At 42.2% G+C, this 288358-nt stretch overlaps 4 protein-coding genes across 4 annotated transcripts in view; 1 reads left to right on the top strand and 3 right to left on the bottom strand.

The window, feature by feature from the left end:
- Positions 1–1361: 1361 nt before the first annotated feature.
- Positions 1362–49812, top strand: NCR3LG1 (natural killer cell cytotoxicity receptor 3 ligand 1). Its single transcript, XM_060262755.1, has 11 exons — positions 1362–1517; positions 8653–9003; positions 11609–11935; positions 18621–18719; positions 28603–29001; positions 30260–30571; positions 37445–37759; positions 40733–41044; positions 43320–43625; positions 46227–46295; positions 48877–49812. The coding sequence occupies exons 1-11, from the start codon at positions 1433–1435 to the stop codon at positions 49212–49214; spliced, it is 2913 nt and encodes a 970-aa protein (XP_060118738.1). The 5' UTR covers positions 1362–1432; the 3' UTR covers positions 49215–49812.
- A 14389-nt stretch (positions 49813–64201) lies between these two features.
- On the bottom strand, positions 64202–65714 carry KCNJ11 (potassium inwardly rectifying channel subfamily J member 11). The gene has a single exon (XM_060262753.1). It carries the CDS (start codon positions 65687–65689, stop codon positions 64490–64492), a length of 1200 nt encoding a protein of 399 aa, XP_060118736.1. The 5' UTR covers positions 65690–65714; the 3' UTR covers positions 64202–64489.
- A 24998-nt stretch (positions 65715–90712) lies between these two features.
- ABCC8 (ATP binding cassette subfamily C member 8) lies at positions 90713–208505 on the bottom strand. Its single transcript, XM_060261104.1, has 39 exons — positions 208259–208505; positions 206567–206708; positions 202526–202647; positions 197630–197796; positions 193511–193756; positions 192795–192983; positions 185352–185516; positions 183796–183951; positions 180449–180583; positions 176456–176618; positions 172360–172400; positions 168387–168532; positions 162637–162739; positions 162294–162404; positions 156453–156528; positions 156059–156164; positions 152394–152429; positions 146612–146647; positions 144415–144513; positions 142434–142518; positions 140015–140095; positions 135833–135970; positions 133805–133930; positions 128359–128458; positions 126235–126479; positions 123181–123347; positions 121366–121435; positions 110540–110697; positions 110116–110208; positions 104598–104700; positions 103131–103244; positions 102693–102813; positions 102433–102563; positions 101559–101637; positions 100161–100269; positions 96968–97071; positions 92067–92200; positions 91858–91920; positions 90713–90956 (listed from the first exon to the last, which is right to left on the bottom strand). Exons 1-39 carry the CDS (start codon positions 208404–208406, stop codon positions 90819–90821), a joined length of 4746 nt encoding a protein of 1581 aa, XP_060117087.1. The 5' UTR covers positions 208407–208505; the 3' UTR covers positions 90713–90818.
- Positions 208506–234867: 26362 nt separating this feature from the next.
- The window catches only part of USH1C (USH1 protein network component harmonin), a 174030-nt gene continuing 120539 nt past the window's right edge, over positions 234868–288358 (bottom strand). Inside the window, exons 16-21 of the mRNA XM_060262188.1 lie at positions 247416–247457; positions 247116–247169; positions 245052–245151; positions 242926–243035; positions 241858–241913; positions 234868–236873 (exon numbers count right to left, since the gene is read on the bottom strand). Of these exons, the coding sequence (XP_060118171.1) occupies positions 236861–236873; positions 241858–241913; positions 242926–243035; positions 245052–245151; positions 247116–247169; positions 247416–247457 (375 nt within the window). The 3' untranslated portion in view covers positions 234868–236860. The remainder of the gene's footprint in view (positions 236874–241857; positions 241914–242925; positions 243036–245051; positions 245152–247115; positions 247170–247415; positions 247458–288358) is intronic.

Below are 288358 nucleotides of genomic sequence, written 5' to 3' on the forward strand. Positions count from 1 at the left end.
CCACATCCCGTTCTTCTGGCCTGATGATAGGATGGTTTGTTGTCTTGCCTTAAAAAAAAAAAGGTAAAGGTAGTCCCCTTGTGCAAGCACCAGTTGTTTCTGACTCTGGAGTGACATTGCATCACAACGTTTTCATGGCAGACTTTTTACAGGGTGGTTTGCCATTGCCTTCTCTAGTTATCTACACTTTACCTCCAGCAAGCTGGGTACTCATTTTATCGACCTTGGAAGGATGGAAGGCTGAGTCAACCTTGAGCCAGCTACCTGAACCCAGCTTCCGCCGGGATTGAACTTGTTTTACCTTGTCTTGCCTTGCTCTCACTCCAAATGAGGTAATTGGAGCTACTTCATGAATGTGGAAGAAACAAATTTGTCTACCTATTGCTTCCTTGGCTTGTCAAATGTGTGTCTTTACTTGGTTTCCAAGCAAGACATCTAGTTATGCATAAAACAGTGTTGCTTTATCTTATGTCCTGAAATTTGTCAGAGAGGAATCCTTAGAAAGGAGAAAAATCCCTGGGAATTTAATCTCAGCTAGTTACAGGGAAAATTAGGTGGGGTGGGGAGAAGAGTTCAAACATATACATTTAGTGTTAATCCTGCAATGTATATTTCAAGTGTATTTGTGTGTAAAGAACGGAAAGAACTTGTTACACATAATGGATGAGAAAGGTCAGATAATCAAGCTCCTCTTGGAGTACAAATAAGGTAAAATAAATGTAACTGATCTAGAACTTTAAGAAAAATAAATGATTACAAAGTTATAGTATGATAAAAAAGGAGCAGCTAACTAAAGTGTCTCAAAGGGGTACTTGTCATGAACCCAGTGGGTTGCTGCCTTACTGCCACCGCTCTGGATTGATGGTCTCTTGGGAAGGCCCAGAGTACCCTCTCAAGCCCAACAAAAATGCCCCTTTTAGCCGAGAAACACAGGCGTGATGACCAGGCAGAGAACATTAGAAAGATAAAGGTTTATTAATACAGGGATGGGTATTTAAACAAGGCAAGGTGCTTAACAGATATAACAGTGGATAAAGGAAGATGAAAATAAACCCTAATGTGGCTACCTGTGCTCCCCCTAGCCTGTTAGTCATCAGAGCTCACAGCCCTTTCCCCCAGGCCGACTGCCTGTGACTCACTCTACCTTCTCTACCTCATTTTATTTTTTGCTTGTTCTCAGAGAACTTAACTACGTTTTCCAGCAAAGAATTTTTAATAGGCATTTTCTCTCTCGGTTTTTTTTTAAAGGAAGTTCATTTTACACAAGCTTGGGTGAAGCCAAAGTCCTTGTAGCTAGGCGGGGCAAATGAAATGTTGATTTTTCTCCGCGGGATCAAAGTTCATTTAAGTTAGGATAAGACATTTTGTTTCGATTTACAATGTAAAGTCATAAGGCAGCACAGTATACGTTTTCCTCCGCTAAGCAGCGAACATGAAACAGAGGGGGTTTTTGGCGGGGCGCGGACACCTGCTGTGTGGCCCCCTGCAGTGCCTCATTACTACGCTCCGGCTCGCAGGTAAAGGGAAGGGGGAGAGCGCGATTTCCAAAGCGGCGTGCTTTAGGGCTGCGCTGCTCGCGAATCCTATTTGAAACAGCACTAGCAGTAGGATCTACGTGCAGCAATGTAGACGTCTCACAGTTCTCCACACCTTGCTTTCAGCAAGGCAAATAAAATCAGAAACATGTTCTGGCAGCAATGAACTATAAACTGGATAGAAGGAAACCTAGACGGCTAGAATTGGCCGTAGCTGGCCTTCTCTTCTTTGGCTACTGCACTTAACGGAGGAGCGAATTCTCCCAGATTATACGCAGCGCCCAGTCACTTCTAACCGCGCGAGAAGCAGGTTATTTGTTTTAATTATGGGTGAGATTTTGAGGGGGGGGGGAGTGCCTCAGGATGCGGCTGCCGGCGGTTCCGAGGACTTTGGAATATTAGTACACGTTAGTACTTACCTTGAGCGAGGTGAAGCTGTGCTTTTCGCTGCCTTGTAGCTTCCAGTCTCTGCCATAAAGCTGTCCGTTGAAAAAATCCCTCCCCTCAAATGTACTAAAAGGAATTACAAGAATGCCCATTGTGGGGTCCGATTCAAGTCCCGTTGAATATAATAGAAGTCAGGAATACGAACTAATATTAGTGGGCTTCAGGGCTTTTTTGTAGAAAAAGCCCAGCAGGAACTTATTTGCATATTAGGCCACACTCCTTGACATCACCAGTGTTCCGCACAGGTCTTTTCTGCAGAAAAAGCCCAGCAGGAACTTATTTGCATGTTAAGCCACACCCCCTGGTGCCAAGCCAGCCTGAACTGAGTTCCTGTGTGTTCCTGCTATTTAAAAAAAAGCCCTGGTGGGCTTCATTGGAAGTACTGCAGGGTTGCAAAGAAAATATGGAATAGATCCAGGGAAACAGGAATGGTTCAACATGGTCTCTTTCAAGCACAATGACTGGGACTGGAAACAGTTCTCTGGGTAGCATAATGGTCCCTGGGAATAGCGTAAATGTTCAGGATTTGGATGGACAGATTTGGAGTGTGAATGGAATAAATAATCTAGGAGTGGAATGACAGCTCCTTTCCCCGCTCTCCAGATAGCTTCCACCCCTTGGTGAGAGGTGCATTACTAGTTGTCTGGACTGGAAAGTTCTGGGAATGCTTAATTTGGCAGCAGGAGGTGCTCTGATGCATGGCTAGATGACATTGCAATTATCTAGAGTAGGGGTGGCCAACGGTAGCTCTCCAAATGTTTTGCCTACAACTCCCATCAGCCCTAGCCAGCATGGCCAATGGCTGGGGCTGATGGGAGTTGTAGGCAAAAAACATCTGGAGAGCTACCGTTGGCCACCCCTGATCTAGAGATACTTAGTAATCTCTAGTGATGAGGGAACCCCTCTGTTCGTTATATTCAGAAGTTCCCAAACCAAATAAATCAACATTCTGATCTACTGTATTATTAATGAAGTGGATGCAGATCTAGCTTGATTTTTCTTAAAGCCACATTTACAGCTGTTTCTCAAACAAAGTTAGACTAATATATAAATGAATTCTAGAAAATATAGGGAGTCAAGAGACCTGGGATTCAACTGCCAGCTCATCAGTATAAGTGCTCAGAATCAAGGTCTACTTCAGACATGATTTTTCTCCTACACAAGTATATATGCATGTAGGCAAAACGAGAATATGCCATAAAATCTAATTTGAAAATCTGTTTTGCAGGATGTGCATCCATTGGGAAGCAAATTCTTAGCAAGTATTTGTCCTGCAAAGTGAGCTTTTATATGTTATTCACAAATGACTGCTTAGCGGAAATACCATCCTAACCTAAGCAACTTGATTTGTATTCTAGGCATGATTCTTTTTTTACAGCAGTATCACTCCTTGCAGTGAATAGAATGTTCTTGTGCCTGAACATATGGCAGTGAAATAAGACCTCCCACAGACAAGATAGGAATTTTTTTATGCATAGGGGAATTCTGAGGATTGTCGGCTCTGGGACTATCTTCAATCAAAGTAGGCCTCCAGTGTTAGCAGAAGGTTGGCTAGATGGATGGATGGATGGATGGATGGATAGATAGATAGATAGATAGATAGATAGATAGATAGATAGATAGATAGATAGATAGATAGATAGATAGATAGATAGATAGATAGATTCAGTAGCATCACACGTTTGTGTCAGATCTGGCACACCTGTGAGGTGGCCAGTGTTTCATACCCTCGTTAGGGCTGTTATGCAGCATAAAGACCCACAAAAAGCAATACAGATTAGTCCACACCAACTCCTTTCCCCTCCCAGACAATGAGCAGTTCAAGCTGGCTCTGGGATAAGATAAGGTGGCCTTGAGGAGGCAGCTCCAAACCTCTCCACAGGTAGAAATTGATACTTATAACTGTTACACAGACAGAGCAAAGCAGGCACAGTTCACACTCCCCCTTATTCCCAAAACAAAGCATCAAGTCAATATACAGAGACTAGAAATTGCAAGGGCACTTGACAAGGATATGCAGGAGATATTTGTTTATGGATTTAAATACATAAGCACCACAGCTGGTACCCTGCCAAACTACCTTATGAAGGTTGAGCATGTTTGTTTTTCTTAAGAGGTATAGAATATTAAATGTCATGAAACGGTATGTGTGAAAATGGGTTAGGGGATGAGTCTCCAGTTCTGATTTTCCTGCCCAAACTCTCCCCAGATAGTATAAGGATGAAGACTAAAAATATGCCCAACTTACAACTGCTTGAGCTGATACTATGGCAGGAGGCTTTTGAGCTTTTGGGCCAGGTGAGAAGCTCCTCATTTAATTCCAAACTTTGCCATGGTACATGATGCTCTTTTGGGGGGGAGGGGTCTCATAATTAATTGTTCCCTCCCCATCAATCCTTATGGACTTCCTGGTTTGTATATTTTTTTTAAATGACATTAATATTCAGATGCCCTGTTAGCTTTTCTGAGGTGGGAATTAAAAAACCCAGGACAATTCTACACTGGTTATTTGCCTTAGATTTGATGCTGTTAGGAAAAGGTTTTTTTTCTTCCTGTTTTGACACAGCATTGGCGCTCCTCCAGTATTTCCTCAGCCTTTTTCTAATATTTCTCAAACTTGCTTTGCTGTGAAGTTTTAGGAAAGGTCACAGAAAAACATGGTTGGATTTTCTCAACCCTATCCACACAGCAGCTGTTTTCCCTGCAGCGGCCATATTCTCATTGGCAACTAAGAATATTTAGTTTATTTTGCAACTGAGTATATAACTGAGAATATGTAGGTTCTCTGAATTTCCATCTTTCATTAAAAACAACCAGGCTCTCTAGCTCTTTTTGTTGTGTTGTAAGGCGAGAAAGCATATCTCCACAATAAATGGGGCTAGATTTTAAAAGTAAAATCAAATCTGGGATCTGTTGGTATAACATTATGATGGTATAATGATTTTCAATTGGTTAAAAAAAAGAAGCTGAAAATCCCTGGTGGTGTGGTGGGGCTCTGCTGGAGGACTGGGGCAGGATTACTACCTGTTATGTTGAAGCCCCATTGCTGCTCCACTGTTTGGCAGCTGTGGTGTCAGGCGGCAAACTACACATGCCTGTCCCTATGTGAGAAAAACCCTGGTCACTGCAAACTCACTGTGTTTCTCAGTTGTCACATAATCCAGTCAGCCAAAGGGTGCTTTAAGCTGTGCTGTCTGGGACTCAGCTGGTCCTGTGAAAATTCAGTGATGTGCTGAGTTCTGATAGACTGAGCTTTAGCAGCGCTGTCACTTGACAGACAACTAAAAACAGCTCCACATGCAAGAAAGCAAGCTTTTCTAAAATCATGAAAGAGAGCATTACAGATGGAGCTACATGGGCCATGTAGTCCAAGCCCCTGCTCAATGCAGGATAAGCCTAATGAACTCCTGACAAGTGTTCATTCAGCCACTGCTTGAAGACTGCTGGTGAGGGGGAGCTCACCACTGCCCTAAGCAGCCAGTTCTACTGCTGAACTACTTTTACTGTACTTTCCCCCCTTAATATCCAGCTGGTACCTTTACACCTATAATTTAAACCCTTTACTGTGAGCCCTATCCTATGCTTTTAACAGGAACTATACTGTCCTATAAGTGACAACCCTTTAAATATTTAAAAGAGCAACCATGTCCTCTTAAACCTCCTCTTCTCCAGACTGAACATTCCCAAGCGCCTCAGCCTTTCGTCATAGGGCTTGGTCTCCAGGCCCCTGATCATTCTCATCACTCTCTTCTGCACCTGCTCCATTCTGACCACATCCTTTTTTGAAGTGAGGCCTCCAGAACTGCTCACAGTACTACAGGTGTGGCCTGGCTAATGTAGTTTACAGTGCCTCTGTCAATATACCCCAAGATTGCATTAGACTTTTTTGCTACTGCATCATACTTACTGCTCATATTTAGCTTACTGTCCACCTGTACCCCAAGATAATTTATTCACACTGCTATCCATCAAGTATGCCCCATTGAGTATGCACGTTTCTCATTTTTGTTACCCAGATGTAGAACTCTGCACTTATCCTTGTTGTATTGCATCTTGTTCACATCTGCCCATTTTTTCAGTGAGTTCAGATCTTGTTTACTCCTATCTTTATCTTCTGGGGTGTTCACTACTCCTCCCAGTTTGGTGTCATCTGCAGATTTAATGAGTGGTTCGTCCATCCTTTCATCCAGACCATTAAAAAAAATATTGAAAAGTACGGGGCCAGAACTGAGTCCTGTGGCACCCCACTGAATAACCCCTTCTAATCAGATGAAATGCCATTGACAACTATTCTTTGGGTGCTGTTCTCCAACCAGTTCCCTATCCACCTATCTATCCCAGAGTCCAGTCTGCAGCCCTCCAGTTTCCCATCAGAACATCATGGAGAACTCTGTGAAAAGTTTTACTGAAATCCAGGTAAACAGTGTTGACAACATTCCCGCAATCCAGTAAGCTCATCACTCAATCAAAGAAGGCAATGAGATTGGTCTGAGGACAAATCTGTGCTGACTTCCCCATATCACCAAGTTGCCTTTCAGATGCTCACAGATTAACCTCATTAAAATCTGCTTCAGTATCTTTCCTGGGACAGGAGTCAGACTGAGTGGCCTGTAATTTACTGGGTCATCCCTCCTCCCTTTTTCTGAAGATTGGGATGACATTCACTCTTCTCCAATCTTGTGGCACATCTCCCTTCATCAAGATCTTGAAGAGCTCTTCAAGCTCTAGAGAGCTTTTTGAGCAGTTGGGTGCCCACCATCTGGCCCAGGGATTTGCACTTATCCAATGCAGTCAGGTACTTCTTAACAATCTCTCTATCCATGTCAACCAGCAGCCTGGACTCTGGGCCTTGTCTACTAACATCTCTAGGTAAGTTTTTTATTTTTTTCAAGAGGTGGGGGGGGGGGGAGAGAGAACTGAAGCAAAATAGGCACTGAGCCTTTCTGCTGTCTCTCTGTCCTCTGCCAGAGTTTCTCCATTTTTACCCAACAGTGGATCCATTGCCTCTTTTAACTTGGATTTGCTCCATATCTGAAGAAGCATTTCTTGTTGTAGTATGCCTCCCTGGCCATACATAAGCCATTTCCTGCTGATCTGCCTTTTTTATCCTAGCCCAAGAGCATCATGCTAAAGAAACAAATGTAGGGAGACTGGTTTGGGATGGGACGGGATCACATTAATAAGAAATGGACAAGTATGGTTGTAGACAGAAAGGCAGTCCAATGGCAATATTCACCTTTCATTAGAGTAGCAGCAGGGGTTGGCAAATGAAGGACAAGGGGGCAGCCCAAAGTATAGTTTAGCCTCAATGTAGGAAAAAAGCACCAACAAAACAGAGGAGACATTTTTCTACAGGTGCCCAAAACATCTTAACGTATCTTCGAATTTGGGGTGAAAGGGATGAGTGCTGTGAGTAGGGTTACAATAGGAGCATTTTGAGGGTGGGGACTTGCAAATCGTAAAAATTGAGATCTGAAAAAGTCTTAGACTATTACCACAGTGCAGTGATATGGCTACATTGTGCGACATCATCCTCCATTTTCCCCTGCCACTCCATTGACTGTCAGTAGTGGATGGTGTTAGGGAATTCTGTTTGATGAGGAGGGAGAAGAGCCTCAGGCAACAGAAGGAAGAAAGGTTTGGCTTAGTAGCTCTGCTGTGCAATTAAGCAAGCCTTGCAAAGCAAGCTGTTATGCAGAAGGAAGCAAGATATAGGGAGAAGGAAGCAGATGACATCCAGTTGCTTGGGGACCTGATAGGAGCCCTCCGGGGGCCTGATTCGGCCCCCGGACAGCATGTTTGACACCCCTGCGCTAATCTCTCTGTACCATTCCTCTTCAATTTATGGGTAAATGAATAGTTTCCAACTCACCAAGCCCCAGCAGTCCATATGATAGGGTAATGACTCTATAGCACTAGGTCTCTGAAGTTCAAGATTAGGTGAAGAGGAACCTTCTCATTCAGTATGAGAACAGAGTACTCTAATATTTTTGCCTAATGTCAGCAATGTTCTAATCGCTAGTCCCATCTGCACAATTCTTGTAGATTCCCAATACATTATATACTTCTGAGATCCACTGTAGGTATTGCTTTAAGAACACACAGGGTGAAGACAAACATATTCCAAGTGTAATGAAAATGGCTCCAACATGAGTTGAAAGTACATTTGTTGAATACTCGGTAAATAAGTGTTCTAACCCCCCACACTAAACAGTATCTGTGTGTCTTCACCCTTCATTTGTTTTATTCATTTTATGCACCCTAACATCAATGGCTTTTGCTGAAAGGAAATAGAGATGGGTGACATAGATATTACTGTGCAAATGTGCCACTTGGGAATGACCAGCGGCATCCAGCACAGGTGATGACATCATCACTCCACATGCCAGTTTAGGCAGCTGAATTAAGAAAATATGTTGGGGCAAGTGATGCTCTGTATTCTTGGTGCTTGGGAGGGGCAACAGTGAGAGGACTTCTAGTGTCCTGGTCCTATTGACGGACCTCCTGATGGCACCTGGGTTTTTTGGCCACTGTGTGACACAGAGTGTTGGACTAGATAAGCCATTGGCCTGATCCAACATGGCTTCTCTTATGCTTTTATGTTATACATTCTTTCACAATTAGACTATTTAAATGGCTTTCCAATAATAATTCATTTTTCTTTATGAAGGAACTCTAGAAGTACAGATGGGAAGTCAGATGATAGTATTCTTGAATCAAGATGTTTGGCTTCCATGTAATATATCTGGATACAATAATCGTGAACTGGATATCAAGAAAATGGCCGTCACCTGGTATCTGAGGACTCCTGGAGGGAATGCAGAAAAAATATTGTACTCAGTTGTTTCTGGAGAACATCACTCAAATAGACATGGCCTGCAAATAAATGGAAGTAAACTACAAAGAGGAAATGCTGAACTTTTTCTTCCACAAATACAGCTTAATGAAGAAGGAACATATGTTTGTTCTGTGATTGTTACCCCAGATAAAGCTGAAGGAACCAAAATGATAGAGATAGTTGGTAAGTGATTTTACTAAGCATTGTGGGAGAATTTTAGTTTGAAATTCAAAGTTAGCATTACACATAATGAGCATTACACATAAATGCATGTAACAAAACTGGGCTTCAGAAAAAGCCATTTTGGAGGGAGATGATCTAGTGCAGAGAAAAGTCTGGTACCCTCCCCATCCCCACCACTATGGTTGAAACTAGTTTTTTCTTACAAGAAAAAGGATACACTAATTTTCATATCTATTCACTACAGATTATTTATTCTAACATCATAACACTTGTGGTTTCCATACAGGAATAGGTTCGTGTTGTTTCCCTTTTAGGATGTGGCTGTCAATAAAACACAGTTGCAATGGGGCTTTTGCATGGCAGGTTTTCATGCCGTTTCCCTGTTCGCTTAGCAGCCACTGCTTCCCCTGTCCCAGACCAAGTGTGAGTTGATCTGCAAATACCTAAATCAATGGATTGGGCCCATACTGAGAATAAATAGATATTTCTGCAAACATGAGAGACCGCCCCCGAGGTTTGCTGAGAAAACAACAAAAAAATGGGGAGCTTAAATCCACCCAAATAATAATATTGCCTGTTTATGCGCAGACAACAGACTTACCCCTTTTGTTCTGGAGGTGGGCGGCCTCTGGGAGCCATGCCAGGCCCAGCTACAGCAGTGGCCTCCAGGAGCAGCTATGGACTCCATGATGGCGATGGTGTGGGCAGATTGGAAGGCAACCATGCCAGGGCTCAATGGGTAAGGGGAGATTCTCCTCATGAGTCCCACAAGCCCCCATTTATATGATATACTGTTATAATAAGTGTAACAGGTTCTATGAATCCCTAGCTTTCATTTTTTTAAAAGTATATTTCTAGCTCCTACCACTGCCAGATCTGCTGCTTATTAGAGGTGGGAGAAAGTGTGGGGGAAGGATTGTGTTTGAACTCAGAAGTGATATAACTTCCAGGAGATACTCTAGGAATCCCCCAAATCCCTATAATGAAGTCTCCCATCTCTTCAGGGTTTGGACTAATTGTGTACAGTAAACAAAATTGATATTTTTGGGGTTTAGGTATATAGAACTAAAAAAAAAAAAAGGTATTTCCCAATATTCCCAAATCCCAATACTGATATTGTATTTGGATCCAGGAAATATTTGGGATTCCCAAATTTTTCAGCTCCATTATACCCCATAGGGACCATTATAGTCAATGGTCCCCATAGGCTATAATGGAGAATCGATCCAGGGGTATGTAGGGCTCAAGGGGGCTATTTTTGAGGCAGAGGCACCAAATTTGCAGCATAGCTGCTGGTGCCTCTCCTCAGAAAAACCCCAAGTTTCAAAAAGATTGGACAAGGGATTCCAATTGTATGGGCCCCAGAAGAAGGCACTTCCAGCCTCCGTTGTTTCCAACAGAGAGGGAAAAAGTCATTTAAAGGGATCATGGTGCCTTTAAATGCCTCCTCCAAGCTATGCGACTTTGCTGTGAGTGAGCTCTGAAGGCATTTAAAGGGGCTGAGAGACCTTTAAATGCCCTTTATATGCAACTATCTGGCAGTCCTGAAAAATCCTGAATATTTTTGAGAGTGGCCATTCTTGAATAGCTGAATTAGTAACCCACTAAATAACTGGCTGAGAAAATACCTGGAAAATACCAATAAGGTATTTTGGGGTATTTTTCCAGCTTGGTTTATACCAAGCGCACACCCCTAGTTTGGACACCTCCTCACTTCTCCCTTTTTGACAATTACTAGCATTAGATGGCAAGTGAATAGATTAGCAGACAAATGACTGCTGGTGGAGAGATGGCAGTCCTAAATGAGAGACATAATTTTTTTAGACATGAAAGCTGAGGATTTATGAAGCTGTTACACATATTGTTATAATGGTATACCAATGTAACAATAAGAAATTGCTGCTAAAAATGGCAAAAGGCCCCCCTGGTGGTGGGGAAGGAAATGACTGCCAGGGGTACAGGGTCAGCCGAAATAGCTGCCATGTGGTAAGGAAAGTGGAGAATTTTCCTGCCCACTTGATAGCCAAGTTTTAGCAGCAGTCTTTCTCAAAACTTCACAGTAAAACAAGACGGAGAAAGACTGGAGAAAAATTGAGGAAACTCAGGGAGGTACAAAAATGCAGCGCTATGAACATATGAAGCTGCCTTCTACTGAATCAGACCTTTGGTCCATCAAAGTCAGTATTGTCTTCTCAGACTGGCAGTGGCTCTCCATGGTCTCAAACTGAGGTTTTTCACACCTATTTGCCTGGACCCTTTTTTGGAGATGCCAGGGATTGAACCTGGGACCTTCTGCTTCCCAAGCAGATGCTCTACCACTGAGCCACCGTCCCTCCCCATGCTCCAAGGAATTCTTCTTTAGCAGCAGTCTTGTATATAGATTTACTCACAGATATGTTGAGTTCATTGGAACTTATAAGCAAATATGCACAACACTGTAGCCAAAGTTTTCTTCTACTGGATTAAGGGTTGGGCAGCAGGTAGAAGATGTGTTAAATTAAAAAAAAAATAACCTATCAACACCACTGAAATCAGACACAAAGACAGAAATGATTAAATGATCAGATCACTTTAATGACTAATACAAATGTTTGTTTCCATACAGCTAAACCTACTATCATCCTGTCTCCCATGAAAATTGCTATAGAAAGAGACAGGGAAAAGACATTGTCATGTGCAGTGCAGGAATTCTACCCTGGTTTGATTGACATTCGCTGGCAAAAGGATTCCAAGGAAACCCAAGATAAAATGGTGACTGCTGAAGAAATTTGCACAGGGTCATCTGTAGAAAATGGAGATGGCACTTTTAATGTTACTAGTAAATTAAGGCTTCAGCCATCTTTAAAAGATAATGGAGACATCTATAGCTGTATTGTGGATCACAAGTCATTTCCCACAAAGCAAATTTTCAGTGCCACCTTGACTGTAACAGGTATGCCTTCAGTGGTCATTTCTTCTCTGTATATGCTGTGATCTCTTGTTCCTAAGTTTTTCTTTTAAGGCCTATGTTATTGTGATGATATCCATGACTGGATTGTGGTAGTGGATGGATATGAGTTGTTCAAGAAAAAAACAAAAGGGTCAAAGAAGAGGCAAAGTGGCAGTGTATGTGAGAAAAATGTTTGCTTGTCAAGAAATACTGGAGGAGGTGGGTTATGGTCCAGTGGAAAGTATCTGGATGAGGATAAGGGAAGGTAAGACAAATAGTATTGTGGCTGGAGTCTGCTACAGATCACCTGACCAAGGTGAGGAGATGGATGCTTCTCTCCTTGAGCAGCTTGACTGTGAACCCAAGCAGTTATGGGTGACTTCAACTTCCCTGATGTGTTCTGGAAGATAAACTGCTAAGGGTTCAGAGCTGCACACAACTTCCTGACCTGCCTGGCCAGCAGCTTCCTTTTCCAGATGGTGAAGGAAACTATGAGGGACTTAGGCATATGGGGCTCAATCAACAGGCAAGAGTTGGTAGATAGAGTGAAGAGTGGTGGGGACTTTAGGGGGAAGTGACCATGTTGTACTAGAATTCCTTTTGCTGGAGGACTGGGCAAAGAAGTTTGTAGCCAGACATATGTTAGGTTTTAGTAGGGCAGACTTTAATGAACTCAGAGGCATGATGGGGGTCATTCCATGGGCAAGAATTCTGGAAGGAAAAAGAGCAAGTGAAGGGGGGCTCTCCTATAACAAAAGTGGAATCTGGGCTACTGGCTGACATGGAAGAGAGGTTGTTGAGAGGGCCAGATGGTGTACATCCAAGAGTGTTCAAATAACTCTCTAGAGAGCTTACAGAGCCTTTGTCCATCATCTTCAATACTTTGAAAAGGAAGGAAGATGTGACACAAGACTGAAGGATAATGAAGAGGTCAATCTGTGAGCATCTGAAGGGCAACTTGGTGATCTGGAGAAGTCAACACAGATTTGTCTTCAGCAGGTCCTGCCAGACCAATCTCATTGCCTTCTTTGATTGAGTGATGAGTTTACTGGATTGTGGGAATACTGTCAACATTGTTTACCTGGATTTCAGTAGTTTTTCACAGGGTTCCCCATGATGTTCTGTTGGGAAACTGGAGGGCTACAGACTAGACTCTAGGATAGATAGGTGGATAGGGAACTGGTTGGAGAACAGCACCCAAAGAGTGGTTGTCAATGGCATTTCCTCTGATTAAAGGAAGGTGTCCAGTGGGTCACGACAGGGCTCAGTTCTGGGCCTAGTACTTTTCAATATTTTTTCAAATTGGTTTGGATGAAGGGATAGATGGACTACTCATTAAATCTGCAGATGACACCATACTGGGAGGAGTAGTGAACACCCCAGAAGATAAGAGAATAGGATTCAACATGATCTGAACTAGGGTGGCCATAATGTCTGAAGGTCAGCCAGGGACACCTTTTGGGGGGGGAGGTAGGGGTGTGCGCACGCTCCGCACGTGTGCCGCCAGAAACAGGAAGTGACATCACTTCCGGTGACGGCGTGCCGGCGCCGGAAACAGGAAGTGACGTCACTTCCTGTGACATCATTTCCCCCACGCCACCTGCCGGAAACAGGAAGTGACATCACTTCCTGTGACATCATTTCCCCCAAATGACATCATTTCCCCCAAATGCCACTGCCGGAAACAGGAAGTGACTTCACAGCACTTCCTGTGACGTCCCCAAAAATCCCCCAAATATCACCGCCGGAAACACCAAGATTATTTATAGAGAGGGAAAGGGGGAAGTAAAGTTAAATGAAACTCTTTTTTTACTTTTTTCAAAGTGAGAAGACTAGAGAGAACGGGTTCCATGCTGAGAAGCCAGTCAGATTCCAGTGAGACTGTGCTGCATAATGCAGCCTATTTATTTTGTCCTGTTTGCTCTATTGGCTCTATCTGCGCCACCTTCATCACTTTCGGGGTGTGGATCCCCCAGTGGGGTGGTCTCCTGACTCCCTCCGCCGGCTGTTTCTGATAGCCCCGCGCCCCCTCTTTCATTTGATATGTGTCCCGTGTGAGTGCCACCCTCCCGCCGGGAGATGCCGCAAAATGAGCCCCCTTGAGGCTTATGGCGGCAGGGCTCGGGGGAAGCGAGCTAGACTGCTGTTCTTTTGAGGGGTTATAGAGTATTTCGAGCCCGTCCCTGTGGCATCGGTCCCATCATTGTGGGACCCAGGGGGCCGGCGCAGCGGCACGCCGAAGCAGCCTGTCACTAATAACAAAGGTCGAGATGCAGGACAGGAACCCGGAAGTGACCGACAGGCTGCTTCAGCGTGCCACTGCGCCGGCCCCCTGGGTCCCACAACGATGGGACCGATGCCACAAGGACGGGCTCGAAACACTCTATAACCCCTCAAAAAAACAGCAGTCTAGCTCGCTTCCTCTGAGCCCTGCCGCCATAAGCCTCAAGGGGGCTCATTTTGCGACATCTCCCGGTGGGAGGGTGGCACCCGCACGGGACACATATCAAATGAAAGAGGGGGCGCAGGGCTATCAGAAACAGCTGGCAGAGGGAGTCGGGAGACCACCCCACTGGGGGATCCACACCCCGAAAGTGATGAAGGTGGCGCAGATAGAGCCAACAGAGCAAACAGGACAAAATAAATAGGCTGCATTATGCAGCACAGTTGAGAAAGTGCCTTATCCCATATACTGATGAAGTAAATACAGGATCTGAGAACAAAATTGCACCAGAAGACACAAACACAAAGCTCCCTTACACTGAATCAGTGCTTGGGTCTAGTCCAGTCAGTGCTGTCTAGTCCAGTCACAAACACAAAGCTCCCTTACACTGAATCAGTGCTTGGGTCCACGAAAGTCAGTATTGTCTAGTCCAGTCACAAACACAAAGCTCCCTTACACTGAATCAGTGCTTGGGTCCACGAAAGTCAGTATTGTCTAGTCCAGTCACAAACACAAAGCTCCCTTACACTGAATCAGTGCTTGGGTCCACGAAAGTCAGTATTGTCTAGTCCAGTCACAAACACAAAGCTCCCTTACACTGAATCAGTGCTTGGGTCCACCAAAGTCAGTATTGTCTAGTCCAGTCACAAACACAAAGCTCCCTTACACTGAATCAGTGCTTGGGTCCACCAAAGTCAGTATTGTCTACTCCAGGGGTGGCCGGAGGGAGGGAGGGAGGAAGGAGGGAGGGAAGGAAGGAAGGGAGGAGGGAGGGAGGGAAGGAAGGAAGGAAGGAGGGAGGGAAGGAGGGAAGGGAGGGAGGAGGGAAGGAAGGAAGGAGGGAGGGAGGGAAGGAAGGAAGGAGGGAAGGAAGAAAGGGAGGAGGGAGGGAGGGAAGGAAGGAAGAAAGGAAGGAAGGGAGGAGGGAAGGAAGAAAGGAAGGAGGGAGGGAAGGAAGGAGGGAAGGAAGGGAGGAGGGAAGGAAGAAAGGAAGGAAGGAGGGAGGGAAGGAAGGAGGGAAGGAAGGGAGGGAAGGAAGAAAGGAGGGAGGGAAGGAAGGAGGGAAGGGAGGGAAGGAAGGAAGGAGGGAGGGAGGGAAGGAGGGAAGGAAGAAGGAAGAAAGGAAGGAAGGAGGGAAGGAAGAAGGAAGAAAGGAAGGAAGGAGGGAGGGAAGGAAGGAAGGGAGGAGGGAGGGAGGGAAGGAAGGAGGGAGGGAGGAAGGAGGGAGGGAAGGGAGGAGGGAGGGAAGGAAGGAAGGAAGGAAGGCCGCCCCCTCCCACCAGCTGCCCCCCCCGCTTTCGGCCCCCTCCCTCCCTGCTTACCTTCATCCAGGGCGGGTGGCAGCCTCTCCTCCGGGCGGCTGGTGCTGCTGGCGGGGCTGGCGGCGGCTGCAGAGGCCGGGGAGGGCCTCCGCTGGTTTCTGGAGGGCCTCCAGGGACCAGCGCTGGCCTCTCCGCGGCCTCTCCGCGGCCTCCGCTGGTCGCTGGAGGCCCTCCAGAGTCTCTGGAGGGCTTCCAGCGACCAGCGGAGGCCGCGGAGAGGCCTCCGCCACTGCCGCCTTTCCCGCCGGCGCCCGCGGCCCACCGCCTCCGGGGCTGGCTAAACCAGGACCTCTAATGGTCCCGGTATAGCCAGCCCGGGAGGCGGGAATAGGGGGCCAGAACCGGGACATTCCCGGGTGCCCGGGACGGTCTGGCCACCCTAATCTGAACACACTGGAAAAGTGGGCAGATGTGAACAAGATGCAATATAACAAGGATAAGTGCAGAGTTCTACATCTGGGTAACAAAAATGAGAAGCATGTATTCTCAGTGAGGCATACTGGATGGGTAGCAGTGTGAATGATCTTGGGGTATGGGTGGACAGGATAAATATGAGCAGTGAGCGTGATGCAGTGGCAAAAAAGGCTAATGCTGTTTTGGGGTGTATTAACACAGGCATAATATTCAAATCACAAGATGACATAGTCCTGCTGTACACTGCACTGTTCAGGCTCCACCTGGAGTATTGTGTGCAGTTCTGGAGGCCTCACTTCAAAAACGATGTGGACAGAATGGAGTGGGTATAAGGGTGACAAGAATGATTAGGGGCGTGGAGACCAAGTCCTGTGAGGAAAAGCTGAAGGACTTGGGAATGTTCCATCTGGAGATGAGGAGGTGGGGGAGGGCAAGATTGCTCTCTTTAAGTACATGAAAGGCTGTCACTTGGGAAGAGAAGGGAGCTTTCCCTGTTGGCTGAAGAGGATAGGACTCACAATAATAGGTTTGATAGTACTTGCAATAATGAGTTTAAATAAAAGGCAGAAAAGTACTAGCTGGACATTGAAAAAAATAAATATTAGGAAAAAATGTTTTACAGTAAGAGTAGTTCAGCAGTGGAATCTGCTGCCTAAGGGAGGTCGTGAGCTTCAAGCAGCAGCTGGATGCAGACTTATCAGCTGGATGAAAAATTTTAGGCTGATCCTGCATTGAGCAGGGGGTTGGACTAGACCAGGGGTAGGGAATGTTGGCTCTCCAGATGTTTTTTGCCTACAACTCCCATCAGCCCCAGCCATTGGCCATGCTGGCTGGGGCTGATGGGAGTTGTAGGCAAAAAACATCTGGAGAGCCAATGTTCCCTACCCCTGGTCTCTATGGATACTTCCAAATCTATGATGCTAAGATGAGTGGTTTCATTTATTTTACTTTTAAAGGCACTAAAATATCAATATATTTTTTAAAAAATGCAGCCAGGATATTGACATATCAATATAAACATGTGCAAAAAATTTAAAGGAAGAGGTGTGCAATGAAGCCACCAATAACAGTACACTCTCCCTTGAAAATTCTGATTTTTTAAAACGTGGAAGAAGATAAACTGTGAAAATATAGGAGAAAAGACTCCACAACTGTGGAGTCCACAACTGTGAAAATATAGGAGAAAAGAAGAAGACTGCAGATTTATACCCCACTTTTCTCTCTGAATAAGAGAGTCAGACGGTTTACAGTCTCCTATAACTCCCCCCACACACACAACAGACACCCTGTGAGGTGGGTGGGGCTGAGAGGATTCTCATAGCAGCTGCCCTTTCAACTCCTGCGTAGCTATGGCTAGCCCAAGGTCATTCCAAGCAGCTATAAGTGAAGTAGTGGGGAATCAAACCTGGTTCTCCCAGATAAGAGTCCACACACTTAACCACTACACCAAACTGGCTCTCATGCTGAAGAACCACTCCCAAACTGATTCCAGTGTTTGTGCATCAGATGCCAAGGAAATTGTGCAAGTTGAACATGTAGAAAAACCCAGTGGCAATTCTGGTCCCATATCTAGGCCTAGAATCAGACAAGAAAAGATATATACAGACTGCTTCATCCAAAAGTACACTCCATCTGGAATCAAGCTCCATAAGAGATGCAAAAGAGCAACTCTTTTATGTTATTATGTAGGGAAAGTAAAACTTTTCTGGTTGGCTTTTAGTGGAAAAGATGACGACTATTTTTATCTAGGAGTAAGATATTGGTGAGCTGTTTGATTAGTTGATGTTGTGGGTTCCCCTATTATTTATCATTTATTGTTGTTTGTATTTTATATTTCAACTTTTAAAATACATAAAAATTGCCGTAGGACAATCTTTTAAATGGTTGGAAAATTGGTATAGAATCTTTAAAAAAATAAATTGCTATGAGAATGGGAAACTTCTGGGCCAATAATAAAATGAGAAGAAAGATCCACATTGGCTCTGCGTGTTGAACAGGGAGAATGTGTGTTGGTCAAGATTTCCCCCAAACTGACAGTGTCTTAATATAGTGTTCTGAAGTGGCAGCCCAATCCACTGTGATTCCCTGAGTGCTGACTTCTGCTGTGATATGGTTCTCTTGCCATAAGGTAGTCATTTCACCTTTTCTTGGACATATGGACATATGAAGCTGCCTTATACTGAATCAGACCCTTGGTCCATCAAAGTCAGTATTGTCTACTCAGACTGGCAGCGGCTCTCCAGGGTCTCAAGCTGAGGTTTTTCACACCTATTTGCCTGGACCCTTTTTTGGAGATGCCAGGGACTGAACCTGGGACCTTCTGCTTACCAAGCAGATGCTCTACCACTGAGCCACCGTCCCTCCCCAAGATGAGTGGTTTCTTATAATGTGTAGCAAAATCACCAGTGCTAATTCTACTTCTTTATGGTAAGGTATGATAAGGCTGATACGTTTTGTAATGTATGAGACAACAGGAGCTCAATATATGCTCTTTATCTTGTTTTTACAGACCCTCCACAAAATTTAGGCTGGCTAGCTGGACTGTTTGCCATATTGATAACAACTTCTGTTGTTGCTGCATTTGTATACTATTGGTGGTTTATGAAAAGTAAGTAATTTTAAATATGCATTGTGGTGGTATTCACTACACAAAAATGTATAGTTCTTGTGATGGTTCATGCTTAAGAACTGGTTCTCATCTACCTAATATTGTAAATCTCAGGCAAGAAGTTGTCCAGGCTTCCCTCTAAAATTATGAAGACAGTGGATGTGGATGTGCATCTGGGAGTTTAATTTCCCCCCAGACTTGAATACCAACATCCCCAGGGAAAATAATAGTTCAAGGAGAGTTTAATTCACTCCATGGTGTTTATGTCAATTAAGAATGACCACATTCAGATGTCACAACACTGGTTTGTCTGTGGTGGGCATATGCATAACTTGCTGCTGAGCTCTTATGCTTCCCTTGCTTCTCCCCTACATCTCTCATTTGTGGAGCACTTCTAAGGGCTTCTAGTTTTGGGAAGCTTGAATCCAGCTCCAGTTTTCTGTGACTGATGTATTTAGGTGCCTGGGTGAATTGGAATCCCCCCGTCTTTCCAAAGTGGAGTTCTAAATGTGAAATTCTCGTGGGTGCTCTGAAGTTTACCCCACACCCCAACCAGGAGGAGGAATCCAGAATCTACTTACCTGGAAAGGGAAGGCTAAGCATAACAATCTAACTATCTCCAATTGCTGCTTAGAACCTCACCAGTGGACTCCTGCTTGAAGTCTATACTGCTTAGCCGGAACAGGCCACTGAGTCAGCAGTTTCCTGCACTGGAGACAGGCTTGCTTCATCATCTTTCTTTGTACATCTAGGATAAAGCCTGGACTCCTGTGGGGGTAGGGAGAAACCACTTTTTTTTGGGGGGGGGGCACAAGGGCAAGGGCCTGTTTCTTTGTTTATAGAACCAGTGATAATAGGAGGGCTAAAACACACATGAGATTATTTGGGAATGGCAATCCTAGTCTTTAGCTACCTTCTGAATAGAGGGATAGCTAGTGGTTGTGTACCTTGGGGAATGGGCTGCCATTCTCCTGGTCCTTGGCAGAGGGAGATATGATGGTGGAAGACAAGATGACCATTCCAAAAGAAGGAGACCTGGTTGGCCACTCCCCCTTCAAGTCTGCCTTCCAGCCAATGGGGACCTGGGTGTACTGAGGTTCGGCCCCTTGTCAAGATTCTGTTGCTGAATGCTAGTTTGGCAAATGAAAAACTGCTGCCATTCAGGATTTAATCCTGGATGAACAGGCTGACCTATCATGTTTTACAGAGTTCTGTCCAGATGAGGCTGGGAGTGTTAATCTGAGCCATCTGTGTCCTCCATTTTAGTGAGTATAAATGGGCAGTCTTCGCAGTGGAGGACGGTAAGCAGTGGGGTGCCGCAGGGCTCGGTACTGGGTCCCATGCTCTTTAACTTGTTCATAAATGATTTAGAGTTGGGAGTGAGCAGTGAAGTGGCCAAGTTTGCGGCTGACACTAAATTGTTCAGGGTGGTGAGAACCAGAGAGGATTGTGAGGAACTCCAAAGGGATCTGTTGAGGCTGGGTGAGTGGGCGTCAACGTGGCAGATGCGGTTCAATGTGGCCAAGTGCAAAGTAATGCACATTGGGGCCAAGAATCCCAGCTACAAATACAAGTTGATGGGGTGTGAACTGGCAGAGACTGTCCAAGAGAGAGATCTTGGGGTTGTGGTAGATAACTCACTGAAAATGTCAAGACAGTGTGCGTTTGCAATAAAAAAGGCCAACGCCATGCTGGGAATTATTAGGAAGGGAACTGAAAACAAATCAGCCAGTATCATAATGCCCTTGTATAAATCAATGGTGCGGTCTCATTTGGAGTACTGTGTGCAGTTCTGGTTGCCGCACCTCAAAAAGGATATTGTAACATTGGAGAAAGTCCAGAAAAGGGCAACTAGAATGATTAAAGGGCTGGAACACTTTCCCTATGAAGAAAGGTTGAAACGCTTGGGGCTCTTTAGCTTGGAGAAACCTCGACTGCGGGGTGACATGATAGAGGTTTACAAGATAATTCATGGGATGGAGAAAGTAGAGAAAGAAGTACTTTTCTCCCTTTCTCACAATACAAGAACTCGTGGGCATTCGATGAAATTGCTGAGCAGACAGGTTAAAACGGATAAAAGGAAGTACTTCTTCACCCAAAGGGTGATTAACATGTGAAATTCACTGCCACAGGAGGTGGTGGCGGCCACAAGCATAGCCACCTTCAAGAAGGGGTTAGATAAAAATATGAAGCAGAGGTCCATCATTGGCTATTAGCCACAGTGTGTATATATATATGTGTGTGTGTGTGTGTGTGTGTGTGTGTGTGTATGTATGTGTGTGTGTATATATATATATATATATATATATAAAATTTTGGCCACTGTGTGACACAGAGTGTTGGACTGGATGGGCCATTGGCCTGATCTAACATGGCTTCTCTTATGTTCTTATGTTCTCTGTACAGCAGCAGGCTAGGCAAGGGGTATGTGGGGAGGGGTCATAGTGGTCTATTGCGATTCAATCCATATATTGAGGTTCGTCATCAAGCAGTCTGTTAAGTTTTGAATGTGTGCTTCTGAAGGTGAGTGACCAGGACAGAGTGAGGATTCTGTGGTGTACCATCCACCCTGCTATTGAGCTATCCTGAGCTAGTCAATCTTGTCTCAGGAGTGCTAGTGGAGACCCTAAGACTGGTTGTCCTGGGTGACTTTAACATCCATGTCATGGGCAAGCTAACAAGAGTGGTTTAGGATTTTATAGCCTCCATGATGACCATGGGCTTTCCCCGTGTAATTACTTCCCCCGCATATTTAGCAGGGGATACACTGGATTTGATCCATTATACTGCTGGAAAGGATGATCTGGAGGTGGGGAAGTTAAAGCTGATTCCCCTGTCATATAGGAGATTATGAGAATTACTTCGCGTACTGTCCCTTGTGGACAGGTTAGGCAGCAGAGCATTAGTTTGAGAATTAATAAAGGATCGCACAGGGAAAACCCCCTTCGACCATAAGTAATTCTTTCGCCTCAAAATTAGTGAAGGAATGTTGGGGGATTGAAAGGTAAGCAGAATCCTCTGTATTTAAGACGGATCATTAAGAGATTCAATGGTAATCAAGTCAATTTTGTGATAGTTCAGATGAAGAAGTTCACAGAGATGAGATTTAACTAAAAGTTTACTTCTCCAGCATGGGGTCTTCCTGCCATAAGGACAGACTGTGATGCATACCTTATTGGGCTGTAGAACCAATTGTTGCACGTTCCTTTCATGGCCCACGCTGACCTTAGACTCTGTAAAGGAGCTCCGGGGATCCACATCCTGTGTTGCAGACGGACACCGCTTTAAAGAGGCTAAAGCTCCAATAGAGGTATCATCCAGCCGGGTTAAGTGAACTTTATCCATTGACACTGATAGTCTCTTTATTTCCAAAGAAAGGTCAAGAATTTGATCTTCTAATCCCTTTAACTTCTTAAAGATACATTTCACTGTGCTTGCAATCAGGGTAACTGGGGTGAGCTTCATTATCACAGCATATTTGTAGCTCATGCTGTCTCTGCTGCACCTTTAAAGCCCCCACCCCAGACTGGAGTTGAGAGTCTATGACATCTTCGTGGTCAGACTCATTAGTCAGTTCCTCCTTTTCTGCTGGCTCTAACTCGTCTTCTAGAGGGGAGAAGCGATTCGATGTTTTAATAGCAAATGATGGCAGAGCAGATTTGGACTTGTTGTTTAAGGTAAAAAAGTCCTCTATCCTAAACTATTTGCAAACTGGCAAAGAAGCAAATTCCTCCTCCACTTCTCTTGGCCACTTGCCTGATGCCATTAAGAGGGTTCTGTTGGATGGCAATTGGCACTGTTCTGATAAAAAAATATAAATAAAACAAATACCAGACAACTAATGTCTTAAAACTTACAGATAAAAGCCACAACATCTGCTAAGAATATCATGAAATGTCTTTAAAAGCTAAATTTGTTAGAGCCAACGCTATAGCCGACTGCACTCTGCCATATTGCTTTGCAGGAGTTGACTTAATTTCAACCTTCAGTTAGATTCACAGTTCAAATTAAAAGACTCTAAAAAACCCCTGTCTTTGAGGGACAACGTAAGACTTTGTAATACTTTATAAAACATCAGCTGTAGTTCGTTAGCTGCAGCAGCTTCTGAGTCAGAAAGTGAAAGCAGACGCTTATTAACTGATTAAGCAGCCAGAGCTTGAGAAAGACGAAACAGCGGCACCAAAAATTAAAAGTGAGGTGATAAGGTAAGACTATTTAAAAACAATTCCTTCTATCGAGGCAAGATAAAAGTTAGAAGTTTGAAAACAACTTAGCGTTTTTAGGAGCGAAGAAACAAGCATCTTCCTTCTTCCGAGTCTGCCAAGTGCCTCATCTTTTGAAGAAGGCATCATCTTCAGCAACAAAATATAAGGCTTTGATGGGTTTTCAGGTATCCAGATCTGGTCAGTCCCAATCAAACCCCGAGTTGGATAATGAGTCATCAGTGCAGCAAAAAGCAAATGGCCCAGATGTGTATGGTCCCTTAGGATCATTTGTATCTTCCTTTTACATGCCATATTATACAGATCCACCAATGAGGGGAGAGAACATCCACAAATCTTTTGTGCTCTTCTCGTCACTCTTTGGAGCACCCTTCTCTCTGCTTCCGTGCAGCTCCCAAACCACGCGCAGAGGCAATAAGATAAAATGCTCTCAATGGAACTACGATAAAAGGCAACCAGCAGACTCCCTGACAGTTGTAGTGATTTTAAGAGTCTTAAGTAGTATAGTCGTTGCTGGGCCTTTTTCTCTAGAGCTAAAGTATTTGCCCCCCATGTTAGATCCTGTTTCATGGTAATTCCCAGAAACTTCCATTCTGTCACCTGTTCTACCATACTGAACTGGCAGAGACTGACTAAGAGACCAAGAGAGAGATCTTGGGGTTGTGGTAGATAACTCACTGAAAATGTCAAGACAGTGTGCGTTTGCAATAAAAAAGGCCAACGCCATGCTGGGAATTATTAGGAAGGGAACTGAAAACAAATCAGCCAGTATCATAATGCCCTTGTATAAATCAATTATGCCAAATCTAAAGTAGTTGTCTTTTCAAATTGCTGGTGCCCACAGAGATGGTTTATTGGCAACTCAACAACTGAGCAAACAAAAAATTTTATATACTTGGGGATCACTTTTAATCACAAGTTAAGCTGCATTTCACATCGTAACAACACCGTCAACTTGGCTAAATGTTCGGCTGCTCAAATTAAACAGTTTTTCTTTGCAAGGGGTAACCAGTTAGTTCCAGCAGCAATTAAGGTGTTCAACGCTAAAACGCTAGCCCAAATTCTCTATGGTATCCCTATATGGATCTCAGCATTTACCATGAATGTGGAGGGCATTCAAACCTCATGCTTTAGACAAATTCTTGGTATGCCAAAATGTGTGTCCTACTTTGCTCTCTGCTCTGAAGTGGGTCTGTCTTTAGTGGAGACAAAAGCCTGGATTGCAGTGTTTAAATTCTGGCTCAAAATTCACTTTAGAACAGATCCTAACAGCCTTCTTGATTGTATGAAAAGAGACCCATATATTTCATCCTGGACAGCAGTGCTTATGTCCAAACTTGACCAGTTGGGGATAGAGGTTGATGATTTTTTTACTTCTGATGAGTCATATATCTTCAGATTTTTTAAATTGAGACACTGGGAGTTGGAGGAAATGAAACTACGTTGAACAGACCCTTATATTTGCTCCCCAGCTTCCTTAGGTCTTTATGCTTTCTGCAGCAAAATGCCCCATTATCTATCAGACTTCATCATTCCAAGTCATCGCAAGGCATTTATGTTGGCTAGACTAAATGCGTTTCTCTCCAAAGTTTTACAAGGGAGATATCATTGAGTCCCTTTAGTCGACAGACTTTGTTCCTGTGGAGCAAATATTTCCGACTCAATTCAGCATATATTGCTTGATTGTTCCTTTTATCATAATCTCCGTAAAGATTTATTTTGCAAGCTTTCTTTCTCCACAGATTTGTCTATTCTGCCACCCTGTTATTATTTATTGAATGATATTGAGAGGGAGGTTAGCGAGGCTGTGGCAAAATTTTTGGCTGACATCCTTAAATTTAAATCTGACCATGTATGAAAGCATCTGTAAGCTCAGTTTCATTTTGATTTTATCTCCAATGTTTAAATTTTTATATTCTGTGTATTTTTATTTGAAACTGTTATGCCATTAAAGGTTTGGTATGGTATGGTAAAGGAGATTGTAAGCCACTCTGAGTCTCTGATTCAGAGAGAAGGACAGGGTATAAATCTGCAGTCTTCTTCTTCTTCTTTGATGGCGACAGTAGCAAAAATGCAGTATTTTTCTGCCACAGTTGCATCAGCACGTACTCATCCAGCTCAGCTGTTTTGGGTTGTTTGGAGACTTTTACATCATAGTTCCAAGGAACTGGACTCTGACCACATAATGGCCTTCTGTGATCCATTTGCTAACTTTGCAGTAAAAATCTCCCAGGTCTGCTCTGGGTAAGATGCTGGCATGGATGCATGTTCAGATGACGTACCCTGGGCATCTGCTTGTCTAAATTATTTGGATAGTTTTCAGCTAGTGGAGCTCAAGGATGTGGCCAATATCCTTGCACAGGTGAGACCTATCAACTGTGTTCTCAACCCCTGCCCTTCCTGGCTGATAAAAGCTGCCAGCAGAGAACTGGCTGAAGTAGTAAGGGGAGTAGTAAATGCTTCCTTAAGAGTGAGAGGTATTCCACCCATGATCAAAGATGCAATGATTAGACCTGAGCTGGGAAAAAAACCCTTTCCTGAGCCTTACTATGTTGAACAGCTTCCAAGCAGTCTTGGATTCTTGGGCAAGGTGCTTGAGTGAATCGTTGCTTCTCAGCACCAGAGAATGGAAGAGGTTGGAACCATTTCAGTCTGGCTTCAGACTGAGATTTGGATCAGAGACTTCTTTAGTTGCCCTGGTTGATGACCTCTACCAATCACTAGAACTAGATAGCAGAAATAGTTGGGCTTCATGCTGGGATTTTGACCAAAGACTGTTTGGGTCACCTTGGTTGATGATCTCTACCGAGACAGAAATAGTGGGAATTGTTCTGCTGAACTCTCAGCGGCCTTTGTTACTATCAGTCATAGTATCCTACTGAGCTGCCTGTCAGCGCTTGGAATAAAGGGTACCATGTTATGGTGGTTCGAGTCCGATCTGAGATGTTCAGTTTCAGATCCACCAAGGTAGTGTTGGTGGATTCCTGCTGTTCCCCATGGCATCGGCCTGTCGAGTCCCACAGGGTTCTGTGTTATTCCCCATCCTATTTAACATGAGGCCACTGGGAGGGGTCATCAGGAGGTATCAGGCCCCATAGCTACAGGAGGGGGCCTGGGAGGGGTCAGGCCTCTCCATTAAACTCCCCCTTCAACCTGTATGGCCCCTCCACAGGCAGTATTAGGAGGTGGCTGGCCGCAGGGAGGGCATGGAGCTCAGAGCTGGAAGCAGCAGCAGCAAAGGAAATGTGACTGGGCTGAGCCCTTGGGGGCGGGGGGCAAGTTCATATTTGTTAGGGGAGGGCAAGATATAAATAATAATAATAATAATAATAATAATAATAATAATAATAATAATAATAATAATAATAATAATAATAAAAATTTTATTTATACCCCACCCTCCCCACCAAGGCAGGCTCAGGGCGGCTTACAGGCATGGCAAAGCCATTGAACAATAAAACAGTTATACAATTCAATAAAATTACAATTTACTATTAAATTTTTACATAATCTAAAAACAATCTAAAGACAGTCTAAAATATCTCTATTCGGTGTTATCTCAGTGCAACAAAATAAAATAAAAACAAAGAGGATCCTCCATTTCAGCCCACATTTTTGTCCCATCCCCTCCTCCCTTGGGAAGCCACTCCAGCTGGCTGGCTTTCAGTCAGGGCTGTAAACCAGCCTGAATCAAGAGTCAGCAGAGGACTGGTGAGGGAGCTGGCAGTTTTGTTTCATGCTCCACCTGCTGCAAGGCTCCAGCAGGCTTGGAAAGGAATAGAGTCTTCTGTTTTTTGCAAATGTTACAGTATCAAATGCTGTGCCTGCAGTTAATAGGAGGTATTTTTTTTGCAGGGGGAATATAGTTGGATGAGACTCCTAGTACTCGGTGCCATTTACAGGGCCAAAAGGACCCCCTCCCCCAGGAGTTTGTTTTTCCATGGTAAACAGATGCACCACCACCAAGTCCCACCCTAAGCCTCCAAGCACGCAGGCTGCCCAGGTTTTTTTTTAAGTTTGTGATGTCATTTTGTGTCCCATGGCTCCCCCACCTAACATTTTATCCCCTGGGCCCCCCTGTCTAAAATTTCCTGGCTACGGAGCTGGGAGGTATTGGCTGATCTCATCAGATCTCAGAAGCTAAACAGGGTTGGTGTTTGGATGGGAGACCATCAAGCAAGATGCTGCAAAGGATGGCAATGGCAAACACCTCTGCTTCTCACTTGCATTGAAAGACCCTTGCTGGGATTGCCATGAATTGGTTGTGACTTGACAATGCTTATGTATGTATGTAATCTTAACAGGAGTGCCCAAAATATTGCCACCTATGATCATGAAGACCCATCTACCTTATACAAGTATCTGTTGAAAGTGGCCTGCTTTTCAGTTGGTTCCTTCTTCAGACTTTAGTATAGCTGTTGTCTTAAATTCTGTGCCTGGTTTAGGCGATGCCCCAGTCTGGGGAGCTGCACATCCAAAAGACTTAAGAGATCTTCTGAAATAGTGATGCAATCCTGGCACAAACCCTGAAAGAATAGCCTGAGATTAAAGGGAGTTTATTGAGAAGAATAATTAGCAAACTCATGTCATGGTAATACTATAACTATAGTTGAATACAATACTAGCATAATCACATTGTGAGACAGATATTTTCATACTCTGTCCCCCCCCCCCTCACTGCAATGTGTTTCACTCAGGAAGAGAGAATGGGAAGCAAAAGGCTAAACAGAGTATGCAGCAGGGGCTTATAGCACCCTATTTGTGTACAGGGCCAAATCCCCAAGTATGGGTCCAGGCAGCAAATAATACAAATTATAAATCCACAGGAAGCAACACTGAATTAACAAAGGTACATAATGTCTGCCAGAAACAAGATTTTCTGCTCAAAAGACATTAGTAGTTTTAGGTAAGGAAAAGTTCCCAGGATGCAACACAGCAGAGCTGAGTATGACTGAGCACAACACTGAAATACATATGATGAAGCAGGGCATGAACATGACTTGGGGACAGATTCTGGTTCTGTTTATAGGGAAAGAGGTTTGTGTTCTGATATTTTTTTCTGTCCTTGCTTGGATTGCAGAGAAGAGGTCAGATAAGCCTACCTGAAGGTGAAAAGGAAGGAGTCCCAGTATCATGTGAACATTTTCAAATAAGAAAAAGGAAGGGAGGTCTTTGGGTGGGGAAACAGTTTTGGGTATCTCACTAAAGTGCAGTTTGTGGTGAGAAATTCCAGCCAGTTCAAATTAGATCACTCTGAATTAAGATCTTTTAGTTGTAAATGTCAGTATTGGCTTTAGTTCTTTCTAAGATTTGATACTCAAGCAGCCAGATCCCTCATACAAAAGTGCTCCTGATTAATTACTGATAGGTGTTCCTTAATAACCTGAAGACTAGGTAAAGGGAGAGGATGGCTATTCTCTCAGGTTGCTATTAGTCTCAGAGAGTATGTTGAGTTTATACTTAATCTAGGCCTTTTTCTGCTGGCTCTCAGTCATTGTAAAGCAGATAGGCCAAAATACATTTTCTGGACCTCACGTGACTGGCAAAGGACCAGCTTTCAGTTGCTAAGAAAAGGACCAGCTCTCAGTTGCTAAGGGGAAAAGAGAAAGGCCAGCAGAATGGAGGCTTGATGGTAACTAGTTTTGCATTGTTACTTACAGTTCAACCAACAGTCCTGGCATTTATTGGAAATACAGAACTGAAGCATATGGAAGATTCAGAGCTGCAATGCTTGATTTCTGGTTTTCGGCCAAAGCCATTAGATATAGCTTTTTTCATCACCAAATCTAACAATGAAAAACAGAAGATTTTCTCCTGGAACAGTAAAACAAGTGATGCTGAAAGCAGAGATGAACAGTATCTTCTCCTTACAGAGTACAAGGCTATTAAAGTTTATGCAACTTTGAAAGAACAACAACGTTGGATTTTCCAGGTATCCTGTAAAATACATATAGTTCCAGATGTAAAGCAGCTGGATAAATTTGAACTTTCACTTGAAGTCAGACATGGAGCCCTTCCACATGGTTTCCTTGTAGAAACAGCATCCTTTAAAGTTGCAGGTAAGTAAAGAAGACAGTCTACATTAGCAAAAATAGTTACTTAGCACTGACATCATTCTATCACTGACCTGCTTAGCTGCTTTTTTTCTCCTTAGCACTGACCTGCATTTTTTTGCCAGCATCTGACTCCTCACTACAGGAGTGCATATAGAAATCAATGTTGGATTCAGCAGTGATCTTATAGTGAACAGTAGATTCCAGTGACCTTGGATACCATATATGTGTACCAACAAGGAAGACCTTCTTTATTCTTATTCATGTTGCTCCTTGAGAAGATTGTCTGCAGTTTAGAGACTGGAGTCACTGATAGGAAGATGGAAACCAGCTATATATTTTGCTTCCATTGAATCTAGATGCTGCAACTCAGTCCTTCAATGAATGCAGGAGCACATTCATAAGCTTAACTAGGGCCATCTCAAGCCATTTGGCCTCTCCAAGCATGTCACCCCAACGAGGTGGAGAGCTACAGCAGTTGGGGCATTGGTGGGAGAGGTGGTGCCTCCTGCTGTCTTCACCACCACTTGAACTCAGGATGGGCTCCAGAGGCAGCTCAGGTCTTGGACCGTGAAGAGGTAGAGCCTGCCCTGGATCAAAACAGTGGCAGCAGTGCTTGTCCTTTGGCACTTAGGTCCAGGACAAACTAGAGACAAAGGCTTTGTAATGGAAAAAAAGCCTCTGTTTCCAGCCTGCTTTCAGCCCTACTTGTCCCCTTCTCATTTCCATGTTCCTAGCTGTAATTAGGGTGGGACTCCGCTAAGTTCAGAAATCTCTGCCCCATCCTGATTGTTCAGTGCTTTTCAAATATAGCTAAGCACCTTTCTGATTACAACCAGAGGAAGGCAGGGAGGGTGACTGAGAGACCAAGGTGCTACCCCTGTCATAATGTTGCCCCAAGTAGTTGCTTGTGTCACTTGGATGTAGTGCTATTATATGAAGCTTGGTGTTTTCCCTCTCCTTTTTCTAGTCAGTTGGCTATTTATGGTGTTATTTCAGCAAAATAGACCGAGAAGCAGATAATTTCCTCTTTATTATATGGTTTTCAGCAGCGATTTTTTTCTTGGAAAAAGAGGTGCCAGAATTTTCAAGAGGGAAATGAAGGAGAGACACACGATGCCCCTCACAAATGTTTAAATATTTTGTTTCCACAAAGAGGTTCCGGAACTCCATCCCACCATGTTCCCCCAAGAAAAAAGTCCTGGTTCTCAGTATAAATAGATGTTTCTTTTCTAGTTTCAGACCTAGTTGTTTTCCTTCCTAGCATCACCATTGCTGGATCCAATCTGGTGCTCCACAGACATGCCAAGATCAGAAGAGATTATGACTCTTAATTGTAAAATTCATTCTTATTTTCCCCAAACAATTGATGTGCATTGGGGTGTAGACAATGAACAACTTCCAGAAGAGCCGTTTTTAAGTGATCCTATGAAAGCAACAGACGGGCTTTTTTTCTGCACTAGCAGTATAAAGTATCTTCCAAAAGCAGCAGATTCTGGAAAGAGATTCTCATGCAAAACGAACCTGAGAGGCTCACATCACTCCAGAGAATCTGTTTGGACAATGAAAACTGTGGGTAAGTTAAACAACACACACAGCATTTTCTTTTAATGAATAGTGTGCATTGTTTTTTGATGCTAACTTCAGGGCAGTTTATGTAGACATAATCCACCTTTTCCTTTTTTTTGCATGCAGACTGCACTGGAAAACTTGCATAAAAGTTCAAAATTGCCAGATATTCTTTCTTGTTTGAGCTCTTGAGCAATAATTATACTTTATCTTATCCTAGCATATTTTTCTTTTCTGTCACCCTGTCATATACATGTATGCACTGTCAAGTCACAGCCAACTTAAAGTGACTCCAGCAAGGCAAGTGAGAAGTAGAGGAGGTTTGTCCTTTCTTTCTCTGCAGTGTCTTCCTTGGCAATCTTCCATTGCAGTAACAATCCTGATTAGCTTCTAGGGTCTGACAACATTGTGCTATACTATACCATGCCACTTTCCCTCCCAATCATCCCTATATGTAGCTGCTGTTTTTTTTTCTTTACTTCTCATTGTTTCTAATCTCTCTGCCATGGAAACTCACTGGGTGACCTTAGGCCACTCATTCTCCCTTAGCTTAACCTACCCCACAGGGTTTTGTTCAGAATGTAAGCTTTCATATGCATGCATACTTCTTCAGATGAGGGGATGGGCTACTTGACCCCTACTTTGTTCTACTGCTTCAGACCAACACGGCTGCCCACCTGAATCTATCTACCCACAGGGTTGTTGTTAGAATAAAATGAAGGAAGGGAGAATGATATTCCAGAGTTGTTTTGGATCCTGTTTGGGGAGAAAAGCTGGGTATGAATATCAGAATAGATAAAAATCAGTCTTATGTAAAAAAAGAATAAAATAAAATTGGTGTTTATCCTTAAGAGACAAATTGTTGGAGTGATGACAACCAGGAAATGGTCTCTTCTGCCAGATTACTTTAGTAGTGTAGTGTACAATGAGGAATATTGGCCATATCCTGGGGAAAGATAGATTTTTTTTCAGGCACTCCTGTAGGGAATACAGAAAGTTAGCCTGCACAGTTCATCCTGGGCCCTAGTTGTTCTCTGGTAGCCACATGAGCTGGCAGAAGCTAGCAAGTTATGGCATCACCCATGTTTTGCAATTTGGACATTGAAACACTTCATGCAGTATAGTGAGTCCTCAAAGTAAGCCACAAATACTCAGAATGATCCGTTATTACTTCTTCTTACTTTTACCCCCATTTCTTTTGTCCTCCTCTTCATTAATGTTTCTGGATTTTGGTAACACTTTTGACAGGGTTCCCCATGATGTTGTGATGGAAAACTGGAAGACTGAGGATACTTAAGTAGATAGGGATACTGGTTGTCAGTGGCATTTCATCTAACTGGAGGGAGGTGATCAGTTGGGGTGCCATGGGGCTTGGTTCTGGGCCTAGTAATTTTCAGTATTTTAAAAAACAATCTGGATGAGGGAGCGAAGGGTAGGGTGGCCAGATCGTCCCGGTCAGCCGGGAATGTCCCTCTTTTGGGTCCCAATTCCCGGCTCCCGGACTGGCTATACCGGGACCATTATAAGTCCCGGTTTAGCCAGCCAGCGAGAGGAGCCGGCGGAAGCGGGCGGAGGCTGCGCTGCTGCTGCTGCCTCTTCTCCGTAGCTGCTCTCCTGAGCCCATCTCGGAGGAGCAGCTGCGGAGAAGCGTGGAAAGTCCCGAATCTGGGTCCTTCTAGGACCCTGAGCAGCAACGCTGGAGGAGCAGGAGCAGGCCGGACTTGCGCCCCGCCCCTCCACTCTCTGCAGGGGCAAAGGCGGCGTGCGTGGGCCTGCTTCGCTTCTCCGCCCGGCGCCCGGCCCCTCTGCTGCGCGGGCGGCAAGGGGCATGCTGGGGCGGCCTCGGAGGAGAAGGAGGCTGCGGCGCTGAGCCGTGGCTTCCTGTTGGGGCTTCCGGGCGGGCAGGGGGTCTCTCCACGGGGAAGGAGACCCCGGCCCGCCTGCTGGATGGTTGCCTGGGCCGCGCGGCGGCCCAGCGGTCTCGGGCCTGCCTTTCCCTTCCCTTCCCTTCCCTTCCCTCCCGCCTGCTGGGTGGCTGCCTGGGCTGGGCGGCAGCCCAGCAGTCTCCGGCCTGCCTTTCCTTTCCCTTCCCTTCCCTTCCCGCTTCGCCCGCCTGCTGGCTATATCTATAGCCCTGCCTGCAAGAAGGTAAGCTTTTTGTTTTCTGGGGAGTTCTGTTTGTTTTTGTTTTCTTCCCCCCCCCCCCCGGCAGGCAGGGAGGGGGCTGAAAGCGGTGTGGCCTAGGCTTCCCAACCCCCTCTGCTCTGGCAGGGGACTTCTGGGTTCGCAGCCTAATCTCCCGCCCCCCAGAAATCGGGAAGGGGGGGTGGGGGGGGAGAACATACCTGCAGGCTTCATATTGTTGAGATCCTGAGCCGTTTGTAAAATGTGTGGCTCCTTTAAGGCTGGGCAGGAAGAGCTTCGGAGAACAGCCCCTCCCTTTTTTTCCCCTTTCGTTTTCACAGCAAGTAGAGTTCCCCAATCTTGTAAGTATTTGTGTGTGTGAGAGGGAGGGGGGAGGGGATTCCCTGCTTTAGAAAGCGTGGGGGGGGGAGGGAAATGTCTACTGGGCACTCTATTATTCCCTATGGAGAACGATTCCCATAGGGAATAATAGGGAATTGATCCGTGGGTTTGGGGGGCTCTGGGGGGGCTATTTTTTGAGGTAGAGGCACCAAATTTTTAGTATAATATCTAGTGCCTCTCCCCAAAATACCCCCCAAGTTTCAAGAAGATTGGACCAGGGGGTCCAATTCTATGAGCCCCAAAAGATGGTGCCCCTATCCTTCATTATTTCCTATGGAAGGAAAGCATTGAAAAGGTGTGCCGTCCCTTTAAATGTGATGGCCAGAACTCCTTTGGAGTTCAATTATGCTTGTCACATCCTTGTTCCTGGCTCCACCCCCAAAGTCTCCTGGCTCCGCCCCCAAAGTACCCAGATTTTTCTTTAATTGGACTTGGCAACCCTAGTGTGGCCTAATGTGCAAATGAGTTCCTGCTGGGCTTTCTCTAAAAAAAAAAAAAAAAAAGCCCTGAACGAAACAATGGTGTTGTCAGGGTGTGTGGCATAATATGCAAATGAGTTCCTGCTTCCCCCCCTACAAAAAAGCCCTGTTGAAGGCAACAGCTTTCCTCCACTGTATCTGCTTTCATTTATCTGTTCTGAACTGAGTGCAAATAGACTTCATTTGTCCCATTAGTTGTCTCCTCATGAGCTTGGATGTAGATGAAACAAGTTATTTCCATTAAGCCAGGCTCAGATGTGATAGTAGGCTGAAAACAGCAAATAAATAGTGTGTTGGGACTGGTAATTCTCAATGTGCATGCACTGTGGGGGCTTGAAGCTTGCATTTTGATCATGCATCTCCTGGAATTGAAATAAATGCTGCTTATCAAATGCATTGTGGTATTTTAAGCAGAACAGACAGCATGCAGCTTGTCTGTTTTGAGTTCTGCTAGATACGGAATGTTTTGATATTTATAACTTTGCCATCTGATGTAAGGTAGATTCTGGAGACTGGGAGGCTTCTTGGGTTTCCCAGATGGACATTCCTTTTAAATTTTAGCAAGTGAGGGAAACTGCAAATGGATGGACTTTGAAGAGGAGAGGAAGACAGACAAATGACCTGTGCTTTATGTCATGCAGCACTCTCCAAAAAATGGAGCAGGTCCTTAGAGAGGTCAGATGCCCTATAATGGAACTGACCCCAGTGTGTGTATTTTGCATTTTGTAGAGCTAGCTCATATTTTTGCCACACAATCCTCAACTGAATCAATACTTGCATGGTAAAATATCTTAACTTGTCGCAAAAAAGTGCCTTTTAATGAAATCTTATATTCCCAGGTCTCTCTTTTGTATAAAAGGGTTGAGATTTCATTTATAAGCAGTCGTTTTGAGTGAATGTGACTGTTAGAATGTTGTCATTTGTGCAGTACCAGTCTTAACAGCTTTTGGGCTGATGTTGACCAGTTTCTTAAAGTCCTCATATTTCTGACCTGTGTAGATAGGCTAGCCTGGTCTTATTAGATTTCATGAAGCTAAGCAGGGTTATCCCAGTTTTTACTTGGATGGGGATCAGGAGACTATTTAGAAAGGGTTGCTATGCAGAGGCAAGCAATGGTGTTTGTGTTTTGAAATTAAAATTTCCATAATTCTTTAATGGCTGGAGGGGATGATGGTCGACTGAAGTGGCTTCTTTTATTTACTGTCATCAGTTCTGATATTCTTACAATTTGTACAGGTTTTTTTGTACAAGTACAATTTTTAATATACTCAAATTAATTGAATTTGGAAAGAGGCCATAGCTCAGTGGTCCATCTAGTCCAGCATCCTGCCTCACACAGTGGCCCACCAGTTCCTCTGGAGGTCCAATGACAGAGCACAGAGGCTGAGGCCTTCCCCTGATAGTTGCCTCCTGGCTCTGGGATGCAGAGGTTTACTGCCTCTGAACATGGAGGTGCTCTTCAGCCATGATGGCTAGTAGCCACTGATAGACCTAGCCTTTATAATTTAACTGCTCCCCTTTTAAAGCTATCTATGCTTGTGGGCATTGCTACATCCTCTGGTCATGAATTCTACATTTAAATCACCTGTTGAGTTAAAAAAAACTGCTTCCTTTGTCTGTCTTGAATCTACTGCCCATCAGCCTCATTGGGTGTTATTATTGTGATATTTGGTTAATACAGCAGAGTTCGTCCAGTCACAGAAGTGTGATATTGAGTGAAGAAAATAAATCTCCCAAGAAGAATATTACAAAATAAAGATTACATTTATTAAAGTAGATTCAGTTCACATTCAGGTTGCAGTTGAAAGGAAAGAAAGAAGCCTAAACTAAAGAGCATTTCTAAAACAATCTAAAGGGCACTAATCTCAAGAGCACCTATCACAAGCTAAATGTGGCACTATGTGCTTGGAAGCATGACGGAATTATTTTTACATGAGAGACCTGTAAAGACATGTGACTCTAGGCAGAACCATGCAGAGAATGGAGAGTGTGGTAGAACGTGCCTGCTCTGGTTTGCAGAGTGACACAGAGTGTTGGACTGGAGGGGCCACTGGCCTGATCCAACGTGGCTTCTCTTATGTTCTTATGCAGGGAACCTGACCCTAGTGTCTTAGCATACTGTTTTTCCTACAGATCTGTGATAGAGAGTTGTATGTAAGTAGTGTGGACCCAGAGAGAGGTTCATACCAGTTTTGCATGTAAAAATGCAGTAGTGATACATCAAAGGAGCTCCTTTTTACATTTGCACCACCATCCCGTTCTAAGAGATGGCTCTCTTTTTATTCCAAATGACAGTCAGGATTTCTGTAATTCTGCTTCATTACACTGTACTAATAGTGTAGGCATAACTCTCTTGGAGAACTTCCCCTGGAATCTCACTGGAATCTGTCTGGCTTCTCAGCGCGGAACCCGTTCTCTCTAGTCTTCTCACGTTGAAAAAAGTAAAAAAAGAGTTTTATTTAACTTTATTTCCCCCTTTCCCTCTCTATAAATAATCTTGGTGTTTCCGGCAGTGATATTTGGGGGATTTTTGGGGACGTCACAGGAAGTGCTGTGAAGTCACTTCCTGTTTCTGGCAGTGGCATTTGGGGGAAATGATGTCACAGGAAGTGATGTCACTTCCTGTTTCCGGCGGTGGCATGACATCACCGGAAGTGACGTCACTTCCTGTTTCTGGCAGGTGGCGCGGGGGAAATGATGTCACAGGAAGTGATGTCACTTCCTGTTTCCAGCGGTGGCATGACATCACCGGAAGTGACATCACCGGAAGTGACGTCACTTCCTGTTTCCGGCGACGCACGCGCTCCGCGCGCGCACACCCCTACCTTCCCCCCCCCAAAGGTGTCCCTGGCTGGCCTTCAGACATTATGGTCACCCTAGCGAAGGGACTCATTAAATTTGCAGATAACACCAAATTAGGAGGAATAAGGGACATCCCAGAAGATAGAGACAGAATTCAACAAGATCAAAACACACCAGAGAGTGAGCGGATGTGAACTAGACTAGATGCAATTCAACAAGGATAAGTGCAGAGTTCTGTATCTGGGTAAGAAAAACTAGAAGTATAGATACTGGTTGGAGGATACACTTCTGATATTCTGTGTGTGAATAAGATCTTAGGATACCATGGAATGTAAACTGAATATGAGCAGTCAGTGTGATGCAGCAGCAAGAAAGGCTAATGTGGTTTTGGTGCATATCAACACAGACATAACATCTAAATTGCAAGATGTCATTGTCCTGCTGTACATGCATTGGTCAGGCTGCATCTGGAGTAGTGTGTGCAGTTTTGGAGGCCTCACTTCAAAAAGGATGTAGGCAAAATGAAGTGAGAAAAACGTTGGTTCGGGACTTGGAGACCAAGCCCTGTGGGGAAAAGCTTGAGGGACTTGGAAATGTTCAGTCTGGAGAAGAAGAGGATATGCAAAAACATGATTGCTCTCTAAGTATTTGAAAGGCTGTCACTTAAGAGAGCAGGGAGTTGTTCCTGTTGGCAGCAGAGGACAGGACTCTCAATAATGGGTTTAAATGACACATGGAATGGTACCGGTTCGATATCGGTTTTATTTATTTTTACTGTAAGGGTAGTTCAGCAGTGGAATTGGTTGCCTATGGCAGTCTTCAAGCAGCAGCTGGACAAATGCTTGACAGGGATTCTTTGGGCTGATCCTGTACAGCCTCTTCTAACTCTATGGTTCTATGATTCTTTCCTACTCAAAATCCATATTCATTTGATCACTTTATTTGGTTTCTGATGTTGCCTTATTACAATTATACATTTATATTAAAAAAGGAAATACCATTATTTTATTTCCAGTTTTAATCAGGGATACTAACCATTTTACTTAATGCTGATGTGCTTTTATTATTAACAGTGTGTACTCCAAAAGTCTCTCAAATTGGTTGTGACCCCTTTGTGCCAGAGTGTGGGAAAGCCATCACTTTGTCTTGTTTCATGAAAGATTTCAATCCACCTGAGTTCGACATCTGTTGGAGAAGAGGCTTTGAAAAACTCACTCATGCTCAAATTAATACAGAAGAGCCATATCTGAACACAACATCCAATCTGTACTGCATGAAAAGTCAAGCATCATTTACACCTAAGCCAGAAGATCATGGGATAGAGTTTGTGGTTGAAATTAACCATTGCAACAAAACTATAAGAAATACATACAGACTTACATTAAAAGGTGATTATTCAAATAGCTCAAGTATATCTCACAACTACCTGTTTAAAGGGATCATACAGATTTACATTGCTTCATTTTCTTTGGGGTTTTTCTCTGTGTGCCTTTAGTAACTGTTCTGAAATCTAACTACCCCACAGGTTAACAAGTTCATACCCTACCACAAATGTTGTTAGTCTTTAAGGTGCTACTGGACTCTTACTCTTTTCTTCTGCTACAGACAGAATAACATGATACCCATCTTGAGCTGTCTCACAGTTTGGAAAGGTTTTTTCCACCAGGGATCCATTCATATGTAGTGCATGACTTGAATATAATGAACCCAACCTGATCTCATAGAACCTGACAGGTTTCTTCGAGTCTCCTTGTCTCAAACAAGATTTATTTCATTGTTTGTTTCAAGGTTATTACTATCATAATTCTTAAACTGGTTGAATAATCATGACTTTTTCAGCATGAAGCTTGCAAACTGTAATTTCTGAAAATAAATCTAAAAATCTCTAATAGAAGCTCATGAAGCTACAATTTAAAAGTTGTCCTGGGGGAAGTAATGACAATTAAACAGACTGTTTTTGAACTTGTTTACCATGGTAAGCTGCAGTACTGCTGTCCAAGCTCTGCACACGACCTGAGTTCGATCCCTGCGGAAGCTGGATTCAGGTAGCCAGTTCAAGGTTGACTCAGCCTTCCATTCTTCCAAGGTTGGTAAAATGAGTTCCCAGCTTGCTGGGGGTAAAGTGTAGATGACTGGGGAAGGCAATGGCAAACCCACCCCATAAAAAGTCTGCCAAGAAAATGGCATGATGTGATGTCACCCCATGGGTTGGTAATGACTTGGTGCTTGCACAGGGGACTACCTTTCCCTTTCTCTTTACAATTTTAGGATAACTAACATATAGTTCTGCTCTCCAGCTGGAACACAGGCTTTATAGAATCTACATGATGTTGTCTTTCACTTGTGTTCCTTCCATTAGCTGCTATTTCCCTTTATACCCATTATCCTCATGCCCTACCATGGGTAAACTTTTTGCCATTTTTAAAAAAAATCAGCGGTATGGAAATCACAAGGGATTTTTTAAATGGTGGAAACCCACTGGTGGTAAGGGGAATGGATGTGTGAGGTATGAGAGGATAGGGAGGAAAAATAGAACCAACAGAAATCCCTCCACTAGTGCAGAGATACAATGACAGGCGTGAAGGCATAGAGAGGAAAAAAATAAAGACTTCTCATTGCGAACACTTTGTTGCTGTTGCAAATGAGTCCTTAACAGGGAATTTCCGCCATGTGGAAGCAGCCCTAGTGAGATCTTACAAACATGACAAACCACATGGCACAGCTCATTTAAAATCCAAAGTAAAAGGGTAGAGGATTAGGAAGCAATCATGTTTCAGTCCAGAGATAATCACAAAAAGAACCACAGTTAGCATTCATTCTAAATCAACTGATTTATCTACACTTAAATTTCATACAGGTACCAGATCTTTTAGAATGTACTGTAGACTACCATTGCTCTCCAATTCTGCAATATTCCTTCTAAAGTCTGCCTGTATTGGGCTAGGATATAAATGTGACCTTGTTTTGAATTGGTTGGTATCACTTTCCACAAGGCTGTTTTTAATTCATTGATTTTATGGTGCTGAGAGAGACATCACAAAAGATACCTAATTCCTAGTGTGTCTTTTGAAAAGTCATGGCAGTTGAATGAGATCAAGTCTGTAGTACTGACACTCCACTATTAATCCTGTCCTACAGTTTCATCTAGCTTTGTAGTGAGGCAGGAAGGCCAGACAGCCTCAGATTTCTCATTTCTTTTTTTTGAGAGAAGCTCATCTTCAGATCTGACATGCAGGATCATATGTAAGCTAGTGACAGAAAAGATGTAGATATTTATTTATTTCCTATATTTATATGCTGAAGAGCCCCGTGGTGCAGAGTGTTAAAGCTGCAGTACTGCAGTCCTAAGCTCTGCTCACGACCTGAGTTCGATCCCTGGTGGAAGCTGGGTTCAGGTTGCCGGCTCGAGGTTGACTCAGCCTTCCATCCTTCCGAGGTCAGTAAAATGAGTACCCAGATTGCTGGGGGGAAAGTGTAGAAGGCAATGGCAAACCACCCCGTAAAAAGTCTGCTGTGAAAACGTTGTGAAAGCAATGTCACCCCAGAGTTGGAAACGGCTGGTGTTTGCACAGGGGACCTTTCCTTTCCTATATATTTATATGCTGCATTTGCTATCAGACCAGCATTCAAAGTAGAGCACAATAATGCACTAGAAACACGTATGTTAAAGATTAAGGAGTGCCAAAGCAGTTCTAAATCTATATCCTCTGAACCAAAAGCCAATGAAAGCAAAAACTCACAGCAGTGGAAAAAATAAACCAACACCCATACAAATTAATTAATTGAGGAAAACACTTTTAAAAACACATCCTCCCAGAGTAGGTACCAATTAATGTTACAAGGGAGAATATGTCTCTCAGGGTGAGAGCCCCTGACAAGAAAGCCCTACTCTAGGTCTTCACTGACTGGACTTGAATAAAAGGTTGATGGTAGATGAGAGCCCCCCACCCCATTACTCTCAGAGAAGGAGAGGAACATAGGAAAGTATTCCTTAAGCTAACAGCCATGCCCATTCTGAGCACTGAGGGATCGTTACATTGAATATTTTAATTTGTAAAACATGTTCTTTCCACATCTACTTTTCCTTTATTGAAACTACCACTTTGGTTTCCCACCTTTTACTTAGTAAACCTTACAAGTATTTGCTTTGTGGAACGTTTGGGGCAATAGTGGCCACATCGAATTTAAACTATAATTTACAATTTTTGGTAAACTGTCCTAGGCAAATCTCCTAAGAATCCTACTCAGGTCTGTCAAATGGGGCTTACTTCCAAACAAGTGCTCTTAGAATTGCACTAGTATTTTAATTTGACTACAATTTACAGCCCATTGTCTTTTTTTTCTTCTTCCACAAATTGCAGGTTTTCCCAAGATTTCAGATATCATTGTTGATCCAAGTGATGCTGAATATGGAATTCCTTTGTTTTTAACATCTAGTGTGCTGGATTTCTATCCAAAAGACATTAATATTCAGTGGTTTCATGGTGATGATTTAATAAGCAAAGATGTACTCACAGAATGGCCAGCAGAAGACCAAAAGGATTCTTTCAATCTGTTGTCTAGGCTACAGCTGAAGCCAACAGCTTTAGATTACGGCAAAAAGATTTGTTTCAAAGTAATGCACAAGAAGCTGACAAAACCCATTACAAAAAGTTTATATTTAAAGCTCCCAGGTATGTATCATGTGGTTTCTTTTTTAATTATAAAAAGTTATTACAGTTATGTTAAATCAAACAACGTGTAAATAAAAAAGATATATTAGATCAAGTAGCATGATACCCAGTGAAAGTTTCTTAATATAACCATGTTATATATTATTGTCTAATATGACAAATATTTAAGCTTCCAATTTCACATTGTTTGTTACATTAATGATTTGGGACTTCCTGTCATATTAAGTCCATCTTATTCACATCTGTGAGTTTTTGAAGAGCCAAAAGTTTTATGTGTGCATAAAAAGCTCTGACCTTATCTGGAAAGGTTTTCCTAGTTGGTATTTTTTTTAGCTTTCACACTTTAACTAATGTTAATCTAGCAGCTGCTGTAACATATGATGTTGTGTCCTGAAATTTCCTTGGAATAGTGTTTTGGGAAAGTATAGTACTGGTTAAGGAACAAACAGCACAATGGGCTTAGACTGGAGTAATTCTGCATAGGATTGCACAGGCACAATAATGTTATGGAAGTGAATCTGTCTCCTTTACTGTATGACTGATTTCACACAAGGCTTGTTCCGGGTAGAGAGCCCTTTTGTTCCCGGGGCTTCTCTCCATTTTCGCACAAGTTGCCCCAGAGCTGCAAGTTGGCATAGCGGTCTTCTGCAGCAAGCAGGATCCTCTTCCAAGCGGTTTCTGCTTGCTGCGGGAGAACGCCAGGCCAACTTGCAGCTCCGGGGCAAATTGTGCGAAAACAGAGAAAAGCGCTGGGATCAAAAGGGCTCTCCACTCGGAACAAGCCCTAGTGCGAAATCAGTCTATGTTTTTAAAAAATATTTATCTTGACTCCACTAAGTTTATAGCTTTGACTGTACTGGTAATGCTGCTTCCCACTTTCAGAGACAAGTTGAGTTGTAAAAATAAATATTTTGAAGGGAGATTACCTTCTGGTTTTTGCAAAGCATTTTTGCAGTACTACTGAAATTCTCCAATGCAAAGTTAGGTGAAAATTCAATGCAAAACCCAGAAATTCCCTATGTATTAGTGGTGGCATTTACTGCCAGCCTTTGGAAAATCCAGTGTTTTTGCACTCATGTATTTGCTAAATATTCACATATCCTTATGTATGTAAAGTATTATAAATGCAAATCAACTGAAGGAAAAGACTTTAAAATTTAAATATATTGACATTTCACTTTACTTAGTTGTAGATGTATTACTATGCAATTTTAAATCTTTCTGACTTGTGCTGAATCAAATCAGAAAGTAGGTATTTCTTATGTAGAAGAGATATATATTATCATCAGGGTGTTTTTTTGTAACAGGAACTCCTTTGCATATTAGACCACACCCCCTGATTTAGCCAATCCTCCAAGAACTTACAGGGCTCTTAGTACAGGGCCTACTGTAAGCTCCAAGAGGATTGGCTACATTGGGGTGTGTGGCCTAATATACAAAGGAGTTCCTGCTACAAAAAAAGCCCTGATTATCATGACTGTGTTTGAATTGTACTGAAGCAAAATGAGAAAAAGCATCAACATAGCTGAATTCCTCAAACCATATAAAAGAGCCACTTTGCACATATGCATTACCACATGGAGCTACCTTGAACTGGATTGCAGACAGCCACTTGTGTAGAAAGTAGGAATTCTATCACAGTTTTTGCTTGTAAAGTGTGATGCAAATCAGTAAAATTCTGGTTGGAAGTCAAGTACAGAGTGATTTCATGAATAGTAGTAGCTATCATTTGTATAGCACTTCCAGTATTCAAAGTGCTCCTTCTGCATCCTCTTCTTTAATCCAGTCCATAAAATAGCTTTGAAGGTGTTATTCTCAGAAGGGAAAAGTTAAGGCCAAGAGTGGATTTGTCTAAGGTGACTTCCAATGTCATCCTAATATAGTTACATGCTTTGAAGGCCATTGACTTCAGTGGACAAAGGGGTATTATGGTTTTTAGGGTTATGTTGCCAGTGAATTCATGGCAGAGGTAAGATTTGAACCAGGGACCTCCTGGATCACAGTGAAGTTTCATGCATGTTTACTCAAAAGTAAGTCCCACTTTATTCAGTGGGACTTTCTCCCAGGCAATGTGCAATAGAACAACAGTCTCAGACGCATAGTTTCTATGTTACTCCCAAACTATGAAGCACCTCTCATACACAGAACTGCATAGGCTTCAGTTGTCCTGTAACACAGTAAGAACACATCCAGTACTTCATTATCACAATGTGAAAGGTTCTGATGGTATTTTATTTCATTATTACTTCAGAGAAATGTTTTCTCTCCTGTTTAGCTAAACCTCCTATTGTGTCTGAAATAACAGCAATATCAGAGCAATCTGGGAAGGTCTCCTATGAAATTTCCATAACTAATTTTTCACCATGTCATTTACGAGTGGTGTGGTACAAAGACTGGAAAAAATTATCTGAAGTGAGTGATCCCAGTAACATTTCCATTGAAGAAAACAAGCTATGTTCTTTTACCAGCAAAATACAAATCAGTAGAAAAGAAACAGACACTGGGAAGTCAATCAGATGTGAGGTTTATCACCCTCAAACAAATTCATTTCAAGAAAAAAGCTTTGTGCTAAAAAGCAAAGGTAAGATTAGATTTTCACTTTGTGAAATTATCAGCTGATTTAGCTTTTCAATACTGAATATTGTTTCTCTGTGAGAGTTCCAGACATCTTTGCTCAGGTAAGCATAGAATCATCCTCATAGAATCATAGAGTTGGAAAGGACCTCCAACTTCCTGCACAATGCAGGAATTTCACAAATGCCTCCCCCTCCGTGGCCCCAGTGTCACCTGCTCCACACCCAAGTCCTGCAAGGAAAGGCTAAAGGAGCTGCGTATGTTTAGCCTGGAGAAGAAATAACTGAGAGGTGATAGGATAACCATCTTCAAGTACTTGAAGGGCTGTCATATGGATGATGATGTGGAGTTGTTTTCTGCTGTCCCATAAGGTTGAATCAGAACCAACAGGAAGAAATTAAATCAAAAGAGTTTTTGATTGAACATTAGGAAGAACTTCCTGACAGAGCAGTTCCTCAGTAACAGGTTTCCTAATGAAATGGTGGACTCTACTTCTTTGGAGGTTTTTAAACAGAGGCTAGAATGCCATCTGATAGCAATGCTGATTCTGTGAACTCTGGTCGATCATGAGAAGGACGGCAGGAAGGGTTTCATCACTACTTAGTACTCATGATCCTTTCTTACACATCCAGGGAAATGCTGTCTGTCACTTTGAGATCAGGTAGCCATGTTTCTCCAGGCCACTTTTGCCATGGATCCTGGAGGGGTGTGGGTTGTTGGGGTTTTTTTGCCATCTTCTGGCCGTGGAACAGGTGTAGGGCTGCCAAGCTCCCAGTGGCCAGTTTACTAAGAAGTATATAGAAATCAGTCCAAGTCCAAAACATGTATATTCAAGTCCCAAAGTAGTGTGGTGACAAGCCAATCAATTAAGTACTTGTTTCTTTCCAGTCTGGAAAGAAACAAGTACTTAATCGATTGGCTTGTCACCTCACTACTTTGGAACTTGAATATACATGTTTTGGACATTTGGACTGATTTCTATATACTTCTTAGTAAATTGGTCACTAGCTTGCATTTTTTGTTGTGTTATCCATTATAGTGACCTCTCTCAGATTGCACTCAAGCTCCCAGTGGGGGCAAGGGATCCCCTGGCCTGGAGGGCCCCAACTCACCGGCAAGGAGCAGGCTACCAGGGGGATCCCCATTCCTGAAGAGCCACGTCACCCAGAAATGACGTTATTGTGCTGGGGATGTTGTGCCATGGACACTCTAGGACTCATGGTAAAAACGTTATGGTACCATAGAGTTTTAGCGTAAATCCTAGAGCGTTTCTGGTGTGACACTCTAGGAATCATGGTAAAATTCTACTGTGCCATAAAGTTTTATCAGAAGTCCTAGAGTGTCCTGGCGTGATGTCCCCAGCATGATGACAACACTCCTGGAGCGACTTGGCAACTCTAAGCAGGTGTCACTGGATGTGGGGGAGGAAGTACTTGTGAATTTCCTGCATTGTGCAGGGAGTTGGACTAGATGACCCTGGAGGTCCCTTCCAATTCTATGATTCTAATCTGTTTAACCCATATTGCAATGCTCATTCCTTCCATTGCCCAAAGTGTTGTGGTAAACTGCAATCTCTAATTTTGTTTATGGGAGGTAGATAAAAACTTTTAAATATATAGTTTGTATTGTGCTAGAAAATAAAAAAGTACAAATAATTTTTATTTCCACAATTATAATGTAAATATTAACGTTTAGGTTGACTGTGTTTTGAATTTTATTCTGTTGAACAGGAGAACATAAGTAGGGACTGCTGGATCAGCCCAGTAGTCCATCTAGTTCAGTATATCGTTTCACCCAGGGCCAAGAAAGTCAGCATAGAGGCTTTTCACTCTTGCTGCCTCCTAGCACTGATACTCAGAGCTTTGTTGCCTCTGTAAGGTTCGACTGCTCAGCCCCCCCCCCCTTCTGACTTGTGCCATTAACATTGAGAAATTGTGCCACTTGTGCCATTAACATTGAGGAAAAAATGCTATCAGTAGCTGTGGGGTCAGATTCAACTTGTGAGTGCCACATGAGGGAGGAGTGCTGTTTTCCCAAGTCAAAATGGCCATGGGGCCCATTTGCTATACTGTGGGACACCATGTGCCATGTCTGTTGGCCCTCCAGGTCAGTTGGTTGGCTGTTGTGGGAAAAAGTATGCTGGACTAGATGGACCACTGATCTGATCCCACAGGGTCCACATGTTTTTATATAAACATAAATCATATTCAAAACCTGTAGCAGGCCATTTTGCAAGTGAATGTAAACAGGGTACCATTTAGGGAGGACCACTTTAGCCTCTACTCCTATATTTCAGATGGCATACAATTATTCCACAAAGAGCATTCATATCCAGTAATTCTGAGATATAAAAATAATGACAGTGAATGACCTTTACATGCTGATTTTTGCATTTATTGTTAGCAGAGGTAGTCTTCTTGTGATTTTATCATACCAACAAAACCTGAAATGCAAAACTTTACAATGATATATTGTCATTCAAAGCACCTAATACATGTTCACAAATGTTTATTGTATATACTCTGGTTATATGATGTATTCATGGACAACAAAGCTGTAAAATATATTCACAATTATAAATTAAGATTATTTCTTTCTATTTTCAAAGATTTCTTTAGCACCCTTGAACAAATACCCATGTTACCTTCTGTGCAGAACCATTTAGGCACTTCAAGAAGTGAGTATTATATCAAATGCTTGGGTAAAATGGAAATACCTCAAATATTAAGAGAGATATCCGGCTGCCTCAATTAGGGTCAGGGCTTTTTCTGCCCTGGCCCCAAGTTGGTGGAACTTTCTGCCAATTTCCATCTGGGATCTGCAGGAATTACTATCATTCTGCAGGGCCTGCAAGGCAGAGATATTCCTCCAGGTATTTGGCTGAGGACAGCTACAGTTTACAGTATGCTGGACTATGCACTCCCACTTTCACTCCCCTCAGAACATAGCAGCTCCACCTAGTCTAGATGCCATCTTGTTTTAGAGAACTATACTGCTTTTACTGTTGTTTAATTTGGTTTTATCCTGTTTTTGAAATGAATTTGATGTGAACCACCCTGAACTTGGCTACCAGGAAGGGTGGTCAAAAATCCAAATAAATGAAATATTAATTAATCTGAAACTGACCCAACACTTCTTCATGTTTGAAAGCTCACCTTCTGGTTTAGGGTTAGAAAACTTTTCTAGAAGAATCTATGAATTTTGTGTAGCCACTGTTTTTGCCACTACTTTCATAAACAGCAGATGGAGCAGGGAGGATGAGAAGCTTCTTCATGTTACTCTGAACTTCAAAGCAAGCAGAATTAGCATGCGAACTCATGTTGCTTTTGCTTGCTCCAAAGTTAAATAAGTATCAGTGAATATCTCTTCCCTTCTATTCGTAAGTCCTTTGAGACATGCAGAAGACTTGAGTAGTCTCTCAGGCCGTGTTGTGCTTTAGAGCCTGAAGAAGTCCCACAAGTATCTAATGTTAAAGCTCACCATGCTATGAGAGAACTCGGAGAAGGGATCTGTGTGAAGCCATTGCTACTACCCCAGGGCAGCTGCTCCTGGCACCCTGATTCAAGGAGGCTGGCTTCTGCCTCACTTCCAACTAGTTTATTAAAGCATAATCTTGATAACATATTTCTTCCACTCAGTGCCAAACCTTTTATTATCGCTTGCTTATAAGAACAGATATATTGCTCCATTGCTAATACTCATTGCCAAATGAAAAAAGAATGCCATGTGAGATCTTTGAGGGTTCCAGCAAGAAATGCTGGAGTCATCAGACGAAGCAGAATAGCCAGACATGTTATTTTGCATATGATACAGAATGTGTTTATATAGGTTTCTATTTGGATGGTTCTGCCTGTCAGGATGTCTGTATGTACCAGGGGTTTTCTCAACATTTTCCTTTTAATCCTTTCCTCTCGACGACTTCTCACTACATAGATCCCACATTACATTATGTCCCCAAACTGTGCCATTGACTGCCTATGCTGTTGCTCAGCAGCTCTCAGTCATACTCTGATCTCTTTCCCTTTAAGTCTTGTTTCCTTTTCCCATCCCATCCATAACCATGATAGCTTAGTTCTTTTGCTCCTCTATTTGCATTCATTTTTCCAGCAGATGCCCTCATTGCTCACAGAACATGTTGTTTTCCTGGAGTGCTTCCTTTGTCCTATCCTTCACCCTTGTTTGTTAAACTTTCTGTTAGATTTTCTGCTAAGCCGCCCTGAGCCACTTGTGGGAAGGGCGGGATACAAATCCTAAATAAATAAATGTCCTGATTGTAGTTTCAATATCTCTCTGTTCCTAACACACTTCTGGATGTTAAGTAAACCCCAAACTTATTATGTGCTGTGAACAAAAGCTTCATGTTCTGTTACTAAAGCAAGTAAAGGGATTATTGAAAGCTGAATATCATAACAATGGGCAGAAAATAACTATATCTGATAGCCAAAGGCTAGCATGTGTGCAGACAGAAAAATCTTTGCAATAGGGTTGCCAGTATCCCCAGCAGGGGTGGGGGATCCCCCTCCTTTTGCTTCCCACATCCACTAGAAGTAATGGCTGTGTGTGTGTGGGGGGGAGCTGTTGGTCCAGTAGTGAGCTGTGACTTCTGGGGCAACTCAGAAGTAACATCAGTCTTTTCTAGGAGTCACCAGAAATTCTATAGGTTTACCATAGACTTTCTGCTAATTCATACAAAGGTGAGGTGGTGTCATGCGTTCCCCCCCCCCCATATTACACCCCCCAGTCTCTCACTGGTTGCCAGGCCTCAATCCTACTATGCAATGGAGCCAGACAGGCCTACCTTTCAGACTTCTACAATGCCAGTGAAAACCCCAGATTTGCAGAATATTTAGTTTTATCAATAAATAATGACTAAAAGATAGCAGTATCTGTCTATACAAGTACAATAACCCAGAATTCAGGGAGCTTTTTCAATTCCCCTACCAACTCAAAATATTGCACAAACCTTAGTGGCCCTGACAGTGAGAAGGTGGCCACTGGCAGAAAGTGGTGAGAGGAAGAGGGCATCTAGAGCTAGTATGGGGAGGAGGACTGGGAGCTGGAGATGACAGAGATCAGACAGAGCTGTGGGGGGAGCAGTGAGGCAGATTCTGGTGTGAGAGGAAGAAGTGAGGCAGATTTGGTGGGCTAAAGAGAATGGGATATCTCCTCCCTTGCCAGTGTTAAGAGAAATGAGATGTCCCTTTCAGTGATCAGTGCTCATTTCAGAATAATGTCCTCTCCAATGTATCTTTCTTTAGGCTGTAATATCATCAGTGAAGAAGTCCTTAATCCATTGAAGATAGAATGTATCACAAGTAGCCCAAAGTCAGGTGAGAATGTGACACTTCACTGTTTAGTACATGGGAAAAGAGCAGATGGAGCTTATGTTTCCTGGTACAAGGGATTGTTTCCAGTTGATGGAAAAATAGAGAACATCAGCTGCAATGATGGATCTGGTTTTATTTCTTATGTAACTTTTAAAACTGAAGAAGAAGAACAAAAATGTGAAATCAGATGTGAAGTTTCTGCAGATGTTGAACACTGGGAAGAAACATACATTTTGGAACTTGGAAAAAGCAATGTCACAAGAAGATAATGACCATCTACAAGCAAACTTCAGTGCCTGGTATTTTCATACAGTTTATACTAATTTATAAAAGATGAGGGCCCAATAGACTACTCCTTCAGGGACTATCCATGGGTTGCTTCTACTTGGAGACAATTTTCTGAGAACACCTACTTTCCACTGTGAATGAACAGGCATTCACAGTGGCAGCAGAGCACCCACATGGAAGTTTTCTCCAGACTTACTTTGACTCAGCCCTCCATAGCGGCCATTCACACACACACACCCCAGCCACCAGTGGGCTTTTTCATGGTTTCTTTTAAAATGGAAAATTGCTAGCTTTGTGTAGCATTTTAACATCATAATGGTTTATTGCAACAATGTACAAGTCCTTGGATTTGATTTTGAAGTCTAGCCACTTTTGCTGTGGAGTTATAAGGAGAAATGTGTAGCCAGTGACTGTCCACATCAATCTTTGCTGCAACATCATGTGGATGTTTCCAAATACAGTGCTGCAGTAAGAAAGCCAAAGTGGAGCAAAACATGTCTATGGAAACAGCCATTGCTGTCTATTAAAATATGGACAGGCAAATAAATGTTTTAGTGAAATTCATCACGGCAGCATATTTTTAAATGACATTATGACCATTTTTGAAGTCATGACTTCTGTTTATGAGAACATTATCAAGAATGCTTCACCTTCAACATACATACATTAATGTGTTTAAGGCCACTTTCTGTGTCTAAGAAGAAATTATTTTAATATTTACAATTCTCATATACAAGCAAGTCATTACTAAATTATCATGTAACATATATAGTCTTTTTGCACTGGTGCAGTTGTGTCTGATTGTGAGGTAAATTACACTATTTGGTCAGAAATTTTTACATTTGTTTTTATAGGAAGGAAACTGGAATTTTATCTTTTTGTAAATTTGTATGACTTTTGTATGGTCCTTATATGCCTTTTTAAAAATTATATATCTTTTACAATGATATTTGGCCACTAGCAATAAATAAATTATGATAAATAAGTAGGTGTACATTACGCAGGGCAAGAGATATATGGGGCAGCAAATAAGAAAGCTTTGTATCAACAGAGAAAAATGTATTAATGTGTTAAAGATCAATACCTGTATATTGCTTCACTTTTGACCATATTTAGTTGGCCTTTGATCTATATTGGATAAGTAGTCAAAGATAGCACATTACATTTTAGGAAATATTGAGCTATGAGAGAACTGTAGGGTGGACTGGTATGGTTTTTTATTTTAAAGTCTTATAATGAATTAACAGAAATATGACATTTGAACATTTTTATTAATACCTAAAAAGTGCAAACCTTCCTAAATTCTCAGAAATGGAATTATGGGGGAACTATCCCTTTTTGAAAACTTACAATTAAAGCAAGATATTTTCTTTTCCAACAATTACTATCATAAAAGGGGGAATTTTATATGATAAAATGGGACAAAGATTTGCCATATGACGTTACATACTCTAGAACAGGGGTGTCGAACTCATGAGGGCTGGACTGACATAAATGAGACCTTGTTGGGCTGGGCCATGTGTGTCATAAAATGTAATTCCTGGTAGCCAAGATATAAACTTTGTAAGAGGTGCAGACAAACATTTTTTTTTTTACTTAAAATAAAACTTGCTTAAAACATTAGTATGCTCGCAATATTTTGTTCAACAGTCTCTGATAACTGACACCTCTTGCTCTGAGTTATTACATCAAAATCTGGAGACAATGTCAGCCAATGGAGGAGCAAAGCTCTGTAGCTCTGCTGTGTGATCACTCCTCCACTGGCTGAGGCTCCTCCTCCCTTGGGGAAGAGGGATGGTAGATGAGGGGAAAAGTGAGAGCCTGCTTTGCTTGGCTGCATCACATGAGAGAAATACAAAAAGCACTAGCAAAGCAAGCTGCACTGAAGGAAACAGAAGAGAGAGAGAAAGGAGCAGATGATGGCCACTTGCTCATGAGCCACATACTCCACAAGCTCTGTGGAGTACAGATCAGGCCTGCAGGCCACACGTTTGACACCCCTCCTCTAGAAAGTCTTATTTATACAAGGATCACAATTTTCAGGAAAAATGTTGTAAAGTGGCTGTTAAGGGTAGTATAAAGACTGTAGGAAGTACCTAACATATAAAATACCTAAAATGTATAAAACTATTGGTTGTAGATTTAATAGATCTAAGTATTTTTGTGTTGTGAAAAAGATGCATCCACAGTATAGTTGTATATATTTGTAATAATAAAAATGAACAACAAATCACTGTGTCGAAAGTTGTGTATATCGGATTCTGTGGGCCATTGGAGTCTATAAGCTTCTATGACAAGCAAGTTTGGAATTAGGAACACTATGGTAGGAGTGACTTTTTTGCTAAGATGACTTCTTCCCATTTGGAGTGATCTAAAGGTCAAGGAGTCTCCTGCTAGTTAAGAAACATCAACTAAATTTTTCTTTTACCAGTAATGTTATGGACATCAACCAATAGGTGTGTGTGATCCATCAGCCATCAAGTGCATGTGGCATATGCCACAGTTCAGATAATAACTGCAAATCAAATGGATACTTTCATAAGTTAAATTTGACTAATTTGCTTGAGACACTTAAAGCTCTGCTAATGCATTTTTTGGACAGGTGATACAGTAGGGCCTGGCCTGTGTATCTAGCTATATAGTACATTTTTATGTCATACTTCCTTGAAAGAGCTCAGGGTGATGTGGTATTCTCTTCCCCATTTCATCATTTCAACAACCCTGTTAGGTAGGTTAGGCTGAGAATGACTGGCCCAAGATCCCCCTGCAAGCTTTGAAACCAAATGATTTGAAGCTAGGTCTTCAAGGTTGGTACTCTAGCCACTATGCTAGAATGGCATAGTGGTACAGGTTGACATACTGCAAGAGCTTGTGTGTATGTGTTTTCTGCTTCAGAAATTAGTTCCATTTCCTTCTGAACTCATATCAGATGACTGAAAAGAAATTAAATTTCAATCAATTTTTGTACTGTATATGTGCATGTGTGTGTAAACCAAAGGTATGGTCTGTACCCACATGTGAAAGCCATACAACCAGAAAAGAATGAGCACATGACTCCATTAGGCTTGCCAATCCCCAGGTCCCAGTGGAGGTTCTTCCACTTTCCCAGGCTACTTCCCGCCCCCCAGTCAGCTGGCCGGCGGGGGGAAGCCCTGCCCCCAGAAGGCCATGTGCGTTTCCAGCTCCGGAGGCTTTCAGTCTCCGATTGAAAGGCTTCCTCTTGGGATGGGGTATCTGTGTTACTTTGAAGAAGTTGGTAGCAACTCGTGAGTAGAGAGGCCAATCCCTCGCTTCAGTCACCAGAAACAGGGGGAGAGGGAGAGAAACGTCTGCTGAGCACTTCATTATTCCCTATGTGGAGATCGATTCTCATAGGGTATAATGGGGAATTAATCTGGAAGTTTCGGGGGCTCTAGGGGAGCTGTTTTTTGAGGTAGAGGCACCAGATTTTTGGTATAGTATCTAGTGCTTCTCCCCAAAGTACCCCCCAAGTTTCAAAACGATTGGACCAGGGGGTCCAATTCTGTGAGCTCCAAAAGAAGGTGCCCCTATCTTTCATTATTTCCTATGGAAGACATTTAAAAAGGTGTGCTGTCCCTTTAAATGTGATGGCCAGAACTCCCTTGGAGTTCAATTATGCTTGTCACACCCTTGTTCCTGGCTCCATCCCCAATGTCTCCTGGCTCCACCCCCAAAGTCCCCAGATATTACTTGAATTGGACTTGGCAACCCTAGACTCCATAAAGCCCTAGCCCATCTCCTTCCCCTTGCATACCCATCATTATTCTGAAAAGTCAAATAGAAAGCTGAAGCTGCTTGGATATATCTCCACCTGTCACCACTTTTGAAATCTAAACTTGATCGGTATCCTTCAAGGTTGATTGTACTTCAATCTAGGCATGATTTTTTCTCAGCTTACTCTCTTAAACCAGAGCGTCATATATCTTCCAAGTGTGTGCCTGATGAGACAGAGGCATTCTCAAAGTTCTTGAGCATGTTTTCTTTTAATAGCCCAAGTAGAGTACAGGACATGCTATTTTATATCACATAGGTATTTAGTGGGAGGTATTTGTAAATTTCCAGCATTCTGCAGGGGGTTGGACTAGATGACCCTCGACGACCCTTCCAACTCTATGATTCTATGAATCTATATCCTTCCTTCCATGGATCAAAAATAGTACAAAGACAGTGAAATGCTTACTAAACCAACTTTACTTCCCAATCTCCAGTCAGTCTGCCATAAAACAAACTGACATTGCTTTTAATACAAGAATTGCTTGAGAATTCTTTGTCTGTTCTTTTAATTCCAAGTTGCCCACAGTAACAAATATCTCAAAAGCTGTATTTGAATAGCTGCATGCCATCTAGAACAGGACTTCTATAACTTTAAAAGCTGCAAGTAAGGTGGGAGTTTCACATATGCTGTTTTTACCACAGTGTTGTAGTGATGGGGAAAATCTGGTCAATGCAATCCTATTACAGAACTTTTTTCAGGGCTCCTTTAACAGTTGGAAAAAAAACCTGGGTAAGTGTAGAGAAAAGCTGCTCCTGCTTTAATTCCCTGAACTACTGAACTAAGTAAGGAACAAGAGCTCTGCCTTCTTTGGCATTAAAGAATCTACTGGCAGAGAGTTCATCCCATCAACAGTGTGAGGTAGGTTAGGCTGAGTGTGTGTGACTGGTCCAAAGTCACACAGCAAGCTCCATGGCAGAGGGGGGCATTCCAAACTAGGTCTCCCAGATCAACCTAGCCCAACACCCTAAACCACTTCAGTAGGGTCAGTCTCATTGATATATTTGTTTTTTTTGGGGGGGGGGGGCAGGGTTGCCGTTTTAAGTTGTTTGCTTTGTATGACTTGGTAAAATAGTATATTATGAAGGCGACAAACAGAACCAAAAGCAAAACAGAGATTGTTCCTCTGAAGATGAGCCATAAACTGAAAACTCCTCAAGGCTGCCATATCTCATCTGGGAAGGAGAGCCAGTTTGGTGTAGTGGTTAAGTGTGCGGTCTCTTATCTGGGAGAACCGGATTTGATTCCCCACTCCTCCACTTGCACCTGCTGGCATGGCCTTGGGTCAGCCATAGCTCTGGCAGGGGTTGTCCTTGAAAGGGCAGCTGCTGTGAGAACCCTCTCCAGCCCCACCCACCTCACAGGGTGTCTGTTGTGGGGGAGGAAGGTAAAGGAGATTGTGAGCTGCTCTGAGATTCAGAGTGGAGGGTGGAATTTAAATCCAATATCATCATCATCATCATCTTCTTCTTCTTCTTCTTCTTCTTCTTCTTCTTCTTCTTCTTCTTCTTCTTCTTCTTCTTCTTCTTCTTCTTCTTCTTCTTCTTCTTCTTCTTCTTCTTCTTCTTCTTCTTCTTCTTCTTCTTCTTCTTCTTCTTCTTCTTCTTCTTCTTCTTCTTCTTCTTCTTCTTCTTCTTCTCTTTCTCCCATGCTTTCTCCTTCTCCAGAAATCTGTATTATTGGTGATGCCACGCATAATTCAGTTGCAGGCACCCACCTATTGAATAAAACACCCCAATGCAATGGATAGTGCACAATGAATCTCTTCATGTTATGGATTATATGCTTCACAGTGCAATGGTCCAGTGGGGACTGAAGGAAGAAACAAGCAGCATAGAAGGATCCTTATCTGCCAATCCACCAATAACACTCCACCCTTTTATTGAATATCACCTTCATCAGAGTTCTGAAAGCAAATCAGATGGCTAGGGTTGTTTGCTATCTTGTTCTAGTCCAACTCCTGTGCCTCTGAAAGGGCATTATTCCCTCAGCAGGACTTTGTCTAGGGGGCCTTTGCCTGCTTTTCCTAACAGCTTCTCTCTCAAGTGAAACATGGAGGTGACTGAACATGATGCTCTGCTGCCTGTCCTTGCTTCTCTACATGTTTTCCTGGCTAAAAGGCAGCTGTTATAAGCAGAAGCTACAGGAGGAATCCTCCCCAACCCTTGCTGTCAAGTCACAGCTGACTTATGGCAACAAAAGACGTTCAGGGATGATTTGCCCTTGCCTGCCTCTGAGTCACAACACTGGTATTCCTTGGAGGTCTCCCATCCAAATACTAGCCAGGGCAGAACCTGCTTAGCTTTACAGGATCTGATGAGATCACGGTAGCCTGGACCTTAGAACATGTCAACTGGTAGGTGCTTACCAGAAGCAGCACTATCACTTGCACAGTTGATACACTGTATTGCATTTGTGTCTTCAGCATTTTAGGAAGTATGTGTGGAATGGCAGGATAACATTCTGGAGGTGTGTAGTAGAACTGCTTGTAGATTATCTCTTTTCATACATGGCTAAATGGGGATATTGCCAGCATGCTACTCTGTGACTGGTGAGACTGTATGCAGTGTTGCAAAGGGCTTTTTAAAGAGAATTCTTTTTTTCTCTCCGTTTCCCTGGTAGGGGGAGATCATCCAAATTATGTTGATGTCAGTGGGCCACCAGCAAGCAAGACACACAAATAGCTGTGCCTGAGTGAAAATGGAAGTTGTTTATTTGAAACACTTCTGCCTCACACTCTCCAGAGTCTAACTGAGGTCATAAAACAAAATGAAATAATTCAACATAAAAACAGATATAAATTTAGATACTCAGAAACCAGACCTTCTAGAGTGCTTTTTTTTTTTTTTTTAAAGGAGGCTTATTTGGCTGTAAAATCAATAAATGTGTCTGGAAAGCTGAGAATGCTATTAAAAAGTGCTGATCTTTCATAGTTTGGACTCAGAAAATGAGCATCAATTAGGAAAAGAGGGTAATTGTCAGCTTCTGTTTCAACCTTCCTAACCTTACTCCTAATTTTGCCACCACCTAGACAAGAAAGCAAATGTAATTTCTGCCTTTGATGGTTGACCTCACATGTTCCTCCTCTCTCCCTGCTACCAGCTGCTTTCCTTTCCTTACTCCCACACATCCGGAAACATACAAATACAATTTGGCTAATATGTACACAGCTTTTCCCCTGCTTGCTACATCTGGAGTCATAAAAGACTTTCCCCTCGACCTTTTTGTTGGGATTAACTAATATAGTTAGGCCGGTTCCCACTAGTTAGAAAGTGTTTAAATAAAGTTACAAATCCAGAAGCATTACTTAATCAGGTTATTAATGCTACACAGAGCCCCACTGAAGCTTAAAAGAAGAAATACTCCTCTCTTTATTTGAGTACACTTTAGATAGGAAAGAAAGGATAGATTACTAACTTACTAGCTAAGGATGGAAACAGATGGCAATAGGGCCACCTGCCTCATGGTGCCAAGAGTGGAAGGCATGTTATCTCTCCTGGTGCGTGCAGGGAGAAGGGCACTGGAATTGTGTGAGAAAGGGTGGAAGGAAGGAAGTTTCCTGAGAACACAATCTACACTTCAAAGGGATAGTGGCAGAAGAGTAGACACATAGAAAGGGTCAGTTTGACTAGCTATCTAGCCTCAAGGCCGGATCTAGGGGGGGGCAAAGGGGGGTGCTTGCCCAAGTGCCAACGAAGGGGGGGCGCCAAATTGGACATGGAGTCCATTGTATTCTATGGGACCATAAGACAGAATGGGCCAAAAGAGGGTGTCATTTTTTAATTTTACCCCCCCCCCCTCAAAAAGCACGTAGATCTGGTCCTGTCTAGCCTAACAAAGTTTATTCAGAATGTAAGTTTTCATGTGCTCTAAGCACACTTTATCAGACGAGGAATCAGGTACAGTGAGCAGAGCTACATAATTGTACCTGATTCATTGTATCTGAATCCTCATCTGATGAAGTGTGCTTAGAGCACACGAAAGCTTACATTCTGAATAAAACTTTGTTGGTCTTAAGGGTGCACCTTGACTCCTACTTTGTTCTACTGCTTCAGACCAACACGGCTGCCCACTTGGATCTAGCTATCTAGCCTGTTGCCACAACATCTGGAGGCTGAGACAGGAGCCAATACCTTCCCTTCCAACACTTAAAAAAAAATCTCTGTAATATATAGCACAGTTGATTCTGTTATCCAGGTTTATTTTACGATATTCTGGCATGATATCCTTGGCTCCATCCTTGTAATATAATGTGACAGTTGCAACTATGGGATATTTGACTGTTTTAAGATGGCATCAATTTAGGATTGTACTGGATCAATGGCCAGCCTTTTTTGTCTTTAGAACAGTCTGTTTCCTAATAAAATCTGCACCATCTAACATTGAGGACTTTATACTAATGCACACATGTGCTCATAGGGTTGCCAGACTCAAGGTGATGACTGGAGATCTCCTGCTATTACAACTGAACTCCAGGCAACAGAGATCAGTTTGCCTGGAGAAAAATCCCCATTGAATTTCCTCCTCTCTGAACCCCAACCTCATTAGGCTCCACCTCAAAAATCTCCAGATAATTCCCAACCCAGAGCTGGTAATCCTGGTACTCAGGCATATTGTTACATTTCTTGCATACAAAATGTATTTAAGTGTGGAATCTTTTTCTTACAAATTGGAACCATTTTCAGTAGAACTACCAGGAGCAATATAAAGCTATATCTGATTCATTTAGTGACCAGCTGGTTATCGCTCCACTGGACTATCTTCAACACCTGTTTCCTTAACAGGTCTAAGAATATATCAGTTCTCTGGTCCTGTACTTTTAAAAGAAATATTACCTAACTAACTAATGATCTTCAAGAAACTAACAGGTAATCCCTAAGCAGTTATACCCTTTCATACTGACTTTAAGTGTTTAACTTCTACTATTAGAAATCTCTTGGAATACTTAAAACCGATTTGGGGTTTGTTATTTTATTGTTTTCTAACTGAATTTTTAGAATATTAAGGTAAACTGCCTTGATTCATGGGGAAAGACAAACATGAGCACCGTGTTGGCAATAGCCTAAAATATTAACAAACATAGAAAGGAGGAAATCCAAAGATTTCATTTTTAAAGGACAACTTTATTTATATGTGACTTGCTTGTTACGTGTTATTAGCATTAGTCATCAAGCCAAGAGACAGCTGGTAGAATTTCTCCTAAGGAGACTTCTCGGACATGGTGAGCTTCTTTAGGACATACCAGTGTGTTTACTTGCTGGCTTGAGCAACTGGGATCCTATTTCACTGATTCTGGATTCTTTGCATTGGTAACTCATGAACGATAAGTTATAGTGGTTTTGCCCTGCTGCTGCCTTTCAATGAAATTCTGTCTACTGAAGGAAATGTAGAAATTCTGAGTTTAATGGAGCTAAAATTCCCAACTACTCTAAATCAATCATCAGGCTTTCTACTTTTTCCAACAGACCCACAAGACGAAAGAGACATACTTTTCATGCAGTGTTTCATCTAAGCTAAGTTAGTGTGAATTAGCTCACAATTTTTTAGTCTCTGGCTCACACATTTTTGTCTTAGCTCACAAAAAAATGGCCCCAGAGCAAACAAATTTATGCAGTAGCTCACAACTTTAATGCTAGTAGCTCACAAAGTAGAATTTTCACTCACAAGACTCCATTAGAGGGAACATTGTTTTCATGGTTCAGCTCCTGCTGGTTTGTCTCCCAAATGGTCAGCCTTGTGAAAGATACTCTTAAGTTTGGCTGTGTTTCACAGCTCTTCTCACCACCCCATCTGCTCAGTCCCCAGTCCTTGCTTTGCCTTTATTGGTTTGGACTTCCCTTTGAAGATCACTTTTGCAGACTTTTGAACTGAGATATGCAATTCCCAGTTCTAGGCCTCCAAATGAAGACAGAAGCTCACATAATAATCAGCTAACTTGTCAGCTCTAGTGTAAGGATACTGCTGGTAATATAAGTGGGATTCAATCCCTCTTCTGGTACAAGTGCAGGCACTTACCATTGTGCACAGATATCTTTGTAATGCAGAAACCATTATTGCTACTGCTCTGACTTGTTATACTAAGCACAGAATAAACCTTTAACTAGGCACTGTTTGCCATACTGCAGGGAAGCTGCTCAAGGCCTGCAGCAAAATAGTACTGTTGTGCATGAATATCTCTGCACAAGATGTACAGATTGGCAAAGTTCAAGAAGGTGGAGCCAGGATTCAATTTACTACCATCAAAGCTGACACAGCTGGTCGTTAGCCTTATGCTTTTAAAGACAGTCTTTTCATGCTGGATTTTCTTACATTATCCCACACAACCCACTTTGCAGTGTAAGATACGATCTAGAAATGAGAGATGGATGCAGGTATTCTTTTTAATCCCTCTTTTCTTGTCCCAAGTGCAGTCCTGTGAGGGACTGCTCCTTCACTCTGGCATGGCTTTTTCCACCTTTGAGAGCAGTACGGCAGGCTGAGTTCCAAGCAGAGCAGAATTTCAAGAGGCCTGCTGCTATACAGGCAATGCAGCTGGTGAGGCAGAGCTGGCTCCCTGGCACATAAGACCTCTGCCTCTTCCCCCCAAGGGTGGCAGCCCTATTTCTATATTAAATTAATTTTATTATGCTATGTAACTTTACTGTTTGGCACCTCAAGCCAATTTTCAGAAAGCTACTGGCTGTTTTTTTCAGTGAGTGTTTTTTCACCGGGCTGTCTGTTGTTTTCCAGTTGCAGGTATAATGAGTCACTGAACATCACTCAAAGCACATTTGCAGCTTCAGTGTAGACAGCCTTTCTTTTAAACACCTTATCTATGTGACACAATTCTAATTTTAGGATGCAATCCAAACTGTCAGTATTAAAACTATGTGCCATTTATTAAACACTCCAACACTTATCTAGCTCTTAAACAAGCAAGGGTTACATCACTTTCCATATTGGCTTCTTCAAAACTATTTCTATGCTACTTCATGGATGATAACTCATGTTTTTGTACTGGCCTTCCTCCGGGGAGCTCAAGGCAGCACATGGGGTTCTTCCTGTCTCCATTTTACCCTCAAAACAATCCTGTGAAGTAGGGATCAACTCTCCCAGTTTCATCCAGTTGAGCTCTATGGTTGAGTGAGAATTTGAATCCAGGTTTCTCCAGTCCTAGTTTGATATTATAATCAATACACAATATTAGCTTTCATTTATAAGCCTTACCTACAACAGATAGGAAGGCTGGTTTAGCAGGTACAGGAGCCATATAAGGGGGAAAAAACTACTCTAGGAAGCACGGGGACACTGGACATTTCATAGCTGGATACTGGATTGGACTAATTGATTGCGGGAACAGATTTTGAGTCCAGTGGCACCTTTAAGACCAACAAGGTATGAGCTTGAACCTGCCTTGGTTCACACTTCTTCAGATAATTGGTTGGTAGTTAGCCCTACACAGTGACTGTATTCAGATGCTGCATTAAGCTGGAATTCTCAGCAAACCACACTTCTAAGGACACAAAAGTGGTTCATGTATGCTGCCTGCATACTCTCCTGGCTTCCCTCCCTTGCACAAACTTCTGCTGAAAAGAAAGCTCCAATGGCCTCCGGAGTCTGAATGCAGAAATCAGGGAAAACTGAAGTTCGGTTCTAAACTAAGGCTGAATTACAGTAAACAGAAGGGGGCATTCAGGGCTTTTGTAGAAAAAGTCCAGCAGGAACTCATTTGCACATTAGGCCACACCTCCTGATGCTAAGCCAGCTGGAACGGCATCCCTGTGCGTTCCTGCTCAGAAAAAGCCCTGGAGGTATTAGCTGTACAAACAAAGTGCACTAAATGATGGATTAAGGTGGATCTGCACAACCAGTTTCACAAAATAAGCAATGTCAGATGATAAGTTTATTCTATGATGGTCAGAGACAGGGGGGGGGGGGGGGTGAAGTGGAGTGGAGTGAAGCGGAGCAGAACTAGTTCAGTGTACCAGTTCAAATGCTGAACTAGTGTCTGGTAGACTCAGATTCAAATCCCCACTCTGCTGAGGAAGCTAGCTGAATGACCTTGGAGCCAGTCTGCCTTTACGTGTAGCCACAGAAAAAATGCTGCAGAAACAATGAAAAATAACCAGGAAGCTTTTGGGGGGGATTTCATGATGTTTTTCTTTTTTGTCTTTTGTTTACAATCATACATGGAACCTTCAGAGGCTTCATTTATCTCCAGAATTCAGCCCCTCCCTAACTGCCACATATTATTTAACATCAGCTCTTATTTCTGTTCAGCTGTTAAATATGTATGTAACATTTTATTTTGAGTCAGACAAGGGAGACAGGTGATCAGGATCACTTTTTTTTTCCTTAATGAGACTACTAATTTGACAGAAGAAGCAGTGTTGAGGTAAAGAAGGGGGAAGTTTAGCCCTTTTCTTTCATACTAATCTAAACCACCCACTCTGCTAGCTCCAGGAGGAGGAAAGCAACAGGTCCATCATGCATAGCTGTTATTTTCTCCAAACAAAACTAATAAGCTACAGAGGGATGTTAGAGATCAGAGAAATGGCATGGGAGGAAAGAGACAGCATCATACTTGGACTTTTAAAAACTACTACATGGATCAGAAATATGCCCAAGCAATCCCTTAATATGCAGAGTACATGTGAATCCTTATTTAATCCATGTTCAAGCTCAAAAGACACCTGACTAAATTGGTTTTTAGAGCTTAACCGTTTCACTCACTAAGAAGACAACTGGACCAACTGATGACTCCCACACCGAACACACCAACACACAGGCCAGGCCACATATAAGCTACTCTGGAACACTTGGATTTAAAACTGTCATCTCCCCACAACCACCATAATGGAGCTAAATCAGTGCTCTGCCTGAAGCTATTTTTGAATGGTTGGCTAGTGATTAATGCCATATCCCTAGAAGACATAAGGAATAACAAACCTTAGAAGACTAAAGGAATAACAAACCCATGCAAAAGTTTTACAATAACATAATGATAAAGTAGATGCGGGCAGAAGAATGGCAGGATCATATAAGAGATATGGAGCACTTACATTGGTGGGAATTGCAAAGATGTAGCAAATTGGGCCTCCATCAGGATGGATCAGGCTAGCCCAAACTTGACAGACCTCAGAAACTAAACAGGATTGGCCCCTGGTTGGTACTTGGATGGGAAATCACCAAGGCAGGTTCAGTTTTGCTATGCAGAGGCAGGCAAAGGCTAACCATCCATTTGTTTCTTGCCTTGAAACCATTATGGGGTTGCCATAAATTGTCTGTGATCTGGTGGCACTTTCCACCACCAGCAAATTGTATGGATGAGATGTAAAAATCTGCCCTAACTGTGCTGAATAATATGATCTTAGAAAATTACATTTCAGCAACATTTATTTTGTCATAAATGCAGCTTTTTGTTTTTCAGCTACCAATATATAAAATTTTTAATGTTTGTTATTTTTCTTAGAGCTGTAACAAAGACTATGTATCATATTGCGCAGAGGATGCAATAAACATTACTGTTTAAAGAAAAGAAAATCAGTATGGGCATTCTAGTTGTTGGAGTAACAACAAGTCTTTCAAAACATGCAGGTTATTAAAATCTAGTACACGCTTATTTTACATGGATTGGGATTTTATCTTTGGAGTTATAATTCATACTTATATATTAGTTTAGTTGATAAAGTTGCATCCCATGTACTTCTTGATTAAAAAGTATCTGAACCACAACTGTATAGCCAATATGATAAAGGTAAAAGGTAAAGGTAGTCCCCTGTGCAAACACCAGTCATTTTCGACTCTGGGGTGACGTTGCTTTCACAACATTTTCACGGCAGACTTTTTACGGGGTGGTTTGCCATTGCCTTCCCCAGTCATCTACACTTCCTCCCCAGCAAGCTGGGTACTAATTTTACCAACCTCGGAAGAATGGAAGGCTGAGTCAACCTGGAGCCGGCTACCTGAACCAGCTTCCACTGGGATCGAACTCAGGTCGTGAGCAGAGGGCTCTGCAGCAGTACTGCAGCTTTACCACTCTGTGCCACAGGGCTCTTAGCCAATATGATACAAAGGATTACATTTGTTCAGAATGTTCTGACCTAATGTTGTGACTTGGGTTGTCAAACCTCTGTTCCAATGCAGGGGTTTCCAGGGGATTTCTCTATTATTAGCAGCCCCTGATTTGTCCAACCAATTGCAGCATCAATTGGTACCTGACCAAAGGCACTTCTCTCTCCTTCTTACAGTTTTCAATGTATTGTCTATCAAAGTAAGGAAAGTTCCTGGAAGTTAACATACACACAGTATCAGATGGGTCCAGAGTTTATCATAGCTAAGTAAACTGTTCCCAACACATGTTTCAGTCTTACTGTTGCTGCTACTGACTTACAACCAATACTCCCTCTAAGCTGTGGAGTCTTGTGAGCAAAAATTCTTCTTTGTGAGCTACTGGCATTAAAGTTGTGAGCTACTGCATAAATTAGCTTGCTCCATTTTTCCTGAGCTAAAACAAAAATGTGTGAGCCAGAAGCTAAAAAACTGAGCTAGCTCACACTAACTCAGCTTAGAGGGAACACTGCTTGCAACTATTATTTGAGTCTGAAAGCAATAGAAAGTATATATGTTCTAGGCACAGCGTAATTCATTTATTTTTATTTTAACATCCCAGAATTGTTTAAAGAAATATTTCCACTGTTTTCAAATGAAATCCTACCCGCCTCCATAGTAGGTGATTGGAAGGATCAAATATTGAAAGGCTGATGCCTATTTGTCCCTTAGTAGCTATTAAGTTAGATAATCTAATGTTGCATTTTAATTCTTCTAAGTAATGCAAAATTAGCATTTTCACCACCTCTGATGCAGAGGCACTATTATAAATGTTTCTTATAATTACCTAATATTTTGAGCCCTTTTTCTTACTTGCTATAATAAGCATAAATTGGGGACACAAATGAATTGAATGTAATTACAAAACAATTTATGGATGCAATAACACCACAGATCTCATACTTACAAAAGACCCCATTCAAATTATTTATGGATTAAACTAATATGAATAGTTATTTCTTCAAGCCATAAAATGTTTTATTTTTAATCTTTAGAACTACTGTTTGTCTTTTATCATAAATAATAACAGTCAAAGTTCTTGTTATAAATTCCACTGAACTAAACTCCCTTACTTTACTGGAAGTATGTTTTTATATAAGAGTTATAAACATTAGATCAAGTTTCTCCAATGTAAAAGCATAAATAACATAGATCAATACATATGAAAAATTCACACGAAAAGGCATTTTTCCAGTTTTGTTTATCCACCCCAAATGATTGTGCAAATAAATAAGGTCAGAATGTTTATATATGGCCACTTTTCATTGCACCAAACAATACATACCTTGTGAACTACCTGAATAACAGAAATAGCGGCCATATCAGTGCATCTTTATTGCATTAGTCAGACTCAAGAGCTGGGTCTCTGTGATGTCAGGAAGGCTCATCAGCTATACTAAATTTGGGCTTTAACCTAACAGACCTTTTCCTCATGGTGCCTCTAGGTGACAAGGAGATGGTGTTGATGATGTTCCCGTCTTCCTCCAGTTGCTTGGCAGTGCAGTTGGGAGTTGGAACCTTCACAGTGTTGCCAAACTTAGAGTAATCTACTGAGTATTGCCCATCCTCTTCTGCCACAATAGGCACAAACCTTTGGCCCCAGAAGATCTCATCAGCCAGGTAGGATGTCCTGGCTTGGGTGGTGATGCCAGTGGTTTCCACCACCCCTTCAAGGATGACTATGACTTCCAAATCTTCATGATGATGAAGGTTGGCTGGAGAGACTTCATACAGAGGACTGTTCTTATCTATCACATGGTAGATGATGAGTGGGGAGACCAAGAAGATACTGTTGCCCCCTACTGGGTTTTCCATCTGGATATCTATCTGGTTGAGGGGCACAACCTCACCTTCCAGACTGCTGGTCTTCTTCACCACTTGCATGCGTATGGTGGCACTGATAATCATGCTCTTGCGCAGATCCCCTACACGCAACATGAAACAGAGCTTGCCCTCTCGGAGGGCGATCACAGCATGCTTGCTGAAGATGAGTGTCTCTGCACGCCGGTGAGCTTGTGCAGTCTTCATGAAGATGCAACCTAACATGATGGAGTTGAGCACCAGCCCCACAATGTTCTGTACAATGAGCATGAAGATGGCAGCTGGGCACTCTTCAGTCATCATGCGGCCCCCAAAGCCAATAGTCACCTGTACCTCTATGGAAAAGAGGAAAGCTGAAGTAAAGGAGTGCATTTCAGTGATACAGGGCACAAACTCACCTGCTCCCAATCCCCCACTATCACCCCGCAGGTGCGTCCGGGTATTCTGGTCTAAGTCCCCATGGGCAAAGGCGATGAGCCACCAGATCATGGCAAAGAGCAGCCAGCTGCACAGGAAAGACATGGTGAAGATGATGAGCGTGTGAGGCCACTTCAGGTCCACTAGCGTGGTGAAGACATCTTGCAGGAAGCGGCCCTGCTCTCGGATGTTCTTGTGCGCCACATTGCAGGCGCCGTTCTTGCCCACGAACCTGGCCCTCCTCTCCCGCGCGCGGTAGCGGGCGTGATCAGGCACATCCTCGGCAAGGCGGGTCAGCACGTACTCCTCCGGGATGATCCCCTTCCTGGACAGCATGGCTGGCCTGGGCTCCCCCTGCAGCCTCTGCGCTGCTTACCAATGCCTCATGCGCCTGCCGGAGATGCGAACCACAGAGCTGGCAGATCCCCTTCCGTCGTCCCGGCCCTCAGACTGCCCGGGGCCGATCCCCCTGGCTCCGCCGCTTCGCCTTCTCCAACCCCAGCAGCTTGCCCAGCTGCGCATGCCAATCACAGAGCTCGCCGGCTTTTGCGAAGGTGAAGGAAGGCGCTGCAATGGACGCTTTTCGTGGCTGTCGCTTCCGCTTGCAGCCAACCCGCCTCAGAGCGGCGATTAAGGAGCCCCCAGGCACCGTCGGCCAAAGCGAGGGTCGCCTGCTCCGCAGTTTCTAGGGGAGCTACAGGAAAAGAGGCGTTCACGCGCCTGCTGCTGCCGAGATTGCCCTGCTCGGTGCGGAGGCCGAAGCGCTGCGTGGTTAGGAGCAGCAGGGGGCGCCGCTGAGCAAGGGAATCCCGGCACAGGTGACGACGGTACCGCTAGCCCGAGACGGGGAAGGCAAGGCTGAGAGCAGGCACGCTGGGCAGAGCCTCTTGTCAATCCAGTCCCACTCTCGCACAGTCAGACGCTAGTTGGCACAAGAAGGGAGTGACAAAGAGAGGAGTTCAGCCTTAGCTTTCAAAGGGCTTCACTCAGTGTGCCTGCTCAGATTCTCTGACTAATGGCCCGTTCCTGTGCAAAACTGGACTTGCCTGAACCGATTAAAGCCAAGAGGAACCTGCAGTCGAGTGGCAGCCAACTCATGGCAACTCCATCAAGGGGGCGAATTAAAGCCAAGAGGGGCAGCTAAATCTGCATCACTCAGGCAGTTGACAGGGCCGGATCTAGGGGGTGGGGGGCAGAGGGGGGGTGCTTGCCCCAGGCGCGAAATTGGGTATGGAGTCCATTGTATTGTATGGGACCATAAGAAAGAATGGCCCATAAGGGGGGCCATTTTTTAATCCCCCCCCCTCAAAAAACATGTAGATCGGATCCTGGCAGTTGATGGGGCAGAGGCTAAGATGTCACCCCAGGGTAACTGGATGGTGAATATTCTATTTCACTGCAGCCCCATAGCCAGAAAATTTTGGGTGGAGGGGCCGGGGAGATAAAAAAAATTGTGTATGGGGGGCGGGGCTTGCCTTTCCCTCCAGCGGCCCCCCTCCCGGCTCCAGCTCTCTCTCACCTGGCCGTAGTAAAACACTTTGGTAGGGTTAAAAAAAAAAAAAAAACTTACAAGGAAGGAGATGATCAGAGGCGCCGGCACTAGGAAGGAGGGGTTACAAATGAGAGGGAGGGGGAGAGTTTCCGGTGTGCTTGACACCTTAATAAAAAATAGGGTAAGGGGTTGCAGCGGGGTTATTTTACAATGTGCCTTCTCTCCTGTGCATTTCTGATCCGCCCCGGCTCTCTCTCTCTCTCTCCCCCCCCTCCTCAGCAGGTGCTCTCTCTCTCTCTCTCTCTCTCTCTCTCTCTCTCTCTGCCGCTCTCACTCCTTGTTTTCGCGCTCTCGCTCTGTAGCTTTTTCTCGCGCTCCCTCTCTGACTGCCGCTCTCTCGCTGCTCCTCTCCCCGTTGCTGTCCAGCTCGCTCTCTCTCTCTCTGCGCCACTCTCTCACTCTCCACTTCTGTGTCTCTCTCGCTCTGCCGCTCTCTCGCTGTTTCTCTCTCTCCCGCACTCTCTCCCCCTCCCTTTTCTCCGGTCCAACGGTGTGGGGGGGGGGTCCTACAGAGGGAAGGGGGTGTTAAATAGAGTGGCCTCCCCCCACCAGCTAGAGGCCTGCTTGGCTGTCTGGATGATATCAAATGCAAGGAAGGAAAGGGAAGGTCCCCTGTGCAAGCACCAGTAGTTTCCGACTCTAGGGTGATGTTGCTCTCACAAGGTTTTCCCTGCAGACTTTTTACGGGGTGGTTTGCCATTGCCTTCCCAGTCATCTACACTTTCCCCCCAGCATGCTGGGTACTCATTTTACCAACCTCAAAAGGGTGGAAGGATGAGTCAACCCTGAGCCGGCTAGCTGAAAACCCAGCTTCCGCTGGGGATTGAAAAGGACACCTATTTAAAAACTGGGTGCATATTAAAAGTCCCGTGATGCCATAAACAGTTTGTTGCAATAAATCTATCAGTTGAGATATGATGCATGAAGGATGTTAGGAAAATATGGGTAGATGGGGAAAAGTAAACAGTGGGGTCAAAAGACAGAAATGCAGGTATGAGAAATATATACAAGATGAGTACAGTGGCAATTCAGAGCAGGAATGGATGATAACTGAACTTTTCTAGGGTGTGTTAATTTAACACCTGTAATATGAGAACAAATATCTCAAATCATTAAAAGTGAAGATGCTAGGGTGCATGTGTGTGTGCACATTCAGAGGCTACTTTCTGTGGTTAGCAAATGTTACAATTACACTAATCCCTGATTTTCGGTTTTCCTTTTTTATATGTAATTGTTGTGGGACTTTCTGCAAATAAGTCCCACATCAGGGCAATTAGTTTCTCTGTTCCACCAAATTACTCAGCTTAATTTTTGTGGTGTCCTGTGGTTACCACAGAATGTTGATGTATTCTGCCTTTTCTGTCCAGCAAAAGAACTCTTTGAAGATGACAGGAATGATAAGATGCTCCAAGTGCCATCTCTTCTGCTGTGTTCAGACAGGACAGCTTAATTTATCTGAGCAAGACCTTCTGTAGGTATCCCCCTGCAAGTTGTATGTGTATGTGTGCGTGTGTGTGTGGGTAGATAATAATAATAATAATAATAATAATAATAATAATAATAATAATAATAATAATAATATTTTTATTTATACCCCGCCCTCCCCGCCAAGACAGGCTCAGGGCGGCTTACAGGTATGGCAAGATCAGCAGTGAACAGTAGAAGGTGAAAGTCAATTCGTATATCTTTGTCCAAAGAGCCTCTGATAGAAATATTTATTTTTAAAACATCTTTTTTGAGTTAGATTTGGGGGGAGGGGATCCCACATAATCCTTAGTTCTATTTGGAATTGGCATGACTACATTATATCCTGCCCTCGCAGAGAGGGCAGGATATAAATCCAAAACAAATAAAATAGAAATAAAATAAATATGGATCTGATCTGCAAGGGTGTTGTCCTTCCAATGTTATTTGGTAACTGCCTTTTTATTTTCACTTTCATGCCTCTGTGAGCCTTTCTGCATGCCTAGTTCCTATGGCAATAAAAATACAACTATTGTTCAGTTGTTTTGCTCTCCTTATCCCTGTTACAGGGATATTGCATTCCAGACTTGAATACAATATATCTTGTACCTGGGAAAACGTTTTGCTATCCCAGTATAAAAAATCAGTACCCTTCCCTTCTTAAGAGAAATGTCTTCCTTTTATGCAACAGAATTTTGGATCCAATACCAAGACTTCGGAGGATGGTGAAAGACAGGCGGGCCTGGCATGACTTGGTCCATGGGGTCTCAAAGAGTAGGACAACTGTGCAACTGAACAATAAATTCAGTAAAACAAGATCTCATTCTGCACCTGCTTCTCACCATAACAAAAATATTACTGTTGGTAACACGGGTATTATGATACACATCCCATCTCTCTAAAAAGGGAAAAAACACCCCACCCCTTCTTCCAACTAGTGAGTTACTATAAAAGCATATTGTTCTTAGCAGTGGCTTGTGTATTTAGAGTGGGTGTTCCCAATGTGCCACCCAGGGCTTTTTTTTTCTGCTGGGCTGGTCAGGGTTCCAGCTGGCCCGATCTGCCATGTGGCAGCCACATGCTCCCAGGCCAGGCGGTGTGGTAAATATGCACCCAAAAAAGCACTGGTGGCACCCATTGGCACCATGGTGCTAGTACTTCCCCTGGCACATTTCAGAAAGGATGTGGCCTTTTTAGGGTAGGGCTTGGTATTCATTGCCCTTATTCAAATGAAAGGGCAACCATTGGAGGATCAGGAGGACTGGTAGGCACCTGGCCTTGTGGTTCCATGCCTTTTTCAGACTTTCCTTCTTTTTATTCCCTTCCTTCCCCCCCCCCAGTCCCCCCCCCCGGCTCTCATTTGTCTCTTTTTAAGAAAGTGAAATTGTAACAGGTAATGAAGAGAGGGCGGAACTGCCCAATTTCTACTTTTCCTCACTCTTCTCTTATGAGGGAAACGGTGCTCAACATGGCAAAAACAGAACATATAAGGAGGGTATGAAGTTCCAACCTAGGATCAGCATAGGGGTAGTACATAAACAGCTAGTTTCTTTAAATGAAACTAAGTCCTCAGGGCCAGATGAATTGCATCCAAGGGTTCTAAAAGAGCTTGCAGATTTAATTTCTGAGCCTCTGGCTATTATTTTTGAGAATTCTTGGAGAAAAGGAGAGGTGTTGGAAGACTGGAGGCGGGCGAATGTTGTCCCCATCTTCAAGAAGGGGAGAAAAAAGACGATCCGGATAACTACCGACTCGTCAGCTTGATGTCTATATCTGGAAAAGTTTTACTGGGTTAAAGCAATTTATTATAATGTAATATATTGTAATGGTATGTTATCACTTGTCATTAAATGTTAATACACATACATACACATACACATATATCACATTTTCTCCACCACCACCCTTTTTGGTGACTCCCAGCAGTGCCTTCCCCCTTAACAAACATCTCCATATTACTATTTAATTTAGTTTGTTATACTCTATCTATTAAAGAATCTTTCTCTAAAAAGCCCAAAGGTTATAATTATAGTCCTTCTTCATAATATTTCTTCTTAGTCGTTAAAAGTAAACAAAAAAATTATAATTCTATTTTTTTAAAACTGTAATCTATATATAGTTTCTTTAAAGATTAACCATTGTCAAAGATCACCAAATTTCCTTTAGCATTCCATTGTTTTTCAATATATTTTTGAAACTTTCCCCACTCGCTTTTAAACTTTTCTAGATCTTGTTCTTTTAAGATTCTTGTAAGTTTGTCCATTTCACTCCAATGCATGACCTTCAAAATCCATTCTCACTTTTCTGGTATTTTATCTTGCTTCCACATTTGCGTATATAATGTCCATGCAGCTGAAAGCATGTACCAAATTATTGTTCTATCTTGCTTTTGAAATTTTTCCATTTGTGATCCCAACAAAAAGATATCTGGTGCCTTCTTAATACTATATCCCAAAACTTTCAAAATCTCTTGCTGAATCATTTGCCAAAATTGTTTCACCTTTTCACAAGTCCACCACATATGGTAGAAAGATCCTTCATGACATTTACATTTCCAACATCTGTCCAACACTTGATTGTTCATTTTTGCCAATTTCTTGGGTGTCATGTACCACCTAAATAACATTTTGAAGCAGTTTTCTTTTATGTTATAACATGTAGATATTTTCATAGAGTTCTTCCATAAGTATTCCCATTACTCCATCTGTATTTCCTTATTTATATTTATCGCCCATTTTATCATTTGTGATTTAACTACTTCATCTTCTGTAGACCATTTCAATAATAGTTTATATGTCTTTGAAATCAGCTTTTCATTTTCTCCAAACAGCATTTTCTCCAGTTCTGTTTGTTCTTGTCTTATTCCATAGTTCTTAATGTCCTGTTCAAGCAAACTCTTTATTTGTTGCAATTGAAACCAATTATATTTATGTTGTATTTCTTCAGCTGATTTTAATTCCACCTTTCTTCCTTGAATTTTTAAAAGTTCTTTATATGTTAACCACTTCTCTTCTTTAATATCTGAATACAGTTTTATTACTTCTGTTGGAACGATCCAGAGCGGTTTCGTTTCATCGCCATATCTTTTATATTTTGACCAAGTATTTAGAAGAAGAAGAAGATGATATTGGATTTATATCCCGCCCTCCACTCCGAAGAGTCTCAGAGCGGCTCACAATCTCCTTTACCTTCCTCCCCCACAACAGAAACCCTGTGAGGTGGGTGGGGCTGGAGAGGGCTCTCACAGCAGCTGCCCTTTCAAGGACAACCTCTGCCAGAGCTATGGCTGACCCAAGGCCATGCCAGCAGGTGCAAGTGGAGGAGTGGAGAATCAAACCCGGTTCTCCCAGATAAGAGTCCGTGCACTTAACCACTACACCAATCTGGCTCTCCATTTAACAGATTACTTCTGATATAGTGATGTGAGAAGAAACTGTCCATCTTATTTTTCGCATAGTACATATAAGATGCCATCCAAAGACATTTCAATATCCTTCTAATGCTAATAACTTTCTGTTTGATAACGTCATCCATTCCTTAATCCACACCAGGCACACTGCATCATGATACAACTTTAAAATAGGCAGTTGAAATCCGCCTCTTTCTTTCGCATCCATCAGAATTTTCATTTTAATTCTTGGTTTTTCTCCCGGCCCATATGAATTCTGAAAGTTTCCTTTGCCATTTGTTAAATTGTTTATTGTCTTTCACTATTGGAATTATTTGAAACAGGAACATAATTCTCGGTAAGACGTTCATTTTAATTGCAGAAACTCTGCCCAGCATAGACAGATTCAATTTGTTTCATTTTGTCATATCTCCATCAATCTTGCACCAGAGTTTCTCATAATTGTTTTTATACAGATCAATATTTTTCATTGTTATTTCTACATGTAAGTATTTTACTTTTGAGGTAATTTCACACTCTTTTAATCTCTATAGTTCTTCCTGTTTACTCTTTAACATATTTTTACACAAAATTTTCGATTTTTCTTTATTAACATAAAAGCCTGCCAATTCTCCATATTCTTGTATCTTACGAAGCAACAATGGTGTTACATGAGTGGGATTTTCATTTATAAACATCATGTCATCGGCAAATGCTCTGTATTTATAAGAAAACCCTTTCATTTGTAGTCGCTCTATCTCTTTACCTTCTTGAATTTGAATTAACAAAACCTCTAAAGTTATTATAAATATCAATGGAGATAGGGGGGCAACCTTTGGGCTGTATCAAGAGAAATATAGTGTCCAGATCACGTGATGTGATGGTATCGCTTTGCTCTGGTAAGACCTCACCTGGAGCATTGTGTTCAGTTTTGGGCACCACATTTTAAGAAGGATATAGACAAACTGGAATGGGTCCAGAGGATGGCGACAAAGATGGTGAGGTGTCTGGAGACCAAGTCCTATGAGGAAAGGTTGAAGGAGCTGGGGATATTTAGCCTGGAGAGGAGGCAGCTGAGAGGTGATATGATCACCATCTTCAAGTGCCATGCAAGGTATTTTCCCGGTTTATTCGCACCTTCAAAAGATTTCTGCTGCATTGTTTTAAATTCCATTCCAATTCTTTATTCAGCAAATCACTCAGTTGGCTTTGTAATATTGTAATTTCTCTTATGATCTTCTTTTTCCCAGGTCATTTTTTAAGCTCTTTCTCTTTGTTGCCAATTTCTTTCTGAATGTCCTTCATTTGCTTATTTTTGGCTCTTTTATCTTCATTGTTCAATGTGATCAAAATACTGCTCATTACTGCTTTATAAGCATCCCACACGATTCGAAATTGAGTATCCTCATTTTCATTTATTTGGAAGAAGCTTTTAGTTTCCTTTTCCAGAGACAGCACTATTTCCTGTTTCTGTAGCAAGTCCTCATTTATCCGCCACCTTAGAGTCTTTTCCCCTGATCTTGCAGACCACAGTATTGGATTGTGGTCTGCTCTTATTTTAGGAAGTATCTCTATTTTTTCCGTTAAAAGTCCAAGATCTTTCGTGGTCTAAATCATCAATTCTGCCCCCCCCCAGTCAAAAGACCAGCAAGCCATCCACCACCCAAAATCACATAAGAAGTGGAGAAAGGGTGGTGTGGGCTTCTCCAGGGGTTGATGAGGGCTGCTGGATGTGTGGCAAAGCTCCTGGTGACTGAGATGGCTGCCCGCTCTCCTAATCCAGGGGTCGTTATGCAGCTGCACCTACTATTCAATGGACAAGGTAGGTGGGGAGGAAGATGGGGAATTCTCAGAAGGGTTCAGGAGCTGCACTCCTGTGAGCTCCTGCTGAATTCAAGGCCTGAGTGCTACATTGGTGCAAGCCTTTCTCTATACCAGTTCAGCTGTGCCTATCTTTAATACTGGTACTCCAAATTGTAATATTTTCAGGGCTTTTTTGAGCAGGAGTGCACAGGGAAACAGTTCCGGCTGGCTTGGCATCAGGGGTTGTGGTCTAATATGCAAATGAATTCCTGCTGGGCTTGTGTGAAGCAATGGTGATGTCAGGAGGTATGGCCTAATATGCAAATCAGTTCCTGCTGGGCTTTTTCTAAAAAAAAAAAGCCCCTAATATGTTTATCTAGTAACTTACGATATTCAGAATTGGCTGAAGCTGGTCCAACAGGATTTTAAGCAGGATTCTAAATGCAACTGAGACCTACTTTACAGGATGGTTGTTGTCAGGATAAAATAGAGGAGGGGGAACATTGCAAGTCACTTCAGTTCCCATTAGGGGAGAAAAGTGTGCTATAAGTATCTAAATTGTCAGTGCACTTGTTTTAGAATAGGTTCTAGTAAGAAATGTGGAAAGGGAAGCAGAAACAGTATATATAATGTGAATGAGATTTATAGCTAATATCAAGCCCGTAGCTACGAGGGGGCCTGTGGGAGCATAGCCCCCTGACTTCTGGGCGAGGCCCCCTGACTGGAGGCCCCAACCAGCCCCCGGGGCCTCTGCCATGGTTCTGGGGGCTGCTGCTGGCACTGTGAGCATTTGGCAGGCGAGGGCAGAAGCAGTTCCATCTTCCTGATGGAGTTAAAGGGCCCCCGATCAGCTGTTTTGTGGGCCCTTTAACTAGCACAGGGGCTGGGGCTGTTATGCCTCCAGCCCTGCGCACTATTTTAATGGTGGGGAAGGAAGGGAAGGTGGTGGCGGGGAAAGCTGCAGGGAGAGGAGAGGAGGGAAGGGAAGCTCGTCCTTGCCTGCCCCTTGCCACCACCCTCCCTTCTCTGCCATTAAAATAGTACTGTGGGGCTGGAGGCAGAAGCAGCCCCAGCCCCTGTGCTAGTTAAAGGGCCTGCGAAACAGCTGATCATCAGGCCCTTTAACTGGCGGGGAGGTGGGGGGCTGCTTCTGCCCGGATCGCCGGCTTCTCCTGGCCTCCTTCCCAGTTTCCCTCCCTCCCTTCCAAGCTGCGATCCTCCTTCCCCTACCTCCCAGTTCCAGCCCCGATTGCCAGCTTCTCCTGGCCTCTTCTCCTCCCTCTCTTCCAAGCCCCGATTGCTGCCTTCTCCCCGCCTCCTTCCCCTGCCTCCCAGTCCCAGCCCCGATCCAGCTTCTCCTGGCCTCTTTCCCTCCCTCCCTTCCAAGCCTTGATTGCCGCCTTGATTGCCGCCTTCTCCCTGCCTCCTTCCCCTCCCTTCCAGTCCCAGTCCTGATCTGGCTTCTCCTGGCCTCTTCCCCTCCCTCCCAGCCCTGATCGCCGCCTTCTTGCCTCCTTCCCCTCTTTCCCTGCCCCAATCGTTGCCCATTCTCCTGCCTGTCACTCTCATCGCCACCCTCCCTTCCTTGGGGGGAGGGGAGGGTGTCAGAGAGGGCAAACAACTAGAGGGAAGGTTGTGTGCAGCGCTGGGGGGCATCAGTGCCCCCCGAAAAATGTAAATGCCCCCCGATCTTCCAAATCCTGGCTATGGCCCTGGCTAATATGGTATTTACATTGATATTAAAGTTGATTGAAGCATGAACTGTCTTAAGTGTGAAAACCATGCGCTTCTAAAGGCAACAATTAAAAATAAGCAAAACATTTGTAATATTGCTGGATGTAGAACTATTATGTTATATTCTTAGGGCACAACTTTCCCCCAGTATTCTACGACATATTCTACAGTGCTAAATAAAGCATCACTACAGCATACTAAAGGCTCAGTTACAAGATAGGATTACAGCATTGATCGAGTGCTGTGAAGAATGAAGGGAGACAAATTAGGCCTTACCCACTGGACTCTATAAATTATACATTCAAAATATTCTTCTACAGCCTGTCAACAGTTCTAAATGGTGCTATACATTTCCCTTTTAACCAGACTTTTAAAGAAACATAAGATATTTTGTTAGGTAAACAAAATGAAGGAATAGAGGGAATGCTTATTAAATATGCCGATGATACTAAATTGGGAGGGGTTGCAAATACAATAGAAGACAGAAACAGGATACAGGATGACCTTGACAGGCTGGAAAACTGGGCTAAAACCAATAAAATGAATTTTAACAGGGAGAAATGTAAAGTTCTGCAATTCGGTAGGAAAAATCCCATTCATAGTTATAGGATGGGAGAGACTTGTCTTAGCAGTAGTATGTGCGAAAAGGATCATGTTTTCAAAAGTTTTATTGGTTTCAGAAAGAGTGTGAGTAGGGAATAAAGGGAGTAGAAAGCACAATACATTTTGACCTTATTCTGCATAAAAATACTTTCAGAAAGTACAAGCTTAGTTCTACAATACTTTCTTTACATAAATTGTCCCATATTATTATGTCTAAACTGAACATCATCCACGTTTTAAAATTTTATGGTATAAATCTTTTGTTAAAGTTATCTATTAGTTTTGACAATTCCAGTAAAGGCAATTTTATAATATAAAATACAGGGGGGGGGGGAAAAAGAGAAATAAGTTCACACCGGAGAATCTTAAGAGTCTTGAATGTCTAACCAGGCATAAAATTTCATCCCGTATTTTCTTGCTTCTTCTTTAGATTTCCCAGCCAATAGCTGGGATAGAAAGTCCAGCTCTGCTGTTTTCAGAATTTTTTTCCACGAAGTCCATTTTTGTATGAATTTCCTGAGACTTCCATCTCTGCGCCAAGAGACTCCTAGCTGCTGTGTTAAAGTGTGCCAACAAATGTCTCATTTCTTTGGAATAGTCCTCAGGAAATATGTTCAATAAAAATAGTTCTGGTTTGAAATGGATCTGTGTCTTCATAATCTTCTGTAATATTTCATGCACCATTTTCCAATAGCCCGTCATCATCTCACATGTCCACCACATATGGTAAAAAGAACCAACCTGTCTAGTGCATTTCCAACATTTGTTAGAAAATGTTAGTATACATCTTAGTATAAATCTGTGGGGTCAAGTACCATCTATAAAACATCTTATACAAATTTTCTTTAAAAGTTGCTGACCTAGTTAATTTAACGTTAAGCTTCCACAGTCTCTCCCATTCTTCTAATGTAATATTATGACCAAATTTTTTGCCCATTGGACCATACAATCTTTTACAACTTTGTCTTGTGTCTTCATTTGAAGTAGATATGCATTTAATTCGGAGATTAGCTTTTCTTGTGGACCCAAAAGAATTTTGTCAAATAAATATTGTTCTGTATTGAAACCTGTCACCTTGTCTTTGGCATATCTGGATTCAACTTGTATTCTCAACCACCAGTTCATTTTAATATTCATATTTTCCAGCTCTTCTCCGGTTTTCAATTGATTATCTTTCCCCAACAGATCATCATACCTATAATTCTGATTTGATTTTAGGAGATTTGGATGAGTAAATGTTTCTACTGGAGAAACCCATCTTGGAATTTTTTATAAATTCTGGTCTTTAGCCATGACTACGTATGGTACAAGGATTTTCGAAACCAGTGGTTCTTAAAATAGGAATGGCCTTCAAGTCTTTGATACCATAAATATGCATGCCACCCCATAGTAAGATCATGTCCTTCTAACAACAATTGTCTCTTGTCATTCAGCAGTATCCAGTCTCTTACCCATAGAAGCGCAGAAGCTTTATAATACAATTGCCAGTCTGGAAGGCCCATACCTGCTCTTAATTTAGAATCTTGCAATGTCTTTAATTTAATTCTAGGTTTTTTGCCTTGCCAAACATATTTGGTGACCATCTTGTTCAGTTCTTGAAAAAATCCACTATTTAAAAATATTGGAATAGTTTGAAACAGGAATAGTAACCTTGGAAGGATATTCATCTTTATCAAGGCTATTCTTCCCATTAAAGATAGGTTCAAGTTGTGCCATTTTTCCAAATCTTTTTAAATTTCTTTAAGTAGTTTGTCATAATTATCTGTTTTTAAGTTGCTACACTTATTTGAAATAACAACACCTAGATATTTGATTCTTTTTTCATACAACCCCCCTGATTTTTGCTTGAAGGACTGAATTTGTTCCATCGTCATATTCTTTGTCAAAAATTTTGTTTTATGATAATTAATCTTTAATCCTGCCCAGTCACCAAATTCTTTAATCTTATTTATAAGACAGTCTATTGAGTCCATCTGTTGTTCTAGTATAAAGACTAAGTCATCTGCAAAGACTCTGAGTTTATATTGTTCATCTTTTATCACAGCTCCCTTTATAATTGTACCTTCCCTTAGTTGATTATTCAGTACCTCTAGAGATATGATAAAAAGTAGAGGTGGCAATGGACATCCTTGTCTTGTACCTTTTTGAATGTTAATTACATCTGTTAGTTCGCCGTTCACTGTCACCCTTGCATTTTGTGAAGAATGTATTGCTTCTACTGCTCTCAAGAAGTTTTGACCACATTCCATGCCTTTCAGTTGCTGTAGCATAAAGTGCCAACGAACATTATCAAAGGCCTTCTCAGCATCTAAACAAATTAAAGCCAATTGTTTCTCTGGATGAGTCTCATAATATTCCACAATATTACAAACTGTTCTGACATTATCTTTCAAATATCTTCTAGGAAGGAATCCTGCTTGATCATAATGTATTATGGACTGTAGAAATTTCTTCAAATGTACCAATATTGCAGCAAAAATTTTATAATCCACATTTAAAAGGGAAATTGGATGATAGTTTTTAATATCTTTCAAATCATTATTTTCTTTTGGAATCAAAGATATTGTAGCTTCTTGCCATGAGACTGGTATTTGGCCTTCCTCTTGAATCTTTTCAATAAAACACTTAAATGGTAAGAGTAAGACTCTTCATAAGCTTTGTAGAATTCTGCAGGTAATCCATCTGGACCCGGAGTTTTACCATTCTTTTGAGATGCCATTGCATCTCCAAGTTTCCTTATTGTTATTGGCTCATTTAAATTTTTTTGTTGTTCTTCTGTAAATTTATTGAGATTATTTTTATGAACTTGCTTATCTTCATATCATTTTTTATAGAACTGTTCCAAAATTTGACATATTTTTTGCTTTTGAGTTTTCTCTTTGTTGTTCTCATCTTTCAGTGTCATAAGTATTCTTTTGGCCTTTTTTTTCTCATCCTATAAGCCAACCACCTTCCAGGTTTGTTGGCATGTTCAAAAAATTTTTGTCTAGCATACCTCAATTTAATCTCCATCTCTTCCATAAGAATTAAATTCAATTTGTGTTGCATTTCTTTCACCTTTTTTTGAAATTCATGTTTTGTTGGCAGTTTTTTAAGATTCTTTTCAGCTTCTCCAGCTTGTGACATTAAATTTTGAAAATTTTCAGCTCTTTCTTTCTTTTTCTTGATACTATGTCTAATTGCAAGGCCCCTATAATAAGCTTTAGCAGTGTCCCAAACTACTTGCATCTTTACCTCTTGTGTTATGTTCTGTTTAAAAAAAGATTCCATTACCACCTTAGATTCTTTGAGAAAGTCTTTATCTTTCAAAATTGAAATATTTAGCCTCCATGATCTTCTCATCCATGGACCTTTGAACTTTATCATTACAGAGCTATGGTCTGAAATAACTCTTGTTTGAATTTCTGTGTCAACTAAGTCTTTAATCATACTTGCAGAAGCCAACACATATCTATTCTTGACCAAGTTTGGTGGCTAGAGGAATAGTAAGTAAAATTGGAGGTGGGATATCTTGTTCTCCATACATCAACCAAATCCATTTCTTTTGCTAATTTCCAAACACTTGTTGGCAACTGAAGACCTTTACTCTTCATCTGTTTGTGCATTTTTTGTCCAGTTGTCTGTCAGAAACTGCATTGAAATCACCTATTAGGCAATATTCAACATGCTCCAAATTTGATAATTTAAGATGCAAATCTTGAGAAAAAAATTTCTCTTGATGATCATTTGGGGCATAGATATTTGCAAGTAATTTTTTTTATTATCCACTGTAATTTCCACTAATAGAATTCTTCCATCTTCAGAAACATACTGCAATTGTTAAATTTATCTTTAATATATATTGCCACTCCCCTTTTCTTCTTGTTCATGTCTGTTGCTGTACATAAATTACCAAGTTTTTTGTTTTTCAAAAAATGTTGATTTTTAGTTAAAATATGAGTTTCTTGTAAGCAAATTATGTCCATTTCCATTTTTGTCAAATATCTAAAAGTCTTCTTCCTTTAGGCAGGGGAGTTGAGTCCATTCACATTAATTGAAACTATTAAAGCTATTATGGGTTTTGTTTATTATTATCTTTCTTATCTTTTTTGGAATGCTGTCTTATATGGTATCTCCATGGTTCATTTGGATTTTCTTCACCAGAACTTTCTTCCTCCTCCTCCTTCTTTTCCTTGCCTTCCTTTCCCTTCACTTTATCCAGAAAATTCTGAGCTTTAAAAATGGAGTTAATTCTGTATCTGTTCTCCTCGTAGGTGAAAAGAAGGCCTTCTGACATTAGCCACATGTAGGATATTTCTCTTCCTCTCAAAAAGTCTGTTAAAGCTTGATATTCTCTCCTCTTTTGTCTCACTGGCCAAGGTACCTCTCTTAGAATTTTCACCATATTTCCAGCTATCATCATAGGTCTGTCTCTTACTTGCTTCAAAATGTCATCTTTAGTCCTCTTTGTTGTGAGTCTCAAATGGACTTCACTAGGTAATTTGTTTCATCTTGTGTAACTTGATGGTACCTGTCTAACTTGATCAAACTCTTCTTCCATCCTCTGAGGAGTCACCTGTAAAATTTCAGCCAAGGCTTTACTTAAAATTTTCTGTAAATCTTCATTTTTCTGTTCTGGTATATTTTGACACCTCAACATATAGGCGGCTTTGTCTACTTCCAGCTGCAAGAGTCTAGAATCTTGTATACTCTTTTTCCAGATGTTCCACCTTTTGGATATTCTCTGTCACCTGACCATCAAGTACTTTTAAGACTTTGTTGGTCTCAGCTGTCTGTCTGCTATTCTCCAAAAGCTCTTGTTTAATCTCTGCCATCTGTTCACCAATATTGTCTACTTTACTAGTCAGCTGTGTTATAGCAGTCATTAAGGTGTTTTGCATTTCTTTCATATCTCACTGCATGGTCGTAAATTTTCCTGGCCCAGGTGGAGCGTTAGGCGAAGGAAATGGTGGCTTTCCTTCTTTGTTATCTTTTTTTTTTACTGCTTCTTTGAAACCAATCCCAGCTTTATTTTCCATTCTTATTAGAGTAAGCACACTCATAGCCTCAAGTTCAACAATGCCTCTTTAACATTTGTTTTGAAACTCTATGTTCCTGTTTATAACAGATAAGCTAATCTCCACCACGTGATGCCCTTATTATGAAGTAGTTTTAAAAAGAAAACAACCTTCTAACTTCTATCAGCAATTTGTGGTAGCCAAAACAATGCTAATAATAATAATAAACAGAACTTTTTAGCCAACCACACTAAATAGTCAATAGGCAATAGAATTCAGTTCACTACAACAACAATTCACAATTACAAGTCCTCTAGCAATGCTGATTCAGTTGAAATCCAAATCACCACAACGTCTTTCAAATAACTTCAAATTTCAGAAACTTCAAGGTGTAAATTTGTCATCCAGGGCTGAATGCCCTTTTTGTTATCCAAGAGTGAGATCTAAAATTAAAAAATAAGCCAATAATCCAAACAAAAGAAAAGGAAATCAGGTACTCCCAAAAGTAAAGGCAAAAAAATAATAGCAAATAGGAAAAAGTTCCCCTATTTGGTGATATAGAAAGGAATGAAAAATGAAAGGTGCATAAAAAAAAGAATCCTAAACCAAAAAATATTTAAACCATGTCAAAAAATATTCCAGCCACAGATAAAAAGAAGGCAAAGAAAAAATAAAAACAAGTTTAAAAGGTTATATCCCTATCATCCAACAAGAATAGATAAAAATCCATTTTGGAAATTTGTAGAGGTATTCTTCTTACAACCAGAGATCTTGCTATATCTTCTAAGTCAATCTCAAGTACCCACCAGCCTTTAGAAGTTAATTAAAACTCTTTTAAGTTCATTCAGAGCACTTCAATTTAGGCTTCAAAGTATTTTTAAGCCAACTGTCTTTGACATCCATATACACTTGCAAGCAAGCATCTTTCCCAGAATCCAAAACATTTTTCTCCCCTAAATGGGGTTTAAAGCAAATCAGTTAAATTTAGCCATCAAGTCTCTTATAAGACTGAAAGTTGGTGTAGTCTCCTCACCCAGGTATTTGCAATGTTATCAGGTTAGGCAGAAACTTTTGCAAGCCTTGAAAAAGAATGAGGGAGAGTTTCCCCCTCACACTTCTCAGTCTTTTGCCCCACTTGAGATCTGCTTCAGTTCTGATTCTCCTCTTTCCTGCTTGTCAGAGGTGTTACCATTAAAAAAAAAAGTATAGGGAAAGAACACTTATAGTAGTAGGAAGATTTTAAGGTCCAAAATGTAGAGTGCTAAAGAAAAGAGAAAGAAGCCGGTGGCTGACCCTTTAAAAATGGTGATTGGAGCGATGAGGCTAGAGGCAAGCGGGATCGGGGAGCAGCCGCCTCTGCTCACATTCCCGTTCTACCGCTCAAGCACCCTGCCTTCTGGGACCCTTCCTGGGCCCCAGAGTTGAGTCATCCTCACCTGGAGTATTGTTCAGTTTTGGGCACCACATTTTAAGAAGGATATAGACAAGCTGGAACGGGTCCAGAGGAGGGCGACAAAGATGGTGAGGTGTCTAGAGACCAAGTCCTATGAGGAAAAATTGAAGGAGCTGGGGATGTTTAGCCTGGAGAGGAGGAGGCTGAGAGTTGATATGATCACCATCTTCAAGTACCTGAAGGGCAGTCATATAGAGGATGGTGCGGAATTGTTTTCTGTGTCCCCGGAAAGTAGGACCTGAACCAATGGGTTGAAATTAAATCAAAAGAGTTTCTGGTTCAACATTAGGAAGAACTTTCTGACCGTTAGAGCGATGAAGATCCTGTGAATTTGGGATAGGTATTTGCGGGTTTCCTGCATTGTGCAGGGGGTTGGACTAGATGACCCTGGAGGTTCCTTCCAACTCTATGATTCTATGAAAGCTTAACTGTATGGACCACTAGTAAAGTATAATCTACAGGCAACTTTTTCAGAATAGTTCTGTGAAATAATGTGGGATTACTACAGAGTTGGTGGTTTGTGAATAGCCAAATAAAGAATTAAAGCACTGGCTGTTTAAATTATAATTCCTTTCCTTATCCATAGCACTCATCTTGTTGTGTTTTTTAAAAAATGGGGGTGGGGGAACCCTCAGGATTAAAATGTGGAATTTGCTGTCAGAGGATGTAGTGATGGCCATAACAGGTTTCAAAGGGGATTAGAAAGCTTCATGGAGGATAAGTCTGTCAATGGCTTCTAGCCCTGATGACTGAGGGGAACCTCTCCACATTCAGAGGCACTAATCATCTGAATCCCAGAGCCAGGAGGCAACGCCAGGGGAAGACCTTGGCCTCTGTGACCTGTTGGCTATCCAGTGGAATTGGTTGGCCACTGTGTGAGACAGGATGCTGGACTAGGTGGACTATTGGTCTGATCCAGCAAGGCTTTTTTTATGTTACTAACTTCAAGTTGGGGCTTGGAGTTCTTCCAGAATTGTAACGTCTTCAGGATACATCAGTTCTGTTAAAAGAAATTACTATCTTGAAGGGCAGACTCTGTGGCATCATATCACTGCTGAACTCCCTTCTCCAAACACAACCCTCCCCAGACCCTAAATCCAAATCTCCAGGAATTTCCCAAACAGGTCTCGGAACCCTCTACATGGGGCTGCCCTTGACTCGGATTCAGAAGTTGCAGCTGGTGCAGAACGCGGCAGCCAGGTTGCTGATGGGGCTCCCTCGGCAGGAGCACATCCAACCTGTGCTAAAAGCACTGCACTGGCTGCCTGTTTTGTTCTGAATCCAGTTTAAGGTGCTGGTGCTGACCCTTTAAAGCCCTATATGGCCTTGGACCTGTATATTTGCGGGACCACCTTTCCCCACATGTGCCCCAGAGAGCACTGCGTTCAGGAGCTCAAAATCTCCTCTGTATCCCTGGACCAAAGGAGGCCAGGCTGAGTTCCATCAGGGCCAGGGCCTTCTCTGTGGCAGTGTTGGTCTTATAGAACACCCTCCTGGAAGCTATTAGGGCCCTGTGGGACCTCTCCCAATTCTGCAGGGCCTGTAAAACTGAACTGTTCCAGCTCGCATACAACATCTAGGACGGAAGAGGGTTGCTGCTCCGCTAGGATTGACTGCTGTCACTGCAATAGCAGCAACATCTATGAAGACCATCAACAGTTATTGGGAAATATTGAAAGAACTGGAAAAAAAACCTGCCTACATTTATATTGGAGTATAGCACCATTGTGTTTTAATTTTAATGTTTTGTAATGTTGTGTTCTATAATGTTGTACTGTGTTTAGATACTACTTGGTTTGTTAGCCACCCTGAGTCCGTTCACAGAGAGGGCAGGATATAAATATAAGGTAATAAATAAATAACCTTAGACAGCATTGGAAAGGGGAAACTTGATTTTCGAGATTATGAGGAAAGGGACTGAACATACAGCAGCAAGTAATTTTGGCTGTTTTCCCACTGACCTTACTCCGGAGTGACGTCCCTCTTCACCGCGCAGCGTCTGCACGGATTTCCCACCAACTGCTGCGCACAACCAGGAAGTGCCGCGGCTTTTGCGTCTGTAATGTACTGGGAGACGAGACGTGGTGAAGGCATAGGTCTTTATTGGCTGGTACATCACACGTAACAACGAACACGCGGCCGGGTCCGCTAATATATACATGCCTCCCGGAACATCCCCTTCGCTGGCCAGCCCAATCCTGGCCAGTTAAACTTCCCGCCCTTGGTCAGGATTGGCGGTGGCTTTTCCCGCGCTGCGCACGGCGACCCGAGGGTGGCTCGGGTCGCGCGGCGCTTGCGCTGAGTCCGATACACTACACTCCTCCCCTCCTAGTTTAAACTACATAGTCCTGTAGGTACGCTGGCGTCCTGCGTTCCCGTGTTGATCTCCTCGGGGTTGCCGTTGGTGCGGGGCCCGATCCCAACGTGGGTGGCGCCGTTTCTGGCTGTTGCCGGCCCGGGTCGGGTGCTGGCTCCGGTTCTGGTTCCGCGGCTGCGGGGGCCTCGTACGTGGGTAGCTCCTGTATTGGCGGGGCCCCTTCTGGCGGTTCCGTTGCTGGCGGTTCCCTACTCTCTGCCTCTTCTGCCTCCTCGGGTAGGGTGCGGCGGCGCAGCTGGTCGATGTGCCGTCTCAGCACCTGGCCTCCGGCGGTGGTTACCTCGTATGACCGGGAGCCTGTCACCCTCAGAACCCTTCCCGCCAACCACTCGGGGCCGCTTGCGAAGTTTTTCGCATACACGGGGTCGCCCGGAAAGAATCCTCTCACTGCTTCCCGGACCTCGGGGGACCCGCGGACATCCGGCGCCCGGTCCGGGTGTAGCCTATCTAGACGAGTGGTCAGTTTCCTCCCCATGAGCAGTTCTGCGGGGCTGAAACCGGTTACAGGGTTTGGGGTGATCCTGTTGTGGAACAGGAATGCTGAGAGGCGGTGGTCCCAATCCCCATGTACTATACGGCCAAGGGCCTCTTTGGTGGTCCGCACCATGCGCTCCGCCTGGCCGTTGGTGGCTGGGTGGAATGGGGCGGACCTTATGTGCCTTATGAGGTACCGGTCGGTGAACTCCCGGAATTCCCGGGAGGTGAATGCCGTGCCGTTGTCCGTCACCAGGGTGTCAGGGATCCCGTGTGTGCAGAGGACCCTTCTGAGCGCCCTGACTGCTGCTGCGGTGGAGGTCGAGGCCACCGGGATTACCTCTAGCCATTTTGTATATGCGTCCACAAGTATAAAGAAGATCTGGCCCTGATACGGCCCCGCGAAATCCACATGGAGGCGGGACCACGGCCGCCCGTTCGACTCCCACCTGTGGACCGGGGCGGACGGCGGATTGGGTCTGGACTCCTGGCATGGTTGGCACCTTCTTACCCACCCCTCTATTTCGTCATCCATGCCCGGCCACCACACGTAGCTCCGGGCCAGGGCTTTCATTCTCACGATGCCCGGGTGGGTCTCGTGGAGATCCTCCAATACCTGTCTGCGCAGGGGGGGGGGCACCACCACCCGGCTCCCCCAGAGTATGCACCCCTTGTGTGTCGATAGCTCATCCTTCCTGGACGCGAACGGCCGAAATGCTTCTTCCACCTTGCCCGAGGGCCACCCCCTTCCCACCCAGTCCCTGACCCGTGCGAGGATGCGGTCTCTCCCAGTCGCCCGAGCCACCTCGTCCGCGTGCAGTGGGCGCTCGGGGAGCGACTCAATGAGCATCACCCCATGTGCCGGGGCGGGATCTGGGTCCGTTGTGGGTAGCGGCAGGCGGCTGAGGGCATCTGCGTGACCCATTGCTTTACCGGGGCGGTGTATCAGTGCGTAAGTGTATGAATTCAGGAACTGGTTCCACCTTAAAACCCTCTGAGACAGAATCTGGGGGGTCTGACGATCGGGGGCTAGGAGGCCGAGGAGCGGCTTGTGGTCAGTGGCGATGGTGAAACGCCTACCGTAGAGGTAGTCGTTGAACTTTTGCACCCCCGCCACGATCGCCAGGGCCTCCTTATCGATCTGGGCGTAGTTCCGCTCGGCAGGGGACAGAGTCCGGGAGTAGTAAGCGATCGGCGCCTCTCTCCCGTCCGGGAGTTGGTGCCCTAAGACCGCTCCTACTCCGTAGGGGGAGGCGTCGCAAGCCAGGATCAGGGGTAGGTTTTCATCGTAGTGATGCAGTACCGCGTTAGAGACCAAGAGGTCTTTCACTGCCTGAAACGCCGCGGCTTGGCGTTTACCCCAGACCCACGCGGCCTGTTTATCTAACAAGCGGTGCAAAGGTTCCGCCACAGCGGCTTTGTGTGGCAGGAATGCATGATAAAAGTTCAATAATCCTAAAAAACTCTGTAGTTCTGCCTTGCATTTGGGGGCAGGGGCCTGGACTATGGCCCTGGTCTTGTCCGCCGTCGGGTGAATTCCAGCCGCGTCCACGGCGAACCCCAGGAACTCCACTCGCGGAACACCCAACAAACATTTCTCCTTTTTGACTCTCAGCCCCGCCGCTTGGAACCGTCTGAGGACCTCTCGCAGGCGGCAGCTGAACTCTCCTTCGGTGGGGGCGGCGATTAAAACGTCGTCAAAGAAGGGTTGAACTCCGGGGATCCCTTTCAAGAGAGAGTCCATTATGCTCTGGAATATTCCCGGAGCTACACTGACCCCGAACTGCAGCCGTTTAACCCTGAACGCGCCCCTGTGGGTCACGATCGTCTGCGCCTCCGCTGTCTTAGCGTTGACCGGCAGTTGCTGGTATGCTTGTGCTAAGTCCAGCTTTCCAAAAACCCTCGCCCCGGCTAGTGCTGCTAGGACGTGGCTAACCACCGGGACTGGGTAGGGGTTGTCTTGCAGCGCCTTATTGATCGTGCACTTGTAGTCAGCGCAGATCCTAACCTCCCCGTTGGGTTTGACTGGCGTTACTATGGGGGTCTCCCATTCCGCATACGTTACAGGTTCTAGGACGCCCTGGGCTGTTAGGCGGTCCAGTTCTGCCTCTATTTTAGGCTTAAGGGCGAACGGGACGCGCCTCGCTTTAAGCCTTATGGGCCTGACCATTGGGTCTATCGGTAAGGTGATGGGCGGACCCTTGTAGCTCCCCAAGGACCCGTCGAAGACCTCGGGGAACTCCCGGCAGACCCCGTCGAAATTGCTGGCCTGCAAGTGGTCCACCCCCACCAGCTGGATCCCCAGTGGATTGAACCACGCCAACCCGAGAAGTGTGGTCAGTTGGCGCTTGACCACTAGGATGTCTAGGGGCCCCCTAAAACCCCCTCTTTCTACATGCACCCGGGCCCACCCCACGATGTGTACTGGGTTCTTCTGAAAGTCCCTCAGTACGAAGTCCGCTGGCCTCGTTTGGATGCGGCGGCGGGGACATAGTTTCTTGAGGGTTTCCTCCGAAATGATAGAGATGGAGGAACCCGAGTCTACTTCCATGATGCAGGGGGCGCCCTCGATTAGGACCGACATTTTGACCTTGTCTGGGGCCGAGAGGGGCAAGTTCAATACCTGCAGACTGGTGGATGCCGTCGTGTGTGTGTCCAGGGAGTCGTGATGCGCTGACGGTTGGCGGCGGCTGTTCTTGGCCCGGCAAGCCCGGGCGATGTGGCCTGTCTTTCCGCAGCTGCGGCAGTCCAGGTTGCGGTACGGGCAGTCCCGTCGCTCGTGGGGGTCGCCGCAGCTGGCGCACCTGGAACCGGTGGTGGCGGTGGCCCTCTCCGTCGCTCGTTGTCTCGCGGGGGCCCGTGTGTCCGTTCTCTGAGGCCTCCGGAGCTGAAACGCTTCTTCCTCTGCTCGGTCTTCCAGCTCTGTTTCTCCTTGGTGGACTGCTTCGCCGCGTGGCTGGCCGAACTCCTTGGTGGCCCTCTCGAACGCCGTCGCCTCGTTGAAGGCTTGTTGTAGCGTGAGCTCCTCCTTAGCGAAGAGCTTCTGCTGCAGTCGTTCGTCTCGGAGGCCCCAGACGAAACGGTCCCTCAGGGCTTCGTCCCTTTTGTCAAAATTGCAGTTCCCGGCGATCTGCCGAAGGGCCGCCAGGTAGACCGCCGCTGTCTCCCCCGACTTTTGGTCCCTCTTGTGGAAGAGGAATCGGCGGGCGACGATGGACGGTTGGGGCGAAAAGTGGCCCGTGAGGAGTCTCACGACTTCCCGGTAGGTCCTCTCGGTCAGCTTAGCTGGAGCGGAGAGGCCTCTTGCGATCTCGAAAGTTTCTTCTCCACAGACGCTCAGCAGGACGTCTCTCTTCCTGTCGTCATCTTCGATCAGGTTCGCCCGCAGGTAGCACTCGACCCTTTCTGTGTAGGTCTCCCATCTCTCGGGGTGCTCCGGGTTGAATTCCGCAAGATGGCCTGTCGTTGCCGTAGAGCTCGCCATGGTGGCGGCGGGCTGTGCGATCCTGCGGTCTCACGCCTTCCTCGTCTCCGGCCCGGTCAGGTTCCCCTCGGGGCGGCCGGACCTATCTAGATCCCATCCTCGTCGCCAGTGTAATGTACTGGGAGACGAGACGTGGTGAAGGCATAGGTCTTTATTGGCTGGTACATCACACGTAACAACGAACACGCGGCCGGGTCCGCTAATATATACATGCCTCCCGGAACATCCCCTTCGCTGGCCAGCCCAATCCTGGCCAGTTAAACTTCCCGCCCTTGGTCAGGATTGGCGGTGGCTTTTCCCGCGCTGCGCACGGCGACCCGAGGGTGGCTCGGGTCGCGCGGCGCTTGCGCTGAGTCCGATACACTACAGCGTCGTAGATGTAAACCGCTAAAAACCAGTTTATATCTGCGACACAAAAGCCGCAGCTCTTCCTGGTTGTGCGCAGCAGTTGGTGGGAAATCCGCGCAGATGCTGCGTGAAGAGGGACATCGCTCCGGAGTAAGGTCAGTGGGAAAATGGCCGTAGTGTAATGTGGTGTAAACCAAGTACTGTTAATAAATCTTCAGTGCTGTCATATTTGGAATACTGTGTACCAATGTTCCCTCTAAGCTGCGGAGTCTTGTGAGCAAAAATTCTACTTTGTGAGCTACTGGCATTAAAGTTGTGAGCTACTAAATAAATTATTGTGCTCTGGGGCCATTTTTCCTGAGCTAAGACAAAAATGTGTAAGCTGTAGACTAAAAATCTGTGAGCTAGCTCATGCTAACTCACCTTAGAGAGAACACTGCTGTGTACAGTTCTGAACCAAAAAGGGGAGATAGACCATTGTGAACCACTACTGAAAAACAAAACTCTCCAAATTATGAAAAAGGTCATCCTATATCATCTGTGACTTGATGGCATTTTCCACCACCATCTTAATTCTGTCAACAGACACTGTCTCTTAAGACTGAATCCAACTATTTAACTCTATATAAATCATACCATGGATATTCTAAGATTATATGATCCAATGTTTCAAGCTTTTTTCATCCATATCCACAATGTCTGTCCTGGTAAGCGATCTTCATATAATGGCTGCTCAGAACTTCTGAGGGAAGCACTTTTATCCTAGCTAGAAAATGCTAAGTCGGACTTGAGTGTGCAACTGAACAACAAATAGGTAGAGATTGTTAAAAATTTCAGAGGCTGGCAGGGCAAGGGGGATTGTCTAGAGACCAACTGAAAATAACAAGCAAACCCTGCATGTTCCAAAGGAAGTACATATCCTGTCTAATTGTACTATTCTCTCTTTTTTTAAAAAAAGAAATTGCTGAAACTTCATAGCTTGGAACTAAGCACACGTCTCCAGTCATCTCAGTGCAGACTCTTCTCTCAGAGCAGTACCAGAAACACAGTTTGGAACTCTCAGGATCATTTCCACAAAGTGGCTTAGAGGTTGATCAAATTTCACATTCATTTCCTCAGTCCTAATGGGAATTCTGCGATTAACTCACTGAGAAATATATAATTTCCCTGGGGATTATTATTAGTGCTTAAACTATTAATACGAGGACAAACTTAGTTATATGAGGAATCATGGCTACCTCCAGTAGCAGTTTCCTGAACATTTTCACTTAATTGTTCAAAGTCTTGAAATATGAAGCTACAATATGGATGAAAACAGAGGTAACAAGTTTAGAGGCCTACAATAGATTTGGAAGTATTCTTGGTTGCTCCACAATTACGGAACTATTTAGAGTGGTTGCTGATTAGGCATGCATAAGTGCTGGACAGCTGTGAGGCTTTTATTTTGGATCTGAATTTTGAAGGTTTGAGAAATTTTATTTAGATTCTATGTAATTTAATAAACCTGATTTTGTACCTTCACTTTTTAAAATTCTTTGGTTCACAATGAGTTTTAGGGGTGAATCAGACTGAGATGCAGGTAGCAACAAGTAAACAATAATTACTTTAGGGCTCAAAGAACTGAACAGGCAAAGATAACCAGTCATAATTAAGCAATAAAACAGATAGTGTTTTCTCAAGAATGGAGAAACAGAGTAATTTATTGTTAAATAATGTTTATTTACATATAATTTACATGTTTAGATAATGGATACTAAAACTGCTCCTTCAAAGATTCAATGTATTAATCTACTTGTCTGCTTGGACAAAGGAAGCAAACACACTGCCTTCTCGTTCCAGCAGAATTTCTGGTTTTTCATATTCTAGAATAACTCCTCTCTTCATTACAATAACCATATCCGCATTAAGGATAGTGTTCACCCGATGCTGCAAAACAAACAGACATAACAAAAATTATAAATATAATTGCCAAAGATTGGAATACATTTACATAATTCATATTGGCATTAAAAGATAAATCTGATGGTTTCATTCTGCTAAAATATCATTGCTCACTGAAGTGCAGCTTGTCACTTTGCCCTCATCTAGGGAGGTACTTGGCACTTCTATTTAAATGTTTTATACCATGTCTTTCATAAACCCTGATCATATAGGACTTGTCACTACTTTTCAGCTCTCTGAGCTCAAAATTGCCTTCCCTCACCTCTTTCTGTGCTGGCTGTTTTATGCTGGTAGAAATTACTGGACATGCTCATTAGTTCTGAGAAGCCAAATGTAAATCCTTGGCACTGGCTGTTATTCCTCCCTCAAGCAGAATATTAGTTGCTTGAAGCTTTTTTTTTTTTTTTTTTACTACTTTCACTCAAGTACTTTACCAACTTAGCTACTGGCATTTCAGCTTTATTTAAATAGCTGAAATAAACACTTCACAATATAGTTCCCCCCCCACCCCCACCAATTGGGGATCCCAGTTCATGTTACGTGAGAAACAGACAAGTCAGGAACAAGCCATCAGGGAGCTGCTGCTGGGAAAAGCTTTGTAGAAAAACCCAAAGGACATGTCTTCTGGGCAGTTCTCAAAATACAACTACATTTATTTGTTTTTGTAATATGCCTGAACTGAACAAAATGATTTTCACCTATAAACACATTTGTAATTGCTCCTACTAATTTTTTAAACAAAAGCAGAGAGATTTCATTGGAAACTTTAAATTTTTGTTTTATCCCAGGAATATTCCAAAAGTCAGAGTTTTCTTATTATATATTTTCAGGCTAATCAAAAACTTAAAATTACATCAAGATACTCAGAAATATAGTATATACTTACTGCAATTGTTACTACAGTGCGATCAGCAAATGCAGTCATTACAACTTTCTGAAGAATGTTTTCCTATATAAACAGGTAACGAGAGTTTCCATTGATTCAACCATTTACATAAAATGGAATCAATTAATACCAATCAACTAAATATTACTAAAAAGCCCGCCAAGTTTTACTTCCTGTTATTTGTAAATAAGGCTTAAGAATGAACTCACAGTCGCCATATCAATAGAAGCAGTGGCTTCATCCATGATGAAGATACTTGTCTTCCGTACAAATGCTCTGGCTAAGCAGAAGAGCTGTCTTTGTCCTTGGCTGAAATTTTCTCCACCTTCTGTGACAATGGCATCTGGAGTAAACAAAATTATAATTGAAGACCCATTAAAATTCCCAGATATGTCACTGTTGTGCTTTGTTTACACACAAAGACCAGTACCTATACTCAGCTACCCCTGCCTTTCTGCTCATACTACTTCTTATTGCACTGTTGCAGCAGCAAGCTCTGTAGAAACAAGTGGAAATGATGTCAGGATCCTGCTGCAGGCACTGCTGCCCTGTTGCCAGGCAACAGAGGTCAGTTCACCTGGAGAAAATGGCCACTTTGGAAGGTAGATATGTCTATGGCATTATACCGCACTTAAGTTCCTCCCCTCCTCAAACCCTGTCCTCTTCAGGTTCCTCCCCCAAATCTCCAAGTATTTCCCAAGCTGAAGTTGGCAGCCCTACTTTATTCCCCTTTCCCCCTTGCTTTTCTTTTCCTTCTCAGCCACATTATAGTGCTATAGTGTGGTTTGACCAGCAGGTGGAAAAATCTCTTTAATAGGTCACAGGGCTTTTTTTGAGCAGGAACACAGTTCTAGCTGGCTTAGTGTCAGGGGGTGTGGCCTAATATGCAAATAAGTCCTTGCTGGACTTTTTCTACAAAAAAACCCTGTGTGAAACATTTGTGACATCAGGGTGTGTGGCCTAATATGCAAATGAGTTCTTGCTGGGCTTTTTCTACCAAAAAAGCCCTAATGAGCCAAAAGGTGGGAAGGATTTATGGTATTTTTTGAAATTTCCCTAAGAAGGGCTATAGATGGAGGGCCAGATAGAGATCTTTTTTAAAAAAAGTTTGTCTGTGTCCCTATTAAAGGGGAAATTTATTTGTTTGTTTGTTTGTTTATTTCGATTTATATCTCGCCCTCCCTGCCAAAGCAGGCTCAAGGCGGCTGGGCAGAGCTTTTTTTGAGCAGGAACACATAGGAACACAGTTCTGGCTGGCTTGGTGTCATGGGGTGTGGCCTAATATACAAATTAGTTTCTGCTGGGCTTTTATCCTACAAAAAAGCCCTGTGCGAAACAATGGTAACATCAAGGGGTGTGGCCTAATAAATGAGTTCCTGCTGGATTTTTTCTAGGGATGTGCATTCGGTTCAGCCAAACCGTATTTACAGCCGAATCACCACTGATTCGGCTGTATACGGAATAGGCTGCAGCTGATCCCCATAGGCGCCCATTATATGGCAGCCGAATACGGCTCGCTGTATACTTACGAATGGCTATTCGGAAGTATACGGCTGTCAATTCAAAAGGCGGGAAAGTAGCTTCTGCAGCCTCAAAGGACCTGCTTGCTTACTTTCCCGCCTTCAGTTGCTTTTTCCCGCTTCTCCCATAGCCTCCCTGAGATCAGGGAGCGGGGGGAGGGGGAAGAGGAGCCCCAGCAGCCAATCCAAAGCATGCATTTGCAAAATGCATTGCAAATGCATGCTTTGCAGGGCTTTTTAAGGAGTCTTCCTTCCTGGCTGGACTCCTCCATTGCTGCTGTGTGTGAGAGATTGTGCTGCTGCTGGCTGGCCCTTGGCTTCAGCTGCTGCCTGCTGCTCTCTCACTCAGCCTTACCAGACTTCCCTGGACTAGAGAAGACAAGGTAAGACAGTCTTGGGGTTCTTGTTTTTATTTATTGTTGGTAAAAGGACTTTTTAAGACTTAGAGTCCCTTTACTTATCCAGATTTGGGTGGTGGTGGGGTAGCTTATTTGGGGTTAGGGGGTTAGGGGTTTCTGCTTGGGGAGGGGGCCTGGGGTGGGGGTGTTTTGCCAATTTGCCCATATCTTAATTTAGTGAGAGGACTTTTAAAAGTGCAGTGTCCTTTTACTTCTCCTGATTTGGGTGGCTTGGATTTCTTGGGGTTAGGGTGAAGGGTTTTTTGGGGGGGGAGGGGTTGGCAAAGTTCCTGTATTGTTAAAAGTTAATTTTTTTACTGTTTTAAAAGTATTCAGTGTTTGATTTGTTGCTGCTGTGTTGTGCTGCTGCTGTTACTCTTCTCTTCGGGTTCTTGGGGGGGGGTGCTGTTTGGCCTAATTTCCATTGTTTAAAAGGCCACTTTTGTCCCCCTTTTCCTGGTTCTGGTTTTAGGGGGGGGGGTGTTGTTGACTGATTTGGCCTGAGCTTTCTTATTGGTAAAAAGGCCATCTTTTAACACTTGAGTTGCTTGGCCTTTTCTCCTGTTGTCCCTTTTCTTGGTTTGGAGGTGGGGGTGTTGTTGACTTATTTGGCCTGAGCTTTCTTGTTGGTGAAAAGGCCACTTTTTTAACACTTGGCCTTTTGTGATTCTGCTGGTTTTGTTTTGGTTTTTTTAAAATACCTCTGGTTGGTGTGGGGGTTGGCGAGGGTGTGTGTGGGCTGGGTCACTTTCTTGTTTTTATAGAGTAGATTGTGTGTTCTGTGGCAGGGAAGCTGGCACCTGGGTGAGAGACCCAGAACCAGCAGGCTTGTTGTGGTTGGCCAGCTCTCCCCGTGTTGTTTGGGGCAGGGCTGGAGAGCTGGCATCTGGGTTTGCTGCAGCCAGGTCTGGTTTGCTGGTTTTGTTTTGGTTTTTTTAAAATACCTCTGGTTGGTGTGGGGGTTGGCGAGGGTGTGTGTGGGCTGGGTCACTTTCTTGTTTTTATAGAGTAGATTGTGTGTTCTGTGGCAGGGAAGCTGGCACCTGGGTGAGAGACCCAGAACCAGCAGGCTTGTTGTGGTTGGCCAGCTCTCCCCGTGTTGTTTGGGGCAGGGCTGGAGAGCTGGCATCTGGGTTTGCTGCAGCCAGGTCTGCAGAGCAGACCTTGAGCAGATTGTGTTTTGTGTGGCAGTGACGTTGGCAACTGGGTTTATATTGCTTCCAGGCCTGCAGGGTTCATAGAGTAGATAGAGGGATGTAGTGCATTTGGGTCCTATAGAGATTCTCTGATGTGGTTAGGTTTGGCTTTGGGTGCCCCAGGAATTGGACCCCCTGGTCCAATTTTTTTTTGGCCTTGTGGGTTTTGTGTGGGACAGTGCCCTGAAGCTGCACAGCAGTTTGGGGGGCTCTCCTCAAAACCCCCTGCTCCCCAGAGCCACTTTTCCCACAACAGTTACAGTGAGGAAGTGGCTAATTGGGCTTTCCCCATCATTGTTGGCAATGGGCCTTTTGGGGAGTCCAAAGACAGGGACCCCCTGGCCCAATCTTTTTGGGACTTGGGGGGGTTGGAGGGGAGAGTCCCCTGCAGGTCCCCTGCAAATTTGGAGGCTCTCCCTCAAACCCCCTCCCCTCCATGCAGCTTCTAATATACCCTATTTGCCATTGATTTCAATGGCCCATAGGGTATAATAGGGCCGTATATTCAGTAATAGCCGCGCATTTACCGTATATGCGGCTATTCCGAATGCGGTATTCAGGAGTATATGGGGATTCCGAATTTTTACCGTATATGCGGCAATTCCGAATGCGGTATTCTGAATGCGGTATTCAGGAGTATACGGGCATTCCAAATTCCCCCCCCCACCGTATACTTCCAATTCCGTGTAAAACTGATTTTTTTTTTTTGCACATCCCTAATTTTTTCTACAAAAAATGATTTTATATGTTTGTTCTGCTTTAATCCTGGGGCTTTCTGCTTTCCATGAAGGTAAAAGAAAAGGTATAACCAAGAAAGCTATTGAGAGGAAAGCTCATTTGTGTCTCATCACAGACACTGTTGTACTTGGGCCTGGATGGAAGGAGATTGTATCGTTCTCCACGGTGTTTCTCTAACTTTTGTTTTCTTCCACAAAAAATACCAAATACTCCTTATAAAAAGGTAAAGGTAGTCCCCTGTGCAAGCACTAGTTGTTTCCGACTCTGGGGTGATGTTGCTTTCAGAATGTTTTCACGGCAGACTTTTTACGGGGTGGTTTGCCATTGCCTTCCCCAGTCATTTACACTTTCCCCCCAGCAAGCTTGGTACTCATTTTACCGACCTCAGAAGGATGGAAGGCTGAGTCGACCTGGAGCCGGCTACCTGAACCAGCTTCCACTGGGATTGAATTCAGGTCATGAGCAGAGGGCTCTGACTGCAGTACTGCAGCTTTACCACTCTGTGCCACGGGGCTCCTTAGCTTTCTATAAAGGAGAAAAGAGGCTATACTGAGAACTGTTCCCCTCACCAGAAACTCTATTTCGTCCCCCTTCAATATTTATTTTGATGACGTGCTCTCCCACATGGAAAGTAGTGGATCTGAGCATAAAGGGAAACACTTAGGAAACACTGAGGATAAAGGGAGAACTACTGAAGTGGAGCAATCCTTTGTCCTGTTCACGTCTTCCTTTCCTCACATTATGAGGTGAAGAAAATGTTTACTTTTCACAGCAATGTTTTTCTTCTTGAAATTCTGATTATTAGTCTTACTTATAACTCAGGTTGTGCTTTTCAGAAAACACCTGAATGAGACAAGTGCATACATTGTTGAAAGGACAGGATTTGGGGGGGGGGGGGGGGGGGGGGCAGGGTGATGTTGGAGAAAATTTGTCACAGATTAAGACTTATCAAGTTGCTCTCAATGAGATTACCTTGTCATTGAGGGAGAACACATTACAATATAAGTAGTTATTTAAAGCTGAGATGAGCATGGTGGGAAAAGAGCATGCTGTTTTCTAGATAAAAACAACAACATTTGCTTCCAACGAAGCTGTTTTTAGTTTCGCTAGGGAGAATTTATGGCTATCAGGAAAAAAAGTGTATCAAAAGTAATAACAGTTCTGTAATAGTATTTGCTCTTTTTAATACTATATACTAGGTAAGGTTCAAAAAGAAGTGTTTTAACACAGATCCCTCCACAATTGAGGAAATTATTACCTAGTCCCCCAGGTAAAGCTTTTACCACATGCTTTAGTTGTGCTATTTCCAAAGCTTCCCACAGCATGCTATCTGTGCATTTTTTTTCTGGATCCAAGTTAAATCTGTAAATTGAAAAATAAATTGACTAATCAGTATCAAGCTGTGCCTCCCAGACACATAACATTCTTAACATCTGAAATGGGGAAGAACAGTAATTGCTTCTGTATTTTATTATGCTGTTTAAAATATAGTACCCAAAGGCTGGCAGTCTGGCAAGGTATGTATGGGTTTTTTTTTAAACTGTGCTTGCTGTCCATGTTTAACATTGATCTACATGGCATGAACATGTTTGGAACAAACAAATAAGAGATGCACAGTGCAATCCTAAGCAGAGTTACACTTTTCTAAATTCATTTCCTTGAATAGGCTTAAAAAGGTGCATCTCTGTTGAGAACTGCGCTGACAGATAGCAATTTCATCTCCTGTATAAACAATTTCTTTCTTTACTTAGAAAATTTCTATGCCACATCTCCAGAGAACATGCCCAAGGTGGCTTACAGAGTAAAATAAAATCATTAAAAGTTTAAAAAACTCAGCATTAAGAATCCACTCACAGCATAAAGAAGCACCAAATACTATACAGATTAAAGTGTGTTGCCTAAAACAGTTCTCAGACAAGAAGGAGAACATAAGAATGACGTTAAAAAGATCGTCCCCATAATTAAAAGCCTGGATAAAAAGTAATGTTTTGGCCTGACACCTAAAACACATCAACCCAAGCCAACATCAGAAACCATTCATGTCCTGTTTGGGAAAAAAATATTGGCAGTAAATAGATACTTTTATCTTTTATTCAAATAGCAAAGTTGGCCAAATCATTGAATACTTAAATCTTGTGGTTGTGAATGGGCAAGACAGATCTTTATACAAAACTGAAAAGAGCCCCAAGTTTGCAGAAAAACGTTAAATCTAAATTTTTTTTTTATAAAAAAACATGGTCTTAAAAAAATCTTAAAATGATAAAAGGAGTGCCCATAGCTTTAAGCAATAGATTTTTTCAGTGGCTGTTGCTAAGCAACCGCAGTATTCTAGGATGGTTTTTTTTGGGTAAAAAGGCAGGAGGAAGGGGCAGGGTCCTTTCTAAGCTTATTTTGGCCTTTGAAGGAGGGCACCTTGGGGGCAGGCCTTGCTAGCGTTGCTAGCTCCAGGTTGGGAAATCCCTGGGGATTTTATTGTGTGGTATGAGGTTAGGGTTGCCAAGTCCAATTCAAGAAATATCTGGGAACTTTGGGGGTGGAGCCAGGAGACTTTTGGGGTGGGGCCAGGAGACATTGGGGGTGGAGCCATGAGCAAGCTTGGAACAAGTACAATTGAACTCCAAAGGGAGTTCTGGCCATCACAATGAAAGGGACTGCACACCTTTTCAATGCCTTCCCTCCATTAGAAATAATGGAGCAATCTCTGGGTGACTTGATACCAACTTGCATGACTCAACTAAGTCTGGCTACTTGCTACTGTTCAACAGCAGCTATCATATGAAAGGCTGTGGAGGCACACTGGTGATTTTTACCACTCACAAACTTTCATCCTAACCTACCTCACGGGGTTGTTGTGCAGACAAAAAGGAGGAGAGGAGAATAATGTAAGCTGCTGTGGTCCCCACTGTGAAGAAAGATGCAGTATAAATGAAGTAAATAAATAACAAATATATTGAAGATGGGAGGCATATAAAAGGTAGGTTAGTGAATGGCTGAGAAGGGTAAAATGATGTGGGGGAGGAGGATATGGGGGTTGCCATGAGGAGGGAAAGAGGAAATAATATGGGGATAAAGGGGAAAATGAACTGCCACCCCACATTTCTTTGAGGGTTTCCAATCCCTACCATGCAAGCAGGCGTAGCCCAGTTACTGGCACCACACAACTGGGTCACAGTTTTCCTAGGTAAAGACTGCGGCTGGGGGAGGGGAATGACAGAGAAAGTTGAAGACAAAGGAGCTGATAAAGGCAGGTTGGTTGTCAGGTGGGAAGGAGATAGGGTTGCCACCTTCAGGATAGAAAATTCCTGAGGAAAGTGGAGTTTGAGGAGGAGAGATACCTCAGAGAGGTGTAATACTATAAAAGTCCACCCTCCAAAACAGCCATTTTCTCCAGGTGGAGGCTAGAGATCACTGGAATTCCAACTGCTCACCAGATGACAGAGATAAATTCACCTGGAGAAAATGGCTACTTTGGAAAGAGGAATGTATGGCATTATACCTTGCTGAGGTCATTTCTCTCCCCAAACCTCACCTCCGAAGACTCCAAAATCTCCAGGAATTTCCCAACCTAGAGCTGGCAACCCTAAAAGGGGAAATTCTATGAGGGCTTTCAGGAAAGAGAAAATAGTGAGAGAATGGGAAAGGGGATGCCTCCTGCAAGTCCTTGTGAGTTCCAGCTTGTTTTCTTACTAAATGGTAAAGAAAAATGCCACAAGTTTGTGGAGGGACACATTTAGAACTGTGAAATTCTCTGCACTATAGCTCCTTTTAAGAGGAATATGGAAAAATTCAATCCTGAGGCTAAAACTTAACGATGTATCAAAGTAATAGAATGTTTTCCAGACTCCATTTTTAATGTAAAAAGAAACGTTCCTTTCTGAATATTTAGGGTTTGTGAAATTGCAGCCAGAACTAAGCATGAAATGGCAGGAGAGAATGGATACATTTACCGGACTCAGAGGACAGGCTTGGGATGCAAGCCTGATAAAGTCTGTTATTTCAGAAGAAAAAATGATATTTTTTTCTTCATGACATGAGACTGTATGCATGGAATGCCATTCTGTACATAAATTGTGGGAGACTTTGTTAAATGTTTGCGCTGTGCCAAAGAACTGCTGTTTGAGACCTTGAGACCAAGAATGACTTTGCAGCAGAAATCTTTATCTTGACAGTACAAACTCAGTAGTGCAGGCATACGCATAACTGTTCCCAATGAACAAAGGTTGAATCTAGTGGCACCTTTAAGACCCTCAAAGTTTTATTCAAGGTATATGCTTTCACGTGCAAGCACACTTCTTCAGATATGTTAGTGTGCTTGCACACAAAAGCTTATACCTTGAATAACACTTTGTTGGTCTTAAAGGTGCCACTGGACTCTAACTTTATTCTATTGCTTCAGACCAACACAGTTGCCCACCTGAATCTGCCCCCGATAACTCCATCATAACACTCACCGAATTGTGCCACTGAACAAAATAGGATCTTGAAGAATAATTGACAGTCTGGATCTCAGTGTTTGTAAGGGAAGTTTGGCAATGTCTATGCCATCAATAATAATCTTTCCTGTTTTTTAAAAAAAGAATTGAGGGTGTTTACATTCTTTAACATGAGGTCTGGTTACTTTACATTGCACAAGAGGTGTATGCAGTACACATGATGGGCATGAAGCCAGAAGAATAAACCCACTCACCCCACACAGAATGATGCTATTTGCAATAGTAAAATCATGGGATGTAAGCCTAATTGGATGAAGAATTGTATCCATCTAAACAACCATAGGTAGTTTATTATACATTAAAGATGAAAATCAGGCAATGTAAAACCTTCAAATTTCATTTATTTAAATGAGAAAATCAACACACTTTTAAACTACCTACTTTTAACTGGATTGTATTCCAGCCTCACTTTATATTTTCTAACATTCACAAGGAAGCCCAGTTTTCCAAGCATGCAAATTTAAAAGAGACAGGTGTGATTTTTTTCAAAAGATAGAGGCTCCAATGCAACCTGAATCTAAATAAACCTTTTTAATGTATCCATAGAATTTTTACCATCATGCCTCTTTTTAAGTACTATGCCTTATAGTGAAGTTTTAGAGCAGTTAATGTTGGTTATCAAGAGAGGCTACTGATCCATGCAGAAAGTATCTGGAGCTGTAAACTGCTTTGATATCAGAGTTCCTATATCATGACAGAAAAGCCTCATTCTCCTCATAAGTTGTCATACCCTAATACACATAATATAATACAATTCAGGAATACTAAGAATACAATTTAATCTTGTCTCTGTTGAAATCAGTTCATACCTCCATGAAAATATAGATCTAGCATACAGACATGCTAAAATATTAATTACGATGCAGAAATAAAAACCTGAAATTCGGCTTAAAAACAAAAAAGGCTTATTATTTGCTGTACTGTATAGAAAAGCAAATGGTCACTGTCATTTGCTTTTATCAGCTGCTTATCAGCTTTGGAAATCAGTGTGGCAGAAGGTGCTAAAAACTACTAGCTGGCTCCTAATTTGGAACAAAGTCAGATATTATTTATTTATTTATTTATTTGTTCTATAATTTATATCCCGCCCTTCCCACAGAGTGGCTCAGGGCGGCTCACAACAACGACAAAACAATAAAACAAGGTACAAAGTTAATACATTTAAAAGTCAAAACATTTAAAAAACCTAAAAACATTAAAATCTTAACATTAAACTATCCAGTATTAAACATTAAACTATCCAGTAATGCTTACTTCAATTGCACTGCGTTAGCATTTTGGATTCACCACGCAAACAAAAATTGGAAATGCTTCCCTAATAGCAAACACTGGCTAATGCAACAGATACAACCTTACCTTCAAAAGTGTCAACCATTCTAAAAAAGGCAAGAGAAAAAGATGATTTTCCACTGCCTGTTCTGCCACATATTCCAATCTGCAGATAAGAAATAAAATAATAATGGCAGAATGATTGTTAATTTAGTAGAAAGCAGAAATTATAATTGGCCCGATTTTCAGAAGAAAGCAGAGAAATATGTTTTGAACAACCTGGGTTCATGTGTGTTACAGGCAATATGTATTGGTTCAGGAGGCTTATCTCTGTGTGGGAAAAATCTTTTCCTGAAGAATGCATTTCTCATCATTGCCCTCTCCCCACTGTTCTTTTACATTGCTGTCAGGAAGAGTCAAATGCCAGGGACATTCCATCTGCCCAGGCAAGGAAAAGCAGGGACAGAAACATCCATTGCATCCTTGTCCTGGTTGCTAGGTAGTGCTTTAATGGGGGATGGAGGCTTTTGCCCCCCTCACAGCCTTATGGTGTCTTCAGGAGTAGGAAGTAAACGAACAGTAACATCTAAAGCCCAGGGTCTCCCACTGAAGTACCACCTCTGCTTAGCTTCCAAGATCTGACAAGATCAGGCTGTACTATAGCATTCCATATCTCTCTGTATTCTTAGCAGGACAGAGAGTAAGTCAGTTTGGATTCAGCAACCCTTACTTTTCAGTAATCATGTTAATCATCTCACTGTATATGTGCTATTGTATCCAAAATATTATTCTGGAGATTAGTAAATAATGTCCAAACTAATGCTAAAAATATGATCAAATGACTTTTTTTCCTGGTTTACAATAAGCAATATTTTTTCTGAAATAATTAAGAAATGACTTTGCTTTTTGATTCAAGGATTATTCTAAGAGGTATTGTCTTGAGTGATCATTGCTGTATTACCTTTTGTCCTGGACAGATGTGGGCGTTGACATGCTTTAGGACTGGTTTCAGGGTACTGTCATAGCGGACAGATAAATTCTGTATTTGAATCTCACCCTGGTCAGGCCAGTTCTGAGGAATCAGTGCTGGAGCTGTATCCAAAGCAATAAAATAACAAAATAGCAGTCACTAATGATAAACTTGGTCTTCAGGTGATTTGTGGTACTTTCACTTTGCTGAGAATCGTTAAGCATTTAACAATCATAGAGCATCATACTCACAGAGGAGCCCGTCATAGTTTTCAGCTTCAGTTTTTATAAGGCCATTGATTCTTTTCACTGCTCCAAGCTGCAATTCCATATCAGCCAGGTTGCGAACCATCCAGTTTAGGTAGTTAGATACCTAAAATTTATAACTAAATAAGATTTTGCCCTGTAGCTGGTATAGAATACAGCAATTCCTATTATCCAGCAATTTAAACAGTGAAGGCACTTTGTGGATCTTCCAGGCCACTTACACCTCTTGTCAGTGAGGCTGTACTCTTTAAAATAAACAAAGATATTGGGCTAGAATACATTAAATGTACATTTAAATGTGAATGTATATAAAATTGGAATACTGAATGAGATTCTTAGCTTCTATCATGTGCCAGTTTTGAGGTCAGTAATTAATGTAGGCTGATACTGGCCTCAGTGAAACCTCATCTTTAATTTACTTACCATCAAAGCATAAGTCAGTCCCAAGCCTACAAGACCAGAAGAAAGTTGATTGTATAGAGAATTTGTAATCGAAGCAACCGCTGCTATGAGTACCACACATGCCCCAATATATTCCTAAAGAAAGAATAAGAATGTAAAACATCATTATAGCATCAGTCACTCTATTTCTGGTAACTTCAGAGTCAAAGAACAGATATCTGGAATCAAGGCAAACTGGCACTAAAGTTATCGGAAAAACTCCTGGACCACTGTCCTGGAAGAATGCTGAGTTGCCCCCACAGGCCTCCAGTCCTATTCCTCCTCCATCTAGGGGGTGTTTGGTGGCAACACTTGCAATGTTGGGGCTCTACTCCCCCACATGTTGCAGCTGAAGAGCCAGCTGGAGAGGAAGGGACCCACTTCCCAACCCTCATCCTGACAACTACCTGAGATGCACCTGACCTGTGACTATACAGGTGCTCCTGTGTACTTGCCAACGCTGAAGTGCTTCTGGTACTTCAGTGCCCTTTTCTGGGCCCATTTTAGCTTCCCAGCCCACCCTGCTTTGGAATTGCTGAGACTCAAATACAGGTCAAAGATCTTTAATTGTCCTGTTACATAAGTTTTAGTATTCTAGAGGTTCCTATATCCTTCAGGTATGGAAAAAATACTGCATTATGTATTGGCATTCAATAGCTGCAAAATGTGTTTCAACAAGTCAAGTCTCCCTATCGTGAAAAGTATTTTAAGTAGATTGGTCTTTTGGTCAATTTTCAACATATCAGGCCTGATAACATATGCAGCAACTAATGAGAAAGAGAAGGGTTTTGTAATTGTGATTATGCTGTTTTTGAACCTGTATGGTTGTTTAGGATGGATGACCTGAGAAAGGTTATGGCATCTTAATAAACCATGATGTTTGTTGGCAGCTATAATAACAAATATACTTGTATTATAAGTTTGAGCAAGGTTTTTAAGGGGCCTATTTGCAAAAGTTTTAAATAAAACTAGATTAGATTGCTATTGTCCCCCAAAAGGCTTTATAGTTGAATGACAAGCAAAAAATGTGAACTAGATCACGCAGGTGTAGAAATGAAAAATTCTTCACCAGTCCAGGGTTAGGCAACCTTTTTTGATCCAAGTGCCTCAGATCCCATAACATACTTGTGACAATATGGTATAGTGGCAAATAAATGGTGGGGAGGGGAGGAGATGGCCCCAGCAGCACTGGCAGCACATTGTACCTTAAGCAGAAAATCAGCCCTGTGGGCTGAGCAAAATGGCCTGGCATGCCACCATTTGGCATATGCACCTGGCATAACCTATGTCATAGTAAGTTTTGTGTTGTCTTGTATCTGTAAAAGCGAAGGACTCTTGCCAGACAAGAACTGACAATACTAAGCCAAACATAAGTAATAAAAATAAAACACATTCTCAAGGCCAAAAGTTCATTTACTGCCATGTCTCAGTACAAGGTAATTGACTTGCCATCCGAACTTCCAGCCAGCGATTAGCAGCTGTAAGGAAAAGTGAAGCGATGTTGTTAGAATCCGTATATTCAAGAAGCTTCTGTTTAAACCGGGTTTCATACCTTTTATAAAAGAAAAAAGACAGATCAGCACAATTGAATTAATTAAGGTCTAACATATAAAAGACATGTTGACAAAAAAGACATCCAAGAGTTACGGCAGCAGCCACTCAAAATATTATCAGGCTCATATAAATAAATTTATGTAATATTGTTTATTTATTTATTTATTAGGTTGTATTTTTAGACTGCCCTTCCTTAGAAGCAGGGCTCAGGGTGGCTTACAGCAGAAAGACAAATACAATAAATAGTAAAAATCAAGTCAACATTAAAAGTCCATAAAACAACACCTATGAATGCATACTATATCGAAGATAGTGGGTAAAATTTACCAGTTCCCACAAGCCCCTTAGGGTGGAGAGGATGTAGAAGGGTGAGGGGGTAGGGGTATGAGAGTGACATACTATCAGTATCCTCAACTAAATGCCTGGTGGAACATCTCTGTCTTGCATGCCCTGAGGAAAGGTAGTAAATCCCACAAGGCATGGATGCTCTCAGGCAGAAAGTTCCACAACCTTGGGGCCAGGGCCAAGAAGGCCCTAATCTGAGGACAGCCAGATCACTCTCAGGCTGGGGACCACAATGAAGTTCTTATTCCCAGAGCACAAGGCTCTTCCAGGGGCATACTGAGATAAGTGGTTCCAAAGATATGTGGGTCCCTGGCTGCTAAGGGCCTTGAATGTGAAAATCAGCACCTTGAACTGGATCTGGTGTTTCACTGGAAGCCAGTACAGCTCCTGCAGCAGTGATTGGATATGTGCCATCCGAGGGGTTCTCATTAGGACTCACACGGCCATGTTCTGGATCAGTTGGAGCTTTCAGGTCAGGTGCAAGGGTAGGCTTGCATAGAGCAAACTACAGAAGTCTATCCTGGAGGTGACCACTGTGTGGATTATAGTGGCTAGGTCAGGGCAAGACAGGAAGGGGGGCAGTTGCCTAACCTGGCACAGTTCGAGAAATGGCAGCTTGGCAACCTTCGTGACCTGGATTTCCATAGATAAGGTGGCATCCAAAGTCATGCCCAGACTCTTGACAGTGAGAGCCAATGACAGAGGCACACCAGCAAGAGCTGGGAGTTGGCAACCCAACCGTGGTCCCTCCCCCCCCCCCCCACAGCCACAGAACCTCCTCATTACCTGGATTCAGTTTCAGCAGACTCTGCTTCAACCACGGGCTCCAAATTCTTGGTTGTTAATGGGAGCAGCTTCCAGCCAGCTGCCCATCAACAGAAATAGCTGGGTGTTATCAGCATATTGATGACACTCGAACCCCAAACTCCATACTAGCTGGGCGAGGGGGTGCATGTAGATGTTTAATAACATTGGGAAGAGAAGTACCCCTTGTGGAACCCTGTATTCCAGCAGGTACCTCAGAGACACTGGCCCTCCCAACACCACCCTCTGTCCCTGACCATGGAGGAATGAGGTGAACCATTGTAGAGCTACCTCATGAATTCCAGCACTGGCGAAGCGGTGAGTCAATAGATGATGGTTATCTGTGCTGGCCACTGGCCGTAATAACAATAAACTGAAATAGAATAGATGACGGTTGACTGTGCCAAATATTGCTATAAGATCAAGCAATATCAGCAGCGCCAATCCACTGTGATCAAGCTGCCTGCGGAAATCATGAGGGCAACCCATGTCATTTCCATCCCATGACCAGGGTGGAAGTTAGATTGGAATGGGTCCAACAGCAAGGTGTCATACAGGAATTTCTTAGGAAGTGGTAGCTTTTTCAGATGCTTCAATGATGCTGGAGGACAGGGTGCATACGGGAGCAGGATGGTCTCCTGTGTCACCTCAAACTGCCATCTGTACCCAGTCTGGGACTAACAATGGCCAAGGACCACATAATTTGCAATTATGCTATTGTATGAATATTGAAGTGGAACATTCCAAAAGTTATAAGTGTGTATAAGAATAAATACTACACTATAGTTTAAAAGATTATGATCAGTGATCCTCTAGTCACTGAAAGACACTGAAAGAGCAATTAATATATCTCCAGAGTATTGTTATTGGTGAACAGCAACTACCGAGTGCTCAGGGCTATGGCATGTGGTGTAGTTTAACTATTTTCCTTTTCATCATTTTCCCAATGTCAAGCCCCCTCCCCCTTCCCCCTATTTGTTTATTGGGGAAAACATACAGTTTTTCTCTATGTTGTCCATATATTTTCCCCAAATGGAATTAACAGCAGTTCTGGGGAACCATTTGAAGACAGGAAAATACTACAGGGTAAAAGGATTAACTCACTTTCTTGTGGCAGAAGGAACCTGCTCCTACTAACCTCTTGGCTGTTACTTAATTAAATATGATGGAGATCTTTTTATGGATCTTTGCTCTCTTATCTTACCTGACTTAACTCTCTAGCCCTTTGCAACTGAACATATAGACAGACATTGCAATATTTATAGGTAATGAGAGAATGAAGAAAGCCATGAAATGGGAGGTAGTGATTTATAAAAGAGATATATTTGTAGCTGCAGAATCAGATTCTTTTCTTGTCAGTGCTGACTGCATTCATAAAAGGTAGCATGAGGATTAAGACAAACAAGGCCCAAATATTAGCTGGTTCCTGCTACCTATCTCTTTAATTTATTATCCAGCTAATTTTGGAAAATCAAGAGTACTTTGCTTAGATTAGAACCCAAGCTTCAAATGTCACAACTACTGCACATATATTCTAAAAATAGCCAACCAGAAAAACTGGGCAGTGAAGATAGACAAGGACTTATATACTTCATTCTGAATCAGAAGTTTATCAGCTTGGCTTCATCTTGCCTACTTAAATTTTGTGCTACCCCTACTAAGCAGCAGGACACAGACTGGAGAACTAATTTTGCTGTTTTTGATCTACCCAGGAAGCTTCAAACAACTAAAAATAGCTAGCTTGCTATGATCACTTAAGTCAATACATACTCTGCAAGATGTACAAACTGGAACTTTGTAATATACTTCTTCATTTCTCATTTAGATCTTTACCCTTAATTGCTGCCATAACACTGGCGAGTCCTAGCTTAAAGCTAATTTTTAGGAAGAGAAGAGATAGACTTCACAAACCTGCCCCTGTCCCCTGTTTTTGCATTCCCTAAGTCTGTTTTCCAGAAAGATGAAGAGGATTTATGCAATTCACTGGAATTCTGACATTAAACAAGTCAAGGGACAAAGAGTGGATGAAAAGAACAGAATAATCAATTTTTCCCTACAGTCATGATAATTTCAGTGGTATCCACTGGGGTCTTAGCTGGGCATCAGGTTGATATTCTTGAACAATTCTAACCATGAAGCCATTTGTCTCTGATGACTGGTCTTCAGTAATTTGCTATGGTATTAATTTGTCACAGAATTTCTCTGTGAGTCCAGACTAGTTAGTAATGAGAATGAGGTAACTGTGGAAGACCCAAAATGCATGGATGAGTCAGCAAGTATATCTAGTGACCAAGAGTTGGGAAAGGGGTGGAAATAATATCATTGGATTAGAAATCCAGATCAAGAAGCCCAGCCCCCAAATGTTCAAAGAGATTTCCTGGAGGTTCCTACAACTTTCTCTAAGATCACAATCACCATGTCTCAATCTTCAGAAATCTATGAGAAGGTCACAGAAAGTCACAGGAAAGCAATAATTTGAATGTAAGCATTGGTCATATTTTTTCAGATTAACAAAAATTTCATTTGACTTTTCAGCAATACAAAGTTAAAATAGTGTTAGTACAATCACAGTAAGCTAACATAAATATAAGAGAGAGTAAATAAAGCATAACAAATACAAAAGCATATTTTTATATCAAAACATTAAAAAGTAAATAAGGATACATTATCTTATAACTATATACCTTATTACTATAAAGAGGTTACAATGATAGAATTTCTTTATAAACTGTATTCTGGTTAAGAGAATTAACATACCAGGGTTCAGTGTTGATTTTTTTCTAGGATTGGAGACCTTTGGAAGCAAATTGTAAATAAGATTCATATGGGCCAGATTGTTCCAAACTAGCTGTAATGTTATCCATGACCAGATGGTCCCAGATTGTGGAGAACCACAGAGCAAGATTAAGAAGTTTGGAATTCTTTCAGCTCTGGGATATTACAGATTTCGTCGCGGTTAAGAGAGTAATCAATAGAGGTCTTTTGTGGGTAGGCATTTTTTTAACATTATGCCAATGGTTGAGAAGAATTAGTAAAGGGTTCGTAGGGAGTGCAATTTCGGTTAAATCAAGGATGTAATATAAGTTTTTCCCCCCAAAAGCTTTGGTTATTGAACAGTCCCATCAACAATGGATATAGTTTGCTACTTCACCACATCCTCTCCAGCACTGTGATAAATGGTTGGGAATAATATTTGCAAGTTTAGCTGGAGTATAGTACCATCTAGATAAGATCTTGAAATTTTGTTGAAAGAGTAAGCATTGGACATATATGGGTTGGGGCTTGACTTGAACTTCTGACGCCTATTTCAGTATATAAGATCCAGTGTGGCTAAATTCTCCATTGAAATAAGTTGCCAATAACTTCATTACCTTCCTGACTCCACAAATGAATATTGTCCCTCATAAACCTGCTCCTACAAGAAGTCTGAACTAGCCTGAAGGCTTCCAGTGACAGGACATTATTGCTTCAATTTACAATGGAGTAATTTGCTAGGTAGCATGTAGTGAGTTGTGCCAGAACTTCATAGGGCTATCAGACTGACATTCCCTCAACTATTATCCCAAACATAACCCACCCAAAATATTTTATCACATCTTTATATTCTTCTTGTAAAAAGCTATAGAAGGGATGTCCTCTAAGCAGTCAATAGGTCAGCAAGCACTGGGGAAGCACTGGGGGCACAGGCAAAAAGGGAACATTAGCCTAGCTTCAGTGCAAAGGAATCACTCCTAAACTGGGAGTAGAATGGCCAGTAAGCAGGTGGGAGGATAGGATACAGGTGCAAAGAGTAATACACTGCCAGTCATGTTAGAAAAAACATTGACCCAGACTCTCAAGGTGTGTCCAGCACTTTAGTTTCATGTTTCAAGTGAAACTCTATGATAATTTCAAAATTACTGATACCTGTAGCAGATTGAGAAATAGTTGGGTCCTGACCTGAGTTATCAGGGGAATGGCAGGGTCATAAATTGTATGAGATGATGTCATGGGAACACGGAATACATGGGTTGGCTGTACAGTGGATCTTTTCATCTTTAAAACTAATCTATGAACTTATCAAATATGTTGTACATTAGTACTACAGTAGTATAAAGCCTGTGCATATAAGTCTACCTCATATATTGGATCACTGTGTAAGTTAAATTGTAATGATCTTTACTTACCAGACTCTTTATGCCAAAACAGTTAGACTTTGATAACCACATTTAGTACTTGATAGCCAAATTCTTTGACAAATACATTATTTTCCTTTGAAATATACCTGAATGCTCGAATAGTGGTTAGGCCTTCTACAGTCTCTGAAAAGTGAGAGAGTAGTGGGAGCTGGGTACTATCATCCAACTGCTGCAGGTCTCTGAAAACAATGTTTTAAAATCAATATTTTCCTGATAAATTAAAATTTTGTAAAGAAAATACAGTATTTTGAAGGAGAAATATGTTAAATATTTAGCTCAAAAATACAGATTCATAGGAAACTAGGCAATGCCAGGTGTTTTGCTATTGTGATCAATAAAACAATTCCTTCTAGGGAGAGCAAGAGGATAATCATTAACTCAAAAATACACAAAACAAAATAACTCTGGAGTGTTCCCTGTGGCATCTTTTCCCACCATCTTTTTACATTGTCTTACATACATGCACAAATCAATTTTTCATATAATGAAATGAATTTATCCAACACTTACCTTGATGCTACTCTGAAGTATTTCTGGATGAAATAGCATATGACAGCAAGAGGGACTAGAGCTATGAGAAACACAGGTGTGACATAGGAGATCACAGCAAGTGCTGATAAGCAGAGCAGGGTGGAACGGCTCAAGCACTCCAGGGTGGCCGGAATGTGCTAAGCAAATAAACACATATAACAAATAATGATTCATTAAGTATAATGAAAATAAATCAAGACTAAAATGAAATTAATGCAGTTCATCTTCCATTTTTGCAGTGAAGACCTACACAGTTTGTAAATCCAGAGGAGTTAGTCATGTTAGTCTGTTGCTGCAAAATAGTAAAGAGTCCAGTTGTACCTTTAAGATTAACAATTTTTATTGTAGCATAGGCTTTTGAGAAACACAGCTGTCTTTGTCAGATGCATGGAGGGTATGTAGAAACTGGCCAGAGATATATAGGTAGTAAGGGAAGGGGGGGAATGGATGCAGGAAGTGAGTGCCATGTAAATGCAAAGCAGTTACAGAAGTCATGAATAAGAAAAGGTGGAATATGCAATCCAGGCTGGATGTGACCACTTCCTTCTGTTGACGATTTTGAATGGAATACCTGAAAGGGAAAGGCAGTTACTTCTGGTAATGAGATAACCATCCAAAGTCCCTATTCAATCCAAGTCTGAATAAGTCGAATACCTATAAAACATTGGATTCCTATGAATCAGAAGCTTGCAGCCTGCAGCGTAGCTGCTAGGCTGCTTCTGCGCTGTTTGCCTCCCTGGGAGGGAAGAGTCAGAAGTCGCCCATTTGGGCGCGCAATGTGAGGGGCGGGGCTAACCGCTTTAACAGCTAGCTCCACGTTCCCCTCAGTTCATTCTGTCGTTGATCGGCCCTCCCTCCCGCCCTGTCTGTTATGTAGGCTTGGCTGGTTGCCTCATTTGAGGAGCCGGGTAGGAATTTTTTACACCCGGCTGATTGGCTGTTGCTGGGGTGTGTTTTTCGCCTACCCTGCATAGCAGTGCAGTGGATTGTGGAATTGGCTCAGGGAAGGTGCCTTTAAATAGTTGGTCACTTTAGTTGGCAGGTTTTTGGGGTTTAGGACACTATGCGGCTAGGGGAGGACTGCGAAGCATCCCCCTTTTGGGGAATTTGGGGTCTGGCATGAACAACCTGGGGTTTGAAGACCCGGGTTTGGAGATTGCAGACTGTCCAGGAGGCTCGGCTAGAGGGTGCCTTTCTGGCGAGACGTGCGTCTGGGTTTGGGGCCCTTTGGTGCGTGCCTCCCTGCTGGGCCTGCCTGGAGGGAGCTGAGTCGCTCAGCTCTGGCTGGGGGGCTGGGTCTCTCGCCCGTTAATGGCAGGGGAGCGGTTGCGGTGACCCCTAGCCCTGGCCAGGCCGCTGGTGGGGTACCCTTGCTGTTTATGCTGTTAGTTAATAAAGTGGCCCAATTTTATTCCAATGCATTGTGTCTGACTCTTTATTCTGACCTTGGGGGGCAACCTATATTTTTGAGCTAAATATGTCACATATTTCTCCTTCAAAATGCTATATTTTCTTTGCAAAACTGCAATTCATATGTTAATTTGACTCAGTAAGACTTGGATTGAATACAGACTTTGGATGTTTATCTCATTACCAGAAGTAACTGCCTTTCCCTTTCAGGTATTCCATTCAGATTCATCATTAGAAGGGTCACATCCAGCCTAGATTGTGCATTCTACCTTTTCTTATTTATGACTTTTGCAACTGCTTTGCATTTATGTGGCACTTACTTCCTGTATCTACTCCTCCCTCCCCTTACCACCATAAATATCTCTGGCCAGTTTCTACATACCCTCCATGCATCTAAGACAGCTGTGTTTCTTGAAAGCTTATGTTACAATAAAATTTATTAATCTTAAAGGTGCTACTGGACTTGTTACTATTATGTGGTTTGTGTGTTTAAGTTTAAATCTTTCAGTGAAACAAATGTTGGATTCATGGGAAGCCTGAACTGTATGGATGAACTGCATAAGCAGAGTGCATCTGTAAATAGATATATATTTTAATCAGTTAACTGACTGATCCTATACTGAATACACCTAACTCTGCATAGGATTGGGTTTAAGAGTAGGGGTGGGGGCATGTGACTTGAAAATGGTGGTTCATTTCATTTCATGGTTCATTGGGTTGCCTGATTTGGTGGTTCAGTTCAGTTTGGTTTTTTTCAGTTTCCCGAACAATTTGTGGTTTGTTGGTTCATTTGATTTGGGGAGTGCAGAATGGCCCCCAAGTCAAACTTGTGGCAAACTCTCTAGCGGACTCTCCTCTACCTGCTCTCCAAGTTTGGTGCAAATTGGATTTTGGGGGCGAAGCTACAGCCCCCCAAGGAAGTGCCCACAGTACACTGCTCTCCTAGGAGTACATCAAGCTAAGGAAAGCTGGGGATTTCACCCCCAGGAAGCTTGGAAACAGAACAGAAGTGGCAGCTCCTGTCTCCCCGCAGACCCCTGTGCTTCAATTCAGTTTCCAGTGAAATTGACTAGAAGCCATAGGGGGTTGGGAAAAGCAGAGCTGCAGCATCTAGTCAGTTTCACTGGAAACTGACCAGAAGTACAAGGGGCCAGGAAGAGTGGAGCTGCTGCTTCTAGTTAGTTTCACTGGAAAGTGACCAGAAGACAGTGGGCTGGGAAGAGCGGAGCTGCTGCTTCTAGCCAGTTGCACTGAAAACTGACTAGAAGCCATAGGGGGCTGGGAAAAGCAGAGCTGCAGCATCTAGTCAGTTTCACTGGAAACTGACCAGAAATACAAGGGGCCAGAAAGAGTGGAGCTGCTGCTTCTAGTCAGTTTCACTGGAAAGTGACCAGAAGACAGCGGGCTGGGAAGAGCGGAGCTGCTGCTTCTAGCCAGTTGCACTGAAAACTGACCAGAAGCGTAGGGGTGCTGGGAAATCATGCCAACGCCAGGCTGTCTGAAAAAACAAAGCAGGATTTCCAGGAAAATGGCATGGTGTTGCGGAGGACTTGACCAGGGGCTCTTGGCAAGTACCTCTGATTGCAAGCCTTAGAGAGGGTATCACCCAAGAGACACCTCTTAAAAGAACATCTGAAGATGCTCTGAAGCAAAGGGGGCTGGCAGGAACTTTGGAAGGGAAGCGGATGCTTCCTCGCTGGCTCTTGCCTCCCTCATGCTGAGGCTTGCAAACGCTTTGTGCGTTTGAACCGGGCCGCCGGGAACGAAGCATAAAGGAGACTACAAGATATCATCTATTTATTAGCCTATCTGAGTATTGAGCTAAACTTGGATTATTGGAGACAAGCCTAAAAAATACTGATTTATGGACTTACTTAAAAGGCAAACGGCGGAGAGTCGTGAGGTGATAAGGAGTGGAGGAGGGAGGCGGAGCATGAAGGAAGACTGAGAAATGAATACTATGATGGTGAGTTGGAGCTTCTAAAGCTTGAAAGTAAGTAAAAAGAGACTGGGAGGGTAAAAGGAGAAAAAGTTAAAAAGAAAGGAAAGAAGCAAGGAAGAAGAAGTGCTAGATGGAGGGATGAAGAGATGGCGGGATGAAGGTGGAAGTGGAAGAAAGAGAAAAGGTGTGCAAGAAGAGCGAGAGAAAGGTGGGACTGTGATGTGCAGAGTTTTATAAAATAAAACGCATTTAAAAAGAAGAGGAAGGTTAAGGTGTGAAAAAAATTAAATAAAATAAAGCAGAGGAAAGTAAGAAGAATGGGAGCAGGGGCCAGAGGACACTTAGAAGAGGAACGTTGCCAGAGAAAGAAGGAGGCAGTTCTTAGCAAAACTGCAGCTGCCTCCTTTTCGAAGAATGGGTGATGCGTCTGGAGGGTGTTTTTAAACGACGGGTCAAAAGGAAGGGATGACTTTGTGAGAAATCTAGTTTTTACTTTGCCTGGTTTAGAGCTAAGGTGAAACGTATGCATTATATATAAAGACGAGGTAAACTAGAACGGAAACTGAGTAACTGGGGGCTTCTGGGAAGAAGAAGGAAGTGCAAAATAAAAAGGACAGGAACAGTCTAGCAGTGAGACTTGTTATCATGGAGGAGGAAGTAAAAAGATTTTCTTTTGTAAACAGGGACATAACTTAGGTGAGGAAGGAAGTAGAAATTGAAGTAAAAGAACTGGAGAGAATTAACTGAACGGACTAACAATACTTCCAATGATTGTAGAGAGGAATTTGTATTGATTTAGGTTAATTTGAATAGATGAATGAAATTAATTAATTAACTAATGAAATAAATGGAATTATTTAACTAATTAACTAGAATGGATAAGAATTTCATTTGATATATATATAAGGACAAAAGTAGGTAGGGTAAACAAAAATAAAAGTAATATATAGGAGGCAAGTAAGTAAATAAGGATTATTGGTAGAGCATTAAAGGCTGTATAATAATAGAGGGGAGACTCTGTTGGTTAGACTTGGGGTTTAAGTGAAGGTGACCTATTTTTAAAGGGGTAAAAAATATGGACGTTAAGTTAAAAAAACCAGGTCAAGGCACATCACCAGGTGTGAGTAAGTCGGTGGTTGCAGCATTAAATCAGGATGCCATGGAGAAACTGCAGAACATAATGATGACTGGTTTTAAGCAAAATCAAGAGGCGTTAGAAGAGATTAAATTAGAGCTAAAAGAAGAAATAAGAAAGACTAATGAGAAAGTGGAAGAATTTCAGAGACAAATTCTTCTTAACAATCAACAAACACATATGTTGGCAACTAAAGTGGATATACTGGATGAGAAAATGTTAAAGATGTTGACAACAGTGCAAGAATATAAGTCTAAATGCTCAGATATTAAAGACAGGACAGCAAAATTAGAAATGGATAGAGCTGCATATATTTTGAGATTCCAGAATCTCCCAGAAGAGAAGGGGGAAGATATATATGGGAAAATTAAAGATCTTTTGACATTAGGTGAGGTAGCGGCAGTAAAAGATATTAATTTATTTATATTTTGACTTATATCCCACCCTTCCCACCGAAGTGGCTTAAAGAAGAAATAGATTGGGTTAAAAGAGTTGCCTCAGCCTATACAAGGAAATTCAATCTGCCAAGAGAAGTACATGTTAGATTTATGAAAATCTCAACATGTGAAATGATATTGAGAGCTACAAAAGAAATTAACTTAAAATGGGAAGACAAAAACATAAAAAATTTAAAAGAAATACCTTGGAGCATACGACAGAGAAGAAGTGCCTATAAGAAATTGACAGGGTGGCTGATTGAAAAGGATATTCCATTTAGATGGTTCGTATCGGAAGGCATATTTTTTACCTATCAAAATAACAGATTTAATATAACATCAATGGTGAAAGTACAAGAATTCATGAGTAGATATGTAGAGGAAGAGAGTCAGGAATCTGAGTTGGAGGAAGAAGGAGGCGGAGACAGACAAGAAGAAGATGGAAATAAAAATAAAGATGGGGGGAAATACCTAAAAGGAAAAAGAGAGAGAGCATGAAAACAAGATCGCAAGCTTTGAAAGAACAAGGGAAAATAGGAGATAGTAATACATTAATGGAATAATGGGTAAAACTGGACTACAATTTACGTCAATAAATGTGAACGGTCTAAATGCCCCACAAAAAAGAATTTTTTTTTTTACAATTAAGAAAACTATCTACTGACATAATATGTCTGCAAGAGACACATATTGCAAAAAAGGATATAAAATATTTGTAAAATAAAAAATTAGGACAATTGTATGTAGCGGCAAGACAAAGAAAAAGAGAGGGGTAGCAATCTATATAAAAGCACAGATTGAATCCAGACTGATCTATGCAGATGAAAATGGTAGCATGTTATTGATTGAAGTAATATTTAATGAGAAAAAAAATATTATTTGGAAACATATATGCCCCGAATGAAAAACAAGTTTTTTTAAGAACATGCATGGAAAAAATCGTTGAACTCAACTACAAAAATCACTGTATCATAGGTGACTATAATGCAGTGTTTGATACGGATATGGACAAGAAATATGGAAAAAAGATTTTAAAAAATATCGTAGCCAGTTGCCAAGAGCCTTTTTCGAGATGGTAGATGAATTAAGTCTAATTAATGCATGGAGGACGAAAAATCCTAAAACTAAAGATTATACTTTTCACTCTGAAGTACATGATTCTTGGTCCAGGATAGATATGTGTTGGATTTCATCAGCTTTATTTCCATTATTAGAAGAAACTGAAATATTACCAAAGATATTTGCAGACCATAATCCAGTACAAATTATACTTAAAAATTGGGTAAAGAGAACCCGATGGACATTGAACTTGCAGATTTTAAAGGAAGAAGTATTTGTGGAAGAAGTAAAAAAAGAAGCTAAAATGTTTTTTAATCAAAACTTGGAAGAAGATACGCCCATTCAAATGATATGGGATGCTTTCAAGGCATTTTTCAGGGGCTTAGCAATTAGATTTCCTTCATGGAGGAAGAGGGAGAGGATGAAAATTTATAATCAATTAATAGGTCAGCCATATAGCCAAGAGAAAATGCAAAAAGAGAAAAATACAATGGAAATTAAAATGAAAATTCAAAACATACAACATCAGATTAATGTTTTGTTAAACAAAGAACTGGAGAAAAAATTGAGGTGGACTAAACAAAATTTCTTTGACAATGCCAATGAAGTTAGTAGATGGCTGGCATATAGACTAAGAAAAGAAAGAGAGAAGAAAATGATAAAATCCCTGAAAAATGAAAATTTGGAAGAAGTCTCACAGAGGAAATAAATTAAAGAGATTATTAGAAATTTTTATTAAAAATTATATAAAAGGCAAGAAAAATCAAACACACAACAAGAAGAATATGTAAAATTAGCCAAGGTGAAGAAAATGTCAAAAGAACAACAAATTTTTTTAGAAAGCCCTATAAAAGTACAAGAGACTGTGGATGGGATAAGAATACAAAAAACCAATAAAACTCCGGGCCCAGACGGGCTGCCAGATGAATTTTTTAAATGTTTTGAGGGAGAGATTTTGCTCCCTTATAAGAAAGTGATAGAGGGAATACAACAAACATCCAAAGTTCCAGACTCATGGAACGAAGCATTGATATCGTTGTTATATAAAGAGGGGTTGGATCCATTGAATATTAAGAATTATAGACCAATATTCCTTTTAAATTCAGATTATAAAATTTTTGCAACCATTTTGGCCCAGAGAATTAAGAAAGTTATTCCAGAGGTGATACATGAAGATCAATCCAGTTTTATTCCAAGAAGACAATTGAGACAAAATATAAGAATTATTTTAAATATTTTGGAATTTTACCAGGAACACCCAGATAAACAAATGGCGTGTATCATGCTGGATGCAGAAAAAGCATTCAATAACGTGAATTGGGATTTTATGGTAAAATGTTTAAAAGATATTGGCTGTGGAGAATATTTTGGAAAGTTGGTTAAAGCTGTTTATACAAATCAAAAAGCTAGAATAAATGTTAATGGAGAATTATCTGAGTTAATAACCATTGAACAAGGTACAAGGCAAGGATGCCCACTCTCGCCATTGTTGTTTGTTTTGACACTAGAATATTTAATTGATCCCATTCGAAGAGATCAAGAAATAAGAGGGACCAAGATCAAGGGAGAAAGTTTTAAAGTTCAGGCATTTGCCGATGATCTGATGTTTATACTTGAGGATCCTGTTAACTCGATTGACAAGTTGAAAGAAAAGTTGAGACAGTTTGGGTCAGTTGCAGGTTTTAAAGTAAATTATCAGAAAATGAAATTCTTGGCTAAAAATATGACAAAGGAACAAACTGACAAATTAGAGAAGAAGTCTGGAATTAGATATGAAAAAAAGAAACATTTGGGAATTAATTTAACATTTGATTTGAAAACCCTGAAAAATGATGATTATGAAAGACATAAAAACGTATCTAGAGAGATGGAAAGACTTACAATTGTCGTTGCTAGGTAGAATTGAACAATAAATATGAATATATTACATGGAATATTATTTTTGTTTCAAACAATTCCCATTACGTTACCTACAATTTTTTTTAAACAGCTAAACAAAATGGTAGCCAATTTTATATGGCAAAATAAAAGACCCAGAATTAAACTGAAGATATTACAGGATGTCAAGCAAAGAGGGGGATTTGCGTTGCCAGATTGGCAAATATATTACAAAGCATGTATTTTGGTGCGGGCAAGAGATTGGATGCTGCTATAGAACAAAAGACTATTGATTTTGGAAGGAGAAGATTTACCGAATGGTTGGCACTCTTATATCTGGTATCGACCCCCAGGCATGAAATTAGAAAATCGGTATATAAAATTTGGGCAAAAATTAGAATGCGAATTCATAAAGTCACCCCAAAATGGGTATCCCCAGTGGAAGCTTCTGTACACCCCAATTTATATAGATGGGATGAAATAAATACATAATAAATACATATGAATATGAATCGTTATTAGATAGTAGGAATAACTTGAAGATAGAAGAAAATGTGAATCTAGATTGGTGGACAAAAAATGCAAGTTACCTCCAGATACAAAAGTGATAAAGAATTGGGATTTGGTAAAAAAAAAAAATGAATGAATTTGATGCAATCATTTTAGGAACCAATGAAAAATTGATCACAAAAATTTATAACTTTTTGTTGAATGAGAAAATGCAGGATGAGACTGTTAAGGAAAATATGATAAAATGGATGCAAGATATTGGACATAATATAGAGTTGATAGAATGGGAGAAAATATGGAGAGATAATATAAAAATAACAAGATCATCCATAACAATAACAAGATCATCCATTTATAAGATGGTATATCGATGGTATATCACTCCAGAAAAATTGTCAAAAATGTTTCCGAACACAACAAACAAGTGTTGGAAGTGTAAAAAGGTAAATGGTACTTTTTACCACAGTTGGTGGCAATGCGAGAAGGCTAGAAAATACTGGGGACAGGTAAATAGTTGGATCCAAAAAATGTTGAAAATAAATGTTCCGTTTGCACCAGAGCTGTACTTGTTGAATATGTGCCCGAATTCGTTACCCAAATTGATTAACAGATTTTTGCTTCATGCTGTAATGGCAGCCAGATTGGTTTATGTTAGGTAATGGGAAAAAACAGGAGATTCCCAAAAAAGGAGGAATTTCTTCAAAAATTATTGGAGACCGCTGAAATTGATTTTTTAACTGTTAAATCGAAGGAGGGCAATATACAGGAATGTAAAACAACTGGAAAACCATTATATGAGTGGATGAAGGTTATAAGTTGATTTAGGAAACAGATGTCTTAGTTAAAATAATATGAAAAATGGAGAGAGTTGGAATATTGACAAATTTGTTTCAAAACCATAAGTCCTAGAAACAGTTTAAAAGATGGAAAATGATGTATAGAAATTAATATGTCCCTTATCCTTCAGCGTTTACTGTACATAAGTGTGTGTTTGGTCTTTTTAAAAATTTTTGTGTGGTGTATTTTATGTTTGAACAATAAAAGTTATAATTATAATTTAAAAAAATGAAAAAACAAAGCAAACACAAACCAAACTACATGCCAGGATAAAAGGCCGGTTCATTTTCATGTTCTGGTGTGGTGGGATCAGACAAACCAGTAATTGGCCATTTTTAGCATGAATCATGATTTGTGGTTCGGTTCATGCTTATCCCTACTTAAGAGATTTAAAATACATATAATCAGAGGCCAAACATACTCACTTAGATGTAGTTGAACTCATTGGGACTTACGGAGGAGGACACATCAATATTTGAGAGAAAGGAACTAACAAATTCCTTTCATAGATCTCCAACACCCTGAAAAACTTGTTTTGTTTCCTTTTTCTAGTCTTGAAAAGACGCCACATAATAGGGCTTCATAATTCTAGGACATAAAGGGTATAGACCTGACAATACAGGGGATTCAACTTGGAAAACCACTATATATTCTATTGCCCAGGTCCCTCTCCCTCAGCTCCTGTTCGCTTATCTGTTTGTTCTTACTTACTGGTCAGTCCATCAGCACCAGCACATCCATTGTTTGGGTAGCATTGTTTGATATGAAAAGAGGTAAAAGAAAAAGTAAAGACACTTGAAAACTTTAGAATGTGCTGCTGCTATTTATTCTAATTTGAGTTCTAATGTATTAATAATCCAATAATTATTGTATTAATTAATAATTATTGTATGAATATCTTTAGTACTCCTAACTTGCACAAAGATAAAACTATTGACAACATCCTTCATTTTAAATTATTCTTTTAATAATTCTTATTAAAATATTGGAGAGCTGTTCTCATAATGATTCCTTTGAGTAAGTTATTCCATTCACTGCCACAAGGAAAACTTGCTTAGGGTGGATTCAAGTTGGAGAAAATGAAATATGATCATCAGCATATTGCACTTTTTCTGAACTGTATTTGCATAGGACAGTGGTACTAAGTGAAATGAATGAAGTTCAAAAAGCCATATGTCAATGTGCCTGCAGTAAGATCCAATAGTGCAACATAAAGCAAGAAAGCAAGCTGCTACAGAAATATATAAAATATATTTGTTTCATATCTTTTGTTGGACCAGCCCTCTTATATTACTTGTTCAGTAACAAGGGATCTTCCAATTGCTATGAGGATTTGGGAGCATAAGGTAAAATCCTCTGATGGGGAACTTCTCCCTTTTTAATGCTAAAATTGTACTTGTTTTCTTTTGTTTGTTATATTTCTAATTTAGGTCAATAAAATGACTGAACTGGTATAGAATATATTATCTCATTAAAACAGTATTTATATCATGCAAATATAGCAGGAATAATGCATGCAGATTATTAATTTTTATATTGAGAATGGTTGAAAAATGCTTCAATTATTTTGAAGTGAATATGTTTATTTATAATTTACCTGATCAATAGTGTTACAATCAGCTGAAAATCTGTTCAAGATACTCCCCAGTGGTGTTGTTTCAAAAAACCTGAAATAAGTGATATAGAAAGATAATTGGTTTATGAAGGAATTTTCAAATTTGTATGTGCCTTCATCACTGTGTATTAGTTTATATACTATACACTATATACTAGTTTAATGTCATTAAGGAACAAGGGGCATTATGTTGTAAAATTTACTATTATTTCTTGATAATAAAGCAACTTTAAAAACGTAATTATATTCTGAAAATATGAATCACTCCTTGGATTTCTCCTCATTCCTCATACAAAACAAATACATTAATTAGTGTAATTATTTCCAATTTATGGACAGAAAGAACAAAACAAAATTAACAAAAATAGATATAAAATTAATACATAATAATTAATAAAACTACACAAACATTAAAGTATGAACTTAGCATGGTATGTATTGTTCATGAAATGACAAAAAATGGTGATTCTTAGTCTACAAGTTATTTACACATACACATTCAGACTACTGACCTCCAAACATTGTATTACTTCAGAATGAGAGAGGGAATCATGTGTTTGAATTTTAAAAATTCAATTAAAAACTCCCAGGATCTAGAATGGTAGCACATCAAGTAAAAGACTGGTCTAGATTTTTTCCTCCATTACATGCTAGTTTCCTATGGCAAGAAATTTATGACATGGCAGGATATGCATACAAATTGTCTGCCACCTGTGTGTTGAAGATCTAGCAGAGCCATGCTTCTTTTTAAATGGCCTTTGTAACTTGAATAACATGTTTAAGTGTTTACTGACATTTTATAAAAATGCAGTGGTAAAGATGTGAACCTAGAAACATTAGGTCCAATCCAATGAACTAAACTCAGCTCTGTTGATAGAACAGATATATCCCATCTCCTTTCCTGCTGCAGCCTACCAAGACCCCTGTAATGCTGAGCATCATTATCGCCACCAGTTACTGGTATACATTATATTAGTGGTATTTTCTTTCAATATTTAATGAGTTTGGGAAGAAACAGGTTTTCACCAATTACCTAAACTGTGAATGTATTCTGAAAATAACAATATATAGTAAGCAAACATGTTATGTATTTAGTAAGAAGCTCTCCATTTTTTATATAGGATCCATCTGTGTGATTAATGTGTATGATAACCGTTAATGTGAGGATGGAATGTTTGAACAAAATTTGAGAGAAGGACTAGGCTTAGATCTAGAGTCAGAAGGGAGGGTGATGGCTAGATATATTCCACTGCCATAATATCATAGCAAACTATAATAAGAATGATACTGACTGACTTGTGTGAAGGGGAGGAAAGATGGTAAATAAATTTGGGCTGGTGGATTGAACAAAATGGCCTTTTGGCCCGTTGTGATTCAGTGATAACACAAGTATGGATTTATTTGGTGAAGTTGTGTTGAGACTGGGGCAAAGATCTCCTTCAAGAAAAGGCACATTGGGCTAGGAGGAAATTAGAACCCGAATAATTATGAAAAGGCAGAATTGGATTGCGTGATGAATGAGGGAATGCATAGGGTGGTGTGGTAGGTTATTAAATTAGTATAATAATTTTCTGTAATCTCCCAATTTTTTTACTGCAGTTGTAAACTGCGTGGACAGGAAACTGTGTATATTTGTATATTAGTATACATCATAAGACCTTGGAATAAGATGTGCTACAAGTGAAATAAGAACAAACTAAACAATAACTAATCATTAGTGTAGAACAGCAGTTTCCTGAAATTATAGAACTGTGTAATCATAGTGTTCTCTTATATTATTTAGATATAGCAGAATACCTCATTGGGGCCAAAATGATTTTATTCAGTAGACAAGAATGTAGTTTCTTGGCAACTTTTAAACCAGTCCACTCTACTGCTATCGATGTCACAAAACATAATAGAATTCCAAGGCAGGAGAGAATGCTGAATACTCTAGAATAGGGAGAATGATTAAAAGTGGTTCCCTAAGAAAGAAAGAAAGAAAACAATGAAACAAACCCCATTTAATAATTCTGTTAATCTATCGGATTAATTATGCTGAGAGGAATCCCTGTTTATCTTCCCACATAAATACAATTTTCACTCTTTCTTTCATTATTATGAAAAACTGATATATATATTGTCAAGCCAGGGAAAGTTAGCTGATGAGAATAAGGCATTTGTGGTTTTACTTCAACATATGAAATTAGAGTTAATCAAGCCATCTGGAGGCTATTGTTCCCTCTTTTACAACTGATTTCCAGCCAGCAGAGATCAGCTTCCCTAGAGAAAATGGCTGCTTTGAAGGGTGGACTCTATGGCATGTACAAGGCCCTCCCCCTCCCCAAACCCTATTCTCTCCTGGCTTCACTCCCAAAGCCTCCAGGTATTTTCCAACACAGACCTGGCAACCCTAAGGTATACACCCAAATTTATCTAACAATCAGTACATATAGCTCTTATTTCTGAATACAGAACCTATAAATTATTATAATTCAACAGCTGTTCAGAAGTACTAATTTCAGTTGAATAAGATTATGGGCTGGTTCAGTCAAAGCTTTATATAGCCCAGACGAGTAGGATTATATAGTTCATCACTGTGTCCATTGACCTTTCCACTAGGGATGATTACAGAATCCATTTTACATCTGATTTTGCTACTTTTTGAAATTTAGTGGAAGATATTTAGAGTAGAATCAAAGGAATACTACAAGAAAGAAATTAGATATATATAGTAACCTGTACTTTCCATATATAATCCTTATGCAATTGATACATGAAACACATGAATATTGGGCTGGCCCACACTTGAATTAGATGATATGAATAATTTTGTAGGGCAATGTTATTTGTATCAAATATGTCTTATCTATTAACAAAATTTCTACATCAGTGAAGATCTACATAAAACATAATTTTATACCTTTACTGTCAGAGCAATTAATTGCCCAGCAGTTTCTACAAAGAGGGGCTAAAATGATGTACAGAGAGATGAACTCTTTCAGAAATGATGCAAAGTGGTATACAGAGAAGAGCTTTGTTTTATAAAATACAACTGTAGTAGTTGCTTTTGGGTTTTTTTTGGCACAGTGATTAATTTACAAGATGAAATCATGCATCAACAATGAGGAGTAGAAGCAGAGAACTTGTAGTGGTGATGTCATGCTATGGAAACTTTTGGTGGATGTTGCAGAGAACTGGGGAGAGCTAGACATGGGGATGACATTTTGGATGACAGCCCTAGATATTCCATAGGAGTCGATTGCACCTTTAAGACCAACTTAGTTTTATTCAGAACGTAAGCTTTCATGTGCTCTCTAAGCACACTTCATCAGATGAGGAATCTGGCACAGTGAGCAGAGCCATACATAGCTGGTTGGCAGTGGCCCAGAATGCAAAATGGTACAGATTTAAGAATCAATGACAGTGAAGTAAAATTATCTGATAGGCAGTGATTTAGAAGGTAAAATGGTACAAATATAAGTTTCAATGACAGAATAGTAAAATTAACAAATTGAGCAAACCTTTGATCTGAGTAGCATGAGCATGCAAAAGCAACAAAACAGTAATATGTCAAAATGTGAGAGTGTCTGTCAATGACTATTCTTGCTATGAACCTGGGCCAAAAGGAAGGAATTATTATGTTTTCCCATCCAACTAACCCACTTTTAAACATACATATAGTTTGTCATTTGGAGAAAAATACATTAAAATTTAGTGGGAGATGGGTTCAATATATATAATGGGATAAGCAGCCAATATCCCTGTTTGAGTGTGTCAATTCAGCTAAAAGAGAAATACATTGGATAGTGATGTTCTAGTCCACCTAATTTACTTTTTAACATGTAAACATCATTCTAGTTTGCCATAGTAAAAAATAATAGTGAAAATCGGTAATATAGTGAAAATGGGTAAAGTATATGTAATGAGATAAACAGCCAATATTCCTATTTTGAGTATGTCAATACAAAAAAATTATTCTGATACACAATTCTAAAAGGGAAACACATTAGAATATTGTGGATGTATAATTATACTCAGTGAGAATATTTTTATACATCCACAGTATTCTAATCCACAGTATTCTAAATTTTAATGTATTTTTCTCCTAATGACAAACTATATGTATGTTACATGTTTAAAGGTGGGTTAGTTGGATGGGATAGCAATAAGAGAAGTTGTAGAAGCCATAAAAAAATCAAGCCAGGAAAAATTTCCAGTCCAGATGGCTTATCAGGTTTGTATTATAAATGCTTTGAGGATGAAATTTTACAACGTTACAAAATACAGTAAATTCTATTCTACAGGGAGGAAAGATGCCAGAGACATGAAAAGAGGCCAATATAACACTAATACCTAAAGATGGACAAGATCTGTCTTTGACAAGAAATTACAACAACACTGCAATAATTTCTATTGTGATTATTTTCAACCACCAATTTTCTGCAGCTTTTAGCCTGGCAGGTATGAACATTTTGTGGCATATGTATTCTAACAGAAATTTGTCATTTTGTCACTTGAGATTAGAATTGAGAGAAATTTCCTTTTCAAGTCAAGGATTTGAATATGGGGTGCACTGGCATTTAAGGCTGCAGGATAAAGTTGGCCCTGCACATTGGAAGAGCCCCTACTAGTTGCTGTTTCTTTGCACAATGTGCACAGGAGCCAACAGCCCTAACTGCCCAAGGCAACAGGGAGCAGGTAGCCCTCTCAATGTCCAAGATCGGCATGTTGCACAAGGTGGATGGGCAGGGCCAGTGGCTCACGTTTTCAGCATGCTCTTCTTTCCTCCCTCCATTTTTGGGCAGGAGAAGAGTCCATTTTCAATGGTCATTTTGGCCTGCCAGTCCACCCATTTAGACTTTTACATACCTCACAAAAAGAGCAATTCAGTTTCTTTTCCACTTTGGAAATGGCGTCAGATGTCCATTGTGCTAGCCAAAAGTCAATGGATACCATAACTGTGTGTTTCAGGAGCTGTGAAAGGACCAGCAAAGGCAGTAGGAGGAAACCTGCAGTGCTGAGGTACTTCCCACATGCTTGCCAAGGCATCTTTGCTCTTTGGTGAAGGACAGAAGATAGATTGTCTTCTTCATCGTCAGTTTCTAGTGTTTCATCTATAAATTAACAGAAAAGGCTCTCAGATTCCTCTTCCGTGTCTTTATGTAGTGCTATTATTGTTTTACCTGCTATATGCAGAAGTTTCCAAATGTGTGTTAATAATGACTGAATGGACCCTGCCATAAGGAATCTTGGTACTAGTCCAAATAAATCAACTTTTAAGATATCTGCTTGGAAATGTCCCAGTAAATTCAATGGATCCAACTTCTACATAGTTTTACATACAAAAACTTTTAGAATTCACATTTACCAATTTGGTGGCTCATGAATTCTTATTATAAATACTGGGAGATTTTCTTTTCTAAGCAAAATAGTACAAGATCAGTAGATTAGCCACTCATGATTAATTCACAGTCCTTCATGTTTAAACAGTGTTTAATTATTTAACAGATGTTCAGAATTTTCTCAGGAAGCTATAATTTATAGATGCACAGAGTAATCCAATCTTTGCAGTCCCAAAGAAAAGTGACCTATGTATGACTTGAATAGTCTTTCATTATGAAATAAATACCTCCATGAGCATGTAAGTTCAATATGGCTTCTAAGGTGATGTTGAAATTAGTTTGGTTGAAACAAAAACTTTCTGTTAAGCTTCTTCTAGAGAGCAAACGATACCTTTAGTTTGCATATAACTCTAGCTACTTTAGTATATCATATTTGCATGCCACCTGTTTTCTAAGGGGTAAGTGTGGTAGATATTCATTTGTCTCATTTTATCATCAAAACAACTTTGTTCTTTATATTAGGTTGAGTAATAATGCCTTGCTTAAAGTCAGTCATTGAACATCATGGCTGTCAGGCCCGTAGCTACAAAATTTTAGGCAGGGGGGCTGAAGGCTTAGCTGAAGGGAGAGATTGTTGGGTTTAAGCCCAGTATAATTTTGCTATTTTTATACTAATATACTGTAACTAGGATTCTGCCCCCCCTTCAAATTAAGGAAGTTTCTGCCCCCCCTTCAAATTAAGGAATTATTTCTTTTTGTCATCAAGTCACAACCAACTTATGGTCACCACATAGGGGTTTCAAGGCCAGAGACAAACAGAAGTGGTTTGCCATTGCTTGACTCTGCATAGCAGCTCAGGATTTCTTTGGTTATTTCCCTTCTAAGTACTAACCAGGGCTGATCCTGCTTAGCTGTCAGGATCTGATGAGATATGGCTAGCCTGGTCTATCTAGTTCAGGGTAATATTAGATATTAGTTTTCCACAGGCCTCAGATTCAGTGGGAGCTCACAGGAGCACAGCTCCTGCATCTTTCTGAGAGTTCCACCTCCTTGTCCATTGAATAGTATGTGCAGATGCATAACAATCCCTGGATGAGCTCCACCACCTATTTTTCTACAAAATGACCGCTGGTTTTCCCTAATTACACATAACCTATCTGTTTCAATAAAAATGCCCAAACAATTCTTCCATTCAGTTACTACATAATTCATAGGGATCTTAATGCTGGAAAACATGTCCTTAAACCAAACTAACTTCAGGCTGGATTTGCATAAATATTTAAATGTATTTCTTTCAATAAAAAGAAAACCCTGATGTACTTCTGTTTGTAAAGCAAAATGTGAACCTGGCTGGTAGCTGGATAGAAAAACCAGCAGAGAACTCTATACATTCTGAGCTCTCCATAAGAAGGGCATGATAGAAATGAAGCATAAAGCCAACATTTTGCAAATAGAATAGGCATGTATAATAAATATGAATGTTATCAGAAAAACAAACCAGTCATACAATTTAAAGCCCAGCCAAAACAAGAATAACTTTGTAATCATGCTCTATTACTGTTATGCCATATATTTGTTCTGAGAGTTATAAAATGCCGGTGCTGTGAAACTCTCAATTTAACCACAGCCCTTTTTGTGAGCATCAGTTCACCTTCATCTTCATCATCATCTTGGAGCAGAGTTTCTCGAGAATGCATTGTCCTTTGGAGAGTCTTCCTATCTAATACAGTTTTTTTCTCAATTATGGTTTCCTAAAAGTAAGGAAAATAAATGGCTGATTACTCTGCCCCTAGATCAATTTGTAATCACAGATGAACAGCACAGTCTGAATAAGTAGGAGTAAACCTCACTTAATAGACCTGACTAGGATTCTGAATAAACCTGACTAGGGTTGCTTTCTAAATGACCAAAATATATTTAGTTGTCATGAATTATTAGTTTGCTAGATATGCATATACATGGCTCTTGAGATATAAGATCCATCCATTACTGGAGACTTGTACAAAATAATGTTAGCATAGCCAACCTGATGCTTAAGGGATCAGTATTAGTGCATGAGCTTGGAATATCACAGGGTTTCTATTATTTATGTTTAAATTTATTGATTTATTCATTAGATGTATTAGATTTATATCCCGCCTCAACCAAAGATGGGATCCGGGCAACTCACAACAATTAAGGTATAAATAAATGACAATAGCATACAAAAGCCATGTTAAAAGCAGTCAAACAATAAAGATGGCAGTAAACAAGATAAAACTCCAGGGCAGTCCTTAATGCCTCCTGCAGGATGGCTAGTCCAATGATATATTTCTGTGATGTTTATTTATTTATTTTATTTATTACTTTGCATTTATATCCCGCCCTCTCCGCAAGCGGACTCAGGGCGGCTTACAGTATCATAAAAACAATCATTCCATAAAACATATAAAACCATAATACATTTATCAGTTTAAAACTGATTACGTTTAAAACTATTACGCTATGTAATTATGTGGGCAGGGGGAGGCTGAGCCTGGCACCTCAACCAAACATCTGGGGGAAAGGGTCTGTTTTACAGGCTCTAAAGAACTGTAAAAAGTCCCGCAGGGCCCTGATTTCAAATGGGAGTATGTTCCACCAGGTCAGGGCCAGGGTGGAAAAGGCCTTGGCCCTGGTTGAGGCTAAGTGGACAACTTTCAGGCCATGGACTAGCAGGAGATGTTGATCAGCAGAGCACAAAGCTTTCCATGGCACATATAGATCCAGGCTGCATGAGGCTTTAAAGGTTAATACCAAAACCTTGACCCGGATCCTGTACTCTATTGGCAGCAAGTGCAATTGGGGGAGCACTGGCTGAATACGTGCCCACATAGACATTGCCATCAGCAAACATGCTGCATATTCTGCACTAGCTGCAGATTCTGGGTCAGGTTCAAGGGCAACCCCACGTACAGCAAGTTACAGTAATCTAGTCTGGGAGTGACCACTGCATGAATCACTGTAGCTAAGTCCCAGGAGGCAGAGCTGGCTCACACACTATGAAACTAGGCGGTTGCCTAGGGTGCTGGGAGGAAGGAGGCACTGAATTGGGCTCCCCCCTCCCGGTGCCCATGACAACCGCCTAGTTTGCCTGCCTGCCTCCTCCACCACCGCCTGCCCCCTCCCTTCCCTTGTGCTTTGCCTGTCCCCACTCTCCCCCTGGCGTGATCAGAGGAGCACGCTGAGGCTGGCCCCTACCAGCTTCAATGTGGCCAGCACGGCATCTAATCCTTTGAAGTGTGTGCAGGAGGTTTCACTCCCCCTCACTTCTAGTTTTAGGAAGGAGGAGGGGGGAGAAGCCTTCTCCCACGCATGCTTCAAAGGATTAGATGGTGTGCCGCCCACATTGAAGCCAGTAGAGCTCAGCCACGGCATGCTCTGATGGGGGGGGATAACGGAGCATGGTGCTGCATTGCAGTGCTGCAGAGGGAGGGTGGCAGAAGGGGGCAGCAGGGGAGGCAGTGGGCAAGGAGCCTGCCTGAGGTGCCACGTGCCCTAGAGCCGGTGCTGCCAGGAGGTGAGATAGGGAATCAGTCGCCTGACCAGCCAAAGATGATAAAAGGCTGATCAGACAACAGCAGTGACCTGGGTCTTCATTGAAAGTAAGGCATCTAGGATCACTCCAAGGCTCCTCACCCTTAGCGCTGGGGTCAACAATGCTCTGCCAAGCACTGGGAGCCAGATTCCTGATCCCAGGCTCCCATGACTCAGATACAGGACCTCCATCTTCATTGGATTTAATCTCAGATGGCTCTCCTGTAACCATCCAGTCATGGCCCCAATGCCTTGTCCAAAATAACTGGGGTGGATTCCAGCCAGCTGACAATCAGCAGATAAAGCTGAGTGTCTTCAGCATAGTGATTGCAACCCAGCCCAAAACTCTGGACCAGCTGGGTGAGGGGGTGCATATAGATCTTAAATAACATCAGAAAGAGGATCACCCCCTACAGCACTCCACATTCCAGTGGGTACCACAAAGACATCCTCTCCCTGAGTGTCACCCTCTGTCCCTGACCATGGAGAAAGGAGGAGAGCCATTGTAAAACAGTACCTACATCAACAAGGTGGTGGGTCAAAAGATCATAGCCAACCACTTTGAACGCTACTGTTAAATCCAAGAGCAACAGCAACCGACCCACCTTGATTGAGGTGTCTCTGGAGGTTGCCTGTGAGGGTGACCAGAACAGTCTCCATCCCATGGCCAGGGTGGAAACCAGAGTAGAAAGGATCAATGATGGAAGCCTCATCCAAGAAAACCTGGAGCTGTTTGTCTCTCAACCCAGAACAGAAGTAGTTGGCAAGGACTATAGGGTCCAATGGCACCACTGCCTCCTTCAGCCCTGCTGTGAATGTCCCTAAAGACAGGGATAAGTTGATGATATCTCCCAGGGGCCCCCAAGACACCGCCTCCAAAGGCCTTGACCAGCCAAGATGGGCACAGATCCAGGAAGCAAGTGATGGGCTTTACAGCTGCCAAGAATTTTGTCAACTTCCTTTGGGAGAGCTGACTGAATTGGTCCAAAACTGGCCCTGAAAATGAACAATGCTTCCAGTTCCTTACCGTATCAATTGTAGTCAGAAGAGTCTGGTGGAGTGAACATATGAAGCTGCCATATAATGAATCAGACCCTCAGTCCATTAAAGTCAGTATTATCTACTCAGACCTGACAGCAGCTCTCTAGGGTCTCGAGCTGAGGTTTTTCACCCCTATTTGCCTGGACCCTTTTTTGCTGGAGATGCCAGGGACTGAACCTGGGACCTTCTGATTACCAAGCAGATGCTCTACCACTGAGCCACCATCCCTCCCCATGTGACAAGACTTTGCAATATAGCTCACAAATGCCTCACAGCCAATAGCCATTTTTGTATCATTCTGCTTGCCTCGAGGCAGAGTAGTTCGTGACCTCACACAGCCAACAGCCAATTCCTTATCACTTTCTTTGCCTTGAGGCAAAGTAGTTAGTAACCAAATTTTCCAAATAAATGGGTCAGGCGAAAGTATAGAAATTCTTCTTAGCAGTCTTCACTGCAATCTCATAGGCCTTCATAACCACTCTATTAGATGTTCTTATAGCTTCATCATGATTATACTGTTGCCCTCGCTCTAGTTGTTTCATTTATCCTCCGTAGCTCCATGGAGCTATAGTTTGGCATGAGAACAGAGAGGGCACTGAGGAACAATTTTGTCAATAACAATCCTCCATAACACTTATCATTTAAAAAACTTGGAAATTCTCACATGGAGAAGAACAGCCTGAGAATGTACAACCTACTTGGTCTCATGGCCATCCCCAATCTTTAAAACCGAGTTAATAGCAGGGTTATCATTTGTCTACATTACCCCTTAATATCATTTGTCTACATTACCCCTTTTCAATACTTAAATTTATTTATTGGATCAACTAGAAACTTTCAAAACTAATGACTGGCTGATTAAAGGCCAGATAGCCAAGATTCCAGTTCAACTTTTCCTGTATGCTTTAATTTGTGTCACTGATTGACATGGTATCACAGAATTCTAAGAGCCAAACTAGACGATATCAAGGGTTTTCACACTAGCTTTAAGACTCACGTACATTTACCAATGTAAACATGGTTTTCTCATATTCACACAACTTTGAAAACATCCTACCACCATTTCATTCCTTTCCCATTTCTCCCCCCATTCCTACCCCCCCAGTTTCTCCCACACTTTTATGGGGATGGGAGGGGGGCTAGTGAAATGGAACTGCATCAGCGGTCTTCACTGCCATCTTAGGCACAAAAAAGCCTAAGCTGGAAATCTGAACAAAGTTTTTTGCATTGATGTTCCAAGGCAACCTGCCTGCTGAAGCCCTCCTGACATGTCAGTGGTTCAACATTTTTGTACCAGAGGGCAAAAGTTCCATCCCCCTAGTGAGGCCTGGGACCAGCAGCCAATCACTGCCTTCCTTGATGTTTCTCCATTTGCACTCAAGAGCACTCTTTATTTTTTTTTTTGACCTTGGGCAGCATTTTTGAAATCATTGTTTCAGTGTGTTTCAAGGATTTGCCTTTTGAATTTCTGAATTTCTGAAGTAACCATGTATGCCCATTTCTGTCACAAGAGGCAATACCTCCTGTGGGTGTTTCTTCGATAAGTAATGCACAGGCTGATTTCAAAAAGAAACATTATCAGTTGCCAGGGTAAAATAAGTGCAATCCTTGCTGTGGCATGCTGCAGTAAGTTGCTCACCTAATACAAGTCAGTTAAACAAATTCAAGCTCCGGGGGGAAGCAATCAGAGGCCCACTCTACTATGGGAAAAGAGCACCAATCAGTGCAGAGACTCCCAGTGCAAACCTCAGATGTTGTGTGAGTGGAGGAGACTGGTCTTTAATAGATCCCTTCAAGCTTGCTGGGTTGCTTCAGCACCACAACACATGCACAAAACTCCCCCCCCCCCAATGAAAAAATTGATCAACTGTGAACAAGAATGGATAAAACCCTAACAGGAAAAACCCAAGAAAAAGTGTGAGTGTGAACTGGTTGTAATGAAAGCCAATAGTCAAAACTGCAACAACAGCTGGGACAACTCGAAAGATGAGTGTAGTGTGAAAGATACACAATGTCCCTAAGTCCACCATGGGGATGCAGCACCATTTTAGAGCATTTTATCTTTTTAAAAAATGTCATGGGGTCCCAATCTTGCTGGGGTCTGCTGGGTGTGTGTGTGTGCTGAGAGGTTCCTGTCTCACCTCAATGCTGCTTTCAGGGACTGAAACAATTGCAGATATGCAATAAAGTCTTAATAGGAATGATTTACTTTCATCAGGTTGCATCAGCAACTCTGCTCAGCTGATGCATAGCTGATTCATTGACATAGAGAGCCTCTTCTGCACAAAGCTTCACCATCTGCTGGGTGGAGTTCCTGAATGAAAAATCTATAATTTTTGTGTAAAAACATTTCTTTTGGAAGATAGATTTAAATTCTACATGGCTGGATAAAACATTTCTTCTTACTATATGAATGACGTAGCAGTATTTCTAAATTGTAACTGACATATCACATAAGGAACCACTATTTTAAGGTGCTGGCAAAGAAAAACAAAGCAAACCTTCTCCAGTTCTTGGTCCTGTCGATTCATTAGTGTTTTCCAATGTTCAAAGAGCTCAGATTCTGACTTCTGAATATCCTTGAGCGTGCCTTCTCTTTGAATGGTACCATCCTTCATTGCAATAATCTGGAACATTTTAAAATTGTCCAAAAAAGGTCTGTTCTATTGAAATAGTTCAGTTCCATTCAGTTTTTATTACGTCCATAGGTAATTTTTATTTTAATAGCCTGTTCAGATGAGCTAGGAAGGTAAAGTTTGGTAAATATACACTTTATAGGCAATGTTCCCTCTAAGCTGCAGAGTCTTGTGAGCAAAAATTCTACTTTTTGAGTGACTGGTATTAAAGTTGTGAGCTACTGGCATTAAGGTTGTGAGCTACTGCATAAATTAGTGTGCTCTGGGGTCATCCTTCCTGAGCTAAGACAAATATGTGTGAGCTGGAGGCTAAAAATTTGTGAGCTAGCTCATGCTAGCTCAGCTTGGAACACTGTTTATAGGTAGTATCACGTTCCAGCTAAATGGGTTGCACAGAAACATGGCAGACAAGTGAAAGAATACAATTCACCATCTATTTATTTCCATAGCTTGGGGGTAAATTAAAAAAATCAACAATATACACATTTGGCAACAAAAGCATAAATCTAATACTGGAATGGCCTTGGGTTAGCCATAGCTCTGGCAGAGGTTGTCCTTGAAAGGGCAGCTACTGCGAGCCCTCTCAGCCCCACCCACCTCACAGGGTGTCTGTTGTGGGGGAAGAAGATATAGGAGATTGCAAGCCACTCTGAGTCTCTGATTCAGAGAGAAGGGCAGGGTATAAATCTGCAATTCTTCTTCTGCTGCTGTCAAGGCAGTTTTGTATAAGGTGTGCTGGTTATACAAAGTAATCAAGAAAAACCTGTTCATATTTAATTAATCTCAAAAACTTATAGCCTGCTTTCTACAGGTGGCTACTATCAATTATCTATTAAAATAAATGTTAAAAATACTTTACAGGATTTAATTTATTCAAAATATTTGTATACTAATTTGACTGTAGCTCAAAAATGTCATACTTGCTTACTCTATCAACCTCTATGATCAAACAAAAGCAAACAATCCTAAGATTCTATTTTCCTCTTCTACTACCTGAACAGAAAACAGAGGGTTTATAGATCAAACTAAAGTGGATCATTGCTTGCACCAATTGCTATTTATATTTGATGGTGATATTAAGGTTGCAACTCTTCAATGGGAAATAGGGAAATTTATGGGGTGGAGCCTGGGAAAGACAGAGTTTGGGGAGGGGAAGAGTCTGCCCTCAACATGCCACACAGTCTGCTCCACCAAAGCTACTATTTCCTTCAAGGTAACTGTGCTCTGGAGATCAAGTGTAATCTTGGGAGAACTGGAAGTTGGCAACCTTAGGTAATATGCTTATTTGGTTCTTTAAACCTGGGTACATTTGTTTAGTCAGTGACATACGGCAGTACAAAGTTACAAAAATAAATGTACCAAGATGTTAAAGATAGCACTACGGCAGATCAGGAACGATATATCGTCTTATTGACTCAGTGCAATTTCAGCATGATTACTTTGCTCCTGGTGTTATGTGTTTGTTGTTGTGTTGTATTGTTGAAGGCTTGAGCTTGAAGCATGCTTCCATTCAAGATCCTGATGTCTGCACACCAACTGGCTATTCTCTTAAAACCAGCCAATCAGGGTGCAAGGCATTTCTCAAGGAAATGCAAATGAAGGATCTTGGAGAGACCTATAGGAGGGATTGCCACCAACCAAAGGGAGCATGTTCTACTCAGATAAAATGTATATAGTTTGCTGTGTTGCCTGTTCTTGTGTGACTGTTCTTGAGTAAGCTGTTGCTGCTTAAATAAGAGCTGACTGAACTCACTTTACAATACCTGGTGAAACCAATGTGATTTAAAAGTAGCTATAATTGACCAAATCATGTGCATACACAGATATTTATAAAGCATGATAAAGCATTAACAAGTTGCTTTTCTGTTCTTTTACTAAAAACAGGTTAATTACCCAGTCAGCATGTGGCAGATACTGTAGCTTGTGAGTAACCAAAACAATAGTCTTCCTGTCATTTCTTAGCATGTTCAGGATTCCTTCTTGCATGAGATGATCACTCAGATGGATATCAAGCGCAGAAAATGGATCATCCTAATCAAAAGGAAAGTTGTTGTCCAATACATATATTTGTATTGATATTATACTGTTTTTGCATAAATGGAAACATACGATTTTCAGGATATCATAGATAGAAGAGAAATCAAACATTTGCTATTAAGTGGAATACATGACTATTCCTTTCTGATTTTATTTTCACAATAACCCTTGAGGTAAGTTACACTAAGGGCTCAAGGTGACATAATGAGTTTCATAATAATTGCATTTGAACCTGTGTCTTGAAGATATAATCAGACATTCAAATGACTGCACTACCAAATGTACATCTCAGATACCAAATGCTCTTTGTAAAAGGACAGTCTTTGCTTAACTGTCCAGGAAAGGCCAATAAAAAGGACTAGAACAAAGGCTCCTCAGACGAAAATTCAAATACTTTGGTAGCACTGTAAAGAAAGCTCTGCCCCTTACAGTCAATCTTAATCATAATATCCCAGAGATAGATCATCTCTAGTTTAAAGATTAAGACCTAGGATTTTTAATGTTATTTTCCTAATTATTTGGCATACTGAAGGCCCTTTTGTTTTAACTTTTTGTAGGGTGTGATCTTTTCCAAGGGGATTTTTGTTAGTTGTTGAATTTCTGGTTTTGTTTGTAATATTAATACTGTTAACATCATTGTATGGGGCACTTGGCACCTTCCCCTGCCCAGTGCACTCTGAGTTTGGAGCACGCTGGGCAAGGGAAGATGCCAAGTGTTCTTTCTAGGCTTTAAGGAATCGGGGGAGCACCCCCGATCCCTCAAAGCCCAGAAAGAACACGTGGCGCCTTCCCCTGCCCAGCGTGATCCGAGTTTGGAGAGCACTGGGCAGGGGAAGCCATGTTCTTTCTCGGCTCTGAGAGATTGGGGGAGCTTCTCCGAACCCTCAGAGCCAAGAAAGGCTCAGAGATGGCACGAGCAGGGTGGGGGAGGGGATGCCCACCCCTGCTGCAAGTTGGCACCCAACAGTTGCCAAGTTCGCTGATTCCCATGCACCTGCCCTGATTGCCAAACATACTTACTCACCTCTAGTCATCATCCTAAACACACCCTGCAGCCGAGCTCTACAATACAGCCACATCTGTTCTGAATCCAGTGATTCTCACCTGCAGGATCTACAACAGATCTACAATATTTTCTGCAATTACAATACTCACCTGATGTAGTAAGGAAACAGATCAACAAAGCCAGAATAATACTCTCTTGCAAGACAGCCCAATCAAAACAACAAAAGAACACCACTGGTAGTCACATACAGCTCTCAGCTCAAATCTGTTAAATGCATCATTAATGACCTACAACCTATGGTAGATAATAAGACTCCTTACAGATGCTGAAAAGCAAACCAAAGTGCACAGACAGACTCCTCACCTTAAACAAATTATCACCCACAACAATTAACATGGATATGGATTTTGAAACTAAAGCCTACAACAAATCAAGATGCCAACTCTGTCCCCATGTTCACTCTGAGAACACAACAGGTCCATAAGCAGGAACTTTACAATTAAATTACCAAGAATGAAAGCCTACTGAGCACTTCCCCACAACTCTTTACAAAATGCTGAGACATGGAGCTTGCAAGGCTGCTTCTTCCCTCAAGTTTGTGGGAAGGAGGAGAGAATGGAGTGTACTGCCCTAATGGAAGCCTTGGGCATGCAGACTGCCAGGGCTCTCTTGTCTTGCCAGTCAAGCAGGACTGCTGAAGGGAAAGTTTCCTCCTGAAGTGTGGAGATCCCCAACAGCTGTAAGAAGTGAGGCACCAACATCAGGCAAGAGGTAGCAAGGACAGGCAGGCAAGCACCTGAGGGAAACCCTGGGCTCACTGTGTGTGAAGTAGGGCAGTGGGCAGCAAGACACTGAGCCTCTGCCAAGGCCCACAAGCCTGAATATTTCTATGAGGGGGAGGAGCAAGAAAGGCAGTACTGTGCACCCCAAACTTCCTCCTCCTCCCAGCCAACTGATGGAAAGGGAAGAAGATTCTGGCTGTCTCAGCAGCTGTGCAGTTTTAAACTGATATTCGAAGGGAATATTGGGATGGGGTGCCACAAATTTGAAAGGTGAAGCTGCCCTGAGCACCCCCCACTCCCATGATGGCTATGGGCTGCAACACAATCACTGGAGCTAACAACACCAGTCATACTATCTCAGGCTCATTCATTTGTTCATCTTCCAATGTTATATATGCTATCAAATGTAAGCAATGTCCTTCCAATCTACATTGGACAAACAGGTCAGTCTCTACACAAAAGAAAAAATGGTCATAAATCCAACATAAAAACCCACAACACTAAATAAAAAACAACAACAATGGGGGAAACATATCAGTCTTCCAGGTCATTCCATTACTGACAATTCTCAAACAGTGGCAGTCCTCAAACAGAGAATCTTTAAAAGGAGATTATAGTGTGAGACTGCTGAATTTGAGTTCGTTCATGATTTCATAACAATGGACCCTCAAGGGCTGAACGGGGACATAGTATTCTTATCTCACAACAGATGTTAATTTTCTGCCTCCAAGCATATCTCCTCTGTGCTAATCAAGCAAATGACTATGTTCATTGTACCTTTGCATCCTAAATTCTTTCTTCGTAACACCCCCTCCCATCTTCTGATTGGGATATGAGGACTCAGAATACTCCATTCCAGCTCATATCTGATGAAAGAAGCTTTGACTCTCAAAAGCTTATACCTAAAAATCTTATGGTCTCTAAGTGCTACTGGACTTGAATCTAGCTGTTCCTGGGTTGTGGTGGGGGTGTTGACTTTTTTCTTGAAGTTTTTGAACAAAAAAATCATATTATTTTCATAGTTTCTGAACAATTGTTTGAAGCTGAATATAATTTTTATCAGAATGTTATGAAAATGATATGTTACAACACTGATCCATATCCTTAAAATACATACAAGTATTAGTGAAATTGCTTCTATAGATTTTTATGTGAACTTTTTGAAAAGTTTGCAGGAAGATGATTGTAAGTCTTAATTACAACTGTGTGCATTAGTGATAAAAACAGAATGAATATGTATAGAGATTTCCAGATGTCCCAAAAAAGTTTTGAAATCAGATTGCTTGGACTGTTTTGTCAATGAGATGTACAGAAGAATAATACAGAATAATAATTTCAATGATCTTGGAATTTTTACAAACATTAACAAATATTTTCAGTCTAATCCAACAGTTTGTAGTTCAACATGTACACCAAATGCCCTTACCAGTAAAGTTTTTTCACTTCTTTTAATGAAATTAGCAAGGGAACAGTTCTCACAAGTACAATGGGAAAAAGAAGATTTCCACATGTAAAATAGGTCATGTGGCACTTCAAATCAAAATATGGCTCATCATTTCTGAACTTTTTTTTTCTTCCTCTCTCTCTTTAATGTTTTGTTCTCCGTTATCACTTTTGGAATAATTGTAATGCCCATGGCGCAGAGTGGTAAAGCAGCAGTACTGCAGTACTGTTGTCTGAACTCTCTGCTCACAACCTGAGTTCGATTCCAGTGGAAACTGGATTCAGGTAGCCGGCCCAAGGTTTGACTCAGCCTTCCATCCTTCCAAGGTCGGTAAAATGCTTGCTGGGGGGGAAGTGTAAAAGACTGGGGAAGGCAATGGCAAACCACCCCGTAAAAAAGTCTGCCGTGAAAACGTGAAAGCAACATCACCCCAGAGTTGGAAACGACTTGTGCTTGCACAGGGGACCTTTCCTTTCCTATTTATTTGTATAGCATTGAGTTGGTGGATGGGCATATGATGGCAGCAGAGCAGAATTTCACAAGCCTCAGTTCAGAGTGCAGTATTATGTGTGTTTGTGTGTATAAAATACCATCAAGTATGCTGCCTTATGGTGACCCCTTAGGGTTTTCAAGGCAAGAGGCGAAAAAAAGTTTTTTGCCATTGTCTAACTCTGTGTAGCAACCTAGGAATTCCTCAGTGGCCTGCTATCCAAATACTAACCAGGGCTGACCCTGTTTAGTTTCTGCGATCTGTCAAGATCAGGCTAGCTGGACAATCAGGTCTGGGCAGAGTGTGGTCAACTTACCAGAAATACAACATTTGTCTGTTGGTAAAGGGCTCTTGCCACACTGATCCTCTGGCGCTGACCTCCAGAAAGATTAATGCCCTGTGTTAAATACAAAACAATTCAGTTGTAGCAATTCTGAGACATTATAGATCAGATCCTGCTTTAATAAACTCTGAGTTTAGTCCAGTTTGGAAGGAAAACCATGAAAGTACAGACCTGACAAAAAGTATATTGACCTTCCATTGAAACCAATGGGAAATTATGAAAACAAAACAATAAAGAAAGAAATGATACTGAAACAAAACCAAATGAAACAACACAATAACAAACAGTCTCTTGGAATTAACAACAAAAATGAAGAAAATCAATTGTCATACACAAATCTAATATTCAATTTTTCCCCAGGCTTGATTTACCCTGACTTTCCTGACTGACCCTGTTTCTCTCCATGATTGCGGAACGATTTGCATTAAAGTTATATGTAACAATTCAACACTTTGAATTATAGAGAATTCTAGCAATAACAGCCTTTAAAACATTCATTACCAAAAGTCAAATGTAATCTGTGAAACCAATATCGTGTGAAGCTCAGATTCAAAGCCTTGTATTGTTCCTTCCTTTCTCCCTTACCTTGTTAGACCTCTTTCTGAACACTGGCCCTATTTGGTCTGTCTCTGTCCCAATACTACCTGCATGGACCACTTTTGTGCAGCTTCTATAAGTTTAGCGTCCTGTGCCTGTCTCACCTTTCAATTGGCTGCTAGGTTACCTCTCATGCAAAGATACATACAACCAGTAACATCTACACTGATGTCTGGTCACCAGGTGACTTGATCTTGCATAACCCGCACTCCCCAGCCCAGCGCTAATGACTGGTATCTAGTGCATAAATTAAGGATGGGCATGAACCAAACCATTAATCATAATTTGTGCTAGAAATGGCCAATTTGTGGTTTGTTCTGAATTGGTTCATCTGATTTTGCCACACCTGAACACAAAAACAAACCAGACTTTTTTCTTGGCATGTTATTTGGTTTGTGATTGGTTCATCTGTCCAGATAGCCTACATCAGGGGTAGCCAATGGTAGCTCTCCAGATGTTTTTTGCCTACAACTCCCATCAGCCCCAGCCATTGGCCATGCTAGCTGGGGCTGATGGGAGTTGTAGGCAAAAAACATCTGGAGAGCTACCATTGGCCACCCCTGGCCTACATGATTCCCCAGCCACTTGCGTTTCTAGTCATTTTCCAGTGAAACTGACTAGAAGTGATTCTCCCCAGCCCCCTGTACTTCTGGTCAGTTTCCAGTGAAAATGACTAGATTGGGGGCACCTTCTTTGGGGTGCTGTAGCTCAGACCCTCCAATCCAATTTGTACCAACTTGGAGAACAGGTAGAGGAGAGTTTGCTGAAGAGTTTCCCCCAAGTTTGGCATCTCTAGCCCATTTGGGGGTCATTCTACGCCTTCTCAAACCAAACAAACCAATGAACCACAAATTATTTAGGAAATTGGGGGAGAGGGAATGAATCAAACCAAACCACTAAATCGGCCAATCCAATGAACCATGGAACAAAATGAACCATCATTTTCGCGTTCTGTGCCCATCTCTAGTATAAATTCTGCTTTCAACCCTTTGGTGTCCATGACTGAAACCTCTATACTTTCTTGTATACAGTTATTAGTTTCCAATGATATCTAAGTGACACTATATAGAGCATGCAGATTGTGTAAAACAGAATTGTTCAAGGGGGCTTTTATAAGAGGAACAGTCATGTAGTACATCGGAATGGTTCAGGAGGATAATTCTTTATAGAAGAAACAGGACTGTAATCTAATCCCAGATTTACTGTATGCTTTATCATGCTTTTGTTGCACTGTCTTCTGCTTTTGTAATTCCTTTTCTGCATTGTTTATCATGTCTCAATCTGATAACTTTTTCTTTTTTCTTTATTTTCAAACTTTGTAATCCTACTCCCACTGGCATTATCTACTGAGTATCTTATGATGTCTGATTACATTACTTTACACTGTATGATCTGCCCTTAGTATCAGCAAGAAAGGTGGGCTTTAAATAAATGAAAGGAATGAATGAATGAATAAAAGTAAAATAATAAGCACTTCACTATTTCCTGCTTATACTGAAAAATTACAGCATTTCATTTACTAATGCAAATTAATTGCTTCACTATCTGTAAGCTGGAAGTTCTAGATAAGTACAAATTCTTATTTTTATTCAATACATGTACACCTATATATTTCATCACAATCAACAATATTGTCTGTAGCTAGAAAGGTTGTTAGCCAAAACCTCAATAATGTTTACTAAGCGTAAAGCTTTCAGGCTAATGATCTAAAAGTGTATTTGCTTTAGAAATTGTTTTTTTAAAGTAATTTAGGAACACCACATGATATATTAACATCTTGTAAATAGTCACTAACCCTTTCTCCAATCTGGGTTTGGTCTCCATGAGGAAGAATGTCAATATCAGGCTGAAGAGAGCAAGCATCAATTACTGCTTTGTACCTGTGGAAACAGGACTAGTAATTCTCAATTCACATGGAGACTGCTTCATAAGCACATTTTCTCTTGCTTTTAAGAGCAACAGTTAATGAACTGGACAAGTCACATGCTGGAAAATGTATGTTTGCTAAGCACTAATTGTTCTAATGGGAACTTTCTTGTTCCCAACGAACAAATACCTTTAAAGTTAATTACGAGCTGTTGAGGGTGTTCAAAGGTTTAAAATAGATGTGTTTCCTAGTTCTGTTGCTGGGTTTTATCCTGAAATACTGAAAAAGCTAATTTGCATATGAGATATCCTGAAATACCAAAAAAGCTAATTTGCATATGAGATATCTGTGGCTACCTTTAAGATGGCTAAGCTCTAAGTGATCTGGATAGCAGTACTCACAAGTTTAACATTGTCAGCATTTTATAGGATTAGGCTAGACTGCTCAGCCATAGAGATACAAAATTACAGACATATATATGCGGTCTGTGCTGGGAGCAATGCACTTAATTGTTTTTGTTTATGCTGGTAAGAGATCTTTGGGCAATACACAAGAGGAAAGATATGCCAGAGCTGGTTGCACTATCTAAACATTTTATTTAAAAACTGGCTAAGACAACATTAGGGGAAACACCATTCAATTAGCATTTATGAATGGGCCTGAACTGATAATAGGTAAAAAAATCTAGGGTATCTGTTTAGAAAAGAGATGACTAAGGGGATAGGATAGAGATCTATAAAATTACACACAGGGTAGAGAAAGCAGACAAAGAGAACTTTTTCTCCCTCTCCCAAAAATACTAGAACTTGGGAGCATCCAATGATGTTGATCAGCAGTAGATTCAGGACAGAAAAAAGAAAATATTTCTTTACACAACAAGTGATTAAAATATGCCACTCACTGCCAGAGGATGTAGTGATAACTTCAGGCACAGAAAGCTTGAAAAGGGAAATAGAGTAATGGAGGATAGGTCTATTAGTGGCTACTAACCATGGTGACTAAAGGGAACCTCCACATTCAGAGGCAGTAAAACTCTGAATACCAGTGCCAGAAGGAACATCAGGAGGCCTCCTCTGCCTCTATGCCCTGTGTTTGGCCCTCCATAGTAACTGGCTGGTCACTGTGTGAGACAGAACTAAACTAGATGGACTACCGGACTGATCCAGTGGAGCTCTTCTTACTCTAAGGCATCACCACCCGCTCTCTGCAACTGAGGCAATAATTCTGCAGGCAGGCAGCGGAGGAGAACCAGGAGCCGCTGCCCTTCCGGTCACTTGTGCCAGGTAGACAGGTAGGCAGATGGGGAAGTTGGAGCCACCACAAAAGCCAGGCAGGAGACGGCAGTGGCGCTGCAGCTGAGCAGGATGGCTGGTGTGTGTATCACACCATCTACTATGTGTGATATACCTACTATAGAATATTTTTCAGTGGCTTCCATGTCAGAGCCATAATTTTTGAATTGGCACTTATTGAAGAAGATGTCTAATGCCTACAACCAGCTCAGAACTACTAGGAATAGAGGGATGCCTGGTTAACAATATTCAGTACTTCAAGAAATCATTTCACTCAAAGACATTTGCCTCTGACATTCAACTGTTGCAACCAGTGTTCCCTCTAAGCTGAGTTAGTGTGAGCTCGGTCACAAATATTTAGCCTCCAGCTTACACATTTTTCTCTTAGTTCAGGAAGGATGATCCCAGTGCACAATAATTTATGCAATAGCTCACAACTTTAATAGCATTAGCTCACAAAGTAGAATAGAATTTTTGCTCACAAAACTCTGAGGCTTAGGGAGAACATTGGTTGCAACGTGTATTTATGAAAGCTTGGTGTCAATACACAATGTGCATTTTAAGGTTGATAAGACAGACTGCATTTAAGAGCATTTACAGGCACTTAAATATATCACCTTTGTTTATTGAAGGGGCTCTCAAAAGTGATATTCTCTTCCACAGTAGCATTTAGTAACCATGGTTTCTGAGAAGCATATGCCACAGGTCCTCTTTTCCTGAAGAGAAAAAGGTTTTAATTTGTCATTACAGATACTGGAAACAATTGTTCACTATATAGGTTGTTTCTGCTTTTTAAAATGATTGAGTTTCACATACCCTCTTAAAAAAATACAGTGGCATTATATCCCCTTTTATGTGACTTTCATATAAGCTGCAGTCAAGTTGCTGAATAGTACCATCATTTTCTGTTTTAAATATTGGTAACATTGGAAAGAAGACAAGCTCTGATATCCTTTCAGACATGACTGTTGCATATGGATTCAGATTAATACTGTATCACCATATTGCTATGGATATTAAAAACAGCATGACTAAAGGGGTTTAATTGATAGGGACGATTTAAAAAATTAGATAAGAAAGACAGTTTTGAATTATTTTAAGAGATGTAAACTTCCAGTTTCATTGAGCCACAATTAATATACAACTTTAGTGGTCTCTTAAAGGAAGAAGACATATACATCACATTGAACTGAAAAGAATGAATTCAAGGCCATACCTGAGCCGCCCGCCTCGGTGGGGTAGGGCGGGATATAAATCGAAATAAATAAATAAATAAATAAATAAATAAATAAATGAATACCTTTTTTCTAGGGTTGCCAGATCTTACTTTCTAGCTGGCAGGGGTGGAAGGGGGACCTCTGGGAGTGGGGCGATGTCACTGCGTGCAACATCCCCAAGGTGATGGAGGTAATGTCATCATGTTGGGGACACTGCACTGGGTGCTGGCAAGCAGCAAGCAGGAGTCCATGAAATTAGGGATCCCTCACTCCCTCCTGGGGGCTGGCAACCTTACTTTTTCAGATGTGTGTTGCATAAAACAGTACTGTAATATTTATTGACTAATGGGCCTAATAATTATCACTTTGGAACTGTAGTTTACATCTTTCAATCAACTGGACCAGTTGATTGAGTAGTTTACATCTCTCAATCAACACTTTCTGCACCAGGCATTTGCTTGCAGGTTCCTTGTCTGTCTGTTTCCAAGATCGTTGAACCCTAAAATGTTTGGATTAAGAGCCCTTGATTTCCAACAGAAGCTTGCATCACCAATGAGCACTATGTGTGCTTCTGCACTCCCACCCGTTCTGCCAACATTTCATTCGTTACCAATCAATAACTGGGTTCAGTTCAGAGTTCTAGCCAGTGTTCCCTCTAAGCTGAGTTAGTGTGAGCTAGCTCAGCTTTTTAGCCTCCAGCTCACACATTTTTGTCTTAGCTGAGGAAAAATGGCCCCAGAACTAATTTATGCGGTAGCTCACAATTTTAATGCCAGTAGGTCATGAAATAGAATTTTTGCCCTTAAGACTCCTTAGCTTAGAGGGAGTATTGGTTCTAGTTATCATTTACAAAGTTCTTAATGTCCTTGGACCTTCATAAGTGCAGGACCATCCCTCATGCTATGTCCTGCCAAGATACCTATGCTCAAGTGAGCAAAGCGTTTTGAAGGTGTCACCCAGCAGACAGGTTAAATCGGCAATTGCCCATTCAGGCGTATCTTCAGAAGGAGAACTGCAGACTATTGCAGTAGCTGAGCCAAGATATAATCAGCACATGGATAACTGCAGACAAATCTTGCCTCTAAAGGTTGGGCCACAGCTGTTGAAACAGATGAAGCTGCTTAAAAGGTAATCCTCACTACATAGCTCAGGATAAGAAAGTATCCCCACAGAGTGCCTGTCCAGAACATGCAGAACAGATTGTCTTCCTAACAGTGCCTTAGGGCTTAAGGATGTGCTTCACTTCTGTTTCCTCCAAGGTAGATAGAGCAACCCTTTCTATCAATAAAGCATTAGCCACTCTCATTAACTGCCCATGAAATTTCCTCTTGCTTGTTGCAATAAGCCAGGATTGACAAGGGTCAAGCATATATATGGGGAGCTGCACCTCTTCAAGCAAGCTGTTCACATTCCCAGGCTGTACCTACTTAAATTCATCCATACTGATGAAGGTAATACCTAATAGGATTGATTTATTGTCTGCACAGTACCGTACAAAAAACAAACAAAAGAAGTCTTTGATTATCATGAAGGCAATTTGAGAACATTTCATTTAAGAAAATGAAATTTTTTCCAGCTAATTTTAAAAATGCACTACCTGTTTTCCATGTCAATTGCAGTTTCCTTTTCTTGGCTGCAGAAAAGTTGCATGATAAAATATCAATGGTTAGTATACTTTGAGCAGATAGCTTCTGAATGCTTAATTGTGAAACTCAGGTGAGTAAATATATGCAACACAAAAGAAAGGGCAAAACCCCAACACAAAATGGAATTGGACAGTTAAAAGGTTGAGGGTACAAGTAGATATAAAAGGATAAAGCAGAATATATTTATAAATAAAATGGGTTTTAGATTAATTTTATATTAGCTTGTGAAATTGTACTCTGCCCTGAAATTCAAAAATAAGATAAATACAAGCTAAGATTCTAACAGACTTTCCCCCCTTTCCGCAATTTAAACATGTACAAACAATGATTTTGGCGTGAGGCCCAACCTAAGTCTGTATATTGTTGTTATTGTTGTTGTTACTTTTACTGTTATTATTAATTTGATTTATAAATCACCCAATCCCTGCTTACTGCAGCACACTGGGCAATGTACAGAAGCATTAAAAACATTTCACAAATAAAACAAAGAACAAAACAGAAATACAGTGTAAAAACATATGGTGGCTACTAATACATTAATTATCTAGATTTGCAGACTGTCAGCTACTCCACAGGCAGGGGGGAGGGGAAAAAAGCAAGCATGAAGAGGGTAACCATAACTGTCCTCAACTAAAGGCCTGGTGGAACATCTTGGCTTTGCATGCCCTGTGGAATTGCACAAGGTCCCACAGGGCCCTGACAAAATTTGGCAGAGAGTTCCACCAGGTTGGGGCCAGGACCAAAAAGGCCCTGTTCCTAGTTGAGGATAGTCTGATGTCTTTAGGGCTGGGGCCACCAGCAGATTACTGTTCAAAGGACAGTAGGCATAGGATTGCTGTATGATCAGGAATCAATGCTTAACAACAATGTGGGAATCAATTGCATAGTTGCAAAAGTATATAAATAACAGGTTGGCGAGTAGGGAAAGATCTACCCTGCTGTTCTTCTCACTAACTATATTCTTCCCACTAACTGCAATAAAGGGTTACTTAATGCCAAATGTGATATGAATAACTGACTTTCTGATGATCAAATATATCATAGGATATTTCAAAGATTATTCCCACACACACACCACCATGCTACTTCCTATGCCATCTTTAATTGATGTTTTGAATTCATCTGCTGCTGCTTTCGGCTGTTCTTCCTTCTTGGCAGGGATGGACAAGTTTTATCTTATCTTATTCCACTAACGAGGAGATAATTACCTGCCATCCACTTACTGCCAGGAGTGGATGTTTAAGAAATTTCGGCCAGAGGATTTTATGTCTCTCCTTTAAGTCTGGATTTGGAAGTCTTTTCCTGGGCAGAGGAACCTCTCCAAATTGGGAATTTTGAGAGATTATTTAGCTCCTCCTTTGAGAAAAGTCTGTTTGAAGTTTTTGAGCTATTACTATTTCCACCTGTGCTATTCTAAGCATCAAGATGGCGACAAGATGAGAGCCTAGGTGCTAGGGCTCCTGCTAATTTGGTAGCTTTTGCAACAACATGCTACTAATGAACAACAATAACAATGCTGCTATTATTGGGAAGCAAACAGAGAGGGGTGGAAATTCGACTCCCTTTGTGGGAGCCCTCCTCTAGTTTTCATTCTATTCCTTCCATCCTTCTGTTTCTGCGGGCGCTGCTGGGACACGGCTGAACCGATGGCTGGGAACCCATGACCTGGAAGCCCTGTATGGGGCTCGAGTGGTGTGAGGAGGCCTGGTATGTGGGGTGCAGGGGGCTGGTAGTTAGGGGGGACACGGGGGAGGTCTCATTCCCCTCCCCCAGGTCACCTGAGCTGTTGAGGTCCATCAGGCCCCAGACAACAAAGCCGCATCTATATAAACTGTGCCCACACTTTATGAACTTTATGAACATCTATGAGCACTGGCACTTTCAGAAGAGCACTTAATATCTACCTGCCTACTGGTAACTCTGACTTCCACTCCACTCTCCACTGAGATAGTTGTTTTATATTGATGGCCACTAAATGGATTAGAATTGTTATTAGTTATTTAATTAGATACTATTTAATTGCTTAGCACTGCAGATCTATTTATAGTTATATTCTTTAGCATATTAATTGTTGGGGATTGAAATGGGGGGGGGGGTTATTTATTAATATGTTATTGATGAAATTATTTTTTGGCTAATCAATTAGAGGGGAGTTTTAGGGTGGGTCTTTTTAATTAAATTAACTATTGATTAAATTAGGAGTGTGCTGGACAATTGAAGTTTTTGAAGTGGGGAGTGGGGGGGGTTAAATTTTAAGATAATATAGGTGGGGGGTGAGGTCGTCTTGGTATTAGTGACGGCCACACTGGACGCAGGTGTGGATGCCCGACCTGGGGATTCCAGTGCTCCTGGGGAGGGGAAGGTATGACGGTGGGAGCAGACAGAATTATAAGGGAAGGAAACAGAGACGAAACAGTGCTCGGTTTCCTTCTAGTCTGCGTCCCATCCCGATGGTGACAGGTAGTGGGGCTAAGAGGAATAGTCCACCTCCGTCAGTGGTGTTATGTAATGCCAGGTCCATAAATAATAAGATCTCGATCCTTAGGGAGTTCCTGCTCAAGCAGGATATGGACCTGGCTTGCATGACCGAGACCTGGGTGCAAGATGGGGAGACGGTGGCTCTCTCCCAGATGACTCCCCCGGGTTACTCAGTCTTTCACCTATCACAGACTAGCAGGCGGGGGGAGGGGTGGCACTATTCATACGGGAGGATTACTCCTTCCGGGCTCTCCTGGCCCCAACGATCAATGGTATTGAATGTGCCGGACTGGTGTGGGATGTTGGGGAGGGGTTGGCAATCTGGCTGGTGTAGTGGCCAGCGCCTTACCATCCCTGATGGAGGCCGTGGCAGGCTGGGCATTGGAATACCCAGGGCTGATGGTCCTGGGTGATTTCAATGTCCACGCCGATGACATGGCCTCCAATCTGGTGATGGGCCTAGTGTCTTCCATGGCAACACTGGGACTCTCCCAATTTGTTACAACTCCCACACACCAGGCTGGTCACATGTTAGATTTGATCTTTGCATCCGGGATTTTGGTGGACGATATTGCCGCAGAAGCGGTGCCATGGTCGGATCACCTTGCCCTCAAGGCCCGTATGAAGGCGCCGCCCCAACCCTGTATGGGCGGAGAGCCTATTTTGGCTCACCCTCAGAATCTGATGGACCCTAAGCGGTTCCAAATGGCCTTGCGGGATCCCTGGCCCCCTGGCGATTCCCTTGATGACCTGGTTGAGGCTTGGCATGGCCGGCTATCCAGGGCCATCAACGAGATCGCACCTCAAAGTCTTTTGCGCCCTCGTGTGAGGCTGGCTCCATGGTACACCGTGGAGCTACGGCAGCTGAAACAAGGGCTCAGATGACTAGAGAGGCAATGGTGGCATACTTGTGACGAAGCGACGAGAACATCCTACAGAACGTTTACGAGGTCTTATGAGATGGCAGTCAAAGCGGCAAAGAAGGACTACTTTGCAGCTAGGATTGCGTCTGCAAATTCGTGCCTGGCACAATTATTTAGTATAATTAGGAACCTTACAACACTGCCTCAAGGCAGACCAAATGTGAGAGAATTAGAGACAGGCTGTGAGGCTTTTGCGAAATTTTTTGCAGATAAAATCACGTCGCTCCGCCAGGACTTTCCCGCCACATTGGATACAGTACAAGATCTTGAGGCTCCGTGCCTGTCTTCTGGTTCAGTTCTGGATCACTTTGACACACTTAGCCTGGGGGAAGTTGATGGAATTCTCTCTACTGTATGTCCAACAACTTGTGATCTGGACCCATGCCCCTCTTGGCTGATTAAATCTTGCCAGAGAGAGCTTACATGTCCTTTACGGGACATTGTAAATAGATCCCTCTCAGAGGGGCGATTTCCAACACCTCTGAAAGAGGCTATGGTCTGCCCTCTCTTGAAAAAGAGTACAGCAGACCCGGCCAAATTGGCAAATTACCGACCGGTCTCAAATTTACCATTTTTAGGTAGAATTATCGGGAGAGCAGTAGTGCTACAGTTGCAGGGTTTTCTGGATGACGCTTCCATCTTAGATCCTTACCAGTCCGGCTTCCGCCCAGGCCATGGGACGGAGACAGTGCTGGTCGCCTTGGTGGATGATCTCCAGCGGCATCTGGATCAAGGTGGCGTGGCAGTGCTGATGTTGTTAGACCTGTCGGCCACGTTCGACACGGTTGACCATCAGTTACTGACCCGTTGGCTTGCTGACGCAGGGATCAGGGGGTTGGTCTTATAGTGACTTTCCTCCTTCCTTGATGGATGGGGACAAAGGGTGGCAATTGGGGGAGAGCTGTCCCAGAGGCACTCGCTAGATTGTGGGGTGCTTCAGGGAGCAGTTCTCTCTCCAATGTTATTTAACACCTACATGCGCCCCATTGCCCAGATTGCCCAGAGGTATGGGCTGGGGTGTCATCAATATGCGGATGACACCCAGCTCTATTTACTAACGGCCGGCCGGCCTGACTGCGTCCCAAAAAACCTGGACCTGGTGCTGCAAGCTGTGGCAGGTTGGCTCAGACTGAGTGGGTTGAAGCTGAATCCAACGAAGACGGAGGTCCTTTGTTTGGGTGGTGGCGCTCTGGGAGGAGAAATTCCTCTCCCAGTTTTTGACGGTGTGTCACTGAAAGTGGCACACTAGGTCAAGAGCTTGGGGGTCCTACTGGAGCCTTCATTGTCAATGGAGGCTCAGATAGTGGCCACTGCCAAGTCCGCGTTTTTTCATCTTAGACGGGCGAGGCAGTTGGCCCCCTTCCTCGACCAGGACCCAGCAACAGTGATCCATGCAACAGTCACCTCAAGACTGGATTACTGTAATGCCCTCTACATGGGGCTGCCTTTGTGCCGAACCCAGAAGCTGCAGCTTGTGCAGAACGCAGCAGCTAGGCTATTGTTAAAGCTCCCAAAATGGGAGCACATACAGCCGGGGCTGCGCGGGCTGCACTGGCTGCCAGTTGCATACCGAGTTCGGTACAAAGTGCTGGTTATTACCTTTAAAGCCCTATATGGTTGAGGGCCTGCCTACCTGAGGGACCGTCTCTCCCCATACGAACCCCAGAGAGCACTGAGGTCAGTGGGAAAAAACCAGCTGAACATCCCTGGGCCGAGGGTGGCCAAATTGAAGAACACAAGGGAACGGGCCTTCTCTACTGCAGCTCCACACCTGTGGAATCAATTTCCGAATGAAGTGCGGGCCCTGAGGACTCTTGAGCAATTCTGCAAGGCCTGCAAGACTACTCTTTTTAAGATGGCCTTCGCTGAATGCTGAGTTAATGATAGATTCGCTGCTGTTGTATTCTGCCATCAATTTATTAAAAATCTGAAATTTAGCACCATAAATGTTAATTTAAAGTGGAATGTTGATTTAAATGATGGTTTTATAATGTAGTATTTATGGAATTATATGATTTTATTGTATTATATGCAATTAATATGTTGTGAGCCACCCTGAGCCTGCTTCGGCAGGGAGGGCAGGATATAAATAAAAAGTATTATTATTATTATTATCCCACGCAACTAATTGAAATGCTTTGGGCATCTAATGATACCACTGTTTCCAAAATTTTTCTACAAAAATTCTGAGAAAATCAGTTGAGAGATGGTTTTTTTTACAAAGATTTCACAAAACCAATCTCGCCCTTGTTTCTGCTCTATAAAAAAAAATGTGTGTGTGTATGAAAGAGAGAGAGAGAGAGAGAGAGAGAATAATCGCATTATACCATACCTTATATCTTCACCTGTCTCACTGTCAGGAATACTGCTGCATCACCAGTAAAAATTGGGAAAAGATTGTATATAAAAATAAGTATAAACAATTTTGCCCCATAGGATTAATAATTATATCTATTATGTATGATGATTACAAAACATTTCTCACAGAACTGCTTCAGTGTTCCTTCTTCAGAACAGAAGATGATATTGGATTTATAGCCCGCTGTTCACTCTGAATCTCAGAGTCTCAGAGCAGCTTACAATCTCCTTTATCATCCTCCCCCACAACAGACACCCTGTGAGGTGGGTGGGGCTGAGAGAGCTTTCACAGAAGTTGCCCTTTCAAGGACAGCTCTGCGAGAGCTATGGTTTAACCAAGGCCATTCCAGCAGCTGCAAGGACCTATCTCCATAGGGTATAACTGAGAAATGATCCATGGTTATCTGGGGCTCTAATGGGGGCAGGTGTTTTTTTGGAGGTAGAAGCACCAAATTTTCAGTATAGCATCTGGTGCCTTTCTGCAACCCCCCCATCCAAGTTTCAAAAAGATTAAACTGGGGGTCCAATTCTATGAGTCCCCAAAAAAGGTGCTGCCATCCTCCATTATTTCCAATGGAAGGAAGGCATTTAAAAGGAGCACAGTCCCTTTAAATGTTATGGCCAGAACTCTCTTCAGAGTTAAATCATGCTTACTTCAACCTTGCTCCTGGCTCCACCCTCAAAGTCCCCAGATATTTCCTGAGTTGGATCTGGCAACCCTATCTCTAGTTATGGTCTTATTTAACAACAAAAAATCCCTTTATTCAATTTTTGTGTAGGTGAGCTGCACCAGGGACAAATCTAAAATTGTGGAGTTGGATAATTTCTGGTAGTTTTGAAGCGCTAGTACAGGAAATAGCAAATGCAAATTCTGTGCTCATTAGATATGTCTTAAATATGGTGCTTGGTGTATTAAAAAAAACTATGTGGGATTCCACATAGCTGGCATCCCTTTCCATTCAAGTTCCTAGGGACTATAGGGATATTACTTCATGTTATATTTTCCTGGCTTTCTCCCTAGGTTTGGTCAACAGACAAGCTGTATGCTCAGTTGCTGGTGTGGGGGAGCCCAATTCAGATCAGTGGATGTAGACAGAATAGTTAAATCTCACTCCCAAACTATCTTCTCCAGCCTGAAACAGTCCCAGGGAGCCCAATTTGTGTATTGATGGACTATTTGTATACCACAAGTAACCCTTCCCAACAGAACCAATTGTGGTTCCTTGGGTTTTTTTCAGGTTGGGATGGGAGGCTTAAGACTCCTCTCCATGTTCATCATGGTGATAAATATGCACTGAATTCTAAGCACAAAGCTCCCACACTTTGTCAACCATACCCAGGCATGCACCCAGGAAAAGCACAGAATGTAGTCAGGCCTTGATTAGAATGCTGGCATGCCAGCACAACATACATTCAGTACGGATTTCTGGCTTGCAAATGCTGCATGTCCTTTTTTACTGCTTGGTGCCACATTTAATCTGGGCCTTAGCTCATCAACATAAGGAAATTGGTAAGGGGACCCATTTTCATCCAGTTCACAAGGCTGAAAATCTTATTTATTTCAGAGCAATCAATTTCTAAGAAAGAGATTTTCTATGAATGTATAGATAATCCTGATTGCTCTATTAGGCAATAATTCCTTAGATATAAAGTCCCCTGGACAAATAGTGCACTTATACAAATATGACAACAGTTAGTTTTGTTTTATAATGCCACATAAATACTTTCAACCTCACATAGAGTAACAACTATTCAAAACATGATATATATTTGACTGGTTGAAACATAAGGCACCAGTATTTTATTGGTGCAACTTAGAATAACCATTATTCAGTTTGTGCTAAATAATATAGTTTTGACCCTGAACTGGATAAGCCAGGCTAGCCCAGTCTCATCAGATCTTGGCAGCTAAGCTGGGTTGACCCTGGTTAGTACTTGAATGAGGAACCAAGGAAGTCCATGCTGTTCAGTTTCAACAGCACTTTTAACTGATGTAATTTTTTTAGAAAAAGCCCAGCAGGTACTGATTTGCATATTAGACCACACCCCTAACACCAAGCCAGCTGGAACTGTGTTCCGTTGCATTCCTGTTCAAAAAAGCTCTGTCTGGTTGGTCTGTCTGTCTATCTATCTTCATCATAATCTATCCACCCATCTCATACTGCTTTTTAATTTATTAATTCTAAGATTACTAAAATACAGAAAAAGCTAGACCCCATTTGAGCAGCTGTGAAAATCTATCACAGATGCATAAAATTTTGCAGCTTAGAAAGTTATAAGTCTGCTAATATGTCCTATTATCTATATTTTGGAGCAAAGGAAGAATTAAAGATTTCTAGGTTCAGAAAAGTAGTTACATTCAAAGGTCATGTGATATAGGGTGTCTACACTACCTGCACTACAAAGTATGGTAGAGTATCTATCAGAGTATGGTATCTTAAGAGATCTCCCTTGCAAAACTCTAAATGATAGAGCATTAAGGCGCACCAACATAAAGTGATAAAAAGTCAAATATGAGGAGTAACTAGAAAGCTCTCCAGGTGGAAAAATATCAGCAAACTGAGTAGACCAAACACGTCATGCTCTACAGATTGTACTGTTATAATTATACTTAAATAGATGTTTCTTAATCATTCTCATTGCTTCCTATCTGGTAACTGAATAAAGGGAACCCAAGAAAAGACTGAGGAGCTGTAGTCATTGCTTGACAAGTTTATCCCAATGGGAAACTTAAGAGTCCTCTCTGACTAAGCCAAGATAGCCCTCTTGGATGTCAAGTTGTTAGAGCGTATAATTTTAACTTTAGGGGAAAAGCCTTCAACCAAGTCTGAGCTTCAAGACACTGTTGTCCCAATTCAACTTGGAAGTCTACCCCCACTACAAATCACAAGTGCATAGAACAGAACAGAAAATCCAACAGTCTCCACATAGGTAAGTCTTTCATGGTTGCATCACATCAACTTTCTTTAAAATGGATATCTTCTGTTCCAGAAAATTTAATGTAGAGGAATTCAAAGTAGAAATTCCTCTACATTATATTTTCTGGAACAGAAGATATTACTTTGTGGTTGAGGTTGTTGCTTTTTCTTTCTACCTTATGCGTGTTTTCTCACTTAGTTAACCAATGAAAGCAGATATTTTATAACATGCATAATCAATATAACTGTGGATTATCTACAACACTGATTTAATTCTACAACATTTATCTATCACAGGACCAGATTAACAATTAGCCCAAGTAGATACTGGCCTATGGCCCCCAATGCCTTTAGGGCCCCCGCGCTGGCTTCCTCCCCCCAGTTTTCCCCCTGCTTGTAGCCCTCGCACAGCCAGCAACTGAGCCGCTCTTTGCCTGATTTGCCTGGTGAGGCTGCTGCTAGTGTTGTCACCAAATTTGCCTCTCTCTGCCTCTCCCCCACAGCTTTGTCAAAGGGGCTTTTGAGAAGGTGCCTGCAGGCTGCAGTGGGGGCAACAGGAAGCGGGGTGGGTGCACTGAGACAATTTGCAAGCCCCCCCCCCCACAATATTTTGACTGCCTAGGGGCCTCCACAGGGTTTAAGCCGGCACTGATCTATCACAGTAATTTAATTAACATACACTATTGTTTTAAAATTATACAGAAATGATAAATCCAATTACCTGTTCCAGATGACACACCCAGATACCTTCTGCATCTCCCCAAGTATCCCTAGCAGGAGGGAAGACTTACCACAGCCCACCTGCCCCACGATCATTGTTAACTGACCTGCAATTGTAGAAAGAGTATTGTTTTAAATTCTGCTACAGAAATTGTTCCCAGTTTGTGTTAAGTGAAGTAAGAACTTCATAAAGGAACCTGAGAGAGTAGATAGGAATATGAATCCCCAACTGCACTTAAAATAAATGGGAGAAGCTGTCCACATAGTTTTGATGTCTATACGAACACAGAGGCACATCTGATCCACAGTTAAGAGTATGTTTCTGTATGTGCACTCTCCTTGCTGGATCAGAGCTTTTTGTTTACGAGTATTTATTATAACATCTGGTTTACTACCTTGAGGAATTTGTATGTCAATGTTGGACAATGCTGGAGGTCCTTCAGGGGTCCAGGTGAAAAATCCATTTGTGACCTATGGCAAGAAAACCCACAAACTGTTAAATAATCCATGTTGCTGCAGAACTTCACATATTCTTCTTTTAAAATGTATAAGTGGGGTACAGGCAAGGGCTTATGAGGAACATCTCATTTTCCCTTGTATACCTTCCTTATTTCCTCTTTTGCTCCTCCTGGCAGCCCCCATACCCTCTCCCCTTTTCTTCTCACCCACCAGCAAATCTACCTTTATCTGCCTCCCATCTTTAGCTTTATTATTTATTTAGATTCATTTATTATTTTTCTTTATACCCCACCTTTGTGCCCAAGGGGGCCCACAGCAGCCTATAACATTCTCCTCGCTTCCATCTTATCCTCACAACAAACTTGTGAGGGAGGTTAGGCTGGGTGTTCACTGGTGTCACCCAGTGAATTTCTATGGTAGAGAGGAGCAGGACTAAAATTTGGGTCTCCCAGATCACTACACTGGCTTTTGTGTAATGGCTTGTGCTGAATGCTAATGAGCTGGCCTGCCAGTGTTTGCTGCCGTGGCTGCCCCAAAGAATCCTCCCTTAAAGGTCCAGACCTGGAAAGAGCCCTCCCCCTTCCTCCTGTCTTTTAGTGACAAAAATAAAGGCTTGAAGGCTGACAATACCTCGCAATGACCTGTGTAGAAGGAGATTCATTTCTTAAAAGTACAGATGCTGCTTTATTAATTGGAGAGGGAAATTAGCTCCCTTTTTTTAGATTTCAGATTTTTCTGTAAACCTTGGTTTCCTCTTAGATTTATAGAAAAATCTGTCTTGGCTGTTTGTGGCTCCCATCTCTAGATATAAATATCTGCAGATGGAGCCATACAGATAATTATATATATTGAGGGGTGGACTAATTTAGCCCCTCTTGGGCTGTGATCACACACACTAAATAATTCACTTTTAATCCACTTTCAATGCACTTTCCAACTGGGTTTTGCCAGTTCACACAGTAAAATCCAGCTGGAAACTGCATTGAAAGTGGATTAAAGTGCATTTATTGTGTGTGTGTGATTGCAGCCTATATTTCCTTTTTCTCCCCCTCCAAGTTAAATGTGCTGTAGCACTCCCATGCATTAATTTCTGTACTGCTTTCCAAGACTCTGGTAGAAACGTTGACTGTATTACGATGGGTTGTCTCTTTTTACTCTTAAAGCATGTAATGCTACAGTGAAAAGTATGCTTGTTAATTCTGTATTTTGCTTCCAAAGCTGTTGTAATATGCATACTTATCTGGGAATAAACATTCCAAATAAAGTGGGAGTTACTTACAATAGGACATATATAGGACTGAATTAGTACCACTGTCCTCTATGTTGCTGCATTTACATCACACTCTGATAATGAATTATTTTGTGTTACTCAAGTTACTAGTTATTCCAGCATTTGTTTCCCACTAAGCAGTCGCATGCCTCACAAAGAGCAAAAGTAGAGAAGTTATGCCTAAAATGATGGCAGCAGCAGTGCTTCTGCCACACTAACTGGCTCTGACACTACTTGCTTGCCATATATAAGCTTCCATGCTCAAACTGCTGTATTTTTTCCCCTTCAGGTGCCATCTTGCTATCTCTGTATTTTTGTCGCTTTTCATAATGGCCAAATGCAGCCTCTGTGTCCAAAATATAACCCTGCCTGCCTCCTTTGAACTGCAGAGTGTTCCCCATATAATGTGATTGCCTATGAAATTGAGACCTTTTTTCCTATATGCATGAAATTTGATAGGAGGATCTCTAGCATAAGGAACAGAAGTCAAATGTCCCATTGAAGTCACCAGGCTTACTTTCAAATAAATATAAGATTAGTTTAAAAATGCTTAAATTGTAAAACAATATATTCACTAAATATAAACTACGGAACTAACTGGTCCTATATTATTTCAACAAGTCCTGTTTTGATAAAGAATCTTTCAGAAGCAGCTGGGGAAAGGAATTTTAGACCTGCCACTGGGAACACTTCTTTGTGTGCTTTATGTGCCTTCATTATTCATGTACAATGAATAAAAAGACATTATCAAAATAGCATAACAGGATTAAAAGATGGAGGTTAGTAATTTAGAGTCACAAAGTTGCAGGAATAGTTGGCAATTCTAGTCATCTTCCTGGTTCAGTGAATTAAGCTAGAAAACACAAGGCTTTAACCTCCAGAAAAAGAGTTGTTAGGGCTGAAATCTTCCTGGAAACACAATCCGTTGCTTTATTAGCTCTTCTCACTAATCTCTGCTGTTTTAATGAAAATGTCCTCTGCAATCGCTTATTCTTACATTACATGTTCCAGGATTAAACTCTAGTATTGAAAACAAATGTTGGGGCTTTGCTGTTTACACCCCAGAGGCTGCTGTCACATCAGGGGAGGGGGCCATCCCAGAGGTGTGGTTAAATTCAATTGGCTCTGATTGCCCCAGCCTGGGAATTATTCCTAGAACCAGGACTTTTTTTGTAGCAGGAACTCATTTGCATATTAGGCCACACACCCCTGATGTAGCCAATCCTTCAATAGCTTACAGGGCTCTTAGTACAGGGCCTACTGTAAGCTCCAGCAGGATTGGTTACATCAGGGGTGTGTGGCCTAATATGCAAAGGAGTTCCTGCTACAAAAAAAAGGCCTGCCTAGAACGAATGGAAAATTACAACATCAAAACCTGCTGTGTAGCCCACAGGCACCCATGGAGTCCCAGAAAAATCTACTGGACCTTGCTGAACCCTGTGACAACGGCCAATAGGCAACATAAACCATTGTTCATGCATGAGCTGGATAGATGCCAAGAAGCACAGCTCATGGCTATATCAGCTGCCCCTGTGACCATGGATGGGACTCAGGTAATGTGTGCACCAATTGGGAGCACTACTCACCAACAGGACAAACAGCTGGGGGAAGCAGCTGCAGTGGACACTCAGGAGGGTGCACCCTGGTTCTGTCCTGTAGGCATGAAACAGCCACAGCAGCACGCTACCTGACTGCAGAGTGGACCAGCTGTCACAGCATGGCTTTTCCTACATGAAGTGTGGGAAGTTCAGTGCTCCATTTGACAGATCCCCCTCCCACACCCCTCCCCCCACAAGGAGACATGACCACATAGCCTCAGCACCAGGCAGGCTTTCCACAACTGCCCACTTATAGGTGATGCCCTGACCCATGAGTGCATACACACACAACTCCAAGCTGGGTCACAATAGTCATTCCACCACTTCAGACATCTCTATACAGGTAATGTGGGCCAGGATAGAGACTTACTCTGTCTGCATGCACCAGAAGGCATAGTAGTGAGTGGTACCAGAGCTGGCTCTTCTCAACTCTTCAGAGGGCTCATTCCATAGAGCCTGAGCCACAGCCCCTTGCTGGTGGAACCATTTACCAGAAGAGGTCAGGGCCCTGCGGGATATTGGACAATTCCGCAGGGCCTGTAAGACAGTCCTCTTCCAGTTGGCCTATAACTGACCGGCATCAAACCACCAAACTATCAAAATGTTGAAGGAAGTGTATAGATTGTATGCTGTTGGACTGATGCACTGTTTTAATGTTTTTAATGTTTAAATTTTCTAATTGTGTATATTCTTATTATATTTAAAATTTGGATCTCATGTTAGAATCCTTGTGTTGTAAGCCGCCCTGAGCACGCTTCGGTGGGGTAGGGCAGGATATAAATAAAATAAATAAATAAATAAATAAATGATGGAAAAGGCCTGGGCTCTGGGCAATGTCAGATGTGCTACCCTAAGTGGTTGGATAGCCAACAGATGGCTGCCTGATAACCACAGCTGGTGCACAGGGACATATGGGAGGAGCACCTTCTCTACCATGGTTCAGTTAGGCTGACAGTGGGCATTGCCAATATGTCACAGGAATGCAAGAACAGGGCCAGGCATTGTGGGAACCACTGGATCACAGAATGCAACTCTCTCCACTGTTGACAGGGTGGGTGTGGAGCAGCACCAGGGTGCCTCTGAGGCATGAGCCTCACCCCCCTAGAAAAAGCAGTATATGATGGGTCCTGGTTTGCAGGGGGTGCAGCATCAAGGCCCTGATTGGTGGCTGTTGCAACTTTGGTGCACCCCAAAGGGGCAGAAGGGGTGCCTGCCACTGCTTGCCCTTGCCAACTGTTCACTCTTGTTCACACACCACAGTTTACTCATTCACTGGAGAAGCCAGTGTTGGACAGCTGAATGCTTAGACCAGTGAGGAGGCTGAGCTAACTGCTGACCCAGGTTTCATGGATCTGGTGAAAAGGAAGTTTATGTTGTTGCAGGCCCCAGTTAACCCCTCTGCAAGGCTTTGAATGGACTGTGTCCCATCACCCTTATGGCAACAGTTGAACCAGGAGAAGATGGGCGTCAGCAATGGCACAGCAACCACCACTGCAGCAGCTGCAGGGGCAGATGAGGTAGAGCTGAAGTGGTTGTGGGCATATGGCATGGCTGTGATGTGTTACTTTCCACTGATACCCTAGACCCTTCACCCTGACTTTCTCCACTGGTATCATGGAGCACCTTCATGACTTCACCCCTTCAATATGGGTCATATAGGCTGAGTTAGTTGTCCTCCAGAATTTGGGAACTGGAAACTCCATGATGCAAGCAGTTGTCACCAATGTGACACAGCAGGCAGACTCCATGTCCTTGGATGAGGAATGCAGGAGATGAGGGAGGCTGCCCATGTTGTGCTATATCCTTGTCTGGCCCTGGATGGTGTGGCAGTGTGACCTCCAGTGAGGCTGGGAATTTTGAGCTGTTGCCAGGCCCACTGGCATTCGGCCCACACCCAGTGCAGTGCATCCCCCTCCCATTCATCTATGTGAGCAGACATCAAGAGGGAGCAGCTGGATGCCTGGCACAAGTGGAGGGATGCTGTGGCCTGGGACTTCCATCCTGTGGTTGATTGCTTGCTTTCATCCATGACAGCTATGCTGCTATGCCCCTGTGATGTGCAATAACACTGTTGCTGGGGCTGCTGGCATAGTTGTAGCCCTTGTGGCTATGCTGGGGATTTACCAGGTGCCTGGCCTCCATGGCTTCCCTTTAGGGAATGGACTGTTGTTATGGCAGCAAGCTGCTTTTGTCTCATTGATCCTCCTGACTGCATTGCCTGAAAACTAAGCTAAGGCTGGATACAGATGGGCAGCTTGGGACAGCAACCTCCCATCCCGGAAATAAGTCAACAGAGAAGAAAGAACTCCTAGAGCAGTCAGATGGCGTGTGCCCCACTGCCGGGAGAGAGACAGGCTGCATGCGCCAGGGAGGAGCAGTCAGACCACTCATGCACATGACAGACACTTCCCAGGCACTCCCCGGCCATTCAGATGGCCAGGAAAGGTGACAAAGAAGCACTTGGGGGAATTCTACCACTTTGTAAGTGGTAGCTTTTTGAAGTGGCAGGAAGACAGGTAAGGACAAGGTAAGGGCGGGAGCAGAGCAGGACCCAGATGTGAATGTTTGAATGCGTCTTTTTGGTCCAGATGTGGGGCATTCCTGAGGTGACTTAAACTCACAGTCTGGATTCAACCTAAGAGTCTGTGCTTCATTTAGCACTATCTTCTCAGAAAGGCTTGTCTCACAATATGATAACCATATTACTAAATAATTATAGCTTTTTATAAGATATAGTAAAATACAACAATATTTCAAAGCATCATTACTCCTTGGTCACCATTTTCTCTTGAGATGAAAATGGAAATTTTTCAATGAGTTAATATTTTTAAAGCACTTTCTCTGGAATTGTGGGCATAGAATTATATGTTTTCAGTAATATCATTATTAGAAAGAGTGACTATTATCACCTTTACACAATAATCATCTGCTTCTGTGTTGCTAACAGGTCTTCTTATAGGAGAGCTGTAACTCTTCCAGTCCTCTTTGGTGGGTCTTTTACGATTAACAACTTTGAGGGGCTGTGCAGGATCAGGAAGACAGAAATTCATAGTGAGTGGTGACAAGAGTGGGAAAGGGTCTTCTGCAAAAAGCAATAATGTTATAAATGGACATCAGTGTTAGCATTTTTTGCCAGTGCAGCCATTAATTACTAGGGAACTGTCAAAGTTATTGAAGTGATTCACAAGGGACTGAACAATGGGATGAAGACAGGTTACCCATTTTGGCATGCAATACCATAGAAGCACTTACAACAGCCTGATATTTGCTGATGCTGTTTTTGCATTTTGGTTCTAAACATTTGTCATGTTCCTCTATTTCTTCACTTGACAGAAATTCACTTAGCTTCTGAACACTGTGAAAAGAGCAAAATTGTAGTAAATAAATCACACCCAGTGCCAATTTAAAGAACAGCATTCATTGCATGAACACAAGACAGATTCTGTTGATCAGACTGCAGGCGGCTTATAGATTTCATTCTGTATGGTATGGTGCCAATAAAGCATTCAGTGCTGCATATTTCTGCAGTTCACACCACTTAAATCTTGAGTGGGTGGAACTTGTTTGAGCTTTATCCCTCAAAGAATGCAGGGAACATGATTTTGAATCCTGCCCTGGCCCACAAGAAATATTGGTCTGGATCAGCACTGGCTTTGGGGTGGTGGAGCATATAAAGCTGTTGGGTAAAGGGGAAACAATAAAAATTATTATTATAAATTCTTTACATTTGCAGAAGCCTTGGATCCAGATTATTTACAGAAATGCAAATTGGTTATCTAAAAGATATGTTTCTCTTTTAGGTAATCCTTTTAAAATTGCTAGCAGTCTTTTAAAAAGTTCTAGTAATCTTGATTTATGTACCCTATGGGCTATCAAACTAACAGAACCACACAGCGCTCCATTAAGGGAAAAAAAACTAGATAGAAAAATGTCAAGATTACTATGTACGCAGTTGAAAATACTATATAGTCAAAATATTTTTATATCATAATACTTTCACTGACACTGGCTTTATTCAATGAAAACTGAGAGCAGAAGAGAATTTGCAGAATGAGATTTTTGTAGCTCTCTGTTCCGTTTGTATGCCATCATATCCGCCCAAATGCTCCCTGGGCACCATGTGGTGATTTGCAGCAGTGAAGAAATTGGTACTGCATGGGGTGTGGGGGGAGGGATAACTCTTTATCTTCACAGTGTTTTACCTAAATGAATCATCCTCTCTCTTGATCTGTTATTTGTCTCAAAAGGGAAAGTATATATAGCAACTTTGAAAGTGGACAGAATTCATATTTAGAAAATGGCATTGGATAAAAGAGTCTCAACACAATTTGCCACCCTCTGCAGCTGTTATTTATAGAACATTTCTTCTGGTTGTGCTTTATAGTTGTAAGAGAAAACTAAAAGCTTGTCTCCCAAGAGCTTTTATTTTTATCCTTCATAAACTCAATGCAATTCCTGAACTTAATGCAATTCTTCAGGGCCTGCAAGGCAAAGATCTTCCACCAGGCTTTTGGTTGAGGACAGAAATGGGCTTTTCTATGGCTTTTCTCTCCCATCTTTTCTCTCTGTTTTGCCTTGTTATTCCAACAAGGCAGAAACACAGTCTGGAACTGGTTTAAGGTAAAGTCACACACCATCTGGGGATTGTTTTTAAGAATGTAATGAGTGATTTATTTATATGTTTTAAATAATGTCTATAATGTACTTTATTCTATTGTTGTTCATCACCCAGAGCCCTGTGAACTCAGAGATTGGCCAATCCATAAATCGAAATTATAAATTCAAACAAGCAAACAAACTGTTCATATTGGGTGATAACAAATGAGCAGTTTAGGCCAGTTGGGAGGTGTTTCAAATTGGGCTGGTTCAAAAAGAGCCATCCCAAAGCCTCCGCACCCTCCCCAGCAAAGTGCCTGCATCCCGTCTGCCAGGCAGCCGGGCGCCTCCAGATATGGAGGTGCCTCAGAAGCAGGACTGCTCTTTCTTCCCCCAACAAGTTAAGTGTTCAAGCGCTCATGCACTCAAATGCTTCCAACAGTTTTTAAGGGGGGGGGAAGGCAGAAGTGGCTTGGGGTGGCTTGGTGCTTTCACACAGTCAAGTCACCTCTCATCTGCCCTGCCGCTTCCAGACACCAACTGGGCAACTGGCTGTCAGCTTAGAAATTTGTTACCACTTTGGAAGTGGTAGTTTTTGAGCCGGCCTGCGGAGGCCAGAGGATGGGGTGAGTACAGGATGGGGACAGGCGGCAGATGTTTGTGTGTGGAAGGATTTTTTGGATCAATTTCAGAGCCGTCTCTGAGTCAGCCCAAAGTGCTGGTCTGTAATCACCCATTTATTAAACCAGGCTATCTGTGGGGTGCTTATTTGAATGGTTTCATATTAATCTTAAAATAAAACATGACACATTTGCTAATGAATTTATCTGGCTGTGACCTGTATACTTGAGCTTGAAATATTTTCAGAACTTTGAGAAATCTGGCCTACCTGTTTGGCCTTCTTTTGCTTTTATGTCAGTGATATAATCCAGTCATTTCTCAGAGAGATTGGCATAACTGAAAGGAACATGATAATCTTACTGAAACTAACAAGCTATGGGTCTGATCAGTGCCTGAATAGCGACCTGCAAGGAACCATAGGTATACTGTCTTGAGTTCCATTTTGGAAGAAAGGCAAATAAATAAATATGAGCTCTCATAAAGCAGAGGTCCTGCTCCAAATTTAGTATTGCCTCCCTACTCTATGGTATTCATTATTCACATTAGTCTGTCATAGTATGAGCAACATTGTGAAAATGGCTTCTATTTCATAAAACATTTTCAATTATATTAAGAAGTTTGTTTTCCCCAGACCTGCTTATTTTTTGCTCATGTTTCATATGATTGTACTGACTGTAACAACTATGTATGGGGTTTCTATGAGAGAAGGGCAGAGCTCTGAACAAGTCCCTTTTGCTATGGCATCATGAGGAATAAGAATTTGCTATTTATTTCCAGTGTCAAGTTCTACGTTAAAGGTAAAAGTAGTGCAAGCACCAAGTCGTTACCGACCCATGGGGTATGTCATAACATGACATTTTCTTGGAAGACTTTTTGCTGCAGGGTGGTTTGCCATTGCCTTCCCCAGTCATCCACACTTTACCCCCAGCAAGCTGGGTACTCATTTTACTGACCTCGGAAGGATAAAAGGCTGAGTCAATCTTGAGCCAGCTACCTGAACCCAGCTTCCACCGGGATTGAAATCAGGTTGTGAGCAGAGCTTGGACTGCAGTACTGCAGTTTACTGCTCTGCGCCATGGGGCCCATGTGCCAAGTTCTACCTTGGACTTAATTGGCACAGATCCTAGCCATGCACAGGCAGATTTAATAGGAAATTATACTCATAAGTGCTTATGTTCACTCGTACATACATTCTTGAGTGCTTCCCTATAATCAAATTCACACTATGACGAACAGTGTGTGGGGGAAGGATCTTTCCTTTTAACTTACTTACTAGCAACTTCCATATTACAGTGCCACTAATTAAAAAATATCTCTTGTAGATAAGAATTGGAAATTGCTGAAAAAATAATGAATCCAGAGCCACAAAATTGTTTTCTTTTCTGGAATGACTATGAATTTATTTCATAGTTTGAGTTTAATTTTTTTTTACAGCATCAGTGGGACCAGCTGCAAAAACAAAGATTCTCATCAAGATCCCAAACTATAATCTGTTTATTCATAGCACTGCCACTGATTATAATTAAGAAATCTTTGGAGTTTTGTATTGCAAACAGGATTACAAGGGTGGATGTAATCTTATGTCTATCTCTCTGCCTGCCTGTCTATCTATTAAAATGTTTTGATTTTTATGATTTGATAAAAATATATACATGTATATTTCTGGCTTGTAGTAGTATATCTGTTGTTGCAAAAAAGGTAGCATAATGAACCACTTTTTGTAAAGCTGTAAGTTATTCTGCTGCTTCTAATTGTTGGAAATTAACTGCTACCACTTGTTGGAAATTTTGTGAGGGAAATCATTTAAACTTTTCCAGATAGTTCAATGGACCGCTGGATCACAAAAGAGCTGAGAGATCTTTAATAATGAAAAATATATTTTATTTCTAAAGGGGTACGGGCATTGGGATGAAAATAATAACACTATAGACTACATCCTCTAAGCTGTTAGTCAGTTCACTCCAGATCCTAGCACAGAACTGCCAACTGCTCTTCTTTAACCGTCGTTTTTCAAGCCTCTGCGTAACATTCCATCAGCTCTAGTCTGATTGACAAGTAAACATATTTAACACTATAATGACTGAATTTTAGACATTGCCTAGACGTACAATATAAATATTCAAAATTCCAACACTAATTAGGATTTATTTTATGGCTACTTTAGGATGAGGAAATTTCATGTCATTATTTATCAGGTGTTAAAACTGTTTTCAATTTTCAAATAGAACTGTTCTTATTGATACCTGAATAAGAGTGAAATTGTATATCATAACCAAATAGTATGAAACTAGTGTATCAGTTAGGGGTATGCATACAAATATTTCCCAGCTGAAACAGGGCCCAATCTGTGACTGGTTATTACTGTTCTGAAACTAAACAGGGAATTGGGGGCACTGTTCTGGATCAGAAATATCCAAGTGCGTACTTCTAGAATTGAACAAATGACCCTGCAAATTGCATACTGAGAATTTATGGTACTACACAAATTTACTCAGAAATAAATCTCATTGTATTAAGTAATGTTTACTCCAAAGCAGGGCTGACCCTAGGTTGTGTGGCGTCCTAGGCAAACTCACTGTCTGCTGCTCTGCACCCCTGGAGGCCCTAGGCACACACTCACAGGTGCACGTGCACACCCCAGGCTGAGCCAGCACTCCCTCCCTTCTATGGTGCTCAGCTCCGCCACCTGCCCCCCTTCCCCCCGGCATGCTCAGAGGAGCACCGCTAGAATTGGCCTGACGCAGCCCAGGCATTTCAGCATTCTCACTTAAGAGAGTTCTGGAGGAGGCTTTGCTCCCCCTCCTTTTGAGCCTTTGTCCTTTGCTTGGATTAGATCTGACTTCAGGGCACTTCTTGTTTTGGGTGGATCTTATTGACTGGGGCCTGGAGAATATTCTGGGAGGTGACTGAATAAAGCCTGCCCCTACCTTCTGCCTCTGGTATTCCAAGAAGGTCTCCCATAAAAGTACTTGCCAGAGTAAACTCTGCTTAGCTTCCAAGATCTGATGAGATCAGGCTTGCCTGGGCTATCCAGGTCAGGGCATTTATCTGACATTCTTGAATTTGGGGGGCTTCTGTCTGAATACATTACTTTAGCTCTAATTGGATGCAGCTACCAGAGTAATTGTTTTGCAAAACTTGCCTTGTAAGCATCCTACCTTGCAAGTATGACTTTCTTGATTTTTAGTTGCAGGAGGGTCTGAGACTTTGTCCCTTGGTCTCTGGCTGCCTGGATAGTGGAAGGGGACTGGTGGCAGCTCTACCCTGGTATGTGAGGGCTCACACTTTTTGTCTTGCTTGACCTGCCCACTTCCAAAGGAACCTGGGTTGGGGGCCCTTGCCACTCTGTTCTATCGCAGAGCACATGCAGAGGTAGTATGGAAACTCTGCAGATGAAATTCTAACACTGTACACAGAACTGTTGTAAAACTACATCATGGCCCAGAACACTGAGGAGGATATAGCAGGCTTAAAAGAAACTACCCTTCCCCAATAAGAAATGGGAACACATAACTTTTGTCATAGGGTTTGGTATCCTCATGGTGGATTTCCCATCACCTCCAAGCATATAGTGCTGTACAACTTCTTGCACAAGTTGGAACCTTTATGGTCCCTGTCAGTTGTGGCTGCCAGTGGGAGCTAGGAGGTTCACTATATGATAGCCTTTATTCAAAGAGTAGTACAAGAGCAGAGATGTCAATCCCTATGGTCATAATAATGTCTATACCACCTTAACTATTGCACATCTAAAGCTCTTGACTTCTGCTTCACCAAAGAAATCTTACCTCACAAGAGCTTTGACTGTGGATCTAACCACACTGGAGAGCAAGAACAGAGGTGTGACAAGGATGTGGAAGAGGGAAAGTGAAGCAAAGGCCACTGAAGGAGAAAAGTCAGCATTCTCAAACAGGTGGGCATGGACTACAAATGTCTTGTGGGGAAAAAAGAAAAAACACATTTCCTCTAGTCTTCATTTTTAAGAGTAAATGCAGTTAAAATATTTTCTTATTATTATCATAAATATCATCATTACTATTAACAACAACAATAATAATGTACAAAATTTATACCCTGACTTGGGGCCCTTATCAAGGCCACCAAGGCTAGTAAGAAATTAAAAACATGCATCTGAAAACACAAAAGCTTAAATGCAACTAAGTACCAAAAAGCTCCTTTAGCAATCATTGAACATGCAACAATTATGTAAGAGTGTTTTCACATTTGTATATAAGGAGAAAACATATGGTGAATTGACAGCACTGGTCTGAAATTTGGAGTACTATAGACATGGGTCGTTTTGTACAAAAATAGTTGGTGGAGCTCATTAGCATAATTAATTAACATATCCCCCCCCTCAGCCAAAAGCAACCCAATGTAAGAAAGGAGAGCGCTGGGCAAGTGAGGCCTGCTTGGGCTGCCTAGAGATCTATGTGTGGGTCAAAAGGCCAGAAAAGCCACCTGCCACCCAAAATCACATAAGAAGTGGAGAAAGGGTGGTGTGGGCTTCTCCAGGGGTTAATGAGGGCTGCTGGGGGAATGGCAAAGCCCCTGGTGGCTGGCTGGCTGCCCACTCTCCTAATCCAGGGATTGTTATGCAGCTGCACCTACTATTCAATAGACAACGTAGGTGGGAAGGAAGAGGGGGAACCATAAGAAAGGTTTAGGAGCTGTGCTCCTGTGAGCTCCTGCTGAATCTGAGGCCTGACTATAGAGATTCCATCACAGAAGTATATCTGAACAGGGAATAGAGAGTATATCAAAAGGTATTTACCACAATGCTGCAAAGATTGGGGGTGTGCATTCAGATCTACCCAGATAAAAATATAGCAAAAATATACCCTCAAAATACCTTATTGGAATTATTTGGGGGTATATTTCAGAATCCCAAAGGTACCTGGGTTTTTTTTTTTCAGGAAAACAAAACAAAAAAATCCCTGAAGAAGTCCCAAATATATTCAGGAATTACCGGGCATATCCAAAAAAGCAGCAGAGAAGCTGTTTGTTAAGCTTCTACTGCAGCCCCTTTAAAGTTGATGGGACTACAGAAGACAGCCCAAGGATCAGCTGTACATGTGAGAAGCAGAATGGTTTAAACCAGGCTGCACAAGAAGACACTGCAGGATCAGCTGTGCCAGCAGGGAGTAGGGTACACCTTGTATGCACAGCTTCAGGCTGGCTTCTTGTGCAGTCTGGTTTAAACCAGGCTGCATGAAAAAGCCAGCCCCATGATCAGCTGTGCTGGCAGAAAGCAAACTGTTCTCTGCTGGTTCAGCTTCAGGCTGGCTTTTTTTTTCCTGGTCCCACCCCCCTTGGGCCTATTGGACCCCCCCCCCCCCCAAAAAAAATTGGGATTTCTGAAAAATCTCAGATCCGAATATTGTACCAGTATTGGGATCAAAAATGTTTTGGGAATGGCAACATTTTTTTGTGCCCAATAGACCCAAACCGAAAAATACTAGTAAAAAAAATTGCACACGCCTAGCAAAGACTGTTTGCGTACAGAAACAAATCCCCTTGTTAGGTAAAGTTCTGCATACACCAAAAGTGTTGTGCAAGGTTGTTTACTTAAATGTGTTAGATGAATTACGATTTCTAGTCTTAAGTATAATGTAGAAAGGAATCAATCATATGTAAGCGATGTAATTACAAAGGACCTTGTTGAGAGCCAGTTTGGTGTAGTGGTTAAGTGCATGGACTCGTTTATCTGGGAGTACTGGGTTTGATTCACCACTCCTCTACTTGCACCTGATGGAATGGCCTTGGGTTAGCTATAGCTCTGGCAGAGGTTGTCCTTGAAAAGGCAGCTGCTGTGAGAGCCCTCTCAGCCCCACCCACCTCACAGGGTGTCTGTTGTGGGGGGAGAAGATATAGGAGATTATAAGCCACTCTGAGTCTCTGATTCAGAGAGAAGGGCGGGGTATAAATCTGCAATTCTTCTTCTTCTACATGGAGATGACTTTCTAGACTAGAGCTTTTAAGACAATATATGGTGATTGGCCTCATTTTGCTCAGACATCATACTGTCAGTTTATATAACAAGGTGTTAGAATTTTATCGTTTAATGTGCAACTAGATAATACCAAAAAGGGACTATGGAACCTGGTCCATTTGTCTTCCATGGGACACTGCTTGGACAGCAGTGACTCATGGGGTGCAGTCAGATGTACCATTAAAAGTGGGTGTGTAGCGCTCGAATTTGAACCGCTGAATATTGATTCGATGCAGGGCCATTCAGACGAGCATCCAAGAATGCGACTCATTCTGTTGTTGAGCGATCAGACATCCAATACTATCACGCTCTTTTCTTGGAGCATGTGTGATCAGATGGTGATTTCTGGGAGGGAGGGGGGTCCATTGAACATGTGCCCAACTGTTTGGAGGTGGGAAATCAAACATTGCTTCAGAGGTGCGGGGGAAGGGGGGGAAGTTTCCGGAATTAATGTTGCCGATTCAAACCAAGGAACTGCCAGGAATTACTTTCCTAGAAACTGGCAGTGACAATGATATCTGGAAATCCTCCACATTGAAAAAAAAAAAAAGATTTTTTCCCCTGTTCTGAATAGTGGGATAACGTTTCCCCCCCACCTCCGTCACCTCAGATTCCCGGATGATCTGGCAATGCGCATGTCTTCTGGGGCTTAAAAAAAAAAAAAGGTGGGAGAGGCGGTAAACATTCCAAGGGGCAGTATCGCGCGTAAGCTGTCCAAACAGAAAAAAGCCGATCTTGTGCTGCTTTTTTGAAAAAGGGCTGGACTTTCTGCACTGTCAAATTAATGTGGCATTGAGGTGCAGCATGCTGGGATGACCCTGGATGACGCTTGACTGCCAGATGTGGATGTCTGAACGAACACATTTAATCTGTCAGCGAGACGGAGCTGTGTCACCACTAATGGTACGTCTGAACACACCCATGCTGTTAATTATTTCATGGAACCTATGTCTAGCTATGTCTGTATTTAAGATCAGGACAGTAATACATTAAACAGAAAGTACATGTTTACAAAGTAATATAAATTTGAAACATACACATAAAATTAAGATCCAGCATTACAGAGCTTTCTTGGTTGCAACTTAACCTTCTATACTATTGATTAGTCTGTTCAAAAATTATTAAATATGATTTTGTCAATTTTCAGATGTCTACATATATGTTTAGAGCAGTAGTCTATGAAGTTAGTTTGGATATTTTCCTTGTATCATATCATAATTTAAAATTAATAACTTGCAACTGTTACTGGAGGAAAATTGCTGCTGTAGCTGACAAAGACTGTTAAAACACTTGGCTTTGTTTCTCTAGCTAAAGGTTAAATAATTATATCCAGGGTTTTTTTCTGGGGGAATGTACCAGAATGGAGTTGCAGAACTTCTTTGTGAAAACAAAATTCTTTTAAAAGTCTAAAAATTTATGAGAGGCACCAGGCGAGCATGACAGTCTTTGATCCAACAAAGTCTGTTAAAGCATGGTTGCTTCAAGATCACCATTCAGTATTAGGCACCAAAAACAAGACCCCAAAAAAGAACTGCTTTAGCCTGATTGTTGGTCAGCACAGTGTCTGATCACAATCAGTTGGTGATAAGTCTAAAGTTTGGAAACTGCTTTAAAATAAAGGTAAGTCTGTAGCACATGAAAATAACATTGTTTCAAAGAATCCCCTGTGTTTCTCCTTCATTTCCCTCTTGAGAGTTCCAGCACCTCTTTTTCCAGAAAAAAAGCCCTGATTATATCAACATTTTTCTAAAGAAAATGAATATACTTACTATAAGAACAGCTGCAATAGGTATTGCTGCATTCATGAAAACTATCAAGAAAAATATATATTTTCTCATTATTCAAACAAACTTCATACATGTTATTTTTAAATATTTTTTGTACGTGTTTCTAGGCTATTTCCTTTTTCAATCAGGCACATTACTTGTTCTGATATTACTCTATGTCAGTACTTAATGAAAAAGTAGCAATTTCCTGGAAGCAATGACCTTCTCTGCACCCTGAGTCTATTGGATCTCCCACTGTTTCTAAACACTAATTTAATAACCACAGATGGTTGGGAATAGGATTTTTTTTTGCCTTGAATCCACTTCTAAATTGGACATTAATTAAATTATCCACTTTAACATGACCAATTATCCTTTAATAAACATTTCCAAAATTCCTACAAATTTGAACAAGCCAACAACCATGACAAGTTGGTCAATTTATCTCAAGAGTTGGAAGTTATTTAGGTACAGTTCTTGCATTTGATTTACTATTTGTTTCACCCTGGTGTCATGTTATAGCAGATAAATATAACAGGAACATATAAAAATCTACTAAAATTAGCAACAGGTGGCAGAGTTGCAATCCTAAATCTGGTGAATACTATGACATTTATTTCTTAATAAACACACTGCCTTGAGATTTAAATTTACACATACTAATACTTTAGAAATTGGCAGCCCTCCAAAAAAGGGTAGGCAGAAAGAAAGAGCAAATGAAACGGCAGTCTCCCACCTGGAGCAGAGGGTATGCCATTGAGTTGACTTCAAATTATATGTAGGGTGCATGTACACACCATTGCCTGCCAACCAAGCCTCAATCATGAGAAGCAAAATGGCAGCCAGACAAACCATTTCTGAACTTCTCTTGCCAAAACCTTATGGGGTTACCATAAGTTGGTGCAGCGCTGTAGCCAGCAGGGGGCACAGGGGCAGTGCCCCCTATAGAATCTGCAGCACCCCCACCCAATCTTCACTAATCTTCCCTTTCACTGACTTGACAACAAAACAAACAAAAACTGTATACTTTTGCTCTGTGTAATCAAAATATTGGCTGTGATGAGATGTGCTTTTTGATCTGGTGTTGCTGCTGTTCCCTTCTGGATCAAAAATGCATGGCCAGGCAGCAACATCTTTCCCAAGTCATTGGCACTCCATTCTTACCTGACGTTATTTGGCAGAGTTATCTTACCTTGCCTCTTTGGACGTCCGATCAATTCATCACACTCTCAAGCCATCAAGGTGGTCTGAACATTTCTTTCTGGTCTGGGACTTTTTTTTTTAAGGCAGTTAATGAGGTGCACATTACTGTATATTCTCTCTCTCTCTCTGGAGCTTCTCAAAACTGTGTTTTCTTTTTTAAAAAAACTCCCAAACAAAGACGCCTGTATACTTTTTTCTGTGCTTTCCGGTCATAGGATGGGAAAGGGGTTAATTGAAGAGTTTTTTTTCCAGGGGGTGGGGGCAGTCTGAGAACAATACCCATAACTCCAGCTTTGCTCCAAGCTTTTAAATAAAAACACCAGCAGCACACAGGATGAGGCTTCTCTTCCTCCAGCTTTGAAACAGTGAATTTATCAAAAACACAGTTTCAAAAACACTTCCTTCACACTGAAATACACATCCCAGCAGCCTTCTCCAGCAATCCCTTTGACCAAGAGCTGCCACCATTCTGCCAGGAGTTTGAAGTGCTGCTTCCCATAAGTGCTTATGCACATGATCAAAAAACAGATCATTAATAAAAAACCTGCTTGACCACCCCACTATGTGGCTTTCACATCTAATCAATCAACTATGGGGTGAAAGTGCACTGAAGTAGGTTAAGGGGAGAGGTCTGATCATAACTCTGTTACAAAAAAAAAACCCTGGATCAATTAACAGCAGGGTCATATTGGATCAAACTGCACATATTTTCAACTAATGAATCTATTTGATGATTTTGATTTACTTTTACTGCTGTATTTCTACCAATTCATAGAAACACAGAGTTGGAAGGGGTAAAACAATTCCACACCATCCTCTATATGACAGCCCTTCAAGTACTTGAAGATGGTGATCATATCACCTCTCAGCCGCCTCCTCTCCAGGCTAAACATCCCCAGCTGCTTCAGCCTTTCCTCATAGGACTTGGTCTCCAGACCCCTCACCATCTTCCTCACCCTCCTCTGGACCCGTTCCAGCTTGTCTATATCCTTCTTAAAATGTGGTGCCCAAAACTGAACACAATACTCCAGGTGACGTCTTACCAGAGCAGAGTAAAGCGATACTATCACATCACGTGATCTGGACACTATACCTCTGTTGAAACAGCCCAAAATTGCATTTGCCTTTTTAGCCACCACATCACACTGTTAACCCATGTCCAGCGTATGATCCACTAAGACCCCTAGATCCTTTCCTTTCAGCTTGTCTATATCCTTCTTAAAATGTGGTGCCCAAAACTGAACACAATACTCCAGGTGAGGGATGGTGACTCAGTGGTAGAGCATCTGCTTGGTAAGCAGAAGGTCCCAGGTTCAATCCCCGGCATCTCCAACTAAAAAGGGTCAAGGCAAATAGGAGTGAAAAACCTCAGCTTGAGACCCTGGAGAGCCGCTGCCAGTCTGAGTAGACAATACTGACTTTGATGGACCGAGGGTCTGATTCAGTATAAGGCATGTTCATATGTGAGGTCTTACCAGAGCAGAGTAAAGCGATATCATCACATCACGTGATCTGGACACTATACTTCTGTTGATACAGCCCAAAATTGCATTTGCCTTTTTAGCCACAACATCACACTGTTGACTCATGTGCAGCATATGATCCACTAAGACCCCTAGATCTTTTTCGCACATACTACTGCTAAGACAAGTCTCTTCCATCCTATAACTATGAATGGGAGTTTTCCTACTGAATTGCATAACTTTACATTTCTCCCTGTTAAAATTCATTTTATTGGTTTTAGCCCAGTTTTCCAGCCTGTCAAGGTCATCCTCTATCCTCTTTCTGTCTTCTACTGTATTTGCAACCCCTCCCAATTTAGTATTATCAGCAAATTTAATAAGCATTCCCTCTATTCCTTCATCCAAATCGTTTATAAAGATGTTGAACAAAACAGGTTCCAGGACAGATCCTTGAGGCACTCCACTTGTCACTCCTCTCCAAGAGGATGAAGAACCATTCACAAGCACACTTTGGGTGCGATCTGTCAACCAGTTACAGACCCACCTAACGGTAACAGGATCCAAACCACATTTTACCAACTTGTCAACAAGGATAGTATGTGGAACCTTATCAAAAGCCTTACTGAAATCAAGATAAACAACGTTGTAGCAGAACATGCCTGCTCTGGACTGCAAGCCCCATTTTCACTCCGCCCTCCTGAGTTTTTCTGAAGAGGCTTTTCTTTCTCTTTGTCCGGTAACCACCACCTGATCTTTGTACCGAACTGCCCACTGGGAGGGTCAGAACTTCCAGCTTCCCTTCCAAGTTCTGAGGCCTTGCCTCTGTGTCTCCCACTGCCCAGCCCATGGCCACCATGGGGGCAGTTTATTGCTTTGTGTGCCCCTGAAGGAATAGCCACTTCCCAACTGCCTGCCTGTCCCCCATGCCTGATCTCTGCCCAGAGAAAAAACCTTTTAAAATACACAGTGGAGGCTTTACTCATCTCAATCCTCTTAGGAGAAAATGCATTTCTCTACATCCATGATTCTTTATTGTTTCACTAGGTTTATTGTTGTTCCTGCAAGCACATTACTGTTTTATTTTAACTCTAAATGGTAGCTGGGATTCCACTGAAAGCCAACCTAAATTTGTGTGATTTGTACTTGATCTCTCATTTCTACAGCTCATCTTTTATGGTGACATACATTTAAGAGAAGAGCCCCGTCTTTTTACATTTAAGGGGGGGGGACTTCTTTGACTTTCACAAACATTGTATATTTTCGTGATTCAAATGGTAATTTTGGGAGTGAATCTCTAAATATGTGTTACCTGTACCAACTAAGAATGGGCAAGTTCATTTATACTTGTACTGACACACAAGCTGATAAAGAAAAGCAACAGCAGCTTGGAAGGATGTAAAAGTCTGCATAGGCTGGCATTTAAAAGTACTTACTTGATATGGAGGTATACAGAGCAAATGCCTTGAGGCTAGTCATCTCCTTTTGCCGGGTTTCTTCTACTCTGCTGTGAAAGATATTTTCCCAAGCATAGAGCTTAAGGAGTTTTATCCCACGAAGCATTTCATTTGTTTTCTTCAACCTTTCATTGGAATATTCCTACACAATTGATACAAGAAATTAAACGGATTATTGTGTGTTTTATCCAAAAATATACACAAATTAAAACTGACTACAGGTATTCCAGCTGCTGTAGATAACATAGAATACAAGTGGAAACACTTTCTTGCAGGAATACTATCCCATTTCCCCTATCTTTGCTCCCCCCCTCTCCCCCTGCTTCTGTCACACTCTTTCTTCCTTCTGTCACTCCTTTTCATACTCTGTCTCTCCTCCATGTCTTTCACTTCCTTTCTCTTTTTGTCCCCCATCACTCTTTTTCTGCCTCCCCTTGTCATCATTTTCTTGCTATTTCTCCTGCACTCCATCATTCTTTCTCTCCCTTTATGCCCCCCATCACTCTCCCAGCCATAGGCTCTCTCCCCCACCCCCACAGTAGCAGTAGCAGTGGCAGCCCTCTGGAAACCACAACATATATTCCAACTACAGAGATCAGATCCCCCCTGGGGTTGCCAGCTCCAGATTGAGAGCCTTGGGAGAGTGAGATTTGAGGACAGAAGTGAGGACAGCAGAAGTGAGTGAGATTTGAGGACAGCAGGGTACAATGCCATAGAGTCTACACTCCAAAGCAGGTATTTTCTCCATGGGAAGTGATCTCTGTCAACTGGAGAGCAATTGCCAGTCTGGGTGATCTCCAGTCACTACTTGGAGGTTGGCAGCCAAGATTGCTGGAGGCAATGGCCACCTTGGAGGATGGAATCTATGGCATTATACACATCTGAGGTCTGTCCCCTCATAAAAATTCACCATCCCCAGGCTCCACCCCCCCCCCAAGCTCTAGGAATTTCCCAACCTGGAATTGATAACCCCATGCCTTTCCCACCCAACAACCAACCTATCTTTATCTGTCCCCCTGTCTTAAGTTTTTGCTCTCCCTCTCTCCTGGCCAGGGCCAGCCCTAAATGATCTGCCACCCTAAGCAGCACTCCCATGGTTCTGCTCCCAAGCCCAGTCAGCAAGCTGGGCTCTGGGGCAGCTGCTGTGGCAGTGCAGCTCTTCCCCCCACCCAGCCCAGCCAGAGAGCTGGGCTTCAAGGAAGATGCCATGGCAGTGCAGCTCCATCCTCAAGCCTGGCCAGCAAGCCAGGGGAAGCTGCTGGGTAATGTGGCTCCACCCCCGAGCCCAACTGACGAGCTGTGCTCTGGGGAAGCTGTGCAGCAGCACAGTTCCACCTCCGAGCCCAGCTAACAAGCTGGGCGGCTCTGCCCCTGAGCCTAGGGGCCAGGGAATGGAGGAGCCCATGGCTTGCATTCTAGCTCAAAAAAAGACCTGGTCATGTGAGGAACGTCCAATTTGTCACCTTCCCTGCCCCCCCAAGGCCAGCACCTGGGAAGGCTGAGCGGGATTGGTGAGGCATGCACTTAGAGGTGCTCAGAGCCCAGCTCCAAGAGCATGCACCAACCCGCCGACCCACTCAGCCTTCTCAGAGACCCAGGAAGAATGAGTGGGATTGGTGAAGCATGCATTCAGAGGCGCTCAGAGTCTGGCTTCAAGCACACTCCACACACAGATTCTGGCTCCAAGTGCACAGCACTGACCCCAAGAAGGCTGAGTGGGGGTGCTGAGGTGTGCACTCAGAGGCACTTGGAGGCTGGCTCCAAGCACCTCCTTGTACATCTGCTACCACTCTTCCCCTGGTGCTCCTCCCCCACACCTACCACCTGCCTGCAGCAGGTGGCAAAGGCAAGCATGGTGGAGAAGGGACACTGGGGGCAGCAGGAAGGGGATGCTGGCTGCCCGAGGCCAGGTAGCACCCTAGGTGGCTGCCTACCTGGCTCACTGGGATGTGCTGGTCCTGCCTCCTCCTTATCTAGCTCCCTATCATGTCAAATCAAAATATGTGATCCACAATCCATGTCCTTTACCTGGACTATTTTCATTAATTTGAATATTGATAGGAACTCATCAACTATTTTGATCCATGAAGAAAGTTGTGATATAATTATTTCATTTACTAAATAAAACATTTAATAAATAAAATATTTTCTTGATAATCTTGTTATAGGGCAAATGTCCTCAACTTTTTTGTGCCTGCAGGCACATTTGGAATTCTGACACAACATGGTGGGTACAGCAACAAAATGGCTGCCACAAAATGGCTTCTGCAGAAGGGAGTGCCAGCCACAAAATAATTGCCACAGATCATGCACTGTGATGGCAGCTGCTGCTGAAGCAACATTTTTTAAAAGCTGCACAGTCAATCAAATCTCCAGTAGTCTTGCTTGGCAAAAGCCCTACCTGGTGCCACCACTTAAAACACTTGTAGGGTGCCAGAAAAGATGTTGTCAGGTGCCATGGTATCCAAAGAAACAATTTTGGGACCCCTGTTATAGGAGATCCTGACAGAAACAATCCGACATATTAGAGTCACTGCCCCATTTCCTGCAAAGTCCCTCCTTTTATTGATGAGTGAATTGTTCCCTACATAGTTGCCTCCTTTATGAATTGCTTTAAAAGTAGTTACCTCTTCAATGAGCCTCAACAAATTCTGCTTTGCAATGAATTCCACAGAAGCAATTGCTTGTCTAGAAAATGTTACTCAGCAACAAATGCCTCAGAATAACTCTCTTGCACCCGACAAATGCTGGTTGCCCAGCAACAAACTTAATTAAATTACTGTAGGTTTTTCTGTGAGCTTTATTAAATCAGCCCAAGCCATGTCAAAATAATAGCACCCAAACATGACTTCCCAATAAGAGTCCAGGTGTATGCAGTAATTAGAATATCAGAATAATACAGAGGAAACAGGGGTCTAAATATTATCTCTTCCAAGGATCTCACTGGTTGACCTTGGGCCAGATATATATTTTCATTCTAATGCTTACTGTGAGAATACAGTGTTATTGTGAGAATAAAGGGGAGCAAGAGCCATCAAGACTTGGTGATATACAATTTAACAGACTGACCTCGTGCAAAAATATGTGGACATGTGAGTAGAATTGCCTATGGCCTGGTGGGTGGGTGGGTGGGGGGAGATGTTCCCATAATTATCCTGTAAAGCAGTGTCTGACTTGAAGAGAAGAATCCTTAAATATTCAGCAGCCTACCTTTGTCATCCCTGGTGCTAAACACACTATCTTCTTGCCTACTACTGATGTTCAAGGCCCTTATCTTTCCTCTTATCTGATCAATGTGTCATAATGTTGGGAAGCCAGGCCTGCTCAGACAGTGCAGTGACAAGCAGGATGTTGTCCTACAGTGATAATGTTCTTGATGTGCAAAAGCAGAAGGCTGCAGATGTTCCCCTTCATGTTACCAGCAAATGTTTGGCACCACTTACAAGGATAAGGCTGATTCTAAAACCACTGCTGCCAGTGGCACATCTGTTCATATCACCATGGCAGCTAGCTGCTTTTCCAGTGCTCAGATCAGAGTTCCTTTTGGATGCACCACGTAGAGCAGTTTCCACACAAAGCTGAGTAACTCTGTTCCAACCAACCTGACTGAGTCTGCCTGAGTGTAAGCAAGAGAGAAATAGTACATGAAACCAGCATTCCAGCCCACACCTGGTCTGCCATTTTCGTCCATTTGTGGATCCTTTTATGTTTTGTAGCTTCTGCTGATTCTGTTGTAGATTTTTTTGGCATTGTGGGCTAACTATGGCTAGTTTGTTATATACTGCTGTTCCTATTTGATATATATCATGTTAGCATTTTTATTTGTTAGGTTTAATTGTGATCTGATATCTGGATGAACTGAAATGGGCTTTTGTCTTTTAAAGCCTCTTTGGGAACCTCCTGCCAAAACACAGTATATATCACCAAACAAATGAAAAAGCTTATTGGACAATATGTCTGAAAAATACTCACCAACGTACTTCTTTGGGCTTGTGAAAGTTTTGTGGCTACAAAATATTGAACAGGTACAAGCACTATGATTACCACAGCTCCAATTAAGGCACTGAATCCAAGTAGGTAGTAGAGTAGAATGACTCCTACAATAATCTGATATAAGAGAAACCAAAGGGACATTATTTTTCCTAACCATTTTAAAGAACTATCAGAAGTAAAAGACCATTAGGTCCTGCTGATTATATGACAATTCTACAAAGAAATTCACAACTGTATTCTCGATATTCCCTGCTCAGGTATTTAAAATTGCCAATAAACTTGCAATTAGAGTGTTTGGGAAAGCACTGGGACAAAAGCCTCTCAATATAAAGATCTAACTAACTGTGAATAATTTAAAAATTTCTCATTAGCTTAATATATAAGATCAAAACTCTGTGCTTGTATTAGTTTTACCTCAGTAATTTCAACCACTGATTTCATGTGTCCTTTTTCCTTGAGGTTAAATAAAACCTTTTGCTAATTTTGAATTTTAAAAGTATCTCAAGTGCCATTTTCAAGGGTTTGAGTTAAAGGGCAATCCTATCCCTTTCCTCAGGTTCCTGGGCTGAGCAGGGCTTCTTTCCATGTGGGTTTATTTCCATGTAGGCATTTTTTCATGTGGACATGTTTCCATGGGGGCTTTTTTCCTGTGAGAATTTATGTCCGTGGGGTTTTTTCTTTGAGTATTTTTCCCAGAACCGGCCAATGTACAGTAGAGTCAGCCTATAGCTACTCCCTTATAACCATTAATTTTGTGCTGTGATGTCAATGTATTACAGAACAATAGCTTAGATAGATGGACTGGTAGTAGTGGACATTAGCACCTGAGCTTTGCCATTTGAGAATTAATGTTTCCAATTATATGTTCTTAAACCTATTCATCAATAGAACTACAGATAATTTCACAATAACATTTTTCCATAATAGATATCTTTTTTTTTACATTCATAGAATAATAGAATCATAGAGTTGGAAGGGACCTTCAGGATCATCTAGTCCAACCCCCTGCACAACGTAGGAAACTCACAAACACCTTCCCCTAAATTCATAGGATCTTCATTGCTGTCAGATGGCCAACCAGCCTCTGTTTAAAAACCTCCAAGGAAGGAGAGCCCACCACCTCCCGAGGAAGCCTGTTCCGCTGAGGAATCACTCTGTCAGGAAGTTCCTAATGTTGAGCCAGAAACTCTTTTGATTTAATTTCAACTCATTGGTTCTGGTCCTACCTTCTGGGGCCACAGAAAACAATTCCACACCATCCTCTATATGACAGCCCTTCAAGTACTTGAAGATGGTGATCATATCACCTCTCAGCCGCCTCCTCTCCAGGCTAAACATCCCCAGCTGCTTCAACCTTTCCTCATAGGACTTGGTTTTCAGACCTCTCACCATCTTCCTCGTCCTCCTCTGGACCCGTTCCAGCTTGTCTATATCCTTCTTAAAATGTGGTGCCCAAGACTGAAACAATACTCCAGGTGAGGCCTTACCAGAGCAAAGCGATACCATCACATCACGTGATCTGGACACTATACCTCTGTTGATACAGCCCAAAATTGCATTTGCCTTTTTAGCCACAGCATCACACTGTTAACCCATGTTCAGCGTATGATCCACTAAGACCCCTAGATCCTTTCCTCACATACTACTGCTAAGACAAGTCTCCCCCATCCTATAACCATGCATTGGATTTTTACTACCTAAATGCAGAACTTTACATTTATCCCTTTTAAAATTCATTTTATTGATTTTAGCCCAGTTTTCCAGCCTGTCAAGGTCATCCTGTATCCTCTTTCTGTCTTCTACTGTATTTGCAACCCCTCCCAATTCAGTATCATCGGCAAATTTAATAAACATTCCCTCTATTCCTTCATCCAAATCATTCATAAAGATGTTGAACAAAACAGGTCCCAGCACAGATTCTTGAGGCACTCCACTTGTCACTCCTCTCCAAGAGGCTGAGGAACCATTCACAAGCACTCCTTGGGTGCGATCTGTCAACCAGTTACAGATCCACATAATGGTAACAGGATCCAAACCATTTTACCAACTTGTCAACAAGGATAGTATGTGGAACCTTATCAAAAACCTTACTGAAATCAAGATAAACGATGTCTACAGCATTCCCCTGATCCAGCAAGGTAGCCACTTTCTCAAAAAAAGAGATCAGGTTAGTCTGACATGACTTGTTCTTGAGAAATCCATGCTGGCTTTTAGTAATCACATCCATTCTTTCTAAATGTTCCAGGACCGACAGTTTGATGATTTGTTCTAAAACTTTTCCAGGTACAGACCTCAAACTGATGGGCTGGTAGTTACCCGGATCGTCTTTTTTCCCCTTCTTGAAGATGGGGACAACATTCGCCCGCCTCCAATCTTCTGGCATCTCTCCTGTTCTCCAAGAATTCTCAAAAATAATAGTCAGAGGCTCAGAAATTACATCCGCAAGCTCTTTTAGAACCCTTGGATGCAATTCGTCTGGCCCTGAGGACTTAGTTTCACTTAAAGAAACTAGGTGTTTATGTACTAACCCTATGCTGGACCTAGGTTGGAACTTCATACTCTCCTTATATGTTCTGTTTTTGCATGTTGAGCACTGTTTCCCTCAGAAGAGAAGACTGAGGAAACGTAGGAACTGAGCAGTTCCTCCCTCTCTTCATTACCTGTTACAATTTCACTTTTTTGCCCTCATAATGGGCCTACCATGTCCTTGCTCTTTTTCTTACTCTGAACATAAGAAAACAACCCTTTTTCGTTGTTTTTAGCATCTTTGGCCAGTCTAAGCTCATATTGTGTACTCTTATTTGCAATTGTTATGCCATTAAAGGTTTGGAATTCGAATTCGATATAACTTTTGTATAGGAAAAAGAGTATTTGATCTTTCAAAACTGCATGAGGCTCTGTGCAGTTTTGAAAGATTAAATACACTTTTGGTGTTATGGTGACAAAACAAATATGAACATGCACTTTTTACACATGGTAGTACACATGGTTGTATAGTTTTTCTTGTACACAGAAAACTCCTTTTTGAGTCTGAGCACTGATATTATTCCTACAATATGACAGAGAATAGCCAAGGGATGTTATGCCATCTGTCACCAGTTATTTCTTTGCTCTTAAAAAGGAGTGCTACCTTGAGAAGGGCTGTTACATCCCTCAGCAGCAACGGCATATTTGTTGTTTCTCATGTGATCCTGTAGCAAGGCTGCTGAGATAGTGGGGAAAAACCACTTTTTATACACTTAAAATATTTATCTAAATGAAATTCAAATCTACCTGTACTGTCATATGCAAGTTTATTAAAGGTATATTACTTTCAGTTTCCTTACCTGTACTGGCATAGCCCAAAGATTAGGGCAAAGGAAGAAAAACCACATCAGTTGATTTGTATCTATAGCAACCAGGTTACAGATCTGACCTGCAGTCATTTCCCCCATGGACATATTGGAAGTTGACAGCAGCATAATCTTATTGTAAATTTTTGTCTAAAATGAGAACATGAAATGTTATTTAAAATATGAAAAATAATATTGAAATTAACTTTTAGTTGTCTCATGCTTTCTAACAATAGTGATTTGCTTAAAAAAAAGAAAATAATTTATTGGGCGGCAGCTTGCTTAAAACTCAGTCTAATGGTTGATGAACGAGAAGAAAGAAAAGGTGAGATATTTGGAAAAAACCTAAGTCCATGTTCAGTAGCATTAATTTCATATATGCACAGCACAAATGCAAATCTTAGGTTTTTACGTGCCTTTCATACAGACATACAGACGCTGATTGATGAGTTAATAAGCTATAATTAAATAAACATATCTAGGTGTGTAGAAGGCCAGTGCATGTTCTCATTCCATTCCCACCATAAACCATTAACAATGGAGTAACAATTAAATTTTGACATAGCCCTGACTTTGACGCTCCAGGTTTCACCTTCTGTTACAGAGACTGTGTTAAATGCTACTCTCTGAACGCAGGTTATATCTTGAGTCCAACTGTGACCTGCCAGATTTTGCCCTAGATTTGTTTGTCCTTGTTTCATTTCTTTCCCTCTTCTAGGCAGCTATTATGTTTTAAATCAACGGTTGACACCACTTTCTGAATATACTAACCATTCTGCCTTCTCCATTTTTATTATGTGCAAAACAAGGTTTACAGATCTTATGCATGATGATCTGCAAGACCCAGATTAATCCTGGAGTTTGCAGATTTCATCACAGACATGATTTGTGAGCTTCTGCTTCACATTTCCTTGCTTCTCAAAAAGTGTTTATTTTCTCTCGGTTGCTGCCACTGTAAGGGAGAATGATTCCTGTCTGATCAGTAGGTTTTAGTCAAGTACCATATAAATCTGATGGTGTTGGTAACATAAACTGGACCATGAAGAATACTGTTTTTTTTATTGCAAAGTGTTTTTTATAAACTGTAAAAATCAATGACAATAATTATGGGAGTAAGTCATCTTGAGGACCAATTTATTTGGCAAAAACATTCAAGAAAATGATATTCACTGCATTCTACATTCCTCCAAATTCAGTTGGAACATGTTTCTAACCTTTCATTTAATCACTACTGTGCTGTCATTAAAAGATTTTTAAAGGGGTCACAATTCATCAAAAGTTAGTGACTAATTTTCACTGAAAACAATGGAATGGGACTTGGCTATGACTATGTCAAGTCCCCTTTGTTTTAAAATAAAATAAATAAAAACAAATAAAATAGAAATAAAAATAGAAATAAAAACAGTGTCCATACATTCATATTTTAATGCTATTTTATAACTCTATTGTAAGGGTTATTACAATTTTTCTCTGACCAAAATAGTTGCTACACAGATGGATCACACAGTTCTTTGGCTAAGAATGTTCCTCTTCTGATATATATGAAATACCTGTATTGCTCCTCTCAGGTTAATTCCTGTTTCAATGGCAACATAGTATGAAGCCTGGAGAAATGTTCTTTGCAATAAAAGAGCAAAGAAGAGGAGGACTGCCAAAACATAAGCATTGGCCAGAAATTCTGGAGATGAAATGAAGAAAACACCAAGTATTTTTGTCTGGAGGGAAGAGAGAGGAAAATGTTATTTAATTGAAAAATTCACAATATACTTCCAATAGTTGCTAAATATAATACATAAATATAATATAGTTTTAATACAAAGGGGAATTGCAAAAATGATTGAACATAACATTTTGGTAAATCCAGGAAATATTTTTCATCGGGGCTTTTTTTGTAGAAAAAGCCCAGCAGGAAATCATTTGCATATTAGGCCACACCCTGACACCAAGCTAGCAGGAACTGCATTCCTATTTTTCATTCAAGTGATAGATACATCTTGCAAACTGAACAATAAGAAGAAATCATCTGTACTATAATTATGCAAAATCTGAGAATCAGACCACCAGAACAAGTAACCTTGGACTCCTTCTTTGGGGGTGGAGGGAGGAAAGGATAAAAGTTATTTAAAAACCATCTACCATTAAAATTAAATGACATATTTTGCTCATAATTGCAGTTTTGAAAGACAACAGATGATCAGTAAACTTGTTCCTTGATTGTGTCTTCATATATCAGAGTAACTAGATCAGGGGTGTCAAACATGGGCTCGTGGGCTAGATTAGGCACCCACATTAGGCTCTATCAGACCAATGAGAAACTCACTGTCTTTTGATTCCTTCTCCCTCTCTTTCTTCCTTCTGCGTCACAGCTTACTTTGGCAGGCAAGCTCAATTGCACAGGAGCTACAGAGCAAAGCCTCTATTTTCTCCATTGGCTGACCAGCAAATGAAGCAGCTTATGTACAAAAGCTCACAATGTCCAGCCATTTCATGTTTTCCTCTGAGTTTTAGGCTCAAAGCATTGACCATGAGATTTCTGTAATTAATGTCAATAAATCAAAAGTAGGTTTGCAACTTACGGATGCACACCTAAACAGCATACTCAAAATTGCTACAGCACAGACATTGTCTCCAGATGCTGATGCAATAATTCAGAGCAAGAGTTGGTAGCTGTCAGAGACTATTAAATAAACAAAATATTGCAAGAGTGCTAGTCTTTTAAGCATGCTTTAAGTTTTTTTTTTCAATTTTTTAAAATCTTTAATTGTGTTTGACTGTGTCTTTTATAAAGTTTACATCTGCACTATCTGGCATTGCATTTACTTACTTGTGGCTCAGCCCAACAAGAACTCATTAATGTTAGATCCAGCCCTCACAACAAATGAGTTTGACACCCCTGGACTAGACAATTTCCCTTACACAAACAATGGCATGGATCCTAAAGCTTCTTTATGCTTGCATTCTTTTTTTCCACTGTAGAGCAGCACTGCTGTTGATCACGGCAGCCTGGGCAGGGAAATCCCCCTATCAGCTTTTGACGGGGCGCCACTGACAATGGCACCCAAGGTCAGAAGCCTGGGAGTGCTATTGGAGGCCTCCCTGATGATGGAGGCCCAGATAGCAGCAACTGCAAAATCCGCCTTCTTTCATTTTAGGCGGGTGAAACAGTTGGTTCCCTTCCTTGGCTGTGACGACCTGGCAACTGTGATTCATGCAACGGTCACCTCAAGATTGGACTACTGTAATGCCCTCTACTTGGGGCTGCCTTTGTCGCGAACCCGGAAACTTCAGCTAGTGCAGAACACGGCTGCTAGGCTGCTAATGGGGTAGCCCAAGTGGGAGCACATACAGCCAGCACTGCAGGAACTGCACTGGCTACTAATAGTGTACCAGATTCGTTACAAGGTGCTGATTATTACCTTTAAAGCCCTATATGGCCGAGGACCTGTTTACTTGAGGGACCGTCTGTCCCCACATGTTCCCCAGAGAGTACTAAGATCTGGCTCCAACATCTCCTAGCAATCCCTGGACTGAAAGAGGTGAGACTGTCGACCACAAAGGATTGGGCCTTTTCAGTGGCAGCCCTCTCCTGGTGGAATCAATTGCCGGAAGAGGTTAGGGCCTTGCGGGACCTTGCTCAGATCCGCAAGGCCTGTAAGACTGCTCTCTTCCGGCAAACCTTCAGTTGACTGTAGAAGAATTATGGAACAACTGTCGTCCTGAGAATATGAGTAACATCTGATTTGTTAGTACCAACTGTAGATTGTTTTAACTTGTACTGTTTAATAGTTTTATTGATCTTATGACTGCAATCATAGCTTACTATGATTTGATGTAAGCCACCCTGAGCCCGCCTCGGCTGGGAGGGCAGGGTATAAATCGAATTAAACAAACACTTTCCTCCCACAAAAAAAATGGCGGTGGCCATTGTGCAGCTGCTGGCAATTGCCCACCTCCCATTCCCTTGAATGGAATCATGAGGGTGGGGAGAGCCTATGCAGGCTTAGCACAGGAGAGCTGACCAATCAGGGGGAGGGTGGGCAGGCCAGGTCTGGCAGTGGCTACCATCCCCGATCATTCTGATCCAGCATGAGCTCCACAAGCGCCCATCATGTGGGATTAGCTAATCACTGGTTATAAGGCTGAGAAGGAATTTTTTGGCCCTTGCTCAAATTGGCCATGAGCCCCCCCCCCCATTTTTTCACCTGTTCCACATGGTTAGAGAGGGTGAGACATAAACAGGCCTCGTATCACTGCTTAGGCCCTAACTGGAATGGTGGGAAAAGCATGGGTTGAAGGGATTTCAAACTGATGAGCACCCTGAGACACCAGTGATAGGGGGTCCTCAACTGAGCTACCTAAAGGCTTGGTAGTCCAGGTGGCCCAGCTGGGGGCTTCTTTGGGGTCAGGGAACATATGACCAGCCTTAAGGCTTTGCAATCATGGGTAGGGATATGCTTTCCCATCTCTTCTATGCACTGGTGTGCAGGCAGTGGTGGGTAGGGTCTGGAAGCTTTTGGACATGGACCCAGAGCCAGGTTGGGTTTGCCATTAGGAAGCTTGCTTTGCAAGCTCAATGCAACCTGTGCTTTAAATGTATGTAATGATGCAGACTAGCTTATGTGTAGGCTTTCCGATCCCCAGGTCCCAGCGGGGGATCCCCTGGTTTTACAGGCTTCCCCCTACCCCCAGCAAGCTGGCCGGCGGGGGAAGCCCCTCTCCCACAGCCACCATGTACCTCTAGATCTTCAGCAGGACCTGCAAACAGGTCCAGTTTTAAAATGCGTGTGTGCCTTTAAATTGGAGCAGGAAGTACTTCATGGGGAAGCGTTAGCAACAGCAGACCTCATAAGAGTGCAGCCCCTCTGTTCGTTTTGCTTTCGTTTCTGACAATTGAGTGTGTGTGTAAAGAGAGCAGTGTAGCCCCTGTACTTTCCAGATCTCATTGTGGAGGCACCAGAGAAAGTTAAGCATGTGTGTGAGTGAGAGAGAGAAAGCGGGGGGAGGGGAGGGAACTCTATTATTCCCTATGGAGACTTATTCTCATTGGAAATAATGGAGAATTGATCCGTGGGTATCTGGGGCTCTGGGGGGGCTGTTCTTTGAAGTAGAGGCACCAAATTTGCAGCATAGCATCCAGTACCTCTTCCCAAAATACCCCCCAAGTTTCAAAAAGATTGAACCAGGGGGTCCAATTCTATGAGCCCCAAAAGAAGGTGCCCCTATCCATTATTTCCTATGGAGGGAAGGGATTTAAAAGATGTGCGGTTCCTTTAAATGCGATGGCCAGAACTCCCATGAAGTTCAATTATTCTTGTCACACCCTTGCTCCTGGCTCTGCCCTCAATGTCTCCTGGCTCCACCTCCAAAGTTTCCTGGCTCCACCCCCAAAGTCCCCAGATATTTCTTGAATTGGACTTGGCAACCCTACTTATGGGTAAATAAAGTTCCAGTTTAATCCATAACTTGTGCAGTGTTTCATTTGAGGGGTGGGTAAGCAAGTTGTTTTGGGCTCCTTGAAAGACACTGGTCTTATGTAAGAGGAGTACTGTCTCCACAACAAATGAACTGCAGCAAAACCAGAAGAAGATATAGGATTCAAACTATTGCTTGCCACACTGGGTGGAAGGTTCAGATAGAGACATTCCTGACATCTATTTTTCTACACTTAGTGAGAATTTAGTGTACAGAAACTTCCAGGCATTAGTCTTCATTCACAGTATGAAGTGGTATATGCATGGCTGCCAGCTCTGGGTTAAGGAATTCCTTGAGACTGGGGAGGGTGGGATTGGGGAAAGGTAGGGATCTCAGCAGGGTATAATGAAGAGGCATGCATGTACAATATTCATCACCAGCCTTGTTTTGGATTTGGAGATCTTGTGATTATTATATTAACCCCCTAAAAGTTTAAGGGAAGGACCCTCTTCTATCATGCCTAACCCTTCAATTTGTTGTTTTCCAGATATACATGCTGATTAGAATGGTATCAAAAAGATGATGAATTTTCAGATTAAAATCTAGAACAAGGCAAGCCATCTTCTGAATTCTCAGATTTATATTCTCAGAGTCCTTCACAAATGTGTTTTAACTCCCCTGGAAGATGGGGAAGCACTTGTGGTGGGTAATTTAGACTAGAGAAGATATGTATAGGGAAAGGATTAAATACCCTCCCTTTCTCCACTAATTCCCTATCCTGAGGCTTCTTTTCTTGAAAAAGAAAAGTGTGCTGTGTGACTATCTTATGTGCATTTGAGGAATGAAGGGAGATCAGGCAGGTAATATGTCCAAAGGAGCTATTCTCTCCAGAGGAACTGATGTCTATAATCTGAATATCAGTTGTAATTCCAGAAGATCTCCAGGATGATGTGCCACATGGATGTTGGCAACCCTATAATGACTACTATAGTTGAGACAGAGACATTGGCTGTGAAGTAAGACTGAATGGAAGCCTTTTAACATCAACCAAACAGAAGTTACTAAATGGACTACATGACACAGAGCAAAACACACTTGCTGGCATTAATAAGCAGGTAATATCATTACTCTAAATATTTGCAATATATGCAATATTTGCAATAAAGATGTATTGATTCTTAGCCAGTTCGGTGTAGTGATTAGGAGAACAGTCTCTAATCTGGGAGAACCAGATTTGATTCCCCACTCTTCCACATGCACCTGCTGGTGTGACCTTGAGTCAGTCACAAGTTCTTTCAGAGCTGTTCTCTCAAGAGCAGTTTTCCAGAGAGATCTCTCAGCTCCACCTACCTCACAGGGTGTCTGTTGTGGGAAGGGAAAGGGAAACAAGACTGTAAGCTGCTCTGAGACTCTGAATGAAGGATGGGGTATAAATCCAATCTGCTCCTCCATCTCTTCCACTTTTGTGTATGCAACTTTTAATTCATAATTCCATGGCTCTATTCCATGCTAAAATCCCCATGTCTTAATATAGCAAGAATGGAAACAGCAGTACATTGACTGATTTAAAATAATGGAATCTGTTTTATAGCCTCAGCATGGGATATTCATTTTCATTCCATTATGACAAGATGATGAGAATCCATTAACAGTTGCCATCCTTCAATCAGTTGGGTTTGGTAATGAGTCTTTTAAATGGGATGCTGCTGCATTATCTTATGATGAAAATCAACATTGTTTTTGGAAACTCAGAATCTTGAACTTTGTCATGCCAGCTTGTCCCCAAGAGGGATGTTGCCTTTGGCTGCTACCAGTATCAAGGCACTCCTAAGAGGCCTCAGAATGGGAAGGGAGGGGATTAGCGCACCCTGGTTCTCCTATTCCCAGCTGGAGCACCTTCTGCCACAGCTTCAGCACTCAGTGTTTTCCCTCCCCAGCCTCTCAACCAGAGCATCCTTTTATCCTCCCAGCTTCCTCTCAGGGGGTCATTTCACCCTCTTCCACTGCAACCTGCCCCTGCCCATCACCTTCAGGTCATCTTCATTAGCCTGGGCCAGCTTCCATGTGTGTGAGGGCCCCACCCCACTATCCCCCAGCCAAGGCCATGCCTCTTCCATTCACAATTGCATCCTGGCCAGGGATGGGGTGGGGTTGCACTGCCTCTGGAGCCATGGCCAACCTCCCACCATCCTCCAGACCTACCTGCTTCCAGCCTGGTCTCCCCTCCAGTGCCCTGGCCCAGGACGTTCTGGCACTGACCAGCTCAGACCCTGCTGCAAGGGTCAGCCGCACTGCCTCTGTCTCCCTTGGATCTTTCGGACTCCTGCCTCTTTCTGTCATCATCTGCTGCCCTGTTTTGGGTGCTAGCGCTGCCACGGTCCTCATGATCTCCCCCACTTCCACTGCTGCCTGCCACCCATGTAAATTGTCTTGCCAGGGGTTCCAGGCTCTCCCGGAGGCTGCGTGTGGGCAGATCAGGGAGGTGGATGGCAGAGTCTCAACGAGGGTGCTGGCAGCATTTCCCTCCCCCAGGCCACAGCCTCACTGCCAGCCCCAGACACACTTGTTTTGAATGTTTTTGTACAGCTGTTTTTCCCTTGGTATTACAGCTGAAAAATCTACTTTATTTTTCTTACATCTAATTCTTTTAGTGCTGGACTCTCGTTCTTTATCATTACTGATCCCTCATTGCATATCTCTCTATTTATGTGTGTGTATGTTCTTGCATTTATTCTCAACTATCACTCAGAAGAAAACTCACCCCTTTCTGTCTATCTCCCTCCAGTCTGCAAAGGCAGATGGAATGCCTATCATTAGGTGGGGGTGAAGCCTGTACCTTTATCTCTATTCCATTCTGCCTCTGTGGTCCTGCCTGCCCATCAGTATGTGCAAGAAATGGCTGCTTTCTCCTGTTGCAGGTGGACTTCTACTGTTTGAAAAGGCAAATCCTGCCTCAGGCCAAGTCTCTACCTCTATCTCTCCCTGCCTTTTCAGCATGTGCAAATAAAAAATAAAACGTCTTGGTCCAGTAGGAAGAACTGTCCCAGATAATGCTCTTGTAAACATGAACAATGTTTATGTAGAATTAGAAAGCCCTACTAGATCCCAAGAGATACTATAATGATTGACAACAAATGGAAATGCTGTGTACAGTAACAATGATTAGGATGATCCCATGTGGAATAAAAATAGCTTTAACTGTTCTGGTTGAGAGATGTCTGCATCAGGCACATATCTGCTGAGTCACTTGACCCCCTTGATTTCCGTTCTGCCCCTCTGCCCAGGAAATTAAACCAGACAGTAGAACAACAAAATAATGTAGACTGTTTTTAAATGCTCCTGAATGTGACAAATAATTGCTTATATTTGGAGTATTTATAATATTTATAGATGGATGCTATTCAGGTAGGTCTTAATACGTTTCTAACTACACATCCCTAATAATAATCCAAGGAAATAGTTAAATTTCTAATCAGTATAATATGTCATATATTTAACTTTAATAACAAATATTTATCAAGTCTTTTAGGGAAATGTTAGTAGCAACCTAACATATATTTTAAAAATGATACAAGTAGTACCTGAGGGTGGAAAGTGTTGTTCCCTTTCCCAACATGGTGTACAATCCCAGAAATGCAGAGGGGACCAGCAAATCCAAGCAAATCTGCCAAAATACGGAAAGTGCTGCTTAGAACCAAAGGTCTTCCAAAGGCACAGCAGAGGGCATACCAGATGGACTTGGATCCTTGTGGATATGGAGAGTTTTTGCTCTGTTCAAGAATATTAAAATATTATTAATAGGATAAAGGGAAGACTACTCTATTTTACCCATCATCCATCTCTCTCTCTATCTCTCTCTGTTCAAGGATAACATTGCATATATATATATGTGTGTGTGTGTGTGTAGGTGAGAGGGGTCAGATTCAATACGTGAAACTGTGCAAGCATTAAAAGTGGAAGGGTTAAACTCCATTCTTCTACCTGCCGAGTTCCCATGCAAATCAGGGTCCCATGCAGCTGCTATTAGTACTACTATTACTATTACTAATCAAGAATCTCCCAGAATCTCATCTAGTTAGGATCTCTACAATCCAGTTATCTATCTTTAGCCATGTGCAAATTACACTAATAATTTATTTCAAATAGAGTGTCCCCAACAGAAGTCATTCCAGGATTCAATGGATGCCAAAAGTTATGTCAGAAGTATTCCAAAATCTACTAAGTGCTTACATTTATTACTACAGATATAATCCAAAGAAGTATATTACTAATGAGGTGCATAACTAACATGTCTTACTTTTTTCTGTGCTTCAAAAGCTTCATTAAGGCACTTGTAATTTGTTACAGCTCTCATGGCAATAGGCAGCTTGCCTATAGCTTTCAGATCTATTGGCTTCTTATGTGCTGTTTTAATGAATGTATTCATCCACCAGTATGTTCCTTTAGACAGCAGATTGACAAAGGGTTGCAGGAATCTGACTCCAAGATCCTGAAGGTCCTCAGGGGGTTTAACTTCTTTAGGCTTTTTGAAGAAAACATATCTCTGAAATCCATGAAGTGAAAAGTTTATTAAGCAAGTTCATGAAAAAGGGGAAAATATAATTAACACAATACTATACTATGAATTAGTCCCTTAGTGAAGATGACATAAGGTTGTCAATCTGTAGTTATCCTGGAATTACAACTGATCTGCAGACTACAGTTTGGAATCGACAGAATTCTCCTGGAGAAAATGTCAGATTTGGATGCTGGATTCTATAGCATTACATCCTTACAGAGGTGCCTCACCTCCCCAAACTCTGCCTTCCCACCATTCCTACAACTGAATTGATTTGTCCACACAGAAAAATCCAGATGTGAATTGCTATAGTGCAATGACAGTGCACTATCCAATGATGTGGATGCAGTCTAAACTAAATGTTACTTCCATGTTCTGAAAAGGGTTTGTCTGGTCAAGTCTGAGAACCAGTGAGAGGGCTGTGGGGAGGGAGATGGGGGGGTGCAATTTCGCCAATTTCACTGTCTCCAAACCTCTATAAATTTCCCAATCTGGAGTTGGCTAACTACCATAAGATGACCAGATAACAGTAGATCAAAACAACCAAGTTAAATACTCAATAAGGTTCCCTCTGTAGAATGACTCTTCTTCCCACAGCATCCAACTGGCACAGTTTCATACATAGTTAACAATAGTGTTCACTTTCAAAAACAAAATCACTAAATTACTTGAAAGAAATAATTTCATTGCTTGACAAGCTGTAAAGATTCGGATGAAATGTGTCATAGCTCTTGCTAATCATGTTGGATCCCCAAGTCCTATATTATCATTATCATGATTCCCATACTATATTATCACCCCTCCCTGATAATATTAGAATTGAGAATTCGTCATGGAGGCAGAAATGACTATGGAGGAGAAAGTATTCAAATACCAGAGTGGAACTGAGAGCATGGTTGGGAGGTACTTGATGTAGCCCCTCTTTGTTTATATGGGTCTAGGTAAAACTTGGATGAGGGACCTTCTGGGACCCCTCCTCCAGTCAAGGATTTAAGTTTTGACTCTTTTGTTTGTTTTTAGCATGATTACTATTCCACAGAGAAACTGCACATGACAGTTCTCCTTTTATCCATATGACTACCTTCTGGGTCATGCTGGATTCAGCCAAGGCCTTTTAGTGTTTGTGTGTGTGAGACATTAGTACTGTGACATTAGTACTGAGCAGAGGACAAGAGTGTAAGCTCTTACAGCAAACTGGATGTCATCTTGAAAAGTTCAAACTATGGTACAAGCCAGCATTGTAGGGTCACACAATTCAGTGATGCAAACAATGGGCATTATGAGATCACCCACTGCATCATCCAGCAAACTGGATGTCAAGCTGAGCAGCCTTCACTATGCTACAAGCCAGCATGGCAGGGCTACACAGTTTAGTGATGCAAACAATGGGCATTATTAGATCACCCACTGCATCATCCACCAAACTGGATGCTAAGGTGAGAAGCACTCACTGTGCTAGAAACCAGCATGATAGGGCCACACCATTCATTGATGATAACAATGGGCATTATTACATCACCCACTGCATCATCCAGCAAACTGGATGTCAAACTGAACAGCCTTCACTCTGCAGTTCTGTGATGCAAACAATGGACATTATTATATCACCCACTGTAGGGCTGGCCAAACTGTGGCTTGGGAGCCACATGTGACTCTTTCACGTCTATTGTGTGGATCCCAGATATCAAGGAGGAACTTAATGCAGACTTACTCTCTAGTAATCATGCTTAGCATTGGGACTTCAGTCAGCCTCCTAGGTCTGTCTCATATATAGGCAAATATTTACGCCATGTGTGAAGCAGGGAAGAGGAGGAAACAGGCAAATTTGCAAGATCTTCTCCTCTAGTGCAGAGGTCACCCAGAGACCTAGAGCAGGGAAAGAGAGCGCAAGAGCCAAGGGAGCCACTGGAAAGAGGGACGGCAATAAAGAGGGCAGCACAGGGTTCCCCCTTAGTTTCATAGCTCTTGTAGGAGCTGTATTTACTAACCTTGGTGTCAAGGCAAAGAGGGATGTATAATGATGCAAATGGTGGTATGTGTGCATTTCCTTCTCCCACTGGTGCTAAAAAATAATTTCCTAGCCTTTCCCTATGCTGGTCTTATGGGCTGCTAACAGACTGGCACTCAGAGATGCCTCTGAGATCGACCAAAAAACCCCCTCCGGATGGCAACATCTGCTGCCTGCCCCTGTCCTGTACTCACCCCATCCTCTAGGCTGATCCACCTGGCTCAAAAAGGCACCACTTCAAATGTGGTGCCTTTTTGCTGAGGCGCCTCCCGGCCATCTGGAAAGCTGGGAAGCACCTGGAGAGCGCCCAAGGAGCCATGGATGGGACGCATGAGCTTTCCTGATGCTCCCCGGGTGCCCACAGCCCACCCCTTTCCCTGAGTGCTATCTGGAAGCTCTGGGGCGCTCTAGTTCTGCCCGGCTTTATTTGGGACAGCTTCAAGCTGCCCCAAACCATATGATATCACCCATGGGGACCATTATTCCCAGTGTTTGTTTTTTAAAAAAGTTCTCCATCTAGCATGGTCATGTTGTCAAGTGCATACGTATGTATTTTATTTTTGTGTGCAAAGAAAGTATTAAGAGTTTTAAGTAAGACATGTGTGCAATATTTGTTCATGTGGCTCTCAAACATCTGTCATTTATTCTATGTGACTCTTATGTTAAATTTGGCACCCCTGTGTTAGAGGTTTATAAAATCATGCATGGGGTGGAGACAGTTGATAAAGAGAACTTTTTCACCCTCTCCCAAAATAGCAAACTCAAGGGCATCCAATGAAGCTGATAAGACAGAAGATTCAGGATGAACAAAATGAAATACTTCTTTACATAGTGAGTGAATCAAATGTGGAATTCACTGTCAGAGGCTGTAGCAATGGCCACAGACATAGATGACTTTAATAGGGAATTAGACAGATTCATGGAGGACAGGTCTATCAGTGGCAGCTAGCCATGGTGACTGAAGGGAACCTCCACTTTCAGAGGCAGTAATCTTTTGAATATCAGAGCCAGGAAACAACATCAGGGAAGACAATGGCCTCTATGCCCTGTTGGTTGAGCCTCCAGAGAAACTGGTTGGCCACCATATGAGACAGGATGCTGGACTAGATCGGTCACTGATCTGATCCAGCTGGGCTCTTCTTATTTTATTTTCATAACTATAATTAATCTACTAAATTACTGGGCCACACTTTATTTTCACTCTCTACCATGACTAGAGTGTGACCTAAGACTGCATGTCGTTGTCAGAAGAGTACAATTTATGTGCTTGATTCTCCACTAAGAAAAATCTATACAAAAATCTATTAAGTAGATGATATAGGAACTTCATTCAAGCATCACTAACTGGAATAAGAAACATTTTGTACTGAGTATTTGATTTTCTCTTTTATAAACTAGTTAATTTTTGTCAAAATTATATTAGTGAACTAAGGACTAATTTTAAAAGCATTGTTAAGAAACATGACAATTTTGGACATGGGAACAGCTGTTGAGGTGATCTATACTGGATATCTTTACCACTCAAAACAGACAACAGTTGATACTGAGAAAGAAGTAAAGGGATCAGAATCAACCATAAGTCATAATTTTGTAGTAAGTTAGTATTAACAATAACAGTAAAACAACAACAATACACATTTTGTTCAGTTTTTATGTACATTAATAATATCTTCATTTAGGGATAAACACAAAAGGCACACTTAGCAAGCAAAATAGCGAGGCATTTGTCAGTTTTAGATATTCAATATCTAAATAGCACTCCCATTTTCAAGTTTATTTTACATTCAGTGCCTAGAAATGATTAATTTTTTCAAAGAAAAATGTAAAAATTATCTTGAAATGTAACTTACCCTCACCCTGATGACATTAATTTCTACAACTAGCAGCATTCCATAAAGAACTACTAAGAACCCAGTCAGGCAGAATCGAAGCTGGAGGGGTCCAACATCATTATCATAAAACTTTACAAATTTGATGGTTTTGGTAAAAAAAGCTAAAGTCCAGTAGACTAACAAAGCTGTATAAAGATAAACAAAGCAGCAGTCAGTTATTTTAAAAAAATAGCAGCAGTTAAATGGAAAAATATTGTTTGTAAGCCACATTGTTGAAGGAAGGATACCAGATTTTGTGAAGGGGGCATTGGGCTTGGACCTCCCATCATCCAGTATTTTTGTACCTGTGAGCACTTCTGTGTATATAAATAAGAAAGAGGCTGAATAATTGTGAGTGATTCTCTGATTTTTATTATACGAAATTGACACTGAATGTGAGAAAGAGGCGTTTCTTACAGGGAGAATTACGCTTAATCTCCAGTTCTATCCGTGAGACTCTTTTTTGTTGCACAACCTCTGTTGAATAATAGCAGCTGACCCTGCCAGTGCTTCCTGCTAAGCCTAGTCCTGATAAGTCTTCTCATATGATTTGTCTGCAAACCTGGGGCTTTCACAGAGTTGTTGAAAGATCTGTATTGTCTGAACATAGTTCCAGTTTCTAGATACAAGTATTCACATATGGGGTCATGTTGAGAATTAGCTATACTGACGATCCATTCAGATGATGTATGTAACATATATTTAACAAACTGCATTTCTAATAATACTGGAAATTCTGCAGCTTTTTATATGCTATATTGCCAATTCTGAGTTGGAAATTTCTGGAGATTTGGGGTTGGAGACTGGGAAGGAGGAGTTTGGGAAGAGGTCTCAGTAGGGATGTGATACCATAGCCTGCCATCTACTGCTGCCATTTGACCCAGGAGAACTGATCTATCTAGTCTGGAGATCAGTTTTAATTCCACATGAACTCCAGGCCTCACCTGGAGTTTGAGCAAACATGAAAAAATTCCATGTGATACAAAACATTAACTACTGATAAACAATGTTACTGTTGATAATACAATTACTTGAGGATATTTATTAAACTATTTTGTCTGCAAAACTATTATGTCTCAGATTCTCTTGCTGTAACAATGCAAGTCCAAACAGTCAATCCTGTGGTAACTCACAGTTCCCGATCTGCCAAAGTCCTTCTGGAATGACTATAAAAGCTACTCTGCAAACCCCTGAAGGTGAGCTAGAAATATGATGGTTACTCAGAATAGTGAGTACCTTCAGAATACTGTCTTTCCCATCAAAGGAAAGAAAGATTTTTACTAAAGAAATAATCAGAGGTCATTTTGTAAAAAAAGAGGTGCCAGAGCTCATCAGCACAACTCGTTTACATATGCCACACACTCCTGATATCACTGGAAGGTGTTCTAAATTATATCAGCTCAGCATCTACCGCAAAACGTTCTTGAATAATAATCGTCATAGTAAAACTAAAACCTTACTCCCATCATACTTTTAAAATTATTTTCTCCTATGTGGCCACAGTGGCATGACGAAGATTTCCATCTGTCTGCTTTATATGTTTCGGTTATTTCCCCATTTTTTGCAGAGAAAAAATATTAGAAAGTCAGATCTTAGAGTTCAGCAAAATTCTCACAGGGGGTTTGAGCAACAGAGCTCAGAAGCAAGTTTTTTTTTTTGGGGGGGGTGTTTTAAGAAAGAAAGAAAGCACAATAAAATTTAGAGGTTCCAGAGCTCCACTCCTGTGCACTCCTGCCCAAAATGAGGCCAGGAAATAAGATATTTGCAAATTTGATGAAGGGAAGGTTATAATCAAATAATCCAAATGGTGGTAGATGTGAACTTCTGAGGATAGCATACAAACTTTTAAGAAGCTGGTGAAGACGCTGCATGTTGAAGACAGACTGCAAGAAGAATTTTGAACTAGGGTGTGTGCATCAGATATTATCAATCCAATATAATGTCAATTTTTCTATTGTTGGATCAGGTTGGCATTATCTGACACAGCAAAAGGCTTCCATATCTCTCTCTCTCTCTCTCTGCTCTGGAAACAATGGGGAGGAGGATGGCTGGGAATCTTTTTCAGGGGGCTATAAATCAGACCCTTTCCTCAAATTCACTTGAAACTTGGAGGCCATTAGTAGGGAGGGAGCTAAAATTTTGGTGCTGTTTGGTTTTTTAAAGGCCACTCCAGAAAACCTGCTGTTTATCCCCATAGGAAATAATGGACAGACATCTGACCCAACACTGAAAATATTTTTTTTCTCGATATGACTTCCTGATACAATAAAAACACTCCCAAAATTAAATAAAAAATAATTATGCCCTTTCTAAAATTACTTTGGAATTAAAATATTTTTCAAGTGTTCTTGTTCTGAACTATTCTTAAAGGTAAAGGTAGTCCCCTGTGCAAGTACCAGTCATTTTTGACTCTGGGGTGATGTTGCATTCGCAATGTTTTCACAGCAGACTTTTTAAGGGGGGTTTGCCATTGCCTTCCCCAGTCATCTATACCAGCTTCTGCTGGGATCGAACTCAGGTCGTGAGCAGAGGGCTCCAACTGCCGTACTATAGCTTTACCACTCTGCGCCACGGGGCTCTTGTTTTATGGAACTATTCTTACCATAATGCAAACATAGGAATACAATAAATTAGGTGAATAAACCACATGATAAAGTAATCTGGCCACAGTGATACATGCTCTGATCATGTCTAAGTTACATTACTGTAATATTCTCCATGTGGGGCTGCCTTTGAAAAATGTTCATAAGCTTCAGTTGGTGCAGCACAAATGTGGCATGGCTAATGAGAAGGAGCATAGCATTACCCATACTTCTCTTTGCTGATCCCACTGTGACCAAGCTGGTGAAGAGCAGCACAGGCAAGCAGTATCTAGTTTTACCCTGTGCCAGCTGAGGCATAATGTGTCTGGAGAAGAGAAGCACAGAAGTGTCTGCCTTTGCCCTTCTGGCTTGAGAAAGATGTGGCTGAGTGGGAGGAGTGAGGTGCATCGGACTGCCACCTTTGGCTGGGAAATTCCTTGAGACTTGGGGGAAGTGCCTGGGAAGGGCTGAGTTTGGGCAGGGGTCAGATTTTAGTAGGCATGTGTTGCCTCTGAAGCTGGAGTATCAGAAACAACACAATTCAGAATGCACATTTTAACTCTTTATAATGGAATCAAAACTTCTATTAAAATTAGTATAAAGCTAAATTTCATGTTATTGTAATTGCAAAAGTCTCAGTATCACTCTTAATCTCTTCCTATATCTATAATTTAATGTTTGTAACATTATATTTTGAGGTAGACGAAGGTTATCCTAATATAATAGCTAATCTCTGACAAACTTACTACGTTTTCACAGGTTTTATATACCATATATCCAGCTATTTAAATTTTCTACCCTCTCATATAGCCCAAGGCAGCTAAGCTTACATATTGCATGGGAAAATATTATAAACCGCTATGTGTTGTCATGATGAAAAAGGATGGTTGACATAATTGGGAAAATATATAAAATATGTGCACTTAGCAGTTTTCTGCAAGTTCCATGTGTGGGTGTAGGAAATTAATATATAATTATTAACTTTCCTGCTGTGTTGTGGAAAACCAAAGGAAGAACTATTATCTACAGAGTCCCAAGTTTGCAATGGTGTACTGGAGTAGTAGACTCCTATGCATAGCTTTCAGCTAGACCAGGGAGCTAAAACAATATCTAAGGAAACAGCAAGCACTTTCAGAGACCTAGCAGTTTGAGATTAGTATCTCACACCTATAGCCACTCCTAAAAGTGTTTGTGATATTTAAAATCCATTTGTATGCATTTCTGGAACACAGAAAACAATTTTTGGAAAGTAATTTACTATCTTCATAACATCTCCTGGACTGACTTGTCATTTTGTTTATATCAGTGCTCAAGTCTTATATGCCTTGTAGTAGCAGGAACTCCACTGCATATTAGGCCACACCCTCCTGATGTAGCCAATCCTCCAAGAGTTTACAGGGCTCTTAGTACAGGATCTGTGACTGTAAATAAATCGATTGACTGACTGGACCTGCTTATATGTAAACTACCTCCTGAATATCAAAGCTGTACTCCTAAATATCAAGGCTGTCTATAAAGGGAAGCATTGTAAATAAGGAAATACAGAGTAAAAATAACTAATATTACTTATTTAGCATTATCCCATCACCAAAAGTTAGTTACTCAAGGCAATTTTATTCTCACTTAACAAGACAGAGTCACTTTTTAATAGAGTCAATTTATACAAGAAGTATTGATTCCAACATATGCCACCTGATCCAGCCCATTTACTCAGAAGGAAGTCTATGAGCTGAGTAGATCTTATTTCCAAATAATCTAGTATTGCAGCTAGAGTCTTTAATGACTGGACTAGAAAACAAAGGTTTATTTCCTTCCTCTAGAAGAAGTATACGAGCCAAACAACTGTGGAACTATTTATATATTACATAATCTTCCCGTCAACAGATGAGCTTTGTCCCATGACAGTGTCCATGTAAACTCATTGTATAAACACTACAGTGAAATGCAACTGTTGTCAACAGCACCAAGAACATCAGATTAGTGGGGCTAGAGTTTTAGTGCTCATTATAACAGTCAACATTTTATAGCAAAAATGTCAAATATTAAAATAGCTATCATTTGGGTTAAAACTTTGCTGTTTTCAAATTGCTAGATATTCCTGAATGCGCCACTTGTTTCATAATAATGCAACAATATTACTGAATATCTATGGAATTAGATTTGATAATAGGAAATTACTCACAACACATAAAATTGTAGTAAGAAGGTACAATGCAACTACTGACAAAACTCACCTACTGTCAACCTAAGAGGAACACGCAGCTTTAACAACTTTCTATGTTGCGCTACATACCTATTAACAACTTTGGAAAATTTGATGTTTCTATGTTGTGATAGTAAACAATTGATGTGATGGCTGCTAAGAATGCCATACCAGGTGGCATGTACAGGTGTAAGTGACGGGATTCTGAAACTCTAAGAAAAACAGAACAGGTATTAATCACAAATATCCTGAGAGAGAACACCACGATTGCTCTGATGCTCATATTATATTAGTTATATGAAATTAATTTGAATGAGGATACAAATCCATACATACAGGAATGCACACACAGCTCTGTGGGAATTAATCAGAGTTCCCACATACAGGACAGATCACTGGATTAAGACCAAAACCTAAAATCCAGTGACCATCTTTGGGTGTACTTTTATGGCAGTGTTTCTTCTTTTTCTCTCTATTTTTCAAATAGCATTTAGTAAATAAAAAAGAAGTTTATGATGCACAGTCCAAGATAGGGGTAAGAGATGTTTACAGAAGAAAGAGTGCTATGCATATGATCCTGCCCAGATGCATTTTGAGTCAAATTAAAGATATGCACATACATTACTTTAGTTTTCAGTTTGTTTGCAAACACAGACACATCCACCCACACTGATTATCTTTTTTCATCTTTAGTGTTTGCAGAGTTCTTTCTTTGGTACACGTGAGTGTGGGCGGCACCAAGTGTCAACCTGGTTGTAAGGGTTCAACAAACTTTAGAACTCTGTGCAAACAGAATACTTTTAGTGAATCAGAGCTGCATAATGCTTCCTGAACCTTCTGTAATGCATACTGCAGTTGCACCAAGGTCAACACTCTGAAGCACCAGAAGGTGAGAAAGTGGCATTAGTGAGCGATACATAGTGGGGAATATAGGAAGTTGCTGTTCCTAAGTGGGGGGAAATACAGTTCTCATGGTCATTGGCAAAACCATGCAAGTGTTATACAACACAGAAACACAATGGTTAGTTGGGCATACTCTTGTGCTAGATGTGCAGTTGCCTTGCAAATTTCAACAAATGGCTTGGCAAACAGTTGAGCTGCTCATCAAGCAAGCACTGGGATATCCACACCACAACTGATAATTGTGATGCAATCCAAATCTGCAGGAGTTTGGCCATCTCTTTGGAAGTCACACTATTTGAATTCCATAACTGAATTATGGTAGAAAATTCATTTAAATTAAGTCATAATTACCAAAAGCTAGTCAGTATACTGTTATGTAAGATACTACACATTAAGAATTACCATCTTGGACCAGAACAGAGGTTTATCTAGTCCAGCACATTATATCAAACAATGGGTGTCGGAACTCTTTGTGAGTTTCACATGTACCACAAACCTTTCTGACTACATTACTTGTCAGAGTAATTAGTATCGTTTGGTAGAACACGGGTGAATAAAGCACCTCTGTTCTCCATGCTATGAAAAACTCAGGAGGGGATACCACAAATATATTACTTCATCAGCAAAAGATTAAATTACTAAATATTAGGATACTATAGAAGTATCTGCAAACTTCTGAGCACTACTTGGACTTTGCTTTAAAGACTTCAGGATGGTCATGTTTTAGAGGAAGAAGCACTATCACTCCTTTAAGCAGTCATGGGCAAAGAAAGTGAGTTCTGCCTCTGAGCAACTATTTCAGTAGAATTGTACAAGAAATTATTCATCCCCATCTTAGACTATACAGGCATAAATAATTGTTATTGATATACATACTTTCAGAAAAACAAATTGTCAAGGCCTAAAGCCACACAAAGGAATATTGAGATTTGAACAGTGTTTAGGGTAAACTTTTCATAAGATTGTTTTATTTTGCAAATACAGCTAATGAGGATACATTCTAAAGGAAAATAGCATAAGAAGACACAGACAAACTTAAATTCTTCTCTCTCCTCCTCTGCTATTTGTTAAATGAAAAAGTCACTCCTGATCTTAGTTTTCAGAGGGTACCCATGTTGGTTTGCAGAAGAATAGCTAGATTCAAGTACAGCATCACCTTAGAGACCAGCACACACATTTATCTGATTAACAGAATTTTGACTCTTGAATACTTACACCTCAAAGAACAGCTTCATGGACTGTATTTGTGGAGGGGGGGGAGGTCCCTCAAATGAACAAGAAAGAAAACATAATGTGTAATTTGACCCTTACAATACTAATGTTGTAATTTAGTACATTGTGGAGTATTTTGCTGATCTCACAAGGAATAATGAGTGGTAAAAAAATTATTACATGTTATATAGCTCACTGGATTTTATTTTTATTTTTGCAGTTAGTTGGTGAGTGCCAAATCTAGCAGTAACTAATTGCAAGAAATATAATTTGTTTAATTTTAAGATGCTGATCTGTCTCTTAATTTCAGGGAAAACATATAATAAGGGAAACTGGGTTAGCTTTAGATAAAGGTGGAGCGAACACTGGTAAACGGGGCATTAACAATTTCACAAATACAAATGACATTTCATTACCGGCAGACAATAATGAAGACTTCAAACAACTACTGATGAAGATTAAAAGAGAAAATGCCAAAGCAGGATTACAGCTGAACATCAAGAAGACAGAAGTAATAATAACTGAGGAATTTCATAATTTTAAGGTTGACCATGAAGAAATTTAAAGTGTTAACAATTTTCTATTCCTCAGCTCAATCATCATCCAAAAAGGAGACAAACCAAGAAGTCAAACGGAGACTGAAATTTGGAAGGGCAGCCATAAAGGAATCCTTAAGTATGAGGAAGTGTTACTGGAGATCAAGATAATTCATACTATGGTATTATTCCTCACTATGGATATGAAAGTTCAACAGTGAGGAAAGCTGAGGAATAAAGTTGATTCATTTGAAATGCGTTGGAGAAGAGTTTTACAGACACTATGGACAGCCAAAAAGACAAAAAAGGAGAAGAAGAGATTGGATTTATACTCCACCCTTTTACTCAGTCTCAGAGCAGTTTACAATCTCCTTTCCCTTCCCCTCTCCACAACAGACACCCTGTGTGGTAGGTGAAGATGAGAGAGATCTTATGAGGTCTGCTCTTGAGAGAACAGCTCTAAGAAAATTTGTAACTGACTCAAGTTCACACCAGCAGATGCATGTAGAGGAGTGGGGAATCAAACCCGGTTCTTCCAGATTAGAGTCTGAACTCCTAACCATTACACCACTGTGTGTTGTAGATCAAATCAAACCTGAATACTCCTGAGAAGCTAAAATGACTAAACTGAGGCTACCATACTTTGGTCAAATCATGAGAACACTCATTAGGAAAAGAGGAAGATCCAACATGAAATGGACTGACTCAAGAAAAGAAGCCACAGCCTTCACTTTGCAAGACCTGAGCAATACTGCTAATGATAGGCTGTTCTGGGGGGTCATTAATTCATAGGGTTGCCATAAATCAGAAATGACTTTACAACACACACTCATTTTTGTTATGTAATGGGGTGCTAACATTTCTTAACCCTAGTCCTGGAACTGAATTGCCTTAAACTTTTAAAAAGTAAAAATTCAGCTTGCTTAATCACTAAGCAAAAAATTTCTCAACAGATTGATAGTCCACTCCTTATCAACAATGTCGTAATATCAATGAAAATGTAATATTACCAAGTGACATCAGTACTTCAGTCTCCATCCTAAAGTATTTATCAGCCAATATCCTAATTTTGTAGAGGGGATTTTCTATAGCTCCCGGCCATTTGGGATTTCCTTACAGCTGCACTACTTTACTAGATACAGTGTCACATTAAATCTCATTGTGCCTCTTTTATGGGCATCATATGGGTCTCCAGAGCAACAGAAACTACAGCAATAGAAAGATGGCTCAAAGTTTTGCAACAGAATTGGGGCTATCTGGCAAACAGGATGGAACCAATTAGCTAACTAAAAATTTAGACAGTATGTTTATGTGTCTGTGTGCATGCACATTCTTGGCAAGGTCTTTGGAACATCTGACACAAAGTTCTGAACATAGATAACATTTCTAAACAAGCAGAACTGACACAATGAAAATTTGCAAAGTAAGACATACAATTCCATTAACCTATTAGACAAAAATTATGTATTTATGTACTTACCCATCTGATACTATGCCCTCAGCTATTTCGCATACCAATACAAATAAAAGGATGAAAGTCAAAATCCACCGTAAATTATGACCAGGAAAATGAAGCCAAGTGCTGTGATGGATATGCACTTTGGAGCTCTGGCTTCCCCATCCTAAACATAACAAAATAAATCAAACCTGTATTATTATAAGGGTTCTATGCACATATTTTAAACTACGCATCCTAGTCTACTGTCAACTAGAAATAGAAACATTGTTCTTTTAAATGTGAAATATTAATAAAGAGAAAAAGTGGTCACATATATTGTGAAAGAGATGCAGCTTATAAAATGACAGGGAATTCCTGGGGAGTGTAAAGGAAAGACTTATTAATATTTTTTAATGGTAGGTGCAGAACGAATGACTGCATATTTCCCTAACAATTAATACACATTAATTTTCTTTTTTAAGATAGTTTCAGAACGTGGCTGAGTTGTTCTGCAATAGAACAGTTAGATTCAAGTCCAGTAGCACCTTAACAACCAACAAGGTTTTTGGAGCATAAGATTCTAAGAGTCAAAGCTATTCCCTTTGAACAAACTGAAAAAGTTACCCCTATCACTAATTATTTACCAAATATACCCATCAGGACAATTTAACACTTTAACACCAACATTTCACACAGCAATAAATGTGCTATTTGAGCAGGATTGTCTCATATTTTGAAAAACATGCAACCAAACAATGAAAAACCAATATCAGAGACATGAGTACAACCACGGAGATACAAATGCTATCGCATAATTAACTGATCATGCAAAAGTACTGCATCTGTGAACAATTTCCTTTGTTCTTAAGAAAGTTAAAAGAAAGTTTAAAAACCACATCAGCACTCAATGGTACTTAATTTGTTATTCACAGGTACATTTAATCTACACTGATGTTCCTGTGTCTGTCGGTCTTGAAATAAAAGTCTATGACAATAATGAATATTTAATCTAGAAAAGCCATATGTGTATTAAAGATTTTGTGAGTAAAATTATTTAAGGGTTCCAGTGGCTTCATTCAAGCAGAGTAAATGGTTGCCCTACTTAGCTGGATCAATGTAAAGTTAGGCATGGGAACAATAAACTATTGCTAAACTCTTAGGAACAGTACATATTTGGTTTCAAATTATTTGATTTGATTTTGTTTTGTTCACTGAAAAGAGACACCTGAGTAACTGTCCGAATGTACATGATAAGCTACTTCTAGAATTAGATGTACTTGAATTCAAAACATCCATGACTGGCTTGACTCGGAGATCCAATTCATTTATCTGGAATGTATACTTCCAAACAAGTGCATTAAGGGTGGGGGCAGGGCAGAAGGCTGGTGTAGAGTTCAACTCCCCCGCGCAAAAAAGCCCTCTTTCTCTATTCTTAGCTTGTAAATGTTACAAGGGAAAGCTTGCAGGCTGCTGGAGGAACCGGGTCATCTTCGTTCAGCAGAAGTGGCTGCTGCAGCAGCTCTTTGCTACTGATCGGATGGATGCTTATTGCTTAGGAAGCTCAAGCGCTGGGGAATGCCTAGAGCGAAGGCTGCCCTGTTCATATAGGAAGAAAGTCCTTGAAACAGAAACGAGGAATTGCTAGGAAGCGTGCGTCTGCGTGTGTGCCCGCGGCCCCGCGCGAACGAGCTCTCGGCCCGAGGGATACAGTCGCCTTCCCCGACCGTCACTCACCTATGAACAGGATAGGGAAGGTAATAAACAGAAGGAAAACGTGAGGCACCAAGTTGAGCGCGTCCACGAAGCAGCCGTTGTTGAGGACCCCACTGTTCACCTTGTAGGCAGCCGAATTGTTCTCGTTGCCACAAAAAGCCAAGGACATGGTAAAGGCGCTGCTGGGCGCTGTAGTGTCGAATGGAATCCGGACATACACAGCCACGCGGACAGTTTAAGGGGATGGCTTCGAGGCAAGAGCTCGCTCGCTTTTGGTGGCTCTCGCTCGCCTCTCTGCTTGCGCTTGTCGGTGGAGGCCCCTGCCCCCTTGCGCAGTGGTGGCAGCTGCAAAGCGCGCGCGCCCCAGATGCTCCCCTCAGAAGTGTGCGCGCCCGCTAGATAGAGCGAAAGGCTTCCTTGAGCGCCACGGGAAGGGTGGCGGGGAGGAGGGAAGGTGAGTGCTACGGGAGAGATGCGCTGAACCTGCTATGGGACCCGCTGGCAGAAGCCTCCTCGCTCTGGTTGACGAGCAGGACGCCTTTGCTCTTCAAGCGGCAGTTGAGGAAAAAGAAGCTGCAGTCCCTATTTAAAGGAGCCACCCTCAATCATTTGCAAAAACAGCAGCCTTGCTCGCTCGCTCTTGCTCCCCTATGGGCTTATTTTATGCTTATGGGAAACTGGGTTTCCGTTCTGTTTGCAGATCTTTTTTATTCAGCCTTGCCTTGGTTGTCTGTTGAAGTATTCCTATTTTCATCATAGTGACTTGAGCTCAGCTACATCCTAGCTTGCCTTGAGCCAGGTATTACCTGACCTAGGCAGGAGTACTGGAGTGCAGTATGGGACAGCAAGTTGCTCTTTTATGGAGAACAGGTGCCCAGGAAGGCAAGTGCTATAATGTGAAGGAGGTGACCTTTGACAGGCACATTCAGACCAGGGAGCTCTGTCCACCCTTGCAACTGGTTACCTCAAAAGATTCCATTTATAGGAGAACAAGAACTGGAGGAAGGCTATAGAAGGTGTCCAGTGGCACAGAGCCCCATGGCACAGAGTGGTAAAGCTGCAGTACTGCAGTCCTAAACTCTGCTCACGACCTGAGTTCAATCCTGGCGGAAACTGGGTTCAGGTAGCCGGTTGACTCAGCTTTCCAACCTTCCAAGGTCGGTAAAATGAGTGCCCAGCTTGCTGAAATGTAGATGACTGGGGAAGTGTAGATGACTGGGGAAGGCAATGGCAAACCACCCTGTAAAAAGTCTGCCATGAAAACGTGAAAGCAACGTCACCCCAGAGTCAGAAATGACTGGTGCTTGCACAGGGGACTACCTTTACCTTTAAGACCCAGAAAGTTTCATTCAGATACAATGAAATGGAATTAGGAAAAGCAGTCTTACATATAGAGGGTGGGTAGTAAATTAGCATGCAAAATGGTGAAGATGTTTTAAACAGAGAAAAAGAATAACAAACTTGATTTATGGTTATCATCTCTTTGGGTTCAACTTGGGGGGGGTGATAACATAGGTAACAAATATGTCAGAATTGGAGACTGATGTATCCTTAATGCTACTCCACTCCATGTGACATGTATTAAAGTACTCCATATCTCAGGTGTGTCAAACATGCAGCCTGGGGACTGAAACATGCCCCGGAGGGCTTCTGTCAGGCCCACAAGTAACTGACTGTTGTCTGTTTCCTTTTTCCTTTCTCTTGCCTCCTTCTGCATCACTGTTTGCTTTGCCAAGCTTGCTCAATCACCCAGGAGCTACAGAGAAAGCCGCTATTATCTACATTTGCTGAGGCTCCTCCCTTGGGGAGGAAGAGGAGGAGGCAGAGCTTGCTTTGCCAGGCTCTCTCAATCGCACAGCAGAGCTACTGAGCCAAGTCTCTCTTCCTTCTGTTGGCTGAGGCTCCTCCCACTCCAGGTCCCCTGGGGAAGGAAGGAAAGAGTCAGAGCTTCTTTTACCCAGTTCCCTGGATCCCATGGGAGAAATACAAAGAAAGCACATTTAACACCGAGTGCTAATGTTTTAAACATGTTTTATTTTAAGGGTTTTTTTTTAAAAAATCTTAAATTGTGTTTGTTTGTATCCTTTTATAAAGTTTATATCTCTGCTACCTAATCTTAAATAGGTACACACATGGCTCGACCCAACATGGCGTGGCCTGACAAGGTCTCATTTATGTCAGATCTGGCCCTTATAACAAATGAGTTTGACACCCCTGCCATATTTATGGCATGGCTGCAACATTTTTTTAGTGGAGCACATTTATGCCCTAGTCTTAAGGGTGGTCTTACGCTCCTCCCTTTAGATGATAATGTATATTTCAATTAAACACAGAATGAACATTAAGCAAATTCCTCTCATTTTGTAACCACAGATAAAAACAAACTTATTCTATGCACATTTACGCCAGTATAAGACCTCTGCGCTCAAAATAACTTCTAGCCACAGCCTGGTATTTGTGGGTTTCCTGCATTGTGCAGGGGGTTGGACTAGATGACCCTGGAGGTCACTTCCAACTCTGTGATTCTATGTCTTTGGGGGTGGGGGGTCCACTGCCAGGGCCACATTATGACTTCCATGGCCCCTAGGCACTTTTGCCTTGGTGGGCCCTTCCTACCATTAATATTGAAAGCTATTTTGATATAATGTTAAATACTTCAACATTTTATGTTATTGTTTTTTATGTTTTAGGCAACATTATTTTTGTGGGTCCTAAACATTTCATTTTTTTCTGAGGTGAGAAAAAAATTAAAACTTTCTCTTTGACCCTAAAAGCTCATTTTTTCCTTTTGATTTTAAAATAAATTATATCATTTTTGTGGACTGTAACCCCTAGGCACTGTGCCTAATGTGTAAGTCAGCCATGTCCACTGCTGAGCTCACAAGACAGAGCCCAGAGCCATGCTGTAGCTGTATGTCTATGTTTCTCCAAAAGGCATGCGGTGAAAATAATGGCATACAAAAGGTGTAAATGTTAGCCTTCGTGGCTTAGTGGTATATCCACATATCCAAAAGAATTTATTGTATGAGTACTTCAACACTGGATATTTGTACATTATACAAATATTTGTACAGTATACTCTCATGAAATACACAGTTAGATGGAAGGTTCTCAGAATATTAGAACCTAAAATCCAGGTTCCGGTTTTCAAAGGTGCATAAATAAATTCACAGAAGAAATTCAAGTGATATTGGAGGACATGATTTCTGAAATGTGTGTTCGTGTGTGTAAAGTGCTTTCAAGTCATAGCTATGAGAAGAAGAGGCAAGTGAGAAGCAGAGGTGGTTTTGCAGTCTTTCTTGAAGGTCTCCCATCTAAATTCTAACTAGGGCTGACCCTGCTTAGCTTCAGAGATCAATGAGATTGGACTATACCACCTCCCCTCCCTTTAAATGCTGTAGGTATTATTAAAAACTGTGTTCTCCATCCCCATGTGTTTTTAATAAATAAATTACAATGCAGAGAAATTTATATTAAAATTATAATTTTAAAAATTAGATTCCAGAATTAGAAGTTGGTGCTCAGGGATGGAGTGGCTTAAAATACATGTAAGTCCTTCATCTGCTTTAGGTGGATATGTAAATCAATACATTGGCTGCTATAAGTATGTGCATATGAGAACTTTTGTTAGTGATATCCAGGATGTACATATTTGATAAAAATACAAGTGATTTCTATGCATATTATTGTTAAGATACAAAATTCAACTTATACACCTTCTCTTCCTCAATGACTTTTCTTTTCTACATAGTTTTTATTGTTATTGAGGTGTGGTGAATGAAAAGGCCAGTGGTGACAAGGCGTCAGAGCATACAGTTTCAGTTATAGATAAATCATAATTTGACTTGAAATCTAATATAGATGAATAAGATGAAAATTAAAATCATTTGGTGCTTTGATGCCTGCTTATGGGCAAAACAAAGTCTGAGTCCAGTGGCACCTTTAAGACCAACAGAGTTTTATTCAGAATATAAACTTTGTATGTATGTACACTTCTTCAGTTACAATTAAATGGAAGTTACCAGTCCATACGTATAGGTAGAGGATGAGCAGTAAATTAGCATACAACATAATGAAGATGTTTAACAAACAGGAAATAACAAGCTTAGGTTATATGGTTACCATTTGCTTGGGTTTAATTTTGGAGGAGAACATTGTGAAGGAAATAAATATGTCAAAATTGGAGCTTGATGGGCAGATGTTTCCTTAATTGTGGAATGCTGACAGTAATAAACTGAGACCTGCCATTATGCTACATCCATCTCCTCTCAAGCATGAAGATGACCTTATAGCATCTTCTTCTTTGAAGAAGGGGCAATTGGCTGTGTAGAGTTACTCCCCTGTCCCCACACCAGAGAAATCCAGTAGAGGCTGAATAAAGTTAGAGCCAAGTAGCACCTTTAAGACCGACAAAGGTTTATTTAAAGTATAAGCTTTCATGTGTACACACACTTCTTCAGATACAATAAAGAAAACCATTCAAACTTATAGAGAAAGTTGAAAAGCAAATTAGCATATAACATGATGTAGACATTTTGAGACAATGCAGAAACAACAAGCCAAGTGTACAAGGTCAACAGCTATATGGATCCAATTAAGAGGAAACAACAGTTGAAGCAATAAATATGTTAAAATAGGAGATAAGTCTATAACAGAATATTTTATAATTATGGGAAAGTTAACTTTATGATGCCCCATCTACCTCCCTTCCAGCATGAAAGTAATGTGTAGAGCAGGGTTTTCCAACCCTCCCCCCTCCAATGGCCCAGTTATTTTTACACTTCTCCTTCGAGGCCCACTAAAATTTGGGGGTGGAGCCGGGAGACAGGAAATGATGTACAAACATGCTTAAAACTCTTGCAATGTTTTGTTTAAGAAAGGTAGGAGAATAGTGGGATTTTGCAATGCAATTTTAAAAATAAAACATCAAGAAAAAGCACAAGGATCACTCAGCAGAAAACAAAAAATATAAAATGCTCTCAGCCTGGGAAAACATGAAATGGCAGGACATTACAAGCTTCTCCCCCCCTCCCTGCCACCAGTCTACTCTGATTAGCAATGGCAAGGAAGGAAGGAGGAAAGGAAGGAGGGAGGGAGGGAAGGAGGGAGACAGGGGAAAAGACTGACACAGAGATAGAGAAGGAAGGAAGGAAGGAAGGAAGGAAGGAAGGAAGGAAGGAAGGAAGGAAGGAAGGAAGGAAGGAAGGAAGGAAGGAAGGAAGGAAGACAGGAAAAGACTGACTGACAGAAAGAGAGAAAAAGAAGGAAGGAAGATGGGAAAAGACTGGCAGAAAGAGAAAGAAAGAAAGAAAAAGAAAGAAAGAAAGAAAGAAAGAAAGAAAGAAAGAAAGAAAGAAAAAGAAAGGGGTGGGTGGGAAATAAAGCAAATAGGGAAAAAGAAAGACTGGCTGACAGAAAGAATGAATGAAAGGGAGGGAGGGGGAGAGTTGGAAACAAATAGAGAAAAAAGAAAGAAAAGAAATAGGAAGGAAGAAAATGAGAAGGAAAGAGTGAAAAGAAAGGAAGCAAAAAAAGAAAGGAAAGGAAATAAAAAACAGAAAGGGGATGGGAGCAACTCACCCTTAAAACTGCGGACTTTCTGCGCCGCACAGCTTGGCCCACTGAGCTCCTCCCTGCAGTGGGGAGCCTGGAGGCCGCCGCATAGGTGCGACAGGCCCCGCTGAGCTACTCCTGGGAGCCCGGAGGCCACCATGCAGATTCATCAGGCCCCTGCTGAGCTTCGCCTGACTTCAGAGAGCCCAGAGGCCACCACACAGACATGGCAGGTCTCCGCTGAGCTCTGCCCGGCTTCTGGGAGTCCAGAGGATGCCATGCAGATGCGGCAGGCCCCGCTGAGCTCCGCCCAGCTTTGGGAAGCCCGGCAGACATGGCAGGTCTTGCTGAGCCTCCGCTTGGCTTTAGGGAGCCCGGCGGATGCGGCAGGCCTCTCTGAGCTCCACCCGGCAGCGGGACATTGACGGGAGAGTCCCACAACCTGGCATAGAGGCTTCCATGGCCCTGTGCTGGGTCACAACCCTGTAGATGGGAAACGCTGATGCAGAGGATATAAGTCATTGAGGATGCATTTAACTGTTTTTAGTTGAGAGTTCTATGTGACCACTAGTGGTGTTCCGTTATTGTCTCTTTGGGGCCTTTCTTGCAACAGGTTTTCTCTGGGTTCCATTTTGGCTTTGTTAATTTGTTTCTTGACTTCATCAATGGAATACTTTAATTCCAAAAAGGTTTGTTGTAGATCCCTCAGGTGAGAATCTCTGTCTGTAGGATTGGAGCAGATGCAGCTGTAGCATAGAACCTGGCTGTATACAGTGGATTGTTTGGTATGTTTAGGATGGTAGCTGGAGGCATGTAGGCATGTTTGTTGTTACTTAAGACATTTCTGCTCTGCCATTTCTTGAACTTAAGGAAAGTTATGACTTTAAAGAAATAAGAACAATATCTGTAAATATGTTTAAAACATTAAGAAAATGTGACAACAAAATGACCCAGAATATGTTTATATTCCTTTATTCAATTTCTTTTTTTTTATGGGCAAAATTATAATTTTTTAAAATGGGCCAAATTGTAATGTTTTGGAAAGTTTACATATTTTGTGTTTAAATAATGGAGTGGACCCTGATCTCACACAAAGCAGAAAATATGGGCCAAATTATAATGTTTTCCTATCTTTTATTTTCACTGAAAAAGTAAAAGATAGAAAAACAATTCAGATAAGGTAGACCTGTGGTAATCTGAAAATGCATGCAATGCTATATAATATATAGTACATAATATACATTAGGATACTATATTCAGGGCTATGTGTGTACTGAAATTTGATGGAAGTAAAATGAGGACATAAATGCAGAATGGGCACAATATTCAGTTTTTTGAAATCTCAGCCTCTCTAGTGATTGCCAAACCCATAAATTATGTAAAATAGAAAAATCAAAATAATGAAATTATGCAAATAGTGTAATATATAGATGCAACAATTCAGCTTTCCATAGTCAAGAAGCTGAACAGCCTACATTCATAATTCTAACTTTTTATATATACACACAGTTCAGAGTGCTATTTAGGGGAAAGACCTCCTCTCTTCCTAACATTTGTTTTTGCATTGGGTTAAGAAATAATAACTTCTTATGGCTGGTGTTCTTACCAGCTACAGAAAAGAATATAAGGCACCTATTCTATATATAAAATCAACATACAATATCAGCTGAATAACAATTTATTCCTTTAATTATAGATGAGAGCTTCTCAGACTTTATGGATTTCTTCCCATTTTAGGACCTTTTTTAGGATTAGGAAATATGAGGATCTGGTCATGCTCTATTAAAATCAAAGAGCATTACGGCTGACTTCAGAGGGTTCAGATCAAATGTTGTGAGTGTTAGCATATTCATCTGCTCACATTACTTTATATCTTGTAAAAATTCGGCACAGAGGTCAGTTCCTTATAAATAAATTGATCTATGCCCTTCACATTCAAAGCTTTCACCTTGTGTCTATTACAGTGAGTAAACTAGGGTGTTTTTTTCTCATAGGTGGTTCCCAACATTCTCTTGAAAAGAAACCTGAATTGTTGCTGAATTGATATTGGCAAATAGCTGGCACTGTACTTTAAGTCAGGGTAAGCCTGTTTCAAGTTTTTGAAATGCTAAGTGCTAGGTAGTTGTATGTTTTCCTCGTCAAGAAATAGAGCTGGGAGGCTGTGTGCCCCTGACAGTAATAAAATGCCACTGTAGATTTGACACTGCAAGGACAGAAGGTCCTTTTGTAAATTCTAAACTCATGTCACTAAACGTTTTTAAGGGCAGGCTGAGCTTCCAGGAACATTCCACAGAGAGCAAATGAAACATAGAAGGGCTCTGTTTCCGGAATACTTTTATGTGAATCTGTGGTATCAAGTAATCAGTGCTGTGAAGAGAGCTGGACTGTATAGTTAATAAGAGACTAAATATGTTCTGTTCTCAAAGAATGGCAGCCCTTATCAAACAGTTTTAACAAACAGCTAGATGGCTGATCATTGTATTTGATACTAAATATAATTTATTAATTGTGTGGGCAACTTGTGAAAAATATATCTCATTAATATCTTTTCAAAGAGAGGGACCTCAGTACAAAGCCATAGGTGGCTTTAATTATTTCTAAGATATTATCATGATACTGGTTTAAAATTTGCTTATTTCTCTCATTTAGTCTTTCCATTTGATATATTTTAGTTATGTTGTAAGGCTGTAAAACTAGCTGAAAAGCAAAGTACAATTATATTTAGGGCTCTTTAGTTTGGAGAAACGTTGACTACTGGGTGACATGATAGAGGTTTACAAGATTATGCATGGAACAGAGAAGGTAGAGAAAGAAGTACTTTTCTCTTTCTCACAATACGAGAACTTGTGGGCATTCAACAAAATTGCTGACAAGTTGGGTTAGAACTGATAAAAGGAAGTACTTCTTCACCCAAAGGGTGATTAATATGTGGAATTCACTGCCACAGGAGGTGGTGGCGGTTACAAGCATAGACAGCTTCAAGAGGGGAATGGATAAGCATATGGAGCAGAGGTCCATCAGTGGCTATTAGCCACAGCTTATTGTTAGAACTCTCGGTCTGGGGGCAGTCATGCTCTGTATTCTTATGCTTGGGGGGCACAGTGGGAGGGCTTCTAGCTCCATGGTGGACCTCTTGATGGCACTTGGGTTTTTTGGCCACTGTGTGACACAGAGTGTTGGACTGGATGGGCCATTGGCCTGAGCCAACATGGCTTCTCTTGTGTTCTTATGTTCTAAATGAATACATAAATGTCAACAAAAATGTACCTAGTTCACATTTGTTGGGGTGATGTCTGCAGTTGTTTAAAATAGTTTTTAAATTGGTCATAACAAAACAGATCAAGATATCAGCTTTCAGCAGTGATATAATTCAGCAGTCACAGCACAGGAATATAGCAGACAACCTCAAATCATGTACAGTACAACCATAATTCTTCAGATTTCAAACAAAATTCAGCAGCTAATGTCCAAATGGTTGGTTGCAACAGAGCCAATTGAAACTTAATCCAATGAAGATGGAGGTCCTATACCTGAGTTGGGGAGGGGGGTGCTGAGGTGGGATTTGGGTTGCCCACCCTGGATGGAGCATTACAGCAGCCCCAAAAGTGAGGAGCCTGGATTCTAGATGCCTCACTTTCCATGGAGGCCCAGGTCACCGCAGTTGTTAGGTCTGTCTTTTTCTATCTTCAGCAGATTAGGCAATTGGCCCCATACCTCTTCTCCTAGGATTTGGCTACAGTGACTCATGCAATGATCACTTCTAGGCTTGATTACTGTAACTCTCTCTATGCAGGCTTGCCCTTGAGGCTGATCTGGAAACTGCAGGTAGTACAGAGTTCATCAGTACACCTGCTGACAGCACCACCTGTGCAGGCATGCATGTGGCCAGTATCGTGCCACTTACACTGGCTGCCAATCAAGTGCTGGATCCATTTCAAGGTTTTGGTATTAAACTTTAAAGCCTTAAGTGGCCTGGGACTGACATATCTGAAGGACCACCTCTTCCCATATATGCCCTGAAGAGCTTTGCTCTCACTGGATCAACACCTTCTTGTTACCCCCAGCCCAAAGGACCTTAGAGAACAGGGCCCTACAGGACTTGTAACATGGAGCTGTTCCACCAGGCCTTTGTGGCAAGCAGCGGTTATCCATTCTAGTTGGTGTTCCTGCTCTAATTCCCAACCTATTAAAGCACTTAATTCCATCTTTGTGGCTCAGATAGGTCACCGTAATGCTGCTACCTATGATTTATTGTTTTAATGATTTTAAATTGACATAATTTTAAACCAATGTAACTTATTGTAATGAATTTTTATTTGCTGTTGTGATCTGCCCTGAGCGCACTTGGGGACAGTGGGATAGAAATCCAATACATGCATGCATACATACATACATATATAACTTTTGGTTGCAAACAGGGCTTTTTTTTAGCAGGAACGCACAGGAACACAGTTTCGGCTGGTTTGGTATTAGCAGGTGTGGCCTAATATGCAAATGAGTTCCTGCTGGGCTGTTATACAAAAAAAAAGCCCTGGTTGCAAATGACCCAAAGAAATGTTGCATTTATTTTGCAGCAGACATGACAAAAGTTGCTACCATTCAATAAGTGGCAAAGACATGGCATACATTTTCAAAAATGACACTGCAAAATATATAATGGGTGATGTATTTAACTAAGCACTCTGCACAAATACTAGGGACCTAGGACCTGCATTGGGACAGCACCCATCCTGCATTGCAGAGGACGTTTATTGGATTATCAGTAGCCCCAGTTGTCTTTCAGTTGTGCTTAAGCAGGTGAAATAATTTTCCAGGCTGTTATGACATTAAATAATCTCATATCAGGTTATTATTTTATTTATTATTTTTTATTTTGCAAATTTATAGTCTGCCCTTTCCCATGATGGGCTCAGGGTGGTTTACAACACAATAGAACAGTTAAAATTGAACAATAGAACAGTTAAAAATTAAACAGTTAAAAGCATTAAATAAATATGAAATAAGGTAGCGTTAGTGGTATGAACATAATTTACAGATTGAGAGACAGGAATCATAGGTGTCTTGGATGTCAAATATCAATAGTGTCTGCCCAGTCTCTGGTTATCAAGATGGTAGTCAGTGCAGGGAGGCCAGTTAGATGGTATGAGGACACCCGCCTGCCTCAGTCAAAAACCTGGTGGAACAGCTTGATTCTTGCCTGAATAAATGAATCTCTTTGCATAAAAGAGTCATTGTTTAACTTCTGATTAACCATTAACCACATCCTTCAAAATAATGCATGGGAAATGTGGTGTGTTTGAAGAACATGGACAATTTTATAATATTTAATATGGTATCAATTGGATTAAACTGAGTCCATAGATAAAAAGCACTGGAGAGCTAACTTCTGATGTACAGGTCCAGATCCAAACAACTACGTTAGGTTTGGACATGCCTCATAGAATTTTTAATATTGTCTTCTTTATATGCAGGCTCCTATGTGATATGTACTTTTGGAAGTCCCCTCTGATTCCAGATAGGGCTGCTATGTAGCATAGTGGGTTGCTGTTTCAGAAATAGAAGTTCAAAGTCTCTGGGTTTCTGGATCTAGAAGTTCAGCTCTTTGGATCCTGGGCATAATTTTTAAGCCAGAAGTTAATAACTATTAATAATTTCTCATGTCTACTGGTAACATGTCAGTTTTGGTTCACAGCACAATTGATGGAGAACTACAAGGTGATTATAGTCTGAAAAATGCATTTCAGTTATTCTGTTTGCATCCAAGGATGTCACCCTATATTTTGGTGCCATAAGAATTTTGTTCATAAAGCTTTTCTTCCAGGATTTTCATTATTGGTATAGCTTAACCTACTCCTATAACTACATATGGAGGTTCCATGGATCTAAGTGGTTCTTCCATGTGCTTGAAATTCAGAGAATTAGCTCTGAATAATTTGTTGTATAAGAGTTGGTATCAAGCCAGAATTCAAAGGCACTCAGCTTGCCAGTGCCAACATTAGCTCACCGTTCAAACTGGTGGCTCTACAGGAAGAGGCAGTGGATGAACTTTGACTGATTATCATTACTGGTGAAGGGCCCAAGCCAAGGGGCTTCTGAGGCACCGGGTGAGCTGTTGCTTCTTGGCTCTGCTTGCTCTACAGCAGCGGCTCACTGGAAAATTTTCATGTAAGTTAAATTGTCAGTCTGCCCCTTGTCAATGTACCATGTTTCCTTCATACATTTAATGTTAAACACAAGCCATGTTTTGTTTTGATATTGTATAGACTGAAGATTTCTATGGCAAAGCTGGTCCAAAGCTGTTAACAGATGATGTAGCCCTAATTGACTGTTTTTTAAAGCAGCAGTATCTCAAAAATGAAGATCAAGATTAATCATGTTCATTTGCAAATAACAGGGGAGCAAAATCTGTACTCCCAAAGTTAAGAAATTATGTCACTTAAAATTTAAGGAGAAATAGGGAAAGGATTCAATCTTCCTTCATCTCCACACCCTCCAAGAAAAGAGATATTTGTTGGAATTAGTAGGTAAGACTAATATATAAATGGAATGTGTTAATATCAGCAGCCTATGATTAAAATTATTTCCCCATAATTTCCATCAAAGGCAACCTCCAACAACACGACCAATTTCCCACTAGCCCTATGCTGCTTTTACTCTCCTCTTCTCCGCAGGGCTGCTGCTGGATTTTGCACAAGCTGCCCCAGACCAGTGAATCGCCCCACCTCTCTTCAAGTTCCCTTTGAAGCAGGCAGGATCCTCTGAAAACCGGTCTCTGTCTGCCATGGAGGGAACTTGAAAAGGGGCGGGGCAACGCGCCAGCTCTGGGCAGCTTGTGCGAAATCCAGCAGCAGCCCCGCAGGGAAAAGGAGCAATGAGACTGAAACAAGGTGAGTGGAAAATCAGTCAAGTACTGTACAAGTTTACCTTTTATGTGGGTATATTTGTATGCCATTGTGAAGTAGTTATTCATAGTAGAGTGAGTTGATTTAAATACTGCCTGCTGTTGAAGGAATACTCCCTGACTCAACCTACACATCAAAACTAAACAACAGATACTTAACCCTAGACTATGCATCAATTACACTGATTGGCCTATAATTTGAAGATGAATTTCTATGTCTGGGTTTGTGAATGGAAGCTATAATACTTAAGTTCCAGTTATGAAGTATGTGAAATCAACCAGTTTTGCTACCCTGTGTACCCAAACCCATTTGAACTTTTTCTCTGGGAATCTATCATTTCTCATGTGTTTTGTTACTGGAGACTAAAGTAAATTACTTTTTCACCTCTTTAAGGACAACCATAGGTCAAAGTTCAAGAAGAGAGTGATCATTAGCTATGTATTGTGGCTTAGTTCCACAGTAAGGTATATTACCATAAGGTATAAAATTGTGGTTCTTCTCACCTTTAGAACGGGCACTGTTACTGGTCAAAACTCAGTTTAAAAGAAAGACAATTTTAGCATGGGCTAAGAGGGCTTCCTTATACAGCCTAGCCAGTGCAGAGCACATGTTGGCCAGACTATTTAAAACCTCTGAAGTGCTTTCCCCCAGCCTTTTGCTGGCAAAGACGCTCCACCCATCACTCCCTTTATCATAGTGTAGTATAAGATTAGCCAGTTGCCTGCTGGGACTGTGTAATGTACTGAGTTACTAGACTTGTAGAAGGCAACATGCTTTATTGAGGAGTACATCACAAAGAGGACATAGCGGGGCCGGGTCCCCGATTATATACATATCCCGGAACAACCCTCTTACCTGTCCAGGTCCAATCCTGGCCAATTAAACTTCCTACCACAGATCTTCATAGGTGGAGTGTATTTACATCCTTACATTCGGTGACCTGCGGTCTCCCACTGGTCACCTCTGTGCGCACGCACACGCACTGTGTTGTGAATTCAGGGACCGAATTGCAAGATACAACACTCTTCCCCCCCTGGTTCAAGAAACATAGTCTTTCAAGTAAGCCGGTGCCCTTCGCTCCCTACTCGACCTCCTAGGCTTTATCTGGGGAACTGGAGCGGCTGCTGTGGCTGCGGGGGCCGCTGGTTCCTCGTTGTGGTGTGAAGCCAGAAGAGTGCTGTTCAGTGCCTGCAGCTGCTCTGGGACCTCTCCTTGCACCCCCACGGGGGAGAGGTCGCTGCAGCCGCTGCTGGGCTCTTCTGCCCACAGAGCCGGCGTGGCCGGCACTAGCTGGGTGGCTTCTGGTGGTGTAACCGCTATTACCCTGCTACCTGCTCCCTTGATCTCTGCCTGTTCTTCCGGCAAGGTGCAGTGGCGCAGCTGATCAATGTGCCTCCTAAGGATCTGCCCCCCCTCTGATGAGACCTCGTAAGAGTGGGACCCAGTGACCCACAGTACCCAGGCTGGTAACCACTCCCGCCCGCTTGCAAAGTTGTTCGCGTAGACCAGATTTCCTGGAAAGAACCCCCTAGCGGCTTCTCTTGTCTCAGGGGAGCTGTGGAGGTCCAGGGCCCGGTCTGGATGCAACCTATCTAGCCTAGTGGTCAACTTCCTCCCCATGAGCAGCTCTGCAGGGCTTAAACCAGTGACTGGGTTGGGGGTGATTCGGTTCCCAAATAGGAAGGCTGCCAGGCGGTGGTCCCAATCCCCCTGTACTATGTGACCAGGGCCTCCTTGGTGGTGTGCACCATGTGCTCTGCTTGGCTGTTGGTGGCTGGATGGAAGGGAGCAGACTGTATGTGTTGGATGAGGTACCTATTCAGAAACTCCTGGAAGTCCCAGGAGGTAAAAGCGGTCCTGTTGCCCGTGACTAAGGTCTCGAGGATCCTGTGGGTGCAAAAGACCCTCCGTAGGGCTCTGTGGCTGCAGTGGAGGTTGAAGCTACAGGAATCACATCCAACCACTTCGTGTAGGCGTCCACCAGGATAAAGAATATTTGGCCCTGGAATGGCCCCACAAAGTCTAGGTGTAGCCGGGACCACAGCACGATTGGACTCCCAATGGTGGACGGGGGCTCTGGGCGGATCTGGCCAGGACTCTTGGCAGGGTAGGCGCTTTCTAACCCACCCCTCTATCTCTTCGTCCATCCCCGGCCACCATACATAACTACGTGCCAGAGCCTTCATACGCACTATCCCCGGGTGCGTCTCGTGCAAGGCTTTGAGCACTTGCTTCCAAAGTGGGGGGGGGGCACCACCCTACTACCCCAGAGAATGCACCCCTTATGTATGAACAGTTCATCCCAGCGGGATGCAAATGCCCTGAAATCAGCGTCCAGTTTGCCCGTGGGCCACCCCCTACCCACCCAGTCCAAAACGCATGCGAGGATGTGGTCTCTGCCCGTGCCCTGAGCTACCTCAGCGGTGTGGAGAGGCCTCTCCAGTAGAGTCTTCAGTAGCATCACATGGTGGGCAGGGGCCGGGTCGGGGTCCATCGAGGGCAGCGGAAGGCGGCCAAGGGCATCTGCGTGTCCCATTGCTTTACCGGGGTGGTGAACTAGCTTATACATGTACAAGTTGAGGAACTGGTTCCACCTCAGGATGTGCTGTGGCAGGATTTGTGGTGTCTGGCGGTCCGGGGCGAGGAGGCCCAGCAGCGGCTTGTGGTCTGTGGCAATTGTGAAACGCCTGCCGTAGAGGTAGTCGTTGAATTTGCCAATGCCTCCTTGTCTATTTGGGCATAGTTTTGTTCCGTGGGGGTCAGGGTAATAGGCCAAGGGAACTTCCCTCCCGTCCGGAAGTTGGTGCCCCAGGATGGCGGCCACCCGTACAGGGAAGTGTTGCAGGCTAGAATCACTGGAAGGGACTCATCAAAATGGTGGAGCACTGCATTGGAAACCAGGATATCCTTGACCGCCTAAAAAGCGGCGGCCTGCTTTTCCCCCCAGACCCACGGGGGCGTATTTATCGAGGAGCCTATGTAGGGGTTCTGCGAGGGCAGCTTTGAGGGGCAAGAAGGAATGATAAAAGTTCAAGAGCCTCAAGAAACTTTGCAGCTCCGTCTTGCACGTGGTGGCCGGGGCGTGGACTTTTCATCCTCAAAACCATAGTTTGCCCAATTGCTAGAATGTCCGATGTGATGATGTCACCCAGAAGTGATATCATCACATTAGGAGGATGTCACATGGGGACATTCCTGGTTAGCAGAGGGCTTCCCCTGCCTGCCAGCTAGTCCATAGCAGACAGAAGCCCCTGAAACTGGGGGATCCCTTGCCGGGACCTGGGGGTGGGTAAGCCTAGTTCTTATGTATTTAAATGTTGAAATTTAGAGGGTTGCTCCACTAAGAAGACCATAGTCTGTTGCTGGGCAGACTAGGGTTTCTATACTTAAGGGGAAAAAACAGCATACAAAGTGAGGAACACAGATGGGGGAGAAAGTAGAGCAGAGGCTATGAGAGGGACAGAAGAATAAACCTGATATTAAGAATACTGCCTTGTGTTGCCTCCTTGCCTTCATTACTCTACAAAACAATCTCAATCTGTTTCATAGGTTGGCTATGGAGTCTTTTTTGTTTATAATACTACTGAGGCACTACCCTTGTAAAAGTTATATTCGGTGATACCAGTGCAAGGGGTGGTGGAAATTTTTCTGTATGACTGTTTAGAAGTATGCGTACAAAAAAGCTGCCTTATCTGTTGAGGAATGAGTTTTGCTTACTTATAGTATGTGTTCTGTTTCTCATCTATGCTGACATTACAAGAAGGTGTGAACAGTGCAATCATACTGTGTCCATATTGAAAACAAGCAACACAGAGAGTGGTACTTTTCTGACATGTGAACCACAAAGCAGGCAGACAACTGCTTTCCTCAAACTCATGTTTCTATTGTGTACTGGTAGTGACCAATATAAGAGCCCCATGACGCAGAGTGGTAAAGCTGCAGTACTGCAGCCGGAGCCTTCTGCTCACAACCTGAGTTCGATCCCAGCAGAAGCTGGTTCAGGTAGCTGGCTCGAGGTTGACTCAGCCTTCCAGCCTTCCAAGGTCAGTAAAATGAGTACCCAGCTTGCTAGGGGGAAAGTGTAGATGACTGGGGAAGGCAATGTCTGCTGTGAAAACGTTGTGAAAGCAACGTCACCCCAGAATAAAAAATGACTGGTGCTTGCACGGGGGACTACCTTTACCTTTTAGTGATCAATATAAACGCATACTGCTATCAATAGAACAGATTTTTCCTACTATGGACTGTGAATTGCAGGAAGTAAGCCTACAGTGGAGCCCTGTGGTGCAGAATGGTAAGCTGCAGTACTGTAGTCCAAGCTCTGCTCATGACCTGAGTTTGATCCTGGTGGAAGCTGGGTTCGGGTAGCCAGCTCAAGGTTGACTCAGCCTTCCATCCTTCCAAGGTTGGTAAAATGAGTACCCAGCATGCTGTGGGGAAAGTGTAGATGACTGGGGAAGGCAATGGCAAACCACCCTGTAAAAAGTCTGCCGTGAACATGTTGTGATGTGTTGTTACCCCAGAGTCAGAAACTACTGGTGCTTGCACAGGGGACTACCTCTACCTTTAACTTTAAGTCTACAGTGAAGTCTTCCAGTGCTGCTTTGTAGAGCAGGATGTGGAAGGTACAGAATACAGACTACTTGTTTTTAGCAATCATTATCATCTCCTTGCTCATGAAGGAGACACTTTAAAGAAAATAGCTGGGTCTGTTGTGCAAATATACTCAGAGATCCTTTCTGCTTCTCTTGCTCTTTCCAGATTGCCATTAGTCAGTATATAATTTATGTATAATTTTTTTGTCATTGTCTTAAAATAAATTATACTGAAATGACAACTGTTCCAGCAACAGGAGATCTAAGTTACAAATGAAAGCTTATCTAGTTTCTCACCCAATTAACCAATTAATTATCTAATGGGCTGGGAATGATAATTTGCATTATCTTTATGCTAGGAAAATCCCTTCCCAATAATTGGTTGATAAAGTTCTTGAATATTTATAATATTAAGCAAATCTTCATATTATATTCACATTTATGTATGAGTAGTTTTATGGAACTCATGTTCATGGAAGTTTATTCTATGGCAGGAGTAGATACCAGGATTGCATTTAGAAAAGAAAAATAAATAAATAAAAGATTAGGAAGTTTTAAAATAAAGAACTGTACCTGTAAGAAAAAGCCCCCTACTTTTCATACACATGGACATCGTGATCACCAGTATGGTTGCCAGGGTGCCTGGAGTTTTGACTCACACACATCTGCTCTAAGGTGGACTTTGCCCACAGTTTCTAAGGCTTATGTGAATACTATAAGCCTCAGCTTTGCAGCAGCATTCTACATCTCTGGATGGGTGTTAGCCAGAACTACAGACGAGTCTCCAGCCACTCCTTGTGTGCACAATCTCAGCCATTGCAGTGGAAGAAGCCACACCGCCATGAACTGTACAGGCAAACAGTTTCCAGCCTGTTTCCATGAACCAAAGGCTAACACCACCAGAATCCATCGTTTTCCTGACTCCATTACAGTAAAGTAAGAGACTCACATATCCAACAGCTGCTTCAACTTCTGCATAAGGCAATCAAGCTTATCTTAGGTGTGAATCCTGCCAGACTGCCTAAGCTTTTGTCCAACGGAACCCAAGATAAAGGATGGTGCCAGCAGAGGAGTAAAGAACAGCTTCACTCAGAGCCATAGTTATTGTATAAATTGGATGTCACCTTAGGTATCAATTTGACTCTCTATTGTCACATAGATAAGTTTGGATAGCTTGTTTAATCACCTCCACCCAATTCCTCCACCCATGCCCTTCCCTAACTGTCACACTGGAGCCTCCCCCTTGCCCATTGATACCTGGAAGCCCAATCAGGTAACCAGGGCCAGGTCTGCTCATTGGCCAGGTATGGGTATCCAATCAGGTGCCCCCAATAAACTGGCCATTGGCTACCGCACAAGTCCAGCCCTTATGGTCATTGAGAAGCCTCCCCTTTTTCTGAGGTCATGTACCAGTTGACCACCTGTCATCCGCCCCTGAACCTCCTACCCCCTTAGGGGTCAAGGTAGACTCTGACCCAACATTCTGCATGTGTGCATCTAGCAGTACCCCATTCCTGCTGTTTAGATACATCCCCGATTCTTGGGCAGTTGAGGGTCCCCTTCCCCATAGTCCTCGTTTGTTGCCATTGGAGCCTTCCTTGAAGACTATGATCGGTAATTATCACCGTTTGTCCATCCTTATGTTACCTCTATGCATTTCTATTTTTATTAGGACTGTATGTGTGTTGTATGTATCCATTACCTTGTATGTGTGTTCTATAATTTCTGTAATAAATGTGTAATTGTTTTACTTAATTAGTGTCCTTGGTAAACTTAGCAATAATTTCTGGAAGTGGAATCCTGTATATATAGATTCTAGATCCTTTTTAAGCCAAAGGTGCCCACCTGTCAATTCCCCAACCTCTTTTGAGGGCATTTTGGCTTACATACCTCAAAGCATGGACTGGGTTTCTTTTATTTTTTAATGTTTTCTTTTTTCTTCCTATTAAATTTTGTATCATTATTCTCAGATTTGTCTTCCATTGCATGTTTACGCTGGGAAAAAGATATACTTGCCATCTTAATTTCCTTCTGAAGCAATAAATAAACAAAAACCACTCTAAAAGCTATGGGAATATGATGTGACCCATGACCCAGATAGAGAGAGGGATAACAAGAATGGAATATGAAGTCTGAAATCCAAAAAATCTAATCAAGAATAGGATTTTCTTTTGAAGAAGTCAGAAGTACCTCCTTACGCACTAATATTGCTATCTGTAGGCATATGGTATAAAAATACAGGTTTTATAAAAATCCCTTGTATCTTATGTCCTTTACCATTTGAATTAGAATCATAAGATTTTTGTAATAAATCATAGGATTGACAAGGGTGTGGTAGAACTAGGACTAATCTAATAGAGGTCTGTTTTCCTACATTCACAAGGGGTGAATGCATGGGGGGGGGGGTGGAACAAAAGAAAATATTCTTTTTACCTGAGCTTTTAATCAAAAGGTTGATCTTTTAATACTCATTTTAAACTGCTGCATATTTTAAATTTTTATACCGTAGATATATTTTTAATGCTGGATTTTAATTAAGAACTTTTATGCTACTTTATGTTTTAATGGAATTTTGCATGTTTTATTTTGTAAGCCACTTCAGGAGAGGTGGCATGGCTTTTCATGGCCATCAGCCTATTGGTTAAAAACTGAATAGGAAAAACCAGAATATATTTCATTGCAATGCAATTACTTTTAAGATAATTATGTGAGGGGTTTTTTTTACGTCGTTATATGCTGGCTAATATTTATGTACTTCATTTACACCTTAACTTTTTCCCCAGCAGAACATCTGAATGAGCAGCATCTGAATGACCAACAAAGGCAGAGAGTATTTCTGGAACCCAGTTCATATGGTGGGAGCACCCAAAGCAGGGCCTCTGAAGATGACCAGGGTGGACAGTTAGGTTCACATGGGAGAAGACAATCATTAAGGTTTGCTGTCCAAAGCTGTACAGGGCTTTAAAGGTCTATACTACCACCATGAATTGGGCATGGAAACAAATTGGGAGCCAGCATAGATGGAACAAGACTGGAATGATATGGTCTCTACAAGCCACTCCAGTTAATACTCTGGTCACAGCACTCTGTATCAATGGTAGGTTCTGGACAGTCTTTAAGGGCAGTCCCATGGAAGAACATACTAATCTAATTTACATGTTACCACAGCATAAAACCCACAGCAGCGAGACCTTTTCTGCCCCGGAAGGACTGCAGCTGGCTCACCAGCCAAAACTGGTGAAGGGTCCCCACTGGCCACAGCTGCCACTTGCTTATAGCTCTGAATCTGCTGTTTAAAGATCAGTGCAACACTATCCACAGCAGATAACTTATTTCCTGGGTTAGATCTTCCCCCCACCTGTAGCACCTCTTTTTGTTGTGATTAAGTTTCCATTTGTTAGCTCTCACCCATTCCAAAATCCCTTCCAGGTACCTGTTCACAGATTTCACAGCCTCCACATTATATAAACTATCAACTTCCAGATCTCTTCATATATTTGGTAATATAAGGCTTTGCCTATGAAACCTACTGCTACAATTGTTTTATTACATTTAAGATACAATGTGACTCCATGCTGCTAGGGGTATACTTCAAGTGAAGTGATATTGCAAGCCTTACACTGTTGCTAGCATGACCAAGAAATTTAGAAGAGACTTAAGAATAACTGAACAGTTGTGAGCAAGTCTCAAGTAAACACACATGAAAAACTCGAAATATTTGTTGGATTTTTGATCAAAGAAAACAGTGATAATAAAAAGATGCCTGTTTGAAATTTGGTGACATAGGGCAGGGGAGTTGAACTCATTTGTTATGAAGGCCAGTTCTGATGTAAATGAGACCTTGTCAGGTTGGGCCATGTGTGTCATAAAATGTAATGCCAGGTAGCAGAAATATAAACTTTATATAAAGGACACAAACACAGAAGATTTTTTTTAAAAAAAAAAAACTTAAAACATGCTTAAAAGAAATATTGCAAACTCTTGCAATATTTCCTTTATTTAGGTCTCTGATAACTGACACCTCTTGCTCTGAATTATTACATCAAAATCTGGAGACAATGTCTGTGTTCCAGATATCCTGACAATGCTGTTCAGGTGTGTATCAGTAAGTTGCAAATGCACTTTTGATTATTGACATTCATTACCAAAATCTCTTGGTCAACGCTTTGAGCCTAAAACCCAGAGGAAAATATGAAATGGCTGGCATTGTGAGCTTTTGTACATAAGTTGCTTCATGTATTGGTCAAGAAGAAAATAGAGGCTTTGCTCTGTAGCTTGATAGACAAAGCCTTGCAAAGCAAAACTGTGATGCAGAAGGAAGCAGACAACAGTGAGTTGCTTGTGGGCCTGATTGAAGTCCTCCGGGGCCCTGATCCGGCCCATGGGCCACAGCACTCTGTATCATGTTTGACACCCCTGTCATAGGATATAAGATGCAGGATAGTGATTCTGGGCACAGAGATGTTTCCATAGTGGTTTTTATCATTACCATCATTTATTTATTTATTGTTAATAGCCAAAGGCCAGTGCAATCTTAATATGAAAGATAGTGAATTTTCTAATCAAAATGTCAATTCTCCAGGTGAAGCTCCATCCTTTAGCAGTATAGATCTCAGTGTACTACAGAATTTTAAATTTTTGTACATTACTGAAAAACCTTAATATTTCTTAATATCCAGATTATTTCAAATTTAATATAGTTTATAAAAGGAAGCAGTGAGTCTTCAAACAGCTCTGTGTGCTTTTGCCATCTTTCAGATAAAGACTTTTCATCAGTTTTCAGTTTCTGCTATTATCTAGCTCTAGGGCTGCCAAGTCCAATTCAAGAAATGTCTGGGGACTTCGAGGGTGGAGCCAGGAGCAAGGTTGTGACATACATAATTTAACTCCAAAGGGAATTCTGGCCATCACATTTAAAGGGACTGCACATCTTTTAAATGCCTTCTTTCCATTGGAAATAATGAAGGATAGGGGCACCTTCTTTTGGGGCTCATAGAATTGGATCCCCTGGTCCAATCCTTTTGAAACTTGGAGAGTGCTTTGAGGAGAGACACCGAATGCTATGTGGAATATTTGGTGCCTCTACCTCAAAAAAAGCGCCCACCATAGCTCCAGATACCCACAGATCAATTCTTCATTATACTTTATGGGAATCAATCTCCATGGGGAATAATGGAGTACCCAGAAGACATTCCCCCCCCCCCGCTTCTGATCACCATGAAGTGGGGGGAAAGCATCCAAACCAGGGGATCCCCTGACCCCACCTGGGGATTGGCAACCATATCCAGATTATTCATAATTTAATGGAGACGGCCTGAGATTTCAGTCTATGATTGCATTGCTTACTGGCAATTAATGTTTTTGTAATAATATGTAATAATAACTATGTTACAATAATAACTATAATGATTGATATTTTATAATAATACATTTTGTTAATAATGCTTTATTAATAAGCTTCATCCAAATTATTATTCTTATTTTGAGCTAAAGCATTGTCATTCACAAATTTACAGAATACAATTAGAAATGAAGGAATAAGACAGGATCAAACTGAACTGTAAAGAATGCTGTTTGGTGATAATGAAAAAATGATTTCAAGAGTATTTAAATTACTATTGAAGTGGTCTACTGAGGAAGAAGTGATTAAATCTCAAATGATAAAGTGGGCAATTAACATAAATAAAGACATTCAGATGGAACAATGGGAATATTTATGGAAGAATATGAAGATATCGACATGTAATAATATTAAAGAAAATTGTTTTAAAATGTTATACAGATGGTATATGACTCCTAAGAAACTTTCGAAAATAAATAACCAGATGTCTGATCGATGTTGGAAATGTAAAAAAAAACATGAAGGATCTTTCTATCACATGTGGTGGACTTGTGAAAAGGCTATACAATTTTGGCAAATGATTCAGCAAGAAATTTCAAAGATTTGGGGTTACAATATAAAGAAAGCACCTGAAATCTTTTTGTTGGGATTACAAATGGAAAATTTTCCAAAACAAGATAGAACATTACTTTGGTACATGCTTTTGGCTGCACGGACATTATATGCGCAGTTGTGGAAGCAAAATAAACTACCAGAAAAATGGGACTGGATTATGAAAGTTATGCATTGGAGCGAAATGGACAAGATTACTAGAACATTAAAAGAACTTGATATCGATAAGTATAACAAGGAATGGGAGAAATTTCAAACGTATGTTGAAAAACAGTGGAAGGTGAAAGGACATTTGGTGATTTTTAACAATGGTTAATTTTTTTTAATGTAAAGTGTTAACTATAGCTAAAGTAGAATTATGGAAATATACAGTGTTTTTGCATATAAGGACTGGATTATAATTAGGATAGATAACATTAAGAATTAAGTATAGTAATATTATAGATGGACTATTAATCAAGATAGATAATAGTAATAAGTAATTTTGTTCTTATTTGTATTTTATTATAGTCATAAGGTTTTTTTTTGTTTTATTGGTTTTTTTAATAGGTTCTTAAAAGGTTAATATTACCTTTTATTATTTTTATATTTTAAGTAGAATGCACCGGGTAGGTCACAAAAAAGGGGGAGGGAGATGGGAAATGTGATTCAATATTTTTGATGTTTATTTTTGGATGATAACTGATTAATGTTGCTGAATAATAAAAATTGTTTTACTCAAGAAATTTACAGAATACAGGAAGACAAGTGCTACAGTAAAGGCGTTTACAATTTCAGCTTCAGCACAAAGAAAACAAGAGAGGGGATAGAGATGGTGATGAGGATAGATATCTGTGGTTTATGGTTTACTTGTCTCCTTACAGTATTACTCCTTCTTCTTTGAGCCCTGTTTTCTTGAAGAACAAAAACAGTGAGGAGAATTCCAGGGAGAAAATCCCTTCCAAATATTGTTAAAGCAAAAGACCTGCTTATTATGAAATACTGATCTAGGCTTTGCCTAATGATAAAGTCAGGTATATTGCTGTACATTAGCCATAGCATTTAGTCTATAATGGATTTCACAATAATACACAGTAGCAGGTCTATCATTTTCCTGCTTATGAAGCATTATGACAGACTGACTGATTAGAACAGAAGGAAGCACTATGTTGAAGGTCACATGCCAAAATGTCAATAAATCAAAGCTTTGCACTGCTGTGGAATGGTGCATCAAAGCCCCATCAAAACAATAACTGTACTGTGGGTTGAACAAATAAATATCTGCAGAGAAAAAGAGGAAACAAATCCATGTAAAGTTGCCAATCCCCAGCTGGGGGCAGGGATTCCCTGGTTTGGAGGCCTTCCCCCCACTTCAGGGTTAGCACAGAAAGTGGGGAGGGGGGGAGGATGTCTGCTGGGCACTCCATTATACTTTATGGAGACCAATTCCCATAAGGTATAGTGGAAAATTGATCCATGGGTATCTGGGGCTTGGGGGCGGGGTATTTTTTTTTTTAGGTAAATGCACCAAATTTTCAGCATAGCATCCGATGCCTCTCCTCAAAACACCCTCCAAGTTTCAAAAAGATTGGACCAGGGGGGCCAATTCTATGAGCCCCAAGAGAAGGTGGCCCTATCATTCATTATTTCTAAATGAATGGAAGGCATTTAAAAGGTTTGCGGTCCTTTTAAAAGTGACTGCCAGAACTCCCTTTGGAGTTCAATCATGCTTGTCACAACCTGTCTCCTGGCTCCACCCCCAAAGTCTTCAGATATTTCTGACCTGACAACCGTAGATGCATGCTAGGAGACCACCAAAGGGAACACCCTACAGTAGTAGTATACCACAGTATATTACCCTGTCAGACCCATTTGGAGTATTGTAGCCAGTTCTGGAAGTCTTTTTATAGGAAGGACATAAAACCTTCAGAGCATGTGCAGGGGAGAGTGATGAGGATGATTACAGGTTTGGAGGCTAAACCTTACAAAGAAAGGTTTGAGGGACTGGAAATGTTCAGCCTGGAAATGAGGAGGTTGAGAGGGGATATGATTACTTAGAGGAGGGTAGGGTGCTATTTCACCCTGACCTGGATAGCCCATGCTAGCCTGATTTTATCAGTTAGCAGAAAATAAGCAGGGTCACCTCTGGTTAGTCTTTGGATGGGAGACCATCAAGAAATACCATGGTTGCTACATGGAGGCAGGCAATGGCAAACCATCTAGGAATGTTTCTTGCCTTGAAAATCCTTGTCATGATCCTAGGCCTAGTGAGGCCTACAGGCTCCATGGAAGCCTGTATTAAAGTTGCTAAAGGGCCTACATTTCTCAGAAATCCTTCTGTCCCTCTAATTGGGTAAGCAAAAGTTTTGGAGGGAAAACTTGCCCAGAGGGATAGGACCTGGGAGGAAACAATAAAAGGCCAGCTAGAGAGGGAAGTATGTTCCTTCTGGAAGGGCTGTAGGTAGAAAGGTTCTGTGTAGAAGGCTGTACTGGAGAAGGCTGCAGCTGGGGAGAGATCCCTCATCCAAGGAGGTCAAGTGAGACAACTGAAATTAAAGGAGGGGAACGTGCAGTTAGTTGCATCAGGGCTTTTATTTCTTTGTACCAACTTTTATTGGTTTTATATTCACCGTTGCACTAAAAGTTTTTACAAACCACTTATTGTTTTTGGGCACTTATAATAAACCTGTTGTTGTTATACTTCCTGGGTCCTCATGTTTCTTTGGTCACAGATAGGAGTTTACTAATAAGGAAGATGAGGGTGGGTGGATGCACTCGGCCCTCCCAGACAGACCCTTACCAGAGTGGTGGCAGCCAGTAGAGGCCCTCCTTCTTCTCCTGCTGTGTTACAACCCTATAGGGTTACCACAAGTTGGCTGCAATTATGCCAAAAGTGGGAGCACTATTTCAGTTGTTAGTGGAGGATAGGACTCATGGGTTTAAATTACAGGTGGGGAGATATTGGCAGGGTATTAGGGAAAATGTTATAACAGTCAGGGCAGTTCAGTGGGTGAATTGGTTGCCCAGGGATGTTGTGGTTCTCCCTCCTTGAGGGTGTTCCAGTGGAGACTGGACAACTATTTGCCAGGGATGCTTGATGTTATCCTGCATATTGCAGGGGTTGGACTGAATGATCTATTGGCACCTTCCAACTTAAAAAAAAATTCTAGGAGGGGTATTTTCTTTGCTAAAATAGACACATGACAGAAGGCGTTGTAATGGTCCTCACTATAGGCCAGTGGAAACTTTATAAATCTCTTATTATGCTGATAAGGATTAGATTTGCAGCTACATGCAAGTAAGAAGTATGTCTTCCCTTCAGGTTAAGGGACAAATGTTCAGGAATGAGGATTAATCCTGTCTTGGATTTCCTCTACTGGGACTCCTGTGACACTTGCATTTTGAAACTTCCTTTGACACTGATTACTATATGAAGCGGCAATAATAAGATTGAGGTTGCTTTGAGTTCCACTAAAGATGAAGTCTCTAGTGCACACTATCTAGAAGACAGTGAACATCAATTTCAATATATTTTCTATTGACTTCCAATTACATTCTCACTCTTTTTAATTTTGAAGTAAACCAATAGTTTGAGAATTCTCTCATAACTAATAGCTATCAAAATGCTATTGAAAGATGCAACAGTTCTCATGTTTGATACAAATCAATTTATTTTCAAATAATTTTGTTCCCTGTTACATGCAAGGACAGTTTCAGGTATTTTTGGCACTGTTGGCATGCTGGAACAGTAGTGCAAATGGAATAAATTAAAATGTTCTTGAGTACAGAGAAATGAGGAAAATGTATGTACTCTGTCAACTGAGATTTAAGACAATTTTAAAAGCAATCACTTTTCAGTTGTTTATACTAATGTCCCTCATTAATGTTTAAAAAAAACCTTTTTCTTCATGCTTTGAATATTAGTAACATTTCTACCTGATCCACAGAACCACAGAAACTGCCCACAGCTATAGGAACACTACTGTCCATGGAGTCCCAGTGCCTAATGCACAAGCTTGTGTATCCTTCCAAACAAGGATAACAAGTGAGTTACAAATTATTGATTGGATTTCTGGTCTTTTCTCCCATGTGCTATAACAGATCTGCACAGGAAATCTCTTTCCATGTGGGAACTACATTCTCACTACTCCTTTCCTTCTAATCCTTGTGCTTCCCTACTAATGTAATTGCAAGATCTTTTCATAAGAATGATATGAAGAGTGTTCACTGCAATGTTGTACACAGATAATACATATTCAATAGTAAGAGGAGCTGTGGCCTTGTCTATGACTTGGTCTGAATTAAGCATTTGGGTTTCCCTGGATCTCAGATTGATTTGATACATACAAATGAAATTTATTTCTTAGTAAAGAATGCTGAGATATGAATTTTTGAAGAATTTAAATATCACTAGTTTGACAAGAATGTCAATGGAATGGATTCCATAGTCACCAGAGTGAAAGGAACATGATTGCTAGAGTGAGGGGAGGAGATTTCCCCCCCTAGATTTCCCATCTACCTGCATCCTCCCCACCCCTTTCATGCCCCATGTCCATTTTGTTCTACAACTCAGTAGACAGATTTCAGGGTGTGTGGGCAAGGAAAGATGGCAAAGATCTTTTGTGTGAGCTCCTTCCACTCATTTAACTGTTGGATTCAATTTGGATCCAGTGATCAACCAGTGGAAGGTGCTGAGAGTTGCAGATCTTTCCCACATCCCCTCTGCTGCAGTCCTTTCTCACTCTGGGAAAGTTTTAGCCCCAGCCATCTGTATAAACAATTCCCTTTGGATTCAAGAAATGGGTTGGATCACTCTTTCTGGTTCTTCTGACAGTGCATCTCTGCTAACAGAGGAGGGTGGAGATGGTGATTTTGCCCCTTTCCTTTTGCCTACTGTATCTTCCGAACCCATATGGGTATTAGACCATGTGGGTCCCACAACTCTGGGAATAAACTTTTCTGAGAGTGGAGAGGCTGCTAGAAGCAGAAGAACATGGGAGAGATCTGTAATCCTAGCATCTGCAAAACACTAAATCCAACCCACAATTATTATGTTGAATTCAGTGTTTGTTTATTATCTTTATGGTTTTTGCAACCACAGTCATAAACATCAAATTGAATCCAGTGTGTAAGTCTACTGACTTACACAAATGGTTGATTTTATGACTCATGCCCAAGCCTCTACACAGACTATTACATATATTACAGGTTGACAGAATGAATGACAAAATATGATTGTTTGGTTATAGGGTCTGTACAAACCTGTCTTATGTAGGTAAAAATACAGCACAGCAAAGAATACTTTTTAACCCATCTTTGGGTAAACCATTTTTGAATCTATAATACAAAATATGCCTATGAGAAATACAATTTTCCAACATACAGTGCACTTAAGATCATTTCAAAATCAGCTCCTTATCATTTATGATCAGCTCTTCACTTACTGATGGTTGCAACTAAACTTCAACCATGGCTTATGAGAGGAAACAATTGAGGTATCCAGCGGACAGGTTGCAGAATCACATGCTCATCTAATTAACATTTTTCTATTAACAGATGTTTGCAATTTGACAAAAGTGGTTTAATGCCTATATATCTGTAGTTTTCTTCAAAATGTATACATTTGGTTTCTCCCATGTTATTAAAAAAATGTCCTGCAATGGAGAAAAAACATTTGTTAAAGTTCATCTTTGTTAAATTGTGTTAAGAACTGAGATAGTAATGAGTAACAATGATATAAACTTGTGTTTACAGTATCTATCTCTTCTGAGAATATGTAAAAAATACTTAGGCAAATTGACATAAAAATAAACTTAAGCATAACCATTGATGATTAACCACCATTCACTGATTACATTTTAACTGGAACTCTTAACTTTTATACTAGTATACCTGATGTTTTGTTTTGTCAGTTGGATCTGGTTGCTGATTGAAATAAAACTGAATCTGAATCACCATTTACTGTAGTACTGAGAGTAGTTTAGCACACTGGGGCCGAGGTCAGACGCACATAAACTGACGAGATGGGCATGGATGAAAGCCAGATGCATGTCGGATTTTATGCGGTTAGGGTTAGGGTCAGCATCTGGCAATGGTCGTTGGCTCGTTCGTGTCCCGAACTGCCACGACTGAGACGCGGAGTTTTTTGATAGTACATTAAAACCGGAATAAGAATGCTTCCGACGACTCCCGCGCGTACTTTCTATGTTTGAACGCTCCATTGTAGCCGACTCGTCGCAAGTGCACATCCGCTTCCCTGCGAGAGCCCACTCCAAATGATATAATTGCACCAGCAATTGTTGACTCAGCCTTCCAAACACATCGGGTTGTAAATGGGGGGGGGGGAGGAAGATCACCCACTTTTGCTGTCTCCCCACCAGGCGGAGAGACAGCAAAGAGTGTTGCCGTGCTCCCCCCCCAATTTAAACACCCAGCGGGGTGTTTAAATGGGGGAGGACGATCTCCCACCTTTGCTGTCTCCCCACCAAGCGGAGAGACAGCAAAGAGAGTTGCCGTGCCCCCCCCCCATTTAAACACCACGGTGGGGTGTTTAAATGGGGAGGGGGAGGAAGATCACCCACCTTTGCTGTTTCCCCGCCAGGCGGAGAGACAGCAAAGAGAGCTCCTGGGCTTCCCCTTCCTTTCTGGGTGTTTAAATGGGGGGGGGGGGGCAGATCGCCCACCTTTTCTGGCACTTTTTTTTTTTTAAAGCCAAGCACACTATCCCACCTACTGCGCTTGCACGAATGTGGAATGCCATCTCAAAAAATGAGGTCCAGTTGAGAATAAATAGGGAAGAGGCAGTTTAAGGCTTACATATTCTTTTTGTGGTTTTGATGTAACATTCAACATGTAACATGCAAAGCGAGAACTTGTACATCTCTTCTGCACATGAGACATTTCTGTAGCTGCAGCCTATAAAAGGAACATGAGATCTTCCCCTTGGAGAACAACAGCAAAAGCACAAAACATGGGACCATGTCTCACTTGTACTCAGGGGTGGTCAAACTGTGGCTTGGGAGCCACATGTGGCTCTTGCATACATATTGTGTGGTTCTCAAACCCCCCACCGCCCCATCAGCCGGCTTGGAGAAGGCAATTGTCTTTTTAAATCACCTCTCCAAGCCAAGCCAGCCAGCAGTTTGGAGAATGCATTTGAAGTTAAAGTTACTTTCTTTCCAGTTCTCCTTCCCCATCTATTTGCCTTCCTTCCTCCCTCCCTCCTTCCCTCCCTCCAACATCTGACCTTCATGTCTTGCAACTTTGACATTTATACTCTGTGGCTCTTATGATAAACAAGTTTGCCACTCCTGCTTGTACTTTTGCCACCGCTTCCTTGTCAATGCAAAACCTCCCTAATTTATTAGCATACTTCACTGGAGTTTAAGGAGTTTTACATCTGTTGTACTGGAATTATTTTTTCACAAATCATAAATTTAGAAATTCAGATCTACTGTATTATGAAACAAAATTGGTTACTATAAATTTGGAGATAAAGTGACAGTAGATGATTATAAATCAGTCCATATCAGAAAAGCAATTCAGCACTGAAACCAGTATGAACAGGGATATTTGTTTTTTAGACCGGCTTGATCTGTATGTTTAAGATGCAGGCAGCTGTAAATTTTACAACTTCAAAGATATTATTTTTGAGTTCTCTAATTGCATGTTCTCCATTATGGATCCAGCAATCCACTGTTGCTAAGATAATGGATGTCCCCCACTTTCTGCTTCCTTTCTGGAATCTCTTCTGACTCCAAGATATAGTGTGGGGTAATAGCCATGTGGGTTAGTTTGCTGCAGTGTGTGCATGTGTATGCGTGCATGGGCCAGTGGGCTGCATTGAGGAAGGAAAGGGGAGTATAATCAGGGAGGGTTTTTTAGCAGGAATGCACAGTAACACAGTTCTGGCTGGTTTGGTGTCAGGGGTGTGTGGCCTAATATGCAAATAGGTTCCTGCTGGGCTTTATCTAAAAAAAAGTCCTGAGTATAACTGACCCTTCTTGCTTATTTCATGAGCAGACCAGGTGGCTATTATGTGTCCAACAACCCCATGGATCAATTTCTCAGGTTTGGAAGGGACTACTGGAGGGAAGGAAAGGTGGGGATGGTCCACAACTATCAGTATCTTCTGCTGCTGGATCACTAGATCCACAATGGAAGGAATATGTCTTTTGAAAGGAAACAATCGGGAAATGGGAATAACCAACCAAATTAGAAGAAGAAGAAGAAGAAGAAGAAGAAGATATTGGATTTATATCCCGCCCTCCACTCCGAAGAGTCTCAGAGCGGCTCACAATCTCCTTTACCTTCCTCCCCCACAACAGACACCCTGTGAGGTGGGTTGGGCTGGAGAGGGCTCTCACAGCAGCTGCCCTTTCAAGGACAACCTCTGCCAGAGCTATGGCTGACCCAAGGCCATGCTAGCAGGTGCAAGTGGAGGAGTGGGGAATCAAACCCGGTTCTCCCAGATAAGAGTCCGCACACAAACCACTACACCAAAATTAGGTAGCAGACAGTAAAAATAAACTAACAGAAGTGTAAGATGAAACTGATTTTAAAATGCATCAAAGTAGAAATACTTTCTAGAAAACGCCACTTTGTGCTGTATTATCATAGCAAATAACCCTGCATCATGCACAGATATTCTACAGATTTTAGTTCTAATGTGAAAATGTAATCAACTGTTTAAAAAGTTAGGCAATACTGAAGAACAAGCTATACAGTATCATGAAAAGGGCAGATGGGTACCTACTTCAGAATGAAAACATCTGCATAATATGTGCACCCAATTCTGCCTGTTCATCATGAGGGAACATTGCAGTAGTTACAGCTGCAGGAGAAACCCTTCTGTGTATACAGATGCACAATTTTCAATAACTTTTCTGTTTAGATAGGGACTGCCAGATGAAGAAACAGTAAGGCTGAATATAGAGGACATTAAAACACCCAATAAGGATGGAAGTTATTTCTCTGCTGATTTGTATTCTTCTATATGTATGCTAACAACTGCTGAAAGTTTCATGGTTTCTTGGGTATAGCTCCTGGGAAAAGAATCAACATTCAGCACTGATAAGATTTCTGTAATAGAACTCTTCCCTGCTATAAAAACATACCAATAAGAACATCGCTTTTGAGAAAGAAAAAAAAAGCAAAGCTCCATTCCATTTCCATCGTAATCTTAAATCTATCTGAAATAAGAGAATTGAAGTCTACTGAATTTAAATATAGGCTTCATATACCCATTGACTATTCCTGCTACAGTGTGTTGGGAGTACAATTTACAATGTTTACTGTGTTTATTAGAAGGTACTCACTAAATTATTTGGATATGCATCTCATGGATGAATATCTACGATAAATGACCCTATAACCATTGCTAAATAAGAAAGTTATAATAGTTTGATCCAGCTGTTCTGTGAATGAATTGAGTTTGTCTGATGCGTTTACCTTCCCATTGCTTACCTCTCACAGCTTGGAGAACCTTTAGAAGCAGCTGAGATATGATATGACATAAATCAAGTAAAAGCTCCTTTTGCAGGAAGGCTATGTGATGCTGTGCAGACATGGCTGGAGCACAGGAGCAGGAAAAACTAAATGGCCCCAGATCGGTCACTGATCTGTTCAAGGATCAGCTGGCAGGAGTGAATCTAGATCCTTGGTACCTTTTTGTGTCCCTCCAAACAGATGATCGGCACCACTGCAAGTAGCCTGACTGGAGTAACACAAAAACAGCAACCTGCTTCTAAATAGGGGTTTGCATGAGTGTGGAATCTCATACGCATCCATGACTGCATATAGCTCTTTATCCAGATGGGCATGCAGTAGCAGCCTTCCAATGTATATGACCTTAGTTGCATGGAGTGATTATCTTAGGTTGCCAAATTCAGTAATGAATTATAAGGAAATATACAGGATTCAAGAAAAAGTTATAATCCAAAATAAGTGAATGTATGCTTTATTGAAGGATATAGAGATTAGGAGGATTGGAAGTTAAAATGAGCATTGCCAAGTCTAGCCATTCAGTTCCCTGCATGCACTCTTGTGAGATCTAATGATCACTAGAAACTCTTGATCTAGGAATTGCTCTACTCATTTAATATATGCATACATATACAGATCTGCTTCATCCCCAGTGGGACTACAATGTACCAAACTGCTATCATTAGATGAGTCACAGGACTGAACTAACAGAATTTGAGAAACATTTGCAGTTCAGTCCTATGAAGGTCAATATTACCAAGTGTGTTACTATGTCCAGGCACAAATAATTTATTTAAAGATATTGTGGGGAAAAAATGCTTTACCTTCAAGGTCTTCCACTGTCCAGTCTTCATACCATTTATAAAACTTCTCCTGTTAGGCCATTTTATAGTTGGCCCTGCTAAATAACTGGATTTATGACAACTGCCACTAGCTAGCATCATGTCTTTCTCCGGTTTAGCCTTCTCTGTCCTAATCCCATTTTCTTTAGATTTTCCTCATATGTTCAGTAAGACATCTGTCCAGTGTGATTCTATCCTTCCTAAAATTTGATAACCAAATCTGGATCTAAATCTGGAATGTCCACCTGAGGCAAAATAAAAGGAGCCTAGGTTAATTTTTGTGAACAAGTATATCGCAGAAGTGAGGTCTTACATTTCATCATCATATTCTTTGGGTGGAGATACTGCAATGACCAAATCAATCCAATCCTGTAAAGCAAAGGTATTAAATCAGAAATCACACCTTCAAAGTATACTTTTTTCTTAGAATATAATAGTGAGAATGACATTTTAATGCATATTTTTCTATCACTATCACTATACATTAGGTTTTACACATGGAAGGCCAAATGACACGGAATGCCTGATGACATGGACTGTTGTCAGAGCTGGTCTAGATGCTATAGTTGTAATGAGTCATTTTGTAGAAAAATAGGTGGTGGAGCTCATCCAGGGATTGTTATGCAGCTGCACATACTATTCAATGGACAAGGAGGTGGAACTCTCAGAAAGGTTCAGGAGCTGCACTCCTGTGAACTCCCACTGAATCCGAGGCCTGCTTGTAATAGAGATTAGGATCCTTGTGGCAACTTGGAATCTATGCTTTGTTTTCATTACATAAGTAGCATTTCTTTATTTCTTTATATTTTATTTACAGTTCACTTTTCTCTCCAGTGGGGACCCAAAATGATTGTTTTCTTCTCCTCCATTTTATCCTCAGAGGTTGAAGCTGAGAATATGTAACTGACCCAAGGTCACCCAACGAACTTCCATGGCATTTCTACTTGTGCAAGATGTCCACTGATTCCCTCTCCAGCTATAGGCCAAAGAAGATGCTGGAAAAACTAAATGTTAAATTATAATTTTGAGACTGTCAGAGCTATACTATAAGGATTTCTCCCTATGCAAAGTATAAAAAGACTGCGTAAAAGGAATAGCTTTTAATGAACCAAAGTGAATGCTAATAACCTCCATATTTACCTAATTAATCTGTGCATTTCTTTGTACTGTATTAATTAATTGATACATATATTATAGTTTTAAGTATGAGATTCCTATACCTCCTTCGCTTTTATTTCTGTAGAAAGCCAGTTTGTTATTCTTATCTTCTTGTATTAAACCAATAAACTGATTAATAATGCATAGCCACTTCTAAAATGCAAAGTGAGATATATAAATAAGAGAAATACCAGACTAGATAAGACAGTGGTTGCTAACTTACCCCTCCCATGTTCCAGGCTTTGGTGAGAGTTGCTCGAGCTTCCTCCAGCTTAACATCCAATAAAATCTTGCCATTCACAGCCATTATTTCATCCCCCTTGACAATTCCTCCTGATAAAAAGAAATATAGGAACGTCTCTCTGAATTTCATCGGCATTTAGTACCCAGCACTGTGAAAAATCTGCAGTATTTATTGAAGGGAAGAATCCTGGGTAACTGATACAGACATATCATGCTGTTTAAAAACAAATACAGGAATCCAATGAGATAAATACTATTTTTATAGTTATAGTCACATAAGAGTAGAACCTACTGACTTACATGTATGGCACAATTTAACCCTACAAGGGAGTTTTTTAAAAGAACTATCAAAGCTAGTTTGTAGTTTATAATAAAAATATCTCAGTGTAATATTATGTTATACATCTCTTGTTTACTTATGGCAATAAACAAAACTGTATGGGAGAACAATGCCTCTCTGGGCCCAGGTGTTTCAAGGCAGGGTGTACCAATGTAGAGTAGGGAACAAAGAAGAGGGTGGAGCTTAGCTCAAGGACAAGTGTGAAACTAGGATATAAAAAGAGAGGAAAGGGAAATGGGAGGAGAATGGCAGGAGAGAGAAGGCACAGAAACAGAAAGGAAAGCCAAGCTAGCTAAGGGGAGAAGAAGAAGACAGACAGTGAGAAGAACTGTCTCAGACAAAAGGGCAGGTTGCCGATTCATGATCTTCTCCTTTGTAATATATTGTAACCCTGAGGTGGGTGAAGATAACCACACCTTCAGGGACCTGGAGTGGTCAAATTTTTAAAAAAATCTGTCCAAGGAAGCAATGACTGGGATGGTGCTCTCAAGACCCCATGGACCCCAGGTATAATGTTCCTTAGCCCCCAGAGGGCATCACATTTGAGCACAAAAACATAAACTGCTATGGAATCAGCACTATCTTTTTGTCTTTCCCATCATTTCTTATAAGGCCAACAGACAAACTTTAACTTAGCATTCTTTAATTTATCTTTTTCCCTCTTAAGAAATCCATTCCTGAAGCAGAGTCTTACGGTGTCTGGAGGCTTGCAAAACTAGCTACACTGGCTTCCAGTTGAGCACTGGTTTTGGTTCAAGGTTTTGGTTATGACCTTTAAGGCCTTGAGCGGTCTGGGTCTACAAAACCGCCTACTCCACTATATCCCTGGAAATCTGGATTGAAAAAAAATTAATAGGATGCCATTAGGATTTGTAATTGTTATTTTAATCATTTTTACTGGTCTTAAATATTGTATTTATAAACTACATTGTACATCACCCAGAGCCAGCTTTGGTTGGGATAGAGCGATTCATCAAGTTGACAGTATAAATAAATATAAATAAACTATATCAAAACACACACTCCTTTTTTTTATGCCAACTGAGACACCCCAGCTATTCAGTTTACTGCTGCCATCTGAAGTTTCTTTATCTCACAAATACCTTCAAGTATACTTTGGAAGATATTGATACAGCAAAGCAACTAACATAGTTGACAAAGACAAGGATTAATTCAATATTTATTAAGCTTTAAATAACAGAAAAAATAGTGCACTAAGCCAAAATACCACTACTACAATTACTACTACTAATAATATAAAAAACCAGAACACTAAATCTAAGTACTATCCCTGAATATACTTCGTTTAGGTATAATAACCTGATGTTTCTGTTAAATTTAATCTAACATATGCACTGTGCTTGGCTGCTCTGCTTACCAAGGATTTCAGGCAATGTTCTCTTAACAGTGGGTGCTTTCACATGCTGTTTCCGGATTTTGCTATTCTTACATAGTAAAAATCCAGTTGTGAAGTGTGTTATTTAGTGTGAGGGAATGCACCCAGTGTTTCCTCACTGTCTTCACTTTAAGTCCCCCTTTCCCAAATGGCCCTGACTTTTCCCAACCTTATAATGTTTAAACTGCTACCAATCGGGTCATGTTGGTCAGGTAATGAACCTTACCAACATAACCAATCACAGGCAAGTCACCTGTTCCCACCATTCTTGCCTGTCTTCTAAACTCACTCTATTCTGTGAATTTCTTATTCCTTTTAAACTTTACTGTTTGTTATTTAACTAAATCCATTATTTTGTTACATTACCTACCATGCTTGTCTGCAGCACCCCCTTCGTAAACAGCAGACACAACTATTTTTCCAATTGGAGAATCCATGCCTCCTTCAACTGCAAGATCTAAAGACCCTTCCTATTAAAGAAAGAGTTGTTCATAAAAGATGAAAGAAACTAAACATATAATACCATCCTTGAATTGTTTCCAGGATTAAAAACTATAAATACTTTTTTTTTTTAACAAAACACTATCAGTAATCCAAAACTTTTTTTTTTTTTTTTGCTACTTGCAAACTGGTATTGCATGATCTTAAATTGTCAGTTAGGGTAGCCATGGCTATGGCTTGCATATTACAAACATTAATCTGATTATATAATGCCAACTACACCAATTGCTGAGGCAATTCTGGAGACTTGCATACTGGGCAGACACTGCAACAGAATAAACATCTTATAAAAGCACCAATGTACTTTTTTGCATTTACAGTTTTCACTGTAGTTATTACATATATTACATAGTAATAATCAGGGCTTTTTTTCTGGGGAAGTAAAGCAGAAGAGAGTTCCAGAACCTTTTTGTAGAAACAAAATTCTCAAAAAAAATGTTTAAAAGTTAATGAGGGGCACCCATGTGTTTCTCTCGAGAGTTCTAGCACCTCTTTGTCCAGAAAAAAATCCCTTGAAACAATGCAAAGAACAGAAAGAAAAAAAGGGTGTTTACAATGAATAAGGAATGGGTATGCTTTATCTCTCTCATGGATTGCTACCTTGTTATGGCGAGAGGGCTTGCACGGTTCAATGACGCTGTGGGCTATGCCATGCAGGGCCGCCCAAGATGGACAGGCCACAGCTGAAAACCCAGACAAAATATGATCCACTGGAGAAGGAAATGGTAACCCACTCCAGTATCCTTGCCAAGAAAACCCCATGAACAGAAACAAAAGGCTAAAAGATATGGTGCTGGAGGGCCTGGCGTGACTTTGTCCATGGGGTCGCAAAGAGTCGGACTCGACTGTGTGACTGAACAACAACAACAAATACTTTATCTATTTTTTTTTTCATTCCAACATATAATAAAAATAGCCAGAGTTTTTTCTTTTTTTAAAGCAGGAATGCACAGGAACACAGTACCGGCTGGCTTGATGTCAGGGGGCGTTGCTTTTAAATGGGTCGGATCACTAACAGTTTTGCTAGTCCATTGGCACTACTTTTCCAGTACGAGCACTACGTGTGCAGAAAAAAACCCAGGAATTCAAATCAGTTCACATCTAGTTCACATCTACTTTCAAAAGTGAGTTTTGTTTCCAGACATAGGGGCGGGTAAATGATTTATCGAGCCAACATTCGCTCGCTCATTCACTGGCGCAGTGATATCATTTGCAGGGGGCTTTGGGAGGGAAGTGGTGGTGCGCTTCCGACGAGTCGCCAACAATGGAGCGTTCAAACAGAGAAATTCCGTTCAGGAACCATCAGAAGAATTTTGTTCTGGATTTAAAGCAGTCTCAAATTAGTTTGCACCCCAGTCATCTCAATGTGGGACTTGAACAAGCTAACCACCATTCGCAGATGCTGACGTTTGGACAACTGCTTAAAATTCGACATGCTTCCGGACTCCACTCATGCCCGTAGCGGGATTTTATGAATGTCTGACCTCACCCTTAGTTTCAGGGTTCAACAGAGTGTTTCAGAATTCAACAAAATGGAGGTGAGGCCTGGGGACATTGTCTCACACAGGTTGGCCCTCAGTACTAACAGCGGTCACGTGATATTATAAAGAGGAAATTCTAATATACTTAATGGATTGGACAAAAAGGCATACAGGAATAGACTGTACTTGTGCAAGGAAGGAGTCTTGCAATTATTTTGGATTTCCTAGTTGAGCTGTGTCCTTAAGAGCCCTTCAGAGCAGCTTTTTTGGGTAGTATGGGAGAGCACAGGAGACAGGAAAAGATGAGAAAGAATTTTTGTGGTTCTTTGGATCCAAGCCAATGTGAATTTGATCCCTATAACTTATTATTTTAGAATACAACTGCTATATCCAAACAAAGAAATGGCCTCCTAGAATCTTAACAGCTATCCTGCTTTTATCACATAGATTACCTTCTTAATATGCAGAAGTCGCACATCTTTTCCCATAATCTGATCAGGTGAAAACTAGAAGAATTAAAGAAACAACAGTGAATCATAACTACTTTTCAAATGAATATATGTAATGTGAAGTACAAAAAATTATGTGTGAGCCTTTCTAGATCCAATCTTGTCAGAACAATCTAAATTGCAGGCCTAAAGACAAGTTCACATCACAGCTCAGAAACTGAAAAGGTCCTCAATATAAAAAGTTACTTCAGAGAAAGAAAACAAATGAAAGAAAACAAATGGCCTACATTTTAGAATCCTTACCATTGTATAGGGATCAAAGTCTTCCACATACTTCTGGAAGCCCTGAAAATAAAGCAGACAATCACACATGTCCATCCAATAATAAATATAGGTAGGCACCCAAGCAAGCTAAGCTATGAAAGAACTGGAGATGAAGACATACAGTTGCCAGTGTTCCTCCTGACAGTAAAAAGATATATTTATATAGCACCTTAAAACTGAATTTGTGTTTTTCAGTAAACAAACAGTATGGGGAAACCTACTGAATTCAGTGAGAATGCTTAGAATTTAGTTGTTGTAGATTTAGTTTGTTTAGCCATAGTTAGAATCACAGCAAGTGGTTGAACTAATGTTGAACTACAATAGTATAATTACAATAGTGCAATTAAGAGCTGAAGTAGATGGTAGCAGAAGGCAGCATTCCCCACACAACAGTGGTCTTAACCAGAATCAGGCCCTGAGATGCTATTAAAAGAAGTTCCCAGTTGGAACTTGCTCAAAATGGCAGGGCATCCCTGAGATGAGGGCTGCCAATTCTGGGTTGGAAATTCTTGAAGATTTTTGGTTGGAGCATGGGGAGGGCAGAGTGCTCAATGGGGATATAATGTTGTAGAGTCTGCCTTCTCAATTTGCCATCTCCTCCAGGGGAACTGATGTGTGTTGTTTGGAGATTAGTTATAATTTCAGGAGAACTCCAGTCCTCACCTGGAAGTTGGCAACCTACAGGGGATGCATGTATAATCTAGTTTGGTTTTAAACCTGGCCAGCATATGTTCTTTCTGATAGTGCAACAGTGTAGGAGGCACTGCTAAAATGGAACTAATGCACATACAGCCAAGAAAAAAAATCCTTCTACAATTAATCTGTTCTCAATTGGACACATAACAAAATGCAGCTGTTCTGTGTAGGAATTCCTGTGTCCCAGTTTCACAGATATCTAATCTGTTTATAAAGTAGCTGTTCCACCAGGCGTTCAATGACTTTCACCCTACCATCAACTTGACAATGAATCTATGCAAGAAATACATTTTCTGGACACTACTGTAGAAATACACAATGGACACAGATACCACCTTATACTGACCAACTGACCAACCTACTGACCAACAAATATACCTGCATGCTTCCAGCTACCATCCTGAACACACCAAACATTCCATTGTATACAGCTAGGCTCTGTTCTACAGCCACATTTGCTCCAATCCTACAGACAGAGATTCTCACCTGAGAGATCTACAACAAACCGTTTTGGACCTAAAGTATCCACCTGATGAAGTCAGGAGACAGATTTACAAAGCCAGAATGATACCTAGAGAAAACCTGTTATGAGATAGGCCCCAAAAAGACAATAACAGAACACCACTAGTGGTCACACACAACTCTCAACTCAAGACAGTTCAGCTCATCACCAACAACTTACAGCCTCTATTGGATAGTGACAACTCTCTTTCACAAATACTGGGGGGCACACAGACAAACCCCCAATCCCAAACAACTTCTCACCCACAGTAATGTAACATCACATTTGAGCATGGATACTGGTACCAGAACCCAGATGCCAACTTTGCTGCCACATACACCCAAACAACACAATCACTGGACCTAACAGCATTAATTACACCATCTCAGGCTCATTCACCTGCTCATCTTCCAACATTACGTATGCCATTAAATGCCAACAATGCCCGTCAGTTCTCTACACAGGACAAACAGAACAAACCCTACACCAAAGGATAAATAGACACAAATCTGTCATCAGGAATTACAAAACTGAGAAACCTGTAAGAGAACACTTCAACCTTCCAAGACATTCAGTGGGTGACCTCAAAGTTGCTGTTTTACTGCAAAGGGACTTCAAGAACAGAATGGGAAGAGAAATTGCTGAATTACAAGTTATTATGAAACTTGGAACAAACACCTCCCTGGGACTGAACAGGGATATTGGTATCTTACCTCATTACATATGCTAAACCCATTCTCACTAATTAGAGTGATACATTCACTATATTTTTGTGGGTTTTTTTAGAATAGTTTATCTGAATAATGTCTGTGATATTATGGAGTATAACAGAGTAGAAATCTCTCTGACAGCACTACTCTTAGAAAAGGATGTTATTAGTTTAACCCATACTTGAGAGGTATACAACCACTGTATTCTAAAGTATTTTTAAATCAGTATTTGAACAGAATAGATTGAAGCATCATTCTACAGGAAAATGTTGTTATTTTAACCCATACTTTAGAGAAGGCCAATGGAACATTAGAACAGACTCTAATTTATTACTCTTCACAATTAAGAGACCTAATGACACTGTCATCAATCTCCAATTTTGACAGTTTTTACCTTTGCTGTTTTTTCCACGAAGTCAATCCAAACCAATGATTACCAGACTCCCAACTTGTCATTTTTTTAGTCTGCTAAAAGCATTTTCACTATTTTGCATACTAATTAATTGCCCACTCTCTTCATATGTAGGACTGCTAATATCATCTCATACTATTGTCTGACTAAGTATACTTTTAACACATGAAAGCTTACATTCTCAATGAAACTTTGCTGGTCTTGAAAGTGCTACTGAACTCCAACTGTGTTCTATTGCTTCAAACCAACACGGCTGCTCACCTGGATCTGCTCCACACACACTTATCCTCAACATATACTGGCAAATAAATGTAATAGAGGAACTAAACTAGACTTACAAGTGAACACTTTTAGGCTTGAGATGTAGCATTTATTTCAGTGTAGTTCAGCATATCAGATATTTTCTACATTGTATCCCTTTTTAAAACCTGAATTCTGATTTTACATGGATTTTATATTTTGGAACACATAAATTGCTTTCAAGCTGCATAACCAGGCCTTGAATTCAGCAGGGATGAGATGTCATCCCTGAAGAATACTTATCTGGGAAAATATGCTTTAAAAAAGAGTAGAAACAATGTCTTTGGACAAAAACTGCCAGAATCTAACAAACAAAGAATTGCTACTCTAGAATAAATACTTCAAAATATATTTAATGTTCTCAGGAAAGTATCACCAAATTGCCATCTGTGTACAGAAGTTCTCACAACAACATATAAAGCAGGCCACGTAGCATTATCCACATATTGCAGAAACAGAGAAAGGAGTTCTCATACTGCAACCTAGTGAGCCTGCAGCTAAGACCAGCCAGTGACTTTCCAGATCACGACTAATTCTCCTAGCGGCATCTGGATCAAGGTGGCTCGGCGGTGCTGATGTTGTTGGACCTATCGGCAGCGTTCGATACGGTCGACCATCGGCTTCTGGCGCGCCGCCTTGCCGACGCTGGGATTCAGGGGCTGGCCTTGCAATGGCTTTCCTCTTTCCTTGACGGTCGGGGACAAAGGGTGGCGATTGGGGAGGAACTGTCCCAGAGGCACACGCTTGACTGCGGCGTGCCTCAAGGGGCGGTACTTTCCCCGATGTTATTCAACATCTATATGCGCCCCCTTGCCCAGATTGCCCGAAGGTATGGGCTGGGTTGTCATCAATATGCAGACGACACCCAGCTCTATCTGCTTATGGACGGCCGGCCCGCCTGCGTCCCAGAAAATCTGGACCGGGCGTTACAGGCAGTGGCTAGGTGGCTTAGGCTGAGCGGGCTGAAGCTGAACCCAGCGAAGACAGAGGTCCTTTGCTTGGGTCGCTGCGGCCCGGGAAGGGAAATCCCCCTGCCAGTTTTTGACGGCGCACCACTGACAGCGTCGGGCAGGGTCAAGAGCCTGGGGGTGCTGTTGGAGCCTTCTCTGACGATGGAGGCTCAGATAGCAGCCACTGCCAAGTCCGCTTTTTTTCACCTTAGGCGGGCGAGACAGTTGGCCCCCTTCCTGGAACGCGACGACCTAGCAACAGTGATTCATGCTACGGTCACCTCGAGGCTGGACTACTGTAATGCCCTCTACATGGGGCTACCCTTGTGCCGGACCCGGAAACTGCAGTTGGTGCAGAACGCTGCTGCCCGGCTGCTATTAGGGCTCCCAAGATGGGAGCACATTCGGCCGGGGCTCCGGGATCTGCACTGGCTGCCAGTAACATTCCGAGTCCAGTACAAGGTGTTGGTCATTACCTTTAAAGCCCTGTATGGCCTAGGACCTGCCTACCTTAGGGACCGTCTCTCCCCACACGTTCCCCAGAGAGTACTACGTTCCGGCTCACAAAATCTGCTGGTAGTCCCTGGACCAAAGGAGGCCCGCCTAAAATCCACCAGGGATCGGGCCTTCTCAACAGCGGCACCTTACTGGTGGAACCAGCTGCCGGAGGAGGTGCGGGCCCTGCGGGACCTAGGGCAGTTCCGCAGGGCCTGCAAGACAGCCCTCTTCCGGCAGGCCTATAACACCTAACTGATATTTTGGATGGAACATCTTTGGATGGAACAAAATGCTCTTATAGACCGCTGCCTTTATTTTATCTTGTTTTATTAACTATGCTTTTATTGTATCTGTAAATGTTTTAAATGGAATTGTATGAATCATTGTGTTGTGAGCCGCCCTGAGACACTTCGGTGAGAAGGGCGGGATATAAGTCCATCAAATAAATAAATAAATAAATAAATAAATAAATAGCCATGGTACTAGTCTTGCCCTGTGCTATTAAAGTGCTTAATAGACAACAGGTGATACAGAAAATGTGGGAAGACAACATGTTCCTAGGATTTTAAGGCAACTTTCTTATTTCACAAACTGAAAGGAACAGCATATGCCAGCCACCAGGCCCAAAATTCCACCAAACATCTTCTTGATTATTCCAATTTACAGACAGCAATCTTCAGGCTGAAATCCCGGTGCATGAGCCATGTGTTTCACAAAATGCACATTTACTTAAGACTGTACAGTTCAAATCTGATTCATGATCATGACCTATGCTTTTCCAAGTAACAAGTTTTTAACAAATCCATTATTAACTTCATTCATACTCCACCTTTTCTCCCTATGGGGACCTAAACTAGTTTACAACATTTTTCTCTCATTCAAACAACCCTGTTTAGTAGGCTAGCCTAAGAGAATGTGACTGGTCCAAGGTCACCCAGCAAACTTCTATGTAGAGTGCAGATTTGAACCTGGGTTTCCCAGATCATAATCTGATATTCTTACTAGTTTGGTGAAGATTGGATTTAGAGGGGCTGTGGGTGCCCACAGGAAAGTGCAGGTACAGGAGTATGTCAAACGGACTCTCTGCAAGCTAGAGCTATCAAACTCACAGTTGCACCTCCCCAGGATGCTTCTCTAGCTGCCCTGCAAGTTGTGTGCAGATTAGCTTTTGGGAAGGGGGAGATCTTAGTCTCCATGTGCAAAAGGTGAAAGAGTATGTAAAAAACCCCCAAAACATGAGCTAGAGGCATCAAACAGGTAGCAGACCTCCCCATTATGCCCTTCTACTTGTCCACCAAGTTGTGTGACTTTGGGGAAGGGGAAGATCCTAGGATCCATGTGCAAAAGGGGGAGATTGAGTCAAACAGTCCCCTGCATTTCAACTTTAAATGACTTCAGTTCACTTTCCCAGTCCCCTCATCACTCAGCAACTGAGAAGGGTTTTAGAAGAATATACCCTCTCCCTTGCCTTGAGAATTAATGGCCTTGGCACCAGGTTGTCTGGCCCATGGACCAAGCAGACCATCAAAAATCAAAATGTGATCAATGGATGGTCTATCAAAAGCGGAAATGCATGGACTAGGCAAATGAACCATGAACCTACCCCCAGTGCATGCAAAAAGTAGGTCCATGGTCTGGTTTGTGCCCATCCCTACTTATCACTATACCACAATGTCCAGACACTGTTCAGATAGTATTGACAGGCCTGTAAGTAATTAATTTCAAACTTGTAAGCAAACGTCCATAATTTTTGTTCAATATTAGCTAGCATTAATAATACATTCAGATTCTGTGAAACTGTACCACTTATATTTGTAAGGCAGATGAGTTATATCCAGAATATAAACTATTTAATATGTATGTGATTAAATTTAGCGAAAAGGCTTGACAGTGGTTGACCATTGTTAAATATATTAGTTTTATATAAAATCTGAGTGGGATCCCTCAATTAATCCTGGGTTGTTGTTTTTTTACCAATTCTACCTCCCAATCTAGGCCACTATATGTCAGCACGGTTTCTCAGGAGCCCTTACAATACCATTTTAGGAAGTCTTTGTGTTGGGGTTCAAAGTTTTACAAACAAAGCTCTTTTTATGGATCACTGAATCCAGCTCCTTTCCTTATCAGACTTTTGCTCTTTGAAAAAAAAAATGTTGATTCAAAAGAGGGCTTGAAAGGGAACTTGGAGGAGGTAACTTTTGAGGGGTCACAGTTCAATAGTAGCACATATTTTTAGTGTTGCCAGTCCCCAGATTGTGCCTAGAGATCGCTTGGAATTACAACAGATCTCCACACTACAGAAATCAGTTCCTCTGAAGAAAATGGTTGCCCTGGAAGATGGACTCTATGATTTTTTATCCTGCTGAAGTCCCTCTCCTCCCCAAGCCCGCCCCTTCTCAGGCTCTACCCTTAAACCTCCAGGAATTTCCTAACCCAGGGCTGGCAACCCTATCTACTCTGCATCTGGGTTCCGTCTACTACAATAGGAACTACAGTACTTCTAGTTAAAAAGATCTTGGACATAGCTGTGGACAACCTCTACCACAAAGTTCATACAAGAAAATAGATGGGCTAGGTGGACAACTGGCATGACTTGGTATAAGTCAGTTTTCTATGGTGCGTCCAGTTTCTATTATTAGCAATAATTGCTATATTACATATAGAGATTATGTAAATATGGAAGGCTTCTAGAGATTTTGAAATTCCATAGTCACTCAGTGCTTAGAATTATTAATTTTCATTAAATGAATCAAGAACTTCAATTTAAAAGTATTCTATAACTGCAACCACCAGTTACAACTTTAAGGCTGTTGCAGACATAGGGTTGCCAAGTCCAATTCAAGAAATATCTGGAGACTTTGGGAGTGGAGCCAGGAGACATTGGGGGCGGAGCCAGGAACAAGGTTGTGGCAAGCATAATTGAACTCCAAGGGAGTTCTGGCCATCACATTTAAAGGGACAGCACACCTTTTAAAATGTCTTCCTTCCATAGGAAATAATGAAGGATAGGGGCACCTTCTTTTGGGGCTCAAAGAATTGGACCCCCTGGTCTAATCATTTTGAAACTTGGGGGGGTACTTTGGGGAGAGGCACTAGATACTATACTGAAAATTTGGTGCCTCTACCTCAAAAAACAGCTCCACCAGAGCCCCTGAAACCTCCAGATCAATTCCCCATTATACCCTATGAAAATCGATCTCCACATAGGGAATAATGAAGTGCTCAGCAGACGTTCCCCCCACCCCCCGTTTCTGGCAACTCTGAAGTGAGGGATTGGCATCTCTACTCATGAGTTGCAGCCAACTTCTTCCAAGTAACACAGACACCCCATCCCAAGAGGAAGCCTTTCCAATCGGAGACTGGAGCCTCCAGAGGGGGAAAGTCACGTGGTGGCTTTGGGGGCGGGGCTTTCCCCCCGCCAGCCAGCTGACTGGGGGTGGAAAGGCACCTGGGAAAGTGGAAGAACCCCTGCTGGGACCTGGGGATTGGCAAGCCTATGCAGACAGCATTTCTAACTGAATAAGATCCTCCACCCCCAATCTGTATAGTTTAAAGCAGGGCTTTTTTTGAGCAGAAACGCACAAGAATGCAGTTCCAGCTGACTTGGTATGAGGGGTGTGTGGCCTAATATGCAAATGAGGTCCTGCAGGGCTTTTTCTACAAAAAAGTCCTGTGAGAAACAATGGTGATGTCAGGGGGTGTAGTCTAATGTGCAAATGAGTTCCTCCTGGGCTTTTTCTAAAAAAAAAAGCTCTGTGTGAAACAATGGTGATGTCAGGGGCTGTAGCCTAATATGCAAATGAGTTCCTGCTGGGCTTTTTATAGAAAACAAACCCTGGTTTAAAATGCAGATTGCTGTTGTTTAAAATAAAATGGAAAATGGTGTTCAGAAGATCTGGGAGGAAAATGAATTTCAGTAGCATGGTAATTTTGACATCAGCATTATATTACCTGGGGGACTAGGACATCCATTTTCTAATGATTAGCATCACATTTCAGTTACTTTACCATATCTTTAAAGTTAACATTTTGTATCTGGGATAATATTCTGTGACCATGTACTCCTAAATATCGTACCATACGGTAAGAACTAGACTCATGGCCTGTGAGTACAACAATCTGGTCTTCTAGAGATTTATGCAGACTACTGCACGAGTGGATTGGGAAGCCTGTGAAACTATTCAAGGCTTTTTGCAATTGTATTGGTTTGTGCATGCTCTTTTTAAAAAGCAGGTCACCATATCAAGTAAATTTGGACTTATGAGTCATTATAACAAAACGGTTGGGAACCACTGATCTAGACAACATAAATATCAAATATTATAATTTAGTTATGGTCCTATAGCTGCATTGTGAGATGATGCTCACTTTGTAGCTTTACTATGACTTCTTTGGCGTGGATCAAAAGACGCTTTCCACTTATAGAGAAGAGTCTTCTGTTCACTGAAGCCTGTTCTATCCTTTACACTACAGCGCTATATAAGAAGATGGAATTAAAACCAAAGTCCAAGAGGTTCCGCAACCTCTTGCACAGGGAAAAAGTATAAGAATTGCCAAACAGCATACTTCTACAGCAACATGTGAACTTTTAGTAGTAAATTTTAAAAGTTCTTCTGGTATTAAGGAAAGGATCTGAATTCCCATTTTATCAAGGTTAGACAGATCTCTCTCAAAGACAGAAGCATGAAAAGATGCTAGTTTGAGAAGTGCAGTTGGCAGTTCTACCAAATTTCAGGCAGTTAGTTTTCCCTGTTCTAGAAACAATGGAAGGCACAACATATTTATGTCTTTAAACTTTCACATCACATTCACCTGACATTCTCTATCACCCAAGTATTTCTTCTCACTAAACTACAAAAAGGGAGGAGAATGGGCCCGTTTTACAAGCTATGTGATTTGAGAAAACACTGTGCACAAAAATGCTAAGCAGGGATGACACTGATCACGCTGAACATGGGCTATATGTTCAGACACATATCTGCTGAACTGTCCCCTCAGTAAATTAAAATGTAAAGATAATATTGGAAAATGAAAGCAGAGTGCAGCTGAAAACAGAAAAACAGCAAAATTTGGTCTAATCACTTTGGATGGGAAAATCAAAGGTAATTTAAGTCAGATTAGTTCTCTTTTAGGTAACAAATAAGATATATCAGAACAGATTTTTGACATTTAATTCTGAATGTACATTCCTATATGGCTATTTTTGTTGTCTGAGAATAAAGGAAGGAAGAAAATTTTGGCATCAAAGCACAACTGAAACTCAAAAATACCACACAAAGAAGAAAATGTTATTTTACTTGTTTTTTGTTAGTTTTAAATGATGAATTGTAAACCACCATCCTTTTAAACATCTCTTGAGGCTGGAAAAAAAAGAGACAAATTGCCAAACCAGCACACAAACAAATGACCTTCAACCTTATACATTCTGTTTGTAAATACAAAGTTAATTGGAGTCATCAGAAATAATCCTTGTGATTTTGTCAAGGTTCCAGTAGTTTCTGGCACAACACTGCTCAGGTTGCTTTTTGAAGACTACTGCATTTCATGAAACTGCCTTATACATATCTAATGATGTCATGAAAAATCCCCTCGCTTACATTCATCTTTTTCAGTATTCTGTGAGATCAAAATTATTTTGCCTACCAAATTAGAATTTTAGTCACATCTGTAATATGTCCAAATAACTGAATGCTGCAGTGAAAAGACAACATACAAATTATACCAAAAAAATCAGATTTCAGTGGATATTTAATGACTGTGTAATGGTGGGAAGGCTCTCAGAAATAGCAATTTTTGAAAGGCTTTGCAGTTATTTAGTATCTAAGCAAAGCACAACATAAAATGATAAGAGAACTTAAGAAATAAATTAATTGCCAACATTGTCATTCAAAAATCAAGTTTCTGGGAGTTTCATATTTGGATCTTTCTATAATTTTTGTGTATTTTTTACTACTACGAAGGAAGCCTGTTAAAATATGAACCATAGCAAAGTTGGGTTTTAAATCTTTTCCCACATAAATTTCCTGACTTGAAATAGTTCCATGATGTTGCTGCTTGCTCCATTGACCTAAATATATATTTATATCACAGGAACAAATAGGAAGCCTATGTGGCCATCCCATGTTGGGAAACTGGAGTGAGGAAAAGCATTAACCTTCCTCTCTCTTGTGTTGCAGTCTACTCCCCCACAAGGCTTGCACTTCATAAAGAATAAGTGCCTGGGAACTTTAAGGATACAGATGCCAGACTCTCATCTAGTTTGAGTATTCCATGCTTGCTTCACATGCATAGTGACAGAAACACTAAGACACAATGGTCGTTTTCGCACTCACCTCCAGCCGGCGCGACCCCCCTCTTCACTGCGCAGGATCTGCGCGGATTTCACACTAAATGCCGCGGAGCAGCCTTTTGCGCCGGAAACTCCCGGCGCAAAAGCCGCTCAAACGTAAATCGCCAAAAAGCAGTTTGGCGTTTACGCGGCTTTTGCGACGGGAGTTTCCGGCGCAAAAGGCTGCTCCGCGGCATTTAGTGTGAAATCCGCGCAGATCCTGCACGGTGAAGAGGGGGGTCGCGCCGGCTGGAGGTGAGTGCGAAAACGACCAATGATTTCTCAGTGTACATGCTACACAGTAGTACTGAAATGTGATTTCAGCTGTTTTTAATATTTGGTTTTGTTAAAATAATTTCCTGCATACTTTGCATTTAATTCCCTCATGAGAAAAGGTATGAACATTTTGATTGACTTGAGTTGAAGGTCTGAGCCTCAGAGCAAGTTTAAAGTGTTATGGCAGGGTAGCAGTTCTTAATGGACCCACAATTTCATCACATAACACATCAAAGCTCCAAGCCTGGCTGCAGTTGATAGTGATACCTTGGCACAGCTTATCTACTAGCAGAGATATATATCAAAGGATTATCATGACACTAATGTAGTCAAAAGCATATTCAACATAGATTGTTCATCCATGCTAAAAAAAACAAAGATCCACAGGTCATTCCATAGCATGGGATTTTCATAACTGTCTTGTAAAGGTAAATATCTTTGAACAATCTCTTTTGTGGTGGTGGGCATGGTTCTAATTCCGAATTGTTAAAAGTCTTTAGCAGAAGAACTGTAATGTACAGAAAAGTGTCACAGAAATTAAACAACAAAAACAACCAGAATGTTGTACACAGGAATTCCCATTGTATGTCATGGGAAAGGCACTCTGATAGTAGTCATTAAGACATTCTCCAGTAACTTTATACATACACAAAGATGAAAATTTTAGGGCTGATTCTCATGTTACTTTTTGAAATAGAAAAGGACTCTCAAAGCAATTTTATGCCATTTCCTTGTAACACACCTCAATGGTATCTTTGGATTACTATGTTTAATATAATTTATTTTATTTACTTTGCATTTATATGTTGCCCACTTCGCAAGTGGACTCTCTGCAAGTGGCTAACAGACATAATAAAACTTTTTAAAATTACAATTGTAAAAAGATAAAAAACCCATATATAGACAATTTAAAAAACCAAACATTTGGTGCTATGAAAAAGATTTTGTTAACCCATGCGGTTTATATAGATACCTCAGTTCTCCTGTTAGTCTGTTAGTGTCTTGCAGATAGTATTGCTCAGCAGCATAGCACTGTATATATAAAAGGGGACATTTTGTTTCATCCTCAGTTTACCTTGTTTTGATTTTTTTTCAGTCTGAAACCTAGACCAATTCCCCATTAGGATTGTTCCGGCATCAGAGCTCTTTTTCCTCCTACACTTCCGTCCAATTTCACACAAGCTGCCCCAGTGCTGCGACTTCCCCTGCCTCTTTCTCGTAGCAAGCAGAAACCAGTTTTCAGAGGATCTTGCTTACAGCAGGAAAGAGGCGTGACAAGTCACAGCCCTGGGGCAGCTTGTGCAAAATTGGATGGAAGCATGGGTGGGGGGAAAGAGAAAGAGCTCCAATATTGGAACAAGCCTAGTGGGAAATTGGTCCTACTTTCATTCTAAGATCCCCTTAAATATATAAATAATAAACAATTAGAAAGCTTTGGATGACACAGAGTATCAGGAAGTGTGGCTACCACTAAATTAATTTGCTTTCATAAATTAGATGAGAAAAATATGCTCTTGCCTTGTGATAAAATACCACTGGACATTAAAAAAAAAAAACAGGTTAGGAAACAGGACACTGACATATAGGGCATGATTTAGCAGTTGGGCAGCAACACAAGCAGCTTCCAGGTGGAGGAAGTTTTCTTTTCAGTTCTATTGTATGTAGTCTGTATAATATTTCAAGTCATTTATTTACAAATATAGGCAAATTCACTCTCTCATTGAAACCCACAAACCACGGCTGTGCTAAATACTCTGAATTTAGGATGCTCACTACTGAGAAATTTCAAATTACTTAGATGTGCTCTTTATTATAATTTAATGAACTCGACCAGAAAGCAACATCCAAGGGCTACAATTCAAACGCAGGAACAGCTGTCTGATAAACAAGTTGACATGAATGTCTATGTTTATGAGGAGTACTGCAGCAGCCAAAACAACAAAGAACCACTTTAAGACTAAGAAAATTGGAGAAATCAAGGGAACATTTTGTGCAAAGATGGCCCTGATAAAGGACAAAAACTGTATGGACCTAACAGAAGCAGAAGAGATTAGGAAGAGGTGGCAAGAATACACAGAAGAATTATACAAGATGGATCTCAATGTCCTTGACAACCATGATGGTGATATCGCTGATCTTGAGCCAGACATTCTGGAGTGCGGAGACAAATGGGCTTGAGAAAGCATTACTAACAAAGCCACTGGAGATTATGGTATCCCAGTTGATCTATTCAAAGTCCTAAAAGACGATGCTGAAAAGTGATGCACACATTATGTCAGCAAATTTGGAAAATGCAACAGTGGCCACAGGTTTGGAAAAGGTCAGTTTATATTCCAATCCCAAAGAAGGGTAATGCCAAGGAATGTTCAAATCGCACCATTGCACTCATTTCACATGCCAGCAAAGTCATGTTAATGATCCTACAAGCTAGGCTTCATCATTATGTCAATCGGGAGCTACCAGAAGTTCAAGCTGGGTTTCGGAGAGGTAGAGGAACTAGAGATCAAATTGCCAACATTCGCTGGATTATGGAGAAAGCATGGGAGTACTAGAAAAACATTTATTTCTGCTCTATTGACTACGTTAAAGCCACAACAAACTGTGGCAAGTCCTTAAAGAGATGGTGTCAAGCCTTATACTTTGCTTAGCCATGGCTGGCTAAATGTCAGGCTGATGCCCTGATCCTTCTCCATTATTTACAACCTAGAGAACACATAGGCATTACCATCTGGCCGAAGAATGTTTATGATACTGGAAAAGTCCTGCTGTGTTTCAAGGATGTACTCCCTAAATTCACAGACTTGCTTATCTGTTCACAGTATAGTGTGGGAATTCTTTTGTAGTAAGAAAGATAGTCACTGCCTTAACCTCTGAACCTTAGATTCAAATGAAGTGCCTTTTGTAATGGTTTATGATACCCTATATAGTAAGCATGTAACCTCTTCTATCTCAGTATATCAACGGACCATGGTCCGTGAAGCACCTTTGAATTCCTGAATAAACCAGTCTATTTGAAACAAAGCAAAGGACTTCATTATTGGGAATCTCGGGGCTTTTGTGGAAATACTTTCACGTGGGGACTTAACCGAAATTAGAGACTTTCTAGCGCAATGGTGGAGAATGCCTCTGACAACGGAGAAGCCCCCAATACACTGGAGTTGCCAGTTGGTGAGGATCAAAGAACTGGAGCTATCCCGAGGCAAACCCCATGACACGTACTAGATACACAAAGGGAAGCCAGGAGAGGCTCTCCTCTGCACATACAGTGGCTATTCATCATCCCAAAGAATTGGGGCCCACGCCGGTCCACAAATCTGATGGACGAAGGACCAGGGCATCGGGAAGCGATCCTGGAAATTCCACCCCTACACTCCAGAATAGGGGAGGAAGGAGACCAGGGGACGTCAGAAACAAGCAGAAATGATGGCTGGGAGGACCAAGGCACTGACCCAGTTCCTGACGAGGACCAGGATCCTGACCTACAGGACTTCCTCCAACTCATGAGGTTTGAAATGGTGGAAATGGGCCACAACTTCTGAGAAGAAATGAAGTCAAATAGCACATTTATGGCCCAAGAGGTGAGAAGGCAAACTGACCAGGCTCTGAATCCTTCAGCATCTGCAGGGGAACAACAGCCCCCAGTGCCACCACTGCTGCCGCCGCCCCTAATCAACTATGGATGGGGCCGAGAGCTGACTGCTAGCTTTGATGGGGACCCCCAGGAGGTCAAATACTTTACTATGCAAGCAAACAGCTTCATGTACTATTGGGGCCATACATTCCCCGATGAATTCAGCCGAGTGGATTACCTAGGTTCCAAGCTGAAGGGAGCTGCCCAACGCTGATATGTGAGTCTGTATGAAATGCACAGCCAAGCTAGACACAATGGCGGTGTTCCTCCACACGATCCTAATCCAGTATGAAGACCCACTACAAGAGATTTGGGCCCTAACCACCCTCTGCAATATGCAACAAGGGTCCAGATCAGTGAGAGAATATGCGGTGGAGTTTCGAGCCAACGCTGTGAAAATACGCGGGTAGAACAAACAGATGAAGATAGAGCAGTTCCAGAGGGGTCTGAACACGAGTGTACTGGATCAAGCTCTCCAGCAGGCCCAACCTACAACACTAATAGGATGTGTCCAATTAGCAGGAGAAGTGGAAACCAACATGAAGAGAGTGGCTCTCCAGTGTCAACAGCAGCAAGGGGGAAAGGGGGGATGTGAGTCTTGGTCTGGGGCAAAGCCAGAGGGGAAGAAATCTGTAGCTGGTGGAGAGGGGACCAAAAACCCTACTCCCCGTCAGTGCTTTCAGTGCAGAGATGTGAATCACCTGGCCTCAAACTGCCCAGAAAGACCTTGAGGCCCTCGTTACTCCAAAGCCCAGCGCTCCCAAAGCAAAGAAACCAGAGGGAAATCAAAAGGAACCAGCGAAAGGCAACATCGCCACCGCGACACCTCGGAATGAGGAGATTATCCTGGTGACCAAATCTGGAGAGGAATCCTGGGAAGAAGAGCCAACGGGAAACGGGAATGACCTGCACTGAGCGGTGTCAAGCAGCAAGTCGTGGCACTAATGGCGCCACTAAGGGTGAGAGTAACTGGACCTTTGTTTTTCATCTCGTTGACGTTAATGAACCCTAACCTCAAGCAGTTTATACACGCAAGGACATTATTAGACTCAGGGTGCACCAGAGACATAATTACTCCAAAATTAGTGGAGGCTCTAGGACTCTCTACGAGTCCACTGCACCCCCTCATCTAGTTCGAACAGATGGATGGGACTATAATGAAAGGGGAGCTGTGCACAGACCAAACCCAGGGGGTGCCAGTCGGTACAGACGACCACTGGGATATGGAGATTTTTGTAATAGCCCCCTCCTCCTCTTTTGACGTAGTCCTAGGAGTAGGGTGGTTGATCAAACATGAATCCCACATCAGGTGGGCAGATCAAATCATAGACTTTAAAGATCCAGTGTGCGAGAACCACACGTGGAGGAGGGCCTGGCGCCTGGAACCCCCTCCCCTGAATGAAAAGTTGTGCCTTACCATAGAGGAAGTAAGATCGATCCCAAAGGAATAAAAAGACCTAAAAGGGGTCTTCAGCAAGGAAGAAGCCAATGAACTGCACACCCCAGAGAGACTGTGCAATAGAATTAATACCAGGACAAAACCTACCCAAGGTGAAAATATACTCAATTGAGTGGGTGGAAAAGGCTGAACTGCACAAGTTTCTAGACAAAAGCTTAGTGTGTGGATTTATCCACCCGGCTACTGCCCCCAACGCTGCACCGGTGTTATTTTGCAAGAAAAAGGATGGGAGGCTGAGACTGTGCATGGACTTCTGAGGGATAAATGCCATCTCGGCATCAAATGCCTACTCGATCCCCCTCAGATTTGCTGAGCACAGTGTCTCATGAGAAAATATTTACGAAATTGGACTTGAGAGATGCATACTTTAGGGTCCACATCAAAGAAGGGGACGAATGGAAAACAGCGTTCAACATGCCAATGGGGCAATTTGAATACCTAGTCATGCCGTTCGGATTACAAGGGGCCCCAGGGGTCTTCATGAACTTTATAAACGAAGTGCTCAGAAAGTACTTGTACCAAGGGGTGGTGGTGTGCCTTGATGCCATCATTATATACTCGAAGGACCTCTCCTCACACATAAAATTGGTTAGAGAGGTGTTGAAAACCCTGTAAGAACACAAGCGGTTTGCCAAGCTATCCAAATGCGAGTTCCACAAAGTGAAACTAGATTACCTGGGCTATAGAGTGTCAGGGATGGGATTAGCAATAGGCCCAGCCAAAATACAAGCAGTACTGGACTGGGAACTCCCCAAAACTCGTAAACAACAACAGTCCTTCCTCGGATTTGCGAATTTTTACTGTAGTTTCATTCTTTTGGTGAGGGTGAAAGAGGAGAGCATAAAAGTAGGCTTGAAACTCAACATCAAAAAAACTAAGATCATGGCATCAGGCCCCATCACTCCTTGGTAAATAGAAGGGGAAGACATGGAAATCATGACAGACTTCACATTTCTGGGATCCAAGATCACTGCAGATGGCGACCGTAGCCATGAAATTAAAAGACGTTTGCTCCTTGGGAGGAAAGCTATGGCGAACCTAGGCAGTATAATAAAAAGTAGAGACGTCACCCTGCCAACAAAAGTCCGTATAGTCAAAGCGATGGTATATGGCTGTGAGAGTTGGACCATAAGGAAGGCTGAGTGCAGAAGAATAGATGCTTTTGAGCTGTGGTGCTGGAGAAGAATCTTGAGAGTCCCTTGGACTGCAAAAAGATCAAATCAGTCAGTCCTAAGGGAAATCAACCCTGACTGTTCCCTGGAATGTGAGATGCTGAAGCTCAAATACTTTGGCCACCAAAGGAGAAGGGAACACTCACTGGAGAAGATCCTGATGCTGGGAAAGACAGAAGGCAAAAGAAAAAGGGGACAGCAAAAGATGTGATGGCTGGACAGCGTTACTGATGTAACATGAATTTGAGCAGCCTTCGGAAAATGGTGGAAGACAGGAGGGCCTGGTGTGACTTGGTCTATGACGTCGCAAAGAGTAGGACTTGACTGTGTAACTTAACAACAACTATTTTGTATCAAAAGTATCATAAAGCAGAGCCCACTTCGTTAGATGGATGAAGTGTTACATTTTGTTGGAAGAGACATTTATACCAAAATCTACAAATGTTAGAAGAGAATTATTAGGAAAGAATGCTAGGGTGCCCAGCATTGAAAGAAATAAGTACATTGCAGAGCACAGAATGAAATATCACCCAGTCAAAAGAGTAAATGATTCAGTGTGTGGAGGCAGGCATTAAAACTACATGACTCAGTTTTTTGTTTCCAGAAATACAAGGTCCACCAACTGGAACCAAACATTAAAGAGTGGATTAGAGGGTGGTGCCAGTTTCCAGATGTACCTCATGATGTCAGCTCATGCCTGGTCCTCAATAATCAGGCCTCTCGCTGAGATTCAGAAAAGTAATTCCCAGTGCCATTTCAAATGAAGCAGAGAATGCAATCACAAAGAAGTGCTCTTCCAGTGAGGACCAACCCAACTGACAAGAATTCTGATTCATGGGTACAAGGGTCCCTATGCATTGGGGTGCCATCCATCTGTTCATATTGGATGGGGGAAGGTAACAACACAGTTGTAACCCCAATACCTCTACCACCTGTGGGGTGATTGAGTCCTACTTGCACCTAGAGTCTAAGAGGGCTTTGACATGCATGAAGTGTTTCAGTTTTGGGTTAAGTAATGTGAGTGGTATAAAAAACCAAAGCCCCTGTGGTTCTCACCGTGAGTGGTGCCATTCCACCAGCCTGCTAGGTTGCACCTACCAAAGCAGGTCGTTGTCGTTTCCTGATGATTGGTTGCAGCTGCTGTCTTCACTGGATGCAGGTGAGGTGGGGCTCAACTCCACAATCATCCTTAAACTTTCCTGCTCTGTGTGGTACGCTGCTGTGACTCCATCACCTCCCAGTGGGGCAGCTTCCAATCCTATTGATTCCCCTTCTTTGACTTGGTTCCACCAGGGGTCTTCAGAGCAGGGGGGAAACTCAAGGTACAGAAGGGCATTTGGAGGCCAGGTGATTTGGGGTCCCACACCAGAAACATAGTCACAGCATGCTTTTGAGCTCCTTTTCAGCAGGAGGTTTCTTCATCCCACTTTTGTCCCCAGTCCAAGCATCTCTGCCCCCTAGACTCCCATGCTGCTGTCATTGAAGGGCCACACACTGCATGGGAGTCTCCACCTTGCATGCCACCCTATCAGAGTGTTGGGTCTGCCTGCATCAGCGCCCAGTCCAGGAGGGCGGCATTCAACCCCTTCTGGAACTGAGCCACCTTCATGTGCTCATCCCAGCAATGAACCTTCATTGTGTTGGCCTGGAACTCCACAGCATACTAGCACTTTGCTGCACGTTTTGAAGGGTGGTGCACATCTGCATTTCTTTCAGTGGGTCCTTGAACTGCACCATCAGAGCATGCAGAAAGTCATGCACAGAGCGAAGAAGTGGCTCAGCTGCATTAGAGGAAGGTGCTTGGAGCTGGGACAGAACTGCTGGTAAACTGTTGCTGAGAGAGGAGAGCCTTTTTGCCCGGGAGTGGTTGCTGGCCCCACCCTTTGCTGTTGCTCTGGCTGTTGAGTCAGAGGTGGGTGGGGGCTTGCACCTTTAAATTGCAAGGCTCATCCTTGCCAGAGGCAGAAGTGGCTCAGCTGCATTAGAGGAAGGTGCTTGGAGCTGGGACTGCTGGTAAAGTGAGTGTTAATTTGCTTTTCTAAAACAGTTGGGGAGCATTACCTAGGGTTGCTGTGGGAGGGAACTGTGTGAGTGCTTGGTGCCTGCTGAAGAGGGGTTTCTGATTGCTTTTGTGTAGCTTTTGCTGTGAGAGGAGAGCCTATTTGCCTTGGGGTGGTTGCTTGCTCCACCCTCTACTGTTGCTCTGGCTGTTAAGTAAGAGGTAGGTGGGGGCTTGAGCCTTCAAATTGCAAGGCCCATCCTTTCCAGAGATTCGAGCCTTTGACGTGAGCTGAAGGGCTCTTGGCCTGTGGCTCTTATCCTGGGGGTCTAGCCTGGGGGTTCTGTAGGAAGGTGGGTAGTTCCTCATGAGTAGTCTCAAGCTGCAGTTGGTAGTGGAATTTTCAGAAAAGACAAGATAAAGAGAATTCTGAAATGGATTGCAGCAGCATGGCTGGTGAGGGAGCTGAGGCAGTGATGTGTGTTTCTACCTGAGAGTAGCAGCAATCACACTTGCAGCAAGTGTAAGTTAGTAGCCCTGTTGGAGTAGAAGATACGGGGACTGGAAGCATGATTGTTTACACTGCAGTGTATAAGGGAAGGTGAGGATTTTCTTGACAGAACCCATGAGGCACTCTTGAAAGGGCAAGAGGAGGAAGAGGAAGTGGTATCTAAGCAATTGGAAGAGAACCCAACACAGGAGGAGGGTTCGTAGAAAAATGTAACTTGAAGGAGCAGGAAAATTAGGAGATGTTCTGAGACTGCTGCTGAGCAATAGGTTCCAGGATCTTCCGACAGTAACTGACTCTGAACCACTGAAACACTGGCTACTTCCCCAGCCTCCACGAAGCTTGAAGGAAGTTTCTCAGGATCCTGTGGATAAGAAGCCTGGAGCTTCCACTCCCCAATATAGGAAGAGGAGGGTGGTGGTAATTGGAGACTCCTTGCTCAGAGGGGTGGAGCCCAAAGTGTGCCGACCAGACTTATCCTGCTGTCTGCTGTCTACCGAGTGCATGCATTCAGGATGTCGCAGAAAGGACTGGAAGACTTATCAAGCCTGCGGATTATTATCCTTTTTTGCTGATCCACGTGGGATTGAATGATACTGCCCATCACAGCCCTGAATGTATTAGAAAAGACTATGTGGCTCTGGGTCAGAAGGTGAAGGAGCTGGGAGCACAGGTTGTGTTCTTGTCAATTCTTTCTGTTGAAGGCCGTGGCTTGGGATGAAAAAGAAGAATACTTCAAATAAACAACTGACTTATAGGTTGAACTTCAGAAAGACAAACTTCGAACTATGCTGGGAAAAACCCCATGGTCAGAAATACTTAGGAAGAAGGGGGTTCAGGAGGGGTGGGAATTTCTTAAAAGCGAAATACTGAAAACGCAATCACAGACGATTCCTATGAGAAGAAAAAAATGGAAGAAGCCTAAAGAAGCTGAGGTGGCTCCATAAACAGCTCTCTAAAGACTTGAGAAATAAAATAGACTCCTTAGGAACTGGAAGGAGGGCCTTATAACCAAGGATGAATATAAACAAATCACCAGTGCTTGTAGAGAAAAAGTTAAGAAAGCTAAAGCTCAGTATGAGCTTAGGCTGGCCAAAGATGCTAAAAACAACAAAAAATGGTTCTTATGTTCAGAGTAAGAAAAAGAGCAAGGACATGGAAGGCCCCTTGCGAGGGCAGGAAAGTGAAATTGTAACAGGTAATGAAGAGAGAGCGGAACTGCTCAATTCCTTCTTTTCTTCTGAGGGAAACTGCTCAACATGGCAAAAATAGAACATATAAGGAGGGTATGGCGTCCAACCTAGGATCAGCATAAGGGTAGTACATAAACACCTAGTTTCTTTAAATGAAACTAGCAGCGCAATCCTTGGGTGGGGTGGGGGGGGCTGAAAGTGCTGTGGAAGCAGACTTACCACTACGCCAGTGGTATGGAGACCTACGCCGGCGGATCCTCCTCTGCACCGGCGGAAATGGGGCGTGTGCCATTCTCCAGCTGCCGCAGCGTGCCGCTGCCATGAGCTGATGGCAGAGCGCTGCTGCGCAGCACTTGTGGCTCAGCAGAAGCGCAGGGTGGCACGTCAGCATAAGAGGGGGCTGACCCAGGGGTGTGGCCGCTGCTGGTCGGCTCCCAGAGAACTTTCGGTGCAGGAACACGCCCTCCCCGCCAGGCGCAAACTTGCGCCATGCAAAATGCTGGCATACCCCAGAGGCACTAGTGGAAGCAGAAAGCACGCGCCGGCAGCACTGACGCAGCAGCACACAAACCCATTTGGGAATCGTGTTATTGCCCCACCAATCCCCTCCCACTCTGGGCTGAGCACGGCCCTCCTCCCACACCCAATCAGTGCCCCCCTCCCTACAAAGGTTTCGACTCCTGCCACACACAACTCCCCAGGGAGGGCAGAGTGCATGGCACGGCTGGAGCCACCAGCTGGCCAGTTATGCAGGACAGCTGGAATTGTGTGGGATGGCTCCATCGGAGGCCCCAGGGACGCTCGCCCTGCTCCCCGCAGGCTCGCCCAGGGGTGGAGTCCTATGCCTGCAGCCGGCAAGGCTCTCCCCCATCCCTCTGTCTTTCAGGTGCGTGCGCTGCATTCCAGCCTTTGCGGCCACCAGAGCATAGCCAGCCAGTCCCATCAGCCCCACAGCTGTTGGTGCATCCTCTGGCAACAGCATTTCAGACTGTGGAAGCCAGGAACTTCCGTGCACGAGCTTGCTCGCACTGCTTGCAGATCAATAAACTTAGCCCAGCATGCCCATCTCATTTTTCTACCTCGCCCCAGCCCCCTGTATCCCCGTGCACTCTGCTCGTGGCCATCCCAAGGGTCCCATGGCTCTGTAGCTGGGACATCCACTTAGTGCAATTGTATGGGAGATGCAGTGGGCGATAGCAGCGAAGGGCGGTGGCTGATAGACAAGGTAGATACTTGTCCGGGGCTGCACCATGTGTCCACACTGCCTGGGTCTGTGATGCAGCTGATAGGGGGGCTGAGTTTGGGGTGGGTGCCCACAAGAAAGGGGCGGCGGCCCAGGAAGTTGACTTGGCTGACCAAAAATAATGGCGGCTGGATGGCAGGCTCAATAAAGAGGGAAGCTGGGCATGTGAGCAGTCCTGCCGCAGGACGGCCTCCAACCCACAGGTCCAGCATTATGAGGCGGGGGTGTAGCTCACTAAGCCAAGCCGCCTCCACTGTGTTCTGAGGCGGCTTACAGCTGCTACATGCCAGGGGCAGGGTTGGTCCTGGCTGAGAGTGTCGGCATGATTGGCTCCTCCCAGCCCCATTCAAAGCCGGCTCAGTGGGGTCATACAGGGGCCACAAGCAGGGGGCAGTGAGGGCCGCCCCGGGGGCTTCTGGATATGCAAATGAGATAAACTTGTAGACTTGAAGGTGCGCCTCCTCAGCCCAGGGAGCACGTGGGGAGGTGTGAATGGCGGCTATTGTCCCCATTGGCTGCTGTTTGCCGAGGGATGGCTTTATCTGGGAGTTGAGTCTGTGGCCACTGACACCTCACAGAATGCCTGCCGTGGTGCCCTGCCTGACAGTCCCACAGCCACGACATGTGGAAACCCTGCCGAAGTGCGCCCGGAATTACGCAGGGGTTCCCGGGTCCCCTCTCTATGTTTTTCTACCTTGTCTTTCTTTTTTGTGTCTCCCCCCAGAATTTCAGCTCTGCCTGCCATTAAGTTGTCTTCCCATGCCTTTTCCAACAAGTGCATGAATTTTTGAAGGGATCCCGAGAGTGGTCCTGATATTTCTGGTTTAATAATAGAATGAAGTGCCCAAGAGGCATCAGCATACATGGGAGCACGCAGTGTTCCCCCGGTGGCTCCGGGCATGTGACCGGCTGCACTCACAGCATGCTCTCGTCCCTGGGTGCCCTGCCCGCGCGCTGATTGGCCCATTTGTGAGCTCGTACATGCTCCTGATGCAAGTGTCCCCCAAAATCCTGCTGGGTGGTGGCACATGCTCTCGCCTCCTCATTCTCCCCCATCGACGACCCGGGGTCTGGGAAGGGAAGGTCCTGGGGGGCTGGCAGGCATAGACGGGTGGCAATGTTGTGTAGTATGACGCACATAGCGACCAGCTTAGCCACAGGCAGGGGCTGCATGCTGTGTTGGCCACCTGTGTGGTGCAGGCAGTGGAACCTCATCTTCAGCTGCCCGAAGGCACGCTCGATCATCATGCGAGTGGCCCTGTGCGCCTGGTTGTATGCTGCCCGGTCCTCAGGCGCATCGTCCTGGTACAGCATCAGCAGGTAGGGCAGCAACGGGTACCCTTGGTCACCTGTGGAGGACAGGAAGGTGAGGACAGGGGATGGGAGGGGCGCCCCACACCATCACCTGGTGGCCTTACCTAGCAACCACCCCTGCCCATCCAGCCAGGCTGCCAGGAGGCAATTGAGACCTGAGGACGTGAAGATCTGGGCATCGTGTACACTCCCTGGGAACTTCGCCACCAGATCTGTGAAGTTCCTGGTGGTTGCTCATTGAGGCTGTAGAAGTGGTGCCTGTTCCGGTACATCATGGGATCCTCTCGCGGGGCCACCAGGGCGACATGTGTGCAGTCCACAGCCCCCACGACATTGAGGAACCCCGTGACTGACACAAAGCCAGCTCTGGCAGTCCGCAGCTCCTCCTCGCCTGTTGGGAACAGCACATGCTGCTGGAGGTGCTGAAGCAAGGCGTCTAGGAAGGAATGGAGGCAGCGGCTGGCCAATGACTGGGAGACCTCCAGGACCTCGGCCACCACACCCTGGAAGGAGCCAGTCACGAGGAAGTGCCGTGAGATGAGGACCCGCTGGAGGACAGGGATGGGGCAGGGGCCGAAGGGTGGAGTGGCTGCTCACCAATATCGACCAGTCCCTGGTTGCCGGCGGAGGGGCTGTTCCTGCCGCTCCCAAGGTGCCCCCCCCGGCAAGGTGGGCAGGGAGATGCTGCACGTGGGCACCAGTGCGAACGTCCGGGACGTCGTGCCCGCCCCTGATGGAACTGGCCGCCCCACGGCTCCACCCACCACAGCTCGAGGCGGCTTCCTGTGAGGGGGCCGGGTGACAGCCCCTCTGCAGCCCGGTGCTTTAATAAATCTTATCACTGCACATAGCATTGAGTCCTTATTCAAGGGGGATCCAGGAGTGGCGGGAGGCAAGTCCTGCACACAGCCACTTCGAAACTGCCTCATGCCCCTCATGGGTGTCTGATTCTCTGCAGGCGGGCACAAGCACAAGCCACCGCGGCGACTGTCGCCAGCACCTTTGGTGCATCAGTGCCTGCAGCAGGTGGTGTACTGTGTCCTGGTAGGGGGCCCCTGAGGCATCTGGGATGCCATCCGGCCATGCAGCCCACAGGAGGGACATTGACAGGGGCTCAGCTTCACCCCTTTGGTGGGTAGGCTGCTCCATGAAGCTATCGGTAAGTGCTGACCGGATGCTTCCCCATGGGGCTGGGTGTGTGCGTGAGGGGAGTGGGGCATGCGGGCAACTTATCGCTGGGAGTGCTCTCTCCATCGCCGAGTGTCACGTGGGCTAGCTCCCCGGCCACCGCCAGCCAATCCCTGGCGTCCCTGTGGAAGCGCCTCCTCCTGTCCCTGCCCTCGCGCTACTCTGGAAGCCCATGATCCAGCGTATTTTACACATCTACAGGCAACGGCCTGGGCTTGGGCGCACCGCGCTCCAGTGCCCCAAACCCCTTTGGAAGCCAATGAGCGGCACCGTAGATCCGCCCACGCCTGAGCGGCCAGCCGCCATGTATGTCTGGATTGGGCTGTAAATCCTCAGGGCCAGATGAACTGAATCCAAAGGTTCTAAATGAGTTTGCAGATGTAATTTCTGAGCCTTTGGCTATTATTTGGCTGTCACGAACAGTCTCTCATCCCAAAATGGGGTCCCACTGCCTTTGCTGTGGTGTTGCTCCAAGATGTGCCATGAGACTCTATGAATGGTCCCTAAATCCAGTAATGGTTCCTCAGTGCATCCAGATTTACCACTCCTGGTATCAGGATTAATGGGGTTCTCCCCGTTGTCAGTTTCCTTCACTCCACTCATGGTGTGAAGGTAATCCAAAATGAGACTGCCCCTGCAGAACATCTGACGCTATGTCAGCTCTTGCATGGTCCTCAATAATCAAGACTCTTGCTGAGATTCAGAAAAGGGTTAATGAAAGACACAAAATAACAGGTATGACTCTCTGTGTCAGATCTGGCTATACCTGGGAGAGCCAGATCTATCTACCCTGTTTTGGGCCGTTTGTAACCCACCCAAATTCAAAGTTAAAAAGCCTGTGCAAAGCAGCAAAAGCAATTTCTCACCCAGCCTCCCATTGTGTGTCAGCAGCTGCCAAGACAGTCTCTGGTGAGAGATAACTTGTCCTTGAGTTCCAGACACAGGCCTCCCTCCCAGGGCAGAATGAGTACTTCATATCTTACAGTCAAAAGCAAAAGCAAGCCAGCCGAAGCAACCCTGCGCATCCTCCCCCAACATTCCTATCACACAGAGAGCACACATTTGCAAGGAACATCAAGGCCCTAAGCCCCAGCAAATACATGAAACAGCAAGCTCCTTGAAACATTAGCCGTATGTACACATAAAAATACAAATCTACATCTATGTATAGAAATTCTATAAATATCCCCCCCCCCCAAATATCCAGCAAAGCTTTACAAGTCCAGGCACAGGATGAATTAATACTAATATTTTGCAGGTGAGGATTACTGAGGCTTAGTGATATATAACTTAATGAAGGCTAATCATTTTTAAAAGTCAGAATTTTTTAAATTTACCATTTTTTGTGTATCACTTTACTTTATTCAGGTTTCAGATTCCATAAACCATGCACAAAAAAGACATTTAAGAATTAAAAACAACAGCAAAGAAATATTTAGCCACATCAACCATTCAGACTTTACAAAAGCTACTCAGAAACAATCTTAAATTATGAGTATCAGAAGTGGCTGAACTTCTAGCATTTTTAAGCACAAAGTTTCTCTTGGCAGCTGAGGAACACTGATCAAAGAGACATACCTCACCTCACCTATATTTATTTATTTACATTATTTATAGTTATATATTTACTATTTATTTATGGTATTTATAGCCTGCCTTTCTCACTTGGACACAATGAGGATTGCAGAGTGAATCAGCACAATCAACAAAATGGGACTCAGTAAACAATGAATTAGGATTGTAGGAGTCTGGAGCCACCAGAAAGAACTGATCATAAGAATTAACACTACGCATCCCGAGATACAAGAATTACATAATAGGATCCTACTTTAAGTAAGCTATATACAGCAGTACAGACCACAGTCCCTAATGATTTATCCATGTAACTTTGTAAGTCATTTAGTACAATGCAACTCTACTGCTTCTTCAATCACTGCCTCTTGAATAATATTGCTTCTAAACCCTCTTGAATAATCCTGTATTGCATAGCTTCTGGGAAGGAGACCAGGAGCCTTCCTGTCCTAAGGCAGGCCATTCCATAAGGCAGGGGCCACAACAGAGAAGGCATATTCATGGGTACTTGTTTAATCAGGGAGGGAGGTAATGCAGAAGACTGCAGCCTATGTAAAAGCACATTCTTAGTCCACACGTTAGACAGGAAAGAGAAGACCTGAATAATACCTACTACAGGGACACAGAAGTTGAAAACAACATTTCTTCTTAGTCAACCATAAGATGTGCATAACTAGCTGAAAAGAAGAGAGTCAGAAATCTCTTCCGGTCTACACTGCCAGCAGTAAATCATTTTTTTTAAAACAATTTTATTATTCTGCAACATTTTATAATATTCAACTGTTATTAAATGTTTAATACCAATACATTGCATTATATTTTCTACCTCCCTCTCCCCTTTTCGTGACCTCCTCCGGTGCATTTTACTTAAAGTATTAAAAATATATATAAAAGGTAATTTGACATTTTAAGAATCTTCATTAAAAAAAACCCCTTATAATTATAGTAAGTTAAAAATAAGGAAAAGACCATTAACTATGATTATTATCTATCTTTGTTATTATCCTTAAAAGAAAGGTTATATTTCCATAATCACATTTTTTCACTAAAGTCCATTTACGTTTTCTCTAGCATTTAACTACTGTCAAAAATCACTAAATGTCCTTTCACCTTCCATTGTTTTTCAACATACTTCTGAAATTTTCCCCATTCACTTTTAATCTTTTCTAAATCATATTCTTTTAAGATTCTAGTCAGCTTGTCCATTTCACTCCAATGCATAGTTTTCATAATCCAGTCCCACTTTTCTGGTATTTTGTCCAGCTTCCACATCTGTGCATATAATGTCCGTGCAACTGAAAGCATGTACCAAAGCATTGTTCTGTCTTGTTTCGGAAAACTTTCCATTTGTAATCCCAACAAAAAGATCTCTGGTGCCTTCTTTATATTATAGCCGAAAATCTTTGAAATCTCTTGCTGAATCATTTGCCAAAATTGTTTTGCCATTTCACAAGTCCACCACATGTGGTAGAAACATCCTTCATGTTTTTTACATTTCCAACATCTATCCGACACCTGATTATTCATTTTCGACAGTTTCTTAGGTGTCATGTACCACCTGTAAAACATTTTAAAACAGTTTTCTTTAACATTATTACATGCTGATATCTTCATAGAGTTCTTCCATAGGTACTCCCATTGTTCCATCTGTATTTCTTTATTTATATTTATCGCCCATTTTATCATTTGAGACTTGACCACTTCATTTTCTGTAGACCATTTCAATAGAAGTTTATAAATCCCCGAAATCAATTTTTCATTATCGCCAAACAGCATTCTCTCCAGTTCTGTTTGATCTTGTCTTACTCCATCATTTCTAACATCTTGTTCAAGCAAACTTTTAATTTGTTGCAATTGAAACCAATTATACTTATATTTCAATTCTTCTGCCGATTTTAACTCCACCTTACCGCCGTGTATTTTTAACAGTTGTTTATATGATAACCAGCATGATGCTTCAAAGAGCCACAGTAGATCTAGATGATGACGATGGTGTCTACATCCGCTATCGCACCGATGGCAGCCTGTTCAACCTGAGGTGACTAAAGGCTCACTCCAAGACAATGGAAAAACTTATCCGAGAGCTACTGTTTGCTGATGATGCTGCACTCGTCTCCCACTCGGTATCAGCTCTGCAGTGTATGATGTCCTGCTTTGCAGAGGCTGCCAAGCTATTCGGGCTAGAAGTTAGTCTGAAGAAGATAGAAGTTCTCCACCAGCCTGCACCCCAGGAAGATTATTACCCTCCCTGCATCACTGTGGGTGAATCAGTTCTGAAGACAGTCCAGCAGTTCAGCTACCTGGGGTGCATCATCTCCTCACATGCCAAGATCGACAAGGAGATTGACAACAGGCTGGCAAAGGCAAACCGTGCATTTGGCCGACTGCACAAAAGAGTGTGGAGCAACAAGCATCTGAAAAAAGGCACAAAGATCAATGTTTACAAAGCGGTTGTGATGACAACCCTCATCTACGGCTCCGAATCGTGGGTTTTATACCCTCATCACCTGCGACTCCTTGAGCGCTTTCATCAGCGCTGCCTTCGCACCATCCTCAACATCCACTGGAGTGACTTTGTGACCAACACTGAAGTCCTCAAGAGGGCGGAGGTTACAAGCATCGAGGCACTGCTGTTGAAGACACAGCTGCGCTGGGCAGGGCATATTTCTAGGATGGAAAACCACCGCCTTCCCAAGATTGCTCTGTATGGCGAACTTTCCACCGGCCATCGAAATAGAGGGGCACCAAAGAAGAGGTACAAGGACTCCTTGAAGAAATCCCTTGGCACCTGTCGCATCAACCATCACCAGTGGTCTGACCTAGCCTCAGATCGCAAAGCATGGAGGCACACCATCCACCAGGCTGTCTCTTCCTTTGAGAACGCACGCATAGCTGGTCTTGAGGACAAAAGGAGATTGAGGAAGAATCGCACTGCTACAGCACCAACCCCAAATCAGACTTTTCCCTGCAGCCACTGTGGCTGGATCTGCCTGTCCTGCATTGGTCTTGTCAGCCACCAGCGAGCCTGCAGCAGACGTGGACTACTGCACCCTTCTTAAATCTTCGTTCGCGAAGTCAAGCCGAGAGAGAGATATGATAACCATTTCTATTCATTTATATCTGAATATAACTTTATTATTTCTGTTGGCACAATCCAAAGCGGTTTCCTCTCATCCCCAAATCTTTTGTATTTCAACCAGGTTTTTAACAAATTACTTCTTATGTAATGATGTAAGAAAAAGCCATCCATCTTGCTCTTCCCATAACACAGATATGCATGCCAACCAAAAACATTTCCATGGCCTTCCAATGCTAATAATTTTCTATTTAATAACGTTATCCATTCCTTAATCCACACCAAGCATACTGCATCTTGGTATAATTTTAGATCTGGCACTTGGAAGCCTCCTCTCTCTTTTGCATCAGTTAAAATTTTCATTTTAATTCTTGGTTTTTTGCCAGTCCATATACATTCTAAAAGTTTCCTTTGCCACTTGTTAAATTGTTTGTCGTCCTTCACTATTGGAATTGTTTGAAACAAGAACATAATTCTTGGTAATACATTCATTTTAATTGCAGAGTTTCTGCCCAGTATAGACAAATTCAGCTTATTCCATTTTAATAAATCTCCATCAATTTTCCACCAGAGCTTCTCATAATTGTTTTTATACAAGTCAATGTTTTTTGTTGCTATTTCTACACCTAGATATTTTACTTTAGAAGTCCCTTCGCATTCTGTTAAGCTGTGTAATTTTTCCTGTTTATTCTTTGACATGTTTTTACACAATTTTTTTTACTTTTCTTTATTTGAAGAATGAAGAATTGTAGATTTATACCCCGTCCTTCTCTCTGAATCAGAGACTCAGAGCGACTTACAATCTCCTATGTCTTCTCCCCCCACAACAGACACCCTGTGAGGTAGGTGGAGCTGAGAGGGCTCTCACAGCAGCTGCCCTTTCAAGGACAACCTCTGCCAGAGCTATGGCTAACCCAAGGCCATTCCAGCAGGTGCAAGTGGAGGAGTGGGTATTCAAACCCAGTTCTCCCAGATAAGAGTCCATGCACTTAATCACTACACCAAACTGGCTCTCATATATTTATATAGAAGCCTGCCAACTCACCATATTCTTTTATTTTACGAAGCAGCAATGGTGTAACTTGGGTTGGGTTTTTATTTATAAACATTACATCATCAGCAAACGCTCTGTACTTATAGGAAAAACCTTTCAGTTTCAGTCCCTCTATCTCTTTATCTTCTTGAATCCGCATCAGCAGTACCTCTAAGGTCATTATAAATATCAATGGCGATAGAGGACAACCTTGTCTTGTTCCTTTGCTGATTATGATTTTTTCTGTCAAGTCTGCATTTATACAGAGTCTTGCTTGTTGATCAGTATAGATCGCCTTCACCATTTTTATAAAGTCTTCACCCAATCTCAATCTTTCCATCACTCAAATATAAAGTCCCAATAAACATTATCAAATGCTTTCTCTGCATCCCCAAAAAATAATGCTACTTCTTTTTCAAGATGTTTCTCAAAATATTTAATAATATCTATCACCGTTCTGATGTTATCTCTAATTTGCTTCCTGGGAAGAAATCCTGCTTGCTCTTCTTTAATAAAATTATTTAAATGCTGCTTCAGGTGTTCTGCTAATATTCTAGCATATATTTTGTAGTCATGATTAAGTAATGAAATTGGTCTATAATTTTTTACGTTCATGTCTCTGTCTTCCTTTGGTATCAACGAAATTACTGCTTCTTTCCAAGTATTAGGTATTTTCCCATCTTTTCTTATAGTATTCATCAGCTTCTGAAGTTTTGGTAGTAGAGTCTCCATGAAGACTTTATAAAATTTCGCTGTAAAACCATCTGGACCAGGTGCTTTTCCTAGCCGCCTCTATTTCTTCCTTTCCAATTGATTCATTTAATACCTTCTTCAGATTATCAGTTAAGGGATTTACATTAATTTTTTTGTAGATATGCATCAATTTTGCCCTTATCCACCTCATGACTTTTAAACAATTTAGCATAATATTTATAAAATTCTCTTTTGATTCCTTCCTGCTCTACAATTTCTTTATCTCCCAAAATAATTTTATTTTCCCTTTTTCTTTTCATTTGCCAGGCCAGGTATTTTCCAGGTTTATTCGCACCTTCAAAAGACTTTTGTTGAAGCCGTTTTAGATTCCATTCCACTTATTTGTTTAACAAATGTCTCATTTGACTTTGTAATATTGTAATCTCCCTTATGATTTTTTCCCCCAGGTCTCTTTTTAAGGTCCTTCTCCTTCTTTCCAATCTCTTTTTGCAAATCTGTCATTTGTTTATCTTTGGCTTTTTTGTCTTTGTTATTCAATGTAATTAGGATGCCCCTCATTACTGCTTTATATGCATCCCACACCGTTTGAAATCGAATGTCCTCATTATCATTTATTTGAAAGATTTAGTCTCCTTTTCCAGAAACTCTACTACCACCTTTTCCTGCAGCAAATCTTCATTAATCCGCCATCTTAAAGTCTTTTTAATGGGTTTAGCAGACCACTTAATGGATTGTGGTCTGCCTCTATTTTAGGAAGAATCTCTATTTTTGTTGTTGTAAATCTTAGATTTTTTGTAATCCATAATGTATCGATCCTTGAGAAAGAATTAAGTCTTGCTTAAAAGAAAGTATAGTCCTGTACTTTAGGATTAAGCTCCCTCCAAATATCCACCAAACTTTCTTGTTTAACTAGTTCAAAAAATGACTTTGGTAGCATTCCTTCATTATTCTTTTTCCCAGATCTGTCCAGAATATTTTTGACCATCCCATTAAAGTCTCCCATTAGCATAATTTGTTCATACATCACTTGATCTAGCTGTTGCATAATGTCCTTAAAGAAAGAGTCTTTTGCTCCATTTGGGGCATATAGTCCCAATAACAAAGTCCTTTTATTGTTTAACATCACTTCCACCACAATAAATCTGCCATCATAGTCTTTAAAAATCAGCTTTGGGTCCAATTCTTGCTTCACATAAAAAAATCACACCTCTTTTTTCTCCTTAGCCAATGAAAAAAATTCCACTCCTAATTGCTTATTCCATAAAAATCTGCAATCCATTTGTTTAATATGTACTTCTTGTAGACAAATTATGTTACATTTTTGTTTCCCAATCCAATGAAAAGTTGCCCTTCTTTTTTTGTGGTGAGTTAAGTCCATTTACATTCCATGATATTAATTTGTAATGTATCATGTTTTTCTGTTTTTAATCTGTACCCTCAAATTCTTTATGCTCCTGCAAAAACTCAACCATGTCTTGAGTGGTTGTGATGGTAAACCTCTTCCCCTTGTATTCAAAACCCAGACCTTCAGGAAGTATCCATTTATATCTTATTTCACTTTCTCTCAGCTTGTCAGTCAGCTTTTTATACAATCTTCTGTCATTTATAACTTTCTTTGGCAATTCTTTCATAATTCTTACACTACTGCCATCCACTTCCAATTTACTCTCAAACTGTTTACTTAAAATCCTACTAACCAAGTCTCTTGTCACAAATCTCACTACCACATCCCTTGGTAGTTTATTTCTCTTTGCATAGATTGAATTGACCCTGTAAATGTAGTCATAAAAATAACTGGTTTCATCAGGATCATCTCCCAAAAATTCAGCAATGATTTTTATTATGTATGTCTTTAAGTCAGTCTATGATACTCCTATGACGCCACTTCCTGTGATGTCCTGTTGATCTGCAGTTCTGTTCTGTTTTGGAGGGGGTTGCCCAACCGCAAGTATGCAAAACAATTTTCTGTTTCCTTTTTTTAACCTTATTCTCTAATTCTCTTAGTCCCAAATTTACCCCCTCCTTCTTCTTCTTTACTTTAATATAATATAAATGTATCCAGGCCTTTTTTTTTCTCCAAATAAATCTTATTTTAGTCCTGGAGTGATAGATAAAAACAGGTTGCTTACCTGTAACTTATGATCTTCGAGTGGTCATCTGTGCAGTCACACACATGGGTTTTCCCGCTGGAACGAACCCGACCTCGGAGAATTCAAAGCTAGCCTTAGGCGTTATTTTTGGCGCGCACTTCCTCCCGCCCTGGGGAGCAGGCATCCACTGCGCATGCCTGGAGCGGGGGGAAGGCGCTCCACCCACCAGTTTCTTTCCAGCCGCTGTTAAGTGCAAGATAGTCTGAGAAATGTAGAATCGCATAAACAGCAGCGGGGACGGATGGGTGGGCGTGTGTGACTGCACAGATGACCACTCGAAGATCATAAGTTACAGGTAAGCAACCTGTTTATCTTCTTCGTGGTCTCTGTGCAGTCCCACACATGGGTGACTGATAAGCTAACCTGCACGGAGGTGGGTGCTGTTTCTGAAAGAGAAATTTCAGAAGTTAGGTTATACATAACAGATGAGTAAAGGTACTCCCACTCACCATTGGAGAGCATGGCATCTCAGTTGAAAATGGAGCGGAGTACGGCTTGCCCGAAGGAAGAATCTCGCCTTGCATGAATGTCCATAGCATAATGCGTGGCGAAGGTGGACGATGAAGACCACACTGCTGCTGCACAGATGTCTTCAACGGGTATGCCCCTCGCAAAGGCGGAGGATGTGGCTAGTGCCCTAGTAGAGTGTCCCCTTAGAGGTTCTGGAACTGGTTGTTTAGCTAACTTGTAACAAAGTGATATAGCCTCAACCAGCCACTTAGACAGTCTCTGTATAGAGAGTTTCTGTCCCTTCTTGTGGGTTCCGTAGGAAACGAACAATGCGGTATCTTTACGGAATGCAGCAGTCCTGTCCAAATAGAAGGCAAGGGCTCGACGCACGTCGAGGTTATGGAGAGATTTCTGTCCCGAGTCCGAGGGGTGTTGGAAAAAGGATGGTAAAGTGGTTACACTTTGGAGGTGGAAGGGTGACACCACTTTAGGTAAGAAGTTTGGGTCCGGCCTCAGAACCACTCTGTCGTGATGAAAGACAGTGTAGGGCGGATCAGATCGAAAAGCGCAAATGTCACTGGCCCTTTTAGCTGAGGTGAGTGCAACTAGCAGGGCTGTTTTCCACGATAAAAGGTGCATGGGGATAGACCCCATTGGTTCGAAGGGGGGCTTCATCAATTGACTGAGCACGACAGATAGACTCCATGTAGGGCAGAATTGCCTCGTCGGCGGTTTAAGGTGGAGAATTCCCTTCAAGAAGGATTTCGTAACAGGATGTGCGAATACTGTGCGGCCCTCTATGCTCTGGTGGAAGGCGGAGATGGCGGCCAGATGCACCTTAAGTGAGGAGTAAGTGAGGCCAGATTCCGAAAGAGAGACGGTGTAAGTAAGGATCTGCGAGATGGAGGAGGACGCAGGGTGGAAATTATTGCGCATGGCATATTGAGTAAAGCGTTTCCATTTGGCAGTGTAGGATTTCCTAGTAGAAGGCTTCCTGGCGTTTAGAAGGATGTGTCTGACATCGTCAGGAAAACCTAAAAACTGATCCTCCAAGCTGTTAATTTGAGGACTGAAGGATTGTGGTGTAGGACCCTGCCCTTCTGTTGTGACAGAAGATCCTGTACCTGCGGGAAGCAGTGATAAGTCCTGTTGGATAGGAGGAGTAGAGTGGTAAACCACGCTTGGCGCGGCCACCAAGGAGTGATCAAGACACAGTTCGTGTGGTCCAGCTGCAATTTCTGAATTGTCCTTGTTATGAGCGGGATCGGTGGAAAAAGGAAATGAAGTGGGCCGTTCCACGTTTGTAGGAACGCATCCCCTGGTGACAGGGAGGATGGGGGGCCTCTCATGTAGAAAATGTCGCATTGAGCGTTGTCCGGGGACGCAAAGACATCTATGGTTGGGACACCAAACATAGTGAAGACAGGGAGGAGATACTTCCTGTTGATAGACCATTCGTGATCGTTCACTGTCATCCTGCTCAGAGTATCTGCTTGCGTATTCTGCACTCCTGGTAGGTGCACTGCAGTCAGATGGATTTTGTGGGCGATGCTCCAATGCCACAAGCATAGTGCCATCTTGCAGAGACGGGAGGACGCGGTCCCTCCTTGCCGATTGATATAAAACACAGTCGCCACATTGTCCGATGCTATTTGTATGTGGCGACCGTGCAGAGATGGCAGGAAGGATTTCAGTGACCTGTGAACAGCAAGGAGCTCGAGACAATTGATATGCAGGAGCTTTTCGTTCGCCGTCCACTGACCTTGGGCCATCAGAGAATCGAGGTGAGCTCCCCACCCCCACCTCGACGCATCTGTGGTGACAACAGTTGAAGGTGATTGTTTCAGGAATGGCATTCCTTGTAGAAGATTGTGCTGGCTTGTCCACCACTGTAGGGATGGCAGAATGTGGTTGGGAGCTGAAAGTAGCGTCCGTTGTGATTGGCTCTGTGGGTGAAAGGTTTTGACGAACCACAGTTGAAGAGGTCGCATGTGAAGCCGAGCATATGAGAGAACAGCGGTTGTTGCTGCCATCAGACCCAACATGCGCTGAAACACGAGAGCTGTTTGTGTCGGATGGGAGATTATACTGTTGGCCAGGGTTTGGATAGTCGTGACCCTGTCCATGGGTAAGTATGCCATATGGTCTGTGGTGGATAGATATGCCCCGATGAATTGTATTGTCTGCGAGGGGGAGAGTTGAGACTTTTGGTGGTTGACCTGCAACCCTAGGGTAGTGAGGAGATGAAGTGTTATTTGAACGTGCTCCTTGAGCTGCTCTTCCGAGGTTCCCACCATCAACCAATCGTCTATATAGGGGTAAAGGGCTATGCCCCGCTGACGGAGGAACGCTGCTACCACTGCCATACATTTTGTGAAGACCCTTGGTGCGGTTGATAGGCCGAAGGGGAGTGCCCTGAATTGGTAGTGGGCATCCCCTATGGCGAACCTCAGGAATCTTCTGTGGCAGCTGCTGATGGTGATATGGAAGTACGCGTCCTGCAGGTCTATCAGGGCCATCCACGCGTCCTTGGGAATGAGTGGCAGTGTGGACTGTAGGGTAATCATACGGAATTTTGTGGGACGTATGTATTTGTTTAGTCTGCGTAAGTCCAGGATTGGGCGCTGGCCCCCGTCTCTCTTCGGTACCAGAAAGTACCGGGAGTAAAACCCCGTGCGATGGTATTGGGGGGGGATTGGCTCTATGGCCTGTTTGGCCAGAAGGATGTTGATTTCGTCTTTTAGAGCCTGTGAGGGGGGCGTTACGAGGAAATGCGAGTTCTTTGGTTGTGAGGTGAACTCTATGAAGTAACCCTTCTTTACAATTTGCAGAACCCAAGAGTCCGTTGTTATGGACTGCCAGGTCGATAGGAAGGGGAGGAGTCTGGGAGTGGAGGAGGTGAAGTCAAAGAGACTGCTTGTTTGGAGGAGTGGTCTTTTTGGGAGCTTGCGGTCTTTGGCGTTGTTGAAAGGGTTGCTTTGCAGGGGGTGCCCTTCTTCTCCAGTAATCAGATTGCTTAGGAGATCTGGTGCGCTTGTAAAAGGGGGTCCTCCAAGGTCTCTGCCTGTTACCCTGAGGTTGCTGTTGGGTTACCCCCAGTCGTTTCGCTCTCTTCCTACTGTCATCCACGGTGGTAAGGATGTCATCCGTGGTGGCATTAAACAGGCCCTGCCCATCAAATGGGAGATCTTCTATTTTATACTTAATGTCCTGTTGTAAGGAGGACGAGCGAAGCCAGGCGTGTCTCCTGAGAGCTATTGCGGTTGCCATTGATCTGGATGTGCATCCGACTGAGTGGCGAACAGTGTTAATCTGTTGCTTGCTAAGACGATTGAGCTCTCTTAGCAGTTTGGTGGCTTGTCGTTGTGATGTTTCAGGTAGCGATGGTACCAGAGTGGTGAGCTGTGTAGCAATGTTGTGTGCATATGCCGCAAAATGAGCCATGTAATTATTAATTTTTACTGATGCTGTGGAGATTGAATAAAGTTTTCTCCCCAGTGTATCTAGTTTACGCCCCTCTTTCTCCGGTGGTACAGGGTGGCGTGTTTGCTTAGTTTTTGACGACGAATGCACAATCATAGAGTTAGGCGCTGGATGGTTAAACAAAAATTTTGACTCCGGGGCGTGAATTTTGTACAGTGACTCGACACGTTTGGATGTTGGTGGTATAGAGGCTGGCTTATCCCAGGCCTCTAAGTGGACTGGAAGCATGGGCAATGATGAAGTAGCAGGTAGGTCTGCATTGATCAAATCGTGGACGACACCGGTAACCTTGGGAAGGTCGGTGGTTAACTTAATGTTCAAAGTTGTGGCCATGTCGGTTATGAGGTCCAAATAGGACTTGGCCCCTTCTGAGGGAGAGAGATCTGCAGGCTTGACTATGTCAGAGGCTGGGGAGGCCGGCTGAGATAAGGACTGTGAAGAGTCTGAAGCCTCAAGGTCTGACTCGTCTTCGTCCCGTGGATCCTCGGGATCCGGTGGTAAGGGCGGTTTAGTTTGCTTGGATGTTGACGGTGTAGGAGAGACTGGAACTTGATGGCGAGGCGATACCGCATGTTCGGAGCGAGATGACAGGTGGCGTTGGTACCGTGCTGGACTTTGTTGTTGTTGGTACCGTGCTGGACTTTGCTGTTGTTGGTACCGTGCTGGACTTTGCTGCTGTTGGTACCGTGCTTGACTTTGCTGTTGTTGGTACTGTGTTGGGCTGTGCTGTTGTTGGTACCGTGCTGAATCCTGTGGTTGGTACCGGCCCAATTCCTTCTGCTGCTGGTACCGTGCCGGGTCCTGTTGTTGGTACCTAGACGAGTCGTGTCGTTGATACCGGCCGTGGTACCCTTCTCGATGTCCCACATCCTGGTGCCGTGAGTCACGGTGTCTACGGGTGCGGTAGGATTCTATAGAAGGGGATCTTGACGGCGTATAGCGCGGATAGGAGCAGCGGGATGGAGAGCGTGATCTGCTATAGTACCGACTCCCCTCGTCTCTACTGAAGGATCGCTCACGGTATCGTGTGGTCTTCTCCCGGTATGGGGATGTCTGGTACCGGTGCTTCATTCTAGGGGACGCCAGATGTCTGTCCCTAGAGAGTGATCTTCCGTGACGTCTATCGGGTGCGTGGTCTCGATGGCGTGGAGAGTCGAAGCGAAGGGGAGACACCATAGCGTCCTTGTAGGTACGAGGGACAGTAACGTCCCGGAAGGAGTCAAGGTCGAGCTGTTTTTGCAGTTGCTGTTGCTGTAGAGCTTTTTGCTGCTGCAGTTGCTGTTGCTGAAGAAGCTGTGAAGATGGCTGTGTAGGTTCCTTCGCCAAGAGGTCCTCCAGCAGGAATTCCTGTATTGAAGGCGAACGAGAGCCAATTCGGATGACCTCGGATTCGATAGCATCTACCGGAGTCAGGACTGGAGGCGGTGTTGGAGCCGTGAGCACTCGGAGTGAAGAGACCGCTAAGGCGGCTTTCGCATCCGAAGCTGACTGGTGAGGCGAAGAAGATTTCTCTTTTCCCGTCGAGGCACCATGTTGTTTCTTGGAATCATGGTGCTTCTTCGGGTGTTTTGAGGGCTTAAGCTTCCTGGGAGTCATAGCCACAGAAGCTGCCTGGACCGTACCGACCCTCTGTGGAGACTTCTGCGGGTCAGAAGACTGAGACATAGCCGGGCGCAGAGATTGGGTCAGTAGGTGACTATTCAGTCTAGCGGCGCGGTTCTTTTTAGCTTGTTTGCCGAACTGGGCACAGTGAGCACAAGCGTCAATCCTGTGGGTGTCGCCCAGGCAAATTAAGCACAGAGCGTGGCCGTCTGAGGAGGGGATCTTAGTCCCACAGCGAATACACTTTTTAAAAGTGATTTTAATTACTTTTCCTTCCATACGCCCGGGGGGAGGGGGGGGGGAAGGAGGAAAAGGGGAGAGATAAAGGAAACAGGAGGATATAATAAAGAATTTTTTTTTTTTTATACTATACCAGACAGAAGTAAACGTGGGGAAAAACGAAGAAAGACGTTAGCGGTAGCGGAGAAAAAACAGTTGAGGAGGCTAGTTGAGAGGAGACGCAACGAGGAAGGACTATCCCGGGCGGCGGTCGGAAAGAAACTGGTGGGTGGAGCGCCTTCCCCCCGCTCCAGGCATGCGCAGTGGATGCCTGCTCCCCAGGGCGGGAGGAAGTGCGCGCCAAAAATAACGCCTAAGGCTAGCTTTGAATTCTCCGAGGTCGGGTTCGTTCCAGCGGGAAAACCCATGTGTGTGACTGCACAGAGACCACGAAGAAGATAGATCTTTACCTTTAAAGACCGTGATCCTTTCAAGCAGGGTCTCCTTTCAAAATAGCTATTAATTAGTCCCAAAGAAGCTTTGGCTCATGGTGAATTTATGTCGATTTAATGACCCCAGATGTCTTTGTAGACGTTGGAATGCAATTCTTCCCTGGGGACTCTTCAAAGTCAAAAAGGAACCCCGCTAGGATGCCTCATCAGCCAAAGTAAATTCCCTCAGAATTTCAAAAGCATGTCATAGCCATCTCCTTGTCTAGAAGATGTAGGCAGCAGACATTAAAAAACCCTTCTCAGCCCAAAACAGAGGTCCTGGTCTGCTCCTCGATGAGAAGCACGTCAATCCTCCATGACACCAAGCAGGAAGTCCCGCTGCCAGCAGTAAATCATGATCAACAATATCCATCTTATTTTTCCAATTCATCAGGGAGTAGTTGAGAATGATCTGCATTCACTCCCACTTAAGTGAGTTGAATTCATCTGTGCTCTGTAATGTAATGTAGAACCCTAACATTTTGAAAAGTTGCATCTTCTCACCCCCATTTGTAAACATATGACATGGGAACTGAAATTCCCATTGTTACTTTTAATAAAATATAAATGTTTGGTCCCCGTTTGTTTGGTTGAACAGGCCCATGAGATGTGAAACTGATGACAGTTCTGTAGAAATGTTTTAACAAGGGCAACAGGATTTGTGCACAAGTGCACAAATATTTGTTATATACTTCAGCCGGAAGCAGAGCATAAATGGGAAATAGGGTTGCCAGACCCCACCGGGGGTGGGGGAACCCCTGCTTTTGGGGGGGTGCTTCCCTACTGCTGGTCAGCTGGCTGGGGGAAATTCCTTCCCAACTGGTCCAGAAGTGACATCATCACATTGCCAATGTCGCACAGCAACACTCTAGTTTTTTTGGAAAATTCTGGTAAAATCAGCTACAAAACATGGTTTTGCCCAAATATTTTAGTATCACCCTCCCCCCCCCCCCATGTTGGCAATGGATTTCTCATGTACCTAGCAACACAAACAGCCAGCTCCTGTGATTGTACAGTTCTTGACGGTGTGTGTGTAATAGATCACCTCCTCTGCCTTGTAAGACTGTAAAAGGATCTTTATGGAGGTCCTAACAAAAATAAGATTATGCTCTATCCAGATTACCCAAAAGAAGTATCCATTTACAAAAGCATGTAGTCTTGAAAGTGATATGAATGTGCAATATTATATTAGTAGGAAAGAGCAAGAGTCCAGTAGCACTTAAAGATTAACAAAATATGTTGTAGGGTATGAGCTTACTGCTCACTTCTTCAAATAAATATTAAATGTCATTTCTGCTTGTATTATCAAGGTCAGATGAAAAAATTTCAGATCTCAATCGCTGCAAAATCATCTCTCACTGGTATGCAAGATCTATGACCTGCTGTTCCAAACCCTGAAGATTATTGTATAGAAATAAATAGCCATTGCAGTCTTTTGAAGAACACTGCTAGTTGTCTTTGGTACTATGTTTTAATTGTCTGGCCCTGCTGTCAACTTACAGATAACAGTCTGGTAACTTAGCCATATCTTTCTATTTGTGTGTATGTGTGTTTACTTTTTAGGCTTTAAACAGATACTTCCATCACTCCATTTTTAATCAGCCATTGTTGGAATTGGTCCATATATACCTATCTAATTAAATGGATTTGATTGGCTGGTGTAATTGAGAACTCTGGGATTTTACCTGGAAGGGGGAAAAAAGTGTATTTTGCTTATTTTTCAGAGATTTTTTCTCTCTCCCCTTCTTTTTCT

The sequence above is a fragment of the Heteronotia binoei genome, chromosome 21 (assembly GCF_032191835.1).
Source record: "Heteronotia binoei isolate CCM8104 ecotype False Entrance Well chromosome 21, APGP_CSIRO_Hbin_v1, whole genome shotgun sequence".
Taxonomy (NCBI): Eukaryota; Metazoa; Chordata; class Lepidosauria; order Squamata; family Gekkonidae; genus Heteronotia; species Heteronotia binoei.

What these genes read in the sequence shown, in the direction of transcription:
- NCR3LG1 (XM_060262755.1), top strand. Translation starts at nt 1,433, where the DNA reads ATGAAACAGAGGGGGTTTTTGGCGGGGCGCGGACACCTGCTGTGTGGC. An exon ending in TACTACGCTCCGGCTCGCAG is followed by an intron (nt 1,518 to 8,652) that starts GTAAAGGGAAGG and finishes TTCTTTATGAAG; the next exon opens with GAACTCTAGAAGTACAGATG. An exon ending in CTATTGGTGGTTTATGAAAA is followed by an intron (nt 18,720 to 28,602) that starts GTAAGTAATTTT and finishes TGTTACTTACAG; the next exon opens with TTCAACCAACAGTCCTGGCA.
- KCNJ11 (XM_060262753.1), bottom strand. Translation starts at nt 65,689, where the DNA reads ATGCTGTCCAGGAAGGGGATCATCCCGGAGGAGTACGTGCTGACCCGC.
- ABCC8 (XM_060261104.1), bottom strand. Translation starts at nt 208,406, where the DNA reads ATGTCCTTGGCTTTTTGTGGCAACGAGAACAATTCGGCTGCCTACAAG. An exon ending in AGCCCCTTCAATAAACAAAG is followed by an intron (nt 142,519 to 144,414) that starts GTGATATATTTA and finishes CTGTTTCCACAG; the next exon opens with GTACAAAGCAGTAATTGATG. An exon ending in AGACAAATGTTGTATTTCTG is followed by an intron (nt 135,971 to 140,014) that starts GTAAGTTGACCA and finishes CCTTTTGATTAG; the next exon opens with GATGATCCATTTTCTGCGCT.